Raw genomic sequence first — 288,358 nt, 5'->3', positions numbered from 1 at the left:
AAGCTTTCTTCCTTAGCTCTCTCACCACTCTCACCCTTCAGAGAACTGAACAGAACCAGGGCCTTGCTCTGGAATAGACTTTGGTTTCTGGGAATGTTGTGGCTGGTTCAATCTTCTATCCAGACCACTAAAACTTTCTACAGATTAGCAACAGGTTTGTTTTGCTTTCCTATCACTCATGTGTTTACTGGGGTAACACTTTTAATTTCCTTCAAAAGCTTTTCCTTTGCATCTAGAAATTGGCTAAATTTTAGGGCAAGAGGTCTAGTTTTTGTCTAAGCTCAATCATTTCTAGCATTTGATTTAAAGTCAAGAGACTTACCACTCTTCCTTTTGCTTGGACACTTACAGGCCATTGCAGGGTTACTAAGTGGCCTGAGCACCTGCCTAACAAGCCTAGCAAGCATGATACTGAGTTCAAACTCCAGTACTAACAAAAAAAAAAATGAGTTTGTGTGTTACTAAGTGGCCTGATTTCAATATTGAGCCTCAAGGAACATGGATGCTTGAGGAGAGGGAGCAAGAAAGGCAAATGGAGCAATGACAGCACACACATTCGCTGTCTTATATGGGCAAAATTCCTGGTGCTCCCAAACAATTACAATAGTCAAAGACCACTGATCACAGATCACCATAATTGATGTAGTGATAATAAAAAATATTACAAGGATTAAAAAATGTGACAGAGACGTGAGGTAAGCAGATGGTGCTGAAAAAAAATGGTGCTGATAGACTTGTTCAATGTGGGTTTGTCACAAACCTTCAATTTGCAAAAAAAAAAAAAAATGCAATAACCACAAAGTCAAATGAAGTACAAGAAAATAAAGTACGCCTGTAGCTTTAATCTATTGATATTTTAATATTTAAGGTAGATTTCTTGGCTGGGCATAGTGGGTCACACTTGTAATCCCAGCTACTCAGTAGACAATGATAAGGAGGCTTCACAGTTCATGGCCAGCCTGGACAAAAAGTAAGTTAGATCCCCATCTCAACAAAAAGTGTGGTGGTACATACCTGTAATCCCAGCTATGCAGGAAACATAGGTAGGAGGATTGTGATCTGACAAGCACCTATCTGAAAAACAACTAAAGCAAAAGGGCTGGGGACAGGGGCATGGATTGAGGGGTAGAATATTCAAGGACCTGGGTTCAAACCCCAGTATCACAAAGTAGATTTCTTATAAATGACATACAGTTAGGTCTCATTTTATATCCACTGTGATACTCTATCTTTCAAGCAGTGTATTTGGACCATGGGGTTTAACATGGTAATTGCTAAAATTGGATTAACATCTGCCATAATTGTTATGTTTTCCTATTTGTTGTCCTTATTTTTTTCTTTCTTTTTTTTAACTACCACTAATTTCCTATATTCTGTGATTTTAGTTGAACACTTAGATGATTCCTTTTTTCCCCTTCTCTGAGAATATAAATTATACCCTTACTTAGAAAAAATGGTGGTTGTGCTAGAGTAGCAACTTACATTTGCAACTAATCAAGTACACTATCGTATAACACTACACCACTTCACAAGCTATCCAAATTCCTTACAGTGGAGCCTTCCCAAAGGCCTCTTTCCCTCCTTAGAAGATGGCTTTTGTTCATTTCCCTTACCCAAGGTATAATCACTGGGTGTGTTTTTGCTAAAAAGTCTTCTGAACAAACTCTTCTCTGTTGCATCAAGAATAAGAAAAACACAAGATTTTATTTTACTTTCATTTATCCCTTCTGTAATGCTCTTTCTTTCTAGGCAAATCAGAATTATTGACCTATAATTTTCTTTCTGAAAACATCACTCATTAGACAAGTATAGTGGCTTGGATCTGAGGTGTTCACCAAAAGCTCATGTGTTGAAGGCTTGGTCCCCAATGCAATATTCAGAGGTGAAGCCTTGGGGAAGTGATTGGATTATGAGGTCTCTGATTTCATCAATAAAATGTATTAATCCATTCATAGAATCCTAATTTGATGGCATAATAGGGAGGTAGTGGAAACTTTTAGAGGTGGGGCCTGATTGGCATAAGTGGGTCACTGGGGGTATGCCTTACAAGAGACTTTCTTGTTCCTGGCCCCAGTCCTGACTTTTTCTGTTTCCTGGTTGCCATGAGGTGAGCATCTCTGCTCTACCCAGCCCTTCTGCCATGATGCTCTGCCTCTCCACAGGCCCAGAAACATGGAGCCAGCTGACCACAGACCAAAACCTCTGACACAGGAGCCAAAATTTCTTTTCTTCTTTAAGTTGTTTTTCTTAGGTATTTTGTCACAGCAATAAATAGTTGTCTAATGTGACAAGTCTCATGGGGACAAATTCCCTCAAATTTTGTTTGTTGAAGAAATTTATCTCTATTTACCTTTTGGAAAGGTAATTTTGCTGAATATAGAATTTTACATGTGTGGGGTTTTTGTTGGTTTGTTGGTTTCACTGCTTCAGATATTTTGTACCACTCTTTTATTGCTTGCATGGCGTAACTTTAATCTTTGCTCTTCTATAGATAAGGTGATTTTTTCCTTCTACTTTCATTTAAGATCTTCTCTTTGTCTTTGATTTTCTGTGGTTTGAATACACACCTGGGTATAGTGTGTGTGTGTGTGTGTGTGTGTGTGTGTGTGTGTGTGTGTATGAGACAGAGAGAGAGAGAGAGAGAGAGAGATTAATTCTCCTTTATGTTCTCTGAGTTTCATTAATTTAGAGAAATTTTCAGTGATTATTGTTTCATATGTTACATCTCTTGCTTTCTGAAGGTACATTATACCTTCTGTAATTGTTTAGATACTCTCATCTGCTTTTTTTCATGTTTTTCTCTTTGCCTTTCAGTTTGGCAAGTTTTTATTGATAAATCTGTAATCTCAGAAATGCTTTCCTTGGTCAAGTCAGGCCTACTGAGGAGCTCATCAAAGACATTCCCTGTTTTTGGCAGGAAATGTTTTATTTCTAGCATTTGTTTTAATTTTCTCTTAGAGTTTGCATCTCATTTACACTACTCCTCTGTTCTTGTGTGTTGTCCACTTCTCTTTGTAACCCTGAGCATTTGTTAGAATTATTTTAAATTCCTAGTCTAATAATTCCAAATTCTCTGACATATGTGGGTCTGATTCTGGTGCTTGCTGTGTCCCATCAGACTCTGTTAGTCATCTTTTATCATGCCTTAAAACTTTTTTTTTTGAAAGCTGAACATAAAATACTGATTGCACAGGTCGTTAGTGTGAAGTGTCATGTTGACTTGATTAGGAGTTTGACTGTGATTGTGCATTCTCAATAGCTGTAGGCATCAGAGACTAAAGTTTTCCCCTTTATCCTTGGTTTTGTCTTACCTGTTGTCTTTGAGTTTCTCCTAGAGATTCCCTAAGAAGATAAGGTCTGAAATTCTCAACAATTTCTGTTGTAATTCCAGTTATTATACAAGATCCCTATTGATGTAAAAGTATGAGATGGGGTGAGAGGAATTATTCTATAATCCTAACATTCAGTCTCAGTCTTTTACTGAATTTGTGTCCCTGGACTGTGACCTTTACAAGTATTTTACTCTCCCCTTACCCTTGGTGAGAGAAGAAGGCTAGAGGGGGCTGGAACTAGATGTTCTCCTTCTCTCAGGTGGATGAGACTCAGGCAAAATAGTTTTCCTGAGTGCAGACTTTTGCTGAGGAGAATAAAAGCTCTAGCTTATGTCAAAATGGTCACTTTTTTTTTCCTGTCCTCTGCTAGAAGCATATGAAAATTTACTTCTGATTTTCTCCCTGAGAACCTCATTTAGGTTAAACTCATGAAAATGGGGTAGAGCAAGCTAAGACTGGACCCTCCCCTGAGTTTTTTGCACATTGAGCCTCTAGCAATTTCCCAATTACAGCTTAATTTCATACCAGTACTGGCTCTCCAGGGTGAGGGTTTCTGCTCCTCTTAAACTATGGTTCTCTGAATATCTTCTCTCTGGAGCTCCAGTGGCGCAATTGGTTAGCGCGCGGTACTTATATGAATATCTTCTCTCTCCAATTTTTGGGGCAACCATTTGCCCTAAAAATTATAACTTCAATTTTCTTATCTAAGAGGAGTTGTTGTGTGTTAGTTTGCTCAATCTCTTTCTTGTTGTGAGGGTAGGAGCGACAGCTTCCAAGCTCTTTGCATGTTGGACCACATCCCAGTATCTTTTTATGTGTCAACTCAGGCTGCCTTCAATAAGTATAGTTCCTGTTTTTTCTTTCAAGATTAGACACTAATGAATATATTGTGAGCTAACATGGTCTCATGAGCAATCTAATCACAATTTTTTCGTAGCTATAACTTATATTTGTTGTGTGCTTACTAATTCCTAGGCATTGATACAAGCATTTTACCCAGAATATTGTTTTTGTCACAACTTTCTGGAGTAGGTATTATTGTTATTATTACCATCATCATCATCCCCATCTTACAGAGTGGCACCTGAGGCACAGAAAGTAAGAGAAGGCTTCCCAGCTGGCAACAGGCTTCAGCCAAATCTTCTGAATCCAGAGTCTGCTCTGGCAATATCTTGGCATGACCATGTTATTGATAAGGGCAGCATTACTAGAAAACTCACAGTGGAATATCATTCCTTATTGCCCCTCTCTGTTTTCATGGAATTTAAAAATAATTGATGTGTCTCTCCACAAGACCTTAGGTTCCGCAAGAAGAGACTTAATTTATTAGTTCAGCTCAAAGATCTGCATGCTTAATAAATATTCATTGATTTAAATCGAATGAGATTATGGAAGTTAACCAATAATTATATGCTTTACAAAAGCATTAAATGAAAGGTTGAACTCATTAATAAAACATGTATACTTTAAATAAACAATCTAAATGAATTTGGAAACATATGGGTTTTTTTTTTTTCCCATGGAAAACAAGTGAGTCTTCACTGGATTTCAATGTAAAGAGAAAATTCATTCTTGAAGAACAGGCATTATACAATGGTGGCCAAAACAAAAACACTTTAAAATATGAGACAAAGACAAATCCAGGTTCTACTTGAAAACATGTTTTCTGTCCTTGTCTATGTCTTCGACAATATGCAAATTACAATGTGAAACCAGAAAGATAAAATCTAAGCACTTTTACAAGCATCATTTCACATGTTTTTCATCCCAGCATTTGGAAAACAGAGGTTGGAACATCCTAAGCTCAAAGTCAGTCAATTTTACATATCCAGTTAAGTAAGTCACTGTCTCAATATCAAACATACAGCATGTTGAAAGTCACAATCAAAAAGTTGCACAAAGGGCTGGCAATGTGGCTTAAGTGGTAGAAAACCTGGGTAGCAAGCAAGAGGCCCATGAGTCCAAATTTCAGTGCAACATAAAAGAAATTCTTAAGACATTTCTTCCAGCACTTAAGCAATCTATTGATGCAGGATCCCATGCAGCTGTCTTTATAGGCTGGCACCAGAATAAGAAGCATAAAGACTATTCCTAGACAAAAAAATTAGATATACACACCCCACAGATCTCTAAGAATGTACAAGCCAATTGCTAGTGGCTCAGGCCAATCCTAGTACTTGAGAGGGTAAGCCATGAGGATCGTGATTGGAGATCATCCTGGGCAAAGAGTTCATAGGCCCTTGCCCTAAAATAACTATGTGAAAATAGACTGGATGAGATGTGTGGCTTGGAGGTACAGTCCTTTCCCTGAAATCACAAACACATGAGTCAAGTCTTCTCTTCACATCATCTTTCATTATATCTCTGGAGGAAAGCAGGTGACATGGCATGCTTTTGCTAACAGAAGTTAAATAAACTGGGAAGTGTCATGAGTGTGAGGATGGAGTTCCTTCATGTTGCTAAAAGGAAGCAGGATAAGTGAAGGCCTTCCCTCATTACTTCAATACATAGAGTTTCACTCCAGTGTGATATCTTACAAGTATTTTTTGGTAATGGGAGTCAGAGAAGATATTCAATATATGTTGCTTGTGTAAGGTTTGTCATAGATTATATTATTACATTTGTGTGATGGTGAATAGAATGAATACAGTCAGGTTCATTATGCTTACACCTATAGATTTTCTCTCCAATGTGTGGACTTTCATGTTTGAGGTCATGGAAGTGAGTGAAGAATTTCCACATTGCTTTCCTAATCCAGTTATTTTCCATTTTTAATTTTGTATGTTTTGGAGGAGTACTGGAATTTGCGAAGGCTTAGTCACATTACACACATGTATAGCATTGTGCTACAATGTGAATTGTGTCCTGTCAAAGATTACTGGAGAAGGTGGAGGCATTCCTGCATTACTTACATTGATAATGCTTCCAAGTTCAGTGATGTTTTTCAAGACAGGGATATGTGAATGTCTTATCATATTTGACATGACCCTAGTGTTTATTTAGACCATGAGTTCTTTCAGGTACATGAAAGGTACAGGAACTAAGAAAGGCTTTCCACATTGTTTATTATATCCACTGGATTTGTCCTGTTTGCATACTGGATTGTCCACTATGAAGGATACTAGATAGAGTGTAGGTTATCTCTCATTCCTTACATTCATCGAATTTCTCTGCAGAGTGAGTTGACATTTATTAATGTCACTGGAAATTGCTCATATACATAGATTTTCTCTCTAGTCTAAGTACCTTTATGTCTTTGAAGGGTAGCAGGGCATGTGAACACTTTCCCCACATTGGTTACATCCATGATGTTTGTCTTCAGTGTGAGTTCTTTGAGGCACCAAAGATGACTGGAATGATTATTTAAACACTTTCTCTCATTGCATATATCCATAAGGTTTCACTTGTGTGTGGGTTCTTCTATGCACTGGAATGTGAGTGCACTGATTGAAGGCTTTCCCACATTGCTTACATTCATAGGATTTTTCTCCACTGTGAGATCTTTCATGATTACAAAAGTTACTGGAATCAGCATGCAATTTCCCACATTTCTTACATCTATAGGGTTTCTCTCCAGTGTGAGTTCTGTCATGATATTGAATGTAATATGTATGAGTGAAGACATTACCACATTTCTTACATCCATGGGGTTTCTCTCTATTGTGAGTAGTTTCATGAATCTGAAGATAAATGGCTAAGGTGAAAACTTTCCCACATTGCTTACATCCGTAGGGTTTTTCTCCACTGTGAATTCTTTCATGAATATGAAGGTTACTGGAATGAGTGAAGGCTTTCATCCATTGGTACATCCATAGGGTTTCTCACTAATGTGAGGTATTTCACGAATGTGAAACATACTAAATTGAGTGAAGGCTTTTCCATATTGTTTCCATCCATGAGATTTCACTACATTGTGTATCCTTTCATGGATTAGAAGAACCTAGCAGTCAGTGAAGGATTTCCCATAAGCATTACATATATTGCTTTTCCATGGTGCTATTCTAAGCAGAATTTCCTTGCTTACCGTGTTCTCTGCAGTCTGAGGAAAGGATTCTCCACATTGAATACATTGTTCATGTTCATGCAGTCTCTCTAACACTTCAGGTCTACATAGGACAGGTTGCTATAGGTTTCTAGCATCACTTCTCTGTAGAGCTTCTTTTGGGAAGGATCCAAACAGCTCCATTCTTCTAGGGTAAAGTTCACAGCAACATCCTCAAATGTCAGGGGCTCCTAATATGTCCATTTCCAGCTTCTGATGCATTCAGGTGATCTCACTATGGTCCTGTAGTCAGAAGAAATCACACAGCTTGTGGACATGTGTACCCAGAGCAATGTCCCACCAGCAGGCGCATGGCAATATGGGATAATGAGGAAGGCAACGTGAATCAACATAAGGGTTTTTAAATATTAAATATCAATATATACACCTTGAAAAGAAATTACTGTCTTGTCACAAGCTTGTTGTGCTTTCTTAAGCACAAAAGGACAGGTTAGAACAAATCATATTATCCAGTGGTACCTAAATTCTACCTAAGAATTTGGTTTGGAAATATTTGGTGTCATTTTCATAATCATCCCTTAGGGAGAGACAATGAGTCCCCTCATGGGTAATGTAAGTGAAAAGAGAACATTCTTGCAGAGTTCGGGAATGCTGAGTCTTTACCACTGCAGACCCAGCTTAAAGTAAGCAGCAATCTGAACACACCTGAGAAGTTTTAAACATCTTCATTGGAGATTTAGTACTTAACTGGTTTTCACTGTTTCTGAGAATTTTCCATGAGGGCCAGTAGAGGGAGCTCAAAGGTTAGAAACCTTTTTATTTTTTTTTTTTCATTTTTCTTTCTAAGCGTTCAGCATTTGTTCTTAAGAAAATGAATCACCCTAGCTTTTTTTTTTTCTTCTTTAAGAATAGTTGAAATGCAGGAAATATAGCTTGATGTGTGCTGATTAAGGAGACTAAATTGCTTCCAAGGAATTTCTTACTTTAATAATATGAAAATATTTTATCACGGTATTTGGAGAATAATTTGTTTTCATTTTAACCATGCAAAGCATAAGAAATTACTTAGGAAATCCTCAAAAATTAAAACAACAGAAGAATAGTTTTCTAAAAAGGCATGAAAAGCATGCCTGATCTAATGCAACAAAATCTATTAGAAACTAGTAGTTCAGTAAAGGTTAAAATTCTTACTCTATATGGGTGATTTTTCCCATAGTGTATACATTTAAATTTCCTTTTAAATTGTAAGTGCATAAGTTTTGATACATAGGGATTTTTTATAATTCCATTTTAATTCTCTTCTAATTTCCATTATTATTCTTTGACATATGGCTTTTAAAATTGCATTGCAAATTTTCCAGTCACATGAGGGAGGATTTTGTCTTTTTATTTTTTGATTTCTAATTTCATTAAATTGAGATACAAGGACATGGTCTGTATTATGTCAGTTCTTTGATATGTGTTGAGACTTGCATTTTTACAAGTTTAAATTGTGGGTGCAGATAGGGGTGTGTGTGTGTGTATGTGTGGTGTTAATTATGACTATTGTTGTCTCTAAGTTTTAGCTAATCAATGTGCATCTTTGCTGGACATTGTAAGAGAATGTGACACTGGTTTCACAACCCTTAGATCATAATTCATTTCCTTACTATATGAGACCAGGCTAGGAGTTGGTTATGTGATGGAGTGGTCAAAACAGAAGCATTTCTCTAATGACATTTCTCTTCTCCATCCAGATGTGGCACCAGGAGGCTACCCTCACTTTACTAAAACAAAGGTCATATTTGAAAAGAACCAATCAGAGAGCAGGACAGGTGCTCTCCAAAGTTTGGGTACAGAGTAACTGGTATCAGACTCTTAAATATTCTGAAGGCTAGAAATGGGGCGGGGGGATACTTTCAGAGTCTGTTAGAGCAAAAGAGGGTGCAGAACACTCTCAGGATTTCATGGAAGTTTGGATGGGAGACCCCACTCAAGAGCATGACTTAGGAGAGAGGAGGCAGCCACAGCAGAAGGGTAGATTGCTAGAAGCTAGTACCCAAATTGGCGATTTCTGAGTAATATGCATAAAACAGTAATAAAGAGTCTCAAAATTTTCACGGAAGTGCCTCTTAAAAGAAAGAGCTAGAATGTAGGTAGAACATGAAGCAAAGTTTCTTACCACATTGACACCCTGTGAACCTTAAAAAATCATTCTTTCATTAACCCCTTTCTATACCCCCTCCCCCAAATTGGCCAAAAACACCTCTAGGAAACGAGGGGAGTGTATTTAAAAACTAGCTAGCATTTGTTGCCCTTAACGCAGAGAAACTAAGGCAGATACCTTAAAGCAACTGAGGCCAATAGGAAAAGGGGACCAGGAACTAGAGAAAAGGTTAGATCAAAAAGAATTAACCCAGAAGGTAACACCCACACACAGGAAATCAATGTGAGTCAATGCCCTGTATAGCTATCCTTATCTCAACCAGCAAAAACCCTTGTTCCTTCCTATTATTGCTTATACTCTCTCTTCAACAAAATTAGAAATAAGGGCAAAATAGTTTCTGCTGGGTATTGAGGGGGGAGAGGGAAGGGGCGGAGTGGGTGGTAAGGGAGGGGGTGGGGGCAAGGGGGAGAAATGACCCAAGCCTTGTATGCACATAGGAATAATAAAGGAAAAATGAAAAAAAAAAAAAAAAAAGAAGAGCAGGGAAGTCAACCACACCTGGTTCCTCACTGCAGGCTTTTGATCCCATGTCAACTGAGCTGGGGAAGAAGAATCCTGTGAACCTGGATGAAAGTGCAGACTTGTTTATGTGGACTAGATTTTTATTACCTGAAAGTGACTAGAAAAGCTAGATTCCTTAGAAGTTGAAAGATTAGTTGGTTTTTCCTTGTCCCTTACAAACATCAACTTGATAGGTAAATAAACCACATAGAGACACGAACAAATATAATTGTATCTTTATCCACATTTATACCTATATCTATGTCTGCACACACACACACACACACACACAATGTCTAGGATTGTCAATTACAGGTTTAAATGTGTTATATTTGTCCCATTTTTAAACATGTTCCACATTTCTTGAAATTGTCTCAATTTTCTTTATGTAGTTGGAGGATATTCTTTGTCAATATCACATGGATTCAGAATAATGGCTCTAGGCAAATTGTCTATTTTAGCCATAAAGTGGACTCAGCTGTCCTTAATAAATCTTTCTCCTGCCAGTCTTCAGTTTGACAATATGATGGCAGCAACTTTCATTTGGTTTATGTTTGCTTAGTATATCTTTTCCCATCTTTGACATTTCTGTATCACTGTGCTTTGAGTATGTCTTTTTAATAGGACAAAGATGGACTTTTTTGTATCACACAATGTGAGATACTGTGTATTTTATCTGGCAAGTTGAACTCATTCTATTATATGATCCTATGATTCTATTTAAGCTTTTATAGCTGTGATTTTTGTATGCTTTTTTCCTCCTTTCCTGTCCAAAATTAGATTATCAAACTTTCTATATTTCCTTTTTCCCTTTCACTGACTCTCCTCAACACAGATTATATTTTTATATCTTATTTTTATCTTTTAAAGGTACACTTAATTGAAAAAACGTTACTTTCTTAAAGTAATACAAGAGACTTAAGAACTCAAAGCTTTTATGGTTAGGCTTATGATGATAAAAAGGAAACCTCACTTTCTTATTCTTAAATCTCACTTTCAGAAGCAATTTCTCTGAATACTTTTAGGTTGTTCTTCTAATAATATCTATATACCTCTAAATAACAATTTTGTGCTGTGATTTAATTTTACAATTTTAGTCACTGTCTGCTGGCTTACAACTATGACTATTGTCTGGGACTTTCTCTTCCTGTCATCCTGGCTTTGCTTTATTGGATGTCCTGCTTCTTATTTCTTAGTTCACCAGATGTTTGCATCCTGTGTAGATTACTCCCTGGGAGGTAAGCTATTCTCAGAACCTTCTCTGAAAGCATGCATATCCTATACTTACACTTGGTTGTTTGCTGGGAATGAAGGTATGTAATTCCTAATCAAAATCATTATCCCTTTGGGTCTTAGAAGCATTTCCCATTGTTTTATACCTTCCAACATGTCTGTTGACAAGTTCATGTCATTCTCTATCTGATTCTATGAATACTGGAAACTTTCAGGTTTCTCTTTTTCCTTCTTTTTTCATTATGTTTTGTACTCGGTGAAGCATCTCCAGTCTGGAATTCCTTATCCTTAGTTCTTAAGTACTACTACCAGTATAGTAGTTCTTTTCTTCCTCCTCATTCTTCTTCTTCTTCTCCCTCTCCCTCCTTTTCTTCTTCTGCTTCCTCTTCTTCCTCTTCTCTTCTTCTTTTCCTTCTTTCTGGTGGTACTGGGAGTGTGAATTCAGGGCCTTGTGATCTCTAGGCAGGTGCTCTACCACTTGAGTTACATCCCCAGTCTTTTTTTGCTTTAGTTATTTTTTGAATAGGGTCTCATGGTGTTGTCCAGACCACTTGGACCTCAATCCTCCTATTTAAGCCACATAGCTGGGATGACAGGTAAGCACCACCCACCAGCTTATTGGTTAAGATGGGGTCTTGCTAACTTTTTGCCAGGCTGTCCTAGAATTGTGATCCTCCTGATCTCTGCCTCCAGAGTAGATGGGATTACAGACATGGTACTTTTCTTTTCTGTGCCATCTTTTTTCTGAAGTTCCTATTATTATTTGGATATTTGAGCTCATAAATTTGGTTGTCTAATTTTTTTTATCTTTTCTTTCTTGTTGCTTATAAGTTTTTTGCTCTGGAATTTTTATGTACTTTTTATTCCAGTGCTTTAGTGTTTCTTGCTAGGAATCTCTATGTATAGCTATCTTTATCTCAAAATAGGAAAAACAATATATCTTTCTTATTATTTCATATGTTTTCTCTTCAACACAATCGGAGAAGGGGTGGGAAGGGAAGTGGGAGATGGCGTAATGTATACACATGTAAGTAAATGTAAAAACTATAAAATAAAAGGAGAAAAGAAAAAAAAAACTGTGTTTCTACATCGTTTTTATTTTCAAAGGTTCTTTCTTATTCTCTAAATCTTCAGAGAAAAGATGTTCATATGTTTTTGTCCTTATTTCAAATATGTAATAACTTAGGGTTGGAGGCATAGCTTAAGTGGTAGAGTATTTGCTTAACAAGCTTAAGGCCCCTAAGTTCAGACCCCAGAACTGACAAAAAAATTAATAATTTATCTTTCAAGAACATTGACCATAGTCATGCTGAAATTACTTGTTCCATCTTCCAAGTTTATTTGATGATTTTAATTGCTATATTTCATGTTGGAGGTTTTCCTTTAATGTCAAGTGATCATTGACTGTCTGGATATTTAAGAACAACACCCTTTAAAACTAATTGGAATTTGCGTGTAGATGGGTGGGAAGTTATCTCACTTATTGACATCCCTGAATGTGGGAGGATGTATAGTTGCTTGTTTTTTTCTCTGGGGCTGTTCAGTTTCATCTGTCTGAGAGAATCAGCCTGCCTCCTAGCTCCTGAGAGCCTGGGGACAGAAGATGGCTGAGGAATGAGCTCCCACACCTCCACTCAGCTCCTCTTTTTACTGTAGTGCCTTACCTCTCCTCTTAATTACGTCCAGTAATCTGGTTCAACCTCTCCAGAGAATAGGCTTTCCATGTTATGCTTTGGAGAGGCAGCTGCCTTCTCTGCAGTGAGGAGAAGGCTTGAGGTTTAACTGCTTTCATACTGCCTTTCAATCCAGGCTCCTAATTTATGCCCCACCTTCAGAAATACCTGTTACCTCCAGTTCTTCACCCTCCTGGATTCTGAATTCAGGAAATGAATACGATTGTTTCTTCCCAGTTTCACTCACAATAGGCTCTTATGTTTCTTTTCCCTGCTCTAAATCATTCTACAGTTCATACATATTGTGTTGTTATTTTTAAACACACACCATCTGCCATCATTTTCTACTGTTTTCTTTTTTTATAGTAGGCTTATTTCTTTCATATTTATTTACTACCATTTTAATAAGATTTGGGGAGTAAATGGTAATAAAGACATCTGTTTAATCTGGCCCGTTGAAAAGAAATTCTGTACATTTTTAACATACCTGAGTGACATAAAAAAGATGAATTTACTCAAATATATCTTCCTTGTTTCTGATTAATATACACTCTGTACAATGATTTAACTCTACCTCATACCGGTGGTTTAAAAAATCTATTGTATTTGGTTTCTCATCTCCTGAGCACAGCATTATCCCCAACTTCTATTCCTCTAACTTTTAAATCATTCCTTTTTCTGGCACCAGGAAGAGTGGCTTGACTCATTTAAAAAAAAGTATTCTTGCAACATCCACCAAATATTTCCATTATTTTTCTTATATCTTCCCAGAATCTTTATGGATTTTTAGCAGGAGAGGGCCTGTGTTAGTTGAGCATATTTTAGAAACCAGAAAAGTCCTTACTTGTATTATTCCTTTAAATGGAATCATTGTATATATCTTTTTTTAGTGTATATTAATACATAATAAGGAGTTTCTTCATGACATTTCCATACATGCATATGTCTTTTGATCATGTTTACCTTCCTAGTACTCTTTCATATCCACCTCTTCTCCCTCCCCCTTCCCCTTTCCCTTTTACTTCTCTAATAGTCCCCGCCTTTACTTTCATGACCTTTTTTTTTTTTTGGTGCATTCATTTTGTTTTGTTTCATTTTCTTTCCTCTAGCATCCGCAAATCAGAGAAAACATATGATGCTTGTCTTTGTGGCATGATAATCTCTAGTTCCATCCATTTTCCTGAGAAATGACATAATTTCATTGCTGTTAATGACTGAGTAAAACTCCATTGTGTATATATACCACATTTTCTTTACCCATTCACCCATTGATGGGCAACTAAGCTGATTTCATCATTTGGCTATTGTGACTAGTGCTATAATAAACATGGGTGTGAGGGTGTCTCTATAACCTGACTTTGATTGTTTTGAGTATATAACCTGAAGTGGTATAACTAGATCATATGGGAGTTCCAGTGTTAATATTTTGAGGAACCTCATTACTAATTCCCATAGTGGCCAGACTAATTTATATTCTCACCAGCAGTGAATAAGGGCATCCTTTCCTCCACATCCTCACCGGCATTTGCTGTTATTTGTTGTCTTGATGATAGCCATTCTAACTGGGATAGAATCTCAATGTAATTTTCATTTACATTTGCCTGGTGACTGAGGATGTTGAACGTTTTTTCATGTAGTCATTAGCCATTTTCCCCTTATCCATTAGATTACTTGTTATTTTGGTGTTTAATATTTGAGTTCTTTTGTAGTCTGGGTATTAGTCCCCTGTTAGATAACCATATAACAAAGATTTTCTCCCATTGTATATGCTGTCTTTTGACTCTGTTGATTATTTCTTTGGCTGTGAAAAAGCTTTTAAATTTGTGGTTTTATGTATCTTTACATGGACTTATTAAAAGTCCATGTTTTACTAATCCTTTGATGTCCATCTTGGAAGCTGTTGTTTTGGATCTTACTTTCCACAGATTCCCTCAGCCAGAAATAACCATTCCATTTTTCTGAACAACAATGTCACATCATATAATATCTGTCTATGGTGTAGCATGGCTGTCTTTCACAATAGCTTTAAAACACCTACAATTTTGAAAGGAAAAGTCATGTATCCACAGCCAAGCACCTAACTCAGTATTAACTATAAACACGCAGTGTAACGGGAGATCACAGCATTAAGACACCTGTTAGATGCCTCAACTTTTTCCACTTTGCTTATCCATAAAATATATTACCCTACCCACTTTACATTTCTTAAAGAATTATAGGAAGATTAGGAAATCTGTTTAAATAGAAAAGTTTTATTAACTTCAGTGAATTATAGAAACCTAAGATATTTTCTTTCATTTTCCATAAGTGTTTGTTTATTTAATAAAAATTTGAAAGGATATGCTTTTATTATTTCATGGAACTACAGGGAAGAACATTTGAAGAGGATGTGACTTGCATGTTAATTAAAATGAATCTTTCGTTTAAAAGATACATAAACTTAAATGATGAAAATAGCAAATCTAAATTGCATATTCTATTCAGGGAGAACTCACAAACTGAAAGTATTTCACATACATACAAAAAAAATCCCTTATATTTATTTAAAGTAGCATAAAACAAATTAGAAGATGAGTGAGAAAATAATCTAGCCACCACATCTCTTCAGTCATCACATCTCACTAGCCATGTGTGTTTCATTCCCCCTCCTTCAGCATTTTGGTAGTGGTATCTGTGAAAGTACTCAAGATAAATAGCCACATCTGTAAAATTAATGTTTTTTGAGTGTTCATAGCTCACTCAAAAAGTTTAAGACATAAGATTTGACACCAGACTACCTGGGTTTAACAGCTGGCCCCTGCACTTACTAGTTAAATGACTTTGGACAAGTGATGTAACCTCTCTTTGTTACATGTAAAATGAAAATAATAATAGTCTTTAACACTAATACTACTTGTTATGAGTATTAAATTAATTAATACTTATAGAGCTTAAAACATCATCTGGCATGTGCACCAGCAACTATTCAGATAAACAGATGTACCTTGCTAGTCACAGGCAATTGGCTCCAGGACTCCATGTATATAGGATTCTGTGAATGCTCAAGTCCTTTATGTAAAATGGTGAGATATTTTCATATAATCTATGCACATCCTTCTGTATACTTTAAATAATCTCTAGATTTCTTACAATAACTAATAATGCATAAATGCTTTATAAATAGTTGTTACATTGTATTGCTTAGGGAACAACAACAAGAAAAACGTTTGTATATATTCAGTACAGACATAATTTTCTTCCAAATACTTTTGTTGAGCAGTTGGTTAATCTGTGGATGTAGAACCAAGGGACGTTGAGTGCCAGCTGTACACACTACTGGCAAGGCCCTGGGTTAGGTGTTGGGAAAGCTAGGCTGCACAGGGTTCTTAGAGTAAGAGGGTAGGAACCTGATCTTGAGCTAAACATTTGTCACAGAGTGTGGACTAATGGTTGAATAGAAACAGAGAACAAATAAACTTGACAAAAACCTTGATGTGAACTATCAAATTACTCTTGATGCATTTAAGGGAAAATAGATTCAGTTCTTACTTCTGTAATAATGGAAGCAGTAGTGGTGCCAAAAACCACAAACATAGCATGATCCCAAAGTCATCTGCACTTGACTGAAAAGCGTATTACCATTCAGAGGTTGGTTTGCCTTAGTGTATCTTACTGAAGTCAACATTAAAATGGTTTTATTTTTATCTTATGAAGACAACAGTCATGGTAGAAGGAAATAGCCAGAGTGTGGCAAGATAAAGCCAATCTGGATCATTAACTGGTTGCAGAGAATTAAAATGGTCAATAATACAGACAGAAGAAAACAAGCAATTGTAAAATCTCTCAAATGGAACTGTAATTTGACAGGAGTGTGAAATCACTCTTATTGAGAAAAGGGGTTAAAACCTAAGAACCTATTTATCATTGTATTGAGTAAATTCTTAATATGAAGTTGACTTTAATTTATCTTCATTGGGCACACATTAGATTATAATTTTTGTACTGTTGTTATCATAAGTACTCTTTGTAGGTAACTGAAGTGAAAATAAAATAATGTAACAACTATTGTTTTTTTTAAACAGCATTTAATATCTGTCTTGTTTGGGATTCAGAAAGAGGAATAGGTTTTTATTGAAATAGAAACTTCCTAACATTGTCAAATATTAATGATAGGACTGAAATATAGAATCATGAAGAGTTATATTTTGGTTTAATTGCCATTGTTAAGTGAAAAATCTTTGTGGGAAATGTAGAATTTAATGTTGATACAATTCTGAAATTCTCATATTTTTTCATATTCATTGACCATTTATATGTATGACTTTTCTTCCTTTATTCATTTATTCATATGTGCATACATTGTGTGGACCATTTCTCTTCCCTTCCTCCATCCCCCTCCTCTCCCACCCACCCCTCTTTCTTCCAGGCAGAACCTGTTCTGCCCTTTTCTCCAACTTTGTTGAAGAGTAGACATAAGCAATAATAAGAAAGACATAACATTTTTGCTAGTTGAGATAAGGATAGCTGTACAGAGAGATTCCTAACATTGCTTCCGTGCACAAGTGTATTACAACCCAAATTGATTCATCCCTACCAGACCTCTTCACTACTTCCTGGTCACCTTCCCATAGTGACCTCTGTCATTTTAGGTTACTGTATTAGGTCCCCTGCAGTGGGGACATCAAACACTTTCAAGTTTTAGTTTTCCTTCCCTTTCCCTATTCCTCCTGTATATGTCCTCCTTGTAGCATGTGACCCATGCACTTGTTTTAGATCTAAAGTCCACATATGAGGGAGAACATGCAATTTTTGGCCTCTGAGCCTGGCTAACTTCGCTTAAGATGATGTTCTCCAGTTCCATCCATTTACTTGCAAATGATAAGATTCCATTCTTCTTCATGGCTGAGTAAAATTCCATTATGCATAAATACCACATTTTCTTAATCCATTCGTCAGTAGTGGGGCATCTTGGCTGTTTCCATAACTTGGCTATTGTGAATAGCGCTGCAACAAGCAAGGGTGTGCAGGTGATTCTGGAGTAACCTGTGTTGCATTCCTTTGGGTATATCCCTAGCAGTGGGATTGCTGGATCATATGGCAGATCTATGTTTAGTTTTTAAGAAGCCTTCATATTGTTTTCCAGAGTGGTTGCACTAGCTTGCATTCCCACCATCAGTGTAAGAGGGTTCCTTTTTCCCCACATCCTCACCAACATTTATTGTTGGTGCTGTTTTTGATTATAGCTATTCTAACAGGGATGAGGTGGAATCTTAGTGTGGTTTTGATTTGCATTTCCTTTATGGCCAGAGATGGTGAGCATTTTTTCATGTATTTTTTGGCCAATTGAATTTCTTCTTTTGAAAAAGTTCTGTTTAGTTCAGTTGCCCATTTCTTTGTTGGTTCATTGATTTTTGAGAGAGTTTAGTTTCTTAAGTTCCCTGTATATTCTGGCTACTGATGTGTAGCTGGCAAATATTTTCTCCCACTCTGTGGGTGTTCTCTTCAGTTCAGAGACCATTTCTTTTATTGAGCAGAAGCTTTTTAGTTTTATGTAGTCCCATTTGTCCATCCTTTCCCTTAGTTGTGGGCTGCTGGGGTTCTATTGAGGAAGTCCTTGCATATACCTATTGCTTCCAGAGTATTCCTTGCTCTTTCCTGTACTAACTTCAGAGTTTTGGGTCTGATATTAAGGTCCTTGATCCATTTTGAGTTGATTCTAATACAGGGTAATAAACATGGATCTAGTTTCAGTTTTCTGCAGGCAGATAACCACTTTTCCCAGCAATATTTGTTGAAGAGGCTGTCATTTCTCCATCATATGTTTTTGGCACCTTGTCAAAAAAAGTTGGTTATAGCTGTGTGGATTAATATCTGGGTCCTCTATTCAGTTCCACTGGTCTTCATATCCATTTTTGTGCCAGTACCATGCTATTTTTATTGCTATTGCTTTGTAATATAGTTTAAAGTCAGGTATTGTGATACCTCCAGCATTGCTCTTTTTGCTGAGTATTGCCTTGGCTATTTGCAGTCTCTTGTGTTTCCAAATGAACTTTAGGGTAGATTTTTCAATCTTTGTGATGAATGTCATTGGGATTTTGATGGGAACTGCATTGAACACGTAGATTGCTTTTGGTCGTGTAGCCATTTTTACTATGTTGATTCTACCAATTCATGAGCAAGGGGGATCTTTCCACTTTTTATAGTCTTCTTCAATCTCTTTCTTCAGGGATTTGTAGTTTTCCTTGTAGAGGTCATTCACATCCTTTGTTAAGTTTACTCCTAGGAATTTAATTTTTTTTGAGGCTATTATAAATGGAATTGTTTCCATACATTCTTTCTCAATTTGTTCATTGTTGTTGCACAGAAAAGCTAATGATCTTTGTAAGTTGGTTTTGTATACTGCAACCTTGCAGAAGCTGTTTATGGTGTCTAGGAGTTTTGGGGTAGAGTTTTTTGGGTCTTTAAGATACAGGATCATGTCATCTGCACATGGGAATATTTTGACAGTTTCTTTACCTATTTGTATTCTTTTATTTCTTCTTCTTGACTAATTGCTTTGGCTAGGAATTCCAGGACTATGTTGAATAGGAGTGGGGATAGTGGGCACCCTTGTCTTGTTCCTGATTTTAGGGGAAATGGTTTCAGTTTTTCACCACTAAGTATGATGTTGGCTATAGATTTGTCATATATAGCCTTTACAATGTTGAGATACATTCCTTCTATTCTTAGTTTCTTAGAGCTTTTATCATGAAGTGGTGTTGGATCTTATCAAAGACTTTTTCTGCATCTATTGAGATGATCAAGTGGTTTTTGTCTTTGCTTCTATTAATGTGCTGTATTACATTTATAGATTTGCATATGTTGAACCATCCTTGCATCCCTGGGATGAAGCCGACTTGGTTGTGGTGAATTATCTTTTTGATGTGTTGCTGAATTCAGTTTGCCATTATTTTATTGAGGATTTTTGCATCAATGTTTATTAAAGAGGTTGGCCTATAGTTCTCCTTTTTGGATTTGTCTTTGTCTGGTTTTGGGATGAGTGTAATACTGGCTTCATAGAATGAGTTAGGCAGTGTTCCTTCCTTTGTATCTTGTGGAAAGTTTAAGGAGAGTTGGTATTAGTTCTTTTTTAAAGGTCTAATACAATTCAGCTGAGAATCTATCAGGTCCTGGACTTTTCTTTTTTGGGAGACTTTTTATTGCTGCTTCAATTTCATTTCATGTTATAGATCTAATTAGGTGGTTAATATCCTCTTGGTTAAGTTTTGGATGGTCATAAGTATCTAGAAATTTGTTCATTTCTTCAAGATTTTCAAATTTATTAGAATATAGGTTCTCAAAGTAGTCACTGATGATTCCCTGGATTTCTGTGGTGTTTGTTGTTATCTCCCCTTTTGCATTTATGATTTCACTGATTTTGGTTTTTTCTCTCTTCATTTTAGTCAAATATGCCAGGGGTCTGTCAATCTTGTTTATTTTTTTCAAAGAACCAACTTTTTGTTTCATAGATTCTTTGTATTTTTTTCCTCTGTTTCATTAATTTCAGCCCTTATTTTTATTATTTCTCTCCTGCTGTTTTGGGTTTTGCTTGTTCTTGTTTTTCTAGGTGTTTGAGATTTGCATTAGGTCATTGATTTGAGATCCTTCTGTCCTTTTAATTTATGCACTCATGACTATAAACTTTCCTCTTAGGACTGCCTTTGCTGTGTCCCATAGGTTCTGGTAGGTCAGGTTTTCATTTACATTAACTTCCAGGAAACTTTTAATTTCCTCTTTTATTTCATCAATGACCCACTGATCATTGAGCAATGTGTTGTTCAGCTTCCAGTTGTTTCCATATTTCTGCTGTTTTTTTGTTGTTGATTTCTAGTTTTAATGCATTGTGGTCAGACAAAGTGCATGGGATTATTTCTATTTTGTTATATTTGCTGAGGTTTGCTTTGTGCCCCAAGATATGATCTATTTTGGAGAAAGTTCCATGGGCTGCTGAGAAGAATGTATATGGTGCAGAAGTTGGATGAAATATTCTGTAGACATCAGGCAGGTCTATTTGATCTATGGTGTGAATTAGTTCTAGAATTTTTTTTATTGATTTTTTTTGTTTGGATGACCTATCTATTGACGATAGGGGGGTATTAAGGTCTTCCACTACCACTGTGTTGGAGTTTATATATATTTTTAGGTCCTTCAGAGTATGTTTGATGAAATTATGTGCACTGATGCTGGTTGCATATAGGTTGATAATTGTAATTTACTTTTGGTGTATTTTTCATTTTATTAGTATGATGTGTCCTTTATTATCTCATTTGATCAATGTAAGTTTGAAGTCTACTTTGTCTGAGATAAGTATTGCTACTCCTACCTGTTTTCATGGGCCACTGGCTTGGTAAATCTTCTTCCAGCCTTTCACCCTAAGCCAGGGTTTGTTTCCGTCAGTGAGATGGGTCTCCTGTAAACAACAGATTTTTATGTCTTCTTTTTTAATTCAGCTTGCCAAATGGTGACTTTTGATGGAGAAGCTGAATCCATCAACATTCAGTGTTAATATTGATAGGTATGTTGTGATTCCTGTCATTTAGTTGTCTTTGTTGTTTAAGGGTTTGATTGTGTGTAGCTGAATCAATGTTACTCTCTGATTCCTTGTCTTTTCTTCTGTGACTTGGTGCTGCTTGTCCTCTTATGGTTCTGTTTGCTTTCATTTTCTGTGTGCAGAATTTGTCAGAGAATCTTTTGTAGTGGTGTCTTGGTGGTTATATATTGTTTTAGTTTCTGCTAATTATGGAAAACTTTTATTGCTCCATCTATTTTGAATGATAGTTTTGCCGGGTAGAGTATCCTGGGGTTGAAGTTATTTTCATTCAGTGCCCAGAATACCTCACTCCATACTCTTCTTGCTTTTAAATTTTCCATTGAGAAATATGCTGTGATTTTGATGGGTTTACCTTTCTATGTTGTTTGTTTTTTCTCTCTTACAGCCTTCAATATTCTTTCTCTATTCTCTCCGCTTGTTGTTTTAATGATAATATGTCATGGGGAAGTTCTATTTTGGTCAAGTCTGTTTGGTGTCCTGGAGGCTTCCTGTACCTGAATGGGCATAACTTTCTCTAGATTTGGGAAATTTTGTTATTATTTTATTGAATATATTACAAATCCCTTTTGCTTGCATTTCTTCTCCTTCTTCCATGCCTATAATTCTCAGTTTTTGTCTTTTGATGGAGTTGGTAAGTTCTTGCATATTCCTTTCACAGGACTTGAGTTGTTTGACTAATAGCTCTTCAATTTTTCCTTTAATTTCCATTTTATCTTCAAGTTCTGAGAGTCTGTCTTCTGCTTGTTCTGGTCTGCTGGAGTGGCCTTCCATTGTGTTTTGTGTTTCTGTTTCATTCTTTTATCTGAGGTTTTCCATGTCATGGGTCTATTTTCATCTTTAATTAATTTATCTCTCTATTTATAGTGCTGTCTGTTTCACTTTGGTGTTTATTTAGGGCTCCTTTGAGTTCATTTACTTGTTTCTGTTTCTTCTCGTATTCTTTATTTTTGGTGTCTTGAAATTTCTTGAGTGCCTCTTGTATGTTTTAGTTAACTGTGTTTAGTATCATCTCCATGAAATTCTTGGTGATTACTTACAGGATTTCTTCTTTGAGGATGTTTCTGTGGACATAATTGGGTTCCTTGGTGTCCTTTATCTTTATTTTGTTGGAGTCCAAAACTGTGTGTCCATTTTCTTCATTTCCCTCTGAATCCTGTATTAAATTATATTTGGGGGGAGAATGGTTTCCATCCCTTTTTATTCTTCCCATTGCTCCACTTGGTACTGTGTAACTATGTTCTCGATAGGCTAGCTGGTATTTTCAGTCACCTGTTTTCTTTCCCTTGGGTTTTTAGCTAAGGTGGTGTGCTATTTCTGCCCCTGGTCTGGGTGTAATTTAGTATTAAGCAATTCACAGGTTTAATACCTGACCAGTAGTTTATGTGTTATATAGAAGATTCCTGGATTCCAAGATGATGGCTAGAGGGAGGAAGCAGAAAGCGAGTCTCCTATAGTGAAATCTTGGAGAGACGCTGGAGACACACTTTGCAGGCAAAATCACTGAGAAGAGGCAAAACTTTGACTCCTCCACACCTCCAGCTGGCACAGAGAATCTCCACTTCACGTTAAATGGAGAAACCAGGAGGGCCCCCGGGCAGCCAGTCACCAGTACCCAGACGGCTTGGGGAGACATGGACCAGGTGAGCTTCATAGTACGTGGTACTCCCACAGACAAGCCTGGATCAGAGCAACATAGCCCCCTGGACAGACAAACCTCCACCAGGGGAAAAAAAAGAGAAACTGAGTAATAAGCAATAAGAGCAATAAAGACACGTGGGAAAGACGGTGGGGCACACTGAGCACTGAAGATTGGGGGAAGGGAACCCTTCCTGGGACTGTAAATAAACAAGCCAGCTTGGATGGAGAGTCTCTGGCAGGAGAGGGGGTGCGCACCCAGCAACCAGGAGCAGGAAAGCTTGTGAGAGTGGCAGAGGGAGGAAAACTCCACAGGAGAGGAAGGAAGACCCACTTCCCACATGAACTGTAAATAAACATGCAGGCCTGACAACGTGGGTGCAGTGTCACTTTTCCCAGTGTGCTTGGAAAGGGGAAAGCTTGTAGCAGAGGCTCACGCACAGGAGAAATCTGAGTAAACAAAGCCTGCAGGGCCAGGTGAGTGCTAAGCTCAGCCCTGAGATCTGCATAAATAACACCTCCAGCAACAGCAGGCTGACAGCAGCGGGCAGGCAAGCCACAGCTGCAGATACCATTCTCAGAACTGTCTCCAGACTCTTTTTTTTCTTTGTCTCCCTACCTTTGATGAGAGAACAACCTAATTACACCTGCAAGCTGAAAAACTTACTGAAACTGTATTGTATTTGAACCTGGGACACTTGGTGGGATTTTGTGTGTGTGTGTGTGTGTGTGTGTGTGTGTGTGTGTGTAGTTTTGTTCTACCTTATGCATCCCCTAAGATGAGACAACTACAGAACAACATCTGAGGTACCATCTCCAGGATTGGAGACTGAGATGGACACCCAAATTATTAAGACTGAAACTTCATTGCATTTGAATTTGGAGGTTTTTTAGTTTTTTGGTATTTGGGTTTTTTGGGGTTTTTTAAATTTTCTATTTTTTCATTTTATTTTAATACATTTTTATATATTGATTTTTCTTTCATTTACTTTTTTTTAATTTTTATTCTTATCTTCTTTTTTATTTTTGATTTTCAATCCCCTCTCTGCCTCTCTAATGTCTGTTCAGTTTACTGTCGATTAGTACACTAAAGTTCCCTGTTTATACCTTTGAAACCTTCTTGTCTGATACCTAGTTCTGTTTTCTCCCTCCAGTCTGTGTATTTGTTTTTCCTATTTCTTTAACTTCTTGCTTTCCATCTCAGCTCACGCTTCCATTCTAAATATTACCATTGTTATTATTACAAGCTAGAAAATACTTACTTGCACACAGTACAGGGACAGTAATAACACCAAAGACTATGACGGGAAGACAGAAAAAACAGGGAAACCAGTTTCCCCACAGCAAAAAATTAGTACAGGAACCAGAGAGGAATGAAGAAAACAGGTACTCAGATCCAGACTCCAATAAAATGAAGGTAAACTATGCCAAAGGACCCAATGAAGCCCACAAGAATAATTTAAAAGAAGACATACTACAGGTACTCAATGAGAATTTTGTAGAGATGATACTGGATAGGGTCAACCAAAATGTACAGGAGACACTCAAGAAATTCCAAGACAACAAAAATAGAGAATTTGAAAAAGCAAAAGAAGAAATAAAGGAAACCACAGAAGCACTGTATAAACACCAAAGTGAAAGAGAGAACACGATGAATAAACAGACAAATGAACTCAGGACAAAAATAGACAACATTAAAGAGGAAACCAGCCAGGATATGGAAAACCTCAGAAAAAAGAACGAAACAGAACTGCAAAAGAAAACAGAAGGCCAATCCAGCAGAATAGAACAAACAGAAGACAGAATCTCAGAACTTGAAGATGAAATGGTAATTAAAGGAAAAATTGAAGAACTATTAATTAAACAACTCAAGACCTGTGAAAAGAAAATGTAAGAACTCACCGACTCCATCAAAAGACCAAACTTGAGAATCATGGGCATCGAAGAAGGAGAAGAGGTGCAAGTGAAGGGAATGCATAATATATTTAACAAAATCATAACGGAAAATTTCCCAAATCTAGAGAAAGATATTCCCATACAGATGCAAGAGGCCTCCAGGACACCAAACAGACCAGATCAAAATAGAACTACCCCACAACATATCATCATTAAAACTACAAGTTCAGAAACTAAGGAAAGAATATTGAAGGCTGTAAGAGAGAAAAAACAAGTAACATACAAAGGTAAACCCATCAAAATCACAGCAGACTTCTCAACAGAAACATTAAAAGCAAGAAGAGTGTGGGGTGAGATCTTCTGGGCACTGAATGAAAATAACTTCAACCCCAGGATACTCTACCCAGCAAAACTATCGTTCAAAATGGATGGAGCAATAAAAGTCTTCCATGAAAAGCAGAAACTAAAACAATATGTGACCACAAAGCCACCACTATGAAGGATTCTTCAAGGGATTCTGCACACAGAAAGTGAAACCCAACTTAACCATGAAAAAACAGGCAGCACCAAACCACAGGAAAAGAAAAAGCAAGACAGTAGAGAGTAACCTCAACTTAGGTACACACAATCAAACCTTCAAACAACTAACACAACTAAATGACAGGAATCACCACATACTTATCAGTACTAACACTTAATGTTAATGGACTTAATTCACGCATCAAAAGGCACTGCTTGATGAAATGGATTAAAAAGGAAGATCCAACAATTTCTTGCTTACAGGAGACCCGTCTTACCAACAGAAATAAGCATAGGCTAAGGATGAAAGGCTGGAAGAAGATTTACCAAGCCAATGGCTCCTGAAAACAGGCAGGAGTAGCAATACTTATCTCTGACAAAGTACACTTTAAACCTACATTGTTCAAATGAGATAACAAGGACATTCCATACTAATAAAAGGGGAAATAGACCAAAAGGAAATAATAATCATCAACCAGTATGCACCCAATTTCATCAAACATAACCTGAAACACCTAAAAGCATATATAAATGCCAACACAGTGGTTGTGGGAGACTTTAACACCCCATTATCATCAATAGATAGGTCATCCAAACAAAAAATCAATAAAGAAATCCAAGATCTAAACTATGCAATAGATCAAATGGACCTAGTTGATGTCTACAGAACATTTCATCCAACTTCTACACAATATACATTCTTCTCAGCAGCCCATGGAACCTTCTCCAAAATAGATCATATCCTAGGGCACAAAGCAAGTCTCAGCAAATGTAAGAAAATAGAAATTATACCATGCATACTATCTGATCACAATGCAGTAAAAGTAGAACTCAACAACAAAAGTAAAGACAAAAATTATGCAAACAGCTGGAAACTAAATAACTCATTACTTAATGAAGAATGGATCATCGATGAAATAAAAGAGGAAATTAAAAAGTTCCTGGAAGTCAATGAAAATGAAAACACAACCTACCGGAACCTATGGGACACAGCTAAGGCAGTCCTGAGAGGAAAGTTTATAGCCATGACTGCATATATTAAAAAGACTGAAAGATCCCAAATCAATGACCTAATGATACATCTCAAACTCCTAGAAAAACAAGAACAAGCAAATCCCAAAACAAATAGAAGGAGAGAAATAATAAAAATAAGAGCTGAAATCAACGAAATAGAAACCAAAAAAACCATACAAAGAATTAATGAAACAAAAGTGGTTCGTTGAAAAAACAAACAAGATCGATAGACCCCTGGCAAACCTGACTAAAATGAGGAGAGAAAAAACCCAAATTAGTAGAATCAGGAATGCAAAAGGGAAGATAACAGCAAACACCATGGAAGTCCAGAAAATCATCAGAGACTACTTTGAGAACCTATATTCAAATAAATTTGAAAATGTTAAAGAAATGGACAGATTTCTAGATACATATGATCATCCAAAACTAAACCAAGAGGAAATTAATCACCTGAATAGATCTATAACACAAAATGAAATTGAAGCAGCAATCAAGCGTCTCCCCAAAAAGAAAAGCCCAGGACCTGATGGATTCTCTGCTGAATTCTATCAGACCTTTAAAGAAGAACTGGTACCAACCCTCCTTAAACTGTTCCATGAAATAGAAAGGGAAGGAAAACTGCCAAACATGTTTTATGAAGCCAGTATTACATTTATCCCCAAACCAGGCAAAGATACCTCCAAAAAGGAGAATTATAGGCCAATCTCCTTAATGAACATTGATGCAAAAATCCTCAAAAAAATAATGGCAAACTGAATTCAACAACACATCAAAAGATTATTCACCACGACCAAGTAGGCTTCATCCCAGGGATGCAGGGGTGGTTCAACATATGAAAATCAATAAACATAATAAACCACATTAACAGAAGTAAAGACAAAAATCATTTGATCATCTCAATAGATGCAGAAAAAGCCTTTGAAGAGATCCAACACCATTTCATGATAAAAGCTCTAAGAAAACTAAGAATAGAAGGAAAGTACCTCAACATTATAAAAGCTATATATGACAAACCTACAGCCAGCATTATACTTAACGGAGAAAAACTGAAACCATTCCCTCCAAAATCAGGAACCAGACAAGGATGCCCACTATCTCCACTCCTATTCAACATAGTACTGGAATTCCTAGCCAGAGCATTTAGGCAAGAAGAAGGAATAAAAGGAATACAAATAGGTAAAGAAATTGTCAAAATATCCCTATTTGCAGATGACATGATCCTATACCTTAAAGACCCAAAAACCTCTACTCAGAAGCTTCTAGACATCATCAGTAGCTATAGCAAGGTAGCAGGATATAAAATCAACATAGAAAAATCATTAGCATTTCTATACACTAACAATGAGCAAACTGAAAAAGAATTTATGAAAACAATTTCATTTGCAATACCCTCAAAAAAACTCGAATACTTAGGTGTAAACCTAACAAAAGATGTGAATGACCTCTACAAGGAAAACTATACACTTCTGAAGAAAGAGATTGAGGAAGACTATAGAAAGTGGAGAGATCTCCCATGCTCATGGATTGGTAGAATCAACATAGTAAAAATGTCTATACTCCCAAAAGTAATCTACATGTTTAATGCAATTCCCATCAAAATTCCAATAACATTCATTAAAGAGATCGAAAAATCTGCCATGAAATTTATATGGAAACACAGGAATCCACGAATAGCCAAGGCAATACTCAGTCAAAAGAACAATTCAGGAGGTATCACAATACCTGACTTCAAACTATATTACAAAGCAATAACAATAAAAACTGCATGGTACTGGCACAGTGGAACAGAATAGAGGACCCAGATATGAAGCCACACAACTATAACCAACTTGTCTTTGACAAAGGAGCCAAAAATATACGATGGAGAAATAGCAGCCTCTTCAACAAAAACTGCTGGGAAAACTGGTTAGCAGTCTGCAAAAAACTGAAACTAGATTCACGTATATCACCCTATACCAAGATTTACTTAAAATGGATCAAGGATCTTAATATCAGACCACAAACTCTAAAGTTGATACAGGAAAGAGTAGGAAATACTCTGGAGTTAGTAGGTATAGGTAAGAACTTTCTCAATGAAACCCCAGCAGCACAGCAACTAAGAGATAGCATAATAAATGGGAACTCATAAAACAAAAAAGCTTCTGTTCATCATAGAAATGGTCTCTAAACTGAAGAGAACACCCACAGAGTGGGAGAAAATATTTGCCAGCTACACATCAGACAAAGGACTGATAACCAGAATATATAGGGAACTTAAAAAACTAAATTCTCCCCAAACTAATGAACCAATAAAGAAATGGGCAAGTGAACCAAACAGAACTTTCTCAAAAGAAGAAATTCAAATGGCCAAAAAACACATGAAAAAATGCTCACCATCTCTAGCAATAAAGGAAATGCAAATTAAAACCACACTAAGATTCCACTTCACTTCTGTTAGAATAGCCATCATTAGCAACACCACCACCAACAGGTGTTGACAAGGATGCGGGGAAAAAGGAACCCTCTTACACTGTTGGTGGGAATGTAAACTAGTACAACCACTCTAGAAAATAATTTGGAGGCTACTTAAAAAGCTAGACATTGATCTACCATTTGATCCAGCAATACCACTCTTGGGGATATACCCAAAAGACTGTGACACAGGTTACTCCAGAGGCACCTGCACACCCATGTTTATTGCGGCACTATTCACAATAGCCAAGTTATGGAAACAGCCAAGATGCCCCACCACTGACGAATGGATTAAGAAAATGTGGTATCTATACACAATGGAATTTTATGCAGCCATGAAGAAGAACGAAATGTTATCATTCGCTGGTAAATGGATGGAATTGGAGAACATCATTCTGAGTGAGGTTAGCCTGGCTCAAAAGACCAAAAATCGTCTGTTCTCCCTCATATGTATACATTATATCAAGGGCAAACACAACAATAGGATTGGAGTTTGAGCACATGATAAAAGCAAGAGCACACAAGGGAGGGGTGACGATAGGTAAGACACCTAAAAAACTAGCTAGCATTTGTTGCCCTTAACGCAGAGAAACTAAAGCAGATACCTTAAAAGCAACTGAGGCCAATAGGAAAAGGGGACCAGGAACTAGAGAAAAGGTTAGATCAAAAAGAATTAACCTAGAAGGTAACACACATGTACAGGAAATTAATGTGAGTCAATGCCCTGTATAGCTATCCTTATCTCAACCAGCAAAAACCCTTGTTCCTTCCTATTATTGCTTATACTCTCTCTACAACAAAATTAGAAATAAGGGCAAAATAGTTTCTGCTGGGTATTGAGGTGGTAGGGGGGAGAGGGAGGAGGCTGAGTGGGTGGTAAGGGAGGTGGTGGGTCAGGGGGAGAAATGACCCAAGCCTTGTATGCACATATGAATAAAAAAAAAAAGATTCCTTGGTGGTAATATCTGTAAGCAGTGGGAGTTGGGAGCTTAATGTGTATAATGCTAGCTCTAGAAAATTGGGGAGCTGGATATGGTGGCAATAAAGGTGGAGATAGGAAGTGAGTGGGTGTGTGGGTAAAGCAGTTTGGGGGCTGCTGCTGTTTTTGTGGTTCTTGTGTGTGGTTGGGTATATTTCTGTTGTTGTACTGGAGGGTGCTTGTGTTAGGGATTGCAGGGGTTTGGGTTGTATAAAGTTGGTATAGTAGGTTGTTCAGTGGTTGATGAGTGTGAAGGAGGAAGGGGAAATCTGGTGACAGGTTGGGGGAGAATGGGAGGGGAAGGTGAGGGCTGGGGTAAGAGAGTAGGTGAGAGTGGAAACGAGTTGTTGGAGATGGGAGCAATGGGTTTTAGCACAGGAGACGGATGGAGAGTGAAGGGGGTGAGAGTAGGGATGAGAGGATGATGATGGTAAAGTTGATAGTATAGAAAGAGAAAAGAAAAAAAGATAATAGGAGTAAAAGTAAAAGTAGAAAACTCACAATAATAAAACTAACAAAAACAACAACAACAAAAAAACCCCAAAGAAATCAACAGGGAGAGATGAACAAACAAACAAGAAACAAACACACACACACACACACAAACAAACAAAAAACTCCAGGTTCAGGAACAATAGAATTTCAGTCTTAGTTTAAGTTCTGGTGTTATTCCTCCAGCATCAGTACTGGTGTTGGTATTTAAGCAGAAGCTCTGTTGTAGTCTTGCCAGGTGGTGAGTTTGTGGGTAGTTTTTTTTTTTCTTCTGTCTTTCATTGGCAACTGCTCAGTCAGCTCCTCCCTCAGTGAGATGTGGCAGTTTAAATTTGCATGCTGTCCTCAGGTTCAGGAGATCAACTCTGTAGTGCACCAGCTGTCCTGCTTTGGAGGTGGCTTTTGGCTGTACTTGTTTACTGGAGGCTTGTTTCTTTGCCTTGCTCCCTTTCTCTGGGGCAGGGTCAGTGCTCTGTTGGCTGCCCCCCTGCTGTCAGCGTGTTGTGATGGTTCGCTGTTTGTTTTTCAATTTTGTGGAGCAGTTTAAATTTTGGTGCTGCTCACTGGCTCAGGAGATGAGTTTTGTGATCCACTACCTGCCTTGCTGCAGGCAATGTCTTATCACCTGCTCTTGGCCCTCCTGCCTTTCCAACATTTGTTTACTGATTGTTCATGTGGAGATTAGCTTATTGCCCCTCCCCCATTCTCCAGGGCACCTTCAGCAATCCCGCCCCTTCCGCTGTGTGCTAGATTTCAGTTTGCTGTTTATCATTCAGTTTTTTGTTTTTGGTTTTTTTTTTTTTTTTTTGCGAGGGGGTCAGTCTGCCCAGGGGGCTATGCTTGTTTATTTGGTGGAATTCTATGTGATGCTTGGTGCTCATTTGTTTGGTCTGCAGAATGTCTTGCAGGCAGGTTTGGAGCTGGCAGCTGCAATGACAACAGTGGTGGTGGCAGCCCTGTTTTCTCAGTGTAATGTGGCATGGAGAAGCTTTCTACAGGCTAGGGGTTCAGAGTGTCTAAGTTTTGATTCTCCTTTGTGCTTTACTTTCGCCAAGTGTGGCTCCAGCATCTCAGCAAGTGTTTGGAATCACAGAGCTCACACTGTCTGCTTCTGCACCCTAGTCACCATCTTGGATCACTCTCTTGAAATTCTTCCGATGATTTTTTAAATCTCTATCTTAATAATTTTATTTCTCTTTTGTCTCTTGGTTCAATTGACTGTTAACTACTAGTGAAACATTTGAGTTGTCTGAATCAATATTTTCCACTTTTACCAACTAGAAATGTAAAGGAGTTACCAGACCACCCATCTAATAAGCAGCAGATTTTTCTGATTTCTTTTGACTATATTAATTCATGGAATTATTTTTCTAAGTAACAACCAACTCTAAATACAGAAATTCAATTCATTTTCAAGTATTTCTAGTGACTCTAAATGGCAGACTTCAAGAAAAAAAAAAGCATGCAAAGGAACAAAATCCAATCAAGCATCTGTTTGTGAAAGTACAGGAAAGTAACAATGTTGGAACTGAGGTTCATTTTAGAATGAAAGTCATCAAGATTTAGCAAGAAATTTCTGAAACTTTTGAGAGATGGCTGTCAGATGGAGACCCACTAGTACAATACTTTCCCCTTATAATAAATTATTGTGTTTCAGATGTTTAAACATTCCATTACTTTTTCTGCAAGAGTATGCACTTGGAATTCCAGGAGATGATACACAGAAACCAAAAGATACGTGTTTCTAAAGGATTATATTATATTGCTGCCAATGCTCCCTTGGCTATTTATTTATTGTGGGAAACTTAACTCCTCTGAGCTTTTCAGTCACTCACCCCTTTTGTCCATGTCAGGATGAAGTGTTCTCTTGTTTGTGACAATGAACTATTTGATGATCACATAATCAGAGCCACTGGAAGTGGACAAAGCAAGGAAGCATGTCACACTGTGCAAATGACCTTCAGCTTGACTGCCATGGCACAGTCACCATTGTGTTCCAGGAGCTGCAGAGGATACAGAAATATAGGACCAGACCATCACACTGGATGGGAAAATTCACATAAAATGCAAACCCATCCTGTGACCTTACACACAGAATTTATTTACTTTAGCTGTTAGTAGCAGCAAGTCATGAACCTGATTCTCAACCCTGTGTGAAAGATAACTAGAAATAAAAGGAGAGAATAGGAGAAAATCATCAGAGAAGACTGTGTTAAAGAACTACTCTCCCCCACAGTAAGAATGGCATATCCTATTTAGAAACAATTCTTCTTGAGTTTTTGCTTTCATTTGATTTCTTTCATGAGAATCTGTCAGTTTGGAATTTGATGTTTCAAGTTAGTAAATGAAGTTCATTTTCCAAAATGAGTTGGATGCTAAAAATAGGAAGAAAAACAAAGGGTTACCATCATCACACAATACTTTCTCCTACTTTTATAACAGAATAACTACTTCCATGAGGCACTTCCTCTCACTCCATCTGCACAAATCCATTTTATCATTTCTCATACTTCACAGTAATTTCGATATGCATGCTGGTATACTCCATTATCCTGTAAGCTCTTCATGCACACATATGATGTCTCTCTTCTCCATCATTTTGCACTTTAAAAACATTTGCTAGTCCAGTATTTAGACATGCTTATCATAAATCAGTAGAGATGTGTTTACACTGAAAACCAACTTTGCTTCCTACTCCAAATGGCTTTTTTTCCTTAGAAGTCACCACCATTGGTTTTGGTGTGCATGCCGTTCAAGAAATTTTCTGTGCATATGCTAGTGCTTATGCAGTAGCCCCACTTTGTCCATGGGGCTAAAAGATCCATTGGAGCACCTCCAACAGATGGCCTGAAGCCACAGATAGTATAAGGCTATCAATGATAGCCTTACATATAATATGTCTATTCCTATACATAAATACATATGATAAATACTTAATTTATGAGTTAGAAACAGTAAGAGGTTAACAACAACTACTAATAAAATAGAACAATTTTAACAATGTACTATAATGAAATTATGTGAATGTGGTCTCTTTCTCAAAATATCTTATGGCAACATACCCTTCTTGTACTGATTTGAAATAATATAACACCTACAATAGTAAGATGAAGTGAGATGAATGATGCAGGCCTTGTGACATAACATTCTGCTACTAAATCAGAGGTACTTGAACTCAAGCACTGCAATATCACAACAGTCAATTTGACAAAGTAAGACAGCTACTAAATTACTAACAGAGTGTAGCACATACAACATGGATACATTGTATAGAGTGATTCATGACCCAGGCAGGACAAAGTGAGTGACTTAAGGTTTCATCATCTATTCAGAGCAGTGTCCAATTTAAAATTTAGGAATTATTTACTGCTGAAACGTTTTTACTTAGTTTTCAGACCTCAATTGAACATAGGTAACTGAAAATGCAGAAGTGAAACTGCAGATTAAAGGAAAACTCCATAGCCTGAAGGCATGATTTTCCTTTTTTTTGCACACAATTTTTCACCTGACCATATGATCTACTTCTTCCTCATGAATTCCTTCTTATGGATATAACATGTTTATTTAATCCATCTCTTATGAACAGACATTTGGATCATTTCCAGTCACTTTTATTACAAATAAGAATTCAATAAACATCCTACTTACCTTTGCATTCATATTCACATATAAATGTATGCTAAATTTGTAAAATAGAATTTGTACATTAAAAGGAACATGACTTTAAAGTGGCTCACTAGATTCTATTTCCATCAACAGTATATGGTATCCCCTTTCCCCAGACCCTTGGAAATGCTGTGTATCAACAAACATGGCAGTCTTTTCAATTTGACAAGTGAATCATGGCAGCTTATCTAGATAGGTTCATTTTTTACAGTGATAAATGGATTTAGCATTTAAAAACTTGTAGATATGCTTTTTGTAATTTGTAAGGCATATTGTAGCATAAGAATGGTTATAACTTTATAACAAAAAGGCATGGCAGAAGGCAAGATGCAGTCTCTTATTTCAAAATATAAAGTTCAGTGCATCTTATCAATTAAATTCTTTGGGCCCTTTCTGTCCCTGTCACTTGGTTTGTCAGGTAAGAGTTAAAGTCTCCTACTGTGATTGTATTTCTTTCCTCTTCTTCTTTAACATTTTTGATTTAGGAATTCTTATAGTGCACTAAACCAATTATTGATATAAATTGTCTTGTCTTACTCAATTCTGTTACCCTGAATTTAGCATTGTCTGACATTAACATAAATTCTGAGTCACTTTATTGTTGAGAAGTGAGTGCCAGAAGGAAAAATAGGGTAATTCAGAATAGCAGATATCTAGAGTTGCCAGAATGGAGAGAGGAGATATTCAACAAACAAATATTTATTGAATGTCTACTATGTGACAGGCACTGATCTACATGCCTCCAAAAAGGAAAAAAAGATAGGCAGCAGAAATGTATTCTGAGGGAAAGGAGAAGATGAAGAAGGCTGAGGGAACGGAGGAGCCTGAGGTGATAGGGGCTCTGCTTTAGGCTTCCTCTTCAGCCTTCTCACCAAAATCGTCTTCCTCTTCTGCAGTGGCACCCTCTGATACTCAGAGACGAGGTCATTCATGTTGCTCTCAGCCTAGGTGAACGCCATCTCGTCCAGGCCTTCACCTGTGTTAGCAGTGGAGGAAGGCCTTCCAGTGGGACATGGCAGTGAACTGCTCTGAGAAGTGTTTGAAGAGCTCCCAGATGGCAGTGCTGTTGCCAGTGAAGGTGACTACCATCTAGAGACCACAAGGTGGGATGTTGCAGACAGCTGCCTTGACATTGTTTGGGATCCACTCCACGAAGAAGCTGCTATCCTTGTTCTGCACGTTGAGCATCTACTTATCCTTTTCCTTCATCGACATCTGTCCACGGAAGACAGCAGCCACCGTGAGGTAACAGCCATGGCGGGGGTCACAGGCAGTCATTATGTTCTTGGCATTGAAGACCTGCTGAGTGATTTCAGGCACAATGACAGCCTGATACTGCTGGCTTCCACCACTGGTGAAAGGGGCGAAGCCAGGCATGAAGAAGTGGAGATGTGGAGAGGGCACCATGTTGACTGCCAGCTTACAAAGGTCAGCAATGAGCTGACCAGGGAAGTGGAGGCAGGTGGTGACACCACTCATAGTGGCTGAGACGAGATGGTTCATGTCCCTGTAGGGTGGCATAGTCAGCTTGAAGGTGTGGAAACAGGCAGAAAGGGCCTTGTCAATGCAGCAGGTCTCACCAGTGTTCTCTACCAACTGATGGACAAAGAGGGTGGCATTGTAGGGCTTAACCATGACACTTTGGGTGAGGGCACTACTCTAAATGTGTTCATGATATGGTCAGTATACTCTTCACAGATCTTGCTAAGAGCAGGGTGCCCATTCTGGAGCCTGTGCCCCCACCCAGTGAATGGGTCAGCTGGAAGCCTTGCAGGCAGTCAAGCTCTCAACCTCTTTCCGACCACAGTCAGGACTGAGTCAATCAGCTCAGCTCCTTCTGGGCACTTGACCTGGTTTTTGCCTTCCCCAGACTGACCAAAACCAAAATTATCTGCTCTGAAGATCTGGCCAAAAGGACTTGAGCGAGCAGAGTCCATGGTCCCAGGTTCTAGATCCACCAAGATAGCACAAAGAACATAACTGACACCTGTGACCTCATTGTAGTACACTACATGCCATCCAGCTATGGATCACTGTCTCCGGTAAGTACCGGTGGGGTCAATGCCCTGTTCATCGCTGATCACTTCCCCAGAACTTGGCATTCATCTGGTTGCCACAGTGACCGGCCTGGATGTCCACTCTCCACGATTTCCTTCATGGCTACAGAGTAAGGTATGTTAAGTTTTTGTTTTTGTTTTTTTTAATATACTGGTCTCAGGCCAAAGGGATGGGACATGCCCTGGAGACTGGAGCAGTGAGATGTGCATGCAATGGCAGGAAGATTCTTAAGAAAATACTTAAAAAAAAAGAAATTATCCTGTGGCTAGACATGGTGACTCATGCTTGTAATCCTCGCTACTTGGAAGGCTGAGATTGGGAACATTGCAGTTTGAGGCCAGCTCTGGCAAAAATGTTCCCCATCTTAGCCAGTAGCTGAGACTGGTGGTGCATACCTATCGTCCCACCTATTTGAGAAGTGTAAAATAGGAGCATCACAGTCCAGCCCAGCCAGGCATAAACAGACTAGCCTATTGAAAAATAACTAACGCAAAAATGTCTGGGGGCATGTCTTCAGTGGTAAAGGGCTTGCCTAGCAAGTGCAAGGCCCTGAGTTCAAATTCTAATTCTGCCAAAAAAAATTTTTTCAAATTTGATCTTCTTCATGAATTAATAGCATGGTTTATGATACATTGACAAAGAAGAGTTCATTTAAAGTATTTTTGCATATTGTCTTGTTTCTTTTATAATTAAACCACCCAATTTCCAAATACCTACATTTGTCGCATAAACATATTTTCCTCTAACTATTTTTCCTTAATGCATTCAGTCCTTTACATGTAAGTACTTTACAGTCTTACAAAAATGGAATAGTGAAAGTTTTGAGTCTGGAGGGCACCTGGATATTCTGGATTTATTGGCTTTTCCCCATTAGCTTTTTGGTTGTTTCTGGTTTTGTGTTTGGACCACATATTAAACCAATAATCAGACAAAAAAATCAAATAAAAAAGGAAAGTAGTTTTCTAAGTCTCCATCTCAAATCCTGGTCTTTCTGTCTAGTGACAATAGCCACTATGAACAAATATGAAACAGTCTCATTTTTCTGACCTCTTACTAAATGCTTTTATTCTTATGCTATTTTCTACTAATTAACACACAAACTCCACGCATATCATTGATTTCTTGTGCTCCTAGGCATCAGCAAGAGACCTTATAGGAGATTTGGCCTTAGGTATTTGTCTCTAATAAGGGAAACTCTCTCTCATTGCCTCTCATTAAGGGAAAGGTGTGTGTGTGTCTGTGTGTGTGTGTGTCTGTGTGTGTGTGTGTGAGAGAGAGAGAGAGAGAGAGAGAGAGAGAGAGAGACAAAGAGAGAGAGAAACTTTCATTACATGCATTGCCTATATGTTAATGTCTTCTACCAGACATTAAAACTGCCCTACTCTATCTTAAATCAATCTCTCAAATTTTCAAATAAGAAAACTAGGCATTTTTTATTGGTTGGAATGTGAACCTCCTGGGAACTTCCCCTTTTTTAAGGTTAAAACATGCATAGTTTAATACTAAATCTTCCAGAGTACATTAGCAATAAGCACCAGATGCTTTAAGCTTTTGTGTGTCCTTTGATCCACAAATTCCACTTTTAGATGTTTTTCCTAAGGCAATAATTAAGGCTAAAGTGACGTGTTACAGTACCAACTTATTAATACTGAAAAATTAGAAACAACATAAATACTAGAGACCGGAAATTAAATAAATTACAGCAATAAGTAAATAGAACAGACTAGTAAAAACTACTAAAATATGCTATAGAAGAATATTTAATAATGTTTAATAGTAAAGAAAAATGTTCAGTGAAAACAGATTTCAAAATATTATGCTGAGTTCTTAGGGAAAAGAAAATATGTGGCTATATCTGAAAGAAAACTTTATCTGTATAAAAACAATTCACAATAAGTTGATAAAAATAAGGTGACTAAAATATTTTTAAATAAATGAGTGCATTTGGGTTTATGAAGTATTCTAAGTACAGGTAAATTATTTTCCCCATTTTTTAACCAGTCTGTCACTCCCAACAATTGTCTCTCATTCGTACAATGATTGATTTGAGCGTACGTGCTCTAAACTGTGACTCCTATGATGCATCCTCAGTTATAATGCTATGGAAATCCACCTCGCATGAGCTCTTGGGAGCTGTTATGGCTCCCTGCATGCCTAAAGTTCCATCATCAGTTCCATTGCCTTCTTGAGAATTGAATTAAATTCTTTGTCAAGTCCATAAATGAATATCTCTGAGACTGTTTTAGAGAGCCTCCATTCAGCACATTGGTTATTTCCCTGATGACAATGGCTTAGTAGGTTCAGAGATAAATGTTCCTTTTGGATACATGGCATACAATAAAATGGCTGCAGCACATCCAAATCCCAACCACTGATTCTAAAAAGCAGATGTTGGACTTGATTTTCCTTTATTAAAAATTTGCAAATATCACAAGGCCAGACTCAGGCATTTCTTCCTTGCACATTCCAGTTCAGACATTCATGCTTAGAGGAAGGCCAGAATTAAACTTCTCTCCTGGTAAGAGGGGTTAGGGCTCAAATCAAACTGTCATTTAGCTGTGTGAGTCTGCTCTAACTTGGATGTCCACACAAATGGATCTCTGCTGGGTCAGAGGATGCTCAACAGATGCTCATGGGATACTTTTGAATATTGGGTTATTAATCTGTGCTGAGTTTATCCTCTGATTGGGCATAAATCTACAGCAGGAGCTTAGGTCTACAGTCCAACCTTGAAGGATATCTACTTCTTCTGGAGTTTGAGGTACAATTGCATTTTTTACACTCACACTTTGGTTTCTGAGTGTAGCTTTGATCTAGTAGAATTCAAAACCCTACAAAAAAATGAAACTGACAAGTTATCATAAGCTTCAATATTCTGTATCTCATACTGGTTGCCTCACAAAACCTGTGATGCCAAGAAAAAACAAATAGCAGAGTCTAGGGCACTGTGTCTATGTGCACATGATAATGGATTACACCCCAGTGTGAGCTTTCAACTGTGGACTAGCTGTGCCCTCTTTCATTGATGTGCCCAAAGACTGAAAAAAAGCTCTTTAGCTTTCAAAAGTGATAAATGACCAGACTCCATTTTAATTTAAGCCATGGGAATATGTTTCTAACAAAACACCTCAGGATAGATCACATATGAGGCTGAATCTGTGCAATACATTCTTTGATAGTACAAGCAGAGATGATAGCAGGTATTAAAAAGTAATGAGACCACTGAACAAGGTATCTGAAAAATAATTGCAAAAAACTAGAAGGCTCACGGGGTATCCAACCCTCTTTCTCAGATTTGTCTTACCAACATAAGCAACTATTGGATGCCTTGATCAGAGATAAATGAAATGACTTACTGCTTAAAATAGCAAGTGATTTATTGCCCAGCAGTGACTGTCTTGACATGAAAGGATTCAGCTGTTATTCCATACATGTTTAGATGAGAAAAACAGAAGGGAAAAGTGTAGTTGGACAGTTTGTAGGAGATTTTGACTCTTTCAAAGAGTCTTTCACTGGGCAATGAAAGAGCACGTCCTTACGCTTACTTTAGTGACATTTGAATAAATACTGAGAACTAGTCTTAGGCTGTAGGAATTGAATTTAATATTTAGAACTTTTAATGAGTGGTGAGACTAGCAGGTAGTGAGGAAAGCTGGGAAGTATTTACATCTTTCTCCTGGTTTTCCCTTCATGACCCAGAGAGAATGGGTGCTGCTTGGGAGGAAGAGAACTGTTCCCAGTACAAGACCCAAAAGGGTAAGAATATCTATGTTTTACATGCAATATTTCACATAGTATTATATCAGTGAAAGCTGTTACACAGAAACTTTTCAAGCTACAAGTTTCTTCTTTTGTTTTCTTTCTTTTTCTTTTTTTTTCAGTGGTACTGGGGTTTGAACTCAAGGCCTCAGATTTGCTATGCAGGCACTCTTATTACTGGAGCCATGCTCCTAGTCCTTTTTGCTTTAGTAATTTTTTTATAGGGTCTCATGTTTTTGCTGGGGACTACCATCCTCATACTTATGGCCTCCTACATAGCTGGTATTACAGATGTGTACCACCACACCCAGTTTATTTGTTGAGATGGGGCTATTGCTAACTTTTACCTGTCTGGCTTTGAACCATGATTCCACCAATTTTGGCAGATGAGTGGATGGGATTACAGATGCAATCTGTAACTCAACCCTATGTATTCATTCTTATTAAAAGAAAAAAATACTTGAACTGTTAACCCCTGGAAGTTACTAGTAATACAAAGAATCGCCTACTGAAAGAGCAAGAGTCTTTTGCATTTTCAAGAAGAAAGAATGAATCTGGCATTTATTCTGCAAAGCAATTTTATACCCATTGTTCTTGGAAGTCATCATTTATTTGATTTCAAAGTGGTATTTCAGACTCCAGCTTCTGAGCTGGCATGTAAGGAACACAGAAGTCACCACTGTGCACTAACACCAAGTAAAATCCTGAAAAATTGAAAATCGATACCTCTTCTTAGATCCTTCAAAGAAATGAGGTGACCCCCAAACTAGGGAGACAGATGGAGGATGCAGAGAATCACAGCTGACTGGAGAAGAAACTCATCAGTAGAAGTGTCCACAGGAACCAGGGGTTAGTTATGAAAAGCTGCACTAGAATTGGTGATTTGCTGCAGAATCAGTGTGGACAACTCAGTGTTAGGAACTCCAGCAGAGCCCAGCCATAGGGGACCTGGTATTGTTGTGAGTTTCACCTCTGGGAGCTCAACCTGATCCTTACAGTGGCTATCAGAGAAAAATAATTTCCCTCTTGCCTCTAGCAGGGACAGAAGAAAACTAACTACTTTGACATGTTCCAGAGCATTCTCTTCTGCTTAAGAAGGTCTGTCTCAGGAGAAGACATTTAACTAAACTAACCTGCTAGGGTTTGGACAAAGCCTGCCCGACCGGGGAAAAGTATCCAACCCCAACTTCCTCTGGCCGTCATGAAGGGAAAGGAAGTACCCAGCTCCAGGGCACAGGCTTGCCAAAAGACTGAGGCTAATTACAGGACTAGAAATGCAGCCCCCGCCTGTATTTTCTCTATGTTACTAAAGACCTGTTTATGGTAGGTCCTTTTGCCCAGCGACTTTCAACAAGAATTTATAAAGGAAACTAAAAGGCAAAAAGTACATATTGAAGAGATGGAGCAACCAACAGAACCAGAGTCAGATGTAGTGGGAATGTTGGAATTACCAGACCAGGAACATTAAAGAAAACATAATATTCCAAGGGCTTTAATGGGAAAGTAGATAACATGCAATAAAAGATGGAAATATGATAGAGTCAAAAAAGAAGAGAGAGTTCAAAATCACCATTAAACACATGAAGACCACTTTTGATGGACTCGTTATCAGTCCTCTCTTCAGCTGGAGGACATGACAACAGAGACTTCAAAAACTAAGCAACAAAGAAAAAAGCAGAGCACAACATCCGAGAACCGTGGAAAAGATACAAACAGAATAACAGGAAAAAAAAAGAGAGAAGGGAAGAGAAGCATTCATTATTAGAAGCAATAATGATTGGGAGTCATCGAGCCATGAAAGGTGTGGATGAACTTAGATGCACATTACTGAGTGAAAAAAAAAAAGGTCAATCTGAAAGGGGTCCACCTGTGCAACATTCTGGAAAGAGACAAAACTATGGAGCCAGATAAAGGATCAGTAGTTATCAGATGTTTGAGAGAAGAAGGGAGACATAGCTAAGTACAGAGGATTTTTTTTTTTAGGGCAGTAGAATTATTCTGTATGATACTACTATTGTGAGAGCATTTCATTTGTACATTTGTCAAAACCCACAGCATGTATAACACCAAGAGTGAATCTTAATGTAAACTATGAACTATGGATGTAATGATGCCTCACTTAAGCTAATTGATTTATTTAAAATATTTCAGTTTCATAAGATTATCTCTGTATTAAAACTATATCTACTCTTTTTGTACCAGAAAATTGACATAGAAGGTTGGAACCCTTCCAGAAATTATCTCATAGACATTTGTCTTCTCCATCCTAATTTCTCTGATGTGACTGGCTGCTATCATATGACACCCATAATGTGGCAGGTAAAGTTATCTAAATAAAGCTACTCAGAAAGCTCATCTTAGAGCTGAAGAGGCTAAGTCAGGTTTGGGGACTACTAATCTTAGCCTTTCCACCTTTATGCTCCTGACACTACCCTCTAAGAATCTACAGAGTAAAATCAGCATACTCTAATTATATCTTTAATCCATTCTGTTAATTCTAGAAAAGCACATTTATGTCTCTTTCTTCATCCTTCTATAATAATAATTGAAATAAATTCTAGCTTCAGTAGAGTATCTCAGTATTTTGTGAAGATATTTTTGTTGTTATTTTCCATTAAGAAGCACACCCATTTAGAATTTTAAAATATCATACACTACATCAATTCTATGAGGAGGAACAGTACCAACAGATTTTGACTGAGGTCAAATGAGATGAATTATCTTGATCAAGAGCAAACCAGGCATCAAAACTGAACATCTGTCAACAAGCCAACTTACATCCCCTCTTATTTCTATCATTCTGAAAATGACCTATCAATTCAGAGTATATGCCTCTCAGCCCTAGAAAGAATTTGAAGTAGGCACAATAAAAATCACTTTTACACCACTGCAATAGATGATAAAGAAAGTAAGATATTGTGGAGGAAAAATAAATAAATATGGAGCCTGATTAACCATTAAATTAAGATGAGAGTTCTTTAAAGATCATGGTAGAATCTTCTGTGCACCACAAGGCTGTGTTACTTGGGAAGAGGTAGTGTAGTCTGCGCGTGCTACGATAGAGAAAGGAGGAGGCGCACAAGGAAGGGTGGAGGTGATTCCCTGTAGACAGAAGAGAGAGTCATATTAACATCTTTAATTCTACTTTACGCATGCTATGAGCTGCCTACTCTAATCAACAAACTAATAGCTGCGTATGAGCATCATTTTCCACTTTTGCGTGCTGTGGGAAGATGCTGAAAACAGCTATGAGGAAAAAGGTCACTCCCCCGCCCCACTCCCATGGAGGACTTGGGTATTGACTAATTACCCTGTGAGGGCTGAGTTCCCAGCCAGCTCTGTCATTGGATAAAGGGCCCCTCACACACTACCTCTCTGAGCACTTGTTGGTTTTCTTAAATTCCTCTGAGGTTTCCTTGGAGAACTCATTCTCATTAGCCTCTGAACTGATTTCTAACAATGTAAGAGCTCTGACTATAAAAGCAGTGAGTCCAGTCTTTAGAAATGGAGAACTTAAGATGAACACATCCAAGCAGCTTTCTTTGAGGTCATCACCTTGGGTGGTGACACAATTATTCTAAGAGATTCTTATCTACCAAAGACGGTCACAAAAAATATTTGTATTCCACAACTTGTAGTGTTATAGATTTTAATAGACTATGACAATTGTTTTAATACATTATGCTTAGTTTTTAAGCATTGTTTAATGGCACTGTGGCTTTTTAATATTCATGTTATTTAGTTCTGACTTTTATGTGTCTATGTAATAGTTATTCAATACTGCCTTAGATGTATCTGAAGCATATAATGAAATATATAATGTTCTTATGTTTATTTATTCAATCAAAAACATTTAATGATTTTATATGTAGCATGTGTAACACTCATAGACATTTCAGTTACCCCACTAAGGGAAATGCACTGTTACCAAAAGACACTTTATAGTAATTAAAATAGCCACATACTCTTCATTTTGGGTTTCAGGGTTCTCATTGGCAACTGCCTTCTTCTTTTCTCTAAGTAGGGAAAGAACAATATTTTGAGCTGTTGAACCTTTTTCTTGATTCTTTTTATCTTTTCTCCACTTTTATTTTATTTATTTATTTTATTATTCATTTATTCACATGTGCATCATTGTTTGGATCATTTCTCCCTCCTGCCCCACCCCCTCCTTCCTTCCCCACCCCTCTCCCTTCCAGGCAGAACCTATTCTGTGCTTTTCTCCAGTTCCATTGAAGAGTAGAAATAAGCAATAATAAGAAAGACATAGCATTTTTGCTAATGGAGATAAGGACAGCTATACAGAGAGATTCCTAACATTGCTTTCATGGACAAATGTGTTACAACCCAGGTTGATTCATCTCTAACTGATCCTTACACTGGTTACTGATCCCCTTCTCATGTTGACCTCTGTTATTTAAGGTTTCTGTATTAATTCCTCTGGAGTGGGGACATCAAATTCGTACATGTTTTGGGTTTTCTATCTAACCTCGTACCTCCCATATGTGTTCTCCCCTTGTCATGTAACCCAAGTCCTATAACATTGCTGTAATTGCCCTAGATCTAAAGACCGCATATGAGGGAGAACATATGATTTTTGGTCTTCTGAGTCTGGCTAACCTCACTCAGAATGATGTTCTCCAGTACCATCCATTTACTTGCAAATGATAAGATTTCATTTTTCTTCACGGCTGAGTAAAATTCTATTGTGTATAAATACTACATTTTCTTGGCCCATTTATCAGTAGTGGGCATCTTGGTTTTTCCATAACTGCTATTGTGAATAGTGCTGCAATAAGCATGGGTGTGCAGGTGCCTCTGGAGTAACCTGTGTCACATTCTTTGGGTATATTCCCAGGAGTGGGATTGCTGGATTATATGGCAGATCTATGTTTAGATTTTTAAGAAGCCTCCAAATTTTTTTCCAAAGTGGTTGTACCAGCTTGCATTCCCACCAGCAGTGTACGAGGGTTCTTTTTTTCCCCACAACCTCTCCAACACATGTTGTTGGTGGTGTTTTTGATGGTGGCTATTCTAACAGGGGTGAAGTAGAATCTTAGTGTGGTTTTGATTTGCATTTCCTTTATGGCCAGAGATGGTGAGCATTTTTTCATGTGTTTTTTGGCCATTTGAATTTCTTCTTTTGAGAAAGTTCTGTTTAGCTCAGTTTCCCATTTAAAATTTGTTCATGTATTTTGGGAGAGTTTAGTTTCTTAAGTTCCTTGTATATTCTGGTTATCATTCCTTTGTCTGATGTAAATGCAAATATGTTCTCCCACTCCGTGGGTGGTCTCTTTAGCTTAGAGACCATTTCTTCTGTTGCGCAGAAGCTTTTTAATTTTATGAAGTCCCATTTGCCCATTCTTTCTCTTATTTGCTGGGCTGCTAGGGTTCTATTGAGGAAGTCCTTGCCTATACCTATTAGTTCCAGAGTGTTTCATGCTCTTTCCTGTACTAACTTCAGAGTTTCGAGTCTGATATTAAGGTTCTTGATCCAATTTAAGTTATACTAGTACAGGGTGATAAACATGGATCTAGGTTTAGTTTCTTGCAGATGGATAACCACTTTTCCCAGCAGCATTTGTTGAAGAGGCTGTCATTTCTCCATCATATATTTTTGGTCCCTTTATCAAAAACAAAGTTGGTTATAGTTGTGTGGATTCATATCTGGGTCCTCTATTCTGTTCCACTGGTCTTCATGTCTGTTTTTGTGCCAGTACCATGCTGTTTTTATTGCTATTGCTTTGTAATATAGTTTGAAGTCAGGTATCGTGATACCTCCAGCATTGCTCTTTTTGCTCTCTTTGTATTGTCTTGGCTATTTGCAGTCTCTTGTGTTTCCAAATGAACTTTAGGGTAGATTTTTCAATCTCTGGATAAGAGTCATTGGGATTCTGATGGGAATTGCATTAAACATGTAGATTGCTTTTGGTAGTATAGCCATTTTTACTATGTTGATTCTTCCAATACATGAGCATGGGAGATCTTTCCACCTTCTGTAGTCTTCCTCAATCTCTTTCTTCAGGGGTTTGTAATTCTCCTTGTAGAGTTCATTCACATCTTCTGTTAAGTTTACTCCTAGGTATTTCTTTTTTTTTTTTTTGACACTATTGTAAATGAAATTGTTTCCATATATTCCATCTCAGTTTGTTCACTGTTGGTGTATAGAAAAGCTAATGATTTTTGTAAGTTGATTTTGTATCCTGCCACCTTGCTATACCTGTTTCTGGTGTCTAAGAGTTTTTGGGTAGAGTTTTTTGGGTCTTTAAGGTATAGGATCATATCATCTGCTAATAGGGATATTTTGACAGTTTTTTTTACCTATTTGTATTCCTATTTGCTCTGGCTAGAAATTGCAGTGCTATATTGAAAAGGAGTGGGTATTGTGGGCACCCTTGTCTCATTCCTGCTTTTAGGGGAAATGGTTTCAGTTTTTCACCATTAAGTATGATGTTGGCTATAGGTTTGTCATATATAGCCTTTACAATATTGAGGTACATTTCTTCTATTCCTAGTTTTCTTAGAGCTTTTATCATGAAGTGGTGTTGGATCTTGTCAAAGACTTTTTCTGCATCTATTGAGATGAGCAAGTGGTTTTTGTCTTTGTTTCTACTGATGTGCTCTATTACATTTATAGATATGCATATGTTGAACCACCCCTGCTTCCCTGGGATGAAGCTGACTTGGTCGTGGTGTACAATTTTTCTGATGTGTTGTTGGATTCAGTTTGCCATTATTTTATTGAGGATTTTTGCATCGATACTCATTAAGGAAATTGGCCTATAGTTCTCCTTTTGGAGGTGTCTTTGTGTGGTTTTGGGATGAGAGTAATGTTGGCTTCATAAAACGAGTTAGCCAGTGTTCCTTCCCTTTCTATTTCATGGAACAGTTTAAGGAGGATTGGTATTAGTTCTTCTTTAAATGTCTGATAGAATTCAGCAGTAAGTCCAAGAGCTCCTGGACTTTTCTTTTTTGGGAGACTCTTAATTGCTGCTTCAATTTCATTTTGTGTTATAGATCTATTCAGGTGATTAATGTCCTCTTGGTTCAGTTTTGGATGGTTGTAAATATGTAGAAATCTGTCAATTTCTTCAAAATTTTCAAATTTATTAGAGTATAGGCTCTCAAAGTAGACTCTTATGATTCCCTGGATTTCCAGGGTGTTTGTTGTTATCTCCCCTTTCGCATTACTGATTTTACTGATTTGAGTTTTTTCTTTCCTCATTTTAGTCAGGTTTGCCAAGGGTCTGTCAATCTTATTTATTTTTTCAAAGAACCAGCTTTTTGTTGCATTAATTCTTCGTATGTCTTTGTTTGTTTGTTTCTATTTCATTGATTTCAGCCCTTATTTTAATTATTTCTCTCCTGCTTGTTTTGCTTGTTCTTGTTTTTCTAGGAGTTTGCACTGTAGTATTAGATCACTGATTTGAGATCTTTCTGACCTTTTAATATATGCAGTCATGGCTTTCCCTTTAGGACAGCCTTTGCTGTGTCCCGTAGGTTCTGGTAGGTTGTGTTTTCATTTTCATTAACTTCCAGGAACCTTTTAATTTCCTCTTGTATTTCATCAATGACCCATTGATCATTGAGCAATGTCTTGTTCAGCTTCCAATTGTTTGCCTGTTTTTTTACTGTTGTTTTTGTTGTTGATATCTAGTTCTAATGTATCGTGGTCAGATAGAATGCATGGGATTATTTCTGTTTTCTTAAATTTGCTGAGGCTTGCTTTGTGCCCTAAGATGTGATCAATTTTGGAGAAGGTTCCATGAGCTGCTGAGAGGAATGTATATTGTGCATCAGTTGGGTGAAATATTCTGTAGACATCAGTTTAGGTTAATTTGGTCTGTGGTGTGGTTTAGTTCTAGAATTTCTTTATTGATTTTTTGTTTGGATGACCTATGTATTGGTGATAGGGTAGTATTAAGGTCTCCCACTATCACTGTGCTGGAGTTTATATATGTTTTTAGGTCCTTCAGAGTATGTTTGATGAAATTTGCTGCATTGACATTGGGAGCATATAGGTTAATAATTGTTACTTCCTTTTGGTGTATTTCCCCTTTTATTAGTACACAGTGTCCTTCTTTATCTCATTTGATCAATGTAAGTTTGAAGTCTACTTTATCTGAGATAAGTAGTGCTACCCCTGCCTGTTTACGGGGGCCACTGATCTTCTTCCAGCCTTTTGCTCTCAGCCAGTGCTTATTTCTGTTAATGAGGTGGGTCTCCTGTAGGCAGCAGATTGTTGGATCCTGCTTTTTAATCCAGTTTGCCAATCGGTGTCTTTGATAGAGGAATTAAGTCCATTAATGTTTAGTGTTAGTACTGATAGGTATGTGGTGATCCCTGTCATTTAGTTGTCTTTATAGTTTAAGGGTTTGATTGTGTGTAGCTGAATCAGTGTTATGCTCCACTCTCTTGCCTTTTCTTCTCCAGTGTTTTGGTATTGCCTGCCCTTTCCTGGTTTTGTTTGCTTTCACTTTCTGTGTGCAGAATTCTTTGGAGAATCTTTTGTAGTGGTGGCTTGGTGGTCTATATTGTTTTAGTTTCTGGTTATCATGGAAGACTTTTATTGCTCTATCTCTTTTGAATGATAGTTTTGCTGGGTAGAGTATCCTAGGGTTGAAGTTATTTTCATTTAGTGCCCAGAAGACCTCACTCCATGCTCTTCTTGCTTTGAAGGTTTCCATGGAGAAATATGCTGTGATTTTGATGGGTTCACCTTTGTATGTTGTTTGTTTTTTCTCTCTTACAGCCTTCAATATTCTTTCTCTAGTCTCTGCGCTTGTTGTTTTAATAATAATATGTCATGGGGTAGTTCTATTTTGGTCACGTCTGTTTGGTGTCCTAGAGGCTTTCTATACCTGGATGAGCATAGTTTTCTCTAGATTTGGAGGAAATTTTCTGTTATTATTTTGTTAAATATATTATGCATTCTTTTTGCTTGCACCTCTTCTCCTTCTTCAATGCCCATGATTCTCAGGTTTGGTATTTTTATGGAGTCAGTGAATTCTGACATATTCCTTTCACAGGTCTTGAGTTGTTTGACTAATAGTTCTCAGTTTTTCCTTTACCATTTCATCTTCAAGTTATGAGATTCTATCTTCTGTTTGTTCTATTCTGCTGGAATGGCCTTCCATTTTGTTTTGTACTTCTGTTTCATTCTTTTTTCTGAGGTTTCCCATATCATTGGTCACTTTCTCTTTAATGTTGTTAATTTTCATCCTTAATTCATTTATCTCTCTATTTATGGTATTTTCTGTTTCATTTTGGTTTTTATTTAGGGCTCCTATGATTTTATTTATTTGTTTTTGTGTTTTCTCATATTCTTTATTTTTGTCTTCTTGGAATTTCTGAGTGCCTCTTGTACATTTTGGTTGACCATGTCTAGTAACATCTCCATGAAATTCTCAGTGATTACTTGCAGGATTTCTTCTTTCAGAATGTTCTTGTGGGTTTCCTTGGGTTCTTTGGCATAGTTTATCTTTGTTTTGTTGGAATCTGGATCTGGGTATCTGTTTTCTTCATTTCCCTCTGAATCTTGTACTAATTTATTTTTTGGGGGAGAATGGTTTCCATCCCTTTTTCGTCTTCCCATACTTCCACTTGGTACTGTTTCTGTCCCTGCACTATGTGTAATTTAGTGTTCACTAAGTTACAATAGTGAAACTAACAAAATCAAGGAAGAAGGAGAATATAGAGAAAGCAAGAGAAGTAGGAGGAAAAAAAGAAAAAAGAAAAAAAGAGAGTACCAAGGAAAACAGCAGGGAGAGATGGTGGATGATCAAAGAGCAAACCAGACAGCCAAACCTTTAAAGGAAGGAAAACAAACAAACAAAAATAAAATAAAATAAATAAAACAGATTACATAAATAGAAAAAAAAATCACCAGATTAGGAACAGTGGAATTTCAGTCTTAGTAGTTTTGCTGTTACTTGTTTAGCATCTAGACCTGTCTGTGTCTCCTAGGCAGGTTTGGAGCCCTTCTGTGGCAGGTGGCAGGTGGGTGGGGTCCCACGGACTTGTGAGGGGAGGCCTGTCATTGAGGCAATTTAGCAGGCCTTTGGAGCATGGGCCTGGCGTGCCTGAAGGGTGCGGGCCCAGCAGAGTGGAGATCTTGCATGCCTGTGGATCACTGGCCTGCCAGGCCTGAGGGGCACAGACTGGTGGGATGGAGATCGTGCATGCCTGTAGATAGTCAGTTTGGCAGGCCTTAGAGGTGTGGTCTGGTGGAGCAGAGGTTGTGCAGGCCTGTGCAGGCCTGAGGGGTGTGGCCTGTGGAGACCGTGAATGCCTGTGGATTGCCGGCTTGACAGGCCTTAAGGGCTTGGTCCAGCAGACAGCGTGCGGGTCTGAGGGGTGGGAGTTTGGGGGAGTGCAGCCCTGGTGGGGGTGAAGAGTGAGCCAAAGGATTGGAGATCCCATGTCCCTCAGAGCAGTGGCTCTGTGGGCCTATGAGACAGGGCTTGGTGTGCAGCACCGGCTATTCTTTTAGTATATCGTGGCATGGAGAAGCCTTCCACAAGCTAGGGGTTCAGAGTGCTGATGTTTCAGCTCTCCCTGGTGCTTTACCTCAGCCAAGTGTGTCTCGGGAGTCTCAGCAAAGTCCCTGGCTCACAGAGCTCACAGAGCTCATGCGGTCTGCGGCTGTGTCCCAGTCGCCATCTTGGGGCTCTTCTCCACTTTTAAAACAATGCTTTATTTCTAAGTATCAAAATTTCAGCTTACTTGTTAAGATTCTCTTTCAATATCCCAGGCAAGTAAGAAAACTCTTGCTTTTCATTCTAGTGGTTTAAAATTATCTTTGGGAAATTGTTGCCATTTATCAGCTGGACCTGGGTGACTGGAGCCATAAAAGATGAGGGGACTACCAAGTCTTGCTCAATAGCCACTTTAGTGAAGATCATTTCTTTTTATAACCTCCTTTTTCACAGACAGCATTTGGTCAGAAAAAGAATGCCAAGTATCACGTGTCAAGATTACATTAGTACAAGAAAGCACAGTTAAAATTAACTCTTTGTTATGTCTCTTTTAAAACAGGAACAGAGAAGCAGGAGAAGCACACAGTCAGCATAACCTTCTTATTTACATCTGAAGGACACAAAGCCATCTGGGGAACCTTGAGCACTGTTGTTTTTCTGGACGTCTGGTTCTGAGTCCTTTGTCTCAGTTCCTTGGAGCTTTCTCACAAGGCCTTATACCAACTCACACAGGCAAGGTCCCACTGCTGGCTCTGACAATTTCCCCTTTTTTATTTTTTAAACATAGCAATCCCAGCATGACCGTGGCTTCAGAAGTTTTTTAGATTTTAATTGTCATTGGAGACAGGAGTATCCTATACAAAAAATTATACAGACCAACTATAGCAAGATAACCCATTTGATAAATATTTTTGATTGTGTCAACAATTTAGACACTACATCAGTCATTAAACCTTCTAAGGGATAGTATTGCCATTCTCTTGTTAAGTTTACAGGTACTCAAACATCTTTTCTTGCTCTTAATATAAACAATGTTTGAGAGGGCCAATTAATAGACAAAGAATTGTTAACATAGGTGTGTAATCTACAATCAAAGCAGTCAACACTTTTTAAAGTAATATTAAAACAAAAGTTCCAAGAGCTATGAGAACATTTCTTCTTAAAAGTAAGAGCATGCATCTTGTATATAGCCTGTTCCATTTGTTCATCTTTAGGAGTCTCCCTCTGAGGGGTGGTCATCACTTTGTTGGACATGTTCATTGGTTTTCTTGGGCCTGATGCTCCCATAATGTTTCAGGGACATCCATGAAATATCCATGGACATCTGCAGAAACACAAGCATAACCCTTGCCCTTTTTAAGCAAGAGCCCAGGCAACCAAGAGTTAAAAGATTTATACTAAATTGGGATTTGTATGTCTGGCAAAGAGGGAGGTTCACTAAAGTGTTTATGTGCTGCAGTCAAAATATCACACTCTGGTAAATTAAAAAAATTTAAAGTGAAAAGTGTTAATGCTAAGGTATCTTGGGGAGTTCCCCCTTTTTTAACAATTATGTTTTAAAAGTTCTATGTGCCTTTTCAATGATAGCTTATCCTTGTGGATTGTAAGGGAGGCCAGTGACATGAACAATGTTCCATTCTATACAAAATTATTTAAATCGATGACCTGTATATGCAGGTCCATTGTTTGTTTTAAGTTTAGAGGGCACTCCCATAACTGCAAAGCATTGTAAAAGAGAGGCAATAGTGGCACGAACATTTTCATTGTATTGAGGAACAGCCCAAATAAATTTAGAGTGGGTGTCAATAACAACATGTAAATATGGTTGCTGTGGAAAAAAGGTTATGTGAGTCACATCCATTTGCCATAATTCATTAGTATGTAAACCTCAAGGATTAGTTAGCACCAGACGGGTGAGATCTACAATGTAAAGGAGCATGTACTGGACAAGATTTGATGATATTGTGAGCAGTATGAAGAGGAATTTTATAATGCACATGTAATCTGTTGGCATTAGTATGTAAATGCTGATGTTCTTTTTCAGGAGATGAAAACACTGCACATGTAAGTTTATCTGCAGTATCATTTCCTCGCACTAGAGGGCAGGGCAGATTAGAATGAACCCTAATATGAGTAACATATCAGGGATAAGTGCGGGTTTGTATTAGATGTTGTAATGTGGATAATAATGTTTTCATAACTTTATGAGTAGTAGAAATAAGGGCATTTTTAATAGCAGGAAACAGTCCTACTACATAAGCTGAATCTGAGAAAATATTTAATGGTTTATTTGTAATTTTTTGCAATAAATAAATCAGAACTGCTAATTCTACCTGTTGTGCACAAAAATAATCAGTTTGAATAGTTTCATGTAAATCAGGTCCACGGATACCTCCTTTACCAGATGACGATCCATCTATATAATAAACTGAAACATGTGATATAGGATTTAATTTTACTATAGTGTTAACAATAAATGGAGTTCATTTTTTAAAAAATCCCACAACTTACCTGCTGGGTAATGATTACCTATATATCCATAATAATTGCTTATACTGTTACTTAAATTATCATTAAGGGGTAACAGATTTTCAAACTGTTTATTAGTAAGGGGTAAAATAATGAGTTGTGGATCAAATCCCAGAATCTGTAGTCATCTTGTTCTTCCCTGTATAATTAAAGAGGATATTAGATCAACATATGAAGTTAACACTTTAGTTTCTTTTTGTTTTAAATATAACCACTCTGAAGGAGAGTTCTCTTGGGCTAAAATTCCTGTAGGAGAATGTGGAGAAGGAAATATTAACAGGGAAATATGTTTTAAATTTTGTTAGAAAGGCAGTCTGTAACTGTGATTCAAAAAATTGTAATTTGTTTTCAGCAGCAGGTGTTAAAGTCTGAGGGCTGTCTGGGGTGGTATCACCTTCTAAGATAGAAAACAAATTAGTAAGCTTATAATTTGGTATACCTAAAGAAGGATGAAGCCAATTAATGTCTCCTAGTAACCTTTGAAAATCATTTAGGTTTTTTTAATGAGTCTCTTCATATGGCAGAGTTTTGAGGACGAACGGTGAGTCGTTCGACTGTATGACCTAAGTATTGAAAAGGAGTAGTAGTTTGTATATTTTCAGGAGCTATTACCAATCCTTCTGCTTGTAAAACTTTTTGTGTAGTTTCAAAAATTTTATGTAATTGTTTAGAACATGCATGAGAAATTAAAATATCATCCGTATAGTGGATGATATATGCATCAGGAAATGTTACTCTAAAAGGTTGTAATATTTTTCCTACAAAATACTGACACATAGTGGGGAATTAGTCATACCCTGTGGCAGCACTGTCCATTGATATCTTTGTAAAGGTTCTTGCTGACTTAAGCTAGGAACAGAAAATGCAAACCTTTCCCTATCTTTGGGATGTATAGATATAGTATAAAAGCAATTTTGTAAATCTAAAACAATCAAAGGTCATTCTTTAGGAATACATGCCAGAGTAGGCAATCCAGGTTGTAAAGCTCCCATAGTTACCATAGATGTATTTACATTTCTTAAATCTATAAGATGTCTCCATTTTCCTGATTTTTTCTTAATAACAAACACTGGGGAATTCCAAGGAGAAAAGGAAGGTTTTATATGTTTGTGCTCTAATTGTTTTTGAACTAATTGTTTTAAAGTCTGTAATTTTTCATTATTTAGGGGCCACAATAGGAACATCATAGGGAATTTACCCAGCATCATTGCTCCATCCAGCCAAATATTCTCTACAAAAAGGAGAAGTAGGACCATAAGTTGCACAAGCCTTTTTAAAGTCTTTTATAAGATTCATATCCAATCCATTATAAGTGTTATTGCTATTCATATTAAACATAACAGGAAACCACAGTCACAATTCAAGCAGCTGTGGGGGGATGGGAATGCAAGCTCCTAATGGAGGGTCATTCTTTCTCCCCAAGCCCTTATCAGGGTGAATATGTCAGTAATGCATTTCCTCTTCAATGTTTCCCATATCAGGATATTTATCCCCATCCTCATCCTCTGGAGGAGAAGGATAAAAATCAGAAAGTTTCTCTTGGAAGAGCCATTGCAACTGCCGGTGCTGCAAGCAGCGGTGTTTTAATTTCAGTTTCCTCTGGCACAGTAAAGCCATGGCTAAAGCACCTTTTACTTTCCTTAGTGATTTTTTCCATATCTCTTGCATCTAATTTATACTCATGAAGACATGCAACAGTCTCTTTTTCTAAATTTTCTTCCCTTCTCTCTCCTCCCAGTAGAAGAATTACAGATTTAACCAGAACCCATGTTATTCAAAAAATGAATAGGTATCTTTTCTCTCTGTCTGTATGCCTTTCAACATTTTTACATGTTCGCTTCCAAACTTCTTCATCTAAAGTAACTTCCTCAGGAAACCAAGGACTATACTCACAAATTACTTCAAATAGTCTTTTAACTACTGTTTGGAAACTCAAACTTCTCCTCATAATAAGAAATGATGCACAAGTGAAAGAAAAGGCTGGACTCTGCACTGATTTTGCCCCATCTTGTCTCACTTACCTCCATCTGTGAGGGTCTCCATGTCACTTTCAAAATTATCCATCAGGTCCCTGTTTCAGGCACCAGCTGTTGCCATTTATCAGCTGGACCTGGGTGACTGGAGCTGTAAAAGATGAGGGGACTACCGAGTCTTGCTCAATATCCACTTTAATGAAGATCACTTCTGCTTTTAATAACCTCCTTTTTCACAGACAGCATTTGGTCAGAAAAAGAATGCCAAGTGTTACATGTCAAGATTACATTAGTACAGGGAAGCACAGTTAAAGTTAACTCTTTGTTATGTCTCTTTTAAAACAGGAACAGAGAAGCAGGAGAAGCACACAGTCAGCATAACCTTCTTATTTACATCTGAAGGACACAAAGCCATCTGGGGAAACTTGAGCACTGCTGTTTTTCTGGACGTCTGGTCCTGAGACTTTTGTCTCAGTTCCTTGAAGCTTTCTCACAAGGCCAAATGCCAAGTCACACAGGCAAGGTCCCACTGCTGGCTCTGACTTAGCTCTAGTTTGCTTTTTTGTCAGAAATAAAATCTACCTGCAATGCATATAAGATATTCAGGACATTTTTCTTTTACTTAATAAATTTGCAACTATAATCAGGCATAAAGAAAAGTCAATGCTATTTATCATTACCCAACTAATTAGTGACTAAAAAGATTAAAGGGAATATTTTAAAATATGAAGAAGGCCATCATCCATTTTTAATGGCCTGTATTAGTTGGGTGTCCATCCTGGGAAAAGTCTCTAGCGGGATATTTTGCAGTTAAGGAACACTGTTCGTAGTGGATAGTTATAAACAATGGTGTGATTAAATCTCTGTGCATAAGTGCATTTTTCTGAGTAATTCATAAATACATTCCTTTACCAAGAGTTTTTATATTAGATGGAGCCTACAAAGCTTGAGTAAAGTCACTGTCCAATTTAGTATTTTTTAGGAAAGCCAGTAGAGAGGAAAACTCCTCCAGGGCCAAATTGGTCTGGAGAGTTGTTAAAAGGGACTGAATATACATATATACACACATATATATATATGAAATTGGGGAGCCTCATCTCATGGTATCTTCAGTAAATATTATTTATTTATTATTTGAGTGGATATGCTTTCTGGATCTCATTTTTTTTCTATATATAATATAACAAGGTAGGAGAAAATGTGTTCTGAGCTCCCTTCTAGTTCCTATGTTGTGTGAGTCAAGGTCAGTGGCTTGGGTAGGGATTGTGGCTCCCCTCGTTTGTACAATGAGAAATCATGGCTGTGGTAGCTTAGGGAGGTACTGAGGAAGCACATAACAGATTTGTGAAAGCCAAATGTTAAATTTTCCATAATTTTGTGAGCCAGTTGTTAAAAACAGCCATCATTAAAATTTAACTATATACTCTTACAATTTAATAAATCATACCTTAAAATGGAATGAATACTCCAATCTTTTAAAATTATTTTACTGCCTTTATTACTAGCTATACTCTTGAAGCTATTTACATTTCTTGAAGTAGAATCTAGAATTGTGGTTCTGTATCACACAAGTGGTAGAAATCCCATGTAATAGTAAGCTACTGGGCATCTCTTCCTAACTCTGTATTCAGTGGTGTCCTACTGGAAACCTAAAATTGCTCATGATAGGAAGATTTATAACTTGTAAAAGGTATTGCAATCAATGCCTTTTAAATTTTTTCAGAAAGCTGGTTGTGGGCTAGAGGAGTGGCTCCAAGGATAGGGCACCTACCTAGCAAAAGTGAGGCCCTGAGTTTAAGTCCCAGTGCCACCAAAAAAAAAAAAAAAAAAACTGGCTGCTATCCACTTACTAGCACACCACTGGGGTCACCAGGCTGAGGCCAGAAAAAGGAGGGAGGAGTGGATTTATGTATGGGAATCACAATGCCACCATAAAGGGACTACACAGATGTTTCCTTGGAGCAGATTTCACAAAGACTATATATTTTTTCACCTTGGTCATATATTCTGTCTAGCCAGAAGCAAGATAAGTCCTGTTAAGGACAGAGGAAAGGAATGAACGTTTGATAGGTTGAGTCTTAGACTATAAAAGCAGTTCTAAGAACATTTACATCAGGCTAGTGTGGAGTCTTTGAGCCAAAGTCACCTGTCAAAGGTGTCCCACATCTCACAGAAATGGGCCTTCCTTAGCTTTAACCTTATACTAATCATTTGTTGAGAGTGTCTACTTGAAACATGGTCTGTCTACATGCAAATGTGCAGTAGGTAACAACAAAGGAAAGACAGAGATAAGAGAAGTATAGGAAAGAAGGTGGTTGATATTGGAGGGAGAACGAAGACTAACAAGTTGTACCAATTGGCTATAATATAGGAATCATGAAACAAAGAAAAGGGAAATGTTGAGCCTAACCCTTCTCATTAAAATGAAGTGATTAGCAGTATCTACTGAAACATACAATGGAAATACCTTTGAAACCCAAAAACTCCAGAGCTGGAGCTCTTAGCCTTGGATAAGTATCAGAGATCTCACATAGCTCTAAAGTGAAGAAGAAAACATTTTATCAGACAGATAGGTTCCTGTTACCCTACAGCCCTTTAGGTCACTAACTCCCTGAACTTACAATTCTTACTATTGTAATTGTAAGGAGAGAAGAAAAGAGCAACATTTTCAGGTCACCTTAGAGGAGTACTAAGGAACAAAGCCAAACTTGGCATTGCCAAAGTAAGTGGAAGTCATTATTCATTCACTCAAACACAACAGAATTTAGATAGCCCCCGCCATGTGCCACCGTTTCCAACTGACATTGACTCACTATTCACACCACAAAACTCACTCAGCCTTAAACTAGACTATTTGTCATTACTATTAGTGCGAGTAGCACTATTCCTGCCATGGTCCATTATAGAATTTTCCTTATGATACATACACTCTGACCCCAACATCAACTGATTTCTTAAATATCTACTATTTTTCCTTATCACTATATTAGTCCTAGTTACAGCAAACCATCTATTTCAGCTTTTCATCAGATGGGAACGAGTAGGCATTACATCATTTCTCCTCATCGGATGATGATACGGATGCACCGACGCCAACACTGCTGCACTACAAGCAATCCTACATAGCCAAATTGGAGACATTGGATTCATTCTATCAATAGCATGATTTTTAATCTATTCTAATTCATAAGACCTACAACAATTATTCATAGACCCCAAACTAACAACTATCCCCTGCTAGGCTTACTATTAGCTGCCACGGGAAAATCAGCCCAATTTGGACTTCACCCATGACTCCCTTCAGCCATAGAAGGCCCAACACCAGTATCAGCCCTACTCCACTCAAGCACAATAGTTGTAGCAGGAATCTTCCTTCTAATCCGATTTCATCCCCTCCTAGAATCCAACCAACTAATTCTATCAACCATATTATGCCTAGGAGCTATCACAACCCTCTTCACAGCAATCTGCGCCCTAACACAAAATGATATCAAAATAATTATCGCATTCTCAACCTCTAGTCAATTGGGCCTAATAATAGTCACCCTTGGAATCAACCAACCTTACCTATCCTTCCTCCATATCTGCAGTCATGCATTCTTTAAAGCAATACTATTTATATGCTCAGGGTCTATTACTCATAGCCTCAATGATGAACAGGACATTCGCGAAATAGGTGGATTAGCCAAAGCCATACCACTTACGACTTCCTCCTTACAAGTAGGAAGCCTAGCACTCACAGGCATACCCTTCCTAACAGGGTTTTACTCTAAAGACCTCATCATTGAATCTGCCAACACATCGTACACCAACACCTGAGCCCTGTTAATTACACTCATTGCAACCTCCCTTACAGCTGTATACAGCACATGAATTATCTTTTTCACCCTCCTGGGACAACCCCGATTTTCCCCATATATCAACATCAATGAAAACAACCCACACCTTATAAATTCCAGACACTTTTGAGTACTCTGGTGGCACAGCAGTGAACCATACAGAAAGAATTTCACCCTCATAGAGTTATATGGTAATCTGTAAAACAAACAATAAGTAAATCAACAAAATAATAAAATAACTTCAGACACTAAGTCTCATGAAAATAATCAAGTAAGGGAGTAGACGATAAGATGGTATTCCTATACCCCACATGTGGCTAGGAAGGGTGTTTATCAAGAAGTAAAATTAAATAGCAGCCAAGATTGCAGCTTCTCCTTATCCTGTGGAAGATTGTATTTAGATTCCCACTATTCTAGCTTCTTTTTCTTAAGAAAAATTACATGCTAAATGTATTAGTCAGGCTTTTATCACTGCTGTGAAAAATACCTAAGAGAACAATTAAAAAGGAGGAAACATTTATTATGGCTCCCCATTTCAGAGAGTTCAGTCCATGGTTGTTTGGCTCTGTTGATTCTGGGCCTGTGGTGAAGCAGAACATCATGGTGACAGGAACGTGAGGCAGAAGCTACTCACCCCATGGTGGGCAGGAAGGAGCTTCCCAAACTTTGGGAAGCCGCTTCCCAAAGTTTCCACAACCTCCCAAAATAGTGCTACCAGCAGGAGACCAAACATTCAAAATATGAGCTCTTGGGAGCTCATAACAAAACTATAGTAGCCCATCCACCCTTGGCCCCAAATGCTCGTGACCATTTCAGAATGCAAAATACATTTAGTCCCTCTCCAAGAGTCCTCAAAGTCTTAACAGTTCCAGCATTGTTCAAAAGCCCAAGTTCAAAGACTCTTCTGAGGATGAAGGAAAACTCTTAACTGTGAGCCTCTATAAAGTTACATACTTCCACGATATTATGGCAAAGAGTAAACATTTCCATTACAAAACTGAAACTGAGTAGGAAAAGCTTAGTCCTTAGCTCCATGTCTGACCTTCAGGGTATGTGATGGGATGCTCTGGGCCCCAGAGGGCTTGGGCAAGACCACCCCTATGGTCTTCCCAACTGCAGTCCAATGGCCTCTCTCTTGGCCTGTCTCCACTCAGCATTTCTAACATCCTGGGGTCTCCAGTGCATCTCTTGTTCATCCTCACAGCTTCATGTATTGCCCTGAGGGACTGCCTGCAGGGATCCTGAACCTGCCACAAATTGCCTGGCCTTCCAGGTTGTTTAGGCTTTCCTTCCTCCCTCCCTCCCTCCCTTCCCTTTCTTACTTTTGTCATACTGGGGATAGAACCCAGGCTCTCTTGCATACTAGACATGGGCTCTAACACTGAGCTATCCCCCCAACCCTCAAACCATGTTTATCAGCCATCCACACAAAGTAGGTACTAAGAAAGATGATCTCTTTCCCATTAATGAAAAAAATTAATCTTGCAACATGACTTCAATCATCGGACTATGATGTCAAGAACTAGCTCTACTTTTCTTCATCATCCTTTGTGGTATATACCAGGATTAATAGAACTCAAGCCTGGAAGCCAGAGTTGAGCTTCCAAACCTGCAGGTGCTATGTAATGGTACACTTTGCTTTAGTCTACAGTCTACCAATTCTTTCTCTTAACTTTAGAACAGCATCGATGATTCTGTACGAAATAATTGGAAAGCAATTTCTCAAGGCCCTCATCATGGTTGGCCCTCCATGGAGGACAGTATTCCTATCTGTTCTTTTTTTTTTTTTTTTTTTTCAGTGCTGGGGACTGAACTCAGGGCCTTGCACTTGCCAGGCAAGTGCTCTTCCACTGAACTAAATCCCCAACCCCGCCCTATCTGTTCTTGTAATAGTCCTTATGTTCAAGATGCAGCTGAAGAGAAAGTGGCCTATACAGCCAACTAGAAGCCTAGAAAATTGAGAGGCTCAATGTTCGTTCAACAGTATATTGTCTGCTTTGTGGAGTGTTAAGTGGACATTACAACTCAAGTTCTGCTCTTAGATATTTAAGGATCACTCATTCCATAAGCCCGTGCACAGTATGTGGATATGCCATGGCAGAGTGTCCACTTTATGCTTATTTGGACTTTTTTTCTATTGCATGATAATCATCAAGAAAGTCCAGGTTATCAACATGGGAGGAAGTATAACATGTCATAAGCCAAGAGTCATACAGGACTTCCACCAATTTATGTTCAAATTTTTTTGGTGATTCCTTGATAGCAGTGTAATAAATCATGATGAACAGGTGTTTCTGTATTTCTAGCTTCCTAATCATCCTAGACCACCACCAGCTCCTTCTTTCCTGTGGGCACTGTCTCTGTCTGGTCTATGAGTTTGGATCAGATATTTGAAGTAAAATGGAATGGGGCTGTTTAACAACCTGCTGACAAGTGGCTATGCTGTCCTGGCAAGAGGTGCTGCTGATGCTGCAGCAGAATAGCAGGTGGCTACACAACTCGGCTTGTCATATGGTCCCTGCCCTCACCCACTGTGGCCTCCTTCCCACTCCTGCTCCAACCCACCCTTTCTCTGTTCACTGTCATTTTCTTTCCTTGGTAAGCAATTTAATTCCATTTGTGTGACTTTAAGTTTCCTTTTATATTCTTAGAGTTCAGAAATTTTACCAGGATGTACCTTTTTCCAATAACCTAGTAGACCCTTTCATGTTTGAAAGATCTATAAAGTGAGGGAATATGGTTGATGGGCTTCATATACTTACATGAAATAGAACAAAGAAACCTCTTGTAATAGTTTCAAGTGGGCAGGGAAGGGGAGAGACAGTGGGGGTGATCTAACCAATGAACATTATAAGCCTATTTGGGATTGTCACAATGAATCCCTCCTTACAATGAATATATCCTAATAAAAATTAATGGAAAGAAAGATCTAAAAGTCTGAGACTCATGAATTAAAACTTTCCTTCCTGTTCTTCTTTTTTTCTTTTTTTGTAGTACTGGGGTTTGAACTCAGGGCCTTGTGCTTGTGAGGCAGGTGCTCTATCACTTGAGCCAGACTCCAACCCTTTTTGCTCTAGCTATTGTAGAGACAGGGCCTCGCTTTTTGCCCAGGCTGGCCTGAACCATGATCCTCCTATTTTAAGCTTCCTGCTGTTGCTGGATGACAGGTAAGTGCCAACATGCTCAGCTTTTTTTTGTTGAGATGGAGTCTTGCAAACATTTTTATCCCTGCTGGCTTGGAACTGTGATCCTTCCAACCTAAGCAATAGGTGAGTGCCACCATGTCTAGCTATTGGTTGAGATGTTGTCTCAAGAACTCCCTTCTCAGGCTGGTCTTGACCCACCATCCTCCCAATCTCAGCCTTCCAAGTAACTAGGGTTACAGGTATGAGCCACTGGTACCAAATCCTATTATCCCTCCATTACTACTTCTCCAATTTCATTTTTCTATTTCTGAATCAGTAATTATTTATTTATTTTCACTTTAAATAGTATTTATTTATTTATTTTTCATTTATTCATATGTGCCCCCCCCGCTTCCACGCAGAAACTTTTTGCCCTTATCTCTAATTTTGTTGAAGAGAGAGTGTAAACAATAATAAGAAAGACAAAACATTTTTGCTATTTGAGATAAGGATAGCTATACAGTGAGATTCCTAGCATTGCTTCCATGCACAAGTGTGTTACATTCTAAGTCGTGAATCGGTAACTATTTAAATATTAGGACTTGGACCAGTTTTTGCTTTCACCTGTGATTTCCATCTTTAAAATTTTACTCTTCATTGCATTTCATCTTCTAATATATGAATTCAGTCTTGGCAGTTAACATATTATTTTTTCTTTTATAGTCCTCTAATGAATTTTTAAATTGGGAAATTGCTATTTTTAGTTCCAGAAACTTTCTGCTCCCATAACTGTATCACTTTAAGAGTTTTAATTATATCTGATCTATGTTTTCTTCCATTTTCTACATTATACTCACCTACATAACAGAGGCCCCAATGTAGTTTTCCAATTTAGTTTCTTATCCTACCTAGGCAGCAATGTTCCCATTAAATGTTTTGTAATCTTTCTCTGCCTTTTTGTGTGGATGGTGTGCTCTGAGGACCTCCCTGGTTCTTAGGAGTAGTGCAACAAATGGGCTTAGTGAGCAGCCAGCGGTCAGCTTAGATCCTTTGCCAATGTAAGTGGCAGAAGGTCCCTCAGTTCACAAGTGCTAAGTAGAGATATGCTAACCTCAGTCCAACATGGAAACTCTGATGCCTAAGATCACCCAATGGATAGTTAGCCTCCATGCAGACAGCAGAGACATTCCTCCCTTACTTTCTCTGTGTATCTACCCAAGTCAGCTACCTCTCACCATGTACCCTCCACAACCCACATCCATCCGCTCCCAGAAATTGACATTTCCATATTTGCCTTTGTTCAGGACTCAATGTCTCATTATATGTGGGCCTCTTCAGATTGCCTAAATCAGTCCTGACCTTTTCTGGTTGACCATATTCTCCAGGATGGGAATATGGGGCCAGGTCACTATGTTCTCAGAAACCCATGTCCATATATTTGAACAGTATTATTAACTCTTAAAGATACCATGTTACTAGAAGATGATATCATACTATTGCTTTCCAAAATTACTTCTTTAGAAATAAAATATGTATGGGGTTTTGTGATATCACAAAACTAGACCAGAATACGGTCACATGAACATATAGCTTTTATAATATTCATTAAATGCTCACTTATGACTTACCAGCCTCCTCATTCATCTGGTTATTGCAAACTGGCTCATATTATTAGGTAATATTTTTCATAGTAGCAATGCTGGCTAACATCTACTAGGTTTCTACTATGTGCCCATCACTGCAATAAGTGTTTTGTTAGGTTATTAAATCCTCACAAAACCCTGTGAAATTGTAATGTATTGTACTATTTCCAATACATTACAATATTGAAACTAGAGCCTTGAGAGGTTAAGTAACCTGCAAGGTCATGAAGCTAATCACACATGCTTTATTTTCCTAACTGAATGATGAGTGACTTATTAATAGCTCATCGTACCTCTCTGCATCCCCAACTGTGCTTAGCACTCAGACATACAGGAAATTGAAAGCTAATGAAAGAAGAAACAATGTTTTATCCATTTTTTGACCCCTAAAACACAGTTCTTTAAAATGTCTTAATTATTAATGAAAGCATTAACAGGCACTGAGATTTAGAAAGCAAATCCACATAAAATAACTTAAAGCTATTTGCAAAAGATCTAACTCAGCTGCTAACCTGAGTTCCAGGGATCCACATATGAATAAAACGTTGATTCTATCTTTAAAGAGCAAGCAATCTGAAGGGAAAATATATATACCAGCAATTCAACCTCATTAAGTGTTACTGTTTTAAAAGTGTGTATGTAAAGTGCCTTGAGCCACACACGAAAAAATATTCATTTTTCTACTAGGATAATAATTCATTTTCTCTCATTAATCAGCAGTAGAATCATATATAGAAATAACACTGCTTTAGAGGTTTTTTTATTAGAAAATTTATTGTATTAATCTATAAACCCTTTTGGTGATAAATGTCAACATACACTAATGCTGATGAAAGTTTATCATCTTTGGAAAATAGAGATATTTCAATACTGAAAGCATTTTTTTTCTGCTATAACCAAGGAAATTCTAATGCACTTTAACTTTTTCCTTTTAAAAATATATATTGTTGATTTGGTCCTACCAAAATGAAGCCTAGATTAAATACTGAGCTAGAATAAACAGACCCCGTGTTAGTACACCAACATCAACAGGACTCTAAAAGAGACAAGCCCCGCCCATACCATGTAATTCACACGTGCATGTCTATGCATACTTGCATGAGGTAAAGCCTTTAAGACAAAATATCTCTTAACTATTTAGTTTGAATAATAAAGACATGCTACCCAAAGATAGAAACTTCATTATTTTAAAAAACATAACCCTTAAAACTCAGTTTTTTTAAAGGCTTTTTAGTGCAAAGTGGACTTCTAACATTGACATGAATTGTGATACTCTTGTTCAATTTATAAAATATTTTTAGTTAAAAATTCCAACAACTGATTACAGCTGTAGCACACTGATACACACAGTGTAAGCACATTTTCATAATGTTTGTATTTCTCACAGCATGCAGTCCTTGTGCTAATGGATTTGGTTGGGACAATTTATACTGTTCTATTATAAAATTACATGGCTGGCTTTTCTAAAATGATGAATAAAATTTCCATGAAGATAATGCTAAACACATTAAACTCTCTGTTAACATTATTACTATGCTACAGGAGAGGAACTAACATCCAGCACTGTAAATAATTCAGAATTTTTCCTTCTCACCATATAATTAACTACAACAACGTTTTCTAATTAAAGCAAGCATATGAGTTATCACTTAGACAAGTTCTGATGTGCTTACATGTAAATACAAATAATTTATAAAATTTTAAGTTTCTGAGACATCAACTTCTAAGGAAAGAATAATAGCTTGGTGTACATTCTTATATGAATTGATTTTGCAAGGTGTCTCCAAACTCATTCAGTGCCTTTATCACTACAGGATACAGGAGAGAAATTATATCAAAATACTGAGAAAATTTTACCTTCTTTCCAAATATTATAAAGTTTTATAATATCCAGAGTGCTACATGTGTTCTGATGTTTGAAAAGTCCTGAGTGAATCTGATAACAAGAATTGCCTTGTGTACAAGTGTTCAAGACATTGCTGACCCTTTGGAGCCCACATCTATTGTTCAGACTTTCTACTTAAGCTGCTGTTACCCTTCAGCATGAAGCTTTCCTTTTTGAAATAGTGGGATGAGAAAAGTTCTTTTGACTTATCTCCAGGGGATAATGGGAAAACTCAAATTGCCATGGAGCTCTGAAGAGATCCTTTAAAAATAAGGGGGAAATGTCTTTCTTTTCTTTTCTTACCAGAAAAGACTCTTTTTGGCTACTGACCCATGTGTGTCCAGTTCAATGCCTATCCCTGAAGGGTCAGCCAGTGGTTAATTATTGAAATAAGTCATTTCTAAAGCGCATTCCAGGCAATTCCTTATTTCCTTAAATTAACTTTGCAGTTCCTTAAAAGAGCGAGTATCCTGGGTGTGTTTGTTATATTATCCACCTGATCAAACAAACTACCATCACAGGCACACATGTGTGACATGAAATAACTAGATATACCCACTCAAAACCTGGCAGGGACAGTGCCTTGAGGATACTACCTGTGGATGGGTGTACAGTATATAATTATCAACTGACTCAGACAGAAAGCATATAAAGTTTCATGTTTTTAAAAGACCACTGTTTTCTCTTAAGCAGTTGCTTCCTCATTCAGCCTTTCAGCTCCTCTGCTAAAAGGGGCTTTCTTGCATCAGATCAGTGCGCTCGTGAGACAAATGCACTGAAATGAAAAATGTATTGTGTAAGTGTACACAGGATGAACATCTTCTGGTCTACTTAGAACAGTCCACACTGAAGCCCATTGCAGAAGAATGAGAACAACGCCTTCATTTACAGGCAAAAGCATCCCAGTTTGGGTGGACAATTATGTGATTATTGTAATGAAGGTCTTCTTAGTAAGATCAGTCTATAGTACTCACTGCTTTCCTTCCCCCTGGTTTAACCAAAACTCAGGAAACTAACAGATCAAAGGTGCTCTGTTTTGGAAAATTAGAAAGCCTCTTTATCTCAATCATAAGCCATTTACCTGTGTTTGCTGTACTATTTTAGTAATGACCAATTTTAGTAGGTTCAAATTATATATTTTCATTTCTTTCCTCCAAAAGGAAAAAAAATGCATTTTTATCAAGTAAAAGATGAATGGTAATAATACAAGAAACAATGAACATATAATGGTTTTTTTCATTAACAATCCAAACAATACAAAACAGAATACACAACTTAATGAAAATACAAATTAATGAAAGTGGGGTACATGTCATATTAGCAATGCAAAAGACCAGCTTAAGCATAGTTTCTCTAAATCAACAATTAATACAAGGAAAGTGCCCTTTTGCCAAATATGCACAAAAATGTTTCAGTCACTTCTAGGGAAAAATTAATCAAAACTTTCTACTAATTCTACTTTACAGCATGTATAAACTAATGGTTTACAAAATGTAAGCATCTTCTCACACTTAAAATTTACAACCTCTGCCAATCATTACACACTAATTCAATCCAGTCTTTCAAAAATAAAATTATTTCAATTCTATATTTATGAAATAATTGCTGATATGTTATTACTCTCAGTGAATATGCATGATGGAGACAATGACAGAATAACATCATGGATCTAAAATTGGCCAAGGGTCAAACAGAGAAAGACCACCTCTGCCTGGCACATTTGTGTATTGATTTCTGCAATATTTCTACTGTTTCTAAAATAATTCTAAATTGTACATTTTCTCATTCTGAAAAAACCTAGTGTTTATATTTAAATTTGCTATCCACCACTAGTGTTTGTTCAAATATTATCCAGACCTGCCACCTGACAGAGTGCTTTGTCTTTCGTTCATACAATCCCCATAATTGAGTCCAGCTGGGAAAAAATTAAGCAACAAGGACTCAAAAATATGCCTCTTGCCTCCAACATGTTTAGTGATTCCCACTTAATAAGTAAGTTTATGGTAAACTGCACAGCTCTATAATGAAAATGAGAAAAAAATACTTGTTTAAAATTTCCAAGCACTGATACCAATGTCCTCCACAGCCTGTTTCTCCAAAGGACTTGTGCAAGTTCATGCTTTTAGCCAACATTTTCCAATAACTCATGCTTCATGGGCACAGTTCTAAAACTAACAGCAATGGGAAACAGGTTGCTATCTCCTTCCAAACCACCTGTACAAAAATCACCTAAAATGAGCAACAGCCTCAGCTTTGAGATTTCTGTTTCAAGTCCAACAATTGCCTACCAAGTAGATTAACATTAATCTAAGGTGGCAAACTCGAGGATGGAGAAGAACTGAACTGCAGTTCTGGAAAGGGGTTCAGGGGTCACCCAGCGGTCCTTTGGTGTCATTCACTGCTGCTGCTACTGCTACTGCTGCCACCACTGTTCTCTCTCTTGGGTGAGGATGAACTGTCCCGGACTGGCAGCAGGTCATAATGGCAAGGGATGTGACTGTTCTTTGGCAGGTCATATGGATCCTGGGTGAGATGCCCATTATTGCTGAATATTCCTTGGACGATACTCACTGTAGGTTCTGCAATAACCGGGGACACATTAATTTATCCAGCAAGGGAAAGTTAAAAAATAGATGGCACTTCTTGCAAATATCAAACACATGCATACTTTTATAAAAAATATAAAGTTTTAAAAATATGATTCTTTTATAATTACATAGGGGTGGGAACTGTAGCTGTTGGACCAACTGACACACACACAAATGCTGTTCAGAACAAAAGGAAGACCACATGTTTGATATGAAGAAATCAAGAGAATATGCTGAAACCCTGGATATTAATCATTGTCTGAAAAACACCTTGAGAATAATCTAGTTCAAACCCCTGATTCTGTTGGTCCTTAAAGGTTGACTCAATTCATGGAAACACACACCATGTTCACAACTTTAACACTCAGAACTCACACAGCCTACTATGGTGGGCTTTCAGGAAAAATTAAAGGGGAAATTGTTACTCATTGAAAAATAAAGAAATTAAACTCACTGCAGTTTCCAAATTAAAAATCTGCCTTAATACTTTAAAAATCAATCATTTCATGTTTTTTTCAGTGGCATGTTTCTGGCATAAAATTAATTGCTATTGCTAAATTTGTAGTTACAAGTGGCAAATAATTTTTTGAAGTTAATATCATAAATACTATGAAAGAGTCAGAGATAGAGAGAGGGAGAGAAAGAGAGACTAAGATATATATCCCTATTACTTTGCCAACTGTGGTTGTGGTATGTTTTATCTTTTCCCAAATGGTATTTGCAAAAAGCATTCAAAATAACTATAATTTTAAATTGAATTCCTACTGATTTGTATCAGATTCACATCTGAGAATACTACTGATATATTAAATAAGTTTAAAATAAAATGGTCCCATCCTGCTAAAAGCATTATATTAATATAATGAATTCAGCTAGGAAATGGAACACCTGCACCACTTGTTTTGATTAACTTGATATGTTAACTGATATGACACATGCTGTTCCACATGTGTGCAAAAATATTTACCATGGTTACAAAATAAAAGATGGGTGATCCGGTGGAAGATAAGGAAAATTACTTTAAATTTGCTAAATGCTATTTTCCCTAAAAATTAATTTCACATCAATTAATATGATCACTGTAAACAGGCTGCATCTAAAATATGGGCAATTTAAAATTGTTTCAAAAGCAATCTTATGCATCAGGTTTTATTTATGACTAGAAGAACTCACCAACTTCATAGACATTCTTGTTGGCTGAAGCTGAGGTACTGATCTCTGCATATGGAGAGTCTCTTCGTGCTGGTGACTTCATTTCCACATAGCCACACTCTGAGTTTTTAGGGAGAAGTATAGGTGGGTCTTTAATCGTGGCATATGGGTTTTCAGAACTGCTTAAGGAGCAGTTGCTTGAATTATATTCAGAATTCTTTCCCAAATCTGTGATGAGAGATGGAAGGAAAGCAAATGCTGTTTCTTCGTGATAACAGACTTGGACAGGTTACTTCTTTTTCTTTGTGGCTAAGTCTTTATAACTATTTTCTACTGAGAACAATGCTACATATTTTCCACTTACTTTGGAGAGAATTTGCTATACAATTAGTCATCTATAAATTAATGTTACCTCCTCTTTAAGGGGAGTACCAATGAAAACACCATCTATCTGATTTCAATTTGATGATAATATTCAAGCACAATTAATTCCATTCTGTTTTCAGAATAGAAAATTTATTAATTGAAGTCTTTGAATTTATAAAAGCTCCTCTATAGAAACTAGCAGTTGATGGCCCCAGGAGCAGAAGATGGTTCTATTACCATGATGAGAAAGGTATGTGTGCTGTGAAAACTCCCTGTGAAACTTTGGCCTTGGCACCTTTTCACTCCAACTTATCTTGAAGAGCAGACCTTAGTCAACACATAAACATTCTGATATCTTCTTATTTTCCTGGCTATTTCTTATTTATTTCCTATTCTACATTTTCTTTCCTCATAGACCATATTTCTTTTCCTCCCTCCCTTTTTTGCATTTCAAAACTTGCTAGGCAGATGCTCTACCACTTAAGCTACACCCCTAACCCTGCCATATTTCTTTTAAGGCAAATATGAGTATTTCCTCATTAATTTGAAACCTTTTTTCCCCCAGACTATTGCTCTAACAAGATCCACCTATGGTCACTCTCTTGATGTTGACCAAATACGCTTGTGTGTTACAGTAATTTACCACATGGGAATTTCAAGATTTATCTCTACACTGCCACTTTTGCTTATTTAAAAGTTATTTTAATCTCTCAGAAAATTTTTTAGTGATATGCATATTTCCTCAAATTTTCACCATACCTTTTAACGATTTCCCCATATAGCTTCTGTCAAGTCCAAAAGCACCTGTGATGAAGAAAAACCACCATGTGAGAACTGAAAGGAAGAGAAAACCAACCTAATGTTCAAAGATCATTGTGGAATTTCACTCCCCCCCCCCCACCGACTCCTGCAGCAAATCACGAAGGCTGCTCCTTTTTAACTTTTAGACCAGCTCGGTTGTGCCACAGCCCTGATCGCTCTGCATACGCAGTGTGTGTGTGTGTGAATATAGGATCATTCCTTTGCTCTTTGGGAGGAGGATGGCTTCAGGGAAGGCCTAGTGAAAGTTGAGTCAATATTCTGGATTCAAGGTTGCACAGTAGAAGGTAGCTTTATTAACACGCTGATGTTTTTTCCAGTAACCACCAGAAGGAGATGCATTGCCTCTATTATATGCATGTTTCTAAAAACTAGCAGCTTCCAACACTCTTGACTTACCTTTATAGGCCAATACTAGATCTTGGCCAGTTTTATTAAGCTTTTATTTTAGCAATTTAACTTTTCCAGGTATGGGGGTGTATGAATCTACCTAGACAAAAGCAAATGGCTTTCTTTCTTTTTATTTAAAATATCTGGCCTGCATGGAGTAGGAGTAGAAGGAGAATAGAGGAGGAATATTCCTGCTCACACTGGGGAAAATCAAATATTCTGGTAGTGAGAACATGAAACCACTTGTTTAAATAAATAAAGTCTTAAGTATCTTCTTATACAAAAGAGAAGACTTTAGTCAGAATTTGATAATATTCACAATATTACCAAGAAGATAAGAGGCTTTTATCTAGTCTATGTTACATTGCTTGGCATAAATGCTAAAGTGCATTTTTAGTACCAAATAGCAATCAAGGATTGTATTAGAGGTGGTCATGACAAAGAATAAAAACCATAATAGATTAGAGACAAAGAACTGAGCATTACTTATTAGTCATATGACTTTGGACAAGATCTTCAACTCTCTGAGTGTCAATTTTCTTATCTCTAAAACAGGGAATACATAACCAGTCTTATAGGGTTATTATCATCATTAAGTAAAACAGAGCATATGAAAAGGCTTTCTAAACTCTGAAGCACCATATAAATGAATGGGATTTCAGTTACTGTAAAATGTGTCATATGACCCTGAGTGAGTGATCAGTTTATTGGTAAGCATTCCAAGGCATTGTCGATTATCACTCAAAAAGCAAGAATTAATGACTTGTGATGAGCATTCCAAACAAGTATCTGAGGATGTTAAAGAAATGATACCCTGCCCCATCACACACCTTTTAGAGTGATGTTAAACTCAAGTTCTGATGGTGATGTCCTATGAGGACCATTGAGTAAGACATGTCTCTGCAGAGAAAGAGAGGGGCTCTACTAAAGGAAGAGAGTATCTCGTATCAATCATTGTGGGACAGGAAGTGGGAATTTTTTGGAAAGGCATAGGGTTATATAGGGAAGCAATATCAAAGAACTTGTAATAAAGAGTTAACCTTATCAAAGAGAAGTCTGGCTTTTGGTCTCAGCTATTGGGAGATGATCCCTAAATTCTTAGAATATCCTGCCCAATGAGAGTGTTTTTTTCTTAGGGGCTGAGAGTGGAAACTTTGGTTGACAGTCTAAAAAAAATGATGTATGCTGGGGGGTTTGGGCCATGTCGTGTCAGTTTGTCTTCTGGAGGAATGGAGACAAAAGATCAGCCACATGGGCAGAAAATCCTGTTCACATCACAAGCCCATTAATGATTCACTGGGAAAGGACAACTTTGTTCTTTCCTGAACTCTGCTCAGGGTTCCCTTCCTCTGGTTGATTTTAATCCATATCAGTTTGCTGTAATAAACTGAAACAGGAAAGATAGGAGCATTCACTGAGTTTTGTGAGACCTTCTACAAAATTATTGATCCAGAGAGTATTGTTCACCTATGAGCTTACAACTAGTGTCACAAGTAAGAGCTATCCTGGGGATTCCTAGACTTTGTACAGAGACCCCATGGGTGGCGCAAACCTCTGAGAGACACCTTACCAGGAAACTAGTCTTGTTAAATGTTTTTCTTGGTCCTTGCTATGCAATGGCATGCCTTTCCCAAGAGCTTAAAGAGAGGAGCAGCATGGTAGACACCAACTTAGGGAAGGACAGCTGGGGTTGTGAGACCAGCCACCCAGCAGATTCTCTCCTCAGTGCATTGGAGGATCTGGGAGCTTTTTAACAAGAGACCAGGTGGGTTCCTTACAAATCCCTGAGACAGATGTTTTCAAGAACTTGGCGTAATAGGATTCTTACAGCGAGCTGGTGTATGATTATAAGCCCCATTTTACAAAAGGGCACAACTGACTCAGTGTCATGTAACAGAAAAAGGAATCGATCTCTGGGCTTCTGGGGCAAAGTACAGGACTCTTTCAGATACCATCACAACTATTTCACCAGTTTTAAATCACATACACATATCGTCCATTTTATGCTTTATTTTGATCTTTGTTATATAAAAGGGACTTTTCTGTACAATAACTTTAAAGGGACATTAAATGCTGAATTTCTCTTAGGAGAAAATACACCAAAGAGACCCAAAACTTCCAATGAAGGTTCTGTGTTTCCAACAACCAGTCTCTGTTGTCTCACTGAGACAGAAAGCAGAGACCTTATGGCCAATGCAGTGGTTTTGTATGTTCTGAAGTTAGGACAAATTACAGTAGGTCAAGACAGAATAAGAGGACATTTTCCTCATTAGTACAGAATACCAACTTATATACTTCTTTGGGCTAAATTATCAGTATAATCTAGAGCTTTGTAAATCTCTTTTAATGTTGAGTCTTTTTACTAGTACGCATACTGTGAATCTGGTGTGTAAATAATTTTGCTGTACCTATTTAAACATAAAATCCCATTGGTAATGTAAGTATAGAATGCAGACAAAAGTTAAGATTTTGTGCTCACTTTTCAAGGAAACATGTATATATCTACAGAAAGAGGCATTCCAGAGCCCACATGGATTGGTTCCTATGTCTCAGGGAATTTGACACACAGTGTTCACAGAAGAAGTAGAGAGGAACAATCAACAGACCAACCTTGAAATTGGCTTTACTCCCTTTCCTTCTGTGAATTTTGGACAACAGAGTTAACTTCCCTGTGCTTTCTAGTTTATGGATCTTTAGAACAAGACTCATGGGAGAATCTACCTAGTAGATGTGACATTTGTCATATTTTTGAAAAATGTCATATTTTTCTTTATCTGAAGTTGAAATTGCAGTGGGCTTCCTGACAACCTTACCACCAAATAAATACATGTGAAAGTGTTTGTTACCCATAAGGCATTGCACACACATTAGGCTACTAATCTCCCCCTGAAGCTCATGCTTGGAAACTGTACCTGGTACTGTTCTGTAAGTGTGAGCCAGGCATTCAAAACCCCTTTGCAGGAGGTTCACATAAGGAAAACTGTTTTCATAATAAAATAATTTCACTAATTTTCTTTCAACTGTTCAATGGAGCTTTCCAGAAGCTACACAAAATAAGAGATCACCTCTGACTGAATGCAAAAGTGGATATGACGATTAGACATTGAAGAGATTTATAAAATGTAAAATGGTGCTACTCTTCTCACTAATTTGGGGGAAATAGTTATTTTTCATAAAAACATGTTTTATGTTATGAACTGAGATCATTATTATTGTAAAGAAGTTAATAAATACCTATTTTTAAATGTTCTTAGCTTTATCCTTATCTCAACTAGCAAAAACCCTTGGTCCTTCTTATTATTGCTTATACTCTCTCTTCAACAAAATTAGAGAAAAGGGCAAAATAGTTTCTGCCTGGTAGCGAGGGGGTGGGAGGGAGAGGGAGGGGGCAGGGGAGAGAGAGGGGGCAGAGGGAAGGGGGGAGAAATGACCCAAACATTATATGCATATATGAATAAAAGAAATAAAAAAATGTTCTTAGCTTTAATTTGCAATATGACAAATAACAATTGATATGGTCCCCATCAATTGAAGTACTTTGGGGTTCCTCAATAACTTTTAAGAATTTTTACTCATGCACTTTCCTGCTGATATCTCTGTTTCCTTACCCAAAGTGGGAAGGGGTGCCATGTGTGATGCCCACTATTAAAAGAGAACGAAGAGCAGTCCACATCCTGGCACCAAGCTGACAGGGTTCAAATGCCAGCTCTGTTTTGAACAGGCTCCCAGGCCTTCTGTAAGTTGTTCTACCTCTTATGACTCAATTTCTCAACCATCCTACAAAGATGATGACTATACTAGCGTCTCCTATCAGAGTAATTTTGAGAATTAGCTAAGTTAATGTGTGGGGCTAGAATGTAAGCTTTACCTATCACTTCCTGGCACATGGTAGGAGCTGGACGTGTATTTGCTAGGGATGGAAGGAAGTCCTACAGAGGTGTTAGGCATAATTCTGCTGTTTGGGGTTCTGATGCATATCCCCAAGAGATGGCTGTGGCCCAGACACAGCTCTATAACTATTTTGGGTGCTAGAAGTTTCTAGTTGCACTCACCGAGCTCGTTGAGGTAGCCACCGTGCTTCCAGTCGGCTGGCAAGGTCCCTGTGCAGTCTACCACTGGGCCTCTCTTCCCAGGATTCATGTTTTTAAGATTCACAAATAGCTGGCTGTTTTTTGACTATTGAAAACATAAAAAACAAAGATTTAAAAAGACAATACAGTGTAGCATAGCACAATGTTAATCTGTCTAGAGAAAAGCAAGTCCAAGGCACATGGGAAGGACCCCACCCTTCCAGGAGGCTGATCAGGGGGCAGGTGAGGTTCCCTGGAGGGCAGAGAACACATCTGTCAGCCCTGCTCGTCTCTCCATGACCCAAAGCTCTTTGTTTCATTTTGTCACCATGTGCCCATTGGACCTTATCTGGGTTTATGTACATGGAACCTTGAAGAAAAAAGTGAATTTTGGGTATAACTTTCCCATCAAAATATGTATGATCTGGTGTTAATGAGTAGTGAACCAGGGGGTTTCCTGGCATAAACATGAGGATAAAATGACCTGCTTTGCCTTCCTCCCTGAATCTGTAGGGGAGCAAGTAGAATGATGAATATGAATCTCTGAAGAATATGAAATGTTCTTTAACTGTGAGACACCATAATTAAAATCTAGCTGCATTAACTTAATGATACATGGATTAAGTTAATTATCTTTTTTTCCTAACAGAAAGCTGGACAATGGAGAATGGAAACAGAATTTAGGTACAGTTTGAAGGCAGCAATGTTTGGGGTTCAGAGTACTGTGGGGAGAGTCGAGCGGTACAGCCTGGGTGTCTAGCTTCCTTGTGTTATCAGTTTCCTCACTGGTAAAATGGGATAATAGTCACTCTAGAGTCATAGGATTAGCTGCAGATTGAATGAGGTTGTATGTGTAAAGTGATTATAAATGCTCGGCAAGTAGTACTGGCTCATTGCTGTTTGACCATTTTTGGATAACAAAAACAGCAGTACCCTGTGACTCAACCCAAATACATGTTATTGTCATTGCTACTAAAGTGTAAAGCTCTAGGAAAGCATACCAGAAGATGGGTAGCCAGAAAATGTAAACTTGATTATACCCAGAGTTGATTCTGCTATAGGTCTTTATGTTTTTATTAACATTGCCATGAGACATTATTTAAAAATCTCATACAAAATTAGCAACATTTTTCCAAGAGGGTGTGATGGACACAGTATGGATTGTAGAGACAGGGAGCCCTTGCCACACACTGCAGCTGTCTCATTTATTAGTTGGGCATGGGTTTGGAAGTGACTGGATGTCTAAGTTTCTTGGGTTTTGGTCAGTACACTTGAGGTACTGAGACACACCCAGAGGACTCTGTAGAGGAATCAGTTGTTCAATACATGTGAAGTGCCTGTACCTAACAGAGCATGTCTCCTCTGCTCACCTCGGCATTTGTTCTCACCTTGGCAATGGTTATCCTGTCCCTGTTGTTGACATGAGGGGATGTGGCACACTGTGTAAGCGTGTGGTAACTGGGATTGGTGAAGTAGTGGCTGTTAGCATTTCCACCGTTGCTATGGGGCAGAGTTTCTGAAAGAAGAGAAGGAAGCAGTTAAGACAGTAGGCTCCCCTAAATCTGTGTAGGGAAAAGAAAGTCAAAATGGCAGAATAAATGTTTGGACTGCTTCCATCTGTCAAGCTTACTCAGCAAAGCTCCTAGAAGAAGCAGGCATCCACCAGCCTTCCTGCCCCCTTGAAAAGTGTGAACACTTCCCCAGGTGGCTGCTCTTAGTTTTGGGGCTTGTAAGGCTGGGACAGCATTGTTTGAAGCTACTTCTACTCTAAGTGTCCTTTAAAAAAATACTTGATTTCTTGACACAGCATTTCTGCACTGAAAGTGTACTATAATGTAAAGCAGCTACTTCACAGATTCTCCCCAGGGCTGTAATATTTATAAACTTGTAACCAGTCTGAAACCCCTCAGTCAGTAATCACTCTAAAATTAATAAAGATTTTAAGTTTTCAATTTTCTCAGTTTAAATGGTTACTTCTTCTGATGATTGAATATGTCACTTAAACTTTTTTTTTTCTTTTATGAGGACCTGGGACAGAAAGGAAGATTCAAAAGAACTTTCCTACAGGACTGCCTTGGTTATTATTAGTATTAAAAAATCATTTAATCAGTTACTGTGTTGTGTGGACCCAGGGAGAGGCTGGAAGGCACTGTAGGAAGCATTCAGGACAGAGACAGGAGATCTATCTGCTTCCCTGATCCACTCCATGACCTGTCCCTTTCCTCCCCCCTCGTATGTGACAAACTCTTGGGACATGGTGCCCAGCAAAGTAAGAATATTCTAAATCTAAAACAAGCACATGGCGAGCCCAATATTAAAACTCTAATAGAAAATTACAGTGATGACTTTACTCCTGCTGAGATGTAAAGTACATCTCTACCAAGTTATACCATTTCCAAACATGTGATTCTCTCAGGGAGCACTGACAGAAGGGACAGACACACCGTCAAACACTCAATCTTTTAAAGAACCAAGGCAGGGCCTAGCTTTCCAGGGAGTGCGATGCCTTACCTGACATGGTATAATCTGCATTGATGACCCTCATGGCAGGGGTGTAGGTCACTGCCGGCATGGCTGAGCCCTTCCCTTTCTGCTTGCGTCTGTAAATAATGAACAGCGCCAGTAGGAAGAGGACAAGAAGGACAAGAATGACGATGCCGGCAATGGCTCCAATCTGGTAAGAGTCAGCAGGAAGGGCTGTACTGGTTCGGCTTAAGCTGTTCAGATTTCCAACTATAATAACACCAGCTAGGAAAAAGGAGAAGAGACTCCGGTGAGGAAACAATGTGCTGGATGAATGTTTGATCTCTATTGACAAAAATCTCCCACTGTGCTAATGCCTGGATATTTTCAGCTCACGAGATGCTAATTTGGAAACTTCTGGAAACAGAGCAGGAAAGAAAAATAAGCATTCTGTATTTTTGGATGTTGTCAGCTTGTCTGTTCCCACAGAAAGGCTGCTCTGACCTCAAAAAGACAGGATTTGAACCCAAAGATTTATCACTAGGGTTTGATAGCTTCTTATGTGTCAGGTTAAACACTTAGACTGGCAATTACTTTTGGAGACTAACTTACCTAACTTTGATTTTGCTTTATATATTATCTAGTGCTGAGCTTATTCAGGGCTAAATCCTACAAGCCCAACTGTCTACCATAATCTTCCATTTATCTTTAGTATTTCTAAGAGTAATATTCCTTCCAAGTGAACATAATTCCATTATAAATCTAGCCCAAAAACTAATTCCAATGAGTCTCTTACCTCAGGAGACCTCATTGTTCTGTGAAAACTTACTTTCCACGACAGAAATATTTCTCTTGACAGTACCTGATAATATTACCGTATACCTTTTCTCCTTATAGTGGCCAGTCTTAATTGTGAACTTGACTGGATTAATAACTTCCTAGAAGATTGGCAAAGCACATTTCTGGGTGAGTCTGCAATGATGTTTCCAGAGACAATTAGATCACGGGGGCTCTGACCTGATGAATTTATTAATCCCTTGATGGGTTCATAGTATTATGGTTTATTGGGAAGTGAAGGGTAGAGGTGGAGTCTTGCTGGAGGAAGTAGGTTACTGGACACAGGTACCTGGGGGCTATGTCTTACCCTGGCCCCTTCCTGTCCCTCTCTCTGCTTCCTGACCACCATGAACCACAAGGGGCTAAGCAACCATGGCCTAAACCCTCTGAAATTATGCACCAAAATAAATCTCTCTTCTTCTAAGTTGTTTCTGTCAGTTATTTAGTCACAGCAACAAAAGAGTAAAGAGAACACTCATTAAACCAACAATTCAGCTCAATGTAATTCTTCCTTATTGTTCATCAAGTGAGGAAGGTAAAGAGAATTAGGAATTGAGAGGCAAGGAATCAGGCACCTGAAATATGACACAGATAACCTGAACTTTCCCTCAAGAGCTTAAGCTGTAGTTTCATCATCTGTGCATACAGCTGCTTTCAGCTCAGATAAATGTTCCTATGACTTTACGATTCTTTCCATAAAACGGTCTGAGCTAGGTGTGGTGGTACATGCTCATAATCCCAGCACTTAAACTGATGCAGAACTGAGAGTTAGAGGCCAGTCCAGGCTACATAGTGAAACAGAGACACTGTCTCAAAAAACCAAAATTCAACACAACGCAAAACACACAAATATAGAACAGTAGGCTGTGAAAGTGTGTTTGCAATGTCTATGACATGGTCATGAAATACAAATAACATCTGATTGTAATTACAATCATATATATTGTGCACATGAAAAAGTTGTTTATGAAAAAATTAAATGTCGCAAATATGAGTACTATGTGGTCTGCAGTTCAGGACAAGTCCATGCACAACACTGCCGAAATTTTCTAATCTTTTACAACCTATATGCTTATCACTACCAGGAAGCACCACATGCAGTGGAAGCTGGGCTCTCTGATAGGCATGCCCTGAACCATCAGAAGCACTTTCTCCAAGGACCCATCCACTCCAGAGTCACATTGCCCAAGGGAGGCTACACAGAAGAATTTCCAGGTGATTATGAATATACCTGCTTAAAACCCATGGGCACAAGTTTCTTAAAAAGTTAAGCATGTCACCCTTATGACTCACTCTTTCTATTTCTAGATATTTATCCAAGAGAAATGAAAGCACATGGTATCCAAAGACTGGCATACTATTGTTCACAGCAGCTTTATCTGTAATAGCCTCCTAATTGGAAACAACCCCAAGTCCATCAAGAGGTGACTAAGTCAACGAATTGTGGCATATCCATTCAATGGGATGCCATTTAGCAACAGAAAGAACTGAACTACTGGAATCTAAACTAGCATGGTTCAATTTCGAAATGCTTATGTTGGCTAAATAAAACCAGACATAAAAACAGTACAGTAGGATTCCATTTACATGAAAATCTAGAGAATGCAAATCAATCTGTAGTGAAGAAAGTAGATGAGTGATTGCCTGGAACCTAAGAGGTAAGGTTGGCAGGAAGAGACATGACGATGGCTATTGTCGTGACAGTGGTGATGGCTCCGTGGATAGATACAGCTCAGTAAAGCTAAAAACATCACAGACCCCATAGAAAGTTCATGAGTTCGGAATTAGAGAAGCCTGGAATCAAAGCTGTAACATTCTATATACTGGTCATGTGACCTTGAGGGGATCACTCTGTCTCACTAAGCTTTAGCTTCTTTATATATAGGACAGCAAAAATAAGGCAGCCACCTGGCAACTAAATAAATAACAAGTTATACCACGCAGAGTTGTAATGAGGATTACACTAGATAACGTAAGTGAAAATACTTACGTTACATGGTGGCCTCACAGTAAGAGGTCGTCTTTATTATTTATTAATGTTCATACCTTGATCACATCGTGCCCCCTTCCATCCTGGGCTGCAGTAACAAGTCCCAGTGATGTGGTCACAGGTGGAGTTGTTCAGACAGTCACATATCTGACGACAACCATAACCATATGTTCCTGCAGGACACTCTGAAGAAGGAGATAAGGTCAATGTAGATCCCCAGCCTTGGGGCTCTGGAGCAAGCTTGTCTCCTCCTCTGTCCTCTGCACCTGCACAGGTGAGCCTTTTCAGGGGTTCCTGTTCAGGCAGACTTGTACTGCCCAGACAGCATTCCCTGAGTCATGGTGGGACTCAGTCAGTCTGCACAGGGCTAGAGACTGAGCTGCTTAAACATTACAGCTCCTGACATTTCTGGCTGCTGAATATGTAATGCACATATAGAGTTTCCCATGGAATGAACAGATAATTACGAAGAGCAATTTGAGATGACTCCACAGGCAAAACTGTGAGCTGCAAGGACTGAGAAGTGTAAACTAGAGGTGCTTTCCTGACAAGATATATATTTTCCTGCAGGCTCGGGGATTCTCACTTGGAGTAGTTGGGAGGACAAGTTTTGTTAATTTTCTAGGTAAGAACTTCATTTGTCGTAGAGTTCAGACTTTGATTTCACCACTTTCAGCTTTGGAGTCTAAAGTAGTAGGATTTATATGATGTAGTATAATAAGAATTGGGTATGACTTTCAACGAACAGCAAAGGTATGCTAAATCTGAAAATCTTTCTTACAAAATATTGATGCTTTCTATAAGGTGAACAGCAGGGGGCAATGTGTTGACATCAGAGTTTCCTGGCAAACACAGGGTTTCTGTTTATAGTGAGCACTGGGAGAAGTCTTCAAAAATACAGACATTTTAATTAGCTGTTCATAACAATCATGGAAGCACTTAAGAGGTTTTTAGTTAATAAGACCTTAACCAGTCATCTGGCATTCAAGTGAAAGTCAGTCTAGAGCCCATTTTGGTTTTATGTCTATTAGACATGTATACACACACAGTATTTATACACACCAGGAGGGCTGTGCATGAGATTATGTAACTCAGTATCTGTTTTATGATTAAATGAAACAGCAATGCTCTCTGCCTTGAGCTGGTTCCTGAAGCTCTTCTTGAATTTGTTAGAGGGAGACGAGGCAAAGACATGGTAGGTTTAGCACGTAAGTGAGACCTCCTGGCTGCCTAGGAAATGGGAGGTGTGGGAGTGCAGGAGAGAAATGCTTCATTGCCAAGGTCCTGCTCTGATGATTCACTTTTGCAGGCCATACCACACCTGCACCCATGTCGCCTTTGGGACATCCTTCCATGAGTCCACCTTCTGGCAAGTGGGGAGTTGTCCTGCACTTTCTTTTGCCTTGGGGGTGTTTGCCACAAGCAAGTTCACACCCTAGACCACTCAATTTCTTGAATATTGAATAGAAGGCACAGAAGAAAGGAATGATACATTCATTTGACATATTCAGTTCAAGGTTAATGTTCTTACAGTGCTGTGAGTGGATGTATAGCTCATGGGGTGGAAATGGAAAAACCAGGATGTTCAATTCCAACAGTGCATGTTCTACCTGAGTGGGATTAACTTTTTGTTAGTAGGAGTATAAAAGGTTGTCAACAGGGGCAACGCTTGCCTGCACTTGTTCCCACATTACCTACTGAGGCTGACCTGGACCCCTATGCCTCTTCCCCATTTAATATCCTATCCTCCAATGTGAGTCCAAGTTCATCCCTGCCTTGAAGAAAGATGGACAGTTTCTTTGAAGGCTCTGTGCATCCACACCCCAAAAATAAGAGAGGGAAGAAAAGCCCGAAAGATCATAATGGAAAACTTGAATTCTGTCTTCAATCCTGCAGTCACACCTTTTCCACCCAGAGTGCTGAGTGGTTACTCAAAAGAATTTGGAGGAAAGGTGCCAGGCAGGGTCCCAGGGAGGCAGATTTCTGGGAGGGGAAGTCAATCATGCTAGTAACCAACCAGTCACCCACTTAACAACTTGAAAGTTGCAGTCATTCTGCCTCAATAATTACAGGTATTCTGGAAGTTGATTCTAGAGAAAAAATAATACTGTCTAGTGCATTATGTTCTCATACTCACTCTGCTCACAGTGCCTTCCCATGAATCCCGTGCGGCAAGTGCACTGCCCAGAGATGTGGTCACAGTCAGCTCCATTTTGACACTGGCATATCAATGCACAGTCCCTGCCATAAAACCCCAAAGGGCATCCTGTGTGAGGAGGGAGGACAGCAGGAGTCAGAAGGCTGCTGAGGAGAAACACAGGTCCTGCCTCTAACATTTTTGTGTTTAAACTTGAAGGATGCTGAGCCATTTGAGAATAAATATAATAGTGCATATCTCAGTTTGCCACGGGGGCTTCTTTGAAGTCCCATATCAGGGTGCTTGCAAGGAAGTGTAACCCACAAGTAGGAGGCTGAAGAGTAACTATCATTGGTTCCCATGGAGACAAAACTAGTGTCTTCCCACAGAGCCTCCCTTAAAGCCTGTGAATATGTGGGGCAGTTCCTTTCCTTCTTCACCCAACTACTAGAATCCTAGACTTGAATTTCCTAGACTGAAATGAATACTTTATATTAAAATTATCTGTATCATCTTTCTTTCCTTCCTTTCTACCTCTCTTCTCTCTCTCTCTCTCTCTCTCTCTCTCTCTCTCTCTCTCTCTCTGTCTTTCTCTCTCTATCTCTCTTTTTCTTTCTTTCTTTCTTGACAGGTCTCACTATGAACTCCAAGCTGGTCTCAAATGTCCAATCCTCCTGCCTCAGCCTCCTGAGTGCTGGGATTACAGGTGTGAGCCACTCTGTCCTGCTATATGCTTTTGCTTCCAGCTCTCCTACTGGTTTTGTCCTCTGTAACTGTTATTAACTTACATAATAACAATTACTGTGCTTCACAGATGCTTTGCAAAAAGCTATAAGCCCTCACACTGTTGCTCTTAGCCAGTTAGAGAAATTTAGATGTCTAGAGGTCATTAGGTAGATGAAGTATTTCCTGCCAGAACCTTGGCGAGCTCAGCTGTGCTGGCTATGGCTCCCCTTCCTAAGCCTCAGAGGCTCCTTGCTTACTCTGAGTGCAGTAGAGCCCCGTCCAGCCAGGAGTGCATTTACATTCCCCGTCGTAGGCACTGCAGAAGGCTCCGTTGTGGCAGTTGCAAGTATGGATGCAGTTGGGGCCCCAGTGAGCAGGTGGACAGGCTGAAACCACAGCAAGCATGGAGAGGTATGTAAACTAGTTCTGAGGCCAACACCAAGCAGAGAGAGCTCCATCACCCCTACCCATCTCCTTGGATGGGGTAGGTCATAGTGTAAATCAGGACTAAGAAAGTACAATAAACCCACAATTTAGTGCAGAAACCAACAAGGCAATGCTGACAGCAACAATGATTATGATCACTGACATGTTCATTTACAACTGCAGAATGAAGAGATGGGGCAAGAATTGTTTTAAATTTATACATTCAGTTATTAAACAAATACATATTCAATACCTACTGTGTGTCCAGTACTGTTCTAGGCATAAGAGAGACAGAAGAGGAGAAGACAAAGTCCAAACCACCTTTTAGATATATATATTTTTTTTAATTTATTTATTTTATGCAATACTGGGGTTTGAACTCAGAGCCTTGTGCTTACTAAGCAGGCACTGTACCACTTGAGCCATGCCCTCAGCTCTGGACTCTCTTCTTTCTTTCTTTCTTTCTTTCTTTCTTTCTTCTATCTTTCTCTTTCCTTTTTTTATAGCTTTTTTATTATTATATTATTGTTTTATTGGGGGTGCATTATACAAGTGCTTACAATATGTCATAGTTAAATTCATCCCCTCCATCATTCTTCTTTATTCCCCCTCCCCCCATTCTTAGAACAGTTTCAACAGTTCTCATTTTTCCATTTTCATATGTGAGTACATACTATTTTCAACATATTCACCCTCCTGCACTCTTTCATTATAACCTCTCCCCTCCCACTCATATTTTAGTAGGGTCAGAAGAAAAATGAAGCAGCCAATTGGAAAAACAATGGTGATAAAAACTATGGAAAAACTAAAATGGGATAAGGAGGACAGAATGATGGGGGCCACTCCTTAAGGATGGCCTATCTAAAGAGGGGAAATTTGAGCAGAGAGCAGATGGTAAAAAAGGAACCTCAGGTCATGTAATTTATGTTTTTGATTTCTAAATCCTGCTACTATTTAACTCTGGAGTTGTTGCTATATGTTCACTTTACATGGTTAGGTTCCCAGCTGTGGGAAACCCTTAATTGGAAGAAGTAAAAGATGATAAAATTAAATCCTTATGGATTTCTGCTAAATGAAGAACAATCAAAAAGTGAGATAATGTATGAAATAAAAACAGAAGATCATCTAATGAAGATACATTGTAAGTACATATGTAACTCTTGCAATGTATCCCCATGTACAACTATCATAAGCTAATAAAAACATAAAATAGAAGATCATGGGGGAAAATAACCTGATTCATGAGCTACTTTTTATTCATTAAAAGAAAGACTACATATACTTTCTATATGATTATCCAGTAGGAAACATGGAGCAATAAAGACAACAAATATATCTGAAGTCATTTTAAAAAAATCTCCCATAAGTGTGTACACCTTTTTTACCCAAGAGCAAGAAAAAATTAATAGTCGGCAGTCAAGGTCTATAATGAGCATTAGAGTGGATTTTTCTGAGGAGAAAACCCTCATTTAACAGATGAAGAAACTTTAGTTGAATAAAGATCAATGGTGACTAGTCCAAGGCCACACAAATTCAAAGTATTTGTTATTAGTTAGGGAAGCACAGCTTCTCTCTGAAGGCCATGAGAGACAGGATGAGGGCAGAGGATGTGGCTGAGTGGTAGAGCACTTGCCTAGTAAGTGCAGGCCCTGCATTCCATCCCCAATACTGCAAGAAAACAAAAGAACAACCACAAAAACTAGATTCAGGGTAAAATGACTCAAGTGTCCAGTCCATCTAGTGTTGGATGCTACAAGCTTTACTGAAATAACCTACTTCTTAGATGACACTTAATAAGCTTTTGCAGACTCTTTTACGCCCATGACATTTTTCTAAGGTAACTGCTTGTATGAGTCACAATATTGGTGATGATCAGAGAATGGGAATAAGTATCACTCAACTTTTACATCCCTGTGATAAATGTAGAGACAGGGCCTTAAAAAATCATTTTGTCAAGGAAACTTACCCCTTTAAATGCACCCCTTTAATTTTTCAAAGTTTTTTGTTTTCATTGAGGAAGACTTTTCTCTTTTTAGACAGGCTGATAATCAGCCAAAAATAAATATTAAGATGGTTCCATAGAGTCCATAAGGGAGTTAATGAAGTCAATGATCCCCATGAGAAGCAAAGGTTTCAGCTAAATAAATAAGCTTCTTCTGGGGTGGCTGGGAACAGGCAACACCAGTGTCTTCTTCATAGCGGTGTGCCTGTTTTGTTTTGGAAGTGACCAACTTCCAAGATGAAGAGGACTTTTTAAAGAAGCAAAATCATGATACGGCAATGACATTGGATCTTTTTTTTCCAAACGCTGTCACTGAGTTTCAGTATCTGTTTCTCAACTTGTCATATCCCAACCTGAATCACAAGTGACCCTGCGATTTGAACAAACTATATTTACTTCTGAAATGACGCCCCTCAAACGGAATGAAACACATACCACAGAATTACATCTAATAACAAACACTTCTTTCACCAAAGAGCAACAGTCCAAAATCAGTGGGCTCTGCCTCCTTCTTTTTCAGAAAGAGGGTAAAGCCTGAACTACTCAAAAAATTTAGAAAAAAATCTTTAGCAAAAGTATATCATTCATAAATTAATATTTTAAAATTGGTTATAACTGTGGCATCTGAATTAAATGGATAATCAACTACATGTAAAATAAGTACATAGTCAGTCTTTGCTTTCTCTTATTTGCATAATGGATTTGATATAAATTAAGCATTTGCTTTGAAATTTATTACGAATGGAACTAGATTACCCCAGTACAGCTATTCTTGGTTAAAAGCTAAACACTTATAAAAGTTTCACTGATTGACTCTCCCAAAGCATTAACCAAAGACTTATGATGGTCAATGCCATCTTTTTAATGACCTGGGTAATCTGAAAATTATATAATTCCCTTTTTTTCCAGGGCTGAGGATTGAACCCTGGGCCTTATGCATGCAAGGCAGCAGTTTACCACTGAGCTACATCTCTAGCCCCATTTATTTATTTAGGTTGCTGCCATTCTTTTTTTTAAGAGTCAGACTTCTAAATACACCTAGTTATGTTTTAAATCAATGGACAGTGAGCCACTGAAAGGTAAATAAGCAAATGTTACATATTTAGCTTCTTCCCAATGCATCACTTTGATGTAGAGATTGGATCATTGCAGAGAGCTATTAACAGAAAGGACTTTAAAAACTAGAATGCATTTGCTAATTGGTCATACATTCTTTCTTGACTATACGCATACTCATACTTAAATCTTGAGGTTCTTAAAAACAAACAAACAAGAATGGTTTTGTTGTTGTTCCCCAGCAAGACTTACGTTGAGAACAGTCACTGCCAATCCAACCCGGGTAGCACTGACAGGATCTATCAATGGGGTTACAGGTGCCATTGTTGGTGCAGGTGCAAATTCCTGCACAGTTTTTCCCAAATCTGCCACTGGGACACACTGTGAATAAGCTACAGGTCAGTAACTTGCAATCACAATCCATCTCACAGAACCCTAGGCCCCTAGGACAGGAAATGACTTCAAGCGTCACCAACCCAGCTACCCATCGACTAGCTGTCTCTTCACTGCAGCACCCCACCCATCTTATATGGACTCGTTTTTTACAAAGACATGGAGCAAGAGACCTCACTAAGGGCCCCCAAACCAAGAGACAATATTACATTTCTAGAACTCTGACTTCACAGCTTCTCACTCAGGGATTCAAAAATCCTTCCTTATATTGATTTTTCATGGAAGGATGTTCCCAATTAAACCTGAAGAGGATCACAGCTCAGAGAATAAAGAGCTTTTGCTGGCATGGCGAGCCAGCGTTTTCAAAGCTCACAGTCATTTTCAGAAGCTGCAGACACAGCACACCAGAAGGCAGTGAGAGCTATGTCCTTTGGGAAGTCTGAAACAGCACTGTAGCACTTTCTCTTCACAATCTCTCTCTTCAAAATGCTCAGAACCCTACCTTCATTGCAGAGGGCTCCTGTGAAGCCAGGCAAGCAGTCACACAGGCCTGTGATGTGGTGGCATGGGCCGCTGCTATGGACACACTGGGGGCATGTCTGGCTGCAGCGATGCCCATAAAAACCAGGGGAGCAGACTGAAAATAGAATGGAAACCAACAGTTATCTTTCTGAGACACATTTGTCTCCTATTCCACATCAGGATCTTGTTAAAGTCTGGAGGAAAAAGAAAATGACACAGAGAATTTTCCAAGTAACCAACAACAGGAAAAGCAGTCTTTAATAAGGAAAAGAAGCCACTAAACTCCAAATTCCTCCAGGACAAGCAAATGTCTTATGCCTCTTTATTTTCCTATTTAGGATACCTATAATTAACTTAAGGCTGTGCATAGACCAAGGGCTCAAAGAGTTTTTGTTGAATGAATAAAGAAAAGAGAAAATTTCTAAATACTAATAAGCCCCCAAATAAGCATTCCCAAGCTATCTGTTGATTCATTATTCTCTAAGACTCATTATAGGCAATAAATAGATCTATTGTCAAAATGAGATCTGTCTTCATCAGAACAGTGTAGGTTAATGACTGTGGTTAGAAAGTGAGCTTAGGTGCTTCCTAAGACTTTATTTGGATTTAAATACATAGTGGCTACACAGATCTCGTAACAGGAAAAGTGTATCTCATAGTCATATATTCTTTCTAGATTATATTTACTAAAAGAGTTAGTAAAATGTACAACTTCCTAACTTGAAGGTGATATTGACCAATGTTATCAGCCCTAATTTTTTAACTTTGCAATTCCATTTGCCCCATAGCTCTGACATTAAGACTACTAGGAGGATTATGATTTGCCTCAAGGTTTGGCTGATGTTGACTTCTGGTAATTGAGGTGAGGCCCATGCCAAATTGCTGAATAAAATATTTACAGGTCAATGGATTTCTGGAACACCATTTGCAAGCTCTAAGGAAGAATCAAGAATTGTGTCCTGATGACGGTGCCAACGAGACACTGAAATCATTACTGGGAAGAAATGGTTAAGCCCATCTGTTAAGGTAGTTGAAGGTTGGAGGTTGAAAAGAATAAAGTTCTGGGGAAGTCCTACTGAGGATAGTTCTACAAAGGACAAGTAACCTATTATGCCCTCTTCTGCCCTTGGTTGCAACAGAACCTCACTATAAACAGAGGGGTGGGATAGAGACCATCATTCTGCACATAGAGCCCAGGGAAGGAGAAATAGCAATTACTGCTTAATGAGACACTTACTTCTCTGGCAAGTGGTGCCTCGGAATCCTGGCGCACATTCACAGATGCCATCATCGGGGGAACACGAAGCCCCATTTTTACAATAGCAGGGCAGGGAGCAGTTGGGGCCCCAGCGTCCTTCAGCGCACACACTGTCACAGTGCACACCTGAAATGACGCACACAGGTCAGGGCTGAGGGGGAGGCAGTGTGGGGGCTTCAGTGGATTTTAACACAAAGATGAGGACTAAGTTCACAGTGTAAAACTGAGTCCCATAGGCAACAATGAGCAAAGATGGCCTATGGTTTAAAATCTAGTTATCATCTTATATACACCAACACACAATGTCTTTACAACATTAAAATAATACACAGACCTATTTTCTATGCAATCGTGAAAGAATAGAACACCTTTAGTGTATTGAGTTTTCTTCTTTAGTGGGAGGAAGCAATAGGAAAGCCCAGGGCTCTGTCAATTGAAGGCAAAATTTATCAAAAAAAAACTATTGATTTCCTCCTCCTCTCCACTCTTTGTTTTCACAGAGAAATGAACAGCATATTCAATGATAAGGCACATCACAAAGTGCCTTACCAAGAAAACCCTACACTGAAGTAAACAAGCACAATCTTAAAATATTTTGAGGATATGTTGTGCAGAATGGAAATATGCACTAATGTCCACCAAATTCATCCTTAAAAATTTAATCTCACATTGAACAGACACAGGCAGGATATATCACAACTGATATTATTTATATGCTATTGTCTAAGCTATTGATTATTATAAAAGTGTATGTAGGTATTTGACTTTCATTTTGGAAACAGAGAAACTTCAGAATCAGTCATGAATGAATAAACAAATGCCTAAAAGGAACATAAAACACTCACCAAGGTTGCAAAACTAAAAACAAAACACAAAACCTTAGGTTTTATTTAAGGTAAAGGGAAATCTCTTGATAATTTGTAATCGAAATACAACCGGGACCTCTTTTTTGTAAGACAAAATTCTTTACAACCCAAAGAGAAGCTCTTCACATAGAAAGGCCATGAGTTATAATTAGTGGTGAACTTGCAAATGCTGGCTTCAGACCAAATGTAAACATGGTGAGAACAAGCACGCACTCCCTCCAGCATTCCACAACACTTACAGCTACCAGTACCCAGGATGCTGGGCAGTCCATGTTTTGAATTAGTTTTTACTTCTGAAGTGATTAGGAGAAGAGTCATTGTGGCCTGAACTGTCACACAGAAGCAGACTGGGTTATCACGACCATTGCCGCTGAATAATAATTCTCTGCTTCTTGCTGTCCCTGTGTTTCTCCTTCTGAAAGTCTCCCACGTGGTATAGGCTGTCCAGTAGGCATGAAAGGACGCAGGCCTCATTGTTTCTAGCTTTAGTCAACAATAGACCTCTATTTCAACTCAGACTGCTGGATGAAGAAAGGGGGCCAGGTTAATTTATAAAGCTGATTGGGATTTGAATTCTCCCCATGGAGTGAAATATGGAATCTGGGCCTACTATGTTATTGGGGGGGGGTGGTTTTCACAAATATAGTATCTTACTTTTTCAATCTCTTTTGCAAAGCTGCGATGGAACTGCAAACTCAGCCATCTCCAGATGTGATACACTAACCATGGAGTCTCTGATGAGACTCCACCAGACATACTGGGGAGTAGTCCACTTCAAAAGGATGTTACAAAACTAAACTTTGTGAATTTGAAGAGGAGATCATAAACCTACCACAGACTTCACTCTCAACTCAGGTCCCTGACTTTGAGCCAGGGCTCCTGTCACAGCTGAGATGGGGACACCTGCTGGACAGAAATGAAGACATCCTGAGCATTCTGGTCCAGACCACACAGGCAAATCTCAGATAGAGGTTCAAAGAAGCGGAAGCTGTTATCTAGTTAATCTGATAATCATCCTGAAAATTAGTCCTCATTTTTTATGCTTTTTTTGGGAGGGGTGGATTTGGGGAAAATGAGATTTAACATTTATGGTGATTTAGTTTATAGTTATTTGCCAAATCACTACTTGGTTACACTTAAGTTCAGTGAAGATGGACCAGAAATGCTATTTTCCATTCTAAGTTATGGTTTATGTATTGCTTAGCACAGTCTCCATCAGAGCATGCTAAGAAAAACGGCCACGGGCCAGAATGACAATCTAAATAGAGTGGTCTTTTATTTCATATCTGATTCCTCTCCCTTAAGGATTTGCTCAGCTGTTTAGCATAACCATCAGTCATAATCAACTTTATCAATGTAATTTTCAAATAAGTAACAAGGCCCATAATACAGCAAGAAGACCCATTGCAAAGATAAGCTTGTTTCACATGATTTACCCATCATTTCACTTTCAGAGACTCATAGGGAATTCTACAGGTCATCTATCAACCTCCCTCTGTCTCACATCATATAAACATATTTCAGCATAGCCAAGCTTATTTTAAAATAACTTTTATTTTAGTATTGCAAAGAAATCTTTCCTTTGAGTGTAAATTATCAGCATTCTATTACCAACACCTCTTTAAGATTCAAGCCCTTTCATTTTCCTCTATCATCAGTATAAGCAAGTCATCATTTTGCAGATATTAATGCCTAACCTATTTGAAGATAAATAGCAAGTATGTCTTGGGCAGAGGCAAGTCCAAGGAAAGTGGGAAGCTGTCTTCTCTGTGCTATATCCTTTCTCCCCCTGCCTCCCTCATACCATCTGTGCCCCTTGCCATCTTTCCTTCCATCTTATAGTTAGGGAAGGACAAGGCAAATCTATTATGGCTGAGGCCTACTTTCTTTGGAGATTACTAATATTTTAAGAGAGCACACATTTTAACAGCTTAAGAAATAAATATCTAATTGTCAAATTTCAGGCAATGAGGCTCATGTAGGGAGTTCTGGGAGACTGCTTCTCTAAGGCTGCTGATGTGACTTCCTCATAAGAACAACCCTGTAGTGGAATGCACTTAAGAGCAGAGTTGTAACCATTTTTGACTATGTATGTTATTCTTTATTTCTATTGATATCATTTTATTTGTCAACTTTGCTATAAGACATTTTTTTGTTTCCTTCATTTGTCAAAGACAAAAAGGAAAATTTAAGTCAATAAGCATTCAAAGAGTCCAGCAGGTGCTTGTTGGTGAGAACTTCTCCAAGAAAGTAACTCTAGCTGGGGGTGGGGGATGGTACAGCTCAAGAATTAGAGAGCCTGCTTAGCAAGTACAAGCCCTGAGTTTAAAACTCCAGTATTACCAAAAAAAAGAGAAAGAAAAGAAAGGGAGAGAGGGAGGGAGGGAGGCAGGGAAAGAGAGAAGAAGGAAGGAAGGAAGGAAACTCACATCAGGGTGAAAATGGTTCCAGATGAGGCCCACCAACTCTGTCTGGGGACCAAGATCATGGACGGAGGTAGCCTGTGAAGGAGGGAATGAGGCTCCTGCCTGAAGAAATAGTGGAGTGCAAGGCTTGGAGGCACAAAGAAGTATGAGGAAATCTTTCAGGAATTGCAAACACAGCTGAAACTCAGGGGCTGGGAAGAGGAAGCGAGGCACATGGATAACCAGGCAATGGACAACAAAGAAGAGTCCAGATCACCATGCTGTGCAGTGTGAACCTCTTCCCAATGTTAACAATTTTGAAGGAGGGGCATAACTAATTTCATGTTTTATAGACAGGCAGAAGATGGTTTGAAGAGGTGAGTCTAGAAGAGAGAAGGTAAGTCAAGTGTCCAGTTGAGGTTACCCAGGAGAAAGTGGTTAAAAAAAAAATAACAAGATACATTGAACTAAATTGACGACAGCTTGGATGCAGGCAAAGAATAATTCTGGAGATATACAGGAGAAAATGCAGATAAAGAATTCCCATGATCCCTACCCCACCCATTAATTACTTCTGGCAGCTGAGAAAGAGGAGGGTTCTGGTTTTGCTCACTATAGTGTCTAATACAAAGATGACATGAGATAAATATTTGGCAAATGAATCAATAAGCACAGCTCTCCTTCTCTACATGATATTCAGGACCACCTTCCAACTGGATGGAGCAATACCAACATTCTTTGCTTCCCTGAATAAGTATTCATTCAAACCAGGAAGCCTAACCCACTTGTGGTATGTGTACCTAAGATGGTGACCCTTTCCAGGTAAGTGAGTAGAAATGGCTACCTTGTTTAATTCTGAGAAGACAGACTTTGGGGAGCTCAGGTCTGTTTTTGAATGTTATCCCAGATTATAGAGTGATAGAAAAATTATGAAACATCTTAAGGAAATTTCATTGAAATGTTTACCTACCAAAGAACAGATAAAAGCTTTAAAGTGAGTTACTTCAGGAAATAAATTCCTAAAATATTTGGAAGAAGGGGCAAATGGGCTCTAAATTTCTGGCAATCTCTGGTTCAGTGGAAGCATTTTTTTCCTGATAAATGTTCTAATGCTGATAAGGAGATCTGCAAGGGACTGTTTTTGCCAGGACAGAGGACAAAGAGCTCTTTGATAGGCTTCACAAGTTGCTAGGCAATGGCTGAATGATTGCGATAAACTTCAGCTAAGCAGCTCTAAAGAAATGTTCGCGCATTTAATGTCTGATGCATTCTGCCAACGGACTCAATGTGAAATCAGCATTCACTGGGCATTTGTGATTACATGAATGAAATAAATAAATCATCCCGGGTGTTATTATTTTTCCTCTCAAAGATAAAGCCCCAAATCCTTTTCTTGCTTACTTGTTATGTCCGTTGTACCAGTACTGCAATATTTGGGGTGTTACTGAATAAAGGAAGTGATTTTTGATTCAATGTCTTGATCTTGGACAACAAGCTATTACACAAGTATTAGGACAAAGGGAGATATTTGTTAATACTAATCAGGTTTGGTGGCTATGAGGGGATGAAATATAGCATCTAGTCCTAGCACTTTTTCTGCTTTTCTAGTCCTTTGGCCATCTGACCAACAAAGGGACAGCATAGTACAGTAAGTACAGTGTAGGGAAGTTATTCACAGTGCATCACCTATGTCCATAGAGATCCACCTGACAGATCCTGAGAATCTATCAGGATGCGCGTTGGCAACATTTTATCTCTATGTTCCTAGCACCCAAGCACTATGGTGGCACAGAACTTAGAAATACTTGACAAATGGTTGCTAAATCAAAGATTTGGATTGGGATACTATGGATTTCAAAGGTCCACTCTATGAATATGCTTCATATAGGTAACCATGTTGATGTTGAGAAAAAGTCCCTATGGTCATATAAACTAGGGATGTTTCCATTTGCAGGTATAAGACAAAAGTGCTGGATAGCACCACTGCCAACATTAGCTCTGATCCAGTGAAAGCAGACAGAATTCATGGCTGGGCAGAATGAGAGCTCTGGGGGGCTTTGTGTCTCTTTTTTCCTTTTTCTTTTTTGTTTTAGTGGCATCTCTTTCCACTCTCACTTCAGAGACCTAATCTTCTGCTTTGATATGACCTCCCCACCAATATCCCACAAACAGATAGCTACAGACACACTCTCTACTACTCAGCATCCCAAAAGGTCAAAGAGTGAGTCATCTGTATTTGTAGCTGACTGAGTGCTTCATGTTAATCAACCGCTCTGACAAAGTTATTAGCTCCAACCTTGATTTGCATTCTGTGTCTATGGACAAAGGAGGGAAGGTCTCCCCTTACTATAACAATTCAGGCATCACTAAGCTGCGTGGGAACCTTGGGACAGTAGCTGAAGAGACAGTTCACTTGCTCTACTGGTCACACTTGGTGTATGGGGAAACCTGGAAAGAGGGGCTGTCTTTGTGGAAGGGCCCAGGGCCACTATAGGCCTCTGCTTCCTGCGAAGAGTGCATAGCTGGATTCATCTTACCACTTGCCACAGGGCTCCTCCTTTCAATTCCCTATCCTTTGCTGGGCTCAGGTGAGCACCCACCTCTTCTTCTATTCTCCTGTCCTTTTCTCACCTTATTCCATACCTGCCAGTCTCTCTTTTTTCATGAGGCCCTGAAGCTAATGAGTGTCCTAATCCCTTTTCTGCTAATTTGGTATTCAACATTTTTATTCTAGTACAAATGCATCCTGGAGCCTTCTCTGGAGCCTTCCCTTTTGTCACTGGTATTAGACTTCTGTCAAAGAATGGCCCCAAGTTCTTCACTGATTAAGGTTATAAGGTATACCAGATGTGGCCCAACCAAACAGTAACTTTCACTTCCTGGGCTACCGGCAGGATTTTTTAAATGACAGGTAGTGTCACCAAGTAAGGTTGTACAGATTGTTCACTATACAAGAGCTCCTGGCCAAGAGGCTGAGTCAGGGCAGACATCTAGCTCTCCATATGCCAAGGAGTACATGTTAAGGGTTTTCCAAATTCTTTCCAAGTTTGTACAAAGTTGCTTTATGGATTGGCAGGAGCTCCATCCTCCTCTTTTCCATGCAACCTCCAAATTCTCATTCAGTAGGTGCAAGGTAGCAACTGGGAACATGCAAGTTGAAAGAGTTCTCAGGTGACAGTGATCTTAGCCAAGACTGGGAACCAGGCTACAGACTGCACAGGTTCCCATACAGCTGGAACGAAACCTTGATTAGCTGTAATACCCACCAAATAGGTGTTCTGGTCAACTGAAGTCAGGGCAGAAAGGAAAAAAAACAAACACCAACCTGTTTCTATCATTTCTAGGAAATATTTTATAAAGCAGGTTAGTCCACTACTCTGAAAATACACATCTATTTTCATAAAACTCACTGTATTTCATCTGGAATTTCACAATAATCATTTTCAAAAGCCAGTTTCATTTTATAGCACAGTATGGCGTGTGTGTGCACGTGTGTGCGTGTGTGGTATGTGTGTATGCATGTGTGCAGCAGAGGTGTGTGAGAAGCAGCCTAGGACAGGGCCAATATTCGTGTTAATATTTCTACTGCAGTCTTTTGGCTTTTGATAAAACGTTGACTAAAAATGTCAATAAATGAAGGTTTCGAATAACCACATATTAAAATGTGCAAGTCCTTTCTTTTGGAAAATGGTACATTTTGTGGGGGAGAGTAGCTAGGCTATCAAATGCAACTTTTATTTGGCTCATCTTCATAGTACCACATTTTGAAGACTTGGTATTTTACCAAGGTAAAATAAAACTATCAGTTATAGTAGATACTTTAAAAATGTCAATTTCTTTAGGAGAAAAAACCAAAACATTACACACTAAGGTGAGGTTGTGACTGGTGATGAGCCAAGAGTAAGAACCCAGATTTCCTTGGCCAATGAAACTCAGAGGTCCTCAATACAGGCTTAGTAATTTCCTCTGGCAGAGGGACGAAGCTCTCTTGCCTTACTCTGGCTCCAGACCCTCAGTGTCCTGAGTGGCTGAGCCCATTGTGCTGTCTTGTTGATGTGGTGAGGGGAAGAGCCCAGTCCCTGTGTTTGATTTCACTAATTACCTCACAAAAGTCTCACTGTTACACTACACCTTGTACCCTCTCCAGTGTCACTTAGCAAGTCACCTGGAGCTACAGCTACAGGGAAGACAAGAAAGAGAATCACTCACTTCCCCAGGCTCACGTTAATGATTTGGCCCCTAATCTGCCTCCTAAATGAAAAGCAAAGCTTTCTTTATATTAAGAAAGGTCCTAACAAGGAACTAACTCAAACAAGTTTATTGGTGAAAAATTATGAGCCTAGCCAGTGTTAACAATGAAACAATGGCCTGTGTAAATAATACACAGAACCTGTTCTTTCCTTGTTTAAAAAGAAAAAAAAAAGCAAACCAATTCTTGGTCCAATTGTATGGTGTTTTGAGAAAGTCTGGAACTTTCTCTTCCTCCACATCTGTTTGCTTGTATCAAATGTGTTCTGTAAGTGTGGGAGACAATCACACAGCAAGCTTACACACAGACAGCTAACAGCTCACACAGAAGACCCAGAGGAATGCATTGGGACAACTAAGCTGGCCTAGGAACAACAAAGACATACAGGTCACAAAGCAAAAAAACAGTGGGCAACAAGAGACAGAGTCACAAGGCAGCAAAACTTCTTCCCTCTGGAGAAGTAGACCACTTGCAGATGGGAAGAGGATTACAAGATTACATTGTGTGACAAAGCCACTGCATTCCCGCAGGAGCTTGGTAGGTCCAAGGCCAGATGCGATAATTTGGCTTACCCCATGACCCAGACTGTGGAATGCAATGAACACATTTGCTGACTGGCTTCAGGCCAAATCATCTCTTGCTTTTCTCATGTATGCTAGAGTGTGTCTTTCATAGACCAGTTCTAAGTCATCAAAGTGGGAGACACACAAGTCTGCTCAGGAACACCTCACATTCTCTATAAGATAAAATTCTGAATTTTCCAGAAGAGTAAACATGCTGTTTTGCCTCACTGTGGTCACTGATAAATTAGTACTGGTCAGTCTATTTGAAAACTGCAAGAAGCCTGCTGAAGTCACAAAATCTGCCTTAATCCCTGGTGTGATTAGTAATGGAGAGTTGAGAGAACCATGACTTTCATATTGTAAAGTCAGAGTTTCACAAGTCAAGAAGGAACCACAGGGTCAGGGGACCTTATATCTGTGGGTAGTTCCTATTGACAGAGAGTGAAGTCTGCTGCACAGCCTTGGCCTTTTTCCCAAGATAGCTCTGAGATACTTGAAATCAAGCACATGACAGTTAATCTCAGTTTGCTTCCATCAGAGGTCAAAGAAACTCTTGACCAATTCTATGGGACTGACATACAACATTGAAGAGGTTGCTGGTGACAGTGACATCCCATGTTTATCATTCTGAAATCTTAATACTCCACAAATTGACCTATGGAGTGAATATTCATTAAATTTATACCTTGTTTCATTGTTGAAACTGACATGTTGACCCTAAAATTCAAATTGAAATTCAAGGGACCCAAAATAGTCTAAATAACTCTATATTTATCAATTTTAAAACTTCCTCCAAGGCTGCAGTATCCGAAACAGTATAGTGCTGGTGTAAAGATAAACATAAAGACCAATGGGACAGAATACAAAGTCAAGAAGTAAAACTTCTCACATCTATGGGCAATTGATTTTTGACAAGGGTGGCAAGACAATTCAATGGGGAAGGAATAGTCTTTTCAACAAATGGTGCCAGGACCACTGGATATTCACATGAAAAAGAGTAAAGTTTGAGTCCCTTAATCATAGCGTGTTAGAAAATTAAATCAAATGGGTCAAAGAACTAAATGTAAAGCTAAAACTAGACTTTAAAAAAAAAGCATAAGCTTAAATCGTTGTGACTTTGGATTAGGCAATTACTTACCAAAAGCACAAGCAGCAAAATTTTAAAAATAGATAAACTAAACTTTATCAGAAGCTTTTCCACTACAAAAAGAAAACTGTCAATAAAGTTAAAACACACATACATACACAGACACATCTCAAAAAATAGGGAGGATAGCTACTCAGGAGGCAGAGATCAAGAGGATTGTCGTATAAAGCCAGTCTTGGCAAAAAGGTGGTGAGACCTCATCTCAACCAAAAGTTAGGCATATTGGTACATGCCTGTCATCCCAGCTACATAGAGAAGCACAAATAGGAGGATTGCACTTCAGGCATAAAGCGAGACCCCATCTCTAAAATAATCAATGTAAAAAGGACTAGCACTGTGGCTCAGGTTGCAGAGCGCCTGCCTAGAAAGCATGAGTCCCTGAATTCAAGCCCCAGTACTAACAACAACAACAAAAAAAATGGGAGGAAATGCAAATCATATATCTGATGAAGGATGTTTACCTAAATATAAAGAGTTATTATAACGCAACAATAAAGACAACCTGATTAAAAAGTTAGCAAAGAATCTAAACAGATGTTTCTACAATGATATACAGACAGCCAACAAGTACACAAACAGATCCTCAACATCACTAGCCATCAGGGAAACACAAAGCAAAAACACTAGGTTGGTTGTAATAAAAAGGGAGATGTGTTGGTGGGGGATGGAAGCTGGAAGCCTTCCATGTTGGTGGTGGGAATACAAAACAAGCCTGCAAGAACAACAGTGTTTTTGCTCATGATTTACAGACGATGAAGATGGTGCTAAATGTGCAAGCAAGCCTGTTTATCATGAGAGAAAACAACCTTCTTCCAGGACCACTGCTTGCTTGATAAACTTCTGAGCTAAAATCACGAAGCCACATAACTAAGGAGAAATTCTCAACCTGGGGTTAGAAAGTCTGTATCAGCTATGTTATGAATTTGTCATACTTAAAACACAATTGTAAGAAGGACAAAATTTTAAAACTCTTATTTCTAGAAAAGAAAATTTTGCATATTAACCTATCTATATTTGCATAGGAATATTAGTATTTACTATTTTGTCTCCCTAGAGTGACCCTAGTTATATTTATATCCTTAGGGTTTATTTCACACAGGTCTTACTGAGCTCTTCACAACAATTCACATTGTGTCCATCTTGCTTGCCTGTTTTCTGGCAAGAGAGCCTTCCATGTAAGCTCAAGGGAACTACCAAGTTACAGATTAATTAAACCTAGCAATTACATTTAATGAAAATAATGTGACTACTGGAGTCCTTCTATATTTTCTTTTTTCTGAAAAGTTGACTTGTGTGTGTTTCTTTGAGGGAGCAAAAGAACATTCCTGGGCATTAAGTTGGTGGGTTTCCCTTTCAAGTAGTGGCCCTTGACTCTCACCTGACCATCCAGGGAGGCAGCGGCAATGGCCTGTGGTGGGGTGGCAGCCGTCTGCGTGACTGCAGTCACAGCGCTCAGCGCAGCTCAGCCCATATGTGCCATCCTGCAAGGAAGATGGTATCAGAGACAGCAAGGAGAACCTGGGAAATCCCATGACAGTGAACCAAAGCCACTTAAATGCTTAAGCCATCACCCTTAAATGCTTCTCAGAAACATGTACTACAGCCACCTCTCCTTGTGCTTCCTGGTTCCTAAAATGTAGGTTCCAGCAGGTCAGAGATTTAAAATCGCCCAAATCCTATGTGTGACATAAACCAATTATGCCAATGTGCTGAAATGTATATACATGTAAATATACCACTTCTTTTCTTGTCATAGCCACAACTCATAAACATCTTTTGTTTCAAAAGATGTCATTACATAGCTCAGTATTCCCTACAATGCATGCTACTATTTAGTGAACACGGTGGGGCTCTAGCCCACATTTAAAAACCATGAAATTAAAAAAATTTTAGTTCTAATTGAATTGAGTTCATTTCCATAAATTGTTAATGGGATACATGGTACTATAAAGAAAAATGAAAATCTTTTGTTACTTTTCCTTTCTAAGAAATACATGAAATATTCTGATTGAAGAGCCTAAGTATCATTGGCACCCCCTCCTTACCCTGCCCCTCCCAGAACTTATGTTGTCACACTCATTTCAGGGTGGATGGTCCAACAGAAATGAGACTCCTGGTGAACATGCTCATTTTACTTATGGGAGAAGGATGAAAAGGGCTGTGTTTGCAGGGAAACTCTGCTCTTTCACCCCACATCCTGGAAATTGAAGGAGGATAACCTCCTTCACATCACCCTAGCAGTGATGCACAATCACAAGAGTGGGGGGGGGGTCTCATGAGTTCCAGCATTGGCAGGCAGAGAGTATTAGATAGCATAATCATTTGTCTGGAACTTTTTAAACTAAGAAAACCAATTAAATCACATTTTAGGCCTCAATAATGTTTGATAAGGCTGCATAGGAGTTAACTCTGATGCAATATGAACCACTGAACCTTCAGCCTTCTCTAAGTTAATAACACATCTAACTACAAGAGGAAAAGTTGTACCCTGACTTTGCTTTGTCCACAACAGGAAGTGAAAGGTGACCCTCTAGCCCATCTCCAAGTGCTGACAATGTGCTCCTTGGTCTGACAAGAGACCACAAAGCTAACTTTACTCTGTCCTGGGAGGTTTGAGGGCACAGAAGAGCCCAGGGTGGGAAACCTCTCTTCTCTGGGAAATGGGTTGTACTTAATGAGGCAAAGCCCTAGGAAAGAAGAGCCTCTGAAGAAGCCCTTTCTCTGAGGGTCACACTGTTATCTTGCTATCTGATGATGTCCTGGAGGCAGAGGACACACATCACTGGGAGAATGCTGAACAGCTCGAGAGAAGAGCACTACTCAGGCAGAAAGAGTGCTACAAATACAATAACGAAACCAGCCAAGTGCTTTGGAAAGAAACTAGGAGGTTTGCATTTCCCACTTGCACCCTCCATCAGCCTGTGGTATATTTGGTAGATAAGAATGTGGACCTCCAAATTAGGTCAAGGGAATGGACTGAGAGTTGAGCTAGGGAATAGGGAGATTTTTGTGCCTCCAGAGATATTTACATTAAATGATGCTGTTTCTAAACCTTTCATCACTTCAACAGACAATTCTGTGATACCAGTCACCACCCCCTTTTCAGACCTTTGCCACTTCCCACCCTAAAAAGGCTCACGATTTCCATTATGATGCGAACAAAATATTTGGAGAGCTGACAGGCATACACTGGGTGTTTGACCAATGTTGCTGACAAGCTGCCATGAAGAGATGGGTGTATAAGAAATGAAATGTTTGAGTGGGGGTGAAGAACCAGGATAGAAATAAAGGAAAACAAGGAAGGAATTCTCACAAAGCCAATCTAACTGATCTCCATGTCTATTCCTTTTCCAATCCCATGTCTACCTAAATTCTTGTAATAGTTGCTCAAGTTTGGTTCACACTCTATCACTTTCAATCAGGAACACCAAACCTTGGGTTTGGCCCAATCTTGGCTCTGCCCAGCCCGAGCAGACATACCTGGCAGGGAAGTTCGCACTTGTCCCCATGCCATCCAGGTGAACACGTGCAAGTCCCGTCCAGGGTGTTGCAGGCTCCCCCGTTGAGACACTGGCATGTTAAGTTACAGCCAAAGCCCCATGTGCCACTGGGGCAGCTGATGGAGCAGTCCACCCCATGCCAGCCTGCACAATAAGAATGTCAAAGAATGTGAGCAAACAAAGACACAGAGAGATTTGCTGAACCTTTCCAAGCCACGTTTCCCTGTAGACACATCTTGGAGATGAACAGCAGTGCCTCCCGGCCCAGCCCCAGCAGCAGCCAGCCTTGGCTCTGCCACAGACTGCCTCCATCAGAAGTGAACAAAGGCACCCCAGACGACTCAAGCAGCTGGGTGTGCTATGTGATCTGTCAAGGATGCCAATGCAAAGAACCACCACTGTGCTACTGAGGAACACACATGGAGTGGGATCACCGTAAATGGGCAGCGATGCACAAAGTGGAATGCCGAGTTTTGTTCTGAGCGGGAACCTGCAATATTTGTATAGAAGGGAGAGGAAGGTTTGTGTTTGAAAAAACAACCCTATCTTTGAAACAGGACCCCATTAACCATGAACAAAGTGTACTGAAGATCCTGACTGCATCTACAGATGGACATATTCTGGCCTAACATAAAATCTGTGCTGGCTGCATTTCTTGTTAGGATTCCAGACCAGTCAATTTAGGGGCACAGACACATGTCTGCTTGTTTATTCTTTCTAAAAGCACAGACTCACAGACTTCTAAAGCTGGCAGAACTTCGGTGTTCATCTAGTGTGAGTCTCTTTCATTGACCCATGAAGAACTCGGCCCACACAGGGTGAGGGGGGGGTGCTATGGTCAGTATTGACTTTTTGGCAGAGCTGGAACTACAGCCCTGGGCAGACTTTTTCCTTCGACTTTAGGGGATAACAGGATCAGGATCAAACAGAAGATTCATTCACCCACTCTTACCTGCCTTGCAAGTACAAGACCCATCCACAGGAGAGCAGACAGCATCATTCTTACAGCCACAGCGAGAGGAACAGTTTACACCATAGGTTCCCAGAGGGCATGGGGTAGAGCAGTCAATTCCCTACATCAGCACAAATAGCAAAATGCAGACTATTATGGCAACTGGAATCAAACCAACACAAATAAACAAAAGTATGTTTTGGCAATGCTAAAAAAAGGCAAAGTAAAAAATTATACATGTATATATATGCTTAGAGAAAGCTAAATATGCTTCTTCTCTAATTTTAACATACTATGTAACTTTAAAGTTGCTGTAATGTCAACACCACTATACAAATTTTTAGATATTCAAGTATAATACTGGCTGACTTATGTTTAGTATAGAATATTAAATGAGATCCAAAAATAGCCTGCTGCCTTCATTAGATTTGTCTTCAGAGCAGAACTAAAAAATAAACCTTTCATCCTTGCTCAGACAAGTAGATATCTAAAAATAAATTGCAGCTGTAAAATTACTGTCGATAAATATACAAACACAAATATGAACTATGCATTAGTTTCCAACATTTCTTCGACTTCCTGGTATATTGTGAAATATTACTAGTGGGTGAAACAAGCAACACTCAGCCAGCAACGCGATTCAATTTATCCAATAGTGAGCAGTAAACACAGAATTGAGCTACAAAGGTGACTGGAGGGCATCTCCTTAAATACACACAACATATAAACACACACACACACACACCCTACACCACACCACACCACACCACACCACACCACACCACACACAGGGACTCTTAAGATAAGGATAATTCAGGACTCAACCAAGGATTGTGACATAGGTTAGAAAACCCTGTGAACAGTCTCTCAGTTCTGTGACTTTCTGATCCACCAGTTCTACAATTTGTGCTCTGGAATAATCATTGGCATACTTCATGGCCCAATGTTATATTCTTAAAAATGGGAGGAAGTAAGTCAAGAGTAACACATTTTCCTTTAAAAAAAGATTGCTAACCTATAGCTAAGAAATCCAGAGATTGTGGGGAAAATTCCATTCGACTGATATACAGGCATATTTGGAGTATCTTGATTTTCAAAGAGACCTAAAAACTATGTGCAACTAACTATAAAAGGAGAGCACATAATAAATGCTGCCTGATGTATGATGTATCTTCATATTTCATGAGATCAAAACAGTAACTGTTGACAATAATAACTACCTACTTGCCTACTAGTTGCCTGTACAAACACAGTAAAGTAATTACTTAAGGAATAATTACAATACACCATACTTCCCGATTTAGTCTTATATTAAAAATCAATGACACATTTATAACTTTCCCAGCTTTCCCAGTTATCTTTCAAAGCTCATGATTAGTGATATCTCGCTTAGAACTTTTTTCTCTGTTCTCCTCATTAATGGGAATTATGTGAGCATATTCACTACACTTTATAGTAGTCATATAAAACATGGTATTGATATGCTTCACATCACATTCCACTTTTCCTGCCTCTAGGACCCAAGTCACTCACTTTGAATCCTGGTGCACAGGTGCACCTTCCAGCCACACTGTCACAGTCAGCCCCATTTTGGCAGCTGCAGATCTGTTGGCAGGCTTCCCCATAGAATCCAGGAGAGCATGTCTCATTACAGTAGAGACCCGACCAGCCTGGTTTGCAGGCACACTCTCCAGACATGGGGTGACAGCTGAAAGACATGGATAAAGGAATAGTCACTCTAGAGTAAACATGACACCCAGGGCCTGTGCAAATGTTGCTTTAGCCATGATCACTAAATGTGTGGTAATTCCATGCACAATCATTTCAACTTAATTCCCAGGCTTGGAATAATTTAATTAATTGGCTGAAATCAACATCATACTCTAGCAAGATGACTAATACAACCACATCCTTTTGTCTGAAATTCTTTTTAATTTTCTTAAATCAAAAGCAATAATTCAGTAAGTCAACTCCACGAGACATACTAAAGAACTCCATATAATGGCAATGCCAAATCAGTTAACACTGTGATGTCCAAGGAACTCCAAAACCAGTCAGCCTCTTTCTCCTCTCAGCTCCCACTACCTGGTAGCTGAACAGCTGTTGCTACCTGAAACAGCAGCCCCATTGATAGGCCAGGCAGCCAGCTGTTGTTCCACAGCAAATGGAGACATCAGCTGTGCTAAGATGCACATGTAAGTGGGTGAGCACAATAGAGCACTCTGTGGCGTGCTGGCTCAAAATATGTGCTTCTCACCACAGGAAAACCCTAACAATCACACCAGCTTTGCTGACAACTGTAATACTGTTTAAAGATAGTCTTCCTCCCCCACCATGGTGCTACAACTCTTCCCTTAACTAGGGCCAACAAAAATCTGCTGTCAAATCCAGACATTTGTTAAACAGCCTCCAAACAGAGGACTGTTGATAGTCTCTACTCTTGGAGAGAATGATGCCATAGAAGGGATGAAGACAGGATGTGATTCTGCTTCTCTCTCTACCTAAGTAACTTTAATGAAGGCATGCAATCTTCCTTGTCCAATATTCTTATCTGTCAAGTGAAGGTCTCAGCCACACCCCATAATCTCATACCCCTGCTCTTTTTCTCGCCTTCTCCTTTTTAGTCTCCAGAAACAGCTTAGAAGTTGAGAGCTTCATCCTTATTTTCAGGAGTTTATTTTAATATACTTTTGACCTCTGGTACACAGGCAAAGACCTAGGCATCGCCAAAAACATGCTCAAGACACAAGGCATGAAGAAATATCCATGTACAATTCTACAGCTGAGATGCTTTCTTGGGTATAGAAGGGTTAGATTCAGAAGACCAGGGTCTGAGCTCATATCTACTTAGATCAATACATGTCTACTGATCTGGTGTTGTCCTTGAGCAAACTGCTTATCGTTCAGTGAACACCTGACATCTCAAGAACATCTCTACCTTAACATGTAAAAATGAGCTTTTGTTCTTCCTCTCTTTTTTTTCCCCTCAGTATCTACACCCAGTCAGGCATCTGTATTTCTGTACATGGCATCACCAGTCCCTTGTTTACCTAAGAATTATTCTTTTGGATTATTTGACTTTTGACACAGGGTCTTGCTATGTAGCCAGGCTGTCCTTGAACTTATAATCCTCCTCCTTCCAAGTTCTGGGATAGAAGGTGTGTGCCATCACACACAGTTAAGAATTATTCTTGATAACTCCTTTGGCCTCATCTCCTATATCCATTTTATCAGTAGGACTTAACCATTCTAACTTCAAAATATATTTTGAATCTGTCCACATTTCTTTATTCATACTGTCACCATTCTATCCAGGGACAATGACATTTATTTCCCAAACCCCTAAATGGCCTTGCAAATTTTCTCCTTGCATCTATGAATGTCTTACCACCTAAAGAGTAAATCATGTCAAATTATCCTCCATAAAACTATCCAAAGGCTCCTCACTGCACACAGAATTAAACCCATACTGATTATTATAGGTACTGTGACTATATAATTTGTCTAAACAAATGTTTAAACATTAGGACAATAGTTTAACCAGACTGTCCTTGTGAAACCAGATATATGACCCCCCTAAATATAGCCCACATGGCCTCGTCATCTGGCCACCACCTCTTCTCCACTCCAATGATGGCATATCTCTCTCTTTATTACTAAACTCAACTATGCCAAATTTCTTTTAGTTTGTAAAAGTATCCAGTGTTTTCAACTTAAGGGCCTCCACAGGGTCTGTTCCATTTTCCTAGAAGGTAATTTCCCTACCTTTCCTTTAAAAAGTATGAGTCTTGGCTTAAAGCGAATTGCTACCAATTGCAGAGAATTCTGTGATATTTGTGATGCAGGTGTAAATGAATGCATAGACTGGCAGCTAACATTTACAAAGCACTGAAGAGAGCCAGCACCACGCTAATTTCCCCACATACATTATTTAACTCAGCCCTTTCAACCATCCTAAAATGGTAGACACGATCCCATTTTATAAATGAAGAAACTAAGACCTAGAAAGGGTAAGAGATTGGTTTGGTTTTTTTACACTGAACAGAAAAGAAGTTTGCTAGCAGCATCCCCTCCCCCCATCCTTTTTTGGCAGCAGTGGGGTTTGAACACAGGCCTCAAGCTTGCCAGGTAGGCAATCTTATTGCTTGAGCCACTCTTTCTGCCCTTTTTTTGTGATCATTTTTTCAGAGTCTTGCAAACTATTTGCCTGGGGTTGGCTTCAAAGTGTTATCCTCCTGATCTCTCCTTCCTGAGTAGCTAGAATTGCAGGTGTGAGCCACCAGTATCTGCCTGCTACCAGTCTTTGAAGGGGACTAAATATGAAATGGAATTGCTAAAATTTAGGATTTGGCATGGATAAAAGCAAGATTGTGAATTTAAAAGCAAGACTAAATTTACTTCAGTGAAAAGCAGTATTTCAAGTGATATATTAGGTAAAATAATTACCCTACCACTTCATTAAAGGAAAGACCTTTTTGGAAGAAAATATTGCTTTACATTAAAAAGTAGAAAACAGTATTCATAATGTAGACATACATGTTAGTGTAGGTAATCTGGGGCAGAGAAATTGGACTAGAGAGAGGCAGACAGAGAAATTGATATTCGATGCCCCCCAGTGAGTGGTAATATACACAAGGGTTCTCCGATTGATTGACACCAGAATTAGTATTCTACAATTTGTAATTAGATGTAGGAAGGCAGAGCACTTTGGAGGTATTTGATGGGCTCTCATGCAGACAGCTTAATTGGTAATGAGATTAACGTGTTGGTGTAGGCACAGCAGATCCAGATGGAAGGGTGATATGCTCAGTACCTGTTTTCAGTCCTTAGACAGATTGCTTTGTGTATATGAAAATGGTGATACACACATAGAGGAATATGTGTCATTTTACACATGCATATTACTAGATATACATTTTCTAGTAATTTTTCAACTTAATAGCTATCTTATAACATGAGACCGATACCATACAATATTGGCTAAAAATAAGAATGAGTCATTAAACTTCCTTTTATTCATTTCCTTAGATGTCCTCCATGTTGAAATGCAAAAGCAACTAGGTGGCATTGGCAAAGAGCATATCCTGATTGCCAAGGCTAGTGAATGTACTTATTAACAAGAGCTAAAATACATATTCCACGTGGAATCTGGCTAAATCTCAAACCTCATTTTCTTGTTCAAAATCATTTTCACCGTAAAAGTTAGTTTTCAGTTGAAAAGTCCATGTCATAGTGAAATGTCTTGGGGCTCAAAAATAGTGCTAAAAATGAAAGTACTCTATAATAGATTGCAAAATAAAAAATGGCAAAATTATTTTGCAACTTCTCCCATCAAGAAGTAGAACATATCAAATCTGGACTTGGTTGTGTGACTTTTTTTTCTTGCAAACAAACATTAACAATCATGATACAACCAAAGTCTGGAAGGTATATAAACTTTGGGGCTTGCCTATCTGTTACTGCCTTTTGAGGTCATTCACATTGTAAAGAGCCCAGGCTAGGTGGCTGGACACCAGAGACTCAGTGGCTCAGTCACTCCCTTCACTCAAATGCCAAATGCCAAACATGTGACTGGAGACATCCAGGACCAATCAGCCTCTGGTCAATTTGCCAGTTGAACACAGGAAGATCAGCAGAAGAACCACCAAACTGAGCCTGACCCAAGTAGCCAAAAAATTATCAGCTAATAAGTATTGTTTTATGCCACTAAGTGTTTGTGTTTGTTTGTTTATGATGAAGCAAAACCAAAGCAATATCAAAACTCCACCCAAATATGTGGCTGCCATATATGTCAATATCTACATTCATAGAACTTGAAATTTACATAAAGACCATGCAAATATACATTGCATTAATTGTTTACATCTCATTAATTATAAAGAAAGACTTTAGGATAAATATGTGTTGCGAAGTATATAATAGCAAAGCTCTACTTCCTTGATTAGATGAAAAGTGAGTAAGTTCGCCTTTTCTAAGCCTTTTGGTTCAATGGGAACTTGTGTTACCAGGAATTTTAAATGTAAGCTCAAGATACAATAATTAATAGATGACTCCAACTGTAGAGTCATATACTTCATATTCAACTAGTTTTTTTTAATTTGTGAAAGCTAATCTTTAAAAATAGATTTCATAGTTTAGGGAAGTATTCATAGAGTGTTTTTAACCTTATGACTATTTGATATATTTTATCAGGCAGATTTTAGTGTTTTTTTCATAACAAATGATTTTCATGTCAAATGATCTCAAGTATTTCTTTATGAAAGCATACATACTTAGTTACATGTGGCCTATGTAAAAAATGATTACAGTGTTGGCACCAAAGAACTCTCCACCTGCATCTGGCCACTACTAACATGGTATCCAGTTCCAACAAAACCAGCATGTTCTCTGCTTCTCCAGTTTTTCTCATAGCAGAGCTGTTATTTTGTATAAGTTTGCTATTCCAGTCTTATGCTGTAAGAAAGGAAGCCAAACTCATGACTTGTCTCTAATCCTGCTAGCTCCTTAAATATCAGAGGATTGAAAAACAAACCAAAGCCTGTAGAGAGTATCCACTTTTATTCCCCAAATGTTTACCTAAATTTGTCCAGAAAAGCGGTAATATTTTCCAGGGAAGAAATCCAAAATTGACTAAGGTAGCTTACAAAGTTACTTGAATCACATTGAGAATACACTTCTTAGATTTAACCCACTAAAATATATTCCAACACACACACACACACACACACACACACACACACACACACACGTGCACACACACTGCAAAGTCCTAAGGATGGCTTAAAAAGGAGACCAACCACATGCTTCTGCTTACATTAGCTTTTGAGCGTTTGAGATTTGATATGAACATGAGTTATCTTTCAGAAGTATAAATGAAGTAACATCTGTGCTGAATGCAAATAAAAGTAACTCTAGTGACATCTGAACTGCAATATAATGTACTACATTTTTGTCAGGTACGTGTTTCCAGAAGTCTGAAAACAGGCCAGGAATTCTAAGTTATGTTTATCTGGTCCTTGGGGGAGGAAAAAACAGAGTGGTGGGAAGGTGTTTTCAGGTGCAGACAAGGTATAGTAGGGTGAGTGGGATTGTGGTTTCCTCTTTTCAAATTCTTTGAGAGATTTTTGAGCTAAAAGGCCCCTGTGAGTTCTCTGTCAGAGTAATCAATTCTGGAATGACACCTCGCATGTGAAAGCCAAAAGTAAAGCATTTTTCTACCCACCCATTTCCTTACTTCCTCTCTACAGCCTTTTTCTTCTTCTACAGATGTGTTGTCAAGGAAAAGATGTCACAGTGAGAATTGCTTTTTTATATTTTCACATACTAAACTTGGCTTAACACCTTGTCTCTCTATTGTATCTTTGCTTCTAGAGAATGTCACAGTATCCCTCTCTTAGGAAAAGTTCTACTAATCATATCACATTTAATTTTTGCTAGCTGCCATTAATAAAAGAATTTAATATTCACCATTAACCATGTAATAATTTGAGCAGTTCCAGTGTGGGCCATCAGTCACAAAGTGAGAAAGTCTTCCTTCAACTTGGTGATTTCTGCCAAGGACTGCCCAGAGATAGGAAGGGTCTTAGGGTGCAAACCTCCGTGTCAATCCCTCCTTCTAACTCCTGGACACTGGGGTTATAACTTCATAGGACCCAACCTTCCATGGGTAGCCGACACTCACCTCTGAGTGTTGTCTGGGTGACAGGGGCAACGTTTGTCACATTTGATGCCATAGAGCCCCTCTGGACACAGGCGTGCCTCGCAGAGCTCACCAGCAAAGCCTGCTTCACAGAGGCAAGTGCCACTCACGTGGTAGCACTTCCCTCCGTTGACACACTGGCAGGTCTCAGCACAGCGGACTCCATAGGTTCCGACTGGACATTCGTCCTGGCACCTGTCAAGCAGATTAGCAAGTGCCATGTAAAAATAAACAGTCAATTCAAAACGGCCTTATTATGTACAAAATGAAATTGCTTTTTGAACTTTATATTATTCCACGGTTGTCCCATGACAAGTAGAAAAGCACTGTGATAAAGTTTTCTGGCTACAACAGTTGTAGTCGCAGTATTATGGCTGGTGAAGGAAGAAATAACAAAAATACAATAAAATTGTGAGGTTAGGATGTAAAGGGTGTTTAGACTTAGTGCTTGCCAAAGGTGTATCTAGCACTTCAGTAGGTACCATGAAAAGGAAAAAGAAATTACTCAAACATTCATGCCAGACCATAATTAGAGAATTTTAAAAGATGTTTTTCTCATTCCCAAGTGAAAACTTTGTGGCAAATTTAAACTAAAATTTAGTTCTCTTGGCTTTCATGTGGACATTAATTTTTAATCTCAACTATGCTTCTGCTCTATTCAAAGCTGACTAGTAATCATTGCTCCTCATTTAGACAGCTTTGTAACTAATGAGCAAAGTCCTCTCTAGACTTCAGGAATTTTGAGCTACCAAAATCAGGACTCCAAGGTCCTGTCAGTAGGTTATGAAGACTTGGAGTTTTGCAACACAAAATTTTTGGCAAGCTGGATATTGTCCTCTCTTGTGAAACAGGACTGCCAAATGGCAAGGAAAAACTATCATACTTCAAATTTTCCCTTTATTGTCTTTAGAAAAATGGCATTGGAGCTCTGTCCTAGAGGAAGGACAGATTCCAGGAAAGGTGAGTGAGGTGGGAAGCTGAGCTGTGCAGGGAATAGTGATGGAAAAGAGACAATGATCCAAGGATAGCACAAATAGCTCTTGGGCAAGCCAAGTTTCTCTTTGGTGAGGAGAAGTGACAGGGCCGTCTGCAGAAGCATGAGAGCTTTCTGACAAGGAAGAGGCAGACAGGGTTTCGTCCAGCAGGGCACTCACCACAGTTGGGTGTACTTTGTCTCAGCAGCCACTTCCCATGTGGCTCCCAAGTCATGCCAGACCCTGATCAAAAATGTAGGTCAGCACTGCATTTTTCAGTACAATGTTAGCAGCAAAGCGTGATAACAAATTTAAATATACTTAAAATAACCAGCAAAGAAGTATACTGAAAACAAAAAGCTTTTCTACAGACTTTGCATATTTTTAATGATAGGGTGTGATGACTGCCAATCCTGGGATTTTAAATGCAGAGGACAAATATAAAGGAATAGTCTGATACTTTTCTGGTTGACTCTGGCGCTCACATAGATTGACTGTGATGGAAACATGAGCAGGGCCTCCTGTAAATTTGGTTTTACAGATTCTAGAAATGTTCAGGTACATTTGTCAATATGCAAAATCTTCAACCTCTTAACCATTAGAGACGTTCTGAAGAAATTGAGCTAATACTTAGCATAAAATCAAGTATGTCCTAAAAAGTACACCCAATTTTAGATCAGAGTATTTTTGTAAAGGTGCTCATTATTTTTAACTGTAGGAAGCTTTAATAAGCTAAGTTATATAGTTTATTACTAAAGATGTAAAATTTAGAGAAAGAAATGCTGAGGTACAATGATTTGACCACATCATGGCCTCTGCTAAAGGTCAGCAGGCAACTTTGTAAACTGTCTGTTTATATTTCTTTGCAATCCAGTGCCAAAAAAAAAAAAAGATAAACAAGGTAAAATAATATCACTTTCTCTCTCTTACATGGCTTAGAAAAAAAACCCAAAATGTTAAGCTTTGGATTAGCTCCATGATTTTTAACTCTAAAAAGACAGCTCTAAAAGTGGTTGAAAGTGGTATAGATTGAGTCTGGGAAAGTATCTGTCACCACATTCCAGAAGACACAGTGTGTGTATTTTATCATATCTTGGCAGAGACTTTTTTTCTCTGGGAAAACAAAATGTATAATAGCTGGTCCTGACTTGTATTTACCTTTCTAACCTATAATTAAACATACTACCAGTTTCTATTATACATACAAAACAAATTCATTTGAATTTTCTTGCTAAAGCACCCATTATGTCAGCTTTACTCTTTTTTTCTGTCCGTGTTGAACTTGTAAGAGAATCCTGTTAATAATAGTTACATCTGCTTCCATCTACCAAGCCAATACTGTAGGCTGTCTTTCTAGAAGTAGACATTTTCCACCTTTTTTATTATTATTTTAATTGTACAAACTTACAGGGTACAGTGTAATAATTTAACACAAGTACATAGGACATTTTCTATCTTAAAAATAAGCCACTCTACCATGGAGTGGCTAATGCCTTTCTTATTGGTCCTTTTATCTTAAGAAACACCGTTTCCCAACATGTTTAATGTTGCTTTTGTGGGCCCATTTGGAACAAGAAGAGCTGATTGTCAGGAATCAGTAAAAACGGAAATTCATTTTCTTAAGAAAGATGGCAAAGAAGCAACAGACAGCAATATTCGCCATAGTAGCCATATGGGAATTTTGGATTTCTACTTTTAAAAAATTTCTAATAGTGCCTTAGAATTGGGAAGGATAGATAAATATTAAGCAGATATAAGCTAATAAAACACTATACCAGTTATCAAATCCATAAGAGTCAAGGAATTTTTTGATATTGTTTTGATTATTATGTTGCATCTCATAGTAACACAAGTAAAAGGAAGTGAATTATAGGAGTGAGGTAGCTCCCTCTCACCTTTGTTCTTTTAAGCATGTCCGGGGGGACCATGAATGGCCATGAATGACCAGAATAGTTGGGCCAAATCATGATTTATTGTGAAAGAATTGCATTCCTCGTTAAACCTGGGCTCCATGGATCAGTTGCCTGCCTTTCCAACATCTGGAACTGCTGCTCCAGGGAAATATAAAAAGAGCTGGGAAGGAGCCAACTTCCCCATGGTCCTAGAGACAGGAAAGAGCTCCTCATGGAAGACAAGTGCTGCCTCCCCTGATGCTGGCCTGCAGTGTCTAAGTTTTCCTCCTCTCATCCATATTGATCTTCACTATCAGTGCCATATGGAGCACAGGATGGCAGGGCTGTCCTGGGGTTCACCTTAACAGACTCCACTATTGAGTCTCAGATCCCTTCCATCCAACACTCTAAGTGCCCCTCATGTGCAAGGATCCACCTAAGACCATCAAAGGTCACAGAGTGGTTCTGTGGCAACACCGTTAGCATGAGGCACAGTTTCTTACATCTCTGGAAGAACTTTGTGAGGATGTGGAATATCCGCTCTTCACTCTTACTTGACTTCACCATATCACTTTTCCTCACCACAATATCCTCTTGACCTTTCCACAAACCCAAAGCCTCTTATTTGTCATCCTCCACTTAGTTCTGCCAGCCTGCAGGATGAGTGTTTGTTTCCCTGTGGCTAGGAGGTCCTTCCCACATCCTGGCAGTGTTGGCTGGCAGCTGCCTGTGGTGCTACCTGCTCTCTGAAGCAGCAACCCTCAGTCATAACCACTGCAATCCAGTCACACTGACTTCCCAAGAGAGAGAAGGGGCAGTTGCAACCCCAGCCCTCAGACTTCTTCCCCACACCTCCTGCCACAACTGCCCCACGACCATCTAGTATTTCCTTTCCTAGTGACAAATACACATAAGCTCCAGGATTGTTCCAAAGCCATTGATGTACTAACTTATTTACTTCTTATTAGAGTCCTGGAGGAAAGCCTGATTATCACCTGGGCATTGCAGATGAGGATGTGTCTGAGGACACACTGGTCTAAACTTAGGCTCCAAAATTTTTGTATATAATCATTACACCCTTCTGCCCCTCAAGTCTCTTTTCTCTAATTCTACATACATCCAATGGACTTGGTTATATAGTCTTCTACGACATATAGCTTAAGAGAAAATTAGAAGAAATGGGGTGAACAGAGCCCTGGGGTAAGAGCTTGCCATCTAATACAGAACAGTGGACGTAAGAACCAGGTGCTCACAGACACAGCCATGTGTCCTACTTCATGTGGGTCAGAGAACCCTGACGCCCCAGAGGATCTTACTCCACACAATCAGTAGAATATAATCACTAATATTCTTCACACAATGCTGAATCACAGGAAGGTACCCAAGTACACATTCCATTAGAAAATCAAACTATCCAAAAATGTAGGAACTAAATGGTCAACTTTTCAGAATGGCATATCCATTGTGGTTGGTGAATAACTGTTATTTTATGACTTTTTAAATACTTTCTCCATTATCTAATTCACCAGTGCTATCTGTAATTCAGTTACTGTAGATTAAATTAGGATACAATCTTTCAAACACAAATGCTTCTGGAATATTATATAACAGTTATGGACGCATGGTACGGAACATGCTCACTGAGCCCTCCAAATTTCCCTTCCATACATTAGGAATGGTAGAGAAAGACAAGAGTGTTCTTTACCGTTCTCCTGTGTATCCTGGACTGCAATGACATTGGCCTGTGGCAGCATCACATGTTCCTCCATTATGACATTGACATTCTTGGGAACAGTTCTTTCCAAAGCGACCCTCGGGGCAAGGTTGACCACACACTGTGCCCTGCATTCAAAGAAATTTGGAAAATTAGATTGGCCTCCAGCCACAAAAGGTCTGAAGGAAGGAGAAGAACAGATAGGAAAGAGAATGGGAAAGAGAGATAATGAAACAGGGCTGCAAGAAAATTAGATTAAGAAATTTTAGAAAACCTAAGGTGTTCTTCTTAAAAATGTTACAAATTTTAAAATGACTTATTTACTTGGTAGGCTCAAATTTCAAGATACATTCAAGGATGGCAGAATAGTAAAATTAAGAAAAATCCATATTAAAAACTGAAGCCTAAGATGCAGTTACATTAAATTGTATGGCAATGTAAGAAATTTATAAATCTTCTTAAGTGTTCTTCCTTATGTCTTACATGTGCAATAAGTCAACAATCCTATTGAGCATCTGTTACATCAACAGCAACATCTGGTGCAGATGGAGCATCCAAACGCTTTACCATATGTTCCAGAAAATACACATTGTCATTGGCTTCATTTCTTAAAATGTAAAATAATGTAAGGCTGGAATTTTGTGTACCTGAATTAACAATAACATTGCCTAAGAAATACTTCTGCAGGAATCAGTCTAGCCACTTACTTAAGAGGAAGAAGGCTTATTTTCAGTAGGTTTGATAGGCATTTCTGAGCTAGGATCAATAAGAAAGCTTATTTCCTGGGGAAAAAAATCGAGAGAGTAACTTTGATATTTCTCCTCAACCTAGAGGCTGTCCATTCTGTCAAACATGGTCATCATATTTATTCCAAACCTATGTGGATAAGAATAAAATACTGTACAAAAAAGTCAATGAAATACATTACTATTTTCTACTTCACTTAGCTACATAACTTGGGCTTGAAGCTTCTGACTTACTGGAGTTATTGTATTGAAGATATTTATTGGTGTTATAATTAGAACAAACAGCATATCCTACATAACAGGTATTTTTCTAATGTTTTTATAATGTTTCTAATGTTTTCAACAAAGCAATAGCTTTGTTGTCCCTCTTTCTGAAAAAAAAAAATTAGGCAGACTGTGAGCACTCTGAAATTGGAGGCTAGTGAACACCAGATGGTTTTGTAAATGTTTATTCTGGATAGCATAAGAAAATACATTTCCTCTAACTACTGGCTACCCACAAAGGCAGTTGGTGTGCTAATTAAGTCTCCTCTGGTGGTTTCTAGCTATCTACAAACAGGGAAAGTTCTTCCACAGACTCTTGGAACTGAAAAAGCCTTTGAGAGATGATTCAAATTAGTGCTTAGCTGAAAATCGTATATATACCAGGCACATTGCTGAGCTCTGAGACTCAAAGATAAAGAAACAATCCCTAGTTAGTTCACAAGGTGGTGATGGGAACAGATGTCAAAGTAGCTCTAATCTCGTCATTCTAGCAGAACATAGTATACTTAGTATAATGTAAAAACACAACTAAAGGAGCAATGTGCCAGGGGCCAGTGTGTGGTGAGCAGGGATTCCAGGACAAATTCTCATTCTTGCAGAGCCTGACTCTACTCATAATGGTCCCCTCAGAAACTTAGGGATGCTGTGGAAACACTGTGCAAGAATAAGGGCTAAGATGAACAAGCAGCATTAAGGACAATATTATTTCTATTAGTTGAAATTCATATGTGTGTACATCTGAAAGGAATGTTTATTCATCTTTGAAAAACACCTGAAATGATAGCATGAATAAAATGTTGTAAAGGAGAAGTATAACTTGAAAACTCAGAAAAAAATGACCTGAAGCTTTCATGAAGAAACATCTGTTAAGGCTCAGAGCTAGAGGAAATGGTGTAGAACAGGTTCCAGTGGATCTGTGGAAGGGTTCATCTGTCTACCCACTGGACTTGTGATCCAAGCCTGTTGTTAGCACCATCCCATATCATGAGCACCCCAGCTGAAAAGAAAAAGCTTCCAACTCAAGATGAGAGCATTTCACTGCCAATATCTACACTAAAGTCCTTGGAGTAAAATGCCTACATTTCCTTACTCAAAGAGGACAGAACTCTCTGGACACTGCCACTCTAGTAAAATTCTTCCCTTCAAGGACCAGTGCTGGCAAAGGTTGAATATGAGAGATGAAATAAGAGAAGGAATCAAAGATAATCTAACATCTCTCTTAAGACAAATAAGAAGTATTGGTTTTGCTCAGATTTAAAAACAAAAAAGGTAGACAAGGCCTGGGAGGGGTGGCACACACAATTACAAAGGAGGCATAGGTAGTAGAATTGTGGTAGGGGCTGGTCCAGGTCAAAAAGTGCAAGATGCTATCAAGAGAAATAACTAAAGCAAAAACAGTATGGAGGCATGGTTCTAGGGGTAGAGTGTGTGCTTAGCAAGTGGGAGGCCTTGAGTTCAAACCCCAGTATCATTCCTCAAAAAAGATAGAAGAGGAGTATCCTCAAGAAGGGCTTAGGAATGTGACAGGTTTGGTTTTATTAAATTGAGTTTTCTGGGCCTACTACAATCACCTCAATACTTCTCAACAACTCCCTATCATCCTCAGACACTCAATAAAAGGCTCCTCCTTCTGATTCCATTACCTTAGGGAGTTTCTCCACACTTTGCTTCTAGAACCAGGCTTTGGCCCATTCACCATGTCTGACCTTCACCCAAGACACATGGTCTTGACATCTAGAACTCTCCCTTACTTTCCAAGACCGTCTTTGGGAAGGATACTCCGGTTCTCCTTTGCTTTCATGCCAGCAATAAAGAGCAATTCCAGACCAATTCTACCCCCACATGTGGCTGCATAAACACTGGCTTTGGTGAAACCCAGGCAATTGGTGGTTTTGTGACTATGGGTTATTAGGCTGGGGTGCCTGACAGGATGTTGACAAATATACATCTTGGACTCAGGGATGGTAAGATCAAGATTTGGGATAATCAGCAGCTGTGGGTCTGCATGAGATTCCTAGAGGTTTGATAGTAAGAAATAAGGAAGATAGACGAAGACCTAGGAAATGCTGGAATGGTGTGGTGTGCACAAGAAAGGGAGACTGGGGAAAAGGGTTTTTAGGAAGAGAAGTGAGAGAGAGAGTTGTTAGAGAAGTGGAGGCCAAAGTGGTTATGGAAGGGAGTAGGCGATCAGCAGGGTCAAAGTTTTAGTGAAGTTAAACAGAACAGAAGAGACCTGGGTGGATCTGGCCATTAAGAAGTCATTTGAATCCCTGCAAAAGGAGCATCACAACACTCATGGAGAGAGATGGTGAAGACGAAACACATTTAAGTTCATTGTCAGTGAAGGAAACATTGTTCATTCACTCTTCTGCCTTCAAAGAGATATATGCACAAACCAACCTCCTCAGATTAAGAACTGGTATTATTTGCTGACGTCAGATTAGCCTAATTAGTAATGCTTTGCATTATGTATTCAACATGGCACTAAGGCTATGACATTGTTTTATGAGGAAAAGTTATCATAGCCTACTTTTGGGAAGTGTGGTAAGTCTTAGCTTCTTTTTGTTTACTCACACTAAGGGCTCTGTTCTACAAGACTGGGTACACTGGCTTCGATGTCTCTCCAGAGTTTTATGACTGGATAACATTTTCACATAACACTTATTCTGCTGAGAATAGTGTCCTCATAGACAAAAACATAGAAATGAGTATTAAATAATTCCAGTGTTCATCCGCCCTGGGTGTTATCTGTGAGACCAGATATTTGCCCCTTTTTTCTCTTTGAGAGAAATGCAAGGCAAATAAATGGCCTTCGTCTTTTTCATGAGGATCCTTATGTACTTCAAATCCAGGACAAAATCAAGTCACCATCTGCTCTCTTTGGACTGAGGATTTCCATTTTAAAATGGCTAGGTATTTCCAACTTGGGAATCTTTAATTATCATTGCTACTTTCTTCTGTGGTAAAGTACATTTTTAGCGCTCACTTTTGTGAGTGTCTTGGAGTGCATGAATTTGGAGGTGAAGTTGGAAAGGGAAGGAAACTTACCATCCAGCCAGAAGGGCAAGAGCATTCTCCAGTGACATGATGACACACTCCCCCATTTTGGCAAGGGCATCTCTGTTCACACTGTGGACCATGTTTACCAGGAGGACACAGATCCTCACAGCTGAGGAATTAAAGGATGACAGAGGACACCATTATTTACCCAACCACTGATGATCAGGTTCACAGACACATCAGCACCCAGGACCTTAAAATCAACACAGCTCCTTATTGAACAACTATTCATTACTTAACATCAAGAATATTGATCAGATTTGTTATAAGTGCCTTTGAGGGGTCACCCAGTCCCATCCTTGGTTTTGGAGTACTTTGTAATGAACCATTTGTGTTTGAGAGTGGCCACATACTCATCAGTGACAAGAACTTTCCACCTAACTCTTAAAAAGCACTTGTGCTCTGCACATCCATGTTTATTGTGGCACTATTCACAATAGCCAAGTTATGGAAACAGCCAAGATGCCCCAGCACTGACGAATGGATTAAGAAAATGTGGTATCTATACACAATGGAATTTTATGCAGCCAAGAAGAAGAACAAAATGTTATCATTCGCTGGTAAATGGATGGAATTGGAGAACATCATTCTGAGTGAGGTTAGCCTGGCCCAAAAGACCAAAAATCGTATGTTCTCCCTCATATGTGGACATTAGATCAAGGGCAAACACAACAAGGGGTTTGGACTTTGAGCACATGATAAAAGTGAGAGCACACAAGGGAGGGGTGAGGATAGGTAAGACACCTAAAAAATTAGCTAGCATTTGTTGCCCTTAACGCAGAGAAACTAAAGCAGATACCTTAAAGCAACTGAGGCCAATAGGAAAAGGGGAACAGGTACTACAGAAAAGGTTAGATCAAAAAGAATTAACCTAGAAGGTAACACCCACACACAGGAAATCAATGTGAGTCAATGCCTTGTATAGCTATCCTTATCTCAACCAGCAAAAACCCTTGTTCCTTCCTATTATTGCTTATACTCTCTCTACAACAAAATTAGAAATAAGGGCAAAATAGTTTCTGCTGGGTATTGAGGGGGGGGAGAGGGAGGGGGTGGGGGCAGGGGGGAGAAATGAACCAAGCCTTGTATGCACATATGAATAAAAAATAAGTACCCAGCATGTCCTGTTATAGAAACGGAAATGGACTAAGACACAGAGTATCTGGAAATCTTAGGGGTCAAGTGCCCGAGTGACTGCTTTAAAAAAAAATAAATAAAGTGAAAGCAGACTTTGAAAAACAAAAAAAAAAAGCACTTGTGCTATAGTTAAGTCTGCTTGTCTTTGTGTTTGTCCCAACCTCAAAGAAGATCAAAACATTTGCAGACATTCCCTTTGTGTACATATTCTTCATAATGAGCTTTCAGTATTTTCTCCTTTGTCATAAGGACCTTCTCCTCTAAGCCTTTGTCTTGCTTTCCTGTGCAATGGTTGCAAATTTCCCACAGCTCTATTCAATCATGACCTTGATGAAAACCCATAAAAGCAATATTAACAATTAAACAGTCTAAGATGCTCATCCAGTCTTCTGAAAATCAGGGTTTTTTAGGCTAATGCAGTTTTCTCCTTAGCTCTACTTTACAGACACTAACACTGCTAGCAGGACATATTTACCTAATCAACTACATTTTTTCCAAGGATTAGTTCTGTGATTTACAAGTGTAATTTTCTCAGTAAGGAAACAAGATTTTTCTCTCTCTCTTCCTTTTTTGGCAAAGTCTGCCTCTTCCTCTGTTTACTAATGGAAACAAATAGAAAAATGCCTTTCCCACAAAATAAAGTAGTAAAGGTCAAATAGTTGTTTCAATGTTCTCCAGAAAAATATTAAACTGCTTGTGTGCACATATGTGACGCATATGCCTTTTTATTAACAAAGAAGCAAGTATATCATGAGCATTGAATAATCCAACTAACCTTTTTAGTATGGGCCATGTAGCATCTTCTTCCTTGCCTCTTAAGGAAAGCAAGGTTCAAGGCTCTGAACGCACCAAACTTTATCAACGAACAGAACAATCCGGACCAGTAACAGCCAAGAAGTAGAAAGTGAATGTAATCATGGGAGGTTTGAAACAGAAACTCAAATCTGCCACTAAAGTCCCCAACTATTGCCATTCACACAACATCCTCACTCTCTACCTTCACCTCATTGAAGGCGAAGGCATGGACTCTGGTTGGACTGTGGTATTCAAGGTTAAATAGCAGTAAGGCTCAGTGACCATCACCACTCATCTCTGTATTTGTCAGGAGTCCATACTTGCCAGTGGCTATTCAGGCAGCCACAGAAGTGGAGGCACGAGGATTCAGGTGGCAGAAGCGATGCGAATGGAAAGAGAAGGTGTGTCTGCCATGTTGTTTGGCAGTATGTCACTTACAAGGCTCCAGTGTATCCTGGTGGGCAACGGCATTCCCCAGTGACGTGGTCGCAGGTGGCTCCATTCTGGCACTGGCATCTCTGGTGACAGTCATTCCCATAGGTGCCCTGCTCACAACGGTCCTCACAGCGCCAGCCCCGGAAACCTGCAGCACAGTGGCAAGCCCCCGTGATGGGGTTGCACAGAGCCCCATTTTTGCACTGGCACCGACTGCTACAGTGAGGCCCCCAGTGGTCACCATCGCAGGCTGAGATTAGGGAGAGAAAGTGAGGATGGTATTAGAGTTTGGGTGTGGCTCTGCATAAGTTCCTCAGAACCAGCTTTTCTCTCCCCCTGGAGACCATGGCTGGATGAGCCCTCATTACCGTTCCTTAGCTGGGCACCCAGCTCCAGCACCAATCCATGGCTATGTTGGTGCTCATCCTTTCACTGCTCCACATCCTACCACTCCATGGTAGGATGCTTAAGCATCACTGCACATTCCAGATCCATGCCTTTCCTCTTCCCTAAATCCAGAGTAGGAGTTTGATGTGGTGAGAGAAATAAATGGCTAGCCAGGGGTACAAGTGGGGAGAGGAGGCTGGCCAGGCAGCTGGGAGCAATCAGCTCTTACAGGGATTTTTATGCATGTTAAGGTTTGGGTCACACCTTGTGGTATTGGTAGTGAAGGCTTTTAAGCAAAGAGAGACAGTGCAGTAGGATGCCTTAGTGGGATGCCTCCTACTATGTGTGAGAAAAGGGAAGAACGGGATTGACAACAAGAGACAGAGAGATGGAACAGGAAGAACAACGTCTTGGATCGGCTAGCAGGAGCAGATACCAGCCAGTGACAGCAAAGAGGGAGAGGGGACAAAGAAGCAGGGCTCCTGAGGAGCAGACTGAACCTCTAAGGAGGAAACTGTGGAACAGCTTTCAAAATGTCAGTCAAAATACATGTGATTAAGAAATACTATTTACTTCCCAAAGGAAAGATGATGTGGGGGAGGGGGATAGTCTAGTATCTTTGAATATAGTGTGACCTATACAAAAGGTAGGACAAACCTGAAACTGAAAATGGACAACAAATAAAAAGATAATAGGCATATGACACCAGGCAAGACAAAGGTGAAAGTAGCATTTGAAAGATATACTAAAAGTGCAACTTCAAGAAAAAGAGGGGTGGCTGCAAAACCAGAGTCAATGAGTGGGAAAGGAGGGGCAGAGAAGGAAAAATCTCAACCTAAAGATCCCAAAAAAGTATAAAGGGTGACAATAAAACACAGCCTATTCAATATGTATTGCCCAGTCAACAGTGTATTTATTTACTAATTAGATACCATAAAGATCACCAGGGAAGAGGCACCCTACCTATAGCTCTTAGGATAAATTACTTGCATGATAGAAAAAAAAAGTTTCATTTCCTGAAAAATCTGTAAGTTCAACAGATTTCAAATAAACTATCGTAAAAAATAAAAATAAAAACTCTAAGTACACAGCAAACAACTCATTAGAAGTGTAGCCTGGGAGTGGTGGTACATGCCTATAGTCCAGTTACTCAGAAGGCAAAGCTAGGATAATCACAGTCTGATGCTGTCCCAGGGCAAAAGAGCAAGACCCTATTTGAATAACAAACTAAAAACTGAATGACTGCGGGTGTGGCTCAAGTGATAGAGCACAAGGTCCTGAGTTCAATCTCCAGTACTGGAAAAAAAAAAGTAATGTGGTATTCATATCCCAACATTAGAATCCACCTTTGATATCTTAATATTAAAACGTTTAAATGAATAATTCTGTTTTTAATCAGTATGGCTTTGGTCTCATTAGTATTTTAATAAACACTTTAACAGAATTAAAAACAATGAGAATTACTGAATTTAATGCAGATCAAGAAGCAATTACCTAGGAACTCACAATCTTGTATTATAAAATAAGATTAGTGGTAATTCCAAAGTGAGATTTAAGCCTAATTGTTAGTCAAATCAGTTGTCTTCTTTACTGTGTGTAGAGATAGACCAGAAAAATATTTAAAAATTATAATTCTTTTAATCTAGGATCTTAAAGAAAAAATATTTTTAAAAGGTAGATGGTATCTTCCCTTAGATCTTTTTAGTCATCCCAGGTACAGAAAATTTTATCCTAATTTTAAGATTCTCCAAAGTAAATTACATGGTCTTTTGTAACTTGCTCCCTGGTTCATCAATCCTCAAGAGTAAGGAAAAATCTTCATTCCACCTAAGACAAATCCATTATCTCATCATTTAATCCTTTTTTCCCCTCCCTTTATCACAGTATAGTCAATCCAGTTTATCTCTGTCTTCTGTCTCACAAATGATCTTACTCCTGACATGTGAAGGCAACCTTGACTCTGCTCTTTCATACTTGGACTTATTTTCCAAAAGTTTATTCATTTCCACTCATCTTCCTTGCTGAACCCTCTCCAAAGTTTCCACATCTCTTTCAAGTTCCAGGCGTCTCACATACTGAGTTAAATACCTGTCCACTCCCCAAGTCCAAAAGAAAATTGGTTGATTGACACAAAATGCAATTTTAGCTAATAAAATTACCTCGATGAGGATATCAAGATCATATCAAATCATTTTAAACTATGATGGATTTGGACAGGGCTTTTTGAAATTATGACACTGTGATAAGAGTGGGTCCTCATGTTTTACAGAATATGTTTTATAAAAAAGGAGAGTGGTAGGAAGAAGTAGAGATACAGAGCAAACAGGGCCAGTCTCTATTCTCTTTCATGACTTCTTCCTACATCTTGTTCAACAATTTCTCTGAAAAGCAGTCAAGCAGAGACCAGATCTATTGTCTCAGAAGTGAACAAAAAAACTAGAGAGAAAGAGGCAGACAGAGAGGAAGAAGAAAGGAGAGGGGAGGAAAATCCTAAGACTCCTCATCATATAGAAATGAGTTTCTAACAAAAATTGATAATTATCAGCACAGAAAAAGAGTTTCGGGATTTTAAAGAAATATTATCATGCTGACATGGTTAATTTCCTGGCTGTAGCTAAGCACTTTGGCATGCTTTGAAGTGACAGCTTCCCTTCTTTTGGCTGCATTTTCCTAAAAGGCCACTGATACATGGACCTCACAATGTGAATTCTGTGCATTAACATGGGATACTCTGGCAAAAACAAAACCCACATATAGAAAGAAGTTCACAAGCAAATAGTCAGGAAGTAGAGTAAGTAAGACACAGCAGCCTGGGTTGAATTCAGGCACCACTGTGACTTCCTTTCTTTTCTTCACTTCTTAGTGGACTACTTGAACACATCCACTCTTAAATGTATCCCAGTGAGTTACATAGTCTACAGCACAAAAGCCAGCTTTCTTCCCTGAGTCTTATAGACAAGAGGCAAAGTTTGTTCCTTATGCTTAATGCAGAATTTGGCCAATTATCCTCAGCTCGAGTACCATGTTTCTACAGACAATTTGTGGAAAACCATCTGACATCTTTTACTTAACACTTTAATCTCAAGGAGCAGGAGTATCACTCCACAGGAAAAAGTAAGTGGCTGGTTACTGCCTCTTACAAATTAGAAGAAACTTAGTTAATATGGAAATAGCTTGAGTATCCTAAGAGGGGTAAAAAAGGAAAAGGAACAGAATTTTGTTTTAGATGAAGTTGAAAGGAACGTATATGCAGATGAGTGACTGATGACTCATTCAGCTCTGCTTGCAGCTTTTGCTTACCAACAGCTGGAAATGGGCTGTCGGATGCAAAACCCAGATTCATGCAATGTTTCAAGAGACAACTTAATGAGGATCTCAGACAGGCACAGACAGCTTGTGCTAATAAGCTCACATAATGAGTTGGAAACAAAAGGAATTGTAAGGTACTGTGTAATATCAGAAGTAACATCCATGTTCCAATCCTAAGAGAAATTAATAAAGCATTGGATCCTCCCAAAACAATGAACTCATGCTGGAACCCTTGTTTCTATATACCTTCCAACCACAGGTTACATTCATGGGCTTGGTGTTATAATTCATTCAACTAAAATCTATTAAGTACCTGCCATGTCCTGGAATTCAAAGATGAACAACAGAGAACACACTCTTAGAAGCTTTCAGTTTAGTGGCATAGACATCAAGTCAGTAGGGAATGAAGTACTATATAATAAGTAGTAAGGTAAGACCAGGGACAATGGGAAACACAAGAACAATACTTAGCCAGTGTTAGTGTGTCAGGAAAGTTTCTCCACCTAAACTAATTCCTAAGCTGAGAGCTAAAAGCAGAATGTTCCATATTCCAGTGAAGGGCAGAGGATTTCTAAACAGAAAGTAGAGGTGTGAGGAAGCAGAGCATGCAGAGGTATTACATTCAGAACTAATCATACATGCAACAGCCAAAGGTCCATGAATGACTTCTTGGGCTCCTACTCAATGACACTAAGGACATTGTCATCTTTCTTAGCTATGTGTATAGCAAGAAGAAAGAAACAGGAATGACTACAGAGTTAGGAAGAGAGAGTAGACTAGCTCTTTCTGTCCAACAGTCCTCTTCAGTCTTGCAAACACAACCCAGGATCTTCTGTCTTTCAGCCACATTTTGGGAACCCATTCTAACAAGCTTTCTGCAAACAGCATATCTATTTTTCCTGTCACTCACTTGACACATAGATCATGATTTCTATAAATGTTTGTCTGTTTCATATCTTCCAAATGAAACTGAATATCATATCATAGATGTTAAGACATATGGATGCTCTGTTTTGATCTCAGCAACTGTCAACAGAAGGTTTCAAACTTGAACAAACCTGTGACAGTCACCTGGTTGACAGTGATGTTTAGATGCATTCTTATTTCGGAGATGTTAAACTGTAAAAAGCTGTGCATCATGATCCCCAAGTAGGAAGAGAATAACGTTGAGACTGATAAAGTCATGACAGTAACCTTTCCCGTTGCATGGAAACCCACACTTTTAATCAGTCTTATAGAAGAGCAAACTGCCACATCTTTTTAGAGATTGCTCTGGCAAAGTGTGCCTAGAGCCCTTTGCCAATAAATTTTTCTTTGGGAGACTTTTTCCAAAAGAAATGAACTTTTAGGTATATAAAGACACTAATAATCCTAAATTGCTAAATGCCTAACTCATTAGCAATACTTAGGTGTGCTTGTAGACCCTACTCTAAGCACTTGAGATGGATTGACTCTGAGTGACCCAATGGAGTAAGTACAGTCATAATCCTTATATCATGTATGAAGAAATTGAGATCTATGTGACTTATTCAAAATCATACAGGTAATAAGGATTAAGCATAGACTTCCTACCTCCAGAGTCTGTGTGCTAAACCATTATATTTCACTCCCTCCAAAGCTACAAGAATGTTTATCTCAGCACTCTATAGTAACAAAAAATTGCAAACAACCTAATTTCCCAATAATAGGACACTGGTGAAAAATTGGTATAATAATACATCAGAATACTGCACAATGAAAAGTGACATTATAGAAGAATATTTAATGAACTGGAAGGGTATCTGCAGTATCATAATTATAAAAAGTAGATTAAAAAGAGTATGCACCATATGATCCAATTTTAGCAATATATTAGAACGAGCCACATGAAACTGCCAGTAATTTAGGCTAAAAATGGCCAAATACCATCTGCACATAAAGAATAACACCTTCCATGAGGCCATTCTGCAGTGAAATACTAAAATTATGTTTTAGGTAAATAGAATATCCCACTGTTATGATTCTGTCTAATATGATCCATTAAGCATAAGCAATGATAGTAACTCATCAGGCAAGCCTTTGGGGTTAACCAACTCAATATTTTGAACCACCGAGAATAGGAAATTACCTCAGTAGTGAGAACATAGAACATTTCTCAAAGAAAAAATTAAGTTCAGAAGATGGTCAGATTTAAAGAGCTTTTATAAGTTGATAATGATTTTATGCAAACCAGAAGCTAGGAAAGTCATTGTGAAAATAGTATTGATATCATTATCTTTAAGCATATTCTGATGTATGACTACACCAATTTTTTCACAGACCTGAAAACGAGGCCCTCATAATTCCTAGCACATGGCTAACATTCAAGAAATATTCAATAAATAAATAGAACTAAGAAGGAAGAGAACTATAACTTTTACAAGCAGAGAAACTCATAAAACCATCATAAAAATCCAACATGCATTCTCCTCTCCTAACCTACCTTAAACTCTCAGCCCAACTTTCATGCAAGGAAGATGGGTTGATGGTGTGTACTGGGTGTGTAATGCCACAATCACATGTACCATTATTAGGCAATATATGGCATTATTAGGGACATTATGAAGCTGTTTTATTTAAGCCTTGCAACCCCTCAATGAGATAGGTTTAATTATTCCAATATTCCCATGTACAATGTAGACTCAGGTGGCAATTTTCTCAGCCACTTGACCTTCAGGTATAAGCAAGGGGTCAACCAAACCCACACCTATCAATGTAATGCCTCTGATGCTGCCATCTTCTCCCTTACCATGCTGACCATTCCAAAACACTGGTGGTCATCAAGATAGGAAACAAGAACCAGTGCAGATTAACAGTTTATGCCAGCTTTCAAAGGCAAAATGTCTAGAACAAAAGTATCATAGCTGTTTGTCTGAGAAATAATACTTATTTGTCTAAAATGACAGTTCCCAGGCTTTAAAGTGTTAGCAGCAGGTTCGTTCAAATAGTTCTGATAAGAGATATCTCAACATGTCAGCAATCACTAGTCTGGATGAAAAACAGACAACAGGAAAAGTCGTTGAACAAGTGAAGATAGTAAAATAAATCTCTTGCCTTTGTGTAGCCAAAGGACAATGAAGGGACAACAGTTAGAGACAAATAGAAATGGCAGGTTGAAAGGCATCTGGAGGAGGGAATAAGGACATGTTAAGGCATTGATTCATATGAGCACTTCTTCAGCTGAGCAGGGAAGAAAGGACGAAATCATTCTGTCCTTAGGTGATGTTTACCATCAAGCTCACCTTATTACAGAATTCCCAGCTGGCTCATGGAGAAAAGGAATACACTAGACAGACTTGGGCCTGGCTGGACTGTGTCCACTTCGTAGGGAACCTTGGGCAAGTCTTTGACCTTTGTATATTGAATTGCATCTTTACAAAATGAGGGTGGTGTAGCATACAAATGACACAAATGATAGTTGTTATGTGTGACAAGCAACAGATCTAGTAGCAAAAGCAATTTTATCCTGTGGTATGCATACTGTAACACCCCATCCTGTAACCAGGGTTTACAGGCTGCTTTGGCTGAGGAGAACTGACTCCTCATTTGGGCCCATGAATTAACTAAAGGCAAGAAAGAGTTAGATGGTCGTGATGTCCCTTCTCTATAGGAATGGAAGAAATAAACTGACAGTGGACTGTAAATTAACCAGTTCTACAAGAAGGAAAAATTTTGGTTATAGCCAGCTTGCATGTTGGCCAGTATAATTTGATTACTAATTATACTAACATTCTTTCCCACTTTGTCTACATGCTGGAGAGTCCAAAGCTAACTCCCCTTACTTCTCAGTTGAACCAGGTAATCTTCTATCCCTTTTCTCTCTCTGAGCACCAGAGAAGTAAATCTGTCATCCAAAACATACAGCTTCAGAAGTGTGGCCAGTGGACATGCATTTCATCACACAGTCTAGCTGAGCCCCAAACTACCCTTTAAAAACTGGACATTTTCTCTCAGAAGTATGACAGAGCTTTGAGAGGTTGATTCTTTCTGCCCTGCTCTTTCTCTGACAAATAATAAACTTTAATTCCTTTTCCTAAAAAACTCTGCTCTTGTTGTGAACTGGCATTGAGGCCAGGGGACCAGCTTTTCAGTAATAACCCTGGGAAAAAGAACACCAAAGGATAATACCCTCAGGTAAATATGGAGCTGGAGCAACACAACTGACATTGGTTTGTCCTGTTTGTTTGTCTTGCATGAATCATTCATGCTAAAAATGTCAACTTGGTTCTCATAATGTGAATTTCAAAAATAAAATTACCCAGAAATTCTAAAAAGCAAGCGTGGAATAAGTTCAGGCCTGCAAAGAAACCCCACCTTACTTACATCCTATTCGCAACTGACAGGTAAAACTGGACTTGGAAATGTCCTCCTTGCCAGTGATTGTATTCCAGCAGCTCAGGCTTGTGCATGGGGCCAATAAATGTAAAAGGAGAAAGAAGCAAACATGGATTTCATAGCAATCGCCACCTTCACATAAAAAAATAGATTGTCAGAAAATAAAATCCGGAGAATCTTAGCAAATTAGAAAACACCAAATGATCCACTGACGTGATTATGCCTGTTTATCTATGCCATGGTTCACCAGCCGAGACCACAGAAGCAACCTGGAAACACATTGGGAACTATAAGATCCTTCTTTAAGGCAACTGAGTCTGAATCATAGAGCAATGGAAGTGCCCAGTTTTGAGAACTTGTGTTATATCTCAACAACCCTACCTAGCTGAATTGAACAGACTAGGATTTTTTAAAAATGTTAGTTTAATATTTCTGCGATACAAGTTTAATTGTAAATTATATGGAGTCAACAACCTTGGAGACACATTTTTACCAGATACTTACGGGGGGATAACAGGCTGACTCAAGCTTATCATGGTGAAAGAGACGTCAGTTTATAACCCATAAGTAACCTCACCAGGGTTGCTGTTTGAAGTAATGAAGGCTCTAAGTACCCTTAACATGTAAATGTCAAGTATCTATTAAAACACATCAAAGTCAGCACATTGACTTGAAAAAAGTAGGAAGTTTGCTGAGGTATTCTACATTTAATTTAACTGTAAGAAAATTCATGACTATAAGAAAAATTAAAAGGGAAGAAAATTCAACTCTGTATCTTCTAACATAGGCAAAACACAAATAAGTCACTTTCAAGAAAATATCTCTACAGAATGAATGTTTTTTTTAGAAGAGACTAAAATAATTTTCTGCAGTCTCAAAGGATAAAAAATGTGGTTCTTCCTGAAACATACACCCTTTCTTCTTAAGCCTTGGTCCCCTTTGGCCTTTTATCTCCCTATGATTTCATTCCTTGTGCTTCTGGCTAACAAGGCAGTAGTGTGTCTTTCCCTTTGTTATTATAAAAGAAAAGAATTGCATTCAAAACATCAAGCACTTTAAAAATAAAACAACTTTATAAAGCCTCTCCATCCATGAAGAAGAACAATAAAAATGCATTTTCCACATCCCCTGAAAGCAATAAACCCCCGTGTCCTTCACATGTCAAAAAGCCACCAAGAGCTGACAGGCGGCCAGCCACACTGGACAACCACTCAGTGCTACTTACTTAATTTTATTCAGTGGCCGAGACAGGGCTTAGTTCTTCTTTAAGAATGTTCCTTACATGAATTTTTGAAGCATGAACTGTCATTTTATAACTCCATTGTAGTATTATCTCAAATCATGAACCAGAAAAAAAGGACATAAAACTTTTATACTTTCATGTACTTAAGTATAAAAGTTGGTGTCTCTCCATGAGATCATATTGATGACCTATTCACAGTGCAGGAAAATCTCAAGGATATAAACTGGGCTCTGGGATTGAGTGAGGATTTGGAGGATTACATTTACTCACTGACGTCAAAAGAATAGTAACGACTGCGGGAGTTATCACAGGACGGCTGCTTTATGGAGTCCTGTCATACTTTCATTCTTTGGCTCATTTATTCTTTTATTGTTAAGAATTTTCTGTGGCTACTAATTCTATTTCTTGAGCACATGCTACTTGGTCCTAAGACAAATCCTTTGTCTGAAATTTCTTTATCTATTAAAGGAGACTGGACACGACGAGATTCATCACCCGAGATGTTGCATGCTCAGTGTTAGAGTGCAGAGATGCTGAAGAACAAAAGACCTACATCCATTGCCCCCTCCTTTCATTTACCTGTTGGCAGAGGAGAGAAGAGAGCATTAAGTACCCAGGTGTACCACTGTGCAAATCTTACTATCTTCATTTTGGACATGAGAACTAAAACATCTGGAGACTTCAATGGCTTAAAACCTCACAGTAAGAAAACTCAACCCAGAGCCCTCAATGCCAAATGAATGATTTGAAAAATTTAAAACAGCTTTCTTGAGAAAAAATTTCTGACTATGAGAGTCTACGTGGTGTGTGTGTGTGTGCACGTTTCTATGTGTGGTGTTCAGATATAATGTACAGAATTGCCCACGAGTTCGTTATCATTACATAAAATGTATACATCACTGTGCATCTTGCATTTTTCACTCAACACTACGATATTGAGACCTAACCAATCTTGACTCTTCTGCTCCTATCGTGGAATTCTACATAGCAGTTTATAATCATGGTATGCTTTGTCCATTGCTCGAATCTGCTGCCTAGCATTCTGCTGTATTAGGAGCCTCCCAATACATTTATCTTTTCCCATACACAGGCCAACTTAAGTTGTTTCCCTATTTTCACTGTTAAGAAAATACAAAGAATATATCCCCTCATACATCTATGCAAAGGTTTCCCTAAGGTATATGAGTAACTTATAAAGAAGTAGAAATTAAGTTTCTGGATCATATGGTCTCATATACTAAAAGTTTATTCTACAGATTGCAAAATGATGTCTAAAGCTACGGAGATAACTTATTCTCATGGGAGTACTATATGGAAGCTTCACTTCACATCCTTGCCAACACTTGGCATTTCAGTCTTCTTTACTTTTGTCCATTTGGTGGTGAAAACTGGTGTCTGCTTCTTTATTATGCTTTTCCCTGGTTGCTACAAATTCAAGTTTTGTCTCGTACATGCATTAGCTAATCAAATTTCCTTCCCTCTCAATTACTTACTGTATCTCTGGCCTATTCTAAAGTAGGGGTTTTCTTCTTACTGATTTGTAGGGGTTTGGATGGGCTTTTGCTTGTTGTTTTTGTTTGTTTTGCAATACTGGGGATTGAGCCCAGGGTCTTGTGCTTGTCAGACAAGCTTTCTACCACTTGACCTATGCCCCAGCTCTGATTTGCAGGATTTCTTTAGGTATTCTACATATTAGTCATTTGTCTATTTTATATATTGAAAAATCTATTCCCAACAGCTCTTCATATTGCTTACAATATCTTCTGTCTTAAAGAAGTTTTAAACTTTGATGCGGTCTAAATACTCTTAGTCCTAATGTATAGCATGGATAAATCTGCTATTTAGTACAAATTTAACAACACAAGGTTATTTTTAAGGAGCTTCCTTTTTTATATAAGTTAAAATTCTCAATTGAATGCCAACATCAAGTTCAAATCAATCTCATTAAAATATAAACTTTTTTTTGAGAATCATCTTCATTAGTTTTGTGTAGCAGTAGTAAATGCTAAAACCATCTGGTTTACAGAGGATTTTAAGATGAAATCGTTCATTCATGGGTGAAGAAGTATGTTCTTATAACCTACTGAAATAGTCTTTATAAGTAAGATAAATATTATCATTTTATTACTTTCTACTCTTTATTAGTTTTATATACCTTAAGTGAGTTTAATTTGTTCCAGGCCACAGTCACAAATTCTCAAACTCCTAAAATCAACAAGAATTTCTATGAATTAAAAGATTCTTTGACCAAAGAAGAAAAGAGAACAATTTGTTTTTAAAAAGTTTAATCTAAGGAAAATTTCAAGTATTTAAAAAAAATTTATGCATGGAAATATCACAAGGAAACTTCCTATGTAGCTACTTTTATCTCAAACAAGCAAAAATGTCATTTTTTTCTTTTTCTCTTTGTTCTTCTACAAAATCAGAGAACAGGAAAGCGGAATGGGTCCTTCCTCCACTCCCAAGGGGGGGGTTGGTACCAGTGGGAAGAGGATGAATATGGAGCAAAAAAGGTGTACACGTGTATGTAAATGCAAAAATGATACCTGTTGAAACCATTCTAGGAATTGGGGAAGGGGGAGTTAAAGGAGAGTGGTGGAGGGGGTGAATCCAAGTATGATATATTTGATACATTGTAAGAACCTTTGTAAATGCCACAGTGTACCCCAGCAAATCAGTATAGGAAAAAAAATAATACAAATTCTTTGGCATAGTCACAAACAATAAGATATCAGCTATAGCCATGATAGACCCTGGGTTATAAAAGAATCTAGAACAGTTAATTGGTCAACTAACAACATAGCCCCCCACCACCAAGACAAGATTTATGTGGTTCTAGTAGAATTGGGTGCTAGCCTGAATAGTAGAAGGAGGTAACAAGAGATTATAGAAAGACCATCTAATTCTCATCACTATTTCACTGTAAGCAGAGCAGTCAGGAAGTGCATTACTGCAGTCAGAAAATGGTTCTGATATGTCTATATGAAAGAAATTAGAAAGATTTGCAATCTAATATTTCTATCCCTTATATGAACATTTTTCTTTAAAAAACTGGGCTAAGTTATTTCTGCTATTTATTTGATAAGAGGGGAGTCTAAAAAAGTTAATGAAATTCTACTCATTGCTATGTGGTTTGAAATAATTAGCAACTTGAATTTCTTCACCTAATTTCTTACTGCTCATACTGCATTTGGGTACAAATTAATAGTTAAATTCAATATCATCACACAGAATATTCACCTTGAGGAGGAATATGCAGAAGTTTAGATGGCAAAATTATTGAGCATTCTCTGTTCACATAAAGGCTAACTTTCAAATGATTTTCTTAGTCTTGTGCCACTATTTCAAGTCACACCCCCAAATGAGTAATATCCTTCCTGCTTAACCTACAGTATTCTTTCTCCTGAGGGTGTGGGGTTCCCAGATACACATTTTCCGCCACATTTGGGGAAGTCCCATCTGATCTACCTAGTCTGGCTTCTACAATTTTATTGCACCTGCCAGTTCAAGGACAAGGAATCTTCTGCTAAGGATAACTGCATTATTGCACCCACCAACATGAATCCTGAAGCCACAGGAACCTGTGCTACTAAGGCCATTGAAGGAAAGATATCAACTCATGCCCTTTCCCTGGAAGACTCTTGGCCACCTCCTCTTTGACTCCTGCAGAAGCTTTGCCAACCTCCAACTCTTCTACTGAGTTGAAAGCACCTCATATCTCCTTTTTAGCACCATTACTCTCTTGGCACATTTATGCCATTATTCCTTTCATCTACAAATATTTACTGAATACAGTGTGCTCAGAACTGTGTTAGACATTAAATGATAGCTAGACTGCAGTGAATAAAATAGACAAAATTCTTGTTTTTATGGGGCATATCTCCTAGAGAAGACATGCCAAACCAAACCAACAAACAAACAAAAGCCAACAAAAAACAAGTAAACAAACCAAATATTCTCAGAGAGCATCATTTTTAAAAAGATAAAGCCAGAGTGTGACAGAAAACAGGGAACATTCTGTGACTATGGAAGTCAGGGAACATCTCTACAGATGTAAGCTCTAACTGACCAAAGGTAAGGAAGTCAATCACGTAAGGCTTCAGGGAGAAGGTGTTCCACATAGAAGAAATATCAAGTGCAAAGGCAGAAGTGAAACTAGTGTGTTCCAAGAAAGGAAGACAAAGGCTGAGCAATGAGATATCCTGAAAGGCATATGACGAAGAGTCAGGGAATGAGAGCAGATGATACAGACTTGGATCATAGAGTGTATCCCAATTATACCGGGAAACACCAGGGAGGTGGGGACGGGGAACAACACATTTTCACAAGCCATGCAGTGGAGCCAAGGAAGAAGCAGGGAGACCAGCAAGGACGCCACTACAATCACCAAAGGAGAGAGAATTGTGGCTTAGATAGCGAGAAGAGGCTAGATTTGGTTAGATTTTGGAGTTAAACCCACAGATCTGCTGAGAAATGGATGTTGCACCAAGTTAAATTAAAAAATCAATAAATGATGTGGAGTGGAGTTAAACAGCACAACAGCCCAGCTGCATCTTTCCAGCCATTGCATATGAAGTCACTAGCATGAATAATGTAAATAAATATCTATAGAATTCTCAGTGTGCCAGAAGCAATCGAAACCAGGCATGAATGGTACAGACATCCATGATCAAAGGTTGAAAGTAATGGGGGAAAAGAAGCACTTCATCTGGGCTACTGTCTGGAGAGGCACCAGCTAAAGTAAGGTGTGGCCTGTGGGACAAGATGAAATGTTCAAAGAGAGCTGCCCTAAATGTTGTTAAGTCAAAAGACTGGAGTGTGTGAAAAAGTATAGTGGAAGTCATCACTGTCACTCAAGTATCATTTACTTGTCTTTCTGATGCTGTGTATTTCATCATTTAATCCTCACAAGCACATGGAGCAAATGCTCTTATTCTTATTTTAATAATGAGGAAAGTGAGGCACAGAAACATCACAGAGGAGAGCAGCTAGGAGGAGGGCAATTCTTTCCAGGATGAGGATGGAGGAGTGGAGCTAGCAATTCTCTTTCCCTCCAGGTAGTGACCAAAGAATAGCCCAGATTTCAGACCTCTTGAAAACGGCAAAATCTGTCTGGGCCATCCATTAAGCAATTTGGGCAGTCCATCAGTGACACTGCCTTCAGGCGGTTGTGATGAACACTTCCAAGCTCTGCACCCCCCCCCCGCCATCATCAGTGTCTGCTCTCCACAACAGTGAACTAAATGATCTCTCACTCTTGTTGCTCCATCAAACCGATTTCTAAAGTAACTGTGACAGTGCGATGGGCGTGTTAATGGCTGGCTGTGGGGACTGGGCTCCCAGGGCCTTCTCTCTTCAGAGAGCATCGATCTCACTATTGTGTCTGGGCAATAGATCTATATGGCAGCCCTTGCTAGGGAATGTGTCAGCTTTTTGTGCCTTACAATTTCTGACCTGTAATATCTTTCAAATGTATTCCTCCATTCGAATGCCCTGCAGGCAAACTCTTATTACACCCTGCTGCACACACAGCACGCCTGCTTTGTGCAAAAGGTTATCAGTGTTCCTTTCATTGTACCTGAAAATGTTGGAGGTAGTCCTGCCTTGCAGGCATATTTTCACTACTTACAAGTACCAGAGATGCTATTAGTGACTAAATAAAACCCTGGCTTGGATTTTCTAGACCAAAATTAATTTCAAGTTTTGCTTCTATATGGCACTAATGAGAAAAGAAAGATAGCCTGGGGGACAAGCATTTGAAAACTATTTGATGGTTCTGGTTGCTGACTGACCTGGGACTCTAATTTGTGCTGTATAGCCATAGGAGAAGTACACTTCTCTATAGATGCTGAGAAATTTTTATGAGTAGAGTATATAGGTTAAGAAAACAAATGTATATTGCTATTCAAACAAAAGGTCTAAAGGGTTGCCAACACAAAGAAAGAAAGAAAAGTCTCAGGAATTACACATAAATGTTCATGAAAGTAAGTCATACATAGAATTACCTGCTTGGAACAGATCCTGAATATAAGCTGGCCCACCATTCTTAATATTAAAAATGAGGAAAGTCAGATTAGTGCCACTATAAATTCATCATCTCTTCATGTCCCTCGGGATTTACTTTAAAATTTGTCTGGTGGTACCCACCCTTGCTTTATCTCCCACATTGTTGCTGACTCCCTTTACTTTGACTAAACCTCCTCTCCAACTTCGGAAGACAGAATACTATTGTCTTAAAGTAACTTGCTCTGAATGAGTGGGATGTGAATCTGGCTCTACCATTGACCAGATCTATGAACTCAGGCCAGTCAATTCCCTGCATCCCCATTTCCAGGAATGATAATTTTAACCATCTCATAGTATACTACGAGCACTGAATAGATAATTTCTGTACTCTTACAATGATGCTTCACAAACACTAAGTGCTCAATAAAGAAATGTTCCCACCCTTATCATCACCAATGTGACCCAACTTCTACCCCCCTTAGCATCAACAGAGAAGATGATTAAGCACAAACTCCCTCAGGTCCTCCTCCCCATTGCCCACCAGCACCCTTGGCACCCAGAAACCTATCTGCATATGCTCTTTTCCTTCCTCATTCTGTTGGGAATGAGCAACACTCCTTGCTAATGCCTCCATCAAAGCCTAGGATCCCATCCCATCCCAGTGGTCTTCTCAGCAGCCTTGTTGCCTCGACTAAATGGTCTCCTCTCTCACCTGAGTCTCCAGCCTCTCCTTTTCTTTCACCATCCTCTCAGCAACTGAGTCATATTCATCTTAAAATGTAAGTGAAAGAAAACAAACAAAACCTTTTTCTTTATCCTACATTACTTCTTATATTTACTTATTTCTTTGGTCCTTTTTCATTGGTTTCTCAGAGAAGTTTCTGGAAAGGTAGTCTACACATTATCACCTTCTTTTCTTTACGTCCCACCCCATAGTAATCTACCTTCTGATCCCAGCATGAAACTAAGCCCTTCTTTGCCTTTGTCCATTCAGAAATCTTTCACTACCTTATCCAACTCTACTTAGCTTTCCTCAAACTTCCTCTTCTACTGGGCCATTCTCTTCCTCACAATTTCTGTCTACCTTTCTCCCAAGGTATGGGCTCTGTGAGGTTGGCAATAATTCCTCATTTGTTTCTTTATTCCCAGCATCTAATACAGTGCTCTGCACATGGTCATCATTCACTAAAAGTTCACAAAATGAACACATGAATGGCCTTCTTAGAATCATATAATTCATTCAATCTAATTTCAGGGAACGAACATTTTTTGTCCTCCAAGCACACGCCATGCACAATGGAGACTAAAGAGATGAATAACACATGGCCCCTGCCCTGCAGGAGTTGTTTATCAGTGAGTGAGAGGAGGAAAGGAACAGAGGATTGATGTTTGGACAGATAGATTGCTTGGGGGGAGGACAGAGAGAGAGAAAGAAGGGAGGGGAAAAGGAGACAGGTAAAACAATTGATGTCATTCATTCATATAGGCAAGGGTACACATTACAATGCCAATAAAAGTAAAATATGGGGCACTTCTTCAAAAAAAATCATTTAAATCAAATTTTAAAAGAAGCAATATTTTTGAGTCTAGTCAAATAAATCGTGATTTCATTCCAAGAGAACAAACTTTGTATAGTTCTCTGACACACCTTCTTTTTTTTTAGATACATATACAGAAAATCCATTGAGACCTGGGAACACCAGCTGTATCTTACAGGTAGGTAGAAGCCTGCCCTCCAATGACATGAAAAACAGTCCTATCAAGTCTCAAAGGGAAGCCTTTATAAAACTGCACATTTGAAAATACTTGTCAGTCTCTTAAGTCCCATGCATTTTAAGAAGCAATAAAAGATAGATGTGTGTAATGGTTATGAATTTATTACTATCTGACCATCTTAGACTCCTAATGTCGCTATAAGGTTTCCTCTTCTGGCTTAAGTGACTGGTCCTGATTATGAAGAGGAAATTGGGTTGCTGCTATGTCAAAGAAAGGAGAGCAATGTCTGGAGCTCAGGGATTCTCTGAAGTAGCCCTGAATGCTAGAAAAGGTTAATGTAAAATGTCAACAACCAAAAAAAGTCAGGACAAGTGGAAACTTGAGTCAGGGTTGAGGCACTCCACTAGGTAAGGATCTTTAAGCAGTTGAGGTTCTGGCTGATTAAGGGAAATAAAGAATGGGGGGAGGAAGAAGAGAAGCATAAAATCATAATTACAGCTATATTACCAACTGCAGAGGAGGCACGTAGTAGCCCTTAATATTGTCTACTTGTTTGTTATGTGTATGTTTTTGTTTTTATGTTATTTTCTCTTTTCCTTTCCATTTTGTTTTTCTTTCATATACAAGTTGATAGAAGTTAGGTTTAAAGGCATAGGATAAAGGGTAAAGTGCCTACCTAGCAAGTAAAAGGCCATGAGTTCAATCCCCAGAACTGCAAACACACACACACACACACACACACACACACACACACACACACAACCCGCCAAAAAGTGCTAGAGGCATGGCTCAAGGTCCTGAGTTCAAATCTTAGTACCATCAAAAAGCAAACAAGTTGATAAGTTAACTTTAGTATCTAGGAAACAGAATATTCAGTAGAACAGTGACTGAATTTGAAAAAAAGTGCTATACCTAGCAATGGATACACTCCTCTTAGGATTTGCATTTCCTTGTTTTGGAAGAAGGTGAGAGCAGGTTTACTTGGAAGTACAAAATTTTTCATTGATTTATAGGAATTTAAATGTGTGCAGAAGAAAGTATATGAGAAATGAGTAACCAAAGGGCTGGACTGCAACAGTTATTAATTTATTGTCTCCTAGCCCTAAATGTGTCCTTCCCTGCCAGTTCTATAAAAATGGGTACAGGTCAGCTGGGTGAATGCTAAACATTTTCAGTAGAGGGCGCTGGAGAGACGTTGTAGAAGGAAGGTATTTTCCATCCTGGTCTCTGTGTGCTAGCTAAGATGACTTCTGCAGTGCCCATGGCTCCTGCCTCAGCCAGTGTCTGCAACTTAAGCAGGATGCCAGTGGCTTCTCTACTGCCTGCCCCCATAGCACCAACAGTTCTTCCAGTGCTGTGTTTCTGCAGCACAGGGGCTTCTCTAGAATCAAGTTTTTGTAGCACAGACAGCTCTCTAGCATTCAGAGCTTGCAGAATACTGTGGCTGGCAACACACTTTAGTAAACAACTTTTCCCTTTTTTGTAGTAGAGTGCTTCTTGTAAGACACTTCTCCATGAAGTGCTTTCTCATATATCTTAATGGGCAGATTTCTAGCAAGTTTCAGAGGGCAAATTTCCAGTAAGTTCTTCTACAACAGTATTGGCAGCAGGTTCTCTGCCACACAGTGAGCTGTGGCTTTGCCCTCTCCAACAAGATCTGGACCACACCCCTTTGGTTCTTCCTTTTTGGATATTCTACCTCAGTCCTAGGGGTAGTGGCTATACCTTATATCTGACATTTCCATATTTTTTATAGTTCAACCTACCTATTACTAGCCAGCCCCTCGTTATTCCAATCTCCTGTTATAGTTAATTACTCTTTTTATTAAACTTTCTCCTTTCAACTTACTATGCATCCCACTAGTAATGAGCACACCCAAAACCCAGATCTTGGTTTCTAATACCATTCTCCACTGAAAGGAACCAGGGTGCCTTTGAAAAATGGCCTCATTTGATATCTACAGCAGGAAAAATAGATGAGCATGGATTATCTTAGTACCAGAAAGTGAGAACGTATTCAGAATTAAAAGGATGAGACATGTCAAAAGTATACAATGGCCAAAGTTGTTGTTACAATTTGAGCACCCAAATAAATGATGTAACATTGTCATAACCAAAATATCAAATAAATATAGATGAGTCCAAATTGATATAAATCACTGAGTAAATGGGAAAGAAGAAACAATTCTTTTTTAGATGATTTCAAATAACATAGGTAAACACTCCTCCCTTAAAGATATGGATTTTTGTTTTGTCTTGTGTTTTTGCAGTGCTAGGGATTGAACCCAGGGCCCTTCTATGCTAGACAAACTCTCCAAAAGATATGGATGCTTAGAAAGATGTGGATCTTAATGCCTGCCCTCCATCCCTGAGGGTAAACTAGACTTACAGACTTGCTTCTGCAGTACAGTGTAGGAAAGAGAAAAATAAGTTTACATGGAGAAACCTGCCAAACAATGCTTCAACCAAGTGAGGATGCCATGACTGATGTCATGTGAATATCCTGGCATGATGTTATGACAACTGTAGTCTAATCATTATAAAAACATCAGACACATACACATTGGGGACATTCTACAAAACATCTGGCAGTCCTCTTCTAGAAAAACGAAGACTGAGAAACTAGCACAGGCATAAGAGACTAGGAATATGCAACACCAAAGTGCAGGGTGGTACCTAGGATGGGAATTTGCAATAGAAAGAGGACGTTCATGGAAATAGCTGATGGAATCCAAAGAATAACTGGAGTTTATTTACTTCTAATGTACTAATGTTAATTTTGCAGTTTGGAAAAACTAGTGGTAATTTAAGAGGTTAACAATAGGGGAAATTTGGGTGTGGATGTATGGGAATTCTCTGTACCATATTTACAACTTTTCTGTAAATGTAAAATTGTTCCAAAATTAAAGCTAACCTAAAAAAATCATGTGGTTCTCTCTCCTGATTAGAACCTAACTGATACAATAAGCCAGTCTAATTATCAAAGTAATAATTTTATGGATTTAGCATGCATCATCAAATTTATGCATAGCAGAGAGAAGACCAAGCAGAGATTGAATCCTTGGAAATTAGGTTGCTTTACTTCTGCTACACAGTAGATTGCTGGAGCATATGTTCATTCTGGTTCCAGAACTATCTGACCAAGAGTAAATAAACTAAAACATTTTCTGGATTAGGGTAACTGCCACAGACAAAACACAGGTAGCAAAGCCCACCCAGTATGTGGTTCAGCTCATTTTCTTACGTGCTTTAAAATGGTGTCAAGAATGTTTTTCTCTGAATGTCTTTAAAGATTTCAGACATCTGTTCACGATTATCTACACTTTTTTTCATTATAAAGCCAAAGTTGTAGAAAATAAGCAAAAGTTTAAAATAGCATATGTTTCAGAATTCTAGTCTTCATTCAAAAATCAGTAAACTCTAAAATTAAACGACTATTTATTCCTAGAAGGCCCAAATCAGTTCTAGAGAGCCTGAAACCCCATGTAAGGTTTTGTTTTGCATACACTGTTCATCCCCATCCCTTTGCTTGAGGAAGCCTATAGTCTTTAGGAAACAAAGTATGACTACAACTGAAATTATTCCACAGCATTCTTGCCCTCGAATTAGTAACAAACCTCATTTTTCAAATGAAGAATACATCCCCTTTCCCCTTTCCCACTAGTTTACAATAATGTGATTTTTCCTCAAGATGTCTAGGCACAACTGGTTTTTAAGCTGGAACAGTTAATGAAAGCAATAACGTATTTGAGGTCAGTCAGCTAGAAAAATGGACATGAGCCAAATCCCACATCCCAAACGTTCTGCCTCAATGGCATGTGAACAAAATGCCTGCTCTCCAACAGAAGCAAAGCAAAACGCTGGTAGACAGTTACCTACTGGAATTGAGAAGCCTGTCAGGAGCAGAAACACACACACACTCACACACACACACACACACACACACACACACTCCCTGTATAAGGCACAATGAGGCTCTTTTCCCACTAAGCACTCTGTGCACATACACTACAAGGCTTCCCCTGGAGATGCTGCTCTGGGAGAGCCAAGTTCAAAACAAGTAGATCAAGAGTAATTGCCCCGACTCCAAAGTAAGTAAGTAAAATTCTTAAAACCAGCTTCATTCAAGTCCTTTCAGACTAATGTCAGAAAATCACATGACAGCAATGAAGACGAATTCGTGGTGTCATGAGAACCTGCTAATTTTTGAAAACTACTATTTCCTTGTTAGGAATGTAATGTTTTGTGTATTACAGTGGCTGCTCATTTTTTAAGGCAAAGAAGAAAGAAAAAAGGAGCAGGAAGTAGACACAGTTATGCATGCAGCAATAAGTTAGCCAGAAAACTTAAATTTTAACTGAAATTTATGAAAGCAACTGTATTATATAGCATTCTATCATTACATGTTGATGATAATTAATATGGGGTTTTAGGTACAGCCTGCTGAAAGTACAAAATACCATTTTAGAATTACAATCATAGCAAATTGAAGACAAATTATATATCATGTTATAATTTCATATAATCATGCATTTTCATTTATTACATATTTATCTCCCCAATGTTATCTCAGCATGTACTCATTATTTCCATCTCAGAATTTAGAAACAAATAGATATGTTAGCATCAAAAATACAAATTTTAGAACTGAGTTAAAATCAGCAGGTAGTAAATTTTAGTCACCAAGAAAGAATGATAGATAAATCAAGTTTTAAGACAGAAATTAAAATACAATAGCTATGCTACCACAACTGCCTTCCTAAAGTGAAGAATCTAAATTCTGGCCTTTTACTATGGAAAATGCATTCACATTCACAAAAGTATGAGGATCAGATTATTGCAATCTCCTTTCCAAGTACTTTTCTTTATACTCAATTAACAACAGTTCTATATATAATCCATGTACAGATTTAACAGGAACTGTCTGAATGAACTGGATTTGGAATCCACACCAGGTTCTGCTCAGGATGAAAACGGAAATGGTGGCCCAGGGTAAACTTCAGACAAGAGGCCCATAGAGCAAAAACATCTCGAGACAGACAGCAGCAGGTGGGAACTTACCACTGGAGCAGTTGGTCCCACCCCAGCCAGGCTCACACTGACAGGTGTTTGGAGCAATGCAGCGACCATGGACACATTTATCAGCACAGTGGGCTGTCAGAGAGAAAATCAATCAAATAAGGAAAGTTGGCACAAGAAAAAAAAAAGCCAACAACACAGCTGTTGCACATCCTAGGCTCAAGTATCACTTAAAAACAACACGCATGCTTGATAATTTTCTTCAATCCATTCCTCAGTCCTCTTAAAGTCTACTGAGTAACCAAACAATGCCCTTTCTTATTTTGATATCTCCAAATAAGCTCCTCCATTTCTTCTGTTTAATTCTACTTCACACTAAATTAAGGAAAAAGTTACAAGGAAAATTGTCTAATCCACTTTAAAAAAGATGTATCGGTGAGTACCAAATATATCTGCTTTGTTTTGGGAGGGGTGTATGTGGAAAAACAAACCACAGTGCAAGATATCAGGAATCCAGAGTGACAGAGTGGACCAGAAGGCAATTCCCTTTATATAATATATTCACCAGAAATGATGCTCAACTGTCTTTGCAAACACATTATTCACAACCATGACACAGCAGAATTGCACACCCTTTTGCTGTTGAGGAGAATATTTGAAAAATGTCACCCAAATCTTTGGGAAATATTACATCTCAATCCTCATTCATCAGTGATTATCTTAGCTGTGATCCAACAATTGAAGGCAAGGGAGCATCATCACCGACATGAATGCACAGATTGTCAGATGAGTGACTTCCAAAAGCAGGGTTCAGCTGGCTGACAGAAAAAGGCATCAACAATATACTGGGCTGTACAGTAGCCTTAGAGCCTGCACACTGGATATGTGTTCTTTAATATGCCTTGACATGTGATTAATTGTGAGAGCAACTTGTAGGAGTTTGGGGCTCCAAATTTTTATTTAAGAATGGGATAAGGTACTCTGTGCTTTAGACATATTTTATTGACTTAGGTCTTATTACAAAAGTAAAACATATTTTTTGCCCAAACATATAAAATACCATTAAGAAAAATAAACCTTATTTCCGTTTCCACAAACTAGTAACATTACTGTGGATGTTTTCAGGAGTTTTTGTTCTATGTACTTTTCTCCTCAAAAAAAAATCATCATAATTTTCAAATTGCTTTTGTATTTAATGTGAGAAAATATATCCATGTCATTAAATAGTCTTTCATACATTTTATCCACAATTACATATATAGTGTACATACTGTGTACAGTTAACATATATTATATATAATATACATACAAAATGAATGTATATCTAGATCCAAAATAGTGATCACATCTCAGATTGTGATCTTAGACCTGAAGAGACATATATAAGGGAAAGTCATTTTAGATGAAGGCAGAACAAAAGCAAGTAGTAGAAAGGAACACCAATGGACATGGGAAGTTCTGTTTGGGTGCAGTGAATGGGAATAGGAACAGTAGAGAAAGAACTTGAAAAACAAACTGTCAGTGCTTCATTCTGAGACTTAACCAGGAATAGTTCCACTTAAAGGTAAAATTTGCTACAAGAAGCTGCAAGCAGAGGACACCACAATGGAATAAAATGATCACAAGTTTCAGGAAATACAGTCTTGCTTGCTGTCACCAGAATAAGCCTGCAGAACCATGTGACCAAGTCACCAGGATGCCAGGCCTGGTGTACTTGGGATCCTGAACCAGAGTAGTTTTCTGACGCTAGAGTTTCAAGGAAGTAGTTGGTAACCTGGTAATACTGATTGAGACAGTTAGATATTTAATTTTAATTAAAAGCACAACCTGCTTATAGCATATGAACATGCCAGCCCTATAACATGCTGACTTATTTTTGCTGCTGAGTTAAGTCAACATGTACCAACCCTAGGGTTCAGTGTCTGCTTCCATCTCTATGCATCTGTTTGTTTGAACTTGTGGATATCATTCGTTTGTAATGCCACAGCTCTCTCTTACTGTTTCTTTAAAATTTAGGTATGCACACATCTAAAGTCAGCCACCTACCATACTCTAGTGTGCCAGGTCCAGGTAAATGTCATAGGAGGCTGGGCTAATGTGTAGGACATGTTTTAGATACTGAAACACACTGTGTCATCATACTGAGCTATAGGGTAGCAAGTGCAAGAGGAGTTTCCCCATCTTACTCAAGTGCTGGGACCCCTTGTTAGCTTCTCATTATCAGAGAGCTTTGTCTCAATTGCCTCATGAACTGGTGATATCTAGGTCTGAAGCTATTGTTAGTGTCAGTTTAGAAATGTCTCCTCTTTCAAGATATTAAAATATGCGAAGTTCTGTTTATATATCCTTAGAAATTTTAGAAATTAGATAATATTTCTCTTTAATATGAGATAGGACTTCCTTGATATTGTGCATGTAAATCAAAACACAGAAACTGGATGTGGTAGCTGATGAAAGAAACTTCATCCATATCTTAAAATTCTAATTTTTTTGTTATATGCTAGTTTTCTCCAATTAATTTTACAGTGAACAAATGTTATGGAGTTAATTTATATTGGTAAAAATGCTCCTTTATTTTTATATCTTGGGAATCCATAAGATTCTATATGGCAAAAGAATTAATTCTGCCTCTTAAGAATTTGAAAATCTCTTGGTTCCCAAGAAGCTGGATGGAAGGAAGATGTTTGGATAGTGTATAAGTTTGGGTGGTCTCATTTTTTGCTTGCCCTTTCTTCTCATCTTCCATTTTTTTCTTTCTTTATCTTCTTTTTCATTTTCTTAGCATTCTTCTTCTTTCTCTCCCCACCAACTACTTCTATGATCTGGTACCATAGAGAGTATAGATTTAAATTTGATTTTAGTTGTAGCTGTGTTGGCTCATAACCCCATGGTCACCTTCTATAATTTCCACTATACCACACAAGTTGACTAGTAAGAAAAGGCTGAGCAAGCAGGCCTAGCATCTTTGCTCCAATATCAAGAAAACAATTATTAAAATGGATAAATAAATGAGTATGCCCCAGAGGGTAGAGAATCAGAATTGCTTATGCTTGGATCTCAATCCATTGCTATTAATTGTTCTTAGTTTGCCAATTCTGAAAAAAGGATAATAAATAAACTTCTATGTACAGAATTAAAGGAGTTCTGCTTTGGAATGCTTTCAGGTTGTGAAAAAATCATACAAAAGTTCTCATGTTTGATTCATGATAGGATAACTTTTTTGTCTTTATAAAGGAATTTGGGGAAGTCCAGTCAATTATAACAATTTTTTAATCTTGTGATGATAATGTTAAAGTATAAATTACTTTTAGAAAATTCTTGAGCTAACATTTGGCCAAAGTTTGAAACAAAATGGATCATTAGCAGAAAACACATTTGCCTGAAAGTTAATTAAGAATGGGAAGGGGAAATTGCTTTCCTAGTGATTTCTTTTTTCTTAATTAAAGCTCAAGCCAATGGAATCACCTCTGATCATTGAATCCTAAAGTCAAATAATGGTATAAATGATTTTCATGGTGAAGACACTTCACACAGCACTACGCCCTGTCATTCAAGTGCCATCTCTGCTCCATGCTCTTTTCTACCATCTATGGACTCTTATCTAGCAGCAGTCCTCACCAAGGACAAGATTGTCAAGAGCAAAGGAAAGCAACAGAGGACAGAGTAAGACACAGGACTCTGGTCCTACGATGCTTCAACTCACCAAGGGGCAGGAACACTGACTAATGAATCTGTAGTGACACTAACCCTGTCTAGGAGATCAGCTGAGTTAGATCCCCACTCTAGCCTCATCTTTCCTCACTCAGCTTTAGATGTCACTTACTCCGGATTGGGCTTCCATGACTAACATGGGAAACTGAGGTAGGTTAGAGATATAAATTAGCCATGTATAAAATGTGAAGGGAACTAGGAAAGAAGAAAGGGAAATGAGTTCACCTTAACAAATGTTTAAGAGCTCACCTCTCAAGCATAGGTACAAAAGATCCATCATAAGTGTGCTCTCCCCTCCATGGGAACAAAGTCATTTTACTCCTTATCCACATTCTTTCTTCTTATTTTTAAAAGGGTCATTAAAACTAAAATAACCCTAGCAAAGATGGTCTACCCAATATGATTGCTTTTTCTCAACTCTCTTTAGGAAAATCATTAGCCAGGCACCAGAGACTCATGCCAACACAACAGAAAAAGCTAGGTATGTGACATGTGCCTACCATCTCAACTACAAGGAGAAGCGAAAAACAAGAAGGCAGTGGTCCAGGCTGGCCTGGGAAAAAAGCTAGACCCTGTCTCCCAAATAACCAAAGCAAAATGGGCTAGAGTTGTGGCTCAAATGTAGAGTGCCTGCCTAGCAAAAACTAAACCCTGACTTCAAACCCTAGTACCACCAAAAAAAAAAAAAAAAGTCATTAAATATTGTAGTCTGTTTTTAGTAGCCTGAGACAAGATATAAGCTGAATCTCTACCCACCCTTACTCAGTAGCCTGCTGTAGGCACATCAGGCTGAAAGGGCCAACCAAGGCATCTTCTCCCCTAAGAACCAGGAGACAAGAGACATTGATGAGATGAACAGGGCATGTCTTTGAAGTGAAGACTGAGGACAGTCTGTCTGCCTAGTAGACAGGTGAGGACTGACATGATGACCCTGGAATCCACTCTCATTAGGCTCCTGTTTCAGCCTGAGTCCCTAAAGCCATTTAAATCCCATTATGAATGCCAGCGCTCTCATTCCTTTCACTTGTAAATACTTGGCTCTATACTGATAGCCATTAGCTGCAATCAAGTGTTTTTTCTTCTCCTACATATATTTCCCTTTGGATTTACACCTAGGGATAAAGAAAATGTGAAAGGAGGAGGGCAGACAAAAGACTCCTTTATAACCCAGTTATGTCACTAAACACAATTTGCACTATTGCTCCTAAAGAAATGATACAATAAATTCATTTAAACTAATTGGAAAATGATTCTAGGGCCAAAGTATTTCTTGAAGATAACTGTTGAATAGAAATAAGCCTCTAGCTAATGTATCTTTTTTCAGCAGTTCCTTTTATTCTGATGTTGCAAATAAGAGTGTCTTAAGTTACACATCTTGTTTATCTCATTTATTCTGTGAGTTGCTACAGAGGAACGTAGATTTTTAGAGTCAAAGGTCCCTTTACTGGACATCACTCTTGCATTTTTTTCAGGCTAGAAAAATGGAATAATTTCCCCTAATATTAATAGCTGGTATTAAAAACAGAAGTAGCTTAAACCTTGGTCTCTTGACTCCCAATGGACCAACACTTATGGTGGGTTTTAAAGAGAATGAAAGGAGAGCAAGGGTAAAAAGGATAGTAGAGGGGGTGCTGGTTCAGCTACTAAGGTAGGTATTCCATATGGCTAGGGTCCAGGAGTCTGAAGATTCAAAGGAGGAAAAGTGAGACAGCTAATAGAAAGTTGGCTTCCAGGTAAACTTTCTCCTTCCCATATTTTTGCCTGAGGTCAATAAACATGAAACCTTTACAAAATCTAATTACTACCACAACGTTCAGTGCAGAAAGGAATCTTTTTGTTTTCATGTTTCCAAACACTACTTTGTAGCCTAATATATTGTGCTTGTTTATAAAAAGGAAGGGAAAACTTTTCCTTCAGTTTAATATTTACTGATGTACCAGGCATGTTGCAAAGCACTACAGTGCATTCAGAGATGGTAAACTAGGAACTCTTAGTCTTCAGAGGAAGTCAGATATGAGAACCGAAACCAATAAACTCAGAGAACCATGGGAGATAATAACAAAGGTATTAGCAAAATGCTGTGAGAGCATATTAAATGATTCCACTTAAATGAAATGAATAGGAAATGCTACACAGAATATATTAGTTATCTCAGGCTAGGTAAATGTAGGGTGATGACTTTTGGGTACAGAGTTTTTTGAAATGATGAGTATGTTTAAAAATTGATTGCATGATGTTTGTACAACTCTGTAAATATACTAAAACCAATTGAATGGCATACTTTAAGTTGTTGTGTTGTATGATATGAGAATTATATGTCAAAAAAGCTGTCACAAAAATACTGTGAGAAGTGAGGAAAAGAAGTAACTAATTCAACTGAGGTGACATCAAGGAGAATCTCATGACAAAGAGAACATTTGAGCTAAAGAAATGGACACCTTTACAAAAAAAGTTTCAGGGAAGAGCTGCCTCACACTCCATCCTCCTTGTACCCCATCCCCAAAGTTGCAAAATTTATTTCTTAAGGGCAGGAATCTTACTCCACAGCTACCAGTGAACCACAAAAGTGAGTACATAGATGGATGATCTGTCATGGAAAGAGCAAAAGAATATTAGGAGCCTAAGAGTTTGAATGCAGTAAGTGTAATGGGAAATATATCCATATTTAAAATTCTTCTTCTTCCATTTCTGATAGGGCCTTGTATCTCTTCAGGACAGGTACAAGGAGCTATTCCTGGTGGTGTCTTTGGCAAACATTGCTAATCATTCACCCAATCTATTCTTCCCTCCACTCTTATTCACAGCACCCCAATTTTGCCAGGAACAAAAATGTACCAGCAGTGAACTACATTTCTTGGCCCTCTTTCTAGATTAAAGTGTCCATGTGGAAAATAGTAAAATTAGATTCAGTTGGAAAGTCCGGTTTTCCTTCTCTTCCTCCTTTTTGGTCCAAGAACAAATAACTAAATTTTGCAAAATGCATCAGACAACTCTGAGAAAAGGGACAAAAGAAAGAACCATGGAACCTTGTACTCTGAATTCTTTCCATGGACGAATGAATGCCATGCACAACCTATTTCCACACTTCTCCTCAGTTGAGGATAATAAAACCTAGTATGTATAGGTTTCTGGTTCAGATATTTATTTCATTCATCAAAACATGATTCCTAACTAGCACATTGTCCCTCTGGTAGGTATTTTGGGTGAGTTTATTACTAAATTAAATAAGCATCTACATTAGCAGGATGAACTGAGGGCCCACTTCTACAAGAAAGAGTTATAGAAATTCAACATTTCTACAAGACCTTTGAATTAAAGATGTTAAAAGCTAAGTCCAAATGAGATGGCCAAAAGCGAAATTAAAAACACTGCCATTGGTTAACCTCTCCCTGAAGCAGTATTTTAACTTAAATTATTATGTCAGAAGAGTTAAATATGTAACTATAAACCCTAAGACAACTACAAAACAAAAAACTTACATTGTAGCTAATACGTAAAAAAAAAATCATAGTAGAATTATAAATAATATTCAACCCAAAATAAGGTACAAAAGAGGAAAATGAGAACAAAAGACAGATGGGAAAAGAAGAATGCAAACCTAACCACATAACTAATCACATTAAAAATGAATGGTCTATTCATCTCACTTAAAAGGTAGAGATTGTCAGATTCCATTAAAAAAAAAAAAAGCAAGACTCCAGATATGCTGCTTATAAGAAATACATTTTAGATATAAAAACACAAATATGTTAAATGTAAAATAATTTTAAAAGACATGTACTAACATTAATTTAAAAGCTGGAGTAGTTGCATCAATACGAAAGAAGATTTTAGAGCAAAGACAATTAACAGATAATGAAGATCATTCCATAATGATCAAGAATTAAACTCATCAAAATAAGATAACAATCCTAAGCACCTGTGCCTCTAATAACATACTTTCACAAGCTGTAATTAGAAATTGAGGTAATTAAACTGACGGACTTGAATGACCAGTCTCAGTAATTGATGTAAAAAATAATCAGAAAATCAGGAAGATATACTAGATTTTTGTCTAACCGTTTCAACCTAATTGACACTATTGAATCCATTAAGAAATTTTTATTTTATCGTTTTTACACTTACTCACATATGTATACATTGTTTGGGCCGCCTCCAACTCCCCACCCCTATCCCTGCTTCTAGGCAGAACCTGTTCCGCCCTCTTGTTTTCCAATTTTGTTGAAGAGAAAGCATAAGAGATAATAAAAAAAAATAGTGCTTTTGCTAGTCTGAGATAAAGATAGCTATATGGGGAGATTCCTCTCCCTGCTTCCATGCACATGTGTATTACAGCCCACATTGGTTCATTTCTCCCAGATCTCTTCACTACTTCCTGGTCCCCTTCCCATAGTGACCTCTGCCAGTTTAAGATTACTGTATTTGCTCCTCTACAGTGAGCACATCAACCACATTCAAGTTTTAGGTTTCCTTCCCTTTCCCTATTCCCCCCATGCACGTTCTCCCCTTAGTGTGTGACCCATGTCCTATAATATTACTGCATTTGTTTTAGGTCTATAATCCATATATGAGAGAGAACATGTGACTTTTGGCCTTCTGATCCTGGCTAACCTCACTTAAGATGATGTTCTCTACTTCCATCCATTTACTTGCAAATGACAAATTTTCATTCTTCTTTGTGGCTGAATAAAATTTCATTGTGTGTAAATACATTTTCTTAATCCATCATCAGTAGTTGGGCATCTTGGCTGTTTCCAAAGCTTAGTTACTGTGAATAGTGCTGCAATAAACATGGGTGTGCAGGTGCCTCTATTTTCAGTTTTTTAAGAAGTCTCCATATTGTTTTCCAGAGTGGTTGTACTAGTTTACATTCCCACCAGCAGTGTATGAGGGTTCCTTTTCCCCCACATCCTTGCCAAGATTTGTTGTTGGTGGTGTTCTTGATGATAGCTATTCTAACAGGAGTGAGGTGTGGTTTTGATTTGCATTTCCTTTATGGCTAGAGATGGTGAGCATTTTTTCATGTGTTTTTGGCCATTTGGATTTCTTCTTTTTTTTATGGTGGTACTAGGGTTTGAACACAGGGCCTCACATTTGCTAGGCAAGCATTCTACCACTTGAGCCACTCCATCAGCCCCTGGATTTCTTCTTTTGAAAAAGTTCTGTTTAGTTCAGTTGCCTACTTCTTTATTGGTTCATTGATTTTGGGGGAGTTTAGTTTTTTGAGTCCCTGTATATTCTGGTTATCAGTCCCTTATCTGATATATAGCTAGCAAAGATTCTCTTACCCTCTGTAGGTGGTCTCCTCAATTTAGAGACCATTTTGTTGTCGTTGTGCAGAATCTTTTTAATTTCGTGTAGTCCCATTTGTCTATTCTTTCTTAGTTGCTGGGCTGCTTGAGTTCTACGGAGGAAGTCCTTGCCTATACATATTGCTTGCAGAGTATTCCCAGCTCTTTCATGTACTAACTGCAAGGTTTTGGGTCTGATATTAAGGTCCTTAATCCACTTTGAGTTGATACTAGTACAGAGTGACAGGCAAGGATCTAGTTTCAGTTTTCTGCAGGCAGATAACCACTTTTCCCAGCAACATTTGTTGAAGAGGCGCCTTTGTCAAAAATAAGGAAGGTATAGCTACATGGATTCATATCCTGGTTCTTCATTCTGTTCCACTGGTCTTCATATCTGTTTTTGTGCCAGCACCATGCTGTTTTTATTGCTATGGCTCTGTAGTATAGTTTGAAGTCAGGTATTGTGATACCTCCAGCATTGCTCTCTTTGCTCAGTATTGCCTTGGCTATTTGCCACAACAGAAGAATGTGTATTCTTTTTCCAGTGCACAAAGAATAGTTAGATCACATTCTAAAGAATCAAACAAGTCATGGCAAATTTTAGAAAATTTATGGCAAAAAAGTATGTTTTCTGATCACAATAGAATATACTTAGAAATCAATAGCATAAAACTATCTGGAAAGCCCAAAATTTGAAAACTAAATAGTGTGCTTCCGAATAATTCCAAATCAATGAATAAATCACAAAGAAAACTGAAACTATTCTGAAGTGAGTGTGGATCACATAATGCAATGAGCTTCTGTAGAAGCAGCATGTGGGGAAATTTTCCTAGTGCTAAGTGCTTACATTATGAAAGAAGAAAGGTCTCACGTTAATTATCACAGCTTCCACCTTAAAAGACCAGAAAATGAAGAGCAAATAAAGAAAAAGAAAGAACATAACAAAATCACAGCAAAAAATCAATGAAATAAAACATAAAAGCAAAAGAGAAAACTAATAAATCCAAAATCTGTCTTTGAGATCAATAAAATGGGTCAGCTTCCAGCCAGACTTACCAAGAAAAAGACACACATGTACAGTTCATTTGATGTCAATTTTATCTCATTAAAGCTGTTTAAAAACATAAGCAGAGTATAAGGAGAATGTGCAGAGAGGAGCAAAGAACTCCATAAATACAAAAAATAGGGCAGAGAAAAATAAAAGCTGAGCTAATATTAAAATACTGTACACAGTGTACCATTTTCTTTTTTGCAGCACTGGGAATCACACCAGAGCCTTGCACATGCTGGATCAACACTGTACTACTGAGCTACATCCCCAGCCCTATAGGATTTATTTTGTTTATTTATTTTAACTTCATTAGCATATAATAGCTGTACAGGGAGGTACATTGTGATATTTACGTATGTGCTTACAATATATCTAAGATTTACCCCCTCCATCATTCTCCCTCTTCTCTTCCCCTCTTCTTAGAACAATTTCAACAGGTTTCATCTATGAAATAAATGAATACAAAATACATCCACTGTATTCACCTTCATTCCCCCTTTCCTTATGCCCATCCCCCTTCCACTGATAGTAACCCCCAAAAGACCTATTTTACCCTCCTACCCTTCATTTTTTTTAAGTTTATATTGATGGCCCAAGGAAGTTTTGCCTTAGTACTTCAAGCCTGTATATATCATGCTTTAATCAAACTCTGTTACTTGCTCTTTATCACCATCCCAACCCTGAAGTTTTGAAAACTGACTGTGTCATGGTGAAAAGGTTCTCAAATACCTATAAAGGCATTGGCTTTAGACACACTCAAGAAATATATTTGGGGAAATTCTAACATTAAAAATCACATTGTGATGTTCTACTAAGCTTTTACAAAGTAAATGACTTACACTGAAAGGAAAGTTTGTGTTGAAATAGACTATTGTAATGGATCCCCATAAGAGATTGAAATACCATCTGTGGAGTGTAATCCTATTCATTTATCTGAAAATGGAAAGAGTTTCAGCTTAATTCTACACTTGCATAAGCAATGCCTATTTTGGCCGCAATTCTCACATTGTGTTTCTTTATGTTGAATCGGATTTGAGTAACGTAAGTACTATGCTTCTAAAGAACCAAATTTTCAAAATGGTAACCAATGCCGGAATAAACTTTAGTTTGCTTAGTAGAAATTCCTAACAGCTCAGCCTACAACATGTCTGGTGATACAACCACAAACTGATTGAATTTGATGAGGACCTAAAAATGGTACAAATACAGTTTAGAGAAGAGACCAGATTCAAGACAAATTTTTCCCTGCTGATCCTGCCATGCCTATGCCCATGAGGAAAGTGCAAGAATTCTACAGGAAGTGCCACCTCAGGCTCTTCTGTTTTTAGAATGGCATTTCTCTCTGTCTGACCACTCTCTGTGGAGCCTTGGAATTCTTTCTTAACTATTCTTTCTACAGCGCATTTCCACCACATGCATCTTCCCTGGTCTGCTCTATTTCATCCTGCTGACACTTGTTTCCAGACTCTCTGCTTCCGATTATCCAGCACATCTGAATCACACATTAGTAATAAAGGCTGGCCCTAGAGAAATTTCAGAGGGCAGTGAGGTCACAGTTGGGTTACCACTTTTCCCGCTCAGTGTCCTTGCCCTCCTCCCCTTTAGTGGTGGCCCTTGGAAATTCCCTTTTGAACTCTGGGCCCTGCAAGCTCTTTCTACTCTCCTTTTCTGTCTACACTGGCTTGAAAATAAATGGAGTCTTTGTGTCCAAGGGTCAATGACTAATAGTAACAGCTAAGGTTATATCCCTTGTCCAGAACCTTTGCTTTTTAGTATGAAAGCCTTAAGCCCAATATATAAATTGAATGGTAGAAGTTCTTCAAAAAAGGACAACAAAGCAGGCCCTAGAAACTTTTGTTTTGTGGGATTTTCCACAAAAACCCGGGGAACACAAACTCAAATCCCTTCCGGGACCAGATGGATGGATAAATTAGAGGAAAGTTGCACGTCAGGTAGGGTCTGGGGAAACTGATTGTCATCCGTCTCCTGTCCAGTACCACAGGAATGTCAAGCCAGTATAATCAATCTGCTGATTCTGCCATGGAAGATGAAGGTCCCAAGACACTGTCTGAACCAAATTATAAGCCAGGCACAGTGGCATGTGACTGTAGTTTCAGCTACCCAGGAGGCTAAAGCAGGAGAATCATTTGAGCCTGGTAGTTTTAGGCCAGCCTGGGCAACCTACTAAGTCCTCTCTCAAAAAAGAAAGAAAGAAAAAGAAAATCTAAAACATGATTGTACATCAGATCCTTTAGCTAAAACCTTCTCTTTCTTCACCTGTTAAAACAGAAGATTGTCCTTAAAAAGACTGAATCCCTTAAAGCAGTGCTTTCTAAATTGAGTAGGTTCTGAGTACTGTTTGTTCCATCATGTTCGGTGGGGGAGAGGGAGGAAGAGAGAATTCCACGGTCAAGTAAGTTTAAGACATGCTTTTACTACAAGCATTCCCGAGTAATAAATTAGAGTAATCTTCAAGAAAGGGTTCAGCACACAGCACTTTCCAAAGTAATTGGATAATACAGCAATGAATTCCACAGGAAGGATACTCCATAGCTCACAAGCACAGATAATGCTAGGACTAAACTTGGAGGAAACCTGTTCTCCTGGAATCAATAAGTAGGTTCCACCTGTGGTGGCACATTTCTTTTGCCCCTCAATCCCATACTAAAGGTAATAAATTCGCTTAGTTATTGTTTGTAAGCATAAACATCCATTAGTCTGGCACCATGTCTTTAAGCTTGCCATATCAGCCTTTGCCATTCCAGGGCCTAGCTGGTCAGGCAGTACTTCCTTGGAATGAAGCTGTCCTCTTAAACCAAATTCAGAAGTCTGTTGTTCTATGTGGAAGTTCTCCTGGATCTCTAGATGATTTCCCTCAAATCTTCTAGAATCATTTACCTTGGAAAAAAATAGGTCTGGAACTTAGGATATTCCTACAGCTAAAGGAAATAATGTCAATGCAGGATTGATTCTGTTGATGCATCTATTTCTCCCTTTCTCCCTTTGGCATCTCTGTGTGTGGTCCAGATGGATGGCCTAGGTTTACCACTGGCTTATCAGTAAAAACGCTTGTAGTCCCATTCCAGACTAAAAAAAAAAAATGCAACTTCTGTCACCACCTGGCCACGTCAATGTTGTGTGGTTGTTCACTTAGGTCAAAATATGGTTTTTTCCATTATTTTTAAATTACTTTGCCCTCAAAAGATTTCAACCGTAGCCCAATAAAAATTGCTTCTCAGTCTGGGCTTTTATATTAGCTATTATCTGTCCCTGCAAAGGTATTGCATAAATTAGCAGGCCTGTAAAATTCCTACCTGTCCTGCAAAGATTGCAATTTCAGGAACTCACTTTCCAGAGATAAGGTAAGGATTTTTTTCACTGTTTCCTTTCTTCTATTTTCCATGGGACTCTAAAGTCAGGCTTTCTTATGCAAAAACGAGCAGCAGGCATGATTTCCGCCTGATTAAATTGGGGCTATCTTGAATTCATAGTGGATTTTTTTAGATTAAATTATAGTTTCTATTTATAAAATCCAAGTAGTAAGGAAACATTAACAACAGTACAACAGCAAAGGTGTCCTGCATTATTTATTAGATCCTGTCTTCACTATAAGCAGAATCCAATCACCCAAACATGAAAAACAGAAGTTTAGGTTGCAAAAGATGTGTGGGAAAATTGCAATATCTGCTGGTGTGGTGTGTGGACAAAGAGCCTTTCCCTGCATTTACTTATAGGTGCCTCTGAGCTGCATCGGACTCCATAGCAACCGTCAACAGGGTCCCTATGGAAACAGGAAAAAATCCACTGCCAGTAGTAGGAAGGGCATCATGGGTAGGTGTACTTATGAACTTACCATCTGATTGTTGTCTATAGCCTAGCCTAACAAGATCATCTCACTTTATCTCTACTCAAAAAAAGGCTCCTCAAATGGAGTCTACAGACAAAGGTTTTTTGAAAGTATTTGACAAGATCACAACATTATTATTAAATAAGCCGGTGAGATTCAAACACACCCAGAACAGAAGGCTGTATCTGCCTTGAACTTAAAAGTGGGGTACTCCTCTTCTCCTTCAGCTCTCACCTTGCTGCCTAAATCCACCAGAGAAGCCCCTCTCTACCTGAAACAGCCCTTTGCCAAAGGCTGAATCTTCATGTTGCCCAGTGATCCAACTCCTGAAAACACTGGACCCACGGCTTTTCAGCAAGAAAAGACTCAAATGACACAAAGCCTGGATAAAGGATGACTTATATCCTTATCTCATCTCTGGAGATGGGGAGTGCACCTAAGTGCAGCCCTTCCCCAAAGCCTTGTCCAGTTGGCCAACATGCCAAACCTGCAAACCCCACTCCCAATTGGACCCTCCTGTGGCTAAGACTGGGGCAGAATGTGGTTGTTGAAAATTCTTTTTCATCCCTTAGACAAAATGTGAACAATATGATCCAAGTGACGCTGACAAATATTCCTGCTCACAAAGAGTAAACTAATTTTTCCTGGGAAAACTGCAAGAATGGTAAATACGAATTCTCAGTTAAATGGCAGAGGTAGGTATACTAGTCACCCGTAGCCAAGTGAATGATTTTGGAGCCATAGTTGGTATTTTCATGGTTTAAGAGGTCCAGAATGCCACAGAATGCAGATGGTCTCTTACCATCTGCCCAATGGTGGGGCACTCAGGTGACCCACTACCACTCTGGATCACTCTACTCTTCCTTTCTTAGCCCAGACATGGCCCCAGAATCCTTCTAAACACAATGTTTCAGGAAGTCACTTCCAAGAGATGGCACCCCCTTTCCTAAACAGGAAGGTTTTTGTTACTTGTAGTCTAATATAACAATATTCCAATACAAAAGAAAAAAAAAGAAGAAACAGGGTAAATTGTATGGATTATATAGCAAACAGCCTAATGTGGTTCTCCAAAATGCTACCTGTGGCCTATAAGGGTCATAGCAGGAAAAGAGCCCAGGGTAAGTGAGGGGCAGGTGTTTGTAAGCCCTTGCCCTAATGCCTGGGTTTAAGCCCCACTTGCTTTCTGAAAGCATGACATTCAAACAAGAGCAGAGTTCATCTGTGGAGCTATTTTTTTCATATAAAAACACCAACCACAGTTCCAGCTCCTTAGTTACCTACAGCCAGTTCAGTGTTACATAAAGTTGGCCAAGTTAAAAATCAGCTGTGAATATTTATTCACTGCTCTGATAATTGATTGTCACACTCCTCTCTGCTAAGAACAGGAAATCATATACAGTGCAGTGTGTGAGAGTTAAGGCTTCTTATTTACGGTTCCAGAGTTCTCTTAACAAGTGCCAAAGACAGGAGGGCACATCCATGGGAACTGATCTTTCACCATCTAAGCTGTCCCACAGGGCAAGAAAGTGGGTGACCCAGTCCCCAAGCCTTTTTCCTCTGTCTTCTTTGCAAATCACACAGCATAAGTGCCCCATTAGAACATTAACTCCCAGTTAGTGTTTGACTTCCAACTAAAAAATATAGAGGAACAGACTTGAGTCTACCCCAAAGGAAACAATAGGTCCTTTCCTTCATAGCAGCATCCAGCAGGGGGAAGAGAAGCCATCCAGGGCAAAGAAAATGAGAACTAGGCTGAAGAAAGAACCCCTGGACATCTATCTCCTTTGTCCATTCATGATTCTGCTGCAGGCAGCCCTGCTTACAAAGATCTGCTTTCTCTGCCATCAGCCAAGATGAAGCCAGGGGCATTGGAGTGAGAATGTACAGCTGTCCTTGTCCCTGGATTTACCAATCCCTCCCCCAGAGGACAGTTGCCAACTTCCCACTCTGCTTCTTCCAAGTCCCACGTAATCAAATCTATAGGCAATCTCCTATTTGCTAAGAGGTCAGTTTCCAAAGATGTGTTTGGGAACCTCCAAACATATTTTCCTGAAGTTGTAATGTTGAAGATAATGGTTAGGTTCCCTAGGGCCACCTCAAAGTTTCATTTACTGGAAAATGTTCCCAAATGATCTACAGTACTGGGGACCATGAGTCTCAACTCCTTCCCCTAGTCAACACATTCACGTTTCAGTTTGACTAAGAGCTCCTGTCACTGCCATGAGGTCTCTCACAGAGAGTAGGGAGCAGTGGGAGGAGATGAGAGACAAACCTGGCCCCCCAAGTTAGCCCTGGAGCTCAAACAGTTGAGGTCTTGGGAAAAAGAGGCCCTAAGGAACTTGGAGTTGTAGAGGTTGGGTGCCTCTGTGCTGATGAGGGTAAGTGGCTTGGAAGAGCCTAGACCTGCTTCTGGCTTCACCCCTTGTTATTCAAGGCTTAATCTCAAAATTGTCTGCTTTACCAGTCCCCCAAACAGCCTATTTATCTTTCCTTTTCCACTATCACCTGTTGTTTTCAATCAGTCTTTATGTGTTTCTGAAAGACGAATCATCTCACTTTATTTCCTAACCTGCTCCTGACCTTTAAGCCAATATGCAAATAGCTAAAAACCATAAAGATTTAACAAGATCAGCACTGCTAGTTAGTAAGGAAATGTGAAATAAGGTAAGGTGTTTGTTCCCCCCACCCCCAACAGATCAAAAGCAAAAATAATACCTAGTGTTGGTGAGAATGTAAGGAAATAGGCATGTAAGTTTTTATAACCTATCTGGACAGTCTATATCAAAAAACATTAATATGTGACTAGGTTGTTCTTGTCTCCTGATATCTATAATCCTCTTTGCATAGGAATATACTAGAAAGATGCCCTTGCAGCTTGGTGAGGCCATGCAGTTAAGTTCTGACCAATGAGATATAAGAGGAAATGGGTCACTTCTAGGAACCTTTTTTAGAAGACAGCTGGCATGGCCATTTGACTCTTTCTCCTACCTCTTTCATCTGTTGCTTGAAACCTAGATTAATGTGTAGAGGTCAATAATGGTATATGAAGATAAAAACCATCCCATAGAGATGGTGGAATAAAAAGGTAGAAGTTGCCTGGGCCCTCTACTGAAGTCAGTGCCCAATTATCGGTATCTCATAGCCAACTCTAATCCCACATCATACAATATGCATGCCCTATGCTATGGTTTGGATATGGGTTTAGTGTATTCTGTCAAAAGGGGTTTGTGTGTTGGAGGCTTGGTCCCAGGATGGCAATTATGGGAGCTGGTGTGAACCTTTAAGAGGTGGGGTCTAGTAGGAGGTCCTTGGATTGGTGAGGGTATGTGCTCCGTAGGATTGTGGTATTACTCACAGTACCCTGGGCAGTACTTATGACAGGGTTGTTGTAAAGCCTGACACTGGAGCCACTTCACCCCTCTGGCTTCCTGTCTGGTGATATGACTGATCACTCGCTCCTACATGCACTCCTACCATCATATAATGCAGCCAAGAGACTCTCACCAGGGCTGAGTCAATGCCAGTGTATGGTGAACACATATAAGATTGCTGTTGTTTGATGGATTGTATTGTGTTAAAGTATGGAAAATTGTTGTAATAAGAGTTATTAGATAGTGTGTGTTAGGACATAGAAACCAAGCCAGAGAATGACAGGCCGATATGCAAATGAGCCAACCCTAAGGTGGCAGTGCCAATAGCAGAAGCTATGCAGTCACCACTGGGTATATAAACTCAGAGCCGAAACCCAAACCTCACTAGCCTCCCAAATTCTGGAGACCGCACTGTCAGAGCCTGTCCAGAGCCTCTGACATAGAGGCAGCAGCCACTTGAGAGCATGCCCCTTCTCCGGAAGACACTGGGTGTTGCCAGTGAACTGTGAAACCAGACCCACAACCAAGAGTGGCCGAGAGGATTCCCTGGAGCTCTGCTGCACTCCCCTCATCAGCTGAGAAACCATCCCACGGTGAGCAAGGCTTGGGGACCAAGCCTGGCTGGCTAGGGTAGCAGAGGACAGGTATTAGGATCCATGGGAGAGTGCCGTGTAGATTTGTTTGAATAAAATCCTGTTCTCTGAAGTAAGAGTCTCCTGAGTACTGCTTACTTGTACTTGACTGGTAATGAACCATAAGTGCTTGCTACAGAGTGCTATTCCCTTGAACCTCCAGAATGGTGAGCTAAATAAACCTCTTTTCTCTATAAAGCAGCCTGTCTTGGGTATTTCATTACAGTTACACAAAATGGACTAGTATATTCTTTGTTGTAGAAATTCTACTTAAAATAGTTTATTTTATGAATTACTTATATGTGCAAAGAGATACACATATGTATCCACTAAACTATCTAGGTGGCTAACATTAGAATATATCAATACAGTAATACTCAACCACAAAAATGATTAACTTACTAGTCATGTAAATTAATGACTAATTTATTAGATGTAATGTATTTATAAGGAAATATATCCAGAATAAAATATTTTGATATAGTGCTGCTGAAGTGAGCAATTCATAAAAAAATATAAATAACAAAACAAGTTTAGCAAAGTATATGCATGGCATAAACCTATAAATTATTTTGTGTTTAAAGAAATGGAAAAATATCTTTAAAATTACACATCAAATGGGAGGACAATAAATAATTTTTCACCTGTTTTTCAGTTTCTTTACAGACAACAAAATGGTTTCTGTGAAAAATAATTTTAAAAATTTTTTAAAAGCTCCAACAAATTCCTGTCTTTTTTGAAGTAGCCTTGGTCTTTTACTTCTAATAACCAAAGTGATACAGGTGGGAGAGAAGCCAAAGGGGCTTTCCCTTCCTTCCACAGTCTATATTTCACTCCTACCCTTCTGTGTTGATAAGGGTAAAGGGCTTGGAAGAGCCTTCAAGAACACCAAGAGTGGTTTGGTCCTTGAGACTCTCACATGTCTGCTGATTGGAAGGGAAGAGAATGAAGAGAAACAAATGGAGGAGAGGAAAAGGGGAAGAAGAGAACCGAAGGAAGAAAGGAGTGATGGAAATAAAGAAGAGGAAGCAAGGAAGGAAAAACAGTGAGGAGGAAATAGACAGTACAGACAAAATCGGAGTATACATTAGGCTCATTTATGCTGCACATCTTTTTACCTTAGGAACAGGATCAGAATTCTAAATTAGAGAACTGTAAGGAATATTGAGCAAGTAGAGGGTGTGTAGAAAATGAAAAGATGGAAGGGCCTAGAGATTGCTGATATTTGTTATAAGAACTGCTAGTCTTGTAACTTCAGACTACACATGAGATGATCCCAAGGCAAGATGGAAGAAAGCAAGCAAGATGACCTTAGAGGCTGTGATTTCACTTCCAAATTAGCCATGAGTTTGCAAAATGCAATTGACATCATTTAACATTTACAAGAGAGGGATTCCAAGATGGCAGATAGAGGGAGGAAGCAGAAAGCAAGCCTCCTATAGTGAAATCTTGGAGAGACACTGGAGACACACTTTGCAGGCAAAATCACCCATGAAGAGGCAAAACTTTGACCCCTCCACACCTCCAGCCGGCGCAGAGAATCTCCACTTCACGTTAAACGGAGAAACAAGGAGGGCCCCTGGGCCGCCAGTCACCAGTGCCCAGATGGCTTGGGAAGATGTGGACAAGCTTACTGTCGATTAGTACACTAACGCTCCCTGTTTATACCTTTGAAACTTTCTTGTCTGATTCCTTGTTCTGTTTTTTCCTTCTTGTCTGTTTATTTGTTTTTCCCTTTTCTTTAACTTCTTGCTTTCCATCTCCGCTCACCCTTCCATTCTAAATATCACCATTGTTATTATTACAAGCTAGAAAATACTTAATTGCACACAGTACAGGGACAGTAACAACACCAAAGACTATGACGGAAAGACAGAAAAAACAGGGAAACCAGTTTCCCCACAGCAAAAAATTAGTACAGGAACCAGAGGGGAATGAAGAAAACAGATACTCAGGTCCAGACACCATAGTTTATGAAGATAAACTATGCCAAAGGACCCAATGAAGCCCACAAGAATAATTTAAAAGAAGACATACTACAGGTACTCAATGAGAATTTTATAGAGATGATACTGGATAGGGTCAACCAAAATGTACAGGAGACACTCAAGAAATTCCAAGACAACAAAAATAGAGAATTTGAGAACGCACAAGAAGAAATAAAGGAAACCATAGAAGCACTGTATAAACACCAAAGTGAAAGAGAGAACACAATGAATAAACAGACAAATGAACTCAGGACAAAAATAGACAACATTAAAGAGGAAACCAGACAGGATATGGAAAACCTCAGAAAAAAGAACGAAACAGAACTGCAAAACAAAACCGAAGGCCAATCCAGCAGAACAAAACAAACAGAAGACAGAATCTCAGAACTTGAAGATGAAATGGTAATTAAAGGAAAAACCAAAGAACTATTAATTAAACAACTCAAGAACTGTGAAAAGAAAATGCAAGAACTCACTGACTGCATCAAAAGACCAAACTTGAGAATCATGGGCATCGAAGAAGGAGAAGAGGTGCAAGCAAAGTGAATGCGAAATATATTCAACAAAATAATAATGGAAAATTTCCCAAATCTAGAGAAAGGTATTCTCATACAGATGCAACAGGCCTCCAGGATACCAAACAGACCAGATCAAAATAGAACTACCCCACGACATATCATCATTAAAACAACAAGTTCAGAAACTAGGGAAAGAATATTGAAGGCTGTAAGAGAGAAAAAACAAATAACATACAAAGGTAAACCCATCAAAATCACAGCAGACTTCTCAACAGAAACATTAAAAGCAAGAAGAGCGTGGGGTGAGATCTTCCAGGCACTGAATGGAAATAACTTCAACCCCAGGATACTCTACCCAGCAAAACTATCATTCAAAATAGATGGAGCAATAAAAGTCTTCCATGATAACAGAAACTAAAACAATATGTGTCCACAAAGCCACCACTACAAAAGATTCTTCAAGGGATTCTGCACACAGAAAGTGAAACCCAACTTACCCATGAAAAGTCAGGCAGCACCAAGCCACAGGAAAAGAAAAAGCAAGAAAGTAGAAAGTAACTTCAACTTAGGTACACACAATCAAACCTTCAAACAACTAAGACAACTAAATAACAGGAATCACCACATACCTATCAGTACTAACGCTTAATGTTAACGAACTTAATTCACCCATCAAAAGGCACCGCTTGACGAAATGGATTAAAGATCTAACAATTTGTTGCTTGCAGGAGACCCATCTCACCGACAGAAATAAGCATAGGCTTAGGATGAAAGGCTGGAAGAAGATTTACCAAGCCAATGGCTCCCAAAAACAGGCAGGAGTAGCAATACTTATCTCTGACAAAGTACACTTCAAACCTACATTGATCAAACGAGATAAAGAAGCACATTCCATACTAATAAAAGGGGAAATAGACCAAAAGGAAATAATAATCATCAACTCGTATGCACCCAATGTCAATGCACCCAATTTCATCAAACATACCCTGAAAGACCTAAAAGCATATATTAACGCCAACACAGTGGTTGTGGGAGACTTTAACATCCCATTATCATCAATAGATAGGTCATCCAAACAAAAAATCAGTAAAGAAATCCTAGATCTAAAATATACAATAGATCAAATGGACCTACTTGATGTCTACAGAACATTTCATCCAACTTCTACACAATATACATTCTTCTCAGCAGCCCATGGAACCTTCTCCAAAATAGATCATATCCTAGGGCACAAAGCAAGTCTCAGCAAATGTAAGAAAATAGAAATTATACCGTGCATACTATCTGATCACAATGCAGTAAAAGTAGGACTCAACAACAAAAGTAAAGACAAAAAACATGCAAACAGGTGGAAACTAAATAACTCATTACTTAATGAACAATGGATCATCAATGAAATAAAAGAGGAAATTAAAAAGTTCCTAGAAGTCAATGAAAATGAAAACACAACCTACCAGAACCTATGGGACACAGTTAAGGCAGTCCTGAGAGGAAAGTTTATAGCCATGAGTACATATATTAAAAACACTGAAACATCCCAAAACAATGACCTAATGATACATCTCAAACTCCTAGAAAAACAAGAACAAGCAAATTCCAAAACAAATAGAAGGAAGAAATAATAAAAATAAGAGCTGAAATCAATGAAGTAGAAACCAAAAAAACCATACAAAGAATTCATGAAACAAAAAGTTGGTTCTTTGAAAACATAAACAAGATCGATAGACCCCTGGTAAACCTGACTAAAATGGGGAGAGAAAAAACCCAAATTAGTAGAATCAGGAATGCAAAAGGGAAGATAACAACAAACACCATGGAAGTCCAGGAAATCATCAGAGACTACTTTGAGAACCTATATTCAAATAAATTTGAAAATCTTAAAGAAATGGACAGATTTCTAGATACATATGATCATCCAAAACTGAACCAAGAGGAAATTAATCACCTGAATAGATCTATAACACAAAATGAAATTGAAGCAGCAATCAAGAGTCTCCCCAAAAAGAAAAGTCCAGGACCTGATGGATTCTCTCTGCTGAATTCTATCAGACCTTTAAAGAAGAACTGATACCAACCCTCCTTAAACTGTTCCATGAAATAGAAAGGGAAGGAAAACTGCCAAACACATTTTATGAAGCCAGTATTACACTTATCCCAAAACCAGGCAAAGTAACCTCCAAAAAGGAGAATTACAGGCCAATCTCCTTAATGAACATTGACACAAAAATCCTCAACAAAATAATGGCAAATCGAATTCAAGAACACATCAAAAAGATTATTCACCACGACCAAGTAGGCTTCATCCCAGGGATGCAGGGGTGGTTCAACATACGAAAATCAATAAACATAATAAACCACATTAACAGAAGCAATGATAAAAACCACTTGATCATCTCAATAGATGCAGAAAAAGCCTTTGATAAGATCCAACACCATTTCATGATAAAAGCTCTAAGAAAACTAGGAATAGAAGGAAAGTACCTCAACATTATAAAAGCTATATATGACAAACCTACAGCCAGCATTATACTTAACGGAGAAAAATTAAAACCATTCCCTCTAAAATCAGGAACCAGACAAGGATGCCCACTGTCTCCACTCCTATTCAACATAGTACTGGAATTCCTAGCCAGAGCAATTAGGCAAGAAGAAGGAATAAAAGGAATATAAATAGGTAAAGAAACTGTCAAAATATCCCTATTTGCAGACGACATGATCCTATACCTTAAAGACCCAAAAAACTCCACTTGGAAGCTTCTAGACATCATCGATAGCTATAGCAAGGTAGCAGGATATAAAATCAACATAGAAAAATCATTAGCATTTCTATATACTAACAATGAGCAAACTGAAAAAGAAGTATGAAAACAATTCCATTTACAATAGCCTCAAAAAAAATCAAATAACTAGGTGTAAACCTAACAAAAGATGTGAAAGACCTCTACAAGGAAAACTATACACTTCTGAAGAAAGAGATTGAGGAAGACTGTAGAAAGTGGAGAGATCTTCCATGCTCATGGATGGTAGAATCAACATAGTAAAAATGTCGATACTCCCAAAAGTAATCTACATGTTTAATGCAATTCCCATCAAAATTCCAATGACATTCATTAAAGAGATTGAAAAATCTACTGTGAAATTTATATGGAAACACAAGAGGCCACGAATAGCCAAGATAATACTCAGTCAATAGAACAATGCAGGAGGTATCACGATACCTGACTTCAAACTATATTACAAAGCAATAACAATAAAAACAGCATGGTACTGGCACAAAAACAGACATGAAGACCAGTGGAACAGAATAGAGGACCCAGATATGAGGCCACACAACTATAACCAACTTGTCTTTGACAAAGGAGCTAAAAATATACAATGGAGAAATAGCATCTTCTTCAACAAAAACTTCTGGGAAAACTGGTTAGCAGTCTGCAAAAAACTGAAACTAGATCCATATATATCACCCTATACCAATATTAACTCAAAATGGATCAAGGATCTTAATATCAGACCACAAACTCTAAAGTTGATACAGGAAAGAGTAGGAAATACTCTGGAGTTAGTAGGTATAGGTAAGAACTTTCTCAACGAAACCCCAGCAGCACAGCAACTAAGAGATAGCATAGATAAATGGGACCTCATAAAACTAAAAAGCTTCTGTTCATCATAGAAATGGTCTCTAAACTGAAGAGAACACCCACAGAGTGGGAGAAAATATTTGCCAATTATACATCAGACAAAGGACTGATAACCAGAATATATAGGGAACTTACAAAACTAAATTCTCCCAAAACTAATGAACCAATAAAGAAATGGGCATGTGAACTAAACAGAACTTTCTCAAAAGAAGAAATTCAAATGGCCAGAAAACACATGAAAAAATGCTCACCATCTCTAGCAATAAAGGAAATGCAAATTAAAACCACACTAAGATTCCACCTCACCCCTGATAGAATAGCCATCATCAGCAACACCACCACCAACAGGTGTTGGCGAGGATGCGGGGAAAAAGGAACCCTCTTACACTGTTGGTGGGAATGTAGACTAGTACAACCACTCTGGAAAAAAATTTGGAGGCTACTTAAAAAGCTGGACATCGATCTACCATTTGATCCAGCAATACCACTCTTGGGGATATACCCAAAAGACTGTTACTCCAGAGGCACCTGCACATCCATGTTTATTGCGGCACTATTCACAATAGCCAAGTTATGGAAACAGCCACGATGTCCCAGCACTGACGAATGGATTAAGAAAATGTGGTATCTATACACAGTGGAATTTTATGCAGCCATGAAGAAGAACGAAATGTTATCATTCGCTGGTAAATGGATGGAATTGGAGAACATCATTCTGAGTGAGGTTAGCCTGGCTCAAAAGACCAAAAATCGTATGTTCTCCCTCATATGTGGACATTAGATCAAGGGCAAACACAACAAGGGGATTGGACTTTGAGCACATGATAAAAGCGAGAGCACACAAGGGAGGGGTGAGGATAGGCAAGACACCTAAAAAACTAGCTAGCATTTGTTGCCCTTAATGCAGAGAAACTAAAGCAGATACCTTAAAGCAACTGAGGCCAATAGGAGAAGGGGACCAGGAACTAGAGAAAAGGTGAGATCAAAAAGAATTAACCTAGAAGGTAACACCCACGCACAGGAAATCAATGTGAGTCAATGCCCTGTATAGCTATCCTTATCTCAACCAGCAAAACCCCTTGTTCCTTCCTATTATTGCTTATACTCTCTCTACAACAAAATTAGAGATAAGGGCAAAATAGTTTCTGCTGGGTATTGAGGGGAGGAGCGGGAGGGGGTGGAGTGGGTGGTAAGGGAGGGGGTGGGGGCAGGGGGGAGAAATGAACCAAGCCTTGTATGCACATATGAATAATAAAAGAAAAATGAAAAAAAAAAAAAAAGAAATGTATGATTAGAAAAGATAAGAATTATATGAAAACAATCTATTATTGTCACAATTACCACAGTAGTCAGCAAAAAATATATTTATGTATCTTAACAGACAAATCAATGAACTGAGGTAGCCAAATGGGTTGAGGGTTCTAATGTAACTTGAAACAAACTAGGAAATAATGTGTGTTCCATGTAAGGGGTGTAGGATGGATCATCTAGAACAGAGAGTGGGTTCAGTATGCCCCATATAATCAAGGACCATGTTTTCTAATATTTAAAACCTTTAGCAAACAATACAAGGAATACAAGGAAATACTATGTAGTGTTAAACAAGAAGGAAGTCCTGATACATGCCACAACATAGATGAACCTCATGTATGTTATGCTAAGTGAAATAAGTCAGTCACTAAAGGACAAATCCTGATTTTACTCAGATGAAATAATTAACGTAGTCAAAATCATCAAAACAAAACAGAAAGGCAGATGCCAAGGGCGGGGAAGGAGTGAGAGAAGGAGTTAGAGTCCAGTGCATACAGAGTTTCAGTTTTGCAAGATGAAGAATCTCTAGATATCTGTTACACAACAATGTGAATATACTTAACCCTACTGAATTGTACACTTAAGATAGTTAAGATGATGAATTTAATGTCATTTTAGCACAATAAAAATAAATATCAAGCAAAAATCTCAGCAAAAGGAAAAGAGATCACCAAAATTATATTTAAAAGTAAACAAAAAAATATAAGCTGGAATGATTATTTGCTTAGAAGGTAGCTATCTTTCAACTTTGTTAAACAGATTTTGAATTAAGTACAGAAATGTGCAAGAGAATCAGAATCTAAGGTGTTTGGCTTTAGAAGATATTTATGAGACTGAGTCTGTAAAGTAAAAGACCAGCATTCTAATTTCATTTTTAAAATGTGTAATGGTGCTGATGTAAACATTATTTTAAAGTTGAAATACTACAAATATAATAACACTTATGAGATCATAAGATTTCACCTTATTTATGTATCAAACTTATTAAATTTACAAAAATTATTTCACTGCATGGAAAGTTTTGTTAGTTTGGTAGCCTGGTAGCTTAAGTGGAAATCAAATCTATTAAATGTACAAATCCATTTTAAAACATGCTGGTGTTTCAGTTTGTAAAACATTTATCAAAAGCCTCAATGTGTTTGTTTAAAAAATTATTAAACTAATGAATGAAACATCTGTAAGCTGAATTTTGCTTAAGCAACAATTAGAATTTTGGATTTATAACTTTAAGAAACCTAATATTAATTATTAAATCTAGAGTAAATCTCTGAATAGGCTTTTTGTGGTGCATATACATGTGTGTGTATACATGCAGAACCCCTCACACACAGACACCACAAACTTCACATTTAATAAATATTAAATACTAATTAATATATCTCTGTGCTCTGTCTTATTTTCCCCAAAATTTGTTGACTTTGTAGTTTGAAGTAAAAATCAAAAAAATTATTTTTGATGTAAAAAATCCACATTTAAACTTGATTACATTTCATATTTAAAATAACTACAAGTATTGCAAAACTAGAATCACAAAAAAATGGACCTAATTATTTTAGCAACACTCTCTTTTATTCAGAGAAAAGTAAAAGACGGTACATTTTAGTCCTAGAAAGAAGGACTTGATTATATTAGTCATCTCTAATCTCAGAAATCACAAGCACAAAGAAATAAGTCAATCAACCGTGATGCACAGGTTTAAGTTTTGGCACATCAGTTCATGATAAACAATTGCCACTTGCATGGTGGCTCAAGACTGTGATCCTAGCTACTCAGGAGGTAAAATCAGGAGGATCACAGTTTAAGGCCAGCCTGGGCAAAAAGATCACGACACCCCATCACAACCAATAAAAGCTGGGCACAGTAGTGCACACCTGTCATCCTGGCTATGTGGGAAGTGTAAATAGGGAAATCATGGTCCAGGCTGGATTGGACATAGCATGGGATGCTAGCTCAAAGATAACCAAATCAAAAAGCATAAGAGGCACGGCTCAAGTGATGTTTGCATTTTTAAATACTTTCATGCTTCTTATTTGATCCAAAATAGCAACCCTACATGATTAATAGGTGTTAAGAACCACCTTACAGATGGAAAGTAAGATTCACAGAAATTAAGTCTGTTGCCCAAAGATATTGTACATACAGAAGACTTTGGGATTTGAATGGAGGCTTAATTTGTCTGTTTATTGCATTCTGTGTTGAGAATCTGGACTACATGTTTTTTCTTAGAGGCCAGAAAAAAGAGGTGGTAAATGTAACAACTGTCCTTGGAAAACTGTATGTTGACCAGGTCTGCTGCACTTAGGATGATAAAATTTGCATTTATGGTCCAATGGCAGCTGAAAGAGGAGAAAAGTATCCAGGGGTTTCTCAGCCACAAACTTTTAAAATAATCATAATTCTTGCTTCCCTACCTCCCTAACATAACTGTAGCTCCCATACACTCATCTGTCCCCATGTATGCACAAATAGCAAGAGCTAACTGTACAGCATCTCATAAAGAATGACAGAAGATGACAAGATACACAACATATGTATTTATTATAAAAACTGATGTGTGCTATTGAAAATGTACTGGAATGTGTTTGAGTTAATATTCGCTTAGGTATATGAACCTGGAATTTTAATAAACAGCACTTTTAGAAGAGATCAGTTGTGTGACATTAAAAACATGCATCACGAGGTGCTGGTGCTCATATCTGTAATCCTAGTTACTCTGGAGGCAGAGAGATCAGGAGGATCATGGTTCAAAGCCAGCCTAGGGAAATAGTTCAGGAGACTCTCTTGAAAATACCTAACACAAAACAGGGATGGCCGAATGACTCAAGTGATAGAGTGTTTGCCTGGTAAGCATGAGGCCCAGAGTTCAAACTCTAGTACTACCAGAAAAAAAGCCCAAAAACAACAACAAAATCCCCATGTATCTGGATATGCACACAAACACACTTGCACACAAATATATACACATAAACACATACATCAAAACCATTTCATTTCCTGAGCATTTCCTCATTAACACTTAAAATTCACCATAAATAAACACATCAAATCAGGCAAGAATGCTAATTAATCCAAGGATGAACAGCTTCATTAAATTTAGGAACAGAGTAAAGGCCCTCATGAAGGTGTCACAAATTTCTTCACATTCTTTTTGAAAGAGTTTCCAATCCTTTCTTTTTCCCAACCAAACTCCAACCACCACCACCACCACCAAAAAAAAAGACAGTCTTCCTACCATACTGTTCTTTATTCCTTTCCTCCCTGTTTTGGTTCTTCTTGCCTAAGGACATGCGTCTACCTTCTGGACACAGCCTCGCTACTCAAAGTGTGTTCTATGGGCCGGCAGCTTCTGCCACACCTGAGACAGTTTCCAAGTGAATCCACACGAAGGATTAACTCCAGGACACTCTAGTCATGAATGTGTAAATGAAGAACGTAGGAGCTGTGTGCTTATCCCTTGACAAAGTTGAGAAGGAAGAAGGAAGAAGGAAGAAGCACCTGCCAAGCCTCACTCTCTAGATCTCTGAAAGGAGCCTGTGCAGGCAGCAGGTGCTGACCACTTTAGACCATGCCAGAGGTCAGTGACTGGGCAGTCTCCTGGTTGAGGAAGACATAGTCACCACACGTTCATGATTTCCCTAAAGTCTTTTGCTGTCAGGAGACTTTGGAAAATCTAATTTTGAAAGAAAAAAAATTATTCATGGAAATTTATCATTTAAAAAAAAAGAAGGCTGAGGGCATGGCTCAAGTGGTAGAATGTCTACATAGCAAAACATAAGGCCTTGAGTTCAAATCCTAGTTTTAGAGAGAGACAGACAGAGAGAGAAAAGCAGAGAGAGAGAGAAAGAATGGAACTTAGGGCATGGTAGACTGCTTGCCTACCATACATAAAGCCTTAAATTCAATCCCCAGCACCACAAAAAAGAGAGAGCAAGGAAGAGATAGAATTGAATACAGAGAACACAGAATTGAGTTTGTGAACAAAATTGTATTTTTTGACTCTGCTTTTTTTTGGGGGGGTGTGTCACTGGGGATTGAATTCAGGGCCTATGCTTGCTAGGCAGGTACTCTACCATTTCAGTCATGCCACAGTCCTTTTGCTTTTTTTAATTTTGTTTTTCAGATAGGATCTCCCACATTTGTCCAGGCTAGCCTTGGAACGTGAATTGGGATCCTTCTAACTCCTTGCCCCAAGTAGCTGGGCCCCCTCTAAAAACTTTTTAAATCTCTGAAGTCATGTAACCATAATACAGTTAAGAAATTTTTGGCAATATATAATGTAAACACGAGTTAAATCATCTTTAGTTCACAAACTGGTCTACTGCTTTTGTTTCTTTTATTTATGTGAAGTATCTTAGTCTCCATTCAGAATATATACCAGCACCCTTCTCCACCACCCATCAATAATTGATCAGACTGTAAAAGTTATTTATTGTCTTAAATCCTAAGCTTCCTCATCTATGTTTTAAGAATTTAATAAGATAATGTATGCCTAGCACACCACAAGCACTCAATAAAGTTAACTGTTACTTTGTTTTGTCATAAATACATTTAAAAATTCTTAGGACAAACCCTTGTTGGTCAGAAAGTATGTCTCACTCAAGAATGTATTTAATTGCTAAGTGTTCACCCTCTAGACATATAATTGATGTAGTTAAAATTCAATTGAATTGAACCCATTGTGTTGAATCTGATTTTTTCCTATGATAAGGAAAAAATGACTCATAAAGGAACAATAAATGTCTTTACATGGAACTGCAGATGGATCCTGCATCCCTCCCAAGTATGGGTTACACTAAGCTGCAAGGTCAGCCCCTCCTGGTGGCCTCCACAAGTTCTCCTAGCAGTTCTGAGATGAACTCTATCCCACAAACCCTTCACCAGTGAGCCTAGCCAAGTGGGCCTCTGGCCTCTCCTTTCCCAATTACAGCCAACTTTGGGTTGGCAGGAAACTCTCCAGAAACATCTCTGAGTCCTGGAGAAGATGCTGCTCACAGGTGACAGTGGATTAGCCAGCCAGGTCCCCAGGGAAAGCTGTGGGAGGAAAGCCAAGCAGCCAACAACACTGCAATCCCAGGCCAAGCCTCTAGGTGGCCCTGTGCAGCATGACCTGCTGTGGAGGGGCTGGCAGAGGGGAAGGTAAGGATGGGACTTACTCTCCCACAAGCTACTTCTGTTACCAAAAGAAACTTTTGTCAAATACAGGTATTTACAGGAAAGCATCATTTTTTTTTTTGCCTTCCAGATAAACTGACAATCAAAAATTAAATTATAGCTATCAGCAGTTAATGCAAAAAAATAATACATATATACAACATATAAACAATTATAAGGCATTTCAAGGCTCAACATAAAAGATTATGCAAACCAGAGAATGTTTTCATTTTCATTTATATTACCTAAAATTTTAAATATGCTCATACCAGCAATATTGTAATATTACAGTAAGGAAATTCTTAATAAATGATGCCCATTTCATATGAAAAAAAACTAAAATGAGGACCGATTCTTCTTTCCACTCCTTTTGGCAACTGGAACAGTTAAAAATGGTGCCCATGCTACCTGCCTGACAGCAAAACTTGGTTGAAAAAGGAATGATGAAAACAGAATGTAGAATCCTGTGTTGCTCTTCCTTCTGTATCCACAGGGGTGCCTTGCTAGGCCAGCTGTCCAGAGCACAGAAGAGTTACTGCAAGGCATCCCCAAGAAAAAGGAAGTAAGCCAAGAAAGAAGTAAGTCTGTCTCTGGGGGTTCGATAATGAAATAAGACATCACAGCTGAGAAATGCAAAATTACCCTTAAAGAGACCAAGTAGCTCCTAGGCCAGTGAGAGTAGACAGTAAGCTGATTAAATAGATTAGCTTATGTAAAGGAAAAAATGTTTCAGCCTCTAGGGGCGCTGGCCTAGAAAAGGGGGAATTTTAGAGGCAAATGATAAAGATGGTCATCCAAGCAATCTTGGAGATACCTTTCAACTTGTCTAAAGGGAGATAAAGGCTTAATTTTACCAGTATAATCCCAGGTATGATAGTGCTACTGGATTACTGAAATTTCCAATGAAGGGCTACACCAATGAATAAAATTACAGGTGTTGTGTTATGGATGATGGGTGCCATGAAACACTGAAACTCTCTCTAACTGACCTTGGTTGCGTCCATACTTCCCACACCAGCTTGCCTGTGAAATCTATGTTCCCACATGCAGGACATCAAGGACAGAAGCTATGGCTGGAAAACAAAGGCCCCACCACCTCTTGAAGCTCTGTGGAAAGTACCAGCATCTTGGCTTTATATGTAAATCCTATGAAGTACTCTCTCAGTGTGTTGACAATTGTGCTTGTGGCACTGTCACCCAAGGCCTCTGAAAGACTGCCAGCCAAGCCAGCTAGGCCCTCCCACCCCCAGCTCTGTGGCCTCAGCATTGCTTTCTTCTGAAAGGTTCCCATCACCCTGGGCCGCTGAGTCCAGGCAAGATTAGTCTCTAAGACATTTGATTATAAATGTGTAGTTTTTCTTATTCAGCATCATTATTAATCAAAGACATGTAAATTGAGAAAAATTGGCACAGGGTATAAGCTAAAAGGCATTCTCATTTATTGCTGGTATATATGTAAATTGGAAACACTACAAAAGTCATAGAAATATGTACACCTCTGGCTCAGCAATTCTACTTCTAGGAATTTAGCATTACAGAATGGGGATATGAGCACTTATTTAATCACAATGATGTTTTTTGAAGTAGTTCATAGTAGATATAGCTTGAAAGTCAAGAAAATATTCACCAATTGAGATTGGTTAAATAAATATCTATAATGCAGTAATTATGTCAGAGAAGTACATTCACTGACTGCTAGAGCGCTACATGTATTTTTATTTTCCTCTTTTTGTTTAGTAGTCTATTTTTGTTTTCCACAAACATTTATTACCATATTAGTCCTGATTCTGAATGAAAGTTGAAGAGTTGCCCCTGACTGCATGAAGAATACAATCTGAAGGATGCAAAGAAACTGAGGCATGTACCCCTCCAAGCCCTCTCGGTGAGGCACAGATGATTCATCCAAGCCACCCAGCTGAGTAGTGGCAGAACAGTGGGCTAAACTCAGAGCTGTCCAGGCATTCCTGTTGACACCACAGTGCAGCACATCCTCATCTCTATGCTTCTCAACATCAGTGTCTTCACTCAAGAAGTGGAGGTGCCCTCTAGCTGTGTGTTGAGCCAAAATACTTGAATAAAATGGTTTTTCATAATCTCTCTTCTAAGTGATCTATACACAATAATAAGAAACCTCAACTGCCAAGCCAATCCCACAAAATCCCAAACTTCTCTCAAGACATCTCTAAATGAATTGGTGAGAGGGAGAGTGGAGAAAAGGGGGAAGATGACAGTAAACATGAAGTTCTACTTTGTGACCCAGTCATACCGCCATTTCTTAATGTAGAAGCTCCCCTACACCTAATAAGCTTCATCATTCAAAGTTAGCTCGGTCAATTAGCACAGGTCAGGAAAGTTACGTTTCTGTTCTCTTTTGTGACTGACCTAAGTCCAATGACTCTGGACCAACTAATGAGACACTTACGGTGGTGGTTAGCATGGCCACACACAGGCTTAAATTATCTTTCTGTAACAGCTGTTTTCTCCTCAATCAATATTCATTTGGAGATTTTCGGTAAGATGGGGACAAAATTAATACTTCCCTATGTCATAAACTAAGAAAGTAAGGAACTGAAAGACTGAAAGGGGTGTTCTGAGACACCCCAACCTGCAGCCCACACCCCCCACTCTACCCCTGGCATTAAAGAAGTAAACCAGCACTGCAGAACACAAGTGCAAATCAAAGGACTGAAAGGTCACACTTACGGACACACATGTCCCTGCTTTCATAAAATCCAGGACAGCACTGAGATTTGCGCCTGTACATAGTTTTCTCCCCATGTCGGTAGGCTGTCCGATAACTGATTCTATATAAATGAAAAATATCACATTGTTAGTTCTTCTGACCACCAGTTTGATCAGAAATACTTTCTTTTTTAATTTTTAAAAGCATTTTTAGCTTTAATAAATGTATGTAAAGCAAAGTACTTCAAAACAAGAAGAAAGATCGTATATATTACGCTAACTCATCAATCTGCTGCTGTGAATATATTAAGATTCCCTATTTAAGCCAACCTATATTTTATTTCAAGGAATTGGTGTTTCCTTATATCCCTACTTCACTTAATTTGAAATAACTTGAAAAGTATTGATTAATTTCATGCATGATACCTATGTAAGCATCATTCACATATATATAATTTTTTGAAGGAAAAAAACTAGACAATTTCTTTAAAAATCTCAGTATAGGGACTGGCAGAGTGGCTCAAGTGCTAAGGCGCCTGCCTAGAAGTGAGAGACCCTGAGTTCAAACCCCAGTAGGGCCAAAAACCAAAGTCTCCATATAGTGTCATCCTACTTTAAAAAGAACACTAATAGACACTGTCCCACTTAACTAAAGCATCATTCACTGACTCAAATATATGTGTTTACTAAGCATTTACTGTTTCCAGGCACTATTCTAGGCACTGAGGAAATAGCAGTGAACAAAGCAATGTAAAGTCCTCACTTCAAGGGACTTAAATTTCATTGGGAAAGGTGGCTTTGGTAGAATTTGGTTAATAAAGTCACACATTAAACAGATAATTAGGTCATAAAACAGGTGCCACATTGAATCCATATCTCATTCTACTAAATAAATATTTAACTGATAAATTAGGGTACCAGATTCCCTTCTAATGGTGTTGGTTTTACATCTACATTCATACATATGTATTATATATATATATATATGTATATATATATATATATAATACATATGTATGAATTATATATATATATGTATATATATATAATATATATATATACATGTATATATATATACTATATATATATATACATGTATATATATATACATATATATGTATATATATATAATACATATATATATGTATATATATATATATAAAATACATATATATATGTATATATATATATATATACACTTTATTTTAGTTAAGGGTTAAATTTAAACATAAATTGAGTCAGATATTCAATTAGAAACACATTTGGTGACATGAGTTTCTTGATATCTGGTGATATCCATCACTCAGGAGCTGGGAGAGTTCTTGCTCCCCACAGGTGTCTGCTCTGAAGTTAGACAAAAGCTGCCACTGGCTGTAGACTAACCCCTGTCTTCCTGTGCCTCTGTGATCACAGGAGCAAGGCTAGGAGAGTAGCCCTCAACAACTTTGATGAATGCTTGGATGCACTTTCTAGAATAACTGACATCTCTGACTCCATCCTCTGGTAGCCAAAGTCATAAACAAATCTGAGCTTCAATTACCTGTGCCGTGTGCATTTAAACCAGTTCAGGATGTCGGTGCAGCTGGTGTAGTAAATCTGATCAAAGGGATGTGGGTAGGACTCTTGCACAGTCACAGAGTAGCTGAAAAGAAAAGGAATTAGTATTTCTCTTTTTTACATTTATGATGTTATATGCATTAAAAGCAATTGTAAGCTAAATTATCTTCATTTGCAACTCCATACTGACTCTTTTTTTAACAGTACTGGTTTAGAACCCAGGGCCTTATGCATGCTAGGGAAGTGCTTTACCTCTGAACTACACTCTTAGGCTACATCCTGACTTTTAACAGAGAACCTTTATGTTTTCACAGGTTTTGATCTGAACTAGAGCCCAAAAAAGACCAATGTTAGCAATATAGTTAAGACAAGGGCCCATGCCATAAATTTCAAAGGAAATTTGTTCACTATACCCTAATATTTCCAAACTTAAAGTCATATCACATATTTTTCTGTATTTAATTCTCTCCCCTCATCCCAAGACTCTGGGGATAACAAAGCCCTTTCACAAAAAGCTTTCCCTCTAACTCTGCATGCACAGTAAGGTTAGTCAGCAAAGAGACAATTCAAGTATTCATAATGGAGTACATTTTGCTGCTGATTTTGAAAAATCAGAACAAACATATTTCACTAGTGGGAATTTGGAATAATTTGCTTTCCTGTGGCTGTCCTACTTCTCAGGCAGTAGGAGAATAGACTCAGCATCTAAATAAAAACTACAAAAAGATCTTTAAACTCTGTTCTTAACATCTGGCAGAGACAATTAGCCTGAAATAACCATAGCAAAAATATGGTTCTATTTTTCATTACATTTTACTGACAGTTTCTTGTTAGGTTAAAAACATGCAAATCTGTGGGCCCAAGAAGGTGAGCGGAAAATATCCACAAGACATAAAGAACAGTCAGTGCTCAGTTCCACACTCCTTAATTTTAAAGTCTGTTACATACTCAAGAGCTTCAGGTCTGCCTGCAAGAAAACTGGAGAATCTTCTTTTCTAAACAATTTATTCCATTTGCTTTAAGTCTTTTAATGATTTCCACTAAAATCCTACACTACCAAATGAAATGGGCCATAATCACTGGCTCACTTGCAACAAATCAATAGTCCAAGTTCATTAAAAGGTTTATCAACTAGAGAAAGTGCAGAAGGAACACGGTTGGAATTTTAGCATGAAGAAATCAGGCAGACATATGGGAGAATGTTCTGATTTGAAAAACTATGTAGTGCTAACCTCACAAACAAGAATCTTCCTTCTGCAATTGGTCTCTGGTAGTTATTACATAGTTAGGATTTCAATAGAGGATACACAAAACGATCATACTGTTTATATTTTTAACATTATAGTGTTCAATATACAGTAATTTGATATCTCAGGAAACTTAGGGATCTTCCATTAATTTAGGTAGAAAAAGCAGGCCCTATCGAAAAGACCACTGGATTAGAAGCGGGGGAAGCTAATAATTCCCACGTGACACTGAAAAGCAGGGTAACCTTCAGTGACTAAACTCACTTCCTTGGGTCTTATCACATTTTAAAATAAGGGGGTCAGAGATGGTATTGAAGATGCTTTCTCATTTGGTACTCTGAATTTCTAGCATATGTTTTAGACAACAAATTCTTTCTGCCCCACCCAACAGATGATACTTGTTGCTACCTGAAAAACACAGGTTCCAGTGAGGAAGAACATGCAGCCACCTGTATACTGTGACACAACTCCTTGGGGTAAAGCAAGAGACCTCTGTTGCAACATTGATGTTCTTGGAATGGCATATTACATTAAGCAATCAACATTTTCTTCATTTCTCTACCAGTGTCCCGAGGTTCGGGCTAGTACAAATGCCAAGACTTCCTTGTCAACCAGCTTCTTGTAAATAACATCTATGTTCCATGTCTAGTGGTAAATAAAGAGAATGAAAGTCCTCTGTATACAGAGCAGCTATGCACAGACAGTCCTGTATTACCTACAAGCAAAATAGAGTAGCTTCCCACATAGGCTGCAGGAATGAAAAAGAAACCACTCTGAATCAATGCCAGTTGTGTGAAAATATTTATTCTACAAGGCTGAACAGTGCAAATTCAGTTGAAGTAGATTACTTTTTTGGAACTAGGCTCAATATTGGATTCTCAGAAAATTTCAGAGGCTATGTTATACTGCTCAGGTCTGTAAGTCTTGGAATACAAAAGTGATCCTTGACAAATGAATCTTGGCCAATTCTATTTGAGGTGAGTGGGAGAACTGATTCCAAAACCAAACATGAAAAATGTTTTCACTAATTTCTAGCAACTAAGAAGACTCCTTAAATAAAAGGAAATGTTGAAGTACATGAATTTCCACCCTGCCACTAGGTGCTAACCTAGTGGTTAGCACACATTTGCAGGGTACCTGTCTGGTTTAGGATATAAAAATGCTCTTCTGTGTAAAAAAGTAGTCGAAGTATTTAGGATTCTAATTCAACAAGCATTTATGGAGCAACTCCTATTCAGTTCCAGCTCTCAAGAAGCTCTCGATCTGACAGAGATCCACACATAGAGGCAACTGTAGCACGATACAGCTGATAGGGGTTGGATGTAGCTCAGTGGTAGGGCTCTTGCCTAGCATGCCCAAGGCCCATGTTTGATCCCCAAGATGGCAAAAACAAACGAAAAGCATGATGTGGCTGTCAGAGACACACATTCAGTTCGAGGAAGGTAAGAGTGCAAAATCCACTATGTGCTGAGTATTTCTCCTCAGTCTTGACTCTTCTCATTATTAGTTTTACACTAAAGCCCAGTTTCGAAAATTTAGAGCTCACTGACTAAATTCACTTCCACACTGATCAGAAATGGATGGCAAGAGGATGCTAAGCCTTTTCCACTCAAATTTCTTTTCTGTTGTTTTTATACACCCTTTTCCTTTATATATAGTCTTTCTCCCCCTTTTTTTCATTTTTAAAGGTATTATAAATCACACTACAAAATCTGGAAAATACATTTTTTAAAAAGAGAGAGAGAAAATTCTGTAAATCTTACATAACCATGAATGGCATTTTATAGTGCATGTTTGCAGTCTCTAGGGGATTCTCCTTTTCAGTTTGAGGGTTTAATTTTTGTGTTATAATCATGTCATGCATATACTTTTGAAACTTAAGTGCATATCATAAGCATTTTCCCATATAGTAAATAGTCTTCAAATTATGACTTGCACATACTCTGTAAGTGAATAAACCTAATTTGCTCAATGTCCACTCATCATTAGACAATTAGGTTGTCTCTTTCTGAGGAGCCCTCTTGCTGGAAGCTATATGTTTGCATCATGAAGGAAAATGCCTTCAAAATGGACCTGCCTCCTCTGAGTGTCATCACTATTGCTTTGGCCAGTGCCTGCCTGCTCTTTGAACTTCATTAGCTCCTCTAATAATGGTCCAGACCTTCACTCATCAGCAGCTGCTCCTGTAGCCACAAGATGAGGGGAAGCCACCTTCACTGTGTGTCTAGTCCACTTCTGTATCCATCCCAAGAGAACAACACTGAGCTTCCAGCGCTAATGATCCAATCTAGAGTCAGAAGTGATGCCAGTCCAGTCAGGGGAGAAACTGTCCTACCCCTCGGCCCCTCTCAAATGCCACATTTAGAGGCTAACATAGGCAGTGAGTAGCAGATTGGGGTATCATAAGAGTTTGATCCCAATCCTGCACTGTTTTCAGCAGTGGGATGGAAAACTCCTTATTTTCTGCTTGTTTGTTTAATCTTCTAAAACACACTGAAAACATATCATCATCATGATTTTAACCTGCTAAGTATTATCAGGGAGAAATTCCAGCAAGATTTAATTTAAGGTCAAAGAACAGGAGATGGTGGGAGGGAAGCCATCATCATTTGGACACATTCCAAAGTGGTTAATTACATTTTATCTAACTAAATGATCTTGTTACTGTAATCAGGTACGGTAATGATCAGCATTCCTTATCTTGACTCACTTCAGGACTGCTGATTCAATTACTACCACTTCTGTATTAGTAATTGAGAGTTTGAGCAAAAAGCAGGTTCTCTTCTTTTGTGGCATCCTGAGAAGAATCCCTACCAGATGGAAAAACTCCAACTCACAGAACAGAACAAGGAGATAGGGAGAGGGAACAGGTAATTCACAGAATTATTCATTTTCTCAAAGGATCCATGCAGAATCTCTTTAATCACAAACACCCCCTGTGTGTCTTAAATGATTTAATTTCATTTCATTGAATTTTATGTACAATTTCTTGGAATCACAGTTGCTGCATTAAAACAAGACACAACTTTATTTGAAAATTAATAATCAGATTATCAATGGAGATGCAGCTAGAAGACACTGAGAGAACCATTTTTGTTTGGTGCTTCTCAAACCTAAATGTGCAGATAAATCCTGCAGAATCTTGTTAAAATACAGATTCTGACACCGTAGGACTGGCATGGGGCCTGAGAGTGCATCTCTCACAAGCCCACGCCCAGCTCCACAGACCACACGGAGAAGGAAGATTCTTGGCAGTTCCATGGCTCTAAAATACGGGATACAGGTAGGTGAATTTTTTTTTTGCTTTTTGGCAGAACCAGGGTTTGAACTTATGGACTCACGTTTGCTAGGCAGGCGCTTTATCACTTGAGCCATTCCACCAACCCACAGGTGGGTTTTAGTATGAAGAGAGACTCAACAATTATGTTCTTGCAACTAATCTTCCTCCACATTTAATTCAAGCCTGTTTCAGTTTTTAAAAACACAGAACCTGTATCTGCACCTTATTTGATCATTTCAATTAATCTTGCTACAGCTTTCCCATTCTTATCCAAACAATTGCAGTTTCTTTTTACTTTTTCTCTAGGAATCAATTTTAAAATAGAAACTTATCAAGACCGAGACTATAGCTGTCAATCCTTCTTCTAGCAGTAATTTAAAAAATCATTTTCCAAGTCAGGCATGGTGGTACACATCTATAATTCCAGCTACACGGGAGGCCTAGGGAGGAAGATCACCATCCACAGCTAGCCTCAGGTAAAAAGTGTGAGACCTTATCTGAAAAATAGCTAAAACAATGGAAAGGGCTAGGGTGTGGCTCAAGTGGTGGAATATCTACCTTGTAAGCACAAGGCCCTGAGTTCAAATACCACACTACCACCAAAAGAACAAAAATCATTTTCCTATTTGCTCCACTTGATTTCCTTCTCCTTTAGTGAGTATTTCAGGGCTTCCTCTAGTCACTGTGGAATTATACTAGGTTTAGAGATTACTGTGCCCTTTGTTTCTCTCACTCTGTACCCTCCCAACAGATATCTATATTTGGCCATTTCATTCACTATCAGAAGGTGAGCTCACTCATTCAACAGTTATCTATTGAGCCCACGCCAAGCACAAATCAGTGTTATACATAGTGGGAATTATCTGTGAACAAGACAATGCAATTATGTATTGACAGCTTTGGTCAAAGGTTGAGCAAGGATCCAGGACAAATACGTACTTATGTCTGGGCACTGGATTATCTTAAGCCTTGATTTGTTCTTTTTTTCCTACAGTCATTCCCTCACAGAATTCATCTGTTCATATCTGACCATGCTGGATATCCCAAATCTGTATTCCCAAACTGATTTTATAAACCCCAGGTGGCAAACCACACTACTTATGAGCCTCTCAGCTGAACTTTCTACATATATGCAATAATGCCACTATTCTTTTCTGTAGCAGTTTGTAAATTCCAGCTGACCTCTTCACTGCCTTCTGTCAATATACTATCAAAATATATTGACTCTTTCTTCACCACATCTCACCAATTTGAACTACCTTGCCATCCCAAAGCTATTATTCTCTAAGACTTTTACCCACCAGTGGCCATTTCTTTTTTCTAAATTTGATATGCACCCACTCTTGTATCCACAGACTCATTTCTACCACCACCATCACCGCCACCACCACCACCATCATCATCACTGCTAATGCTACTATCATGATGCCAATTATTATGGTGATACTAAAAATTGAATCCAGGCCCTCAAGTAAGTAAGGTAAATGCTCTATCACTTGAGACATGTCCCCAGTCTTTTTGTTTCTTTTTGTTTATGAAATAGGGTCTCAATAACTTTGCCTGGGCTGGTCTTGAACTCACAACCTCTTGCCTCTGCTTCCTGAGTATCTGGGATTACAGGCAGGGGCCACCATGCTTGGTTTGTTTCTATTATTTTAATAAATATTTATTATATATTTTCATAGTGAAATGTTTTAGGGAAGATGCTGTAAGATTACAAAGATGACTAATAGGTAGTCTGTTGTGGTTTGAATATGACATTCAAACAAACCATAGGCTCATGTTGAAAGCCTAGTCACCAGCTGGTGGTTCTATTGGAAGGTAATTGGATCATAAGGACTCTAACTCACAGCTGAATGGACTATTAGAAGGTGAGGCCTCAGTGGAGGTAGTGGGTCATTGGAGGCATGCCTTTGAAGGGTATATCTTGTCCCCAGACCCTTTATCTAACTCTCTGCTTCCTGGCTGCCACAGGTAAGCAACTTTGCTCCACCATGCCCATCCACCAAAATGGACTGAAACCTCTGAGACTGTGAGCCTAAATAAATCTTTCCTTCTTTAAGTTGTTTTATCAGGTATTTTGCTGAAGCAATAAAAACTGATTAAGCAAGAGTGGAGTACCAAGAGTGGGGGTCCTTGGTGTGACTTTCCAACCATGTGGTTCATAAGGTTTTATAATGGCTTTTGGGGAAGAGTTTGGAAAATTATGGAGAAGCAAGCTAGAAAAGGCTTGGAATGCTATAAACAGAGTTTAATGGGTGATTCTGGTAGGAGATCAAAAGACCAGAATGATAATACGAATGAGAACATTAAAGACTGTGCTCATGAGGCTTCAGGTGGAAAAGAGGACTCTCTTGGGAATTAGTGCTGAGGTCATTCATGTTATATTCTAGCAAAGAACTTGTTTATCTGCTGGGAAAACTGGTTAGCAGTCTGCAAAAAACTGAAACTAGATCCATGTATATCACCCTATACCAAGATTAACTCAAAATGGATCAAGGATCTTAATATCAGACCCCAAACTCTTAAGTTGATACAAGAAAGAGTAGAAAATACTCTGGAATTAGTAGGTATAGGTAAGAACTTTCTCAATGAAACCCCAGCAGCACAGCAACTAAGAGATAGCATAGATAAATGGGACCTCATAAAACTAAAAAGCTTCTGTACATCAAAAGAAATGGTCTCTAAACTGAAGAGAACACCCACAGAGTGGGAGAAAATATTTGCCAATTATACATCAGACAAAGGACTGATAACCAGAATATACAGGGAACTTAAAAAACTAAATTCTCCCAAAACTAATGAACCAATAAAGAAATGGGCATGTGAACTAAACAGAACTTTCTCAAAAGAAGAAATTCAAATGGCCAGAAAACACATGAAAAAATGCTCACCATCTCTAGCAATAAAGGAAATGCAAATTAAAACCACACTAAGATTCCACCTCACCCCTGTTAGAATAGCCATCATCAGCAACACCACCAACAACAGGTGTTGGCAAGGATGCGGGGAAAAAGGAACCCTCTTACACTGTTGGTGGGAATGTAGACTAGTACAACCACTCTGGAAAAAAATTTGGAGGCTACTTAAAAAGCTGGACATCGATCTACCATTTGATCCAGCAATACCACTCTTGGGGATATACCCAAAAGACTGTTACTCCAGAGGCACCTGCACATCCATGTTTATTGCGGCACTATTCACAATAGCCAAGTTATGGAAACAGCCAAGATGCCCCAGCACTGACGAATGGATTAAGAAAATGTGGTATCTATACACAGTGGAATTTTATGCAGCCATGAAGAAGAACGAAATGTTATCATTCGCTGGTAAATGGATGGAATTGGAGAACATCATTCTGAGTGAAGTTAGCCTGGCCCAAAAGACCAAAAATTGTATGTTCTCCCTCATATGTGGACATTAGATCAAGGGCAAACACAACAAGGGGATTGGACTTTGAGCACATGATAAAAGCGAGAGCACACAAGGGAGGGGTGAGGATAGGCAAGACACCTAAAAAACTAGCTAGCATTTGTTGCCCTTAATGCAGAGAAACTAAAGCAGATACCTTAAAGCAACTGAGGCCAATAGGAGAAGGGGACCAGGAACTAGAGAAAAGGTTAGATCAAAAAGAATTAACCTAGAAGGTAACACCCACGCACAGAAATCAATGTGAGTCAATGCCCTGTATAGCTATCCTTATCTCAACCAGCAAAACCCCTTGTTCCTTCCTATTATTGCTTATACTCTCTCTACAACAAAATTAGAGATAAGGGCAAAATAGTTTCTGCTGGGTATTGAGGGGGGGGAGCAGGAGGGGGTGGAGTGGGTGGTAAGGGAGGGGGTGGGGGCAGGGGGGAGAAATGAACCAAGCCTTGTATGCACATATGAATAATAAAAGAAAAATGAAAGAAAAAAAAAAAGAACTTGTTTATATTTTTATTCATTCCCTGAGACATTGTAAGAAGTTGAATGAAAAGGTGATGGACTAATTAATCAGACAAGAAATTTCAAGGCAGCTCAGCATTCTGATTATGACAGAGGTTTTACTGGCTGCTTTTATCCAGATTTATAGTGAGAATCAGGAGCAAAGGGCAGAATGAAGGGATTTGAAAAACCTGCAGTTTCACTAGAAAAGGAGCATGTTTAAAGTTGGGGCCCAAGCAGGTATGGCTGCTGAAGAGATTAGCACCATTAAAAAGAAGCCAAGTACTTTGCACTGGAACAGTAGGAAAGAGGCTTTGAGCTGCATCTCAGGAACTGGCCAGACTGCACCCATCATAGGCTCAAGGATACAAAGATAAATACTCATCTGAAAGACTTTTCTTTGAGAAGAGAGTTCTGGGATGCCTTGCTTGGACAAGGCCACCTAGGAAAATGTTTCTCTATTTTCAGCCATCCACACATTCAGAGGCTGCAGCAGCCGTGGTTCAAGTGGCCCCACTATCGCTTGCACTGGTGGCAGACCTTGTCCACATGGTACAGATTTCACAGGAATGCAGAATGCAAGAATGTGGGGTCATGGAGGCTTCCACTGAGATTTCAAAGGAAGGCCTGGGAAGCCAGGCAGTGTGTGGCAGGATCAGAATCCCTGCAGGTAGCCCTTGAGAAAACAATGTGTGATACTGTTGAGAATGAAGATGAAACTGCAGTGAAGACCCCAGGAAATCAGAGATGCCAGGAATTGCCAGGAATGTGGAGGATCTGTCAAGGAAAGCCACAGTCAGGGAGCACAGCCAACCTGGAGAAAGGCCTTGTGGTCTGCAGCTGGCAAGGTCCCAGGGATGGGGCTTTCCCAGCTCTTGGGAGCTCATACCATGGTCATGTATACCCTGAATGTTGGCTATAGAGCTATAGTATTTTACATTTTCCCTGCTGGTTTTGGGTTTTCCTTTGGTCCCATCCCTCCTTTCTATGCCATATGCCTCACTTTTGCAGTGTGAATGTTTACCCTTTGCCATTATCTGTTGGAAATCTGTAGTTTTCTTTTTGATTTTGCAGGAGCTCATGGGTAAAAGGTTGCCTTGAGTCTCAAAGGAGACTTTGAACTTGGACTTTTGAGAAATGCTAGAACTATTGACAGTTGGGGACCTTCAAAGATAAATAAAATGCATTTAATATTATGAGATGGACATGAGGGGCAAAATATTATGGTTTGGATACAAAGTGTTCCCCCAAAATGCTTCTATGTTGATGTCTTGGTCCCCAGCTGGTAGCACTATTGAAAGGTGGTTGGATCATAAGGGTTCTGACTTCATCAATGGATTAGTCTACCACAGAATTTATAGCTGAGTAGACTATTAGGAGGTGGAGCTTAGTTGAGGAAGTGGGTCATTGGCGGGGCGTGCCATTGAAGGGTATATGTTCCTGTCTCTCTGTTTCTTTGTTGCCATGCGGTAAACAACTTTGCTCTCCCTAGGCTTTCTGCCATGGTGGACTGAAACCTCTAAAACTGTGAGCCAAAATTAACCTTTCCTCCTTTAAGTTGGTTTTCTCAGGTATTTTGTCACAGTGATAAAAAACTGATGACAACCTGGTCTCTCCTCTTAAATTTTATATATATAGTTTATATCACAAATATGCATGTATTTCTTTATTTTAAACACCTATTTTCTTTACAGCGTAACGTTTCATAATAATATATAACTTCAGTGATTGGTAAGGTACTTATGTTTTTGTTACAGTGATTGTAAAACTGCCAACAGAGATGGAAACAAGCCCTCACAAAAAAAAAAATATAATGCTAAGAAGGCAAAACCAGCATGGTCCTAGAGTAATACCACTGCTGTGCTGCTTTGGCTCTGGTCTTTGTGCATCCTAACAAAGATGACAAAGATGATTAAAATGTGTACTCTGTGGTTTGTTAGTCATGGTGCTGAGGGTAAAACCAAGAGTGCGAAAATAATTGTACTTACAGATATTAAAAATACACATTCCTGTCTCATCTTAACACCTTCTATTTATTTAAATATTTGCATTTGCACTCTTGCTTTTGATAAATATAATTTCTGAGGAATGCAAGTAGCACAACAGAGCAGAACAGAGTCCACTGGGTTGCACTGCACTATCACTAAGTGGGTTTGGGATATTTTTGTGTTCTAAAAGGGTACTCTTAGATCCCTGAGGATGGTCCACTGTTTTGTGTTTCCACTGTATTTCCTACTGCAAGTCGTCCAGATCTGACATTGCATCTTGTGCCTTCACATAATATATGCCATCTTGCCCTCCTCCAACACTGTACTGACTGTTCTTATGTGCAGTCCTCAGTGGTCTGCACAACACTGGCTCCAAGCCACCTTGCACCTAGAAGCCCTTCCGACCATTGCTATCCACTCACTTCTTCACTTCTTCAAGAATGTCTAAGAGAATACCACCTTCATGCAGCCCTGTCCATTCTTTCAAAAATCAGGTCTCCTTCGTCAAGCCAGTGTTTTAATCCATACATTTCAACACACTAGTGCATTATTCCATGTTGTCTCTCACTGCACACTCATTGCTCCCAAGTGTAGATCCATGTCCCCAAAATTAGGTTCAAAGTAGGGACCAAGACCTTAGGGCTGCATTCTAATTGAGCTATTAATGTTTTCTAGATCTTACGATTGCACCAGTGTTAAATCAGACATATCGAGTTTTTCTCTATAAACCAAAGAATACTATTCAATTCATTAGATATATCAATGATTTTTACAGAAAATTAATTTCATAATCTCTTCTCAAATTCTAATTTCACGCATCAGACTGATAATGATGATATGTAAGAGAATATGTGGGCAGTTCCTCCTCAGGCTGCTTCTGGAACTGTTACCTTTCCCAGTGGCTGCACACATTGGGATCTTCAAGATTCAGAGGTGATGCTGTCTCAATCCAGTGGCACAACAATAAACAGGTAAAGGCCAGACATGGGCTCAAAGAAATAGCCATTTTTTGAAGAACAACCTACAAGAAGAAAAAAATAGGGGTGCATTAAAATCATCCAAACTGAATTCTTTTTAGTAGAACAACTGTTCAGCACCAGTTGTCACTTGGGTAGAAACATGCATAGCAGACAACGTATTTAAATAGCTGAGACACCAGATTTCATGGCCCAGGAGAGAGTGGTGTTACAACGTGCAGGGTGCTGACTTTTGTAAATGACTAAAATGGGCAAATCATCATTAATTGCCACTCCAATGAAAGCCTTTCTCATTCATGCCAGTTGACACTAAAGGAATCCACCAGAACAGCCCAGAGCAACACAGGCTTTCAGATTCTCTCACCAGGCACATTTCCTTCTGGAAGAAGAGGGCCCTTGGAAGAATCTGGCCTCATTTATCCCCAAGAATAAATGATGAAACAGAAGCTCCTCTGAGTTGAGAGAGGAGAAGCTCAGACTCAGCCTGAGATCCATTCAGTGGTTCATTCAACATGTGCTGAATGCTCATCCAATCCTAGGCACCATAAAATACATGAATTCCCTTCTCATCCTATTAAGATGCTCATAATTTAGTAACTGCGATACAAATTTCTTAAATATAGTGAGTCAGGTTTTCCGTCTGCTGAATAGAAACAAAATCAACTGTCTTACCATAGTTTCTTTTTTAAAGGTAGAGGACTGGGCATGGAGGTGTATACCTGTAATCTCAGTTGTGTGGCAGGTGGTAAAGGGAGGATTCTGGTCCAAGGCCAGCCCTGGGCAAAAGCATGAGCAATCTGAACAAAAAAACAAAAAAGGGCTTGGGAACATGGTCTAAGTGGTAGAGTGCTTGCCTAGCAAGCTCAAGGAAGACCTTGAGTTCAAACTGCAATACCACAAAGAAAAAAATGTAACTATATAGGAAAAGTTTAAAGCTGTTTAGAGGTCAGCATTGGAGAAAATGAAGCAAGAGACTATAGTGGAAAAACAAATAGCAACATATTTGGAAAGCTTGGAAAACAGGTAGGCTGGAAAAGGAAAAAGAAGAAGTGGGAGGGTGCTCCAGGGAGAGGGGTCCAGAGGCAAGTGAAGGCCAGGGGCATTTACAAAGCTCAAATTAATTCATGGAAAAGGAAGACAACAGCTGCAGAGAGATGGAGAAGAGGAGGGGGCACATCACTTTATTAACCATTGTCAAGTGTGAGACTTCACTCAAGGATAACAGGGAGCTGTTGAAGTGTACTAGTGAAACTAAAAAGATGAGCCAGGTAAGACATGACTGTGGTGAACTAGGAAGCAGCATTGGACTGGCAGGATTTGAGTGACTGTGGGAGCTTTGTAGGAAGTAAAATCATTAGGACTTGGTGGCTGAAACAGGGAGTAAGAAAGGAAAATGTGGTCTAGCTCCTGGGGAAAATGGTCAGTCCCTCACTGACAGGGTAAACAAGAAAGCCCTCTTCCTCAGGGGAAAGGAGGTTTTGAGTTCAGTTTTAGATATGTCAAGTTTCAGATTGCTACGAGGTATTCAAGTGACACACCTGAACCACAATCACCTCAAAGCACTGAGCCTTAGAGAGAAGGAAAGACTAATCATTATCCAGTCATTATTAAAATGGACATGAAATTAGAAATATCTGATCCATTTACTAATTATAAGGAAATAAGCATTAACCTGCCTGTTGTGAAACAGTAACAATAGGCCAGAAGCTATTTTCTGAGTGAGAATTGGCATTTTGAGGAGTTATGCTAATTTTCCATACCACAAAATCACCAGTTTTGAGCATCTGGGTACCAAATTTATTGAATAATAATTCTGTGGTTGAAAAGATAAGATTATCTTAAATAATATACAACAATAACAGCAAATAGTACATAGTTTATCTTTCAAATTCAGGTAGACATATACAAAATGGAAATATTAAACCCTTCAAGATCAGGACTGTTTAGGGCAAATTCTAAAACCTCTGACTCCACAAGGCAAATCAAAAGAAAATGATTTAGGATAAGGAAAAAAATATCATGGATTTGCAGAGTAATTAAAAGATAATATAAGCCACTACTAAGAGATATGAAATCTTTAAAAGTGAATTTCATTAATCACTAAATAATTTCAATATTTAAAGCATAGATAGGTAGCCAACATATGACTCATAGATTAATTAAAATTATTGATATTTTCATAGGCTCACATTATGAAGCTGTGAAATCTAAAATTTAACATTCTATAAATAAAGAAGCTATTCCACTTAAGAGAAATGAATAAAAACTAATGGTGATGATGATGATAACAGTCACAGCTAGCATTTCCTGTCTAATTACTGTTCTCCACACAGTATTGAGCTCTTTATGTGAACTATTTAACCCTCACACTAACTTGCCCAGGAAACAGGGGTTTTAGTGCCCCCATTTTACAGCTGAAGATGTAATATTACAGCTAGTGCTTCTTCCTCCCCAAACTCTTTAAGGTCTTTTGTTTGTAACAGGTAAGTAAAGCAACGTTTTGTCTCACAGCTTTTCTGTGTCAGGATAAGAATCTGTTTCAATGAAGTATGAAATACATATGTTAACTTTCATTCCTTCCTCAGACAAAATGAAGTTTGGGAAGCAGTAATCTGCCATTTACTCAAAAACAGTTACCCAAGTTGGGAAGTTTATGTCCTGAGTCACCATTCCAGATCAAACCATCTATTTTCCAATCAGAAATGTTTAGTCTGCAAAGTTAGAAATTACCACAAGTGAGCCAGACAGCCAAGAAAATGAAAGAAGGTATGTGTTCTCTTTCAAGGTGAAAATTGTGACACTAATCTTCCAGTTTCTCTTCTTGTTTGCACCTGATTGATGCCTGTGGGGTTACAGCAGGAAACAAGCAGCCTTTGGTCACCTCCTCATTGCTTTTGAAATTCCTCATGCAGAAATACCAAACTGCACCAAAAAGAGGCAGGTGGCATTGTGGGAGAGAAAAAAATCAGTACATTAAAAGATGTGTGTGTGTGTGTGTGTGTGTGTGTGTGTGTGTAAGGGAAGCCCCAGCACAAACACAAAACCCTATTCAAAAAATAGCTAAGGCAAAAGCAGACTGGGGACATGGCTCAAGTGGTAGAGCACCTGCCTGGCAGGCACAGGCCCTGAGCTCAAACCTCAGTACCACCAAAAAACAAGCAACAAGTAAAATATAACAAGTATATTTTGGAGAGAAGACTTCTCACTAATATGCTAACAAACTATAAATAACAACAAAAACACATCACTATACTCAGAAACATGGATGATCCTTTTGCCCTGTTTCTTCTTGTTTAATGAAGGCATGAATATGCAATCGAAATATGCAGTTGGTAGAACATTTCACAAACTCTTTCCGTGCTTTCTTCTAAGTTTTGGGAAGTGGTACCTTCTCTCCTTAGTGACTATCCTGAAGGAGGAAAAGTTCAGTACATTTTCCTCTCATTTCTCTCCTCTATGCTATAACATCTTATACCCTATCTTTCCAATTTTTGTTTCCTAATAAAAACAAAGTACATTTTAAAATATAGATTTAAATTGAAAAAAGGCAACAGAGGGATGATTTGATTCATTAAAATAGATATTTTGAAAATATTCAGAACTGGAAACTGGGTAGTAAGCTCCCCTCACCTACCCAGTCTTCATCTTCAAATAACTTTCTAATGATTCCATTTAACAAAAATTTAAATATAAAAAATAAGCCATTTGCATGAACCCCCTAGTGCCAAACTTGATTGCATCTGAGATCATCCACATAATTATTATGGAAAAATCAAAACAGAAAATCAGTACACCTGATTAGCATTGCTAAAGTGCTCCATTAAAAAGAGGAAACAGCCCCCAGAGTTAACTCTTCCTTCCTTGAGCTTCTACTTGGAAGACAGGCTTTGCTTATTCCATCACAAAAGTCTTCATAAATAATCAGGTTGAGTAAAATCCTCACAATGACTGAGTGTGGGTTCTAATAATAGGTGGTAGCTTCCTTATCATGTGTTAAGGAGAAATAAATAATGGGGCGTTGACTTACTAATTTATTTTTGCAACAGAGGGGATAAACGATTCTAGACAATTCTTTGGGGCTCTAAAATCTATTGCCTTTTTAGAATCATTAAGAGTAAACACAGAAATAACTTGGGTGCTGCCAACCAGTTTTTTTCTCACGCTTATTAGCTATCTCTAAGATCTTCTCACAGTCACCAAATTAAATCTAATTTCTTAATTAAGAATAGCCACTTTCCCACAATTTTCTCCCTGGAAAAAATCTACTTCACTTGGCCACTCTATCCTGTTATTTATGAAGGACCAACTACTTGCTTCTCCTCGTTTTAATCAGAAAGGCTGCGTGAGCTGGGCTGAAGGCGATGTCCTGTGTTCTTCCTAGGACTCTGAGAGTGTGAGCAGGGTATCAACAGTCCAGCTTCAATGTATGAACACTTGCTAGGTCCTCTGAGAACAACCTCAGAGCAGAACTTCCAGGGAAATACAAATGCTGGTAAAAGAAATCCCTAAAGCACTGTCATGATTTTTTTTTCACCATCCAAGGTGTGTTAGTTAGCCTTGTGTTAGTCAACTTAAAAAGAGGAAAGTTTTATTTTGGCTCACAGTTTTGGAGGTTTCAGTTCATGGTCACTTGGCTCTGTTACTTTGGGTCTGTAACAGCACAGGACATCATGGCAGGAATGCACAGCAGAGAAGACAGTTCACCTCATAACCAGGTGTGAAAAAAGGAAAGGAAGGCACAGGGCCTCACAGCCCCCTTCTAGGGCACACCCACAATGACCGAGAAACCCCCTTCGAAGCTCCACCCTTTAAAGATTCTACTGCCTGTTACTAGTGCCAGGCTGTGCTGAGATCTAAACAGCAGCACAAGATGTTATTCCCGTGTCACACTCTACCACCCAGCGTGAGTATTCACCTCGAACAGCAGATTGGCTAGATGTATAGTTTTGAAGGCCTGCATCATTTTGCTAACATCGAGTCCGAATCCTACAGCAAAAATATTCTAAATAAAGTTAAAACATATTGATGGCCATCACATAATATATAGGGATCTTCTAAAAACATAAATGAGCGTAAGTCACCAACATTAATAAAAGAGAAAATGCTGTCAAATCCTAATTTAAGAACTTAAAATAGTTTATGAGCAAGTCCCCCCAAATCCTTACTCATTGTTGTGAAGCAAGTGTTGAATAATGGTTTTAGCATTTCTTAGATGCTTCACACCAAGAAAAAGCTGGGCAAGGCACTGAATTGCCAGGCACTAACAGGTCCTGAGGGAGCTCAGAACCTCATACAGAAAATGGCCACAAACTGACCAAAACAGCCTCATGCAGACTGATTCAGACCAAAACAGGTTGCTATGGAAACAGGAAAATTGCCTCATCTGCTTAACCAGCCAATTCCAGTTATTATGTATGTGGTGCTGAGGGATAGTTTGGGGCAGACCCAGGTGACCTCTTGTCATGAACTTTCAGAAGTGCTCTACAGTGTCTCTGTAAATCCAATAACTCACAACATATGGGAGAATCCACAAACAATACTCATTAGAAATCTAAATGCAAAAAAGTATGGGAGCTATTGTGACTTGTAAGGATGGCAAGCTACCTTTAATAGTTCAAAATCTACTGGGAAGAAAAATGACAAAATAGGATTGTTTGTTAAGTGAATCAGCTTAGAAATGACTTGCCAGGACTTTAAAAGGAACAGAAATCAATGTGAGTTATGAAACCTCATGAAAAGGGTCAGACTTGAACAGAGGCTTTAAACGGAAAAGGAACTAGAAATCCTTAGGTGGTGCCTCACACATGTAATCTCACTGACTTCATGGAGATGAATATGTTATCCCCATATGGGGAACATAGATTAAATGTCTTGCTGGAAGTCAGACAGCAAGGAGAGATTTGAACAAGTCCGCTGATGGATATAACACCTGTGACCGACCTGTCTTCAGATCACATCAGTATTAAAAGAAGCCTTGGGTAAATGAAATATACTAGGACGGGTCGCACGGCAAAGAGAAAGGCGTGAGCCAAGCCTTTGGGGTGGAGAACAAAAGCTTTCATAAGGTATTGGGAAAAGCAATGCTAGAAAGGTGGGTAGTGTTTGGTGATGAAGGCTCTTGCACCAGGCTGAAGAGTTCAAATTACTTTATTCTGTTTCAGTGGGATTCACCTGAAGGCTTGGCATGAGCACTATTCAAAGAAAGAGATGTTTGGGAAATTAACAGAGAAACCTGACAAGGGGAACAAATCCTTTGGAGGCAAAGACTGGATGGAGGTAACTGCACTTAGCATGAGGTGGAACAAGCTGATGGTAGCCTAAGGAATAGGAAGTAAGTATGTGGGAAATCAATAAAGAAAGAATTAGCAGAATGGGGAGAAATAATGAAGGATTGATAATCAAGGTGAACTGTCTGGGGTTTAAAGCATTTTGAATCCTAGTTCTACTTTCTAGGTTCAGTCAGTCTTATACCAAGCAAACAAAACACATCTTTTTTATAAGAAAAAAAGAAACTTCAAGCACTACTTCTCATTCCAGAATCTAATAATAAAATCACATCTGTTTCCCCAATCTTTGGTATTTTTCCCCATTTTTATTAGGATATATTCATTGTACAGGGGGGATTCATTGTGACAATTCTGAATACTTCTTGTGATTTAATATACCTCAATAACATTTTTCTCAACCTGAAGAGTCCTGATTTTGTTGGCCTACACAAAAAGTCCTCTCATCTCTTTTTAAAAGTTATTCTTTCTTTTCTTCAACTGTGCTCTCGTAACTGTAATTGTGCCCTGTTTTTGTGTTCGGCCTCCAAGGTAGCCTCTGATGGTCACTGCCTGAGTAGTGAACACTGGCTACCATTGTCATAAGAGCCTGACCCAGAACCACCAGCTAAGCTACTCCAAATTCCTGTCCTCAAAAACTGTGAGGTAGTAAATGTTTGTTGTTTAAAGCCACTAAGTTTTGGGGTAATGTATGCAAAAATAAAAAATTAGTATAACTATATTTAAGAATTTCTACACCAAAATTATTTTGTTCTACTTCCAAAACATCTCCCAATAATGCTCACCATTTTGTTGTTTTTCAATAGCAATAGTACACAGAAGAAACAACCTGAAATGATTCCACATTCTAACTCCTGGCAAGGGCTCATCATCTTTTAATTACAGTCTGTTGTTTTGTGCCTTGAGAGATGACCTCACCAATGCCTGTGTTTTGAGGGACATCTGCTGTTTTTTCACAGAAAGCACTGTCCCAGATTATCCTGCCATTTGTCCTTAACCATTTAGCATGTGTCTATCAGAAGAACGGACCCGCCTTCTAACAGATTGGGGAATTCCTCATCTGCTCTATGCTACAGGTTATTTCTAAAACATTCAAGAATGGAATACAAGCTTTTCTCTGAGCTGTTTTTTCATCTACAAATAAATACACCTTTTTTATTTTCCTACATTTGAACTGATTTTCTATTATTATCCCTGATTAGACAGTATATAAAATTTTAAATAGTAGGGAAAAAAAGAATAAAGAAATGGCAGAGTTAAAAAACATCCCAGACCAGATGGGCTTAACACGTATCTACAGAATATTCCACCCAAAGCTGCAGAATATACGTTCTTCTCATCAGCACCTGCAACATTCTCTATGATAGATCATATGGTAGGCCACAAAACAAGTCTTAAAATTTTTTTAAAAATTGAAATCATGGGCTGAGAATACAGCTCAGTGGTGGAATACTTGCATAGCATGAGTGAAGTTATGGTTCAATTCGCAGCACTGGAAAAAAAAGACAAAAAAATTTAAATTGTGTACAGTATCTTTTCTGACAACACTGTGACAAAACTAAAAACCAAAAGCAAGAAAAACTTTGGAAACTGTACAAGTGTTTGGAAATTAAAGTATTTTTAATAACCCACAGATCAAGGAAGAAATTGAAAAGGAAAGAATTTTTTGAAACAAATGAAAACAGAAGTGCAACTTACTAAAACCTATGAGACAACACTAAGGGGGAAGTCTATAGTAATCTATGCCAACATCACAAAGGAGAATGATATCAAATAAGCAACTTATCATTGTACCTCAAAAAGTAAAAGAACAAACCAAATTTCAAATTAGTAAAAGGAAAGAAATAAGAAAGATCTGAGCAGAAATTCAAGAAACTGAAACTTTAAAAAGGAATACAAAACATCAATGAAATAAAGAGCTGTTCTTTAAAAAGATAAGCAAAATCGACAGACCCTTAGCTATACTATGAAAATATGAGAGACTATTAGAATAAATAACATCAGAAATGAAAAGACAGTCATTCATATTATACGTCAGAAATACAAAGATTGCTACAAATTACAATGAAAAACTATGTCAACAAATTTGATAATCTAGAAGAAACAGATAAATTCCTAGACACAGGTATCCTACCAAGATTCAGCTATACAGAAATTTAAAAAACCTGAACAGACCTATAATGCATAATGAGATTGAATCAATAGCAAAAAACCACCTATCAAAGAAAATCCCAGGACCAAATAGCAACACTTCCGAATTCTACCAAATACTTAAAGAACTAATATTAATTCTTAAAACTATTCCAAAAAAATGAAAATGAGGAAATTGTTCCAAACTCATTCTGTGAGACCAGCATTACTATGATACCAAAAACCAGAAAAGGCCACAGCAAAAAAAAAGAAAGCTACAGGTCAATATCCTTAATGAATATAGATGCAAAATGCTCAACAAAATAGTAGCAAACCAAATTAAAAAGACTACTCACTATGATCAAGTAGGATCCATCCCAGGAATGAAGAGTGCTTCAAAATACACAAATCAATAAATGTGACACACGCCACTACAGAAATACCCCACACCAACTGAATGGACAAAACCTGTGATCACCTCAACATATATAGGAAAAGTTAGCCAAAATTCAGTATCCCTTTATGATGAAAACTCTGAACATATTAGGTATAAAATAAACAGCTCTCAACATTGCAAAGGCCATACATAATAAGCCAACAACTGAAATGGGGGAAAGTTGAAGGTGTTTTCACATAAGATCTAGAACAAGTCAAGGATGTCCACTTTCACCAAGGAGAAAGTCAAGTTGTCACTGTTTGCAGAGGACATTTAGAACAAATAACTTCAGCAAATTTGCAGGACACAAAATCAACACAGAAAAATCAGTAGTGTTGTCATATGACAATAGCCAGTTATCTGAAATAGAAATCAAGAAAGCAATTCCATTTATAACAGTTAAAAACTAAAATAAAACACCTAAGAATAAAATTAACCAAAGAACTGAAAGATCTCTACAAAGAAAATTATAAAGCATTGATAAAAGAAATTGAAGAGGACACACAAAAAAGTAGACATCCCAAGTCATGGTTTGGGAAGAATCAATATTGTTAAAATGTTGACTCTAGACCTAAGGGTGAGCTCAGAGGGAGAGCACTTGCCTAGCATGCACAAGACCCTGGGTTCAATCCCTAGTACCAACAGAAGATAGATAGATAGATGATAGATAGATAGATAGAGAGAGAGAGAGAGAGAGAGAGAGAGAGACAAAATGCCCATACTATCCAAAGCTATTATAGATTCAATGCGATCCCTATGAAAATAGCAATGACATTCTTCACAGAACTAGAATAACTAATTCTAAAATTCATATGGAAACATACACACACACAAAAACCAAACAGCCAAATTCATACTGAGCAAAAAGAACAAAACAGGAAACATTACACTACTTGACTTCAAAATAAAATAAAGATATAGGAATCAAAACAGCATGATAGAGGCAAGTCAAGTACATGGAACAATGGGACAGAACAGAAAGCCTACCATTCAACAAAGCATCTACAGCCAACTGATTTTCAACTAAGGTACTAAGAATATGCACTAGAGAAAGGATAGTCTTTTCAATAAATGAGGTAGGGAAAATCATATAGCCACAAGCAGAAAGATGAAGGTAGACCCCCAGTCTCACCAGTTACAAAAACAACTAAAAATGTAAGAGACTTAAATGTAACAACCAAAACTATGAAATGACAGAAAGAAGCCATATGGGAAGTGCTTCAAAACACTGGAACTGACATATTCTGGGGGCAAGATCCAAAAGCACATGAAATAAAATAAAAAATGGACAACCAGTATTACATCAAACTGAAAAAAAAAAGCTTTTGGGAAAGAATCACAAAGCACAAAGGAAAGAATCAGCACCACATAAGGAAAATCTACAGAATGGGAGAAGACACTTGCAAACTATACATTTGAAAGGGGTTGATATCCAGAATTTAGAAGTTACTCCAAAAAACTCAATCACAAAAAATAACCAGAATTTTTATATATCAGGTTTAAATTATTTTTAACTTTTTGTTTTTAAATAATTTCAGATTTACTCAAGTTACAAAAATAGAACATCCATATACATATCTACAATATTGATAGATTGATAAATCAATAGATTTTAATCATTTGAGAGTAATTTGTGTTTAGGATGAACTTTTACCTTCAAATATTTCCATGTGCATTTACTGTGAATAAGGACATTCACCTTTGTAATTATAGTACAATTACTTAAATGAAGGAATTAAGCATTAATGCAATAATACTATCTAATCTATATACCTAATTCAAATTCTATTATCCTAATAATGCAATTATTTTAACAAATTTTGACATGAAAACCTTTCAAAGCTTTTATTAATGAATAAGTATTTGTCATTTCAATTGGCAAACATTGGTGAAAGCCATCTTTGGCCTCCAAAAATTTACTACCTAATGTGAGAGCAGTATCGTCACTAGATTTGGGTCACTGGGTCTGGGGCCAGAATGTTCTTGGTCTCACCAGAGAAAGAATTCAAGGACAGACACAGAGAAGACTTAAGCAAAAGCAGATTGCTTAAGGTAAAGCAAAACAAAATCAGAGCAAAAGTGCACCCTCCAAATGTGAGGAACACTGCACTGGAGGTCCTAAGACCTCAAGCTTTTATTGAGGTCTGCAGACAAGGGGGTGGTCAGTTCTAGAAAATTGGGTTAATGTGTCATCAATTTGTGGAGATTGGGTTATACATCATCAACACTTCACACATGCTGGGTATGAGAGTTCTTGACCTTGGATGGTCAGACCAGGGCTGTCATTTTCCATTGGCTCCAAGGACTGCAGATCACCAAGACCCTGCTATGTCACAAGTCATTCTGTTAGCATCAGCAGTCCTGGATGGGATTCTTTATTGATTTCCAAGCCATGTTCTCAGCCATCAGGTTTTCTTAACTCCCTAACTCTCATATATCAGTATCAAGTAGATGATAATAATAAGAAATGTAAAATGTGATTAAGGTCAAAGAAGAGCTCAAGGGAGTTCAGAAAGTATTTCTGATCAGTGGATAGGGATAAGAGATAGCACTGCTGAAGACCGTACAAGGATCTTTAGGGAGCCTTTGGCTCCATAATTAGAGCAGGATAGGTCACAAGTAGGGGGACCAGAAGGAGCACAACCAGGGAAGAGCAGCTTCTCAGAGGAGAGGCAAGTAGGCAAGATAGCTTAGAACCCCAAGTGGAGAGGGAAATGAGGGAAGATGGACTTTAGAGCCAGACCAGGAATGATGTTAATATCAGGGTTTAAAATTTACTCAAAGGAAAGAGCCAAACTCTTTATGAAACTTCATGTGGCCCAAGAGTGAATGAATTTGAGAAAAATGAACTAGAAGGAGAACTTGATCAACCCAGGAAGAAAGGTGCTTAAGGCCTTTCCTTTTTTTTTACTTCAATCTGAAGTTGAAGTGACTGAAGAAGCCGAAACATTTCACACAAATAAGCAGGAAAAAAAAATCTAATTGCAGCAGAGTGACAAAAGAAAGCAATATCTTGTAGAGAGGAAAAAAATCAAACCATATTAACAAGAAAGAAGGAGCAAATATACTCTTTGATGAAAAGCAGTATACTTGAGTGTCACTGATACCTTAGATTTTTCCTTGCACATGGTGGGGGAGGACAGGGACAATGATGGGAAGCCTAAGTATACACAAGGTTCCACCTCAGCAATATCCTTTCCAATGGTACATGCAGCTTTTGTAGGAAGGATGACAACAGACATTCTTCCCCCATCATTAAAATGACAAGGGGCACCTACATGTCATCCACCTCTGGAGTATTAAGCTAACCTTCAGTTTACTGAGATTCTCCTATTCAGGCTCATCTGACCAAGCCAAGCCAAGCCTTTCAACACTGGCACACACATGAACACATGCACACACAACATCCCTCTAACAGGGCCTATTATTAAGGTTTTTAATATTTAGGTTTTAATATTCCACCAAAAGTTTCCAGAGCACTACACACATCCTGAGTTCCATGGAGCCTTTTTGCTAAGATATAATAGGATAGAGCATTACAGTTGAAGACTTTAGTGAGGTCCCATCCAAATCCTAAATTACTAAAGCCCAGAGTTAAGATGATTGCTCAGGATCACAGGGATGGTCTGTGGATAGAGCAGTAACTGGAACTCAGGTCCCTTAACTTCCAATTTAATTACCTTCCCATGAAGAAAGCCAGTCTTTATAAAGAAAACAGTCCATCTGTGTATTAGAGCAATAAGCATTTCCTGAAATGCAAATTCATTAAAAGTACGATTCCTCAAGTGACTAAACTACTTACTGCTTAAAACTGAGATTGTGAATTAGAAGTACAGAAGGTATTTCCACATTTATGCTGTACAGATGTCTCAAAGAACTAGTGACATTGGTGACTCAACTGTCATTCTTCCCGACAGAACAAGCATGGAACCACTAATTCATACCAGGATGTGGAGTGACCACAGCCATGTCTTATAGCAGGCTTTGCCAAACAGGAATCTGAGCACTTTTATCCTGTGGTTTTTAAGCCCTCATGGACAAAGGCTTTGAAGATCTCAGGCAAAATTTAAGAAAACTGCAGATGATGTGTAGTAGGCTGTATTTGGTCAAGACAGTCAGGAGAAAATGCTAAAGCAGCCACCTCTCCCACCTCCGCTTCCTCATTGAATGTACATATAGATGGAAATTTGAAAAGGCACAACTCAAACTGCCAACTTTATGACTCTTAAAACAGGGCTTTGTTTTAGTAGATAAAGTGCCACATGCTGCATTAGCATCAGCACTTCCTGTGGCATCAGTCAGCTCTTTTATTCAAGAAATGACCCTGTCTGACCTGGAGTAACTGCTGGAGAACAATCTCATATTGACAGGAAAATTAAAAGCCATTCTCCAAACTACTTCCTTCATTTACATTATCCGTAATTCTCTGGTCTGGTTGCCTTCCTTTCTCCTTCTCTGCCATTTTTAGTGAAATCCAGGATCTAGATGCCATGGGGGCAGGAAGGTAGAGTGATAAGGAAAATTCCAGTCTGGCTCAGCATGGAACTGGTGGTCTCTGCAGGCATCTCATACCTTCCTTGCTTTATTTCCCTTGCAGAAATACCAAGCAGGAACGCAGCTTGAATGGCAAGCAAATGTAGAATGAGTTATGTTTTCCTGTCACCATCTCACTCACCGTCCCGAACGCCTAAGAGCCACCAACTTAGGTGTGAGCATGGCCTATAGCAAGAAGCTGGTCCAGCCCAGAGGATGATGCTGTGGTCCAGGGAAATTCAGTGTGTGCACAAGGTCACAATCCTGTCTCCTACATCTCTTCTCCTTGTGCTTATCCTGAACCCAAATTTAAGATCTTGTCAGTTTGTCTTGTGTAATAATGTGAATTGCTACACACAAAGATGATAAAGACTCAATTACTTTTTGTGGCTGATGCTACTCTTAGTAGAGTACAAATATAAAAACATTAGGTCCTAGGATGCTGATAAAATTTTAACATTAAAACATTGACTAGATGGCCAAAGACTTTAATAAGGCAACTTGTGAATGCTCCTCTATATGCTCACAGTGAACTATGTTTATTCAGTCTGTCATCAAAGGAGCAGACAAAACCCAGGCATGAGAGAATTTTTGCTAATAACTATGGAGAGAGCTGATGGAGGGGAAACTGATGCTTCCCAATTTCCTCAGAGCAATCATGTCATTTTGGTCCTTTACAGTAGCGTTGGTACCTAGAACAGCACCTGGCAGAGAGAGTGAATGAATGAATAAATGAACGAATGGTTGAATGAATCTGAAAAACAAAGCATGAAGAAGAGTCACATACATGGCTTTGAACAGAGAACTTAATAAAAAACAAACTAAAAATGAAAAGGGCTTGGGACAAGATTTGTAAATAGTGAACTGAACATACAAAATCTATTGAAATCTCTGTATTTCAAGTCACGTGTTTTTTTTTTTTTTCATTTTTCTTTTATTATTCATATGTGCATACAAGGCTTGGTTCATTTCTCCCCCCTGCCCCCACCCCCTCCCTTACCACCCACTCCGCCCCCTCCCTCTCCCCCCCCCAATACCCAGCAGAAACTATTTTGCCCTTATCTCTAATTTTGTTGTAGAGAGAGTATAAGCAATAATAGGAAGGAACAAGGGTTTTTGCTGGTTGAGATAAGGATAGCTATACAGGGCATTGACTCACATTGATTTCCTGTGTGTGGGTGTTACCTTCTAGGTTAATTCTTTTTGATCTAACCTTTTCTCTAGTTCCTGGTCCCCTTTTCCTATTGGCCTCAGTTGCTTTAAGGTATCTGCTTTAGTTTCTCTGCGTTAAGGGCAACAAATGCTAGCTAGTTTTTTAGGTGTCTTACCTATCCTCACCCCTCCCTTGTGTGCTCTCGCTTTTATCATAACTGATCATTTTTAGGTACTAGGGTGTAGTTACACATCCCTTAAAAACGCTTCTTTTTCTTTTTATATTTTGTTTATTTTTTTCAATTGGGACCAAACCAAGGGCCTTGAACATGGTAGGCAAACCACTGCACTCCATCCCCAGTCGTGTTTCCTGTATTTCAATAGTTTGGACTTTGAGTTTCATTGTTTGAAATTGGTCATTATTTTATCATCTTTACAGACTTATTGACATTGTAGTTTTTCCTCCATTATTATGCTTGATTTGCTTTTTGGAAATGTTTTTAATTAGCTTATTTTTCATGCTTAAGTCAATTTTCCAATGGCAAAATTTTGGAGAGGTCTCATATCTTACTTCATGTATTTATAATGAATACTATAAATGGAGTGCTATAACAAAATACCATAAACTGAGTAAATTTAAAACAACAGAAACTTATTTTTTGGAGGGCTTAGGGGTGTAGTTCAGTGGCAGAGCACTTGCCTAGTGTGCTCAAGACTCTGAGTTTGATCCCCAGCACCGCAAAAACAGGACAACCCAAATTTGGTGGTTCAGGCCTATAATCCCAGCACTCTGGAGGCTGAGGCAGCCTGGGGTGTGTAGTGAGGCCCTGTAGAAAGGAAGGGAAAGATAGAAGGAGAGCAAGAGAGAGAGAGGAGAGAAAGAGGAAGGAAGAAAGGAAGGAAGGAAGGAAGGAAGGAAGGAAGGAAGGAGGAAAGGAAGGAAAAGGGAGGGAGGAAGGGAGAAAGGAAGAAAGGAAGGAAGGGAAAGACACTTTATTTCTCAGAGTTTTGGATGTGGGGAAATCCAAGATCAAAGCACTGACAGATTTAGTATCTGGTAAGGGCCTGTTTAGTTTTCTGGTTCCTAGATGGTGACTTCTGGCTGTGCTCTTAAGTGGTCTCAAGGGTCTCTAATTCCATTTACTCATCCCTTTACTGCTTTACTGGTAGTAAAGTTTTAACGTCAGTACTGAGAAATGCTAACTTTGACTATTTTTTAGTTTGATCAATTCATCTTTTTACCAATCAACTTCCACGTCATTCTCCACACTGCCACCAAAGCTTCCTAAACACAAATCAGACTATCATGCTCCTCTGCCTAAAACCTTTGATAGCTTGCCTGTGAGGTCAAATCCAAACTGGCATCTGAGATTCAAGATGATCTGAATCTACCTCATGACCCAGCAAACTCATGTGTACCAATTCTCTGGTAGTCGAATTTCCCAAAATATTACAGTTTTTCACTCCTCTGTCTTTGGCGTCCCTTCTACTTAAAATGCCCTTAACTATCAGTAAACTTGAATCTCACTCATTCTTGAAGAATCAGCATCACTTCCCCCCAGGCAGAGCTCCCAGGCTGACAGGACATCCTTCTTCTTTGCTCCCACCCTGGAACATCCTGAGAGCAGATGTGCTCTTTGTCAGAGTAGTAACACAGACTGTTTCATTCACCATTTTGGCCTCATTGCTCCACTAACTGATGGGCTTAGCATTCATCTTTTCATGCTTTTGACACATGTGGAGGGCTCAATATTTCTTAACTGCTGACTAATAGAATGAACAAATGACCTATAGGAAAGATAAAGCAAATCAGTTATTCTATATTAAAACATTTTTCCAAATATTAAAAAAAGGAAAGAAATGAAAAATCAAGATTATCCTACATAATGTCTAAACTGCAGTGGAAAATCCCATCATTGAAACAAAATGATTACAAGACTAGTGATTATAAATATATAAAGCACCAATGAAAGTGTTTCTTGAGGAATATTTAATTAGAGAAAACTTTCTGTGGTCTCTGAAGAGAAACTAGACACTTTTAAGAGCTTACTTAATAGTTAATCATTCTGTAAATTCATTTAAACATCTCTTCTCACGGGCATTCCTTTATTCTCAGTAAGTGACCCTGATCAAACATGGTCGTGATTCTTGTAGGCAAAATAAGATGACCATGGGCACAAACTTAAGGGCAGCTAAGAAGTATCCAGGAGAGGGTGCAACTGAGGAAATAAAAGCCAGCAGGAAATAACTGAGACAAGATGCAGGAGATGGGAAAATGGAACCAAAATTTACTTTTTACATGAAAAATCCTTTCTTTTTTTAATTAGTGCACATCAATTGTAAAAAGGAGTTTCATGTGATATTTCCATAAATGCATATAGTGTACTTTAATCAAACTTTAAGGGCAGGCTTTTGCAATGCTAGAATTTTTTTAAAGTGTTGCATTTGCATTGCTGAAAAGTATAATTCTTGGGGCCTACATGAGTGGGATGGTACAGGGACCCATTTTAGGAAACTTTGCTAGAAAAACAATATTTAGGAACACACTAGAATGAACGCTTAAGAATTGGCAGGTTGTTACAGTCCACAACAAATAGAGAACTTTTCTGTCCGCTTCAATGTGTTCATCAAGTGCTATATAAATACAGTTTAGAAAAAAATATAAATTAACTTAAAATCTATATTTGAAATATAGACAGAAAGGAAACGAAAAGGATTCCTATATTTGTAAGGCTTAATTTTGAGAAGTAATTAAGGTCAATGATAGTCTTTGATGAAAGCCACATTGTGACTAGAAGCAAAAGAACAGTTTAATGGACCCCTTGTGTACATAAGCAATTTGTATATTTCCCAAATAAGGCCAGGACTGCCTTTATACACAGGTGGGCATAAATGCACACACTTTAGGATAAAATCAAAATAATTACAATTTTCATGAGGAAAAGCCACTTTTACTTTCAGAGAGGCTCTGACACTCTAAGAGCAATCTGAACCAAGGAAGTCAAAGATATTTGAACTAAAGCTGTGAGCTCTGAACTCAGCAGGGCCAGAGGCTTTGCAAACTCTAACACTTTCTTTGATCTCTTCTTTTCTGGTCCTTACCAAATGTCATTTACTTTTTGCTGAGTTTCCTTCAATTCTTATTTTTTTATTTCAAAATCTCTAATACCAATGTCTCTACTTTTTATTGTACATATTGGAACCTATAAGTAGCTGAAACTGTGATCCCCCCCATCACACTGAGAGCATTCATTTCCTTATTATAAAAAAGTAGTCCCTTCAAACTATATTACTGTCATTTGTTCAAGGTTTTAAACTCCCTAATGAGTTAATTTCAAAAGAAAAAATAAAATCTAATGGATTTAGACTATAAACAAAGACTATCTCAATTGAAGAATCTATGGAGAGTGGAAATAGTTTCCTGCCTGGAATATATTTTTCCTATCCTGCTAATTTGAAAAAAATCTATGATTCATTTCTATGATTCTTTCAGGTTAACACATAAGATTCCCTAATCATTTGAAATTCAAACAATCATACAAGCTCTGGGTCAACTTAATGCTGTCTTTGCAAGAATTTATTCTCACATTACATATGAGCTACTCATGTGCATGTGCTCAGGGCATAAGTAAAAATACTCCTTAGTCTTTTTATTAGAAACTACATAGAAATCTCTAGTGGAAGCAACTCTCCATATTTTTATTCTGATACCTCCCTGAATGTTACTTGGTCATCTTCTCAATGAGATGCTAAGGTCCTTGAAAACAAAGTTGTGGCTTTGTCTTGTCTGCCATTCTGCTCCTCCCTATTTCTCTCCCTTTCTGTAAGAACGTAACAGATGCTTAAAAAATGGTTGCTGAGTTAGATCAAAACTAGGAGCTGTGAGGTCACAAAACATTCACATGCATTAGGCAGTGAGCTGAGAGGTTGAGGGCAGACAAGGGAGATCTTGTGAGTCACAGCACTGAGTCCAGAAGATAATGTGAGAGATAAATAACAAAGTGGAAGTCATGACTGAGAGAACAAGGTACCTCAGCTGGGAGCCAGGATGACTTTGGGAAACAATCCCCAAGCTGGTCTAGTCTACCAGAAGGTGCCACTTAGGCTCAGAGTCACTTTTAGTTGGTCAGATATCCACTTTATCCTAAAGGCATCTCCTTGAACTTACAGAAATATTTTCCTCAACAATGGAACTAACACTAAATCACAAACTGTTCTAACCCTGAAGATCTTGCTATTCACAGTAAAAACATAAGGACACTCTTCTGAATCCTATTTAAATAATAACTCTGCTTTTCTAGCAGCCCCAAAATCTTGAAGACAGTACCTTTGCTTGAACAATGGCTTTTCCTCACTGTACCTGGGAGATTTCATTTTAGATTCAAGCTGTAGATAAGAATGATTTCTCAAAGTAAATTTAGACTCAAGATCTGAGTCTGTACATGGCTGATTGTATATTTATCAAGAAACAAGTTTGACATGAGTTGAGGAAAATGTTGCATAAATGAATAAAGTGATAAAAAGTAAATTATATGTATAAGGTGTCAGATGAGTGACAAATATGATTTGTCACTAAGGTCATTACTGCCTTTATACATATATGTGCACGTGTGTGTGTACAAACTTAAAATATACACAAATTATTTCCTCAGGTTAATTGGGTCATAGATTTAAATTTATACTTTACTAATACAAGAGCTAAAATTAAATTAAATCTTAATTCTGTTCTGAGTCATTTGCTCCATGGGTCAGGTTAAGAGAGAATTTAGAATCCAGTCAAGTAGAAATTGTGTGTGAGATATTCTCAAAACTCAAAATTTACATTTGGAGACAAGGCAATGAATCAATAATTTTGCAAAATGGATACACTGAGTTAGAAACAAACAAAAAGTCACCTACATGATATAAACCTACACTATCCAATAGAGCCACATACAGCCATATCCCAAGAGCCTTACAGTCACACACAGCCAGCTCTTACTAGACCACAAAGAGCTCAAGAGAAGTTCTGAGCCTTGTACACTTGCTATTGAGAGCATACACTTTTTCTACCTGTCTCAATCATTAAATTTTTAGATTAATTTCCTTTAATGATGAGCCAGACTCATGTTTATGATTGAAAATGATAGAAAAACAACCTTAATGAAGATGTTTAACTTAGAAACTGCCACAATCAAACATAGACCTTTCCCAATGTAATTAATTTTTTTCAAGATAATTTATCTTATTAAAATATGGTAATTTACCACAGGTTCAGATTGTCTGAAGCCTTTCTAAGATTGAAAGCTAACGTTAATGCCTTGCTATAAGCAGTGTAATTTGAACCTAATAGACTCTGGCACATAAAAGTTAAAACAGTTTATTTATTTCTAAGGTTCATACAGGTATCTGGCTGTGTCCAGGAATCTGCCTATGGCTAGGTATTGGGGTACAAAGGGAGGCCAGAAAGAGCATAACTGTCTCAGCCCAGAGGAGCCAAGTGTCCCCTGGCACGTCCTTGGCCGATAAAGACTTCAGAAGAAAACCCTTGCACAGACACAATTTTGACATCAGTATGCTCAATTCAAAAATCAGTGCAATTGGAGGTTTAATGAGGCACTTTGTTATTCTCTGAAATAAAAATGGAAAAATAGAGACCGAGTTCTTCAGGCTTAATTACCACATCTGTTATTAGGCACTTTACCATGATTGACTGGAGTGTATGTCGGACACAGTGCCAAAAGCCTCCCGTAAAAGCAGCTTCCCACTCAGTGCCTGAATGGCAGCCGTCCCTGTTACAGCTAGGATTTCCATGGCAAACAAGCAAAGCCTGGTGCCCACAGGCTGCTGTGCCAGCTGAAGGCACTTTTTCCTGGTGCCAGTTAAGATGGAAGCAGGGCCTGCCTGCCTGCTCTGATTTCTGCCCCTCTCTGGTTTCCTTCTCCTCCCTGTCAGTCTCACCCACACTTCCTTGGACCCCATGACAAAGAGGTGTCCCACAGCCAGACACAGGCAGCTCATGACTGTAATCTTAACTATTTGGGAGGCAGAGACAGAGAGGATCTTAATTCAAGGCTAGCCAGGCAAAAAGTTGGCAAGACCCCATCTGGGGGTCTTGGCTGGCATGATGACATGTGCCTGTTATCTCAGATACTGAGATAGGCTTAAAATAGGAGGATAAAGGTCCAAGCTTGCCTGGACAAAAAGTTAGACCCTATCTCAAAAATAACCACAGAAAAAAGGGCTGGAGGTGTGGCTCAAATGGTAGAGTACCTGCCTAGCCAGCACGAAGCTGCAGTTCAGACCCCAATACCACCACCTCTCACTATGGAGAGAGGTGCACCAGGGTGAGCTCAGTGGGGGCCAAGCTGCAGTTTTGTTACAATGCCTACTTGGTGGGCATTAAAATTTGGAGTTAGGATGGGATGCTGCATTTTGTAGCTCCTGAGGAAATTATGACTAAAACAATCACACAACATCAAGAAAGCTGGTTTCTCTGAATAGCTGCCTTAGGCCGTAAGAACAAAAATGATTATTTCTGAATACCAACAACCAAATGAGATTTCAGAAATTTAGTGTTGTCTGCATATTAGAGAATCTTATTGCTATCATTTCTTGTCCTTGGCTAAATTATTCAACGATTCCTTCAAGTCTGTTAAGCAGGCAAGCGGAAGATGTCCTAATTAAACTGCAGTTCATTTTTAAAGGGTTGCCTTCATGTAATGGGCCATCATTCGACATTTTTAAAATGCAAAAATCTGGACACCCATAGCTTTCACTATCCCTAAGTCAAGTTCCTGAGCTGGTAACAACACAGGGACAATTACTGGCACACAAAAAAAGGTCTCTTTAGAACAGATGCAGAAGCGTGAAAGCCACAGCAAACACCTCCCATCTGCACACATGCTGGGTAGAGAAAAAGACAATACCTAACACAGCCCTGCATGTCTCAGGCAAACAGGAGTGCAACAGCTCAGAAGATCAAGGCATGACAGAACTAACAAGAAAAGACCAAAACTTCATTTAAATATCTTCTTCTGGAATCATCACTAGAGTATAAAGAGGAACGGCCTTGAGCAGTCTCCTTATTTAATGTACTCTTCAGGACAAGACTATATATAGTTATGATGTACTTACGAGTTCATTTTTTAATCCCACACAATATCTACAGTGTTTTGGATGTGTGATTTGACACTCAAAAGGTAATTCAGAAATAATGGTGAGAAATGTGAGAAATTAAGAGTCTTCGAATTCCAAAGGTCTTCTCAACACTTCATAAAAACTAAAAGGAATATGGAGTGTTATCTAGAAAGGAAGAGGCACTTATAAAAGTCATTAGCTAACCATGTTGAGAAGATTCAGACATGCAATCACTCTTTCTGTTTTAGGGACAGGAACTGAAGGTCCCTAGAGACTTGTCCTGAAAGCCAGCCACTTTGCAATAATCTTTCCAGCCTGAGGAGGTGAGGGGATGGGGGAAAAGACTTCAGGAAGTAGACCTCAGCCTTCCCAGACAAATGATGGTCTCGCTTGGTATCATATACTTGCTGCCAGTCATGACTGCTGAGCGGCCCTCCTATATTCCTCAGACTATTGAGCTCTGCCTTTGTCTCCTCTGTCCCTATAATATAAATGACTGAGTTTAGATTGAAACTAAGCCTTTCCAAGGTTCTCTTTCTTCTTTATCCACAATGAGCTTTAGTAACTCCTTAAGAAGAGAAGATCATACAGCATGGCAAAAATGAAACCAACTAATTATAAATAATGTGAGGGTCATTCTCCAGTTAAGTAAAAATAAGCAATCTCAAAGCAAAATTCCTTCTGGTGGACTGACTTAAGTGGTAGAGCACCTGCTTAGCAAGTATGAGGCCCTGAGTTCAATCCCTAGAACCACAAAAAAAAAAAAAAAAAGAAGCAAAATTCCTTGATAAGAATTTTTACAAGTAATGGTTTTTTGTGGTATTACAAAGACAAGAGCTAACTTTAAAAAGCTCTGAAAGCAATTTGGTAATCATTCTTTTGACATGAGGCCAAGAACACATGCAATAAAAGAGATGAAATTAACTTCATCAAAATGAAAACTTTTCTGCATCAAAGGACAGCATCAACAGAATGGAAAGACAACCTACAGAATAGGAGATGGTCCCTGTAAATCGTGTACATGAGAGAATCAGTATGTAGACTATAAAAGATCTCCTACAAACAAACAATGAACAACTCAACAAACACAACAATCTAATTAAAAGTGGGCAAAGGATCTATATAGATTTTTTTTTAATTTCAGAAGTTTATTTTTTAACTTCACAGAATTTTAAGTGTCAGGACATGTCATTACTTTGTTGATTATTATATAACATGTTATCCACATGTTGTCTTTCATTTCTTTATTATATATGTGTGTAAACATATATTTCAAAAAGCTGCAAAAATTAAATACAAAGTTCCGATCTTTATAGCTCTCCTCTTTGCAATGAGGAGTTTAATTCAGTGTGGTGGTTGTTGCTTATAAGGTGACTTTGGGGGGTGATGGAGAGATGTTGGTCAAAGAGATTGAACTTTAACCTAGGAAAAAGTTCTGAAGATCTAAGGTACAGTGTAGCAACTCTACTTAAAACACTGTATCATAGACCTAAGACTTGCTAAGCTTGCAACTTTTTAAGCAGGTGTATCTTTTTTTTTGTCATTCATTTTATTATTATTATTATTGTGCTGGGTGGGAGTGCACAGTAGCATTTACAAAGGTTCTTACAATGTATCAAATATACCATACTTGAATTCACCCCCTCCACTCCTCTCTTTCGTCCCCTCACCCCTAGTTCCTGGAACACTTTCAACAGGTATCATTTTCTAGGCAAGTATATCTTAAGCATTCTCACAGAAAAAGAAAAGGTAACTCTGTGAGGTGATGAATGTATTAATTAACTTGATTGTGGTAATCATTTCACACGGATACATACATAAAATTATCACCTTGTACACTTTAAATGTATCCATCTTTGTCAATTGTTCCTCAAAAAGCTGATAAATGCACATAATTTATATTATATTTAAGAAAGAATTATTTATAATATCAACATACAATTATCATTTTTAACCAGCCATGTGAGGAACATGTGCCTGTAGTCATAGCGATTTAGGAGGCTGAGTTGGGAAGATCAGTTGAGCCCGGGAGTTTGAAAACAACCTGGGCTGTAACACAGAGACCCCAGTTCAAAAAAGAAGACAATCACTGGCTATGCCAGATGCAATACCAGGTAGGCTAAGGTAGGAGAATCATGAGCCTGGGCTACATAGCAACAGCCTGTCTCCAAAGCAAACAAACAACAATACATTTATATAGACATTCCTTTAAAGATGATATGCTGAAGACAATAGCACATGAAAAAATGCTCAACATCACTAATCATTAGGGAAGTTCGAATCCAAACCGCAATCAGACACCCCTTCACACCCATTAGGATAGATGATTATCCCTCCCCCCGCTCACACCCCCCAAAGAAAAAACAGAAAATGATTAAGTGTTGGTGAAAATGTAGAGAAACATGAAACCCTTGTGTACGGCTGGTGGGAATGTACTGTGGAAAACAGTAGGGTAGTTTCTCAAAATAACAAATAAACAAGGATGGATTGCCATATAATGCAATAATTACTCTTGTGGATATTTACTCCAAAAGAATTGTAAGCAGAGACTTGAGCAAATTTTTGTACACCAATGTGCATGACAACATTATCCATAATACTCAAAAAGTAGAAACAATAAATGTCTACTCATGGATGCACGGGTGAGCAAAATGTGGTATGTGCATGCAGTAGAATATTATTTGGCCTTAAAAATGAAGGAAACCTGGCACATGCTACATCATGGATGTACTGTGAAGTACTCAGCCACAAAGGGGCAGATACTATATGACTGCACTTGTGTAAGTACCAATAGCAGTCAAATTCATAGAGACAGAAAGTTGAATATTGGTTGCCAGGGACCGCAGAGAAGGAAATGAGGAGGTGCTAGTTAATGGGTACAGAGTTTCAATTTGGGAATAACAAAAAAGTGCAGAAGATGGATGGTAGTGATGGTTACCCAAGAATGTGAATGTTCTTATAATGCTTTACATACACTTAAAAGTGCCGAGTTTTAGGGCATGTGTATGGTATAAAAAATATCTAAAAGTGAGCCAAGGTCTAATGAGTAACAGTTGTCTTCCCAAAAGGTAGAAGCTCCTTGCTCATTTTTTTCACTACCCATCTGCATAGCTAGGACGGACCTCCAGGAACTCGTCCATGGATCACACACACTCTGGTATCCAATTGCTAGAACCCAAGAGTGAAAGGAGGAAAAACATCTCTCTCCTCTCAATCTCACTTCTCTACTCCTAGAGGGCTTTGTAACAGACATCAATCTCTCCAGAATCCAGACTCAGAATCCAAAAGGAAGCGATTTAAGTTTCTCTATTTTATGCCAATGGAAACCCAAGGAGTGTCAAATGTTTTTGAAACCAGGTTGCCATATGAGAATTCCAGCTCTCCACTCCTGCCTGCCAGTATACTTTGACTTGATTGTTGAACTTGGAAGGTCTTAGGAATCTGAACCTGTTTGTGCTCCTTACTTTATCAGAAAGGTTCTAAGGAATTTGAGGTTTTAAAAGAACTTGTCTTCCTTCCCTTCTTAATTCCTCAATTTGGATTTTCTGGGTCAGAGCAAAGTAGCCTTACTTTCCGGTTTCAAGTGTTTCTTCTCCCATAATTGCTAATGAAGTAAGTATTACACAAACAGTGTTTTTTGAATCTAGAGTGTCAATCTTGAGCGCTTCTGGCAGGTACTACCATGGACCAGTTGTTATTTAGAAGTTCTATAGGGAGAAAAGAGCTTAAAAGATCAGGTCACATTGCACTCTCCAACAAAGCAGGGTACAGCTGTACCAGGGATTCTGAGCAACTGCTCCATGAGAAGACAGCAAGACTTCTGTTTTCCTGTAGGGTCTGCTCAGGTCACGGCATGTGGCATGGATTAGAGCCCTGGCCTCCATTACCCAGTGGGGCTGGACTCGGGGGTTTGCACACAGCACCCTGGAACTAAGGCTCTCCACCATCACCTGACACTCACACGCAAGATCTCTTGGGATACAGAAGAAGGTATCAGGCTTACCAAAAATTTTTAAGCAAACAATTTCTTTTTAAAAAACTGATAGATAAATTTTACAAAGAAAGAACACAATTCATTTTTACACATTTTCCCCAAGATCCACCATGGTAGTGGAAAATAATGTGTCTGTCTGGACAGGATGTTTGGATTTAAGTCTGATGTTAGCTAAATTTTGAGACTCAGTAAAAAGCATGGCTTAAAAAAGAAGGGTTCCACAGATGAGTTTATGGTGTTACCCTAACCATGAGGCAACACGGATGAAGAGCTCTCAGGAAAACAAATGCCCATCACTTATCTCAGCTTCTCCAGGGCACAAAAGGGCAGAAAGAGCAGCTCTGTATGGCCCATGGTTGACTCTCTTCCAGTTGGTATCTAGCTCTGTGGCCAGCCCCCAGCAGCTGGCTTAGAATGGAGGCCTCACTTGCCTCATTCCTACTGCCCACTCAGCTGTACCCCCACAATCCAAAACAGTGTCAGGTGTTCCCTTGTCAAGTTCATGGGTTTGGGGAGAGCTTTGGGGAGAGCTTCTTTGATCTCTGGTCTTATAAGTAAGCACAAGTACACTGGAGCTTTCTGAGATGCTTAGATCAAACAGTGGGGCAGAGCTAGAACTCAAGGCCAGTTCTTTGAGCACTAGCAAGACTCTCTTTCCACTACTGTGGGTTATCCAATTGAGCTCGAGGGCAAAAGCATTTTCTTGTTTCATTCAAAGCCACACCAAGACAAAACAAAACAAACATTTTAAAGGGCTGGTGACATCGCCTGGAGATCTGTAGTGCAGCCAATACAATCGTTGCGCCAGGATTAGAAAACAAAAACATTACTCACGTTGCTGCAGTTCTAAAGTGGGCAGCTATGCTCATGGGTAGTGCTGGAATTTTCAAACATGGATGATTTCCTCACACCCCCACCCCCTCACAACTCAGCATAAAGTGCATTGAGATACAACTTGCACTGAGCCAATGATGTGAAATGTCCTGAAAGTGAATCTGTCCTTAAGTAGCTTTGCTTCTATTACCATGAGTTGCCATCCATCCTTCAACAACAAATCTGAGACCCAAATGCTAACCAGTAAGCATCTTTACCTCCCCAAACCACTCAGCTGCTAGCAACTGCTGGGCCCAAAGGAATGGGTGGTCCAGTCACTGTGCATAACTTTTTCTTCTTAGGCACAGTACCTGGAGCTCAGTGGTAGACCACTTGCCTAGCATTCAAGAAGCCCTGAGTTCAGTCCCCAGAATAAATAAATAAGTACACTACCCAAACCTATTACCAATTCAGTCACCTCCTCACATCTGAGTGAGCAAACCAAAAGGAAGGATGAAACTACCCAGAGGTTCCCAGTACACACTCGCAGGGGTTTGCTCTACCAGGATTTTACTTGTGATGGATCCAATACTTAGACAGACAGTGCTTATGTTTTAAAAGAACTGGTTTTTGGAACTCAGACACAAAAACCTATCCAGCTTCCACAGCCCTTTCTTCATTTACTCTGTTCTGAAAAATGGCCTGGCGGCAGGACTTGGTTGCCATCCTTCTCAGCAGTGACATATTTACCATTGAAGGAGACAGAAAGGGCATAGCAGTCACTAACTCATAAAAACAGTGCAGTCTCCCTTAGAGCCAGTGAGTGAATCTACACACCACTGTGGCCCTAACTGCACAGTCTCATTTTCACAAACAGTGCAACCTGGCCAAGAAAGGAAAAAAGCTCTTCCAAATTCTCCAGCAAGGCAGGACACTCCTTAGGTCAAGCTACTAGAAATCCTACTTGGATGAAGCTACTGCCTTTGCCTGTCACACCCAAAAAAACCCCAGAAAGATCAGAGTCCTGTCTGGTAGGAAGAGGCTACACACACGCACATGCTTGAAATTCTACAAGCTAACTTAGTGATCATCTTTGGAAGGGCTTTGGACTTCATACCATACCATACCCTCAACCAAAGACAACTGAACTGGGAGGTGGCCATGGGAATAGAGGGCTAGCTCAGAGGACAGCCAAGATCACAAAAAGTAAACTCCACAGCAGTGCTGGGCTGCAGAGAGGCCCTTTGATCAACCCCAGGCACTGCACAAACAAAGCTACAAAACATTATTTACATACTGCCTGGAAAGAAAGACAAAGAATTTTTTTTCCAGACTTATCTTGGCAGAGCTACATACTACAAGCTTTTTTGTCTTGGTTTTGTTTTTTTTTTTTTTTTTTTTTTTTTGGTTTTGTTTTTTTAATGGCAGAAGAAAAGTGCCTTTGCTCCAGGTTGGTCTTCCCCAAAATAAAAGACCATCGGGCTCAGGCATAGGAGGAATTCCCAGCACCAGCATCCTTGGCTGGACCAGGTACAGTCTGCACCCTTCTGGAGGAAGATGCCTTGTCCTCAGTGCAAGGATCCCCCACCCCCTTTCCTAGCCAGGTGAATTGCTCCCGCCCTGGCTGCTTGTCCTCACCCACCAGCTCACCACTGCTGGATGCAATCTGCCTATATCCCATGGAAGAATAGCTACAAAGCCAATTGTTCATGAACTTAAAAGTCCAAAGTATAAACTTCCCAGGCTCTTCCCTTACTTCAAACCCTCCAACAAGGGTTCTCACCAGCTTTTGTCTATGTCACTCTTCATTAGCACCCACACAGAAAGAAGAAAGATGAGGCTAGGGGAATTTGAATCAAGCAGCGATTCAACCTTTGGGCATCACACTGGTGTGTGATGGGAAATAAATCAAGACCATTCATTTAAATGAACATTGGGACTATGATTTAGTTCAGTTTTTTATGCTATTCCTGTGTCCCCACAGTTCTGAATAATCTTGAAATTAGTCAGATCTACATAATTTTTTTAAAAAATATTTTGATCTGTTTGTGTTGGACTACAAGGGCTGCAGGAACAAAATACAAAGGCGGAATTTATATGCTAATTAATCCAACAAGTGCATATCCAACATAGTATGGCATATTAAAGACAGCTTAGACCTGAGATATAACAAACAAGGATTGTGGAATAGACTCTAAGTTAAAAACAGAAGTGAGCTAAACAAATCATTGGGTAGAAATTCATCAGATACAGACAAACAAACAAACAACAATTATTAAACATTTGCTGTATGCTAGGCAGTAAGTTCTTATCATAAAATTATTATTATTATATAACTTATTATACAATTCTTCTTATTATACAATTAATCTTTCTATCAGCTCTATGAGGGAAGTACCATCATTATCCCTGCCTAAGTGATAAAGAAACTGAAGTATAAGGGAACTGGCTTAAGGACATGTATCTACTAAATGGCAGAGTGAGCAGAACTGAAATTTAGAAGCCTGGTTCTAAAAAATACTCATAAACCACAACACTGTAACACATCCAAGCCTGCTACCAGACATAGCAGTCAGTGCTTGAAATGTATATTAGAACACAAATCACAAAGGGCAGGGAATTGCTTTATCTTATGTATTGCTCCATCCCTAACAGAAGACCTCAGGGAAGCTAATAGGTAATTAATAAAAATTCATTGAATATATACATAGTGGATTATGTAGATATAGTGAAATTACTACAATAGACTCCTTACTGTCTTTCCTATTCTGATTCTATTTTCTGCTCCTATCATCAATGCCAAACCTCTGCTCAATGCCTTATGAATTTAGGCATTGGCAGTTAACTTCCAAGACTTCCCTTCTTGGTTCCAACCTACACTTCAAAACTTATTTCTTAATATTCCACTATACAAACACTCCACTGTGACCACCCTGCCTGTCCCTACCCTTGTCTACCCCATCCCTGCCCAGCCATGTACATTCTTACCAACTGGGATTCTCTCTCCCTTTTCTCTGATCACATGAAGCCCATTTAGCTTTCAAAGTCCATCTCTTCCAGCAAGCCTTCTCTAGTCACCCAAATCCAGTGATCTCCTTCTGTGCAGGGTTAACCTGCTGCTCTTCCTTTCCTGCCTTAATAAACACATTGCTCTTGTCATGTTGTCTCCCCAACATGCAGTTAAGGCTTATCTCATAGCAGACACAAAATAAATGTGGATTGACTGATCTATGCAGATACATCTTACCTAAATGTAAAACATCTGCTGACTTTGTAAAAATAAAGGTAAAAATTTTAATTAAGATAAAATTCACATAACCTAAAATTCAACAAGTGCTGTTTCCAGAACATCTCCATTACTCAAAAAAAACCTCAAATATACATGAAATAGTCACTCCCCCATTTGCCTTTTCCTGGAAACCACCAATCTACTTTCTGACTATATGGATTTGTCTCCTCTAGATATGCCATGTGGGAAGGATAATATACTATATGGACTTTCATGTCTACCTTCTTTTACTTAGCATTGTATTTTCAAGATTCATCCATGTTGTAGCATGTGTCATGCTCCATTCCTTTTTACGGCTGGATAATATTCCAATGTGTACATGTATCACATTTTGTTTAGCCATTTATCAGCTGATGGACATGTGGGTTGTTTCCACCCCAAAGAAATAGTTTTGGTTATTTTGAATAATGCTTCTATGAACATGTACTTACAAGATTATATATTGTTTGAACACCCATTTTAAATTCTGCTGTTTTCTTGGAGGAACAAACTCATTTACTAGCAGCCCAATCTAACTCCTTAGTCATGTATCTAAAAACATCTATGCTCATGAGTAAATATAACTGTTTTTGTATTCCAAAATATTTCAAATTTGGACTGGAGGTGTGGCTCAAGCAGTAGAGTGCCTGCTTTGTGAGCTCCTGCTTTGCCAGCTCAAAACCTTAAGTTCAAACCCTAGTCCCACACACAAAACATCTTAAATTCCTTGTAGTTGGCATTTGATATTGGGGACTATACTTACTAAATTCTGTGCTTAATTGGTAGGATCTTTTTAAAGCACCTGAATGGTTCACTCATAAGAAGCATAAAAGCAGACCTTATTCCTAAATATATTATCTTCCCTATTTAACATTATCTGATGTTAAATCATGATAAGTAGCATTTATGCATAACTTACTTCTGTGCCTACCTCTATGCTAAATGCAACACTCTTTGAATCATATACTATTATCATTCCACAGGTAAGGAAGAGTCTTAGAGAGCTTCAGTGGCATGACTGAAGGTCACAAAGCTTTAAGGACTATGGATGGGATTCCCAACCCAGATTGTCACGTTTCACATAGTAAATAACAGGACCCAAAGTAGATCAAACCTATCAGAATCTTTCACTTTACCCACAAGCTTACTCACATGCGTTTGTAGAAATCAACATTCAACCTTTAAGTCGAATGCCCAAAATGAAGTGTACAGAATGTGTCATACCTGTTACAGATGTGAAATGTCCATCTCAAATCCAAGGGCCCCAAACTTTCCTTTGGAAAATAAATCATTCCCATTTTCTCCATTGAGTCTATCATTTCCATGTTATTAAAAAAAACTGGATTGTTCTACAAGTACAATAACTCACTCTGGTGCAATCTATGCAGCCCATACTATTGAATGGTGGGAGTCCTCTAGACAGAAAAGGAGCACAGACTGCTCTGGGGCTGGAAGCTCTGTTTGGCTGCCAAGGCTCTTCCACCTTCACAGGTAATGCTCCTGGACCTCACTACAGAGCTTAGCAAGTAACAACTGAGATAAGTAAGAGAGATGAGCAAAAAACACACTCCTCACATCACTGTATCCCAATAAGAAAAATGAAGGGGAACTAAAGCATTCCAACATTAGAATTTTGGAAAGATGTCATCTGAAGATGCAGAAAAACATTATCATCCACAATGTCAGTTCCTGCTTTTCCTGGCAGATTACAATGAGCAGGAGGGTGGAGAGTGAGAATGTGATTTGCTGCTTGGCTAATGTAGAGGGGTGCTTTTGTTTTAGACTCTAAACAGTGGGTTTCTGCTAGGCACTGGGTCTGCTGCCTACAAGAGCATAACAATTGCCTAAAATGATGCTGGTCTATTGCCTTCCATTCTCGGCTCTTCTGGCTAGAGAAGTAAGGGTGAGTTAGTGGATATTTAAAGCTATAAATTCTCCCAACCCCAGTGACATTCAAATTATGTGACCCTTAGGGGTTTCCAGAGTTTACCATTTCTCATCACTACTACAGTTTTAATTCTACACTAACCATGGGCCTTAACATTTTGAACTTTTTATTGAAGTGTGGAAATATACCCACAAAGAAGGTGTATAGTTAAAATTGAACTGCTCAGTAGTTTTTCACAAGCTGAGCACACCTGTACAACTAGGCCTATTTGTACACAGCAGTGTTGAATCTCAGAAGCTTTGTGTGGGCAGAGTTTTGATCCTGAAAGAAAACTAAGTCCCAATAAGCATCCTATGCCTTCCTATGGGGAAGGAGGAGGAGAAGGAGGCAGAGGAGGAGAAAGAAAAGCGGAACAGGGGAAGGGGAGAAGGAAGAAGTAGAAGAGGAGGGAGAGGAAGAATCAACATACAATATTCCTGGGTTTTTGATAAATGCTGTACCTATGCAGAACTTCAAGTACAGCATAATACTCTTCCTCAGAACACTGAGGGACAATCCTCTTTCAATCACACAGAGGCAAAAGAGCAGGTATAATGATAATGAACTGAAAATTAATTAATCAGGCTTGTGCTTAACACAATCCTTTTGCCACCAGTGAAGTCTCCTCTTCCGCTTCTCCACTTCAAAGACATCTATATCACTGACAAAACCAAATATCCATTTAGTAAAGGATAAACAAACAGCAAGAAGAGGGATAGTGGAAACATAATGAAGAAAATAAAGCCACTTGCCTCTACAATCCACTAGTTTCTCCTTCTTTAATGGATTTACAATGATCATGTATAATCAAGGTATAAGAACAGACTTAATTACAAGGAGCTCTCAGTGACCCCAAGCAAATCATATATTGCCCTCTCCTGGGCTGGACCTACTTAAGTGAGTGTTCCCATCGGGAAACCTCTTATCTCAGAGACAAAGGATTCCCACTGGCCTGAACTACCAACTACCTGAGCACCCCATGGAAATGGGCTCTCCAGAGCCCATTATATCCAAAAAGCCCATTACCTTCCCCATTCTGCTTTTCTCAATTTTATGTCTATTTTTTTAATTAAGAAAGGAAAAGAAAAGAAACAGAAAGAAAATATACACAGAAACTAGGAGCTAAGTCTCCCTCTGAAGGAAACCCAGAGGCACAGTCTGAATGAATGACACACATTTCATAAAAGGAGCAATCAGGCTAAAAGGACAATTCTGTTTGAAAGTCTGTGACCTTTGAAAAGGCTGTGACCTTGAATTTGAATCTTCTTCTGACACAAAGGATGTGTCCAATTGCTGAACTCGAGGATTAGATCTTCACAGGAAACTTGCAGTACTTTCCCTCCAGGGCTGGAATTCCGTCTGGAAGTTGGGGGTGAGGGTTAGTAGCTAAAGGGCATCTGGAGAGGTCTCTCAAACTCTTAACTGTCCAAGCCTATCAATATTTCTAATAGATATAATTGTATTTCAAACTCAGAAAAAAATGTTCAGCTTCAAGAATGCTTCCCAAATCTAGATTCAGAAAGAAATTAATTAATACTTCAAATATCTAATGATCATCACCCAGAGCAAAGAATAATCTTTCTCTGAGGTCACAGGCTTAATTTAGGCAAATTTTTAGAACAGATACCTGTCTTGGTTGAGCCTGGGGAAAGAGGTTAAAAAGTGTGCCTTTGCCTATCATGGACAGAGGGAGACTTTCTTTTACTATTAAAATAAATAAATTCTACATATAAGTCAGTAGAACAAGCAGAAAACAATTTCTACTTGGCAAAAGACCTACTGGGGTTCTGACAGACTTGTTTTTCCCTAACGCCATGTCTGCTCCTCCAAAACCAGCAGATTAATGAGGCTTCTACAGAATTACTTTTTCCCTTCCCAAATCCTACCTCTGACACATTGCTGCAAGTAGTTTAGCTGTGGAAGGCCTTGACCTCCTTCCTTTGTCTCTCTGGTTCAAGTGTGTCTGTTTCCTTGGGGCGACGAAGAAGCTCAGTTGGACGGCTGGCCAGAGCAGAGTGGAGCATCAGCCAACCCCAAACAATGAGCCCCTTTCTCCGGCTGTCACATGAACAGCGTTGTGTTACAGCCATTGTCCCTCCAAGTATGAAGGAGAGGCCCAGCTTCTCACAGACCAGCTATTCTCTGTGACCCCCTCTCGCCAAGTCACTAAAATTAAAAAAAAAAAAAAGCACTCCATTTGAACGGAGCGCTGCAACCCTAACAAGGGTTCTAGTACACCCCAGGACCACCTGCATGACTAGACCTTGCTACAAGTACACTAAGAATACACATCCGTGGTCCCTTCCACATACCTAATAAATCAAAAACTGAGAGGTGCCTGTATCTGCAGGCGATTCTGCTGCCTGAGAAGTTTGAGAACACAGGCTGAACAGAGCCTCAACCATTTCTAGCCTCACCAACAGCCTGGTTTTGCTCCTCTGTTTAAGGGATGAATCAGAGGCAGGGAGGATACTAAAAGGGCTTTATACTGTGGGTATGTTATACTGTGGTTATCACATCTTAGCATGGAAGGCAAAAACACCTGGGAAGAAGATAGATAAAAACATGAGGGCACCATGGGATGTAGGAAAGAAGACAGGAACATTTAAAAATATAACTTGCTCAAGGTACACTGTAAGCATGTATGGAATTATCACAATAATCCCTTTGTATTATTAATGTATGTTGATTCAAAAATAAAATTAAAAGTATTTTAAATAAAAATCCTAATGGCTGTCCAGAAGATAATAGGAATTTGAAAGGTGGGACATCAGTGCGAGGGAGAAGGGGAGGTACAGGAACAGTAAGACAGTGCTAGAGCAACCTGGTAGAGGCTGTGATCTTCAGAGAAGCACAGACCAGAGAAAGCTCCAATACTGGCATGAGATTTTAAAAAACAATCATTTGGGCTGGGACGTAGCTCAAAGGTGGAGCAATTGCCAAGCATACATGAGGCCTTGATTTGATCCCCAGCACCAGAAAAACAAAAGCATGTTTAACATTTAGTTTTAATATATAAGCTTCTCCTATAGTCCCAAACCTTAAAAGTGAACTATCCAAGCCACATGTTTGGTGTTATTTTCCAAAGTAAAGGAATTGTGTAACATTCATGACGAGGTAGGTGTCTTCATGCCAAAAAAAAACAGTTCCATAGCATGGCAGGATAATCTTTAAACTGCTTAAGGGTAAATATAAATTCCTATCCTAGTGACACAAGAAAAAGCACGGGCCCTGTCCTCATCCCTACCCCTGTGAATTTCCATAGTGGTTGAAAGGAATAAGAGTCTTCCATTTCACACCTTCACATGGAATGGGAAGGGGACTTTTAGTCAATTTTTATTTGAATCTCAGTAGGGCACCCCAATCATATCTGATTCACATCACAAAATAATAGCAGTATAATGTGAAGAGCTCCTTTAGTGAATACAGCATTATGGGGGATGGACAGAATCCAGTCCTGTAACCCTGTAAGTGGCTATCATAAAAATGATTCTCAAATGTTACCTCACCATTCCTGTGGAATGATCTAGTCACTATTAACTTGAAGGTGTCGTGCAAATCCCTGCCACCCCATGCCTGTTAAGCTCATCCCCTACCTAGGATGCCCTATCCATTCGAATCCTCTCTCCTACACAGCTCCCCTGATCATGCAGAGCCCTTTCCCAAGAGGGAACTTGGAGCGACTCTGAACTGTCTACCTGAACCTTACTACACCCAGCCTTACTTGGTCACGTGCACTTTTTATAATGTAGATTTTTTTGAAGGCAAGAACTTCTTGGTAATAACTCATAGCATTTATCTCTATACCCTATACATCTACTAAATGTTTAATGGAGCAAAAACTAAAATTCAAACCAATTACTTTTTTAAAGAAACAAAGTCACATCTTGACATCAATTCCATATATATATTTCACTGGGTACTAAAATTTTATTTTGACTAAAGGATTAATCTCCTGAACTCAAAATAAAGATTTCATAGTGAAAAATAAGTTTAATTTGTATATTTTAATTTTTTAATTTGTCATCAACAATATTTTTAAGGGACTAAGGGTCCCTTAAAATGTGTGCTTAGTTAGAGCGTGAAAGGCCCTGGGTTCAATCACCAACACCAAAAATATATATACTATGCATAAATATATATAAAGACAAACATGAGTCTTTGCCATAGGTATTTAAAAGATCCCTCATGGGAACCACCACTTGCGGCTATGTTTTAGAACTAACCAAATCTGCACAACTCATTTGGGTTGGACACAATATTAATGACAAGGTGCTTGGTCAGCTTTCCAATGGGGCCTCCTTGCTTCCAACAGTAAGATGTTTTTAACAGATGCTAACATCCTGCACATGTACCCATCAAGATGAGGCTTTCCATACTATTTTCTTTGTCTTCGAAAGTAGCAAGGGATATAATTTATTGCCTTCTGAATAGGAAGCTGAGGTGTTAGAATGTTTCACATAGTTTCTTTATCTAGGAGAATAAATCACTAGAAATGAAGTAGGAAAGGAAATCAATAGAAATGAATAGTGATCATAACAGGATATATTATCGAATTCGCATTTTCAGACTGGTTAATAACACACAGTATGCATCATCAATTAGCGTCCACATGTGATTTGCAGTTCCACAAATAAAGTTCTAGAAAGTAAAATAACCTTGATTTGTACCTTATTTTTTCCTCATAGTATGTGACATCCTTTTATTAAGCTCCCTAAATGAATCCTCTATAATAGCTATGTTTAAAAAGAGTAAGAATGATCATGGTGAAAAATAATTTTAAACGCTGAAGAGAAAGAAAAGATGAATATAAACTTCAGGGGCAATCAGATACTGACAATTAATGAATGAATGAATAAATTAAGAGACCAATTAGAAGATGTACAAAAGCACAGGCAGAAAATGATCCAAGCTTACACCAAGGTAGAAAAAGTTCATTTTAGAAACAGAATTGAAAAACAAGGAAAATAACAGAACTGGATAAATCTAATATTTAGTTCTTGAAACTAATTTTTAAAACTAAATAAGTGGGGCACACCCTTGAGTACCTGAGAACAGAAGCAATCCTTAACATGGCTGTGTTTGGAGTCCAACAGTGTTGGGGCTTTGTACTACATTTACATGCTCCCACCTCCCTGCCCTACACACAGATTTTACTAGGATGCATCCGTGAGCCGACACTTCAGCTTTTGCAGTAGCATCATCTGATTATTACCCTGGAAATTATTCATCTGCTTACTGAGATGTATTTCCATATGATCATTATTACAAAAGGTGAATGGGAACTGGGAAAATGAAAAGCCTAATAGTAATCATGAGAAATATTTTTTCCTCATGAAGTTAATGTAAATAAGCCAAAGACAAAAGTTATGATACATATCAAAAATGGCAAGTCTTTAATCTAGATCAGACATTTATTGAACTCAAACAGGTCAATTTTTGTTTAAATGAGGAGGAAATAACCAAACTTATAGAAAGATTAAAAAAAGAAAATGAAAGAAGTATACACTGAATGTTGCATCTAAATGGCAAGGTATAATGAGAGATTTTGTAATGTACTTGACTTTCTAAGGTCAGTATCCCTTATAACATGTAGGCTTGGACCTACTTTCAGGAATACATTTTGCAGGAAAGTAGGATAGTCAGTATGAAACCAGCCACCATGTTTCTGATCAAATACAAAAACACATGCAAAAGTGTTTTAGAAACTGAAAAGCACAGGGCAAAGTTGGTTGTTTTTACTGACACTGTCATTTACAACCAAAACCATCCCAAAACATAAACACAGCTCTTTAATCTTACATATGTTGAACTTATTCATTAACCTAATAGTATTGGTATTTCTTAAGTCTACTTAGAATAATCTGTCTTCTCTTGTTTTCCAGTACAGGCTGTTAACTTTGTAGATCACATCTAGCCAAACATAAATACCTACTGGCTTATCCAAACTCTCAATAGGTACATAGTCACTGTCCTAAACACTTTGTGTGCTAAGAAACTGTCAGTTGCCATTCATTCATTCATTCTTCTCCCACATCCTCTGGGGATGTATTATGTAACTACTATCATCCAAAACTTGGACAAGGGCTTTCAATAAAGAACGATGAGCTCACCAACCTGTTGGGAATAAGCATTCAGATAACAATGTGACAGATGCTATATGAAAGCTATCCATAAAGAAGAATGGGAACTCACATGAGATATCACTCAGTTTATGTGAGAGAATTAGGAAAAGCTTTAGAGGAAAAGTTCGATTTGAACTGTGCCTTGAAAGATAAATGGATAGCAGATAGTTGGTTAGAAGGAAAAGAGGGGCAAGATGTTTCCAGCAGAGGGATGAGCACACACAGATGGGTCGCGGAGGAGGAAAAGGGCACAGTGTTTGGGGAGGAGTAATAAAATGGAGCTCTGTGGGAGCTGGAGCAGTGGGGAGAAAAGAAGCAGAGAAACAACCCAGAGGAGAGGTAGCCCTGTACCACAATAAAGAAGCTTCAAATGTGACCTGAAGTCATCTCTATCCAATGCCCTAAGAGATCTGCTCAAATGCAGATTTCTGGTTCTTGCGTCTGGGATGAAGCCTTGAATCTATATTTTCAACAAGTCCTGGAGTGACACTGACATTCACCGTCTAGAATGTTTTGCCAACAAGTTTTAAACAAGAGAATGACATGATCGGATTTGTATTTTCGACATACGCTCTCAGGCCAAGCAGACAATCGTGAAGAAGGGAGACCCACTGGTGCTATTTAGCTTGTGACTGGTTTTGCCTCAGAACCACCTGGGGAACTTGTGAAAATGCAGACTTTCCACACTTCACCCAAGACTGACTGCATCTGAATCCAGGTTGAGGGGGCCAGATTTATATTAGGTTAACCATGTGATGCTGCCATTTGTTTAGGTAAAAATAACCAAGTATTGACAATTTCTCATATTTCAATTTAATATTTTTATCAAATTCCTCCCATGTTTCTGATGTATATCAGTCTGAAAGCTGATGAAATACAAGCAGTTAAATGCTTTTCCTTTTTATTAATTATAACTGTCATTAATTAACCTAAAAAGATGGAAGCTTTATAATTTACTTACCTAAAATAAATATTAAAAGAAAAAAATGAGAAGTGCCACAATCAATCACAATGAAGTAAGGCAGCTAAGAATTTTAGAGCCAGAAGGAACACCAAAGATTATTCAGCTCTTTTTTCAGCTCCCAACACATGCTTATCTATCAGAAAACAAATGCCTAAATAGAGACGCTACCTGCTTGAGGTCTTATTGAATATTTCATTCAATTCTTCAATCACAGTGCATTTATGTTCATTTGAATTGGTATTGAAGACACTATCACAAAAAAGTGTTTGGGATTTACTTATATAGAGTGTAGGTGTCACTCGAAGGAAGTGTTAACATTCTTGAGATAAAGTGGGGATGGTCATAAAGCCAATACTTATGTATATCCGTTTTTTTTAAATGAAGCTTTTTACTTTGAGCATCGCTTGAAATGCAATAAAAGAGCTTAATAAATATTTGTTGAATAAATGATTGACCTCTAAAAATCAGCTTAAAGGAAGCACATTAATACAAAAGGTTTCTAAGGAAGTGCACAGGTTGTGAACTAAGTACAGATTTCCTGCCTCCTACCACACGTTTGGTGTCCAGCCATGACCCAACGCTACCAAGTCCCAGCCCTGCAGCCTCCACCTTTTTCCCAACTGAAAGTGCTCCAAGAGGAAACACTACAAAACCATACCTGAGCTAAGTTGAACAAACTGTGACATGGTAGGTGGCAGTGAAGCTCACAGAGAAGCAACAGCCTTCTAGGATTAATAAGTAACACTTTCTGATAGATGATGAAAGTAACTTTATAGCAATACAGCAATAGTTAATGCTAGTTCAGTAATAGAATAATAATAATAATAGCCAATATTGCCTACTATGTACCAGGCTTGTTAGCCCAGTCCTTTCCACAATCTTTGGGGTTAGCACTGTCATTATCATTCTGATTTTGGAGATGGAGATGGAGAAGTTAAGAACCACAAAAACACACAGTTGTAAAGTGGAGAGCTGAGTCCAGATCACCTGGCCCCTGGAGCTTACCAACAGAACTCTTTGACCTCACAGTGGCAAAACAAAAGGTGCCCTGCAAGCTGACCTCTTGGAGCCTCCTGACAGGGTGACAGCATTTCTGGATAATGTTATTTAGCCCCGGTCTTTTCATCCACACAGAATGGAGAATTTTAATTTGGTTAGATTACATGGAACTGAGATTCACGACACAAGCAGGGAAGGAAAGAAGAACCAAGAAGGACTGTCACTCTCTGCCTCGGCACAGCCTGGTTATCACTGCCTAACAACAGCAATACTAGATAATTTAGGCTAATAAAACCCAAACTTTAACTCTCCCCTAAAAAATGAGGGGTTTTGTGTGAAGTTATTTCTTTCTTGAAAGAAGCAGCAAAGCTATCACCAAGATTTCATTTATTCAGCAGTGTTATTAAAGAAAATACTTCCAGAAAGCAAAATAAAGACAAAATATCGTCCTATACCAGAGGTTAAAGTCCTAGATCAAGTGATTTTCAAAGAAAAAGACCACCAGCGGATAAATCCTTGTTAAATAAGAAGGATGGCTTAAAGAACTGTCCCTTCTAGCATTCCTGAGGAGCCAAGCATTCTGACAAGAACCCTATGATCTGTCACCCAGCCTATAACCCTGACACCCCTAAAGAACGCTGAGGAGCATCCCGGGAGCTCATGAGTCAGTCAACTGCACCATCTGAATACCAAGTACGGAAGAAAGAAAAGTTTAGAAAGTAAGTGCAAGGTCCCAGAGACATGCAGCAGATCTGAAAGGAATGGCCCAGCTGAAGCTGCCTTTTATTCTCGGATTGACCTTCCCACTAAACTCCCCACATCCAGCAAAGTCACGGCTCATCATGGAACAAATACAGGCAAGGCACAATACAAAGGCAGAAAATATATAAAAAGCGTGTCTTCCCAGGAAAAACACTCCAGGAATTCCCTACACAGCTAACAAAACCAAACTCAAACAGTAACAATAACTCTCTTCGAGGCAAATCAACAACCCAACCCGAGTCCACATCGCCCTACCTCACGCCGCACCTCAGGGTCCCTGCAGAGGGAAATGTGCCCTCCACTCCCAAGAAGCCTCCCAGCGTCCGGCCAAGTGCAATGGCCCCCAGAGTTGGGTTTGGCTAACTCTTACCCAGGACTTGTGATCTTGGGATTCGCAGCGCAATCTTTTCCCCCCCGGTCTTCATGCAACGCCAGTCAAGGTAAGAAATCTGTTTCCAAAGGCGCAGCGAGCGTTCGAGCAGCGACCCTTGGGAGTCTCGGTTTAGGCGCAGAGGTGGAGACGCGTTTTAGGCGCAGAGGTGGAGACGCGGGAGCAGGCAGCTCCCAACGCCTTTCCAGACCTCGGTGTTGCGCGCAGGAAGTACTTGCCGCGAACTTGAACAAGGTTTTCACTGTCTGGCCCGAGATGCTGGAGGAGGAAGGGAGAAACCCGAGCCGGGTCAGGATGCGAGCAGTTGCCTCTGCTGCAGCTGCTGCCACGGGGACAGTGGCCGCTGGGGCTGCTGCTGGAGGGGTGTGGGGGAGGAGGTGTCGATGGCGCTGAAGTCCCTAAGGCCACTGGCAGGACCCTGGTGACCCGACTCCTGCACCCTGATCGCCAGTCACTCCTGCCTGCGAGGCTTCCACCACCTGGGGGTGACCCCGCCAATGCCCGGGTCACGAAGTTGATAAACCTTGGGGTCACCTTAGGGGCTGGACGAAGTAGTGGCAGAGTGAGAGCCGTCTGCGTACTGACCCAGGTTCAGGACTAACCCCTCATCAAAGTCCCCCGAAGGAGCTCTAGAACCTCTACAAGGATTTGGGGGCCCGGGCCAGCTCCGGAGCAGCCAACTGGCGTGGACCGCGCGTCCCCCGCGTTCCTAGGGGAGCGAGCGCAAACGTGGGACAGAGAAGGGATGGGTGACCAAGCCGGCCCCTGAGTGCGACGCCGCAGCGAAGTGGCTGGGGAGGTGGGGCGAGCGGGGAGCGGAGGGTGGAGGTGGAGGGTGAGCGCCAGCTCCTCTCCTCGGAGGCGGGGCGGAGAGGGAACTCCTGGGACGCCCCAAGTCCCCAGGCTCTCCGCTGCGCCTCGCGCTCTGATTTCTTGGGGAATGGCTCCCTCTGCCGTCTACCAACGAAGCCCCGGGAGACCCGAGAACCTTAACACCAAGAAAAGGTCTTATTTATTTACTGTCTGTGGATTGCAATCCGCTTCTCTGGTTGTCCACCTTCCTCCTCCAGATTTAAGACTTTCCCCACAACCTGACGATCCAGAAAGATGCAAACTTCTCTAATTGCGAGGTAGTTCTTTCTTATATTAATTCTACCCGCTCCAAGCAAAAACAAAACCAGGCCTATACTCGTACATAAAATAATCATCGCAACCAACTCCTCTTATTAATATGAACAGTTTTTTTTTTTTTAGAAAAGTGTCTGTGAGTCCCTGTAGTCAATAATAGTTCCTGGTAAACAGTCCAGACTCCAAATTTCTTTGGGTGAATTCATAACTGGAATGAGTGAACACACTCTTTGTTTGAACAAAGACGAACATATTGGAAGCCCCTTGCCATCCATCCTTGGTGCTCTGCCTTGGAAAGACACAGGGAAAGATGGTTTTTGTGTTTAATAGCTGGTTGGCTGGTTTACCAGGCACTGCAAGGGCTCTGGTGACAGTACCTCCATTTATCTTCAGGAAACACCCCGCCACAGGCTGGGTGGTAAGGTCAGCAGGTTGGTCCAGCTTTGCCCTCTCTCAGAGTGGGGACCTGATCCAAACCGGGCCCTCAGACCCTCCCTGCCAAGAACCTGAAACTTTGCTCTGTGCAGCACAAGGCCGAATAGACCTAGAGCTGACTGGTCCACATGGCTGTTTCCTGAGGACACTGGCTGTTAGTTCATACCACTCATTCCCCCAAGCTATCTTGCTTCATGACATTTGTGACTCCACTTTCCTTTGAACGTTTTAATCAGCTTTATTGAGACATAAATTACATTCAACAATATATTGCACTTTTATTATTAAGTGCTGAGTTCCATAAGTTTTGATCAGTGTGCACACCTGTCCAGTTAATGGACAATTACATCACACTGGTAAGTTCTCTTTAAAGTCAATCGCCCACTTCGTCCCATATCTGGTCCACTGAGTTGTTTTGTGTAACTGTAGATTGTTTGTCTTTTCTAGCATTTAATGTGAATGGGATCATATAGTGCTTGTTCCTTTGTGTTTGACTTCCTTCACTTTGCATATTTTTGAAATTCATCATGTCCTTGCCTGTATATCCAAAGTTTGTTCCTTTTTATCACCGACTAGTGTTTCTTTGTATGCATATGCCCCAGGTGATTTGCCCATCCACCAAATGCTGGTGGATATTGGGGCTGTCTCCCATAATGGGGTCATTATAAATAAAGCTGCTAGGAGCATTCTTGCACAGACCCTTTTACCGGTGTACCTTGTTTCTCTTATAGGAATGGAGTCACTTGTTCATGCAGAAGTGTGTGTTTAATTGTATATACAGAGTATTGAACCATTTTCCAACACAGTTGCTTCATTTTGACCTTCGCGCCAGCACTGCATAGGAGTCATACATCACCACTTGGCTATTTGCTGTCTTTTTATGTCACTCAATTGGGTGAAAAGAGGCATCTTCTTGAAGTGTCCCCAATGACTAATAACGGTGACCACCAAAAATGCTTACTACTATTTCATCTGTTTTGTGCTATTTGTTCTTCGGTAAAGTGTCCAAAATTTTGCTCAATTTTTAATTGAGTAGTTTGTATTCTTGTTATTAGGCTCTAGGAGTTCTTTATATATTTTGAATGCCTTTGTCAGACAAGTGTATAGCAAATATACAAATCTGTTTCTTGCTTTTCAATTTCTTTGTGTGTGTATAGTATTTGAGTTTGAACTCAGGGCCTTGTGTTTGCTAGGCAGGAGGTCTACCACTTGAGCCACTCCATCAGCCCCAGATCATCAAATGTTTTAAAAACTCACTTTTGGAATACAGAGTGCCTTTTTCCCATTCTCCAATTTAAGGGGAATTGACATGTGAACAATATTGAATCCTCTAATCTATGACATGTCATATCTCTCCATTAAATTATGTGTTCTTTCATTTATCTCAGCAATATTTTATAGTTTTCAATGTTGAAAACTTGCACATACTTTAAAATACTATCTTTAAGTATCTTTTTGTTTTGTGCTATTGTAAATGAGATTTTAAAATTTTTGTTTCTAATTATTCATTGCTAGTGAGAAATGCAATGGAATTTTGTAGCCCCATACTTTGCAAGCTGAATAAAGTAACTTTCTAAGTGTATTAGTTTTTGTTCTTTTTTAAACTCTTTTGGATCTTCCATGTGCAAATAAATACGGTTTTGCTTCCTGCCTTATTTTACTGGGAGGATACCCAGTATAATGCTGAATAAAAATGGTAAGAGTTAATATCCTAATTGTTACTCTTCTTAGATCAAAAGCAGTCTTTTATCATTAAGTAAGATACAAATTTCTTTCCATTGGTTAAGAAAGTTCCTTTCTACTCATACTTCATTAAAAATAAAATTTTTTGTTTGCCATCTGGGTTCCTGTCTCAAGTGGTAGAACCCCCGTCTCACAAGTACAAGACCCTGAGTTCAAATTCCAGTGCTGCCAAAAAACAGACAGGAAAAAATTTTTTTAATTTATGTTTGTTTGTTTTACCTTGAACAATTTTTGAATTTTTTTCAAATGTCTTTCTGTATCAAAAATGTTATATTGATTTTGCTTCTTTTCTGTATTAGCTGATTAATTAATCATCAAATTGTCCTTGAATTAACTAGTATTTGTATTAATGCCCTTCCTGGTCAGTGTATATTATATTTTTTATATACTGTTGAATTTGATTTGTTAATATTTTGTTTGTAATTTTTGTGTTGATATTCAGGAGGAACATTGGTGTATATTTGTATTTTCCTTTACTATTTCCTTCTATCTATACACACATTGGATTTATTTTGCTCTTTTTTCTCCCTACATGATTTTCAGATCTTGATTTTTTTTCTGACATAAGCATTTAAAATTATAAACTCCTCTTTAAGAACTACTTTAACTATTTCCCACAAATCTTGATAGTGTTTTCTTATAGCTCAAAATACTTTTTTCTTTAATCTGTACATTATATTGAAATGTTGTTTAATTTCCAATATTTGAGGACTTTCCAGACATATTTTTGTTATTTGTTTTTTATTTAATTCTATTTTGATCAAAAAGTATATTCCACAGAATTCCAGTATCTTAAATATATTGAGATCTGCTTTATGGTCAATGTATGGTCCTTCTTGGTAAATGGTACCTATGCACCTGAAAAGAACATACAACTGGTGGTGGTGCTGGGCAAAGTGTTTTAATTATGCCAGTTGGGTCTCACTAGTTGACAGGGTTATTCAAGTCTTCCATTCCCTTACTGATTTTTGCTATCTTTATTATGAATATTGTAAAATTAATATAATCTGAGATTAGATAAGCTATTTTCATTGTTGAAAATTATACTGTTCTATTAACATGGAATTCGTAATCTATTAAAACTCCAGCTGGGCATTCGTGGCTCATGCCTGTAATCCTAGCTACTCAGGAGGCAGAGATCAGGAGGATTATGGTTCAAAGCCAGGTCCAGGCAAACAGTTTGCAAGACCCTATCCTGAAAAAAATCCATCAAAAAAAAAAAAAAAAAGCTGATGGAGTGGCTCAACGTGTAGGCCCTCAGTTCAAACCCTAGTACCACAAAAAACTTCAATTATTTATATGTCTGTTATTAATCTGGACTTTAAAAATATTATTTATACTATTAGTTTACTTTTCATAGTAATTTAACCAAACTACTCCTTTAGCTCTACGACATTCCAGTTTTTTTCCTCTTTTTTTATTGTTGTGCTAGGTGAGGGTACACTGTGGTGTTTACAAAAGTTCTTATGATATATCAAATATATCATACTTGAATTCACCCCCTCCACCATTCTCCTTTATCATCCATCCCATCCCTGGAACAGTTTCAACATGTATCATTTTTCCATTTATGTATGTGTACACTTGCACACATGTGTACATTTGCGCCATATTCACCCTTCTACACCCTTTCCCCATATCCTCCCTCCTCCCACTGGTACCAACCCACCCAGGCAAAAACTGTTCTGCTCTCTGATTCTCTAATTTGTAAAAGAAAAAATGACATTTTTGTTTAAGATACACAAGGAGTATCCTTGTGACATTTTTGTTTGTTAAGATATACAGGAGTATATCTTTGTGACATTTCCATATATATATATGCATATATAAGATATATGTATATATAAGATATATATGTATATATTCAAGTTATAACTCGAATTGGCTCATTTTCTCTATTTTTCTTCTATCTTAGTCCCCTTCTTATGGTGTTTTCAACAGATTTAAAAATTCTATTTCATTCTTGTATAGCGAATACATCAACCATATTCACCTTCTTTACTTCCTTCTTTCACCCTCTCCCTCTCATATGTAGTGCAGTCCATCTTTAGAACTTGTTTGAGCTCTTGGTGGAACTAATTCTTGTCTTGAAATGTTAGGTTAGCCAGCTCAAAATCATGGTATTTGAAATTTTATCAGTACAATGCTCTTGCAAATACTTATTAAACAAGTGGAAGGAGTAGAAGGCGGAGACATGTTCTAACAGAACAAGTTAGAATATTCCTCTTCTGTAGTATGACCACTCAACCACTTAAATCCTACAACTCTGTTACATCCAGCCTTTTGTCTTCATCACATCCATAAGAATTTCATAGCATATTTTCTCCATTACCTTATAAATTCAGCTATATTTTCTTTCTTTCAATTTACCTCTCTGGTAATATTTCCAATAAAGGCGATCAAGGCCTAGTATTTCCACCACTTAACAAACAAGATTGGCTTCTTCCACCTATGACTTCCTTTTTGTAGTGCTTTCAAATCATGTTTTTGAGATTATGATTTAGAAGCTCGCTTAGTACAGTAGAGTTAGTTTGTGGAATTTCCATTCTTCCCATTTTCCGCATTTAAAAAAATAGGGGGCATTGCAGAGTGTAAACTTATAAATATGACAGGGGTTAACTTTTTTTACTTCATTCAATCCTAACAACAAAAGGTGTGTATCACCTTTTTACAGATAAGACAACGAAGGCTCAGAGAGATCAATTAACTTACCCATGATCACAGAGGTGGGACTCATCCCAGGTCTGATGTCAAAGCTATGCTCCCTCCACCACTTCACCTGCCTTTGAACTACATTGATCTACTTTGTTCTTCTGATGGCCTACCATGGTTTTTCAAAGTTCACCTATGTGAATATTGAAAATCTTCTTTGTAGAATTTTTTTCTTAGATATTTGCTCAAGAGACCTAGAAGTTCTTGACTAAATATAGCTTCATCTTTCCTCACAACACAAATACAGGCAAGATTGGGAAAGGTTGTATCTTTAATAGATGAGGAGAACTGGGAACATGGAGTTCTTTGGAGGGGAAGTATTTTTTATTTTTTTATTATTGTTATACTGGGTGTACATCATGACAGTTACAAAAGTTCTTACAATACATCATAGTTGAGTTCACCCCTTCCATCACTCTGCATTATCAACACTTCCCCAATTCCTGGAATACTTTCAACAGGTCTCATTTTTCCATTTACATACATGTGTACACAGTACTTCCACCACATTCACCCTGTTACACCCTATGAGTGCCTCCTCAAACTCCTTTGTTTCAGTCTCCTTCCTTTTGCTGTAGATTTTCTTTATAATCCCTTCTCAAAGATGATCCTTGTCCAGTTTTTTTGAAAGATCTCTCTCTTTGAAAAATATTGGAAGAAAGGAGATGAGGAGACAGAAATGGATGAAGAAATTATATTTGCATCACTTGACCCTGTTCCTTTAGAGTTAGAGGGAGTTTTCTGTCTTTTTTATGTTTCCACAGATGTGAATTCCAAATTCAGTTGTTTATTTCCCCTAGCTCTGTGTTTTTTTTAATTTAATGTGATCCACAATAAGAAGTACATTTCTCATTATGACTAAATTCATATCTTCATATGTACATAATTAGAGCAAGTTTCATGAAGCACTTACTCTCAACTCTTCATAATGTCCTCTAAGGTTTTCTGTGGCAGTGCTTCTTGAATTTTAATGTGCATGTTAATCAGCTAGGGATTTTGTTAAATATTCAATTCTGAGTCAGTATCTGGGGTAGGACTTGTATTTATTAAACTTCTACATGGATACTTCTGTTTCTGGGGCTGCACCTTGAATAGCAAAGTTCTATTTTATTTTATTTAAATGCTAAATTACTTTTATGACTTTCAAATGTCTCTGGACTGGCAATTTGTAAAAGCATTGGTGGTGTATTTCCTGACACAATGCCATGAAGTGGGCAACTCTGGAGGTGACAGCGTGTTTATCTGGGTTATTCTTGTAAAAGTAGACTTCCTGTGTAGGGTATCATGCTTGGAAGTGGTTCAGCAAGAAGCAGACTCCATGTCCCATATACCAAGACAAAGAAAAATGATAAAGGAAAAGACATCTCAACATTGCCATTTTTAATGGCAACATTTGATATAATGAATAAATCCATTGCAATTTGGAATAAATAAATCTAAGCACAGTCTCATGACTGTGTATGAAAAGAAGTTTATAGAAAACATTGAAGGTGACTGTGGTAATGACATGCATATCAGAAAAAAAAATAGTTCCTGTGGTGTCATCTCCCTTGGTTTGCTTCCTGTGTCAGTCACGGTTCTTGTTTTCAAGTAACAGAAACCAACTCTCTCTGACCTAATAAAAACAAAACCAGGGGAGGTTTTTGAAGGATTCCAAAAGAGTGGGCAGCTGTGGGACCAAAGTTGAAAAATGAGCAAGAACCCCTCTAGTACTGGAAAGAGGAATCAAAGCCATGACCTCAGAGCAGAAAGAGCCTGGGCAGTCTTCTCCCGCTGAGATTAATGAACTTGAACCATTTCTTTCCTTAGTCCTCACATCATGCTCTCAAGATCAAAGTCACAGGAGAAAGCATCCATTTGGCTGAAATTGTGTTTCACATTCCCTTCTGGCTGTCCTAGGAAAACAGAAAAAATTTAGCCCTTCAAACTTACAAAGAGGAGCAGGTGCCCTGTATGTGATTCCTTCAAGAGCATAGAAAACTGGGGGATGGATTGCCACAAAAGTAAATAAGGGTACCACTGGGATGAGAAAATGGATGCTAAGCTATCAATAAACTGCACTGGACAAAGCAGTGTACTGTGAATACTGAATTGTGAATCAGTCAGGGCTCTTATTGCCCGTAGAGCAGGATGGTGGATGGGACTTTTCAACTCTTTGGGAACTGTGGCTATCATGGTAAAGCCGAGAGCACATGGTCCATATTCTAAAGAGTGGATCTAAACCCAACCCTTGCAGGACTCAGAACTAAACCATCAAAAACTAGCTCTGCTAGTGCCAAGAAACAGTGCCATCCCCATCTCAGGCCTTATTTCTTCCCTCCCTTTGGCAAGTTAAGTAAAGATGGATAGGAAGCAAGAAAAACAATTGCAGAGATGATGAGTGGAAGCAAGGGATGAAAGCTGACATCTCCACTCCCAGTTAGACTTTTCCTCATGTAGACAGGCAGATCTCTTTCCACACATTGGAACAGGAGGAAAGGGATTGGCAAGAGACAACGGTGGGGAACTTCTGCTACACTGTTTGGTGAGGCAAGAGCCTGAGTTTTCTTAGAGCCAAATGGACAGTGGTATATGAATTTAGCAATCTCATTGTTGTTGCCCTGCCTGTGAGGGTTGCCTGCTGCTAAGGAGCATACGCCAGCAGCAGCAGAAAGAGCAGGGAGGTAGAGGAACTCAGCTTGTGGTGCACTATCCATATCAAAGCCTGAGAAACTAGGTCCCTGCAGGACCTCCTGAAAAGCCCACTTGTGCACTACCCTTCAGCAGAGACTACACATCTGCCACAGGTGGGATTAACCATCCAGGGTGGACTGCAGCAGCAGTGACCAAGCAAGTGTTAGTTTCTTCTCTCACCCCTCCTCCAGGACCTCAACACTCTGAAAGAAACAGAACAGATGGACCCAAATGAAAAGGAAGAGAGGAGGAAAAGGAAGACACCATATACGATTCCTTAGGGCAGAGACATTTGTACCACTGGTCAAACCTACACCAAGGTGAGAGGGTGTAAAAATGGATATGAGAGGAGATGAGATTTGACCTGTACATTGGATCCCAGTGGTCTGTTTTTTTTTTGACGGTACTGAGGTTGAGCTCAAGGCCTCAAACTTGCTAGGCAGGTGCTCTACCACCTGAGCCATGTCCTCAGGCCTTGTGACTTTTTAAAACCTGAAAGTGTCTGGAATGCTGCAGGAACCTCCCAAGATGTTGTGAAGAGGCAGAAAACAACTCTTAATGTCAAAGCACACCTGAAAACGATGTTGAGAAATACAAAGACTTTGTGTTAGCATACCATTGAGTTCAGAGTCTCCAAGCAATTGGCTACATAGCAAAAGAAACTGACTCTGAGTAGTTTAAGTTTAAAAAAACAAGGAATTTTCTGATAAGCTACTGGGAGCTCAACGTAATACCAGAAGACTACAGGTCTAGATTGAGAAGGTGCATGGGACCTGCACTCTGAACCACCACTGCCTCTGGGAATAGGAGGTCTGCCTCCACCCCACAGCCAGAAAGAATTCTCCATTGCCTGAGATCTGAATTCAAAGTCCAGGGTAGATGCTCCTGATTGGCTGAGTTTCAGTCAAAGGCCCAGTTGCAAAGCAAGTGTATGTCCTGTTGCTACTTTCCTACAAGGAAGGCTTTTCCTCTCATCAGGTCTCATAAGCAGGATTATGAGAAGCCTATGCAGTGATTTGTGCAAAACAAGGGAAATGCATTTCTATATTGGGAAACTTAGCAAGTCTTTCCTTTCTGTAGTGGTTACAAGCCAATGTCAGGGATCAGGGAACAAACATGCCTGAATTTCAGTCCCATGTCCCTCTCAGATGGGAGCCCATGCACAGTGCACAAACTGAGAATTTTTCAAATATAAAAGGTAGTATAAGATGCATGCCAGAGGAAGACATCAGCATAAGAGAAATACAGAGAACACGTGAGGAGCATGCAGCCTGTGAAGATCAGTGGAGAAATGCTATTAGGAGGAGACAGACATTGTGGTACACATCCACAGACCTGGCAATTAGGATGCTGAGTCAGGAGGATACAGAGTTTGAAGCTAGCCTGGGCCACATAGAAGGAATAAAATAAAATAAGATAAAATTAAATGGAATGATAAATTAAGATAAAAAGAAAACCAAAACAAGTGTACAAAGGCAGGGCAAAAATTGGACTTTCACGTACTTAATATGAAACTGCACCACCATCAGGAGGTGACTGTCTGCATCTCGTGCAGAATTTGACCTCCAATGAGTGCAGGCACCAGTGGTATTGACAGAGGACAGGAACATCTGAATCATCAAGCAGAGTTAATTGGAACCAATAAATGCTTAATCAGTGCATTATGTTAAAATTCACATCTACTCCCTTCCTGGTTCAATGTTTAACAAAGAATATTTATGAATTTTTTTTCTTATTAAAGTTAATATTCATGTGTTTCCAAATATTACAATAATTTAGTCAAGTGTGAAAGAAAAAGATGGGCATTATTTTTAATGCTACCTAATAATCAATATATAAACTTTTACCACATATGCATTATCAATTTAAAAGTAAACACTAATAAGTTGATGCTATTTTCATTCTGAATGTAATAGAAATAAAAGCAGATTAATCACAGCATTTGATATTGACTAATTTGGGGGAAGGAGATTTGGTTCAATTAAATGATGTGCCCACAACATCCAGTCAATTCTATTGTGCATGTATCACACAGTCAAGGCTTCTGGGTCAGTTAATTTACAGATGCTGTCTCTGGAGTTTCTACAGTGAAATAGAGAGTTGACACCTATTTGAAGAGCGTTCAAGACAGGAAAAGGGTGAGGAAAGCAAGAGTGGACAGAGGAAGAGAGGACGGTGATTCAGTCACCACAGCCGTTCCAAGTGGGTCTGAATGAAGGCTGGAGTACTCAGTTACATACCTCCTTATGGGATAGTCACTGATGTAGGCTGCACCCTTGGGAAGGGCGTTCTCTTCTGCTGGAGCATTCCATTAAGAAATTCAGCTAGGAGCTATCTACAGTCAACATCCTTTGCAGCTGGGGAAATGAGTGCCTTGGTACTGAAGTGCTCCATAGTGTCCTGTCCACCACACTCTCCTCCTACCTCTTCAACTTCACCTCCTGCTGCTGTCCTCTTGCTCTCTGCTGCAGACTTTGTTCTCTTGGCTTTTCAAACAGCAGACTCATTTCTCCATCAGAGCCCTTGCTGTTCTCTGCCTAGAATGTGTGGCTTGCTCCCTAGCCTACTGCATTTCTAATTTATTGTGTTAGTCAGATTGCCCTCACTGTAGCAAAATACCTGTGACAAATCAACTTAAAGGAGGAAAAGGTTTAGTTTCAGAGGTATCAGCCCATGTTCACTGGTGCTATTGTTTTTAGGCCTGGGGGGGGAGGCAGAACACTATAGCCAGAGAGCACATGGTGGAACAAAGCTTCTAAGCTAACTGCAGCAGGGAGTCAGAGGTAGAGTTCATTTTTTATAGCAAATCCCCCCATCAAGCTTGAACCTAAATGAATCAATCCATTCATGAAATCAGAGCCTTCATGGTCCAATCAGCTCCCAAACACCCCACCTCTGAACACTGCTGCATTGGGGATCAAACCTTCAGCACATGAGTTTTAGGGGGCCACTTATGACCAAAACCATAGCATTCATCTTCTCAATGAGCCTTCCTATGCAGGGCTGCCTCCTACCCTGGCTTCCCCAGCATACCTGACTCCTTTCCCCACACTCTGCTGTGTCTTTTCTTCCTTTTCACCTTCTAATATCCTACGTGATTTACCTACTCATTATGTGCATTGCTTGATATCTGTCTTCCCCCCTCCCCCACTAGAACATAAGTTTCTCAAGGGTGAAGATCTTTGTCTGTTTTGTTTACTGGTATATCTCAGGCATGGGAGGTGTCTTGGTACACAGTAATTCTCAAGTATAATGAACATATTTTAAACAAAAGTTTTATAACTCAGTAGAGGATTTTTATTTTCCACTTGGAAGTTATTTTTCCTAAGTAGGAAATTATTTTTAAATCAGAGTCTTCTGAACATGAATTTATTTAATTCACTTAATGCATTTGCCCAAACCACAAAGTTGTCCTGATACAGCTCTCAGTAGATGTAGGTTTATCTCTCCGATTACAATCATTATCTCACTCCTGCTATAAAAGCAAAGAAAGGGAGGAGAAGCTGCAGATAAAGAATTAATTAATCAAGGTTTTCACGTTTCTGGAAACCCAGGGAATTTATATCAGCCTGCTTTGTTATTTACCTAACATTATCCTCTGGAATATTAATATTATATCCTGAGATTTACTGTCATCTATGGCCACCATGTTTACTCACAAGTGAAGAACGAGTGCCCTGGAAAAGTCTTTCCTTACATTTCTTGTACATAAATTTACTTTATAGTCTTTATGCCCTGGAATATTATTCACATTAAAATGACAAAAGATTATTTTTATCATGCAATGCTTTGCAGCCTTTTTCATAATACACGAAGGATGTTTATATGGCACATGGGGGTAGACAATAGAACTGGAGCCTTGGCCAGGCGTCTTGGTAGCCTCTGGCAGTCCTGAGCTGGCTGTCCCATGTGGTGGGAAGCTCTGCTGGACCAGATGATGTCAGAGAAAGTTAATTCTTATCAATTGGTAGGCGAAACCAACCCTCTGTTGCAAACATGGTTTACAATTTCTAATTGCTTTCTTCACCAAAAACATAGTCTATGCTCAACATTTGTAGTCAACAACCTTTGAATTTTAAAAATAAACATTTGAATATTATAAGAAGCTTCTTTGCCCTTCCCGTTGGATTTATCTATCAACACATAAATTCTTCTCTCTCCCCTTTATGTTGCAGAGGCTGCAAGCCTGAGAAGTAGTTTTTTCTCTGGTGCACAGGCCAACAGAACAAAATGTTCTGGGTGCCGTTTTAGGCTCCGTCTTACAGATAAACTCACGTGTTATTTGAAATCATTCTTCTTTCTCCAGCAGCAGTGGTAAGGCATGGCATGGGGCTCTCAGATGTGACTTCCTACAGTCTCCTGTCGTTCCACCTGTCCTATGTCTACAAAGTCTCAGGCACTCTGCGTGCTCTAACTCTAGAACACAGATGCTCTCTAACTTTCTGTGATGCACATTTAAGGTAGTGGTAGACTCCTGGCTCTTCCTCCTTCAGCCCTGGATTATGTAAGTATCTGATGTCTTGTAGTACATCCTTTAGGTTTTTTTTACAAAAACCTAAATGTTTTTGTGTTCTGGTCTGAGCTGTGACTCAAACACCCTTCTCACATAGAAGCTCAATTTTTTTGCTAAAAGACAATAATGGACACAGAGCTTCACCGTCCATTTCACTCCAACAGGTACATTACCTCAAACTGAATACTCCTCCACTTTGTCCCATCTATTTAAGAAGACGTAATGACTAGCACAGGGCTGTCCATGTCTCAGAAGATTCCCATCCTTTAAAGTTCCTACTAAAGTAACAAGGACTCTGCTTTCTGTTCTAGTTATTTCTTAGTCAAGGATAAATTAAGCAATATCAAGCTTAGAATTTTCTGTTTCCGTATTACCCAAAACACATAACCAAAAAAACAGAAGGCTGTGACTCGCTAAATGAAAATCAAAGAATCTGTTCCACTGGTCTTCATGTCTGTTTTTGTGCCAGTACCATGCTGTTTTTATTGCTATTGCCTTGTAATATAGTTTGAAGTCAGGTATTGTGATACCTCCAGCATTGTTCTTTTTGCTGAGTATTGCCTTGGCTATTCGTGGTCTCTTGTGTTTACAAATAAATTTAATGGTGGATTTTTCAATCTCTTTGATGAATGTCATTGGGATTTTGATGGGAATTACATTAAACATGTAGATTACTTTTGGAAGTATAGACATTCTTACTATGTTGATTCTACCAATCGATGAGCACAGGAGATCTCTCCACTTTCTATAGTCTTCCTCAATCTCTTTCTTCAGGAGTTTATAATTTTCCTTGTAGAGGATCAGTGAGTAATATTTTAATCCTTGTTTAAATAAACATTTTCTAAGTATGATACCAAAGGCAAAACCCATTTTTAAAAACATAAGTTCTTTAAAAACATCTTTTCACTTGAGAAGTTTAAAATATATCAAAATTAGAAACAATACTACTTACCACTTAGATGTAACAATTGTTTACTTTGGGCTATAGCCATTCCATTCTCTCTGTTTTCTCTTCTATCACTCCAAAGTAAATTTAAGATATCAAGATACTCCACTCCTCAGTGTCTCAGCATGGATCTCCAAAAATTGGAATATACCTTATAAAACCACAATAACTTTATCACCCCAAAAAATGGTAACTCCATAGTGTCATCTAATATTTAGTTCAATTTCAAATTCCCTCTTTGAAAGAAAAAAAACATAACTGTTCCTATTCAGACCAGGATCAAACATTATGTTATAAAAAAAAGGAAAGAATTGAGACAGATGTCCAGAGAGATCTAGTGGAACATTTTGTGGTGATGGAAATGGTTTATATCTATCCCACTTATCACATCAGCCATTAGGCACATAGTGGCTGATTCAGCCCTTGAAATGTAACTTCTGCAACTGAGGAACTGACTTTAATTTAATTTTCATTCATTTAATCTGTTTTTAGAAGAAAGCAAAGATTTATTAGGGCACCATTAAAAGGGGAGAGAATGACAGGCAGCTACACAAAGGAGCATTGCACACTGAGGCAGTGTTCAGAGTAAGTTTTATTTTATTTTTTTTTATCATATTACTGTTGTACTGGGGGTACATTGTGACATTTACAAAAGTTTTTACAATATAACATATTGAATTCACCCCTTCCATCATTCTCCTTTATCCCTCCCTCTCCTCATTCCTGGAATAGTTTCAACATGTCTCATTTTTCCATTTTCATATAAGAGTATATAATATTTCCACTACATTCACCATCCTACACCCTTTCCTTATATCCTCCCCCATCCCACTGATACCAGCCCCCAATAAGTTTTATACCTTGGGTTAGGTCACTGAACTCAGGTCCTTATGCTTGCTAGGCTGGCACTGTATCACTTGAGCCAGTTTGATTGGCCATCTCCCTTTCCATGGACTCTACTGATTGGTTGTCTCTTCTTCAGATCATGGTCTGAATTTCATGTGTGCAGAAACATCTCTGTAAGCTTGGCTTTTACTTCCATGTTCCATCTGTGTCTCCAATGGGCCCTATCCACCCCCACATTTTATCTGTTCTTTGATATTCCTTTGTTATCCATGTCCCCTTAAAAGGGGGGCATTCTTCACACTCCCACCCTGCAACAGAGCAACAAAACCAAGCCTGAGTTTGGTGGGATGAATGTTCATCTTCTTATAACCTTGTAACTGATCTGGGAAGGGTTGTAGGAGATGTTTTTGTCTATGTACTTGCTGTTCTAGTAGAGAATTATGGAGTAATCCATGGGAACATGGCAGGTTGTAATTGAGTACCAAGATAAAATTGTACAGAAGTCTTGTCCAGGAAGCTAGAGGCAACAGGTATGGAACCCATGTTGTAGCATCATTTGTAACTGTATGGAAGTGAGAAGAAACAATTCTGGTTAGAACATTAATAAGTTAATGACCAATGACAAAAAGAAGTAAAATAGATGCTAAAGGTTCCAAGAAGGGTAGAAACCAGGGTAACCATGATCGGGTATTTTTCTTATGAGAGACATGGTTGGGTAGCTTGGGTAGCTCATTCTCTAACTTGAAAGGCTTGGTGGGTTAGTTTATGAATGTTAGTTTGAACTTGTCCTAATCTATTAACCCTAAAGCAATACTCTTCCCCAAGCATAACACAGGTTTCCCTTTGGGCAGCAGTGAGTATATCTAAAGCCCTCTTGTTTTGTAAGACTAACACCACTGAAGAGTTGATTTGTTTATAATACGTTAATGATGGTTTTGACTAGAGTATCTAAAACATTGTCTATCTCAAGTGACATCTATGTCTGATGTAGTTTTGAAAGCTATTAGTAGAAGCATGATTTGGCCAGCCCTTCTGTTTTTAAGAGGTTGTGAATGTCCACACAAAAGGAAGAACATTGGATTTTTCATGAAATTATAGGAATAGAGAGTGATAGAAAGGCTAGTTTTTGTCAGTTAGAAGGTAGACAGGCATGGGTTTTAGGTTAGGTAACCACACTTATGAACCATTTCTTTACAGCCTCTTGGCTTTAGTTGCTTTGGAAGGTCTAATGTAAGTGGCTCCATTTGGAACCTGAGAACTTCCTCTCTTGTCTCAACAGTTCTCTCAGAACTGATTGTTGTCCCCTGTTGCTGGAAAAAACACTGCTCCAGTAAGTCTTTCCTCATTGCTGGGATGTCCCAGTTGGTCTGATCTAATCCCACATAAGAGGGGAGTGACATACAGGTCATGTGGGAGTCAGTCCAAATAAGACCCTTTTTGGCCAAATTGAAGCAACAAAGAGGTTTAGAAGAAGAGTGGCTTCTAGGCTGGACTTAAGTCCATTAAGTTTAATTTTATCTGTGAAATGACATCCTAGTATCTAAAAAAGAATGTTTCTCAAGTTGTTATTGTTAGAAGCTGTACTTTTACAGAATAAAATACAAAATAAAACCCAAAAGAAATATTTAAAATACTAATTTGTTTGACAGAAAAGAACTTGCTAGAGTCATTTTTCATGGGTTTGATTATATGTGCTCTGGAAGGATCAAAACATTGGCACTAAAAACACTTGAAAAAATTCTCACCATCCCTGGCCATAAAGGAAATGCAAATCAAAACCACACTAAGATTCCACTTCACCCCTGTTAGAATAGCCATCATTAAAAATACCACCAACAACAAATTTTGGTGAGGATTCAGGGAAAAAGGAACCTTCATATACTGCTGGTGGGAATGCAAGCTAGTACAACCACTTTGGGAAACAATATGGAGGCTTCTTAAAAAACTAAACATAGATCTGCCATATGATCCAGTAATCCCACTCCTAGGGATATACCCAAAAGAATGTGACTCAGGTTACTCCAGAGGCACCTGCACACCCATGTTTATTGCAGCACTATTCACAATAGCCAAGTTATGGAAACAGCCAAGATGCCCCACTACCAACGAATGGATTAAGAAAATATGGTATTTATATACAATAGAATTTTACTCAGCCACAAAGAAGAATGAAATTTTGTCATTCACAAGTAAATGGATGGAACTGGAGAACATCATCTTAAGTGAATTTAGCCAGGCTCATATGTTCTCCCTCATATGCAGACTTTAGACCTAAAACAAATGCAGTAATATTATTGGACACGGGTCACATGCTAAGGGGAGGAATAGCGAAAGGTAGGAAACCCAAAATTGGAAGTGTTTGATGTCCCCACTGTAGAGGCACAAATAAAGTAATCTTAAACTGGCAGCGGCCACTATGAGAAGGTGAGCAGGAAGTAGTGAAGGGGTCTGGTAGAGATGAACCAATTCAGGTTTAATACACACGTGCATGGAAGCAATGCTAGGAATCTCTTTGTATAGCTGTCTTTATCTCAAACTAGCGAAAACACTATGTCTTTCTTATTATCGCTTATGTCTTCTCTTCAACAAAATTGGAGAAGAGGGCAGAACAGGTTCTGCCTGGAAGGGAGGGGGGTGGGGGGAGAGGGAGGGAACAGGGATTGGTGGGGAGAGATGGCCTAAACAATGTATGCACATGTGAATAAATGACTAAACAATAAGAAAAAAAACATTGGCACTGAAATGCCTTCCATCCACAGGGCAGAAATAATACTTCTTCAGGGCAAAAATGATGTTGGAGAAGAAGTCAATGAGATTTGAAAGTAAAAGTGTGAGGAGAGAGGTAGGATCCCCAACAGTATATACCAGTTTTCCCAGTGAGTGTCTACTGCTAATTGCATCATGTGTTGAAAGTGGGGACTTGAAAATGGAGAGGACAGACAGGTTCTTCTTTACCCTCATGGGTTGTAGTCAGATAAACCCCTTTATCTTGATTCATTTTGGGTTTTACCAGAGAGTTGTCCTGGCCAGATACCCACAAATTTCAGAGGAAGTAGGTCATTCTGCTGAAGAGTCTGTATAAGTCTCATGTCCTTCACCTCTAAGGGTGATGGATTCCAGACACCCAAAGGAGACCTTTGAATTTCATCAGGGAGTCACCTGGCCAAAGACTCACAACTGCCCCAAGCCCCAATGCAGGACTATAAAAGGTCCTGATATGAAAAGTAGTTCTCCAAACTCCCATTTGGGGTGCTGGGGCTTCCTGTATTAATCCTGGTACAGGTCACCATTTTATGTTGTGGACTTGGGGAGCCACAGGTTGGTAAAAGAATCTGCCAAGATGGACAGTAAGAGAAAGCAAAGATTTCGTAGGACTCCATTAAAAGGAGAGAGAATGGTGGGCAGCCACACAAAGGAGCATTGGTCCCAATTTATTTAATTTTTAAGCTTAAATAGCCACATGTGGCTAGTGCCTACTATATCTCTCATGTAATATAAAAGGGAACAAAAAGTGCCTACATTCTGCCTGTACATAAGTAAAGATTTTGTTAGCTCCTCCTTCTTTCCAAATATATTTGGAAAATATAGAAAATGTGCCATAACATATTATCATACAGATGCTAGTTAAGCTGTGTGTTTGACCTTATGTGGTTAAGACCTTTTCAACAGCAAAGAAGTAAGGATCTTACATTTCCTTCAGGAGTCTTCATGATCAGCACCAATTTCTATAATTATCTGGGCTCATGATCCACATGAAAAATATCTCACACAGGGCAGTGATTCTATAGTCTATATTTTTAATATATATACATAAAGTGTAAGATTTAAGATTCACATTTTCCACATGTTCACTTTTCTTTATAGTCTGTTTTTATAGACCAAGCCAGTATAATAAGATTCAATACTGAGATTTTTACTCCAATTTAGAAAGTGGAATCTCTTTGTCTATGCAATCAAAGCTGGAATGATTGAAACTGGAGCCCCTGTGAGCCTACCTGATAGTGGATACCACATAATACAACACCAAGGAACACAGAACTAAAACACAGAGAAAAAGAATTCCATTTTGCTCCCTGGATCTAACCATGCCTGCAGCCAATAATGTTAATTAACAAGATCATGTCTTTAATTTTCAGTTTTATGAGCCAATAAATTTTTTGGTTTTCCTAAGCTAATTTGAATTGTGTTTCTGTCTTTTACACCTGAATAAATACTATCAAAATGTCACAAATGAAAAGTATAGAATTTGGAATTAGACAAACTGAACTCTAATACAACTTGGATCCAGTTTCAACATCTAGTGACAATAATGCCTTCCTCTTAGGCCTGTCTTAAGGACTGAATGAGATGATAGGTTTGGTATATTAGAAATATCTGAATACACTAGCTCCCTTTTTTAATTTCCCTTCAGACTTATATCGATACCACATCCTCAACTTCTCTATTTTCCTTTTCTGATGCTCATTAAAAGTTCTCTTTGTACCCATATGTAATGTGAGATCATTGGGGTGTAAATTTAAAAAGGAGACAACTAGTAACAGAATGGTCCCCGCGTAGTGTCGTAAAAGAACCAGCTTGGGGAGCAATAATATTTGCCTTTGTGCAAGGCAGAGACCAAATGATGGTGTGAGTCCATGTTGTTCTTCCCACAGATTATTCATGTATTACTTCTGTCATCCGTGGAATAGAGATTACATTATGCAGGCTCTGGTCACGTGGTACAGTTACTTTGCCTTCTCAAACCCAGACTGTGTGTGGAATCTCCTTTGTTGGCACTGAAGATTTATCCAATTTTTATGTTCATAGTGGATTTAAGTTAAGTAGCTTAATAATCAGACTGAATATAATTAACTAATCATTTGCAGGATTACCTAGGCTAAAAACTGACACAGTAAAATACAGTAAGCATATTTCTGCCTGTCTAAATCCCTGTATTAATAAAGGTGATCAGATTATACAATTCAAATGTATTTCCAAGAAAATATCCCTGGCATAAAGGATTAGAAATATGTTTAAACTAAATTTAAAATTCAGGAAAAGCAATCCTACAGCTTACTTTCCCTTACTTTTTACTTCAACTAAGCTTTTAAGCTGAATACATTATGTCTCCAAGATGTTTAAACAGTTCAGTCTATATTAGTATGCTATGGTCCATTATAAAATACAGTTGTAAAATCATTGCCAAATTACCACTAATACTTGCTTAGTCATGAATAGAAATCTCTAGCAAAGGTTTGAATCCCTGCTTACCTATTAAATTTTAGCTCTTTATCTATGACTATTCATCTTCCTTTCCTAAAGTCTTATCCCTGTCTCAGACACATTGTGTCACATTCATGAAGCCATCTTCTCAATCTTTCAGGCAAAGGACAGATTTCTATTACCTAATAGTCTGTCTAAAATAATCCTTTGTGCTCTTAAGATTTTCATTCTTTTAAAAATTTACCACAGTATTTTTCAATTTGTTTCAAAAAACAAGAAAAGCAATGCAATATATCTTTGAAGATAGTCAACATCTACCATTTTCTATACCTCTTGAAGCAGTAGAAATTTTGGGAGGTGTTCTGGGGTTTGAACTCCAGGGTCTTGAGCATGCTAGACACATGCTCTACCCCTGAGATTTTGTCCTAGCATGGCTCTTATCGTTACTTTTACCAAATACTTAAAGAATTTGCCCCACCCACACTCATCTTATCTGAATCTCCACCTATATGTGGAAGGATAAATTACCAAAACACTAATTGATGCAAAATTTCTCTCATCTCTACCAAAGCTCTCTTTTTAAGTCCAGGTAGCTTCATTATGGATCCATTTTAAGAGAGCTAGAGCTAGAGAACAGAAGCCCATAAAACAGGAATATCTGGAAATATATATATGACCATTTTTCTGAGACTCAATTTCAGAATTTTCTGGATTAGGAAGGAAAGAACATAGCTGAGAGTAATAGAATTAGGTGAGTTTGGCTCTACCCCGTTTCCCTCCAAGATTTGGGAGTGAAATAATGACCCTTGATAGGTTTAGGATCTTGGAAGAAAAGGAAACTTGTGACCTGGGTATCTAGCCACTTAGGAAATAACAAATCCCCATAAAGGACTGAAGTTTTGTTATTTGTGTACTGAATATTGAGTGCTGGTTCCCATGCTTTGAAGTTCTCCCTTGTACCTCAGGGGCTTAGACTGGAATTACATTTCCCAATATCCTTTGTTTGCCAGGTTTCAGTTCAGGACCTGCTAAAAGAAGGAACTTACACAAAATTAAAGGGAAATACTGAGATAACTGCACAGCCACATTGCTCGAATGAATTTGGACCCCTACCTCACACCATATACAAAAATTACCTCAAAATACATCTAAGATCAACTCACATCTACTAAAGCTGTACATTTCTTTGAAGAAAATATAGAGGTAAGTTTTCTGATATTTGACTTGGCAATAGACTCATAGACATAATTTGATTAAATCTTAAGCAGCAAAGGAAATAAATTGGGTTTCATCAAATTTAAAAGCTATTATGCATCAAAGAACATTATCAAAAAGACAGACCACAACATGGGAGGAAAATATTTGCAAATCATATATCTGGTAAAGGACTTGTATCCAGAATATGTAAAGAATGATTATAACTCAATAATAAAAATCCAATTAAGAAATAAGCAAAGCATCTGAAGAGATATTTCTCCAAAGATATGCAAATGGCAAATGGCCAATAAACACAAGAAACAGTGTTTAATATCATTAGCCATCCAGGAAATGCAAATCAAAATCACAATGGGATACCACTTCCTACGCACCAACAAAGCTACCATCATAAAAATATCTTTTACAAAACAGTTCATAAGTATTAGAATGTGAGAAATTGGGACCCTCATACATTGGTAATGGGAGTATAAACTGGTGTAGCTGCTTTGGAAATCACCGTAGCAGTTCTTGAAAAGGTTATACTTAGAATTACCATATCACTCAGCAATTATATTCCTAAGTTTATACCCAAATGTTTACTTACACACACACACACACATATACAGAGAAATGTTTTATGGTACTGGAGATTGAACCCAGAGCCCTGAGTATGCTAGACAAGTGTTCTATCACTTGAGCCACACCTCCAGCCCTCAAAAACTTTTGCATCAATGGTCATAGCAGTTTTATTCACAATAACCAAAAAATGGAAGCAACTCAAATGTCTATTAGAGTATGAATAGATAAATAAAATGTGGTATATCAAGACAATGGAATATTATTTGGCAATAAAAAACTTAGTCCTAACACATACTACAAACCAATGAAGCACAATGTTGAAAATGTTATGCTAGGTGAAAAAATTCAATTACAAAAGACCAAATATTGTAAGATTCTATTTATATGAAATATTCAGGTCAGGCAAATTTGTAGAGATAAAATGTAGATTAATAGTTGCCCAGGGCCAGAGAGATAACAAGAGATTAAGGGTGATATGTAAGCAAAAAGGGGATAAAATGTGAGCTATAATGAAAATGCTCTAAAACATATTGCAGTAATGGATTCACAACTCTGTGAATATATAAAGGCATTGAATTATACATTTTAAATGGCTGAATTGCCTAGTATATTAGTTATAGCTCAATGCATCTAGGTTCTTTTTTTTTTTTTTGACATATTCTCAGACTTTGACTATGGCCACAGTAGGTCCCTGAAAGAATGACACTGGCTTTTGCAGGGAAAAGAGCACAGGCTTGCAGGAATTTGGGAACATGGGCTAATGTCTCCTTTCCCCTTCCTTTTCTCTCTCCAGTGACTTTGTATTATAATTCCCTGTGTTATATCTCACTCTGACCGAAATCCCTAGTGTATTTTGTTTACCTAAAGTAGATTCTGATTGATATTATTGCCTGACAAGCATGCAGCCTCCTTCCTTGTTCTCTGTCTAACACACTCCTTATTTGTTCAAGTACTCATTTCTCCCCCAGATAGCCAACTGTGTCAGGAAACAGTGATTTCACCCTCAGCTCTGGGGTCAGCCTGATTTAGGGGTAAGGGTAATCTCATTTCTCTTGCTAAAAATTGGATTAGAAAGGCACATGTGGCCCAATTACAAAAATGAAAGAAGAAGATGTTTTTTCCAGAGACTTCTGGAAACATTCTGCCTCATTCTTAAGAAGCATGAGAAACCAATTAGATATAAAAGGGAAATCCTTAATTTCTGCTCGCAGCTATCATACATAGAAAGCAGAAGCTTGGTTTACAATTAATGTGACCATACAGAGTCAAGATAGAGAGACAGAGAGAACCTAGATCTTTAACTGGGTTATTGAACTATTGGACCAACATAGCCTGAAACTCACCTCCTCTTTTGACTTCTTATATATGCTCATAATTTGCCTGAAGGAAGCTGGAAATGAGTTTCCTGCTACTCACATCTTAACCAATATGTGAGCCACCATGTTTAGAAGACTTTCTAGGCAGAGAGAGCTTAAGAAAACTCTCCAGTTTCTCATAGCCCCAGAGTGACATAAGATAGCATTCAAAGTTACTCTTAAATGCTGAGAAATTTAGCTGAGATGGGGCTGGTGGGCTTAGAAGAGTCTTTCAGCCATGATGAGGAGACAAAACATCACAAGATACAGAAAACCAGAGATCTTGTAGGAATATGGACATTACAATTGACTTTACGACAGAATAGTGACCAGGAACCAGATGGCCAACATATCAGCAAATGCATACAGGACAGACAGTATAATGGGGCCACACTACCCTTACTTGACATTTCAATGTAACTCAAGACCTTACCCACATCTTGGAAAGGTCATGAATTGACTCTGCTGATTTCCCACCAACAAATAGAAAGGAAGCTAAAATAGAGATTGTTAGATCACAGAAAAAATAACTGAAGTTATAGATTAAGGAATTTGTAGCCAACCCTTGAAATGTACGTTCCAATTGCTCAGAACTTCTTCTTTGGTCAATGGGTGCTGCAGAACCACAGTTGTCTCGGTCATCATGAGTAGCTCCTACCCCATCCAGTGTGTACCAGTTCTGCCCGTGTGGAGGGTCACAGTCAGCTCACTGCGTTCTCCTCTGCTGCCTTTTCTCATCTGGAATTGTTCAGACTTCAAGCTCAGACTCTCTTACCAACAAAATTTATATTGCAGTGGGTTTTGGGTACATCCCTGATTATAGGGCTCTCTGTAGAACTGGCTTCTCAGCCACTCTCCAAAAACCATCCCCACCATTGTCTTATCAAAATATGGATATGTAACTAGGTGTCTTAGTCCAGTTTGTGCTGCTATAACAGAATAACACTGGGTAATTTATAATAAACAGATTTCTTCACAATTTTGAGGCTGAGAAGTCAGAGATCAAGGGGCTGGCACCTTTTGAGAGCCTTCTTGCTGTGTCACATGAGGGAAGGCAGCACACTGCAGAAGGGCAAAGACAGCAGGAGAAGGAGAACTCGCATCCTCAATAATCTTAGTCCATTCATGAGGATGGAGCCCTCATAAACTAAACACCTTTTAAAGGTCCTGCATCCCAATACCATCACAATGGCAGCTACACTTCAACATAAGTCTGGGATGGGACAGACGTTCAAACCTTAGCACTAGGCAAGAGACATGCCCATAAATTCTGTTCTACAATCATTATGGTTTTTTTTTAACATGTCCCACAAAGTCTTATTGTTCCAAATCTGCTGTAAAGAATAAAATAACTAGTAATGGATAATACTCAACTCCAATTTGATCTAACTAGGTACATTAAAGTGCTTTAACTCTTTGTATGTACCCTCATGTTGTAGAATGGAAGTGACACAATGCTTGAAATCATTGTTACTACAATGCAATTCCTTGTTTCTTAACTTTCACTTTCTTTGTGTGTGTTACACCACCTTAAAACAAATTCCTTTTCACAATGTTGCTATAGATTACCCAAAGGAGAGACTAACTGATGCTAACATAAATGTCTCAATTCTGAGTAAGAAGTGTTTTCCATGTTTTCATTACTGAAGAAAGAGAATTTTCTGTGAAAGCAAGAATATTCAACACAATAGAAAGTAAAGCTAAGCCAGGCACTAGTGGCTCACAGATGTAATTCTAGCTCCTTGGGAAGCTGAAATCAGGAGGATCATGGTTTAAGGCTAACCTGGGCAAGTACTTTGTGAGACCCATCTCCAAAATAACCAGAGTAAAATGAATGGAGGTGGGACCCAAGTGGTAGACAACCTGCTTTGCAAGCTCAAAGTCCTGAGTTCAAACCCCAGTTCCACATTAAAAAAAGAAGAAAAGTAAAGTTAAGTATCAGATTGATGAAATGTTATCTGACTCCTATTATCAAGCTTCTATTAAAGAAATTTAAACTATAGACTTAAAGAAGATAAATTCATCTTTTATATTATCACCATGTTAAAGATATTCCTTAGTTGAACACTAGGTAGAAAACATTACTGAAGTAGTAGCAACATCAATTTTTAATAAATTTGAAAAACTTCAAAAGTGTGTTTACTTCTTGTTCTAGCTTTTACAACTTTTTAAATAGGTAAGAAATATTTGGCAATTATGTACATACCTATTACCAAGAAATTTAAATTAAAATTATGCTTATTTTGTATTGTGCCACCAAAAAGTTGAGTTTCTGCTTAGGTTGGCTTCCTATGGACAAAGCTTTCTTACAATATCTGAAGGTTTATTTTTAATATTTCTATGAAATGTTGACTTACAAATTTGTACTTAGACCATATGTCACAGTTGTGATTGCTAAAGAAAAATTTATCTAAGACACTTGTTAAAGATGGTAAGACAGACTTTGTTCAAAGGGGAGGAGGCAAGGATAATAAACACAAAGACCACTACAATAGGGTCTTGCAGTGAGGGAAGAAGAAGGAGTCAACTCCAACTCTGAAGTGGGCAAGTGGAGATTTATAACCAAGTATCATGGTGGGTGTCAGTGGATGGAAAATTACTAAGAGGAAACATTGAGATAAGTGGTTTCTGGTAAACTGACTTGACAAAATTATTGCTGAAGGTAGATCATGGAAACAGCACATGTGAGGGATTTTCTTTAAACTGACTTAGGATTCTTGCTCAAGACCTTTTTTTCAAAAACAGGGAAGAAAGCCCAAGGTCAAACTTGATCATGCAAAAAAGACAGAGTCTTTATCACTATGTAGGTTGAAATGATTGCTTAAAAAATGTATGTTATAAAGGAAATGCAAATTAAAACCACACTAAGATTCCACCTCACCCCTGTTAGAATAGCCATCATTAGCAACACCACTAACAACAGGTGTTGTTGCAGATGTGGGGAAAAAGGAACCCTTTTACACTGCTGGTGGGAATGCAAACTAGCACAACCACTGTGGAAAAAAATTTGGAGGCTTCTTAAAAATCTAAACATAGATCTACCATATGATCCAGCAATACCACTCTTGGGGATATTCCCAAAAGACTGTGACAGAGGTTACTCCAGAGGCACCTGCACACCCATGTTTATTGCAGCACTATTCACAATACAAAGTTATGGAAACAGCCAAGATGCCCCACTACTGACGAATGGGTTAAGAAAATGCGGTATTTATACACAATAGAATTTTATGCAGCCATGAAGAAGAATGAAATCTTATCATTCACAAGTAAATGGATGGAACTGGAGAAATCATTCTGAGTGAGATTAACCTGGCCCAGAAGACCAAAAATCGTATGTTCTCCCTCATATGCAGACATTAGATCAAGGGTAAACACAACAAAGGGACTGGACTTTGATTACATGATAAAGCGAGAGCACACATGGGAAGTATGAGGATAAGTAAGACACCCAAAAAACTAGATAGCATTTGTTGCCCTCAATGCAGAGAAACTAATGCAGATACTTTAAAGTTACAGAGGCCAATAGGAGAAGGGGACCAGGAACTAGAGAAAAGGTTAGCTCGAGAAGAATTAATTTAGAATGTAACACATATGTACACGAAATCAATGTGAGTCAACTCCCTGTATAGCTATCCTTATCTCAACTATCAAAAACCTTTGATCCTTCCTAGTATAACTTATACTCTCTCTTCAACAAAATTAGAGATAAGGGCAAAATAGTTTCTGCCAGGTAGCCGAGGGGGTAGGGGGGCAGAGGGAGGGGGTAGGGTAGGCAAGGGAGGGGGTGGGGAAGGGGGGAGAAATAACTCAAACATTGTATTCACATATGAATAAAAGAAAAAAAAAGTATGTTAATATTGTAAACTAGACTCATCACAGGTTGGTTTTTACCCACCAACTTAGTGAGAATTAATCCATTTGGACACCATATAATTGAGCTCAAATTATTCCCAACCCATATAAAAATAATGGAAGATATTTTCTAAAAATGCAGTGTCTTAATTTTAGAAACATAGCTTGTAAATATGAATTTAGAGAACAAGTTCTAGCATATTCATTTTAGAATGCAATGCCAGGAGGCTTCTGGGCCTTGGTTGGGGAAGTGATGGGATCACAGGTTCCCTGGAGGATACCCATGGTTTGAGGTGGAGGAGGCAGAAATCACAGCAAATGGGAGCTCCAACATCACAAAAGGAAAAGTTGTGTTCCCTGGATAATAGTGAAGGAATACAGAGACTTTACTAGTCTAGAGAGTAACCAATCCCTTATGGAGTAGAAGGAGGAATCCAAGCTTCATCTCTCTGAATGGAAATTCTTAGCTTTTTCTCAAGTGCCTGACTATATTGAGAGGTTCTTTCATATTCCCAATCTCTCTCTCTCTCTCTCTATCTCTCTCTTTCTCTCTCTCATCAATAACAAAGAAACTTTAAAAGTAGAAAATTATCAATAGGTATAATTACAAGTATATAGGATAAGTAAGGTCTAGTAAGGGTGACTATGGTTACAGTAATGTGGGCTGAGCATGGTGGGGCATACCTGTGATCCTAGCTACTCAGGAAGCAGAGGTAGGAGGATCACAGTCCAAGACTGTGCAGGACAGAAGCAGGACATTCTATCTGAAAAACAAACTAAAAAAAACCAAAAGGACTGACAGTATGGCTCAAGTGATAGAGTGCTTGCCTAACAAATGCAAGGCACTGAGTTCAATCCCCAGTACCGTCAAAAAATTAAGTAAAACGAACAATAAAGTACTCCATATTCCAAAATAGTTAGGGATTTTTGAATGCTGTCATCATAAATAGTAAATGACAAGTAATAGTTATATTAATCACCCTGATTTGATAATTACATAATCTATATGTGTGTGTATATACATATATATATATATAAAATCATGATTTTTTTTACCCCATGAATATCAACTAAAAAAAAATTATTGCTAAGTGTGGTAGTGTACACCTGTAATCTCAGTTACTCAGGAGACATTGATTGAAAGGATCACAGTTCAAGGCCAGTCTAGGAAAAAAGTTAGCAAGACCCCCATCTCAACCAACAAACAAATGTGGTTGTGTTGAGGCCAGTAGGAAAAGGGGACCAGCAACTAGAGAAAAGGTTAGATCAAAAAGAATTAACCTAGAAGGTAACACACACGCACAGGAAATTAATGTGAGTCAACTCCCTGTTTGGCTATCCTTATCTCAACCAGCAAAAACACTTGTTCCTTCCTATTATTGCTTATATTCTCTCTTCAACAAAATTAGAGATGAGGGCAAAATAGTTTCTGCTTGGTATTGAGGGGGTGGGGAGGAGAAGGAGGGGGTGGTGTGGGTGGTAAGGGAGGGGGTAGGGGCAGGAGGGAGAAATGACCCAAGCCTTGTATGCACATATGAATAATAAAACAATAAAAATTTTAAAAAATAAATAAATAAAATATTCAAAAAAAAAGAAAAAAAATGTGGTTGTGCATTTCTGTAATCATAGCTACGTGGGAGGCAAAAGTTTGAAGATCACTGTACAAGGCCAGCCCCAGGCAAAAACATGAGACCCTACCTGAAAAAAAAGCTAAAGCAAAAAAGGGTTGGGGTACCACTAAAAAGAAAAAAAGGAAAGCAAATTATTAACTCCTGGAAAAGCAGGTTATATATGAAAGCAAATTGTAGGACACTGTGAAATTTACCTGTGAATAATATTTACATAGACATTCTAATTTTAAAATTGGATATTGCTGGAACAAAAAATATTTTCAGAGTAAAGAGAAATTGAAATGCTGTACATTTGTGTGCTGTGTACTTCAATGGAAGAAGGAAGACTGGTTGGCATTTGAGAAGAGGTTAAGAAAATCAAATTTTATCTAGCATATTAAGAATTCTATGGAAAATTGAAAACAGAAAAACAAAGTTTGCCAGAAAATCCAGTTGTTTGAAAATATGGATGTCAATGCCAATGAAAACTGCTAAAAGTGTTGGAAATTGTTGACTTTGAGAGTGGGAATCCAAATCTGAGCAGAGTTAAGCTAAGGACTGTTGTAAATTAGCAGAACTCAGTATATTTAAAGTGAATACATATTAACTTTGGCAAAAATAAAAATTCATTCTCATGACAAGTGACAAATGTTTGAGTAAATGTTTATATATCAGGATGACTTAAATATCTTGAGTTAATCAAAGTACAAAACATTGTGCTATACCTATAAACATGCACAATTATTATCTGTCAATAAAAATGCTTTGAAAAAATTTTAAAAATAAGTAAGAATTACTATGAAATTCCCCTTTCCAATTATACTATTGTTTTTATTAGAATTGTGTTGAGCTTAAAAAATAAAATTTAGGGAAAACTGACATCTTTATATGCTTAAGTTTTCCCACCAGAAACATGGTTAAGACTTCTTTTGTCTCCTCAAATAGAGTTTTAGCATTTTCTTGCTATAAGTTCTTTGCATTTTCATTGTTAATGCCTAGACACATTACAATATTTTTGCTATTATGATGCCGTCTTTTCTCATTAGATATTGTAACTGAAGTACATAGGAAGCCCTCTAGTCTCTCTTGTAATTGCCACCTTACTGAATGCTTGTCTTCTAATACTTTTTCAACTGACTATCTTCCTTTTGTAGGTACACAGCCACATAAATGTACAGAGAATTATAATTGTGTATTATAATTTTCCCTTTGAATACATGTGACTCACTTCTTTTACTGTCCCTTTGCATTGGTCACTGCCTTTGAGTACTGCTTTAAGAATGGAAATAGTTTATAAATTGTCCCAAATTTGAATGAGAATGTTCTTGGTTTTTTTCAACATGAAATTATTTTCTATTGGTATCGAAACTTAATCATCTATTTCTCCCACAGTTCTCCTATGCAAATACTCCTTATACTTTGTCATAGTAATGTTAGGTTTTGTACCAGAACTAAAAATAATCATCTGCTTATTAAAAATGTATTTGATGAATGGCTCAATGGATATACAAGCCACGTCTACATGGCCAGAGGCTTTGTCTCCTTTAACCTATGCAAAGCATTCATATTTGTCAAGGTATTAGACAATTTCTGCCTTTTTGGAATAAATATTTCTTCATTACTAACTGGATTTCCAGTACTTTGTTTTAAATATTGGCATCTGTGCTACTGAATATGAATTGTAACTTTGTGGCATGTTATCTCCAACAGGCTTACTTCAGGATTATGTTAGCTATACTAAGTGAATTAGAATATTGCGTGTCTTGGCTTTGCAACAGTTTTAGGGTCATAGGAGGCAGCTACAAAGTTAAGAGCATCTGCCAAGAACACAACCTGCCTCCTTGGACTGTTCCACCTTCTTCAGTAGAAATTTCACTATGTTTCATTGACCTTTATCATACATGATGTACAAGAGTGGATTTTATTATAAGAAGCTAAAATTGTATGTAAGTATGAAGACCAAAAGTGTGAGTGTCTACATTGCCTACCCCAACCCTTCCCGTTCCTGGAGTTAACCAGGGTTAATAGATGGTACTTTCTTGTCAGTATTTTTCCAATGCCCTCATGTATTTATATGTAAAGTATGACATGGATGTGTATGTACAATGATAAATGGAAAAATTATCCTGCAGTTTCACTCTTTATCCTCCTTCCAACATGGTATTGATGGGCCCACTAACTACACCCTTACCAACTTGGTATTATCGAGCCTTTACATTTTTGCTAATTGGATAAGTGGAATTGATTAAAATGTTATTATATTAATTTATATTTCTAGGATTGCCAGTGAGGTTGAGTATTTTTGTAGGGTTTACAGAGCATGTACACCCACTTTTATATTTGAGTGTGTCTTTTTCCTGTTGACTCAGAATGATATTAATCCTTTGCTGATATAAGGAAAATATATTTCCAGACTGTAGGTTTGTCAATTAATTTTGTTTATTATGTCTTTTGTATACACAAGTTTTCTTTTTAGTTTTTAGCATATTTAAATAAGATATTATTTATATTTTTATATTTTATATCTTGCTTAGGTCAGCTTTCCTTACCCTAACCTTATAAATATATTTATTGTACAGTTTCATTTAATGCTTTTATGTTTAGCTCTTTGAATATGATTTAAGGTATATGTCTGAGTTTGTGTCAGCCAATCACTTTTAACCATATTTCTTTCAATTGGTTAACCAAACTTCACCCTAATTAGAGAAGTAATTCACCATCTTCCTACTGATATGCCATTTTTATCGTCTATGGCAATTAGCACCTACATATTCCATGCACTCTTGGAAGTGTCTTATGCATGCTAACTTATTTAATGCTCACAACAGCCGAAAAGTATAGATGGTATAATGATCCTTGTTTTACATATAAGGAAACTAAAGCACAGACAGTTTAAGTGTCTTGCCCAATAATGCACAGTTACTATGTGGCTTAGTTGGAAATCCAATAATTTTAGCTACTATGCTGAATCCATACTGTTTTTTCTAGACAAAATCTAGACTAGGCAGGATAGTCTCTGCTTATTCCTGTACCAAATGGGTTTTAATATCTGAAAGAGTTTTCCCCATTTCTTCTTCTCAGATTATCCAGCTAGTAGCAACTAACTTCTCTACCATTTCACTTATAGAATCAGCTTATTTACATTCTATAAATAATGATCAGTTATTATATTACTCAATTAATTAATTAATTACATTTCTTAATTAACCTGGAAGGACTGATATTTCAGAAATATTGTCTTTCTATTTAAGAAGGGGCTATCTGAATTTGTTGGGTCTTCTTTAGTCTTTTTCCTATCTTTTATGGTTTTCAACATATGAATCTTATATTTTGTTGGGCATTTTAAGTTTTTATTGTTATTAAAATGGATTCCCTTTTCTCTATTTAATTCTTTAATATGTAGGATATCATTGATTGTTTTTCCTGTGCTCATTTTATATCCAGCTATGATACTGAACTCTTTATTGATTCTAATCATTTTTTCAGATCATTTCTTGGAACCTCAAGATAATCTGTTGCTTGCAAATAATTATAACTGTGTCTTTCCTTTGTAGTACTTATGTCATGTTATTGGTTTTTGTCTTACTGCATTGGTTAGAGTCAGGCCCTTCATTAAAGGCTAAATGGCCACAGTGCTGGGAAGAAATTTATCTTATTTCTAAATTTAGTAGGAATGCCTCTAATGTTTTACATCAAATATGATATTTGCTCTTGGTTAGCTTAAGTAAGTTTCCTTCTGTTGCTAGCTTACCAAGGTTTGCTGTTTACTTGTTTTTAGTCAGAGTGATTATCAAATTTTAGCAAATAAATTTTGCCCATTTTGAAATGTCATCAATTTTTTTCTCCTTTAATCTGTTTATCTAACAAATTATATTAATGGATTTCCTAGCATTGGTCATCTTTCATTAATGTGTTCTTACAGTGTACTAAGAACTGTATTAATCACTGTTAGGTGAATATGCACTTAAGATTATTGATTCTTCTTCGTTTTCTTTTGTTTTTTTGTACTGGGAATTGAATCTAGTATCTTGCAAATGCTAGACAAACACTCTACTTCTTGTGATCAGTTTTTGATTCCTTTTGATGATCTGACTTTTCTAATTTGAATTTTTTCTCTCTAGTAACAACCCCACATTAAAGTCCATTTTTCTTGATATTAATATAGTCACAGAAATTATTTTATGGTTATTTGCTTTTATTAAAATTTTATTAGTGAATATTTGTAAACAAAGGAATTTTATTGTAATATTTGCATACACGGATATAATGTACTTTGATTATATTCACCAGCCATTACTCTCTCCTTACACTCTCCCACCTCCTGTTGTTCCCTCCCCACCTCAACTCTTCCTCTTTTACATCCATGTCATTTATTTAGGTATAGATTCCACATATAAGAGAAAACATGTGATATTTGTCTTTCCAAGTCTGGCTTATTTTGTTTACCATGATGATTTTCCTGCAAAAGATAAGATTTTATTTTTTATGGATAATACTCCATTGTTTGTGTGTGTGTGTATATATTACATTTTCTTCATCCATTTATTGTTGTTGGGTACCTAGGCTGATTACATTGCTGATTATTGCAACTAGTAATGCAAAAGCATGCATGTACAAGCATCTTTATTGTATGCTGACTTACACTCATTTGGATATATGCCTAGGAGTGGTATAGCAAGATCAATGATTTCTTTGAGGAAACTTCCTACTGATTTCCATAGTGGCTGCACTTTGTTATCATTTCTACCACATTCTATGAGGGTTCCTTTTTCACCTAATCCTAACCAGTATTTGTTGTTTGGTTTCTTGTTGATAACTATTCTGACTGGTGAAATGGAATCTCAATGTTGTTTTGATCTGCATTTCCTTTATGGCTGAAGATGTTGAACATTTCTTTGTGGATTTGTCAATTGCACTTCTTTTGAGAACTGTCTGATTCATTTGCCCACTTATTGGATTATTCGTTATTTTGGTGCTTAATTTTTTGAGGTCTTTACATATTCTAGATATTTAATCCCTTGTCTGATGAATAACTAGCAAAGATTTTTCTCCCATACTGTAAGCTTTCCCTTCATTCTAGTAATTGTTTCCTTTGATGTGCAGAAGCATTTCAATTTGATGCAATCCCATTTGACAATTCTCTCTCTCATCTCCTGAGCTATTGGAGTGCTATTCTGAAAGTCATTGCTTACTCCTGTGCATTCAAGTGTTTCTCTCTGTGTTTCCGTAGAGTAGTTTCAAAGTTTCAGGTCTCACATTGAGGGCTTTGATCCATTTTTAATTGATTTTTTTGTATAAGGTGAGAAACAGGAATCTAACTTCAGTCTTTTACTTGTGATTACTATTTATGTGGAATACATTTTTATGTCTTTTCTTTCAACCTGTCTATGTGATTTAATTTAAAGAGAATTTCTTATAGAAAGCCTTTAGTTGGCTCTGTTTTCATATCCAGTCTAATAATCTCTGCCTTTTAATTAGAATACTTAGTACATTTACAATGAGTATATTTCTAATATGGTTGACTTTAATTCTACCATCGTGCAATTTGTTTTCTATTTGTCTTATCTCTTGTTAGTTCCACTGTTGGTCCTTTTCTGTCTTCTTTGTTAATAAAATATCTTTAGTACTCAGTTTTATTGTCTGTATTTACACTCCGATTCTCTCTTGCTTGGGCTCTGTGTGTGTGTGTGTATGTGTGTATGTGTGTATGTTCATGATTGCTGTATAAATCCCTAACTTATCACAATATACTTCTAATTAATATCATTACACTATGCATAGAAGTTAAAAATTTTCCAACAGTAAAATTCTACTTGCCCCACCAAATCTTAATGTTATTGTCATATTTTAGTATTACTTATGTTAGAAATGTCACAATGCATGGTTATTACTTTTACTTGAACCAATACATTACATTTTAAAGAAATTTAAAGGTGTGAAAATGAAATTTATTTATGTTTACTCACACATGTGCCATCTCTAATAATCTTCATTCTTTCCTATAGTTTTATCTTCCACCTGATAAACTTTCTTTTGCATTTCTTTTGTTTCTATGACAACTGTAAACAAATTCTGCTGATATGACATCTGTAAACAAATTCTTTCTGCTTATATCCATCTGAAAATATTTTAACCTTCAGTTTTGAAGAATTTTCTAAAACATCTGCTTTGCTTTTTATGAATTTCTTAAAACTGCAGATTTATTTTTTCAATAACTTTTGAATTTTTTTGTTATTATTTCTTCAAATAGTTCTGATCCATTCTCTTTTTCCTTTTCTCAGATATCAATTACATGTGGAACAATCAATATTGCTCACAAAATACTTAAGTTTTGTTAATTTTTCAAAGTCTATTTTCTGTCTCCAGTTTTGATGTTTTCTGCTAATGTGTTTTCAAGTTCACTGACTATTTACACTGTAGTGCTCAATCTCCTTTTGAACCATTGAGAGGAATTATCATTTTCAGCTTTTCAACTGATATTTTTACATCTTGTAGTTCACTTTTAAGATTTCCTGCCTGTTCATTCATTATGCTCATATTTCCCTTTAAATCTTTGCTATAATCATTGTTTTAAAACCTGTCCTAACTAAAATCTAATAAGACATCTCAGGCCTTCTTTCTATTGCTTGTTCTTTTAATCTTCATTGTGATTCACACTTTCCTGCTTCCTTGCAAATGGAACAATTTTTATTGCATGCTGGATATTGTGAATGACATAGTGCACACAGTCTGGATTATGTTGTATCTCTTGCATAAATGTAGTGTTTTATTCTGGCCAGCAACCAACCACACAGTTGGATTATTATTGATCCTTCAGGCTTCGTTTTATACTGTGTTTATGTTCTGTTTGGGCTGTATTGTTTTGTTTTGCTTTTTAATCTTCAGATTTGACCTTACTCTGTGTTCCTAACCAGTGCCTTTTTTGAGGTCTTCCACTGAATGACTGATGTCATTTCACTGTGGCTGAACCAAGACTCCAATACCTCTTAGTACTGTAAACCTCTGGTATTTTCATTTACATCTTAGCTTCATGGTAGATGTGGTATTGCAGAACCTTGACATCTTGCAAAATTTTAACCTATGCATGAAAAGCCAAAACCAGCTATCAGTCAAATAGTCAAACAGCTAAAGAGAATTTCTGCAAAGACTTTGGGGCCTTCTTTCTATAGAGTTCTCTTCTTTCTGGAATCCTGTCCTGACCATTATAGGTGCATCTGTAGCCCTGATGCAATTTCTGTCTCTTCAGCTCAATAACACTAATGATCTAAACCTGGGCTACACTTCTTTCTGCCACATTTCCCAGATATAAAAATATGTTGAGCACAAATATCTTGAGTTGTATTTCAAATAAAGGCTTCACTCTTTGGCAAAAAAAAAAGGTTGAGTTACCTCTTGAATGTCCTGTCTTCTAACACGCTGCTCTTGTACTTACTTCCCAATGGCTAAAAGTACTCATCTCAACATATTTTGTTTAATTTTATAATAGGAAGGTAAATCCAATAGCAATTATTCTATTATAGCCTGGAAGTGAAATTATAATAGAGGAGCTTAATCGATATATTTCTTTTTATTCCTTCTATCTTACTTTGTGGATTCTCTTAATCATATTCTCTGCTGAATCTCTCTTTCTTTCTCTCTCTCTCTCTCTCTCTCTCTCACTCTCTCTCTCTCTCTGTCTCACACACACGTATTATCAACCTTTGGAATAATAATTTCCTTTTCTTCTGTAATAGTCTCATTTAAAGTTAGCTTTGTTTAAAATTTTAAACATGTTTTAATTTATTCTCTGCTAATGTCAAGAATGAAGTTACATATATGAAACTTCCTGATTTGAGATAAAAGTTTTACATCACTTTACTCCCTCTTTCCCTATTTTTCTCCCCACCCTGCACCTTAGAGAGCTTCGGGTTTTTTAAATCCTCGACAGATAGATAGATAGATAGATAGATAGATAGATAGATAGATAGATAGACAGATATTGAGATCTCTCATTATAAACTGCACTCAGTTTCATAACCACATTATAAACAATTCTTTAACAAATCTAAGTTTTTATTGCTCACTGCTGTTTTTTTTTTTCTAAAACATGGTCTTACTTTTCTCAAATCTTTATTTTTGTTAGTTTTTGTTTGAAGGTCTACTTTAAGTTGTAGTTAAAATCAAGCTTTTGTTTACCTTTGCATTTAGATAAGATTGATTTTGTCTATAATTCTTAGAAGTTAATGCTTTCTCTTCAGAAGTCTGTGTATTTCCTTTGAGGTTTTCTAGCATTAGTGTTGCAAATAAGAAGTCTAATGTCATTCTAAGATAATTTTGTGCGTGTGTGTGTATGTGTGAACTTTTTCCCCTAGTTGGCTGTTTCTATTGTTTGTTCTTTATCCAAGATATTTTTTTTTCATTTTTCTTTTATTATTCATATGTGCATACAAGGCTTGGTTCATTTCTCCCCCCTGCCCCCACCCCCTCCCTTACCACCCACTCCACCCCCTCCCACTCCCCCCCCCTCAATACCCAGCAGAAACTATTTTGCCCTTATCTCTAATTTTGTTGTAGAGAGAGTATAAGCAATAATAGGAAGGAACAAGGGGTTTTGCTGGTTGAGATAAGGATAGCTATACAGGGCATTGACTCACATTGATTTCCTGTGCGTGGGTGTTACCTTCTAGGTTAATTCTTTTTGATCTAACCTTTTCTCTAGTTCCTGGTCCCCTTTTCCTATTGGCCTCAGTTGCTTTAAGGTATCTGCTTTAGTTTCTCTGCATTAAGGGCAACAAATGCTAGCTAGTTTTTTAGGTGTCTTACCTATCCTCACCCCTCCCTTGTGTGCTTTCGCTTTTATCATGTGCTCATAGTCCAATCCCCTTGTTGTGTTTGCCCTTGATCTAATGTCCACATATGAGGGAGAACATACGATTTTTGGTCTTTTGAGCCAGGCTAACCTCACTCAGAATGATGTTCTCCAATTCCATCCATTTACCAGCTAATGATAACATTTCGTTCTTCTTCATGGCTGCATAAAATTCCATTGTGTATAGATACCACATTTTCTTAATCCATTCGTCAGTGGTGGGGCATCTTGGCTGTTTCCATAACTTGACTATTGTGAATAGTGCCGCAATAAACATGGGTGTGCAGGTGCCTCTGGAGTAACAGTCTTTTGGGTATATCCCCAAGAGTGGTATTGCTGGATCAAATGGTAGATCGATGTCCAGCTTTTTAAGTAGCCTCCAAATTTTTTTCCAGAGTGGTTGTACTAGTCTACATTCCCACCAACAGTGTAAGAGGGTTCCTTTTTCCCCGCATCCTCGCCAACACCTGTTGGTGGTGGTGTTGCTGATGATGGCTATTCTAACAGGGGTGAGGTGGAATCTTAGTGTGGTTTTAATTTGCATTTCCTTTATTGCTAGAGATGGTGAGCATTTTTTCATGTGTTTTCTGGCCATTTGAATTTCTTCTTTTGAGAAAGTTCTGTTTAGTTCACATGCCCATTTCTTTATTGGTTCATTAGTTTTGGGAGAATTTAGTTTTTTAAGTTCCCTGTATATTCTGGTTATCAGTCCTTTGTCTGATGTATAATTGGCAAATATTTTCTCCCACTCTGTGGGTGTTCTCTTCAGTTTAGAGACCATTTCTTTTGATGAACAGAAGCTTTTTAGTTTTATGAGGTCCCATTTATCTATGCTATCTCTTAGTTGCTGTGCTGCTGGGGTTTCATTGAGAAAGTTCTTACCTATACCTACTAACTCCAGAGTATTTCCTACTCTTTCTTGTATCAACTTAAGAGTTTGGGGTATGATATTAAGATCCTTGATCCATTTTGAGTTAATCTTGGTATAGGGTGATATACATGGATCTAGTTTCAGTTTTTTGCAGACTGCTAACCAGTTTTCCCAGCAGTTTTTGTTGAAGAGGCTGCTATTTCTCCATTGTATATTTTTAGCTCCTTTGTTAAAAATAAGTTGCTCATAGTTGTGTGGCTTCATATCTGGATCCTCTATTCTGTTCCACTGGTCTTCATGTCTGTTTTTGTGCCAGTACCATGCTGTTTTTATTGTTATTGCTTTGTAATATAGTTTGAAGTCAGGTATTGTGATACCTCCTGCATTGTTCTTTTGACTGAGTATTGCCTTGGCTATTCGTGGCCTCTTGTGTTTCCATATAAATTTCACAGTAGATTTTTCAATCTCTTTAATGAATGTCATTGGAATTTTGATGGGAATTGCATTAATCATGTAGATTACTTTGGGGAGTATAGACATTTTTACTATGTTGATTCTACCAATCCATGAGCATGGGAGATCTCTCCACTTTCTATAGTCTTCCTCAATCTCTTTCTTCAGAAGTGTATAGTTTTCCTTGTAGAGGTCTTTCACATCTTTTGTTAGGTTTACACCTAGGTATTTGATTTTTTTTGAGGCTATTGTAAATGGAATTGTTTTCATACATTCTTTTTCCATTTGCTCATTGTTAGTGTATAGAAATGCTAATGATTTTTCTATGTTGATTTTATATCCTGCTACCTTGCTATAGATATTGATGATGTCTAGAAGCTTCTGAGTAGAGTTTTTTGGGTCTTTAAGGTATAGGATCATGTCGTCTGCAAATAGGGATATTTTGACAGTTTCTTTACCTATTTGTATTCCTTTTATTCCTTCTTCTTGCCTAATTGCTCTGGCTAGGAATTCCAGTACTATGTTGAATAGGAGTGGAGATAGTGGGCATCCTTGTCTGGTTCCTGATTTTAGAGGGAACGGTTTTAATTTTTCTCCGTTAAGTATAATGCTGGCTGTAGGTTTGTCATATATAGCTTTTATAATGTTGAGGAACTTTCCTTCTATTCCTAGTTTTCTTAGAGCTTTTATCATGAAATGATGTTGGATCTTATCAAAGGCTTTTTCTGCATCTATTGAGATGATCAAGTGGTTTTTGTCTTTGCTTCTGTTAATGTGGTTTATTACGTTTATTGATTTTTGTATGTTGAACCACCCCTGCATCCCTGGGATGAAGCCTACCTGGTCGTGGTGAATGATCTTTTTGATGTGTTGCTGAATTCGATTTGCCATTATTTTGTTGAGGATTTTTGCATCAATGTTCATTAAGGAGATTGGCCTATAGTTCTCCTTTTTGGAGGTGTCTTTGCCTGGTTTTGGGATAAGTGTACTACTGGCTTCATAAAATGTGTTTGGCAGTTTTCCTTCCCTTTCTATTTCATGGAACAGTTTAAGGAGGGTTGGTATCAGTTTTCTTTAAAGGTCTGATAGAATTCAGCAGAGAATCCATCAGGTCCTGGGCTTTTCTTTTTGGGGAGACTCTTGATTGCTGCTTCAATTTCATTTTGTGTTATAGGTCTATTCAGGTGATTAATTTCCTCTTGGTTCAGTTTTGGATGATCATATGTATCTAGAAATCTGTCCATTTCTTTTAGATTTTCAAATTTATTTGAATATAGGTTCTCAAAGTAGTCTCTGATGATTTCCTGGACTTCCATGGTGTTTGTTGTTATCTCCCCTTTTGCATTCCTAATTCTACTAATTTGGGTTTTTTCTCTCCTCATTTTAGTCAGGTTTGCCAGGGGTCTATCGATCTTGTTTATTTTTTCAAAGAACCAACTTTTTGTTTCATTAATTCTTTGTATGGTTTTTTTGGTTTCTATTTTGTTGATTTCAGCTCTTATTTTTATTATTTCTCTCCTATTTGTTTTGGGATTTGCTTGTTCTTGTTTTTCTAGGAGTTTGAGATGTATCATTAGGTCATTGATTTGGGATCTTTCAATCTTTTTAATATATGCACTCATGGCTATAAACTTTCCTCTCAAGACTGCCTTAGCTGTGTCCCATAGGTTCCGGTAGGTTGTGTTTTCATTTTCATTGACTTCTAGGAACTTTTTAATTTCCTCTTTTATTGCATCGATGATCCATTCTTCATTAAGTAATGAGTTATTTAGTTTCCAGCTGTTTGCATGTTTTTTGTCTTTACTTTTGTTGTTGAGTTCTACTTTTACTGCATTGTGGTCAGATAGTATGCATGGTATTATTTCTATTTTCTTATATTTGCTGAGGCTTGCTTTGTGCCCTAGGATATGATCTATTTTGGAGAAGGTTCCATGGGCTGCTGAGAAGAATGTATATTGTGTAGAGGTTGGATGAAATGTTCTGTAGACATCTACTAAGTCGACTTGATCTATTGCATATGTTAGATCTTGGATTTCTTTATTGAGTTTTTGTTTGGATGACCTATCTATTGATGATAATGGAGTGTTAAAGTCTCCCACAACCACTGTGTTGGCGTTTATATATGCTTTTAGGTCTTTCAGGGTATGTTTGATGAAATTGGGTGCGTTGACATTGAGTGTGTACAGATTGATGATTATTATTTCCTTTTGGTCTATTTCCCCTTTTATTAGTATGGAATGTCCTTCTTTATCTCGTTTGGTCAATGTAGGTTTGAAGTCTACTTTGTCAGAGATAAGTATTGCTACTCCTGCTTGTTTTCGGGGGGCCATTGGCTTGGTAAATCTTCTTCCAGCCTTTCATCCTAAGCATATGCTTATTTCTGTCGGTGAGATGAGTCTCCTGTAAGCAACAAATTGTTGGATCTTCTTTTTTAATCCATTTTGTCAAATGGTGTCTTTTGATGGGTGAATTAAGTCCATTAACATTAAGTGTTAATACTGATAGGTATGTGGTGATTCCTGCCATTTAGTTATCTTAATTGTTTGAAGGTTTGATTGTGTGTACCTAACTTGATGTTACTCTCTACTGTCTTGCTTTTTCTTATCCTGTGGTTTGGTGCTGCCTGCCTTTTCACGGTTAAGTTGGGTGTCACTTTCTGTGTGCAGGATCCCTTGCAGAATCTTTTGTAATGGTGGCTTTGTGGTCACATATTGTTTTAGTTTCTGCTTATCATGGAAGACTTTTATTGCTCCATCTATTTTGAATGATAGCTTTGCTGGGTAGAGTATCCTGGGGTTGAAGTTATTTTCATTCAGTGCCCGGAAGATCTCACCCCATGCTCTTCTTGCTTTTAATGTTTCTGTTGAGAAGTCTGCTGTGATTTTGATGGGTTTACCTTTGTATGTTATTTGTTTTTTCTCTCTTACAGCCTTCAATATTCTTTCCTTAGTTTCTGAACTTGTTGTTTTAATGATGATATGTCGTGGAGTAGTTCTATTTTGATCTGGTCTGTTTGGTGTCCTGGAGGCCTCTTGCATTTGTATGGGAATATCTTTCTCTAGATTTGGGAAATTTTCCGTTATTATTTTGTTGAATATATTACGCATTCCCTTCGCTTGCACCTCTTCTCCTTCTTCGATGCCCATGATTCTCAAGTTTGGTCTTTTGATGGAGTCAGTGAGTTCTTGCATTTTCTTTTCACAGGTCTTGAGTTGTTTAATTAATAGTTCTTCAGTTTTTCCTTTAATTACCATTTCATCTTCAAGTTCTGAGATTCTGTCTTCTGTTTGTTCTATTCTGCTGGATTGGCCTTCCGTTTTGTTTTGCAGTTCTGTTTTGTTCTTTTTTCTGAGGTTTTCCATATCCTGGCTGTTTTCTTCTTTATTGTTGTCTATTTTTGTCCTGAGTTCATTTATCCATTTATTCATTGTGTTCTCTCTTTCACTTTGGTGTTTATACAGTGCTTCTATGGTTTCCTTTATTTCTTCTTTTGCTTTTTCAAATTCTCTATTTTTATTGTCTTGGAATTTCTTGAGTGTCTCCTGTACATTTTGGTTGACCCTATCCAGTATCATCTCTATAAAATTCTCATTGAGTACTTGTAGTATGTCTTCTTGTAAATTATTCTTGTGGGCTTCATTGGGTCCTTTGGCATAGTTTATCTTCATTTTGTTGGAGTCTGGATCTGAGTTTCTGTTCTCTTCATTCCCCTCTGGTTCCTGTACTAATTTTTTGCTGTGGGGAAACTGGTTTCCTTGTTTTTTCTGTCTTCCTGTCATTGTCCTTGGTGTTGTTACTGTCCCTGTACTGTGTGTAATTAAGTATTTTCTAGCTTGTAATAATAACAATGGTAATATTGAGAATGGAAGAGTGAGCTGAGATGGAAAGCAAGAAGTTAAAGAAAAGGGGAAAACAAATATACAGACAAGAGGGAGAAAGCAGAACAAGGTATCAGACAAGAGAGTTTCAAAGGTATAAACAGGGAGTGTTAGTGTACTAATCGACAGTAAGCTGAACAGACAATAGAGAGACAGAGAGAGGATTGAAAGTCAAAGATAAAAAAAATAAAAAATAAGTATATGAAAGTAATATCTATTTATAAAAATGAATTAAAATAAAATGGAAAACAGAAAATTTAAAAAAAAAAAAAACTTCCAAGTTTATATGCAATGCAATTTCAGTCTTAATAATTTGGATGTCCGTCTCAATCTCCAGTCCTGGAGTTGGTGCCTCAGATGTTGTTCTGTAGTTGTCTCATCAAAGGGTATGCATAAAGTAGAACAAAACTACACTTACACACACACAGAAGAAAAAAAAAAAAAAAAGCCCCACCAAGTGTCCCCAGTTCAAATGCAATACAGTTTCAGTAAGTTTTTCGGCTTGCAGGTGTAATTCGGTTGTTCTCTCATCAAAGGTAGGGAGAAAAAGAAAAAAAAGTGTCTGGAGGCAGTTCTGAGAGTGGTATCTGCAACTGTGGTTTGCCTGCCTGCTGCTTTCAGCCTGTAGCTGGTGGCGTTATTTATGCAGATCTCTGGGGTGAGCTAGCACTCACCTGGTCCCACAGGCTTTGTTTGCTCAGAGTTCTCCTGTGCGGGGGGCCTCTGCTACAGGCTTTTCCCTTTCCAAGCACTGGGAAAGGTGCCACTGCCCCGCGTTGTCAGGCCTGCGTGTTTATCTACAGTTCACGTGGGAAGTGGGTCTTCCCTCCTCTCACAAGCGTCCCCGCTCCTGGTTGCTGGGCGTGCCCCGCTCCCGCCAGAGCCTCTCCGGCCCGCCCCGCTTGTTTATTTACAGTCCCGGGAAGGGTTCCCTTCCCCCAATCTTCAGTGCTCAGGGCGCCCCACCCTCTTTCCAGCGTGTCTTAACTGTTCTTATTGCTTAGTACTCAGTTTCTCTTTTTTTTTTTTTCCCGGGTGGAGGTCAGTCTGTCCAGGGGGCTATGCTGCTCTGGCCCAGGCTTGTCTGTGGGGTACCGCGGTACCGCGAAGCTCACCTGGTCCGCGTCTTCCCAAGCCGTATGGGCACCGGCCACTGGCGGCCCCGGGGGCCCTCCTCGGTTCTCCGTTTAACGTGAAGTGGAGATTCTCTGCGCCGGCTCTAGCCGCCATCTTGGAATTCTATATCCAAGATATTAATTCCTTCTCATTATACCCTCCCAGTGAAGACTGAATCCTTCAACTCAGAGAATTTTTTTTTTTTTGGTGGGACTAGGGTTTCACACTTCCTAGGCATGTGCTCTACATCTTGAGCCACTCCACCAGCCCTTCTTTAACTACTGATTTTCTGTCTTTTTTACTGTTTTCTACTTCTGGAACTCCTATGACAGCAACATTGCTTCTGCTTCCATCTTTTCCACCTCTTGACTTGTAAATTTCCAACCACTGAAGTTTATACTCAGCATTCTGGAAGAAGGTTCCATAGTTACTCTTCTTTTATTTATTTATTTTTGTTTCTAGATTTTTAGTTTTTTATATAAGATCCTTTGGGATCTAAGAAAATGTTTAGTCTATGACTTTGTTTAATAGAAGTTATTTGATCTCAACACACATATGTGACCCATCTCATTAGAGACACTGAATGTCTTAACTTATCTGACAGCGTTTCTCTTTTCATTACAGAGGAAGAATTAGTTTTTCCAATATGAATAGCCAAAGCGTGAAAAGCAGTTCATCGATGTGTTCCCTCATTCACTCCTAGCTTTGCCGTCTCTCCAATGAAATGCCTGGGCTTTTCACTGGAGATAGGTGAGAAGTTTTTGGTGATGAGTCACAAACAACCTTGTTATATCCTTTTACATTCCTTGGTTTGTTCTTTTTTTATTCTAATGTGATTAGAATACCATTTTTGGCACAAAGTTTCCATTTATTTTTCCTAGACTGTGGTAAGAGAAATTGTGAATTTGTCTCTAACTTAAGAAACATAAAATTGTTTAAAAGAAAAACTGGATATATTTCAAGTTCCTTCCTTATAGAGATGTAGGAAAATTATTTTTACTTCAACATGCTTTTGAAAAGAGATTTGGGGGCAGGAGGACGAACTAGTAAGTTACTTCTTCCCCCCTCCCATTAAATGCATCTTGAAATATGTTCCTCGAAACCATCATTTACAGTCTTAAATTTGCTGTGGAATTCTGTGTCCAACTGCCCAAACAAGGACAGGGAAATATGCCCACAAAAGTTATCCTCTGATGAAAACAACCATGATGTAGAAAAAACACTGGGAACATCTGTATTTTATCCTGCCAATATGTTCTCTCGTATTCTGAAAGCACAGGATGTCTTTACTCTGTCAGCTGCAAAAATATTATCTCTCTGCAGGAATGAAACAAGTGTGGAATATATATTATCCTACCACATTACATGCATACCTAAGCAGAAAACAAAGAAAATAGCCATTTAATATATAACTCAATTTTGCCTCCAGGGACAGATAACAAAAATTTTATTATAATACCTAAATAGTAGAGTACATAAATATACATGGGGAATGTGATAGGGCTAAGTTAGTTTCTTTTGGCCAGATACTGATGGATAAATATTTATTATCTGATCCCCATCTTTATCTGTGCTTCCCATCAGCATGAAGTAGGCTGAATTTTTTATGAGGGCCAGGAATTTGGGGCAAAGGAGTCCAAAATCCAAAACAGTTTTGCAGCAGTCCATTAAATTTGAAATGCCTGTGGAAAGTAGCTATTGGCTAAAAGCTTTCAGTTTCATTTCGAGCATTAAATTTTATATAGTTTAGTTAACAAACAAGGAAAATATTAAAGAAATAATAACAGTAGGTAAATTGGTAATTTAATAACTTCAGATGAATCTAGGAGCTTAGCTATGTTTGCCCTTGTTGAAATCAATAAGTTTTCATTTGGAATTTAAATCCACTTTAATGAGCATTCTGCTAGCAGCAGTTTTATTTGGGATCTGAGCTTATACAAACAAAAGTAATACAGGCTTTTACCTAGATAACAATTTACAGTTAACTTTTGCAGACAACGTGACTGATTTGAATACAAAAGTCCTGCAATCTCATTCTATATGCTTCTTACAATTCTTAAGTGCTTTTAAGCAGAGACAGGTTCTATAAGAAGAGTGTGCTCAGCATGCTCGGTTATTTGCATCTGTCTCTAACACTTCTGGTCTGGTGCTGTCTTTGGAAGCCTGTACAGAGCATCAACATGACTTTCTCGTTGGCAGTAAAGGAGAAACATCCCATGCTAATGCCACTGGCTTCTACATAAATTTCCTCATTCACTGTCTTATCAAATTGAAATATTTGTCAACACACACTACCCTATCTGTTTGTATCATCACATTCACTTAGCCTGATGCAATACTGACAATGTTTTCTGAACCATTTTCCTCCCTTAAGAAACCTTTGGGATTGCCATAATAGATCCTTATAAAACTGATTAGAAACACCTTCCATAAAACAAGGGCTAAATCTACTATTTCTATAACCCACACTGCTCTGGCTGGAACAGCTCAGGGACCCAAGGAGCCCTGCAATCTCTAGAGGGTGTTCAAGAATGGATCTATGCAAGTGGGAGGTGGTGGGGCACACCTGAATCTCAGCACTCAGGAGGCTGAGGCAGGATGCCAGCCTGGGCTACATCGTGAGATCCTGTCTCAAAAACAAACAAACAAAAACCCATAAAAACAAAACAAACAGATCACACAAATAGACACCCAGGCACATTCTAAATCCCAGTTGAGATGAATCTCCATTTGTAAATATTTGAAAATCACCCTGTGTCTGTAAATAACTTCTTGTGCTGTTTGATGAACATTTTCTTGTTACCTGTAAGGAGAGAGCTCACCTGAAAATGAAGCTAGCACAGTGAAAAGCCAGCCAGGAGATAAGCAGAGACCACCTCAACCTTGTCTGAGGCCCTGAAACCAGCATCCACCTTTGGTTTCCCCAGGTACTTAGGCCAGCAAATTGCCCTTTTTGCTTAAGTCAGTTTGGATATGGTTTTATGTTGCTAAGAACTGAAATAATCTTGACTAATATACTACTCATTACCAAGTTGTATAGGGTTATATAAATATCATTGCTTCTGACCAGAAACACTATAGTCTGATGAGTGACTTAATTAGACATGAACACATAAATTACTCCCCAATCCACATTTACAGAAATGAAGAGAGGCAAATCTGAAGAAGGAACAAACTTTTGCATCTTGAAACAATGTATTAAGCAGAAGACATCTGCCCAGTGTCTAGGAGTGGGAAGATAAATGACTCCATTTTATGTTGTTATTTAAATTGTATTACTCTTCATTAAAGTTAAATGCATTTAGAGGAATTAAACTTATCAAAAATTTGGCAGTGTAATATAAGTGATGATTCTTTGTTTATTTGACAACATCCTCTTGCTAGTTGATTCACAATTTTAATTTTGGAAAACAATATTTCCTTGATGGGGGCTGACAGAAGGGTATGAACAGCTGCATCACTTTGCATGAAGTCATATCAGTTGTGAAAGGAAACAGAGGCCAAGTGACTTCACCAATTTTTCAAGGAGCATTATGACAATAATGGCTCTATATTATGAACGAGGATCACATCAATTTAAGAACTGAAATTAAGCTTCAGGGGACAATCTCCTATCCTTTTAGAGAAAAGTACAGTGGAGCTCTATAAAGACAAAAAGTCTAAATATTTTTTGTGAAACAAATATTCTTAGTAAAAAATGTACAAAACTATGTATCAATATCAAGAACCTACTACAGACATGATGGTAAGCAAAATAAATACATCAGACAGCTAGCAACCGAGCGCAAAGGGGAAGTATTAATTCTATCATAGAGCATTATAATTCCATTGGATGTTACAAGAGGAAAGCAACTGCTACTATACACGTTCTTACTGGGGGCTTTCAGGGAAGGATTTCATGAAAAAGTGATATTTGAAGAATGAATAGGCACTAAGTAAAGAGAAAAAAAATCATTCTATTCAGAGGGACGGCTTCTTCAAAGGTGTAGGGAAGGGTCAGATGAAAACTGGAGAACTAAATCTGTCATGAGATCAGAACCCAGAGAAGAAAACTGGAGAGTGAGCAGGGTTCAGGCTGAGCATAGGTGGTAGGAAGTTTCCTCTTAACACAATACACAATTTTGGATTTTTAAAAAATTACTTTGGCTTCCAGTTGGATAATAAATGGGGATGGGGGGTGGGGGGCGGAGTTAGGCAAGAGAAAATGGTGCCTGGCATTGGGTAGGAGTGAAGTGATCACAAAATACAGAAAGAGAAATGATCTGACAGTGGCAAGTCATCCTTACCAGATTTTTTTTTGAGAATCAGCATCATGAAATATGACTGAATCATTCTCTTTTTTAAAACTTTCTATTGGGAAAAATCTCAAACACCTGAAAAAAAAAAAGACAAAGTAATATAATGAATCCCTATGTTCTGAACACCAAGCTTGAGCAATGACCAACTGTGAACTAATCTTGCTTGATCTATAGCTCCATTCATTTCTCCATATACATATATATTACAAATGATTGAGGAATGCTGCAATCATTTGCCTAGATTCACTAATTGTTAACATTGTTAATTTTATATTGCATAGAATATATATGTATACATATAATTTATTTCACCATCTATCTCCAAGAGAAAAGATGTTCTTCTATAAAACCATTCTATAATTATCACTGGGGAACTTTAACATTACATAATATTCAGCACCTATTCAAAATTGTCCATTTGTCCCTAAAATGTCCTTTATGGCTATTTTCCCTGATTCAGGATCAAAACAAAGATAATGCACTGCATTTTGCTGTCCTGTCTTTTTAGTCTCCATCAATCTTAGAGAGTTCGTCAGCCTTTTTATCTTTTATGACATTGATGCCTTTGAACAGTCCAGGTCAGTGGCTTTACAGAATGTCCTCTACTGTGTGTGTCTGATTGCTTCCTTATGATTAGATTCAGGTGAAGCTTTTTTGGCAGTACTATCGCACAGGTGATATTGTGTCCTTCTCAATGTGTCGCATCAGGAGCCATATGACGTCAGCACTATCATTATTGATGATGATTGTTTCACTTTTTCCACTGATTGAATTCATATCATGTAGACATAACCCATTACCAAGGAAACCAGACTAGGACTGCAAAATATAATTTCTGTTTCCTCATGAGCCTTTGTAATGCCAAGAGACGTTTACGTAGGTCATTTATATAGACAGAGCTCTATTGATTTTAGTCAGAAAAGGAGACTATCAATCATAAATCCAACACCAATGGGGTAGGTATATCCTGCAGGAATTAGGAGAAATCAGCACTCTTGAGAGTTAGAACCTGCAGGGAAGTGCAACATGGAGGTGAGGTGCACGGCCTCAGGAGCCAGACTTCCAGGGAGGTTTAGATCCTGCTGCTAATGACTTGTGTGACTTTCGGTGAGTTACTTAGCCCTTCTGTATCTGCTTCCACATCTGTAACATGGGTAATCACAGAACTCATACAGTTGGCATGAACCCTGAGTTGTCACATGTGCAACTCATTAAGATCATGGCACATGACATGTTCTTAATGACATATGACAATCTTTCTAGTGAAAGATCATGAGAGTCCCTTGTGTTGACTAAAGGACAACCCTAGGTCTTCTTTATAAAAAATATTGCCTGAAGTTCAAAACCTATTAGAAATATAAAATGATAAAATGCCAATATGTTTGCATAGAACCACTAACATCATCATTTAATGAAAACTGCTTTGGGCAGAAAAGTTTGATCTTTTTCATTTTGTGTGTGCTGAGGATCTAACCCAAGGCATCAAGTATGGCTGGCAAGTACGCTCCCAATAAAGTACACCCCAGCCCAAGAATTTGATCTTAACAATTAGGTGACCAGCACTAATGGTTTTCAAATGGTAAGCAGTAATTTTAACAATGAAGCGTGTCCACTATCAAAGGACAAGTTCTTTAAAGGAAAAGTTCTCATAGATCTAAAGTGCCACTGAGATATTTCTAGTATATTGCTCTAATTGTATACAAACTTTCAGCTAGGTATAAGCATCTTATATTTATGGCTGTTTTAGGATTATAAAATTTTGCATATTAAATTTAAGTTAATACAAATAATGCCATTCAAATTAATGGTATTAATTCAGTGTAACAGATGATATCATTTGCATGAAAACAAATTCATACTGACTGTCACAATACGGGTTCTTTTAAATTCAGTAACATACCACCTGGGCCATATGATGGTTTTACCTATTTTAAGTAGGAAAAAATCTTTTGTTAACGTAACAAAAGACAGCGAAGTCACTGTACTTTATCTCAAATGTCTTGCTTGAAGGTACGGAGTTCTTCTACCTTCTTTTTTCATAGGCTATTAATAATTATAGTAATGCCCAATGGTACAATGAAAACACAAATTTATCACAGGCACTGAAATCACTTGTCAGTACTCAGTTCTAAGACTGTCGCTCAGGTGACCCACAATTGCTTACATATTTTTTTAATGTCACCCAAATGGAAACACAATAAATTTTAAATTACCACAAAGAGCTGCAGATATTGGATTATATGCTTAAGTAAACCTAAGAGACAGCAATGGTGAACCCAACGTGAAGGGGGCATATTTGAAAATATTCAGGACCCTAAATGGACAAAACATTAACCTCAAATTGTTGTGGGAGGAAGGAGTATGAAGAAGGGCTGAGGAACAGATCCTCAGTCTCTGATCTGAGCATATTTGTTCACTGGGGTCAGCAAACACAAAGAAGGTGAAGGTTTGGGATGGAAAGATGGTAAGTTCACTTGGGCTTGCTGAATTTAAGGCACGTGTAAAACTAAGTCTTTTTTTTTTTTAAATAAAGTTGGATGCAAAAAAATAAAGGGCTACCAAGTTATGAGTGAGGACTGGCTCAGCTACAAAGATTTGGGAATTGGAAATAAGTGGTTGTTTAAACCACTTGATGTTGATGAGATTAAGGTTCACATGAAGAAGTAGAAAGTGAGAGAAGAAAGCTCTAAATGATGCTTCATAAAGAGCTGGCCATCAGGTTATCAACTGCTACATATATGTATCCACAAATCCAACTAATCCAGGATGATCTGTACTAGCAGAGGGAAATTATAATATGTTCACTATGAAATACTAATACAAAGCCCATATATGCATCCTGGTGGGTGTGAGGAGGAGACTTACAGTAGACTTACGCCTGTTTGCTCTCCCAGAAGACACATTGTCCTAAATAAAAGGGCAAAATGGTATGGGAGAGGACAGTCACTGCTAGCTGCCTATCCAACATCCACCCTAACTTCTTTACTAATAGAAACCTAATTTTCCTCAGATCGGCAATGTGCCCAGCTGCAAATATCATGTTGCAGCCTCCTTCACAGCTGTGAATGGCCATGTGACACAGTTCTGCCCAATGCAATACAAGCAAAAGCCAACGGAAGAACTTCTAAGGCAGTTCTTCAAAAGGGGCATAGACTCAGCTGACTGGATCCTTTGCCCCTATCATTCTTCCTTAACACTGGAGATGGAACAAGTATATTGTGATCATGAGGCCCCAAGAGCATAAGAATTACTGAATAATTATAGGAAGATCTTTAGGACTTCAGGAAGCCCCAGTATCAGCTCTATACTTCCTACTTCCTGACTAAGTAATAATAAACAATAAATCCCCCAATTTCTTAACTCATTTTTTTCTGTGTTTGTATTACATGAAGTCTGATGAATTTCTACCAACATAGAAGCTCTATTTGAAAATAGCTCGTGTAAAAACCTCCCTGTAGATAGCTGTATTAGTCAGCTTTTCATCACTGTCACAGACTACCTGAGATAAACAACTCAAGGGAGGAAGAATTGGGGGGGTTGTTGTTTGTTTGGGGGTTTTGTTTTGTTTTGTATCATCTTTGGCTCACAGTTTCAGAGGTTTTAGTCTGTGGTTGGCTGGCTCCATTGCTATGGGCCTGTGATGAGGCAGAACATCAAGATGGAGAGGATGTAGTAGAGCAGAGCTGCTCAAGTTATGAAAGAGGAGAAGCAGACACAGATAGGAAGGGTCCAAGGATAAGATAAACCCTTAAAAGGCATGCCCACTGTGACCTATTTCTTCCAACCAATTCCCACTTCCTAATAGACCGACAGCTATGAATTCCTCAATGGGTTAGTTCATTGATGAAGTTGTAGCCTTCGTGATCTAAACACTTCTCAAATTCCCATCAACTGGAAACCAAGCCCCTAACACATATGTCTTCAGGGGAAATAACTGAAACAATAGCATTCAAAGTTAGTATAATGTACAGAAAGAAAAATTGAAGAGTTGATTCCCACCTAGATGTAACACAAAACCTCTCGACCCTGTTACCAGGACCACCTGCTTCAGGACTTGATTAAACTGAGGGAAAAAAGTAATGGGCAGCAAGAAGAGCTGACCATGACAAATTAGTTCCCAGTAACACCGTGTGCACCAAATCTCAAATTCTAGAATCTTCCACCATGTTTCCTTTTTGCTTTTCATCTTTTGCTTCATCCTTAACTTAACAGAAAAATAAAGGGAACAAAAGAGTTTGAATACCTTAAACCTTCAATGTCTTCTCATTGTCTACCCAATTAAGCATATGTAGGATAATATTTATTGAACATTTGATCTGTGTTTTGTATTTCTGGTATTTTCTTTCCCCGTTCCAAGCAAATAGAAAACTACTTGCTGCCTTATTTCAGGGGAATCTGAGGTAGAAGCTTAGAGCAAATTCCCTTCTATCCCTGCCTGGTAGCTGGTCTCCAAGAGCTTGATTCCTGAGTGGATTCTGCTGAAGGGCAGGCAGAAGCAGAGGCTGCAAATGAGAGAAGGAAATTGCCCTACACTAGGAAGATGTGGTAGTTCCACAAATATCAGGAGCCTGTGTCATGCCTCTGTCCTTAGGGGAGAAGACAAGGCCTCTGAGGGGCCTAACTGTGTGGTGAACCGAGGGAGGCTGTGCCTGTTCTTCTAAGAAGTCTCTGAGATCCTGAGGAAGGGGCAAGAAGCCCCCACTAACAGACGGACTTCACCTCCAGCTAGGTGGGAAGAAGGCTTAGAGGAATGTCTCACCCCCCCACTGAGGTCCAAGGCCTCAACCGCAATTTCTTCTACATGGTGCTCCAAATACTCAGCTCTTCCCTTCTGCATGAATACTATTCACTGTGCTTTCCTGACCTATCTGTGATCAGAATTTTTAGTTCTTTGGCAAAATGCATTCACTCCTTCAATAATGAGTGAAAAGTATTCTAAAACACTTCCTCTTCATGATACCCTCCCTGCTGTCTTTAACAAATCATAATTTCCTCCTTTGTATCGCCACATGTTGCATTTCTCGTAGGACATTTACCCTGCAGTGCTTTGTGTCACAGTCTTCTATCTGCTCCCCAATTATATACATCTTCAAAAAATTCACTGTGCGCCCTGAAGGCAATAACTTTGCTTCTCAAGTGTCTAGTATAGCATAGCATATTTATATACTCAACCAGCAAATGTTTTATGAGAACCTACTGTGTCCAGGCCCACAGACTTGTAAATAGCAAATTCTCAGTAAGTATTTATCCAAATTAAACTCTAGCATTTTCAATGTTTGTTTAGGTACTTATAGGAAATTAAAAAAAAAATAGAGAAGGTAATTGTGCTGGGAAGGGAGCCTTTGGATGCTTCAGAATATTCTACCTAGACTGGGGTATAGCTATCATTATACCTACATGCTAGGCAAAATAGCAAGAAAAACTTAAAAGTGTGGTTTAATCACTTCTGTATTAAAAATAGAAAAGATCATTTTTATTTTCAAAGGAAATGTGCAAATTAAAAATATTATTATTGCAACTTTTTAAAAAAATCCATGAAAAATGCTGAGATGAAGAACTGTTGTCCAAAAGCTTCTTTTACTTCCCAGGGCTTGCTTTCTTAGCCTTTCATGTTTTTTCTCCTGTCACTGCTACTTTGGAATTTGCTGTCATGCGTAATAAAATCCCATCAAAAATGATTGTGGATAAATCAAGAAACACTCACTAGCGATCTTAGCACAGGACACAGTTGAGACAGAATCCCTGGCCTCCCTTCCCACACTTCTTCACCTGTGGAACACTCTCTCTTTTCCCCAATTTCCCCCCTCTCCTGACTCCACTGGCCTTTGTGGGGCAATCTTTCTGTTTTCAATCTCCCAAGTTGTTGCAAGTCTTACATCATAATGGGCTAGTGGAGCCTGAAATACAGAAGCCTTAGTTAATTGTGTCACTTATTAATTCAACAAATATTTTGAGCATTTGCTTTGTGTCAGACATTGAACATTAGAAAATAACCATGAACAAGACAGTAGAAAAGGAAGATAACAAGCAAGAATGGAGGTTAGATTTGATAAGTTTATAGATAGATGCTATGAAAGAAATAAATGGGGCGATATGTTAGCCATTGTAGACAGCTACTTGGACTACAGCTGTTGGGGAAGGCTTTTGTGATAGGTAAGCAGAAACCTGACATATGGAAAGGTGACAGACAGACTCCAAGGAAGACCATTTCACACATCTCATCCTCAATACATCCAAGACACAGAAAGGAGGCCAGTGTGGCAAGAGCGGGGAGCAGGTAAGACAAAAGGACCCAGCTATGTCAGTGGAATGGATTAGCTCCTGAAAGACCTGGGAGCCATGCTAAGGAGTTTAGATTTTAATCTAAAAGTATAGAATGTATTTGATGTATTTTAAGCAGAGCTATGAATTTTTCTTTCTTTTTTTTTTTTTTTGGACATCACTGAGAATACTGGGTAGAAAGTAGAATCAGAAATAACAACTAAGAGACTACTGCATACATTCAGGAGAGAGAAAGGGGAAAGGATTCAATTCTTTGAATCTAAGCTTAAAGGAGTTACAGATGGGTCCTAAATGAGTCACCAAGATGGCACCAGATGTTGGCTTACAGGCTTAGGTGGATGGTGCTACCCTTTACTGAGATGTGTAACCATTACAAATCTGCCTTGCCCAATCCTGGTCTCTAATTTTGAAATGAAAGTGCTGAAAGAGTGAAATAGATGGCCCCAAACACATCTTCAGTACAGAAATGTTTTTGTTCTCTTCAGTATTAGGACATGACTATGTTTTTCTTGCTTTTCATGAAGAGCAAAAAGAAAAGTTTTGGAATAAGAGACTGGGATTCAAATCAGAGCTCCACAAAGCCATGTATGTTGTCACATGAGCTTTATGTGCCTCAGTCTCCTCATTTGCAAAATGGAATCACAAATGAGGCCAGCCCTACTTGGTTGCTAGGAGGGGTAAGTAATAAAATGATGTAAGGTCCTGGAATACAGTGATACTCAGTCAGTCACATACCTGCTTTCCTGGCAGACTAAATTTTGTATCTTCTTTCATTCGCTGCACTTTATAAATCTCTTGACCCAGTGACTTTTCTTTTTTTCTGAAGATGAACTAAGGGCCAAGACTGAGGACTCCCAAAGCAGAGTTTACCTGTGTCCCTCCCTCCCTGTGACAGTCGCCCTCTATCTCCAGGCAGTCTCACTTGAATAGTGAGCATTGAAGTAGAGGGGAGGGAACACAGCCACTCTGAGCCTGGAGACAAGAAGTTAACAGTACTAGGCTTTCAACATTTGAGCTTAACTGTGATTTATACACCTTTCCCTGCCTTCCAGCCCTCCCCCTGACCAATGGGCCTGAGTAGAGGAGAATACATACGGCAAGAACGATCTGAGACGAAGATAGGAAGAAATGCTTTAGGCTGCCAGTGAGGGAGAGGATCTCATCCCTGAAGTCCCCCCATCATGCCTTTTGCAGCTGCTCCTGCTGCTTGGCACTTGGGGAACAAGACAAACTACAGGAAGGGATATTATGATCTTATATGCAGTCTACTTCACATGATGAATGATCCCCTTTTCATTTATGCTTCACTTTCTCATTTATCTCACTAGGCCATTTTTTTTAAGAATTAAAAAAACCCCAAATAATAGCATTCTCCAAGTGTCAGAATTTTCAAACATTCCTTGCTGTCCAGGTAGAAACCAGTTTCTCTGTAGTTTCTGCTCTGGAAGCTAGAGGGCAGTGCAGGCCTCTCTACCCTCCTCAGCCTCACTCACACATTGCCTCCTATGGCCCTCCCAGCTAAAGACAGAGGGGAGGAGACCCAATGGAGAAGAGAGGTTTACAACCACAGACCTGAGCAGAAGAGGAGGAAGAAACAAGCACCAAGCAGTCACAGATAGCTTTTCTGGCCTTGTTGCTTCATCCTGGTGCTCAGGCCAATCGCTGCCTTCACAGCTATTGTGAGCCAGCAGCCTCACCTTCTCTCAGCCTGTTGACATCTCCCTACACCAGTTCTTTGATTCTTCAACGATGACCTCATATCAGCCTCACCCTTCAGTTTACAAAAACTCACCAGGCACCTCCCTGAGTGTCATGCTGACTGGCCACTGGACTCTTTCTACCTCTCCGCCCAAGGCTGACCCTGAGGCCTCTGAGCCCAGGCTGGAAGAGGTGACTTGCTCTTAGGGCTTAATGTGCAATAACAAGACAGGCCACTGCCAGTAGAGCCTAATTCCTGGGAGACTGCCTCCTGGACAGCTGCCAAGCACCACAGGCAAGTAATTGGCAAGCGACCAACAGAGCCTAGTGCACAGGCAGTTGAGGTACCACCACAGGTCACAGAAGAAACAGGAGTGGCTGGTTTTGGTGGACAGGGCCAAGCATCTTTTTTTTTTTTTTTTTTTGAGACAGAGTTTCACTATGTAGCCCAGGTTGGCCTTGAACTCTCAAACCTCTTGCCTTCCTCTCCTGAGTGCTGGGACTACAGGCATATGCACTATACCTTGAGGTTTTGTTTTGTTTTTTTGGTGGTACTAGGATTGAACTCAGGGCTGTCAGTTTGCTAGGCAGGTGCTTTATTACTTAAACAACACCTCCATCCCTCCTCCTTGAATTTTTAAGGGAGAGAAAGAAAAGACCAAATGTGAAAGCTAGCTCACTGATGATCTATGATTTCAAATGAGAAATGGATGTTTACTTTTGTTTTTAAGCGAATTTTCCTTTTCTAGCTAAAGAATTTCTTTCAAAAACAATTAGTGTGAGTCAAAGGGAACCATTGTGTATTCTACATTTTTGTATTTACTTTAAAAAGTTTGTTTGGTTTCTGTTTGTTTTGGCTTAGATTGGTGGGGGTTACTTGTTTTTGCTTTTGTTTTGTTGTTATTGTTGTTTTGAGATAGTCTCACCGTGTAACTCAACTCAAGGTCTCCTGCCTCAGCCTCCCAAGTGCTGGGATTGAAAGCATGCACCACTACCATGGGCACACTTAAATAGATTTTTTTGATGCAACATACAAGCCTTATTTAATAAAAGTAACAGTTAAAGCCAAGCAAACATTTATATCAAGAGAAAAACTGACTAGAAGAAATCTTATCTTAAACACCTTATAGTAACTTACATACAATTGCCTTTAACTGAGCTCTGTTGTTATGAATAATATGACTCATTCACAGGTTGGATAAAGGAGCTGCACATTATTCAAATATTCACTGAATATTACCTTATGGACACATATCCATTGAATTTGAAAAAGGTTTAATTGACAATCCCTAGACATATTCCATGTTTGTTGATCTGTGGAACAAGTCATCTAAAGAGATGAACATGGCCTGGTGCTAGTGGCTCACACCTGTAATCCTAGCTACTTGGGAAACTAAGATTGGGAGGATCATAGTTCAAGACTAACCCCAGGTAAATAATTTGTGAGACCCCTATCTCCAAAATAAGCAGAGCAAAATGGACTGGAGGTGTGGTTTAAGCAGAGTGCCTTCTTTGCATGTGTGAAGCCCTGAGTTCAAATCCAATTCCACCAAAAAAAAAGGAAGGAAGAGAGAGAGAGAAGAGAAGAGAAGAGAAAGAAAGGAAGAAAGGGGGTTGGAGAAAGTGAGTCGCTGGGGACATGCCTTTGCATGTCCTTGCCTGGCTGCCTCTCCTTCCTGGCCACCATGCGGTGAGCAACTTTGCCCCACCACACATTCTTGCCACATTCTGCCTTATCACATGCCCACAGTAATGGAGCCAGCTGACCATAGACTGAAACCATGAACCAAAATAAATCATTCCTCCTTTAAACTGTTTCTCTCCGGTATTTGTCACAGTGACGAAAAGCATGGCAAAGAATTTACACTTCTTTTTCCTGAAGAAATATTTCATCTGAGAAGATAGCAAGTATTGTGACCTCTTAGATAAACCACACATTGTTGTGGAGAGGATCTTAAAACTTACACTTCAG

The 288,358-nt window shown here is 38.5% G+C and overlaps 1 protein-coding gene and 1 pseudogene across 4 annotated transcripts; both read right to left on the bottom strand.

Moving 5' to 3' along the window:
- Positions 1 to 35,015: 35,015 nt before the first annotated feature.
- LOC109679301 (tubulin beta chain pseudogene) lies at positions 35,016 to 36,281 on the bottom strand (annotated as a pseudogene).
- Positions 36,282 to 66,572: 30,291 nt separating this feature from the next.
- Positions 66,573 to 230,936, bottom strand: Megf10 (multiple EGF like domains 10). 4 transcript variants are annotated; one of them, XM_074076610.1, is made up of 25 exons: positions 230,128 to 230,936; positions 189,165 to 189,295; positions 177,816 to 177,917; positions 176,297 to 176,397; positions 143,127 to 143,219; positions 121,055 to 121,301; positions 118,673 to 118,793; positions 114,606 to 114,742; positions 110,017 to 110,229; positions 103,869 to 104,043; positions 102,336 to 102,456; positions 101,364 to 101,527; positions 99,262 to 99,364; positions 88,633 to 88,779; positions 87,376 to 87,510; positions 86,733 to 86,861; positions 83,254 to 83,382; positions 82,271 to 82,399; positions 80,190 to 80,318; positions 77,355 to 77,591; positions 76,232 to 76,359; positions 74,826 to 74,949; positions 70,324 to 70,368; positions 69,220 to 69,426; positions 66,573 to 68,037 (listed from the first exon to the last, which is right to left on the bottom strand). In XM_074076610.1, the coding sequence occupies exons 2-25, from the start codon at positions 189,278 to 189,280 to the stop codon at positions 67,850 to 67,852; spliced, it is 3,420 nt and encodes a 1,139-aa protein (XP_073932711.1). In that variant the 5' UTR covers positions 189,281 to 189,295; positions 230,128 to 230,936; the 3' UTR covers positions 66,573 to 67,849. The 4 variants fall into 4 exon arrangements, with proteins under 4 accessions (XP_073932711.1, XP_073932712.1, XP_073932710.1 ...); XM_074076611.1 differs by lacking the exon at positions 230,128 to 230,936 and adding an exon at positions 222,794 to 222,971 and having other exon boundaries at positions 121,055 to 121,199; XM_074076609.1 differs by lacking the exon at positions 230,128 to 230,936 and adding an exon at positions 222,794 to 222,970.
- Between the last annotated feature and the right edge of the window lie 57,422 nt (positions 230,937 to 288,358).

Source organism: Castor canadensis, chromosome 6, assembly GCF_047511655.1.
Source record: "Castor canadensis chromosome 6, mCasCan1.hap1v2, whole genome shotgun sequence".
Classification (NCBI taxonomy): domain Eukaryota; kingdom Metazoa; phylum Chordata; class Mammalia; order Rodentia; family Castoridae; genus Castor; species Castor canadensis.
This window is presented reverse-complemented; position numbering and strand designations above follow the sequence as displayed.

Coding starts and splice junctions, on each gene's coding strand:
- Megf10 (XM_074076610.1), bottom strand. CDS start 189,280: ATGGCTATTTCTTTGAGCCCATGTCTGGCCTTTACCTGTTTATTGTTG. Junction 177,918..189,164: donor GTGTGCAGCCACTGGGAAAG/GTAACAGTTCCA, acceptor TTTTCTTTTCAG/CTACTCTGTGACTGTGCAAG. Junction 83,383..86,732: donor TGGCAGTGACTGTTCTCAAC/GTAAGTCTTGCT, acceptor CTGTGGTTTCAG/CCTGTCCACCTGCTCACTGG.